General features: G+C 42.1%; 1 protein-coding gene across 1 annotated transcript; it reads left to right on the forward strand.

Moving 5' to 3' along the window:
- The first annotated feature begins 8,841 nt into the window (after positions 1-8,841).
- Positions 8,842-198,794, forward strand: PPIP5K2 (diphosphoinositol pentakisphosphate kinase 2). Its single transcript, XM_073624575.1, has 31 exons — positions 8,842-9,263; positions 57,446-57,823; positions 58,859-59,054; positions 64,943-65,033; positions 71,345-71,430; positions 76,090-76,244; positions 77,899-78,000; positions 78,210-78,371; positions 80,974-81,095; positions 96,204-96,305; positions 106,868-106,954; positions 107,374-107,449; positions 107,557-107,666; positions 118,052-118,137; positions 123,772-123,897; positions 127,014-127,135; positions 127,894-128,076; positions 134,274-134,415; positions 134,720-134,943; positions 156,258-156,385; positions 156,749-156,863; positions 158,890-158,997; positions 159,083-159,199; positions 173,159-173,332; positions 174,102-174,275; positions 176,877-176,943; positions 193,039-193,158; positions 193,711-193,773; positions 194,692-194,838; positions 195,967-196,089; positions 198,137-198,794. Exons 2-31 carry the CDS (start codon positions 57,668-57,670, stop codon positions 198,250-198,252), a joined length of 3,780 nt encoding a protein of 1,259 aa, XP_073480676.1. The 5' UTR covers positions 8,842-9,263; positions 57,446-57,667; the 3' UTR covers positions 198,253-198,794.
- The last annotated feature ends 67,392 nt before the right edge of the window (positions 198,795-266,186 follow it).

Raw genomic sequence — 266,186 nt, forward strand, 5'->3', positions numbered from 1 at the left:
CCCCCATGGAAGGGGCAACTGGTCACTCCACACTGCACGGCACTATTCCCAAAATTTTAAACTCGGGTCTAATGACCAACAAATATACCAAAGTTAACGAAGATGCTATTTTTTTAGATCTAAAAAAACAACAGAGCAACCTAGATGCGTATGTTCTAAAACCCCCACTGTCCCAATAACATCCTCCTCCTCACATCACACTGATCACAATGTCATTAACCTCACCCCCTACACTCTTAATAATGAGGAAATCTCGATACTTCAATTAGGATTGGGCTTTTGTCCCCTTGATGCGCTTAAGGTTACTGAAACAATCAAAGATCTTTATTTATTTGCACGTAATTTAACCTTTAGATTCATGTATGATAAAGACCGCATGAACCAGGGACTGGAGCGCGAGCTCACGGAGCGCACCAAGGGTTTCTCAATGGAGGAATTCAGGGCGCTCCGTGATCTAATGCTTCTCTTTGACGAGGGAAATACCGGAGACCCCATAGCCTCACAGGACAGCATGGATCGTGTTACCAGTCCCTCAAATGTCTCAGTAGCAGGGACAGATGTACCTACTGTACCTGCACCTAAAAGGTGCGACCCTCCGGTCGACCAGAGACATATTTCCTTACCGAAATCTTTCCGCCTACGATCTCGTAGGTTCCCCGATCTCAACACCTGTCCCGAGATATGGGCTTTCCTGCGAGCCACAATTAGTGATCTCAAGAAACAGAAATGGCCCGACTTCCCCTCAAATCTCGATTCTAGTCAAATTCGAGCCCTCCGGTCCCTACAGCAACGTCCTGATATTGTGATTAAACAATCAGACAAGGGTGGGAATATTGTCCTCATGACCAATTACCAATACCAATCCATGTGCCTCGCTATTTTGAACAACAAACACTGGTACAGACCCATCTCCCCTACTCACGTTATGTCCTTTGCCCAGGAACTCCGGGCTCTTTGCACTGAGGCCTACTTTTTAGGCCTCATTGACAAAGACACCTTGGAGTTCCTGGTCCCCAAATTTCCCCGCACCCCTACCTTCTACTCCCTACCCAAGACTCATAAAGATCTGCATCGCCCTCCCGGAAGACCCATAGTGTCGGGGATAGGTTCCTTAACAGATAATGCAAGCAAATTTGTTGACGCTTTCCTAATGCCCCATGTTCGTAGCCTCCCGTCGTACATCAGGGATACCACCGACCTGCTACAACATCTTGAAGGTATCCAGATCCCTCCTGACGCCCTGCTCGTGGCTGTCGATATTGAGGCCCTTTACTCCAGTATCCCCCACGAGCTGGGCGTACGGACGGCTGGATCCTTCTTAGCTGAACAAGATACTACGACCTGGCCCCTGAATCAATTCATATTGACACTCTTGAATTTTATTTTAACCAAGAACTACTTTACTTTTGATGATCAGCTATTTTTGCAAATACAAGGTGTTGCAATGGGGACATCTTGTGCTCCAGCATATGCTAATCTATATTTAGGGGGCTGGGAGCGACAGATTCATGCTTACAACCAATATACAGAATTCCTGAACGACATCTTGGTATGGTTCCGCTTTATTGATGACCTATTCATGGTCTGGTCGGGCCCTAGGGAAAAACTCTTACAATTTTTACGTCAACTCGATAACAACGATCTAAACCTTAAATTCACCTTTAAAATCGAGACGGAACAAATCCCCTTCCTAGACCTATTAATCATCAAACAACCTGATGGTACCCTGGGAACGGACCTGTACAGAAAACCCACGGCGGGTAACACTCTATTATTTGCCACAAGTGCCCACCCTACTCCTTTGATACAGAGCATACCTTATGCCCAATATCTACGGCTACGCAGGAACTGCACACATGACTCTGACTTCAAACGCCAGGCCAAAGCATTACGCGCTCGCCTCCTACGACGAGGCTATTCCTCTACCACCTTACGTAAAGCGTATAACAAGTCCTTATCACGTTCACGAACTTCTCTCCTTTTTAAAGATAGGAGACCGCCTTCCCCTACAGAAAACGTGAGATTTATCACCACCTATTCTGCACATCACCAGGTGTTGCGGAATATTCTAGCCAGGCATTGGCATCTTTTGGCTGAACATCACATTCTAAACAAATATATTAGACATACACCTGAAATGGTTTTCCGCAGAGCTCGATCACTACGTGATCAACTCACTGCGAGCCACTACAACCCTATCAAACCTACGCGTAGTGGCCCCAATGGCACTTTCCAATGTGGGGAGTGTCCCCGGTGCCCTTGGGTCCACGAAAGTAGAACAGTGACTCTACCTAATGGAGAAATTCTGGTCCCACGGACCTTCGCGAACTGTGCTACAAGGGGGGTTATTTACCTCATGAAGTGTGTATGCAAAGCCTTCTATGTGGGCAAAACTATGAGGGAACTTAGGCAGAGAATCGGTGACCACCTCTACGACTCAGAAAACGGCAAACTGACTACTATCGGCCGACACATCGGACTTTACCACAGATTCGACAATTCTGTGGCCAAGTTTCTGGTATTAGAGGTGGTGAAACCCAGTCCCAGAGGTGGCGATTGGGATCGCTCGATATTGCAGAGGGAGTCCCTCTGGATCGAGCGACTCAACGCCACCACCCCGCCTGGCCTAAACGAGTCAGTGTCCTATAGGGCATTCTTATGAATTCTGGTTTACTCCTCTTCCCCCGTCCCCCCTTCTTTTCCCCCCCTCCTCCCTTCCTTTTCTCCCCTTCCCTCCCCCCTCCCCCCCTCCCTGCTCCTTCCTTTCCCTTCTCCCATCCCCTCCCCCCTTTTCCCCCCCCCCCCCTTCTCTCCTTCCCTGTTTCCCTTCCCCCCCCCCCCCCTTCCTTCATCCTGGCACCCCCTGGGTCAAATATCAATATATTAATTATGGCTGCCTAGGTCTCATTCTCTAAGGTTAGGGGTGGCTGACACTCCATACAACTCTACACATTACTTGTATATAACACTTGTTTTATTTTTTGTTTCATTAAGCTGTATTGTTTTGCTTTATTATGTTGCTGTTCAAGGCCAGGCTCCTTCCCCCGTTGTCAGACCCTGTTGGTGTGTTCCGCCCCGTTTCATCTCCTAGGCGACGGACACATGCTCGCCCTGGCAGCCCTTCGGCTGCTTGTGTCTCCTTGTTTGGGAACTTGATTCCCCTTGTCGGGAGCGCGCGCGTGCGCAGTAGCACTTTGTAGTGCACCTGCGCAGTGCGGGTGAGCTGACCCGGTGACGTCAGGGACCGCCCTTGCCAGGCCGTCCCTGACTTCCGGGTTGGGGTGCTTTTATAGCGGCCGGTACACGGCCGCTGTACGAGCCTACAGTCCTCCGGCGTCGCGCTCTACGAGGTAGCAGCATCTGGGTAAGTCTCACCTTCCCCCCCCCTCCCTTCCCCCATTCCGTCCCCTTCCTTCCAATCCCTCCCTGGTGGTTGACTTCTCCCTGCTGTCTCCTTATCCATGCTGCGCTTGGTCACTATTGCTTTCCTATGCACAGTGGCCACTTGCAGCGTCTGTGTATGGCCTCATATGGGTATTTTACTATCTCTTCCTTGTGGGGGACTACAGATAACTTGTCACGTTTACACCCTTGTACCTGCTATTTATACCTATTACCTATGGTTTGATACCTTCTACTGTAGCAAGCTATCGTTGCTGTCCCCTTGCTTTGTGGGCACTTTTCTCCCTCCCCTCCCTCTAATATCCTAGAGTATAAATGTACCTTACTCTATTACAGCTTTTGCGGCTACTACCTTCCTTGCACAGACCATTGGCTCCACCTTTGTGGAGCTTTCACTATCACTCATGAGCGCCTGGATCGTTTAAACGTTCATTTACCATTATCCCCATCAGTGTATACTCCTCCTTTACTTTATTCTACCACCCTCGTTGACCACGTTGCAGGGGTAAGTTATGGCCCTTATTATCTGTGTGCATTCTCCCTTCTTCCTGTCTCTTTTTTCTAGTCTTCCCCATTCTTTCCTGGTTCTAGCCTTTGCCTCTTACCACCCCCCCCACCCCCACTATTTCTCCTCCCCTCCCTCCCCTCCCCCTTCCAATTTTCTTTCCTTCCTTTTCTCCTCTTCCCTCCCCCCCCCCCCTTTCCCCCCCCCCCCCTTCCTTTCCCCCCCTCTCCCTTTTCCTCCCCCCCCCTCTCCCTTTCCCCTTTCCCCCTCCCCCCCTCCCCTTCTCCCCCCCCCCCCTCCCCTTCTCCCCCTCCCTCTCCCTTTCCCCCCCCTTTTCCCCCCCCCTCGTTTCCCCCCCCCCCCTTCCTCTCCCCCCCTCTTCCCCCCTTCCCCCCCCCCCCCCCCCTTTTCCCTCACTTTCTTCCTTCTTTCTTCCTATTTTCCCCCTATCACCATTTCTAGTTCCTTCTCTTTGCACACTGGGTCCCAACCTAGAGCTACCTTATGGGTACCCCTATACCCTACTATGTTCTACCTTGCTTTGTGGTGCAGTGACCCACACACAAATCAACCAATTAAATATTTTACCCACCAGAGGCTGTTCTGTTTTCCCCTGTGTTCGTCGCAGGGAGAACTGTATGGGGCCCCACATATCCACAGAGAAATTCTGAACGGGTGAGCCTGTCCTTTCTTATACTCAATTTGTATATTATGGTTCAATGTATTATTTAATGATCTCGCTGCCACCATTACAAAAATGTTATGCATTTGTGAATTTCTGTATATTTATTATCTGTCCTTATGCCACATTATAGACTTTACTCTCCTGAGGAAGCGGTGAACACCGCGAAACCGGTCGAGAATCCAAGTCATTGTTGCAATCTCTGTTATTATTGGATACAATTCATGTGGTTGTATGTACTGCTTTGTTCTGTATGACAACTGTATATGTTATTGTACTTTCGAGATAAATTTATCTCTTTTTTTAAAATGATTTTCTATTAAAAACCTAGTTTTTATTCTACTATCTTTCCTTCACCTGTTTGTACCAATACCCTACTACCTCCAGTACCGAAATAGTCCCCTGTGGTTTCCCCTATATGTGGGGGGTTAGGATAACTGCCGACAGAAGCAGCGAACTGCGGCTTTCCCTACTCCCTACCTTCTTTTGCTTTATAACATAAGTGTTCTATATGTATGAATGTTCACAAAGTATACAAAACACTATATTTTCACAATTCATTTTGCTATTATATGTGGTATAGCAATATTTTCTTTCTCATTTTTTAGCGCTACACTTGGTTATATAGGTTCAACTGTAGGAACACATTACACCTATACTTAGGATGTAAGGTAATAGTCTCCCACCATCAGAGCCTCCTCCCTGTGACAGCAGGTGGCGTTCATGTGTGTTTGAGCTTTGGGGTGCACATCCTAATGCAATAGGCTGCGCACACCTATGGTCAATCACCAAATTGTGACAATCCACCACCAAAGGGGATAGTGTGCTTACCGGAGCACGTGGACTCGGTACCCGTGGTACTGAGTGAACAATGCTTATATAAAACTAGGGTGTGGATATCCAGAGGCCGCTCCTTAGATCTGGAAACCCAGCTTTATGTCAGGACCACCAGTCACAGTGTAGAGTTGTGCATTGGTTGAACCATAGAAATAAAAAGAGCCTCCACAGTGTAAAACTGTATTTACGGGTTTCATTTTGTCATGTGCCAAACTGGTACCATTCAGGTCAGTGTGGGGTGATTAAAAAAAATTAAAAAAAGGGTTGGGGACTTACAGTATTTCCCCTTGTTTCTGTGTGTAGCACAGCCTATTGAAATGAATAGGCTGTCTATGTGCAAAACTCAGCTCGCAATAATGTGAACCTACCCTTATGGCCCATACACACGATCCGAAAACCTTTCAAATCGATCGTACGATAATCGGATCGTTAGTACAGAGCTTTTGAGAGCCGATCATGACATTTCATCCGATATTATCCGTTCGGACAAACCCAAATTTTTTTCTCGTATGATACCAGATCGTACGATTTCCGTTTAATCAGCACAGTTGTTGTCTGAAAACGCAATAGAAATACACTACAACACATGACATCACTTCCCATTTTTTATTCTGTCGTACGAGAATTTTATCACTTTAGTAACCTCTCCATTTTCGATATGTAACTAGCATGCAAAAAAAAAAACGACAATCTGTCATCTGATTTTCGGATCGTGTGTATGGGCCATTAGGCTGGGTTCACATATGTGTGAATTGAATGAAGGTTTCTCCGCATCCAATTCGCATGACATGCCAGTGTGACCGGGTCTTAATGGAGTCGGTTCACACAGGTCCGGTGGAAGGAATTGCAAAAGGGTCCTGTGTAGGGTTGCCACCTTTTCTTCAAGACAAACCCAAACACTTTAGCGGCGCACAGCAATTCTTTTTTTTATATAGTATATACTATATATATATATTTTGCTATTAAATGACATTTCTAATCATATGAAGTTAATAACAAGAGTTCCCCTTTACATCAGAGTCCACAGAGTTCCCCTTTACATCAGAGTCCACAGAGTTCCCCTTTACATCAGAGTCCACAGAGTTCCCCTTTACATCAGAGTCCACAGAGTTCCCCTTTACATCAGAGTCCACAGAGTTCCCCTTTACATCAGAGTCCACAAAGTTCCCTTTACATCAGAGTCCACAGAGTTCCCCTTTACATCAGAGTCCACAGAGTTCCCCTTTACATCAGAGTCCACAGAGTTCCCCTTTACATCAGAGTCCACAGAGTTCCCTTTACATCAGAGTCAACAGAGTTCCCCTTTACATCAGAGTCCACAGAGTTCCCTTTACATCAGAGTCCACAGAGTTCCCCTTTACATCAGAGTCCACAGAGTTCCCCTTTACATCAGAGTCCACAGAGTTCCTCTTTACATCAGAGTCCACAAAGTTCCCTTTACATCAGAGTCCACAGAGTTCCCCTTTACATCAGAGTCCACAGAGTTCCCCTTTACATCAGAGTCCACAGAGTTCCCCTTTACATCAGAGTCCACAGAGTTCCCTTTACATCAGAGTCAACAGAGTTCCCCTTTACATCAGAGTCCACAGAGTTCCCTTTACATCAGAGTCCACAGAGTTCCCCTTTACATCAGAGTCCACAGAGTTCCCCTTTACATCAGAGTCCACAGAGTTCCTCTTTACATCAGAGTCCACAAAGTTCCCTTTACATCAGAGTCCACAGAGTTCCCCTTTACATCAGAGTCCACAGAGTTCCCCTTTACATCAGAGTCCACAGAGTTCCCCTTTACATCAGAGTCCACAGAGTTCCCCTTTACATCAGAGTCCACAGAGTTCCCTTTACATCAGAGTCCACAGAGTTCCCTTTACATCAGAGTCCACAGAGTTCCCCTTTACATCAGAGTACACAGAGTTCACCTTTTACATCAGGGTCCACAGACTCTGACATAAGGGATGCTCTGGGAACCCGGATTTAAGGGGGAACACTGAGAACTCTGATATATGGAGAGGACTCTGATGTAAGTGGGAACACTGCAACCTCTGGTATAAAGGGGAACTCTGATGTAAGGGGTGCTCTGAGAACCCCTTACCTTACTCCTTGATTTACCTTAGTGTACTCACTCAGAGGCAGGAGAAAGAAGGGGGGAGACTTCAGTCACAGACAGGGATGGATGGTGAGCTCAATCACCCCTTGGCAGTCAGCACCTCTCATCCAGATGTATCTGAGGCTGCTGGACTTCAAATTTCCAGCCCCAACTTTCCTTTTCTGAGGCACAACACTGGGGATTGGAGTGTGGGCAGACACAGAGGGATAGGGGCGGAGGAGCAGATTGATCCCTCTCTCCTCTTCCATCTGTATGTGGGGGGATTGTTAGTGTTGGCCTTGGGCAGTGTGAAAGAGAGTAACAGACACTCTCAGCTTAGACAAATGCAGCCAGCAACCCTGCTGGGAAGCCATAGTCCAGTCTGAATAATGTGTCCGGGTTTTAGGCAGTCTGAAACCCCGATGTATGATTCCCAACCCGAACTGTCTGGGTGAATCCTGGACAGGTGGCAACCTTAGTCGTGTGCGTGTTTGGGTGCAATTCAGGCAGAAATTCAGACCTGAACCGTTGAACGGACAAGACCCCAGACAGGAACCCTAGGCTGCACATGTGTGAACCCGGCCTCAATGTGGTGTACAATCCTATGCGATTTTGAAAGGGAAAAAAAGAAAACAAGGGCGCACTGACCTTGTGCATTATCCTTAGGTAAATATTTTATTCAAAAATAAAATAGAAAACTACTCACAAACGTATGAACGAAAAAAATCATGATACAAGTAGTCTCCAGATGACGGCAATTGTTCAAGATGATCACACACTCCCAATCGTAACAGAGGAGATTGCAGGAAGCACTGGCGGTGGACGCGTTTCGAAGGATAACCTTCTTCCTCAGAGCCCTGCAGTGGTGCGCAGCAGTGTTAATTTTAGTCTTAGGACTAAAATGTTTTAGTCCTATTTTAATCTTCTGCAATTGTTTTAGTTTTAGTCATGTTTAGTTGACTAAATCTCCAGTACATTTTAGTCAACTAAAATGTTTTACGTTTTAGTCAACTAAAATCTCCAGTTCATTTCAGTAATTGCAATTTAGTTTTAGTCATAGTCTTTTGACTAAAATGGCTTTTAGTTTTAGTAGTATTTTAGTCATCTCAGTTGTTTTAGTTTTAGTCGTATTTTAATTGACTAAAATAGTATCCATTTAGTCGACTAAAATGTTTTAGTCGTTTTAGGTGACTAAACTAACATTGGTGCGCAGGAGTGTTTTGTTTTCAGCGATTCTAATGTATTCATATGGTAGTTTCAACTTTTCTGAATGAATGGTTATTTTGTAATTTTTATGTTAAAATAATTGTTACTTTTATTACTATTCTATTATTTTTATGAATTGTTTTGTGTCTTGTATAAACACAGGCATCTCTAAACTTCGCAAGCCGCCTTGTCATAGGCAAGTGAATGCACCACATCCTCCCGCTTCACTGCACCAGAGCCGCATGGTGACGTGAGGGAGAGCCGGTGTCGCCATTTTCCTTGAGGGCATTTTCTCAGGTACGGCTCGCCAGGGGGACCAAAAAGGGACGGAAATGTAAAGTATGTGGCAGCCGCAGCGCAACGTTTCCAAAGCGACCTAAAAAAAAAAAAAAAAAAAAAAAAAAAAATCATCGGAGGGCAGCCGCCGAGCAGAGGCGTGCAGTGTGTCGTCTCCCCGCCCTCCTCCTCTCCGAGCTGCGGAAGTTTTCATGTGTGTGCGGCCCGGACTGTGGACAGCGCCGGTCCTTTGTGTGGGATGATCGGATCAGGTAGGATGGGGATGGCCGGGGATTTTATACCCGGGGGTGACACGTTCTCTGCCAGGCTGGGGAGGGAGGAAGTTAGTCCGGAGTGCAGCACTTCTCTGACATGTGGGACACCGGGCTGTGTCATCACCAGATGAAGGTGACACCTTACTACACATCCATGGAAGGGGGACACTCCTCATGTACACACATCATCATTATCAGTACTCACGAGAGCCTCATGTCTGCTCTGTATGTATGGGGGTCAGTGGATTCAGTACATTGTATCATTATCTTATTAGTTTGTATTCTTTTGTTTCACAATAAGAACTCGTTCACATCATGTCCATTGGGTTGTGTTGATCAGCATAGATATGTGAATGGAAGGGATCAGAGAGGACAATAGTTTTCTGCTGTTCTGTTTACAACTTCCCCAGGCGGTGACGAGTTCTATACAAAAACACAACACAACTCTCCACACTGCACCACAACATGATGTGCTGCACAGAGGTGAATGAGGAAATCTAGAGACAATCAGCGGCAGCAAGTCCATATGGGGCACCGCCCACTCTAATCTCCATGCAGGGCGCCGGACGCATACAATTCTACAGGGTTTTCTTTTTGTGAGGCACATGATTAGAACTGGAGGCTCTAATTGGCTTCAAAAAAGGGTGGACTCGGGGCGCAGAGCACTGCATCCTGAGCCCACCTACTTGTAGCAATAGCAAATCAATATTCGCTATTGACTTCCTGGTTCTCCTCCCTGGCCAATCAGGACAGGAAGCGAGTCCTGAGACCGGATTGGCCAGAGAAGCCGCCCGGGACCTGACTGGGGTAAGTTCAGGGGCTGGCGGAAGGGGGGGCCCCCCCCCAAAAAAATGGAGCACCAGCCGCCATTGGAGACACTCCCCTGACAACAGGACTCTTTAATAAGGATGAGCTCAGGCGTGTTCGCAGATCCTCGTACCCGCCAGGAAGCTGACGCTCCGCAACGCTAATCACAGGCAGTGAGACATTTCCTGATCTGCAGCTGCACAGAGTGGCAGCTTCCTGGTGGGCGCGGGGATCTGCAAACACGCCTGAGCTCGTCCTTACTCTTTAACCACATTCACCCCCCTCCTGCCCAGACCAGCTTTCAGCGCTGTCACACTTTGAATGACAATTGCGCAGTCATACATTGCTGTACCCAAACATTGGACACAGCTGATGACATAGGTAAAGAGCCTAGTCATTGGTTCTTTACTAGGATTGGTGATTCACCATGTCTCGGGGACACAGTACACCACCCATCGCTCTGCTGCACGCTTCCGAGGGCGCAAAAGCATGGCGAGAGTGGGATGACGTCGTTCCAGAACAAGAGGGCCACCTTGCACCTGTCATTTCACAATATGGCGGGCGTGGAGGAAGTTACAGTGGTAGTAAACTCTCCATTCTAACCTTCCTCCATTTAAATCACTCCTAAAGTACACAGTGCTGCTTATATTTTGTCTAACCTTTGCTGTTCTCTAGAAATCCAGCGATGTTCATTTTAACAACATGGCCAACACTTGCACATAATTGCCACGATTCATGGCATGCAATGTGTGCCGTGAGTCAAATCCGGAAGTTGCCGTGCCTACGTCATTGACATTGCAATCCCGTGAGAGTCCAGCCCAATTCACAACTTCCTAAAACACGTGCCTTGAAATGTCACAAGGGGGTGTAAACATAGCCCCAGATGACAGCAGAGAAAGTACAGCATTGACCAGCTTGGCTAATAAACAATGCGATGCACAGAATTTCAGCAATTACCGACACAAAGGGCAGAAGTTACACCGAGTCTAGATGTGGAAGACAACAGAAAACATGGCGCTGGCTTGGGACAGGAAGCTTACAAACCAAAATATGCAGATAAAAAGTAAGAAGAAACAGACGGGGAAAATGAATAAGGTGGAATGATTTTAAAAGCTGTGGTGTACTTGCTACATTGATTTTAGGGATTTGGTTGGCTGACTTTATTACCACTTTAAGGTAACAAGATACAACTGTGTTAAAATCTCATCTTGGTAATCTTTATTATAACATAGTCTAAAAACATATCACATAAAAAATGTATATGGCTGTATTTAGTGAACAAAGCGTATGAGTACTTGTGTATGGTATGGTTTACTTCTTCTTAAAACACTCACATGTACAGAAGTAGAAGCCCCATTTTTCCAGCCTAGGGTTGCACTGATATCGGTATTGATACTGAGCATTTTGAGACCAAACACAATGAATGGGCTCAAATCCCACTGCCATGCCGATGTTTTGGAGGCGGAGGCTCCATTCACATTTGGTGAGCAAAATTGCTGTTATTCTGCTCACAATCTTAAATTGCACTGCAATCGCAAAATATGTGTTCAGGTGCCATTCATTTTCAATGTTCGATCAATCGCAGCAAACCGCAGCATGAAGCTTGTCGCCCAAAAGAAGCTCCTACTCCTTTGGCGTGACAAGCTTGGTGCCTTGCGGTTTGCCATGATTGCCGCACAATTTATAGCGGGAAGATCACACCTCGTTTTAGATGCAATTGAAAGTAAATGGCACTTGAATATGTGTTTTGAGATTGCGGGCAGAATAGCAGTGATTCTGCCCGAGAACTTTAGATGTGAATGGAGCCTATGGCCCGTGTGTCAGTTTGACCCATGTGACACAGAACATTCACAATAAATTATGGAAACGTGTCTTTTGTAGTGTCGGGAGCTATTAAGGGTATTTATAAACCGTAGAACATTTACACAGCACTGTACATTATTTACACCAATCAGCTATAACATTATGACCACCGACAGGTAAAGTGAATAGCATTGCACAATAAAATGAGTCATTGTTGTTACAATGGCTCCTGAAATATATTCATCAAGTGAACATGTTGTTCCTGAAGTTGATGTGTTCAAAGCAATAAAAATGGACAAGCGTAAGGATTTGAGTGACTTTGACAAGGGCCAAATTGTAATGGCTACAACGCCAAAACTGCAGCTCTTGTGGGATGTTCTCGGTCTGCAGTGGTCCAAGGAAGGAAAACCAATGAACCAGCAACAGGGTCTTGGATGGCCAGGGCTCATTGATACATCTGGTCCGTGTTGTCTAATACAATACAATCTAAAATTGCTGAAAAAGTTAGCCCCTTCACACCTAAGAAAAAAATAAATCTTAATGCCTGAGCACAATTTTGCACTTTTAACACGTGTTAGTCAAACTGTATATATCTCAACTGCTTTGTGCATCCAGGTGGTTTATACCTGTTTTTATTTTTTTTTCAGGACAAATTTGGCATTTTATTTGGTAGTAAATGGTTATGGATAGCTCCTGTTTTTTTTTTTTTTTTTTTTTAATTATCAAAGAAAAACTGGCCCAAAATAGTAAAAAAAAAAAAAAGTTTTTGTTAAATTTAGCTGTATATTTACTGTTACTGCTAACCTACCACCAAAAACCAACCCAATATAAATTCTCCTGCTCCTGACTATTACAGTGATACCACATGTCTATGCTATTTATTGTTTGTACCCATATTACAGCCCAGATGCAGTAGTGCGCATTTTGGAAATTTTTTGGTCCTACCTAAAACACACTGACACTAATTTTAAAAAATGTAAAACGAAAAAAAATTCTGCCCAAAATAAACTGACCCTTGACCTTGACCCAAACACTAACCTTGTTATAGGTATTTTTTCTTTTTTTATTATTTATTTCACACACTTTTTTTTTTTTTTCTCTCTGCAAGGAAAGAGAAAGATACTTTTGTTTCTTTCCTATTCCATTCACAGAGAGAGAAACACAGGTGTGGGTTTCACAGTGACTGATAATCAGGTGACCTGGAATTGGGAGCTCAGGCATTGCGCTCCCAGCACAAAGGGAGATACGCATATATGCGGCCCCATCGAAAAAAGCCCAGTGCAGTGGAGCCGCATATATGCGTTATGTCGAAGGGTTAAAAGCGCAGCTGCGGCGGTGCTTTGCCGGCGGTTTGGTAGTGCTGCCCCATTGTTTTCAATGGGTAGGGGCGCTTTAGGAACGGTGTATACACCGCTCCTACATCGCTGCAAAGATGCGGCTTGCAGGACTTTTTTGACCGTCCTGCAAGCGCACCGATCCAGCATGAAAGCACTTGGGCTTTCACATTGGAGGGACAGGTGAGGCTCTTTACAGGTGCTATTTTCACCAGTGTGAAAGTAGCCTTAGAAGAATGGCAGAACATGCAGTGCATTGTAGTTTGTGTCATATGGTGCTGCGCAGCTGCAGCCACGTCAAGATGCAAATTGTGACCCATGTTCACAGCCAAAAGAGCCTACAATGGACATGTGAGCATCAGAAATGGACCACAGAGCAATAGAAGAAGGTGGCCTTGTCTGATGAATTCAAGGATGGTTTGAGGTGTTGATTTGGCCTCCAAATTCCCCAGATATCATTCCATCAAGCATCTGTGGGATGTGCTGGAAAAACAAGTCTGATCCATGGAGGCCCCATCTCGCAACTTACAGGATTAAAGGATCTGCTACTGACAGCCAGGTACCACAGCCTACCTTCAGAGGTCTAATAGAGTCCATACCTTAAAGCGGAGCTCCACCAAAAAGTGGGAAGCTCTGCTTGTCTGCCTCTCTACTGGTTTTGACAGGTACCCGCTCCCACTTCCGGCTTAGTTCGCCACGGTGAGCTCAGCCGGATGTTCGTCCCCCTCCTCCTTCCCCACAGCCGGCCCATTCACAGAGCACAGTGTGCTTCGTGCATGCGCAGTAGGGAACTGGCTGTGAAGCCGCAAGGCTTCATCGATGGTTTCCCTCAGTGGAGATGGCAGGGGCAGCACCCGATCAGCAGTTGCAAAATTGGCTCAAGTGAGGACACTGCTGGATTCCTGGACAGGTAAGTGTCCTAATATTAAAAGTCAGCAACTACAGTATTTGTAGCTGCTGACTTTATTTTTTTCCTGAAGAAGACTGGAGCTCCTCTTTAATGGGTTTTGCTGGGTGGTCATAATGTTATAGCTGATTGGTGTACATATATATATATATATATTGTTTATATTTTTACATGCATTTTGTGTTTCTTACTCTTCAACTCTGGTTGTGCACAGCACTTGCCTTTTGTTGACCACAGTACTTTCTTGTTTCTCTTTAACTAGGGCATTTACTTACTAAAGATGAGCTCGGGCATCCACCAAACTACTCTCTGTACGAACTATCAAATCGCTCATATTGTTTTTTATTTTGATCATTCGTCTGTGGACTGGGTCATTCCTCACCTCACAGTGACCGTAAACAAAGGCGGGCTTGCTGCTGCTGCTGATGGTGCTTTTATAAGGACACATTCCCTTATTTAGTCAATGCCATTTGCTAAATATGGGCATGTGTCCATATAGGTACACTGACCTCACCAGTATCCTGCTTACTTTTGCTGTGACACGGCGAATGACCCGGCCCATCTCTGATTAGATTAAAAAAGAAGAAACGCAGTTTTGATGTTTGGATAGAGATGCGTTGAGAGGATGTCTGAGCTCCTCTTTAGGCCTCATGCACACTGGACGTTAAAACAACGTTATAAAAACGCCAGTAGCTTTGCAGAGTGTTTCAACTTTTTCCAACGTTTTTGCAATAGCGTTTTTTAACATTTTTCTGCTTTAGCGGTTTTTATTTTGAAGACAAAACTTTTTTTTTTTTTTTTCAATTTTTTTTTTCAATGGTTTAAAAACGTTAAACGCTGGTGAGCGATGTTTTTGAGCGTTTATCAGCGTTGGAGCGTTTTTACAGCTGAAAAACGTCTCTCAGAACCCACTAATTTTGGGGGTTTTTTTACTGCTCAAAAATGCCACTGCCCAAAACTGCTAACAGCCTATGTGTGCATGCACACATAGGATAACATGATGGAGAGTTTAATGACTGTAGAAAAAAATGTTTACAGCAAAAAACAGCTGCTGTAAAAACATCAAAAAACGTCCATTGTGCATGAGGCCTTAATGTTGAGGTCTGCAGGCTTTTCACATTTTGAGGGTTTAAAGAGGAACTTCACTCTCTCAATCAACATTGACTATTTTGGTTTGTGGTGCTTAGTGTCGTTACACTTTAATAAGACTTTTAAAAGCAAACTAGCACTATTTTTTGAAAGCATTGCACTGCAACATAAGTTGGGTGTGTTCATAAGGTGCTTCATGGTTCAGTTTAGGTTGAATGGCATAGGCACCATTCATCGAATGTCACCATGTGTTGCTGCATTACCTCAATACACAGATATGAAGCCAACCTTATACTACCAGGAGCATTTGAGAAGTTGCCGCAAAAGATTACGTGCCAGTTCACACCACATGCAGTCCATTGGCTTTTTATCTGCATCAAAAATGCACGGAAAGTAAGTTATAAGGTTTCCAATGGCATAGTTCACACCAGTGCAGTCAGTTCCAGGGATTTCCAGTTCCAGAAAAAAAGTAGAACATGCTGCATTTTTCCTGAACTGGACTGGAATGCAGTAAAACGCATCAAAAAATGCACTGGAATGCATCCAAAATGCATTGGACCCCAGTACAGTGAAAAAGAGAAAACCCCTCCAGAAACGCATTAAAAACACGCATGCAAAAACGCATCTGTAACGGATCTGGAGTGCATTTTTGTTGTGTGAACCAGCCCAGAAGTATTGAAGCGTTCTAATAAAGTTGTGCATTGTAAACAGTCCTGGCAGTGACCTAGTCTGATGCATTACTGATATCATTACTGTCACTTATGCTGGTCTTGGAATTCAAATACTGAATACTCTATGGAATTGTACAGTTTTTAGGATAGTTGTCTGAAGGAATGTAGAAAAACGAGAGAAGCTATAACATTGACCTCTGGACATACTTTGGTGAAGTAGTGTTCCATTTTGGAGCTTTTTTTTTCCTCTCTTTGAGAATGAAAGCTAGAATATGTTGGGTCAGGATTTTTAGTGGTTAGGACATGTAATACCAATAGCCCCATACACATCTTTTTTGAGTCTGTAGTTTGGGAATTTATACGATTTATTTCATTGTTTTGTTTTTTTTTATATATATATTCTGGTTGAAAGCAATGTTTTCTGTCACTGGAAGAACATTGGATAGTACTGAATTTACAGAACAGGAGCAATGTTTTTGCAACCACCCTTGGATTACGAGCATAATTTGTTCCAGAAGCATGCTTGTAATCCAAAGCACTCGTATATCAAAGCGAGTTTTACCATAGGAATCAGTGGAAACTCAGATCATTTGTTACAGCGTCACTGCTAGTGTATGCAGTGCCACATGTGGCCAGAGGTGGGGGGGGGGTGCCAGAGACACTCTGGAATGGAGGATTTCCGAGCATCACCGCTGCCCCCCTACCTCTGGCCACATGCGGTATTGCACACCCCAGAGGCTTGAATCCTGCTTGTCTTGCGAGACAACGCTCTCAAATCGAGTCAGGGTGTAAAGAAAAAAAAAAATAGCTCATATTGCGAAACGCTTGTAAATCCGAGGTTTTACTGTATATATAAAAGATGTTTTCTTTTTTTTTACTTGGCTAGCTGACAGAGGACGTTTGCTTTCATCATTTTCACAAGTGTTCAGTCAGTACAGAACAAATATGCGAAATGTTTTGACTGCAGTCATATGTTATACCAATTGAAATGCTTGTTTAATTCCCAGCAAGTTGCACAATGCGTTTCATCTTCTTGAATTCCTAAACACTGTTCTTGTGCCAACTTCTCAAGTCAGTATTCCCATAATATTTTCACATACTGTATATACACACTGTTGAGCCGTACACAACTCTCAGCAGTTATATGGGCTAGCTCTTTGGCACTGTGAGTGAAGGTCTTTTCCATACAATTTGTAGGTCACCCCAAGTGCTTGGTTTTAGGACTGGCATGCAGAATATGATAACACAAGTGCAGACCATTTTTTACACACATACTAGAACCAATTTAGACAGCAGCCAGTCGCTGTACCACCTCACATCGCTGACCTCTAGCCAGAATGTGTGGGCAAAATCTAAAATCTTATTAAGCACAGATATAAAGTACAGTTACACAATCCAACATCAATTTAAAAGTGCTGCAAGTACTGATTAGTACCTATTGATCCTGAAATGTAGGTAAATCTTAGCCTGTAGCGAGCTGCCGCTGCTAATCTATAAATAGTCTTTTTTTATGCATTTATAGGTGTGATCTTTGGGTGTTATTTTTTTCAGCCTGAGTAAAATTGTGTTTACCCCCATTCCTGGGGTTAAATGAGAGCAATTTCATGAAGAAATAGTTCTGTGAACTCAGGATACATATTTGTTATATTGGTCTTAATAACTGTGGCCAAATGGAGCAAATGACAGTAATCATTGCTGCATACAAATCCCTTTTTAATATGATTTAGAACCATTAAAATGATGAACGTGTTCAGCTCCAGAAAGTCCAATAAAGAAGTATTAGTAGAGAAAACGCATGCCATGAAATGGCCTGTAATGAGAGGGAATACCCTGTAGTTATTCTATCTTGGATTTCGTGAATGATTAAAATCATGGCTGTATGGTACACCAGGCACAATACAGACTTTTATGTCTGGTCTTCTCAGTGCAGTCTAGCTGGTATTAGAATATATGGGCATGATCAATAAAGTGTGCAAAAAACTGTACTGACCAATGGTAAGAAGCAGATATCACTGAGCTCTGGTTCCAGGTCACCACCTTACAGACAATATTTGGACATAATATGGTAAGAAAAGCGGGGTAAAGCTCCATTCACACTTGAGCGACTCCAAAGTTATACAATTTCCATTGCAACTTTGGATAGGTGCGATTTGGATTGGACTTTGGCTTTGGCTGTTGCACAACTGGCACATTGATAACATTAAGATGCAATTTTCATGCATTTTTTTTCAGAGTCCACATTGCAGTCTATGGCACTCAGGTCACATGAAAGTCGCATCAAAGCAGTGCAGGAACCTTTTTAAGGTTGCAACTCATACATTTGAACGGCTTACATTGAAATACCTGGGCTGCAACTTGTCATGCGACTGTGTCCAAAGTCGAATGACAAGTTGCACAAGTGTAAATAGAGCCTATGCCTTTAATGTTCAAAGTCTGGACACAGGTGCACTTTAAAGTGAACCTGTTCTTTGCCCATAGCCGGTAAGCATGAGGTTGAAATTTGGGGAAGACACAGGCATATGCCTGCATTCCTTTATGTGACAGCCCTAAGGACTGTGCAACTTTCTGCTCTAGCTATGGTACCCTCAAGATTAAAAATAAAACCCTTTTTTATTGTTATTTTTTAAATGTTTGGGGTTTTCTTTTCTATGTAGTGCTTGTTTTGTTTTATGTGATGTTTTTTGAATAACTTGTTTAGGTTGTTTTAATGTTGATTGCATATAAAAATAAAAAGAATCTGATGTAAAAAAAGGAATAAAACCCTTTAAATTCTTACACATTTAGAACAGACCTTTTCTCTCTTTCCCTAAAATTCACATCAACATGCTGATGTGAAATCGCTTAACACTACTTTAACCACTTGAGATCCGCGATATAGTCGAATGACGGCTACAGCGCGGACCTGCTTTGCTGGGATTACGTCCATTGACGTCGTCCTGTGCATGAGCGGTCTGCGCACCCCCTGCAGGGCGCGTGCAGCACGCTTTGTGATTAGCGAGTCTATGAGACTCGCCTGATCACAGATCGGAGTAAGGGGTTGATCCCGACCCCTTACCACATGATCAGCTGTCAGCCAATGACAGCTGATCATGTGATGTCAACAGAGCCGGTAATCGGCTATTTTTCTCCTCGCGCTGACAGCGTGAGGAGGAAAAAAAGTCGATCACCGGCGGCCGTGAGTGGGACATCAGTCCCGATCCTGGCAAGCTGCTAAAGATCCTTAGTGCCCACCTGTGCCCCTTGCCAGTGCCACCTAGCAATAGGCAATAGTAATAGGCAGCAGTGCCACCCATCAGTGCCCACAGTGTCACCCATCATTGATCACAGTGCCACCCATCAGTGCCCACAATCAGTGCCTCAACAACAGTGCTACCCATCAGTGTCACCTACCAGTGCCCATCAGTGGCCACCTATCAGTGGTACCTATCAGTGCCCATCAGTGCCACCCATCAGGGCCCATCAGTGCCACCTTAACTGTGCCTATCAGTGCCCACCAGTGCCGCCTCATCAGCACATATCAAAGAAGGAGAAAAATTACCTGTTTGCAAAATGTTATAACAAAGCCCAGCTGTGATTAAATACCACCAAAAGAAAGCTCTATTTGTGGGAAAAAAATGATAAAAATTTCATTTGGGTACAAGGTTGTATGACCGCGCAATTGTCATTCAAAGTGCATCAGCGCTGAAAGCTGAAAATTGGTCTGGGTAGGAGGGGGGTTTGGGTGCCCAGTAAGCAAGTGGTTAAGTCTCTTTTTGCCTTATTACCTTTTTGTTTTCTAGTTGCTGTTTTCCCAGAAGGCAACCTGTCGCCATTGTCTTTTGGGAAATGCCACCTGTTAAAAAAGAAAAAACATTTATTTCAACAGATGGATCTAGTATTGTACAGCACATGACACCATGCGATTCATCCCACACATGTGCAATATGACGTAAAGTTTTTATAATGAAAGTAAAGAAAATAAAAATTAAGAAGTCACAAGGATATAGGTTATTACCCCCCTATATATTATAGGTCCTATTTAATCCTTACCAGTCCATGTCTTTCACGTATAGTTTGATAGACAGCACATACAGTCTTGGATCATATAAAGAACAATTAGTACACTCTGTAACCCACCAAATGTTTCCTTGATATGATCCTAATCTCCTTTGGTCCACAGACACTTGATGTTTGCAGAATGTGATCAGCTAGGGGCATCTGATTGCACTCCTTTTCCTGTCTCAGCTCCTGATCTGAGCTTGCAAGTTTGTGCCTGAATATATTAAAGTATTAGTAAACTTTCTTTTTAAAAAAAATATTGGTCCCGGCCGGTTTAATCTATAATGTGTTAGTATGCATTGCATACTAGCACATTATGGCATACTTACTCAAAACAAAGCCCTCCAGTGGCACACTGACAGGGCTTCCATCTTTACCTGGTCTTGTTTACGGGCTGCGGCCGCTGGAATGCCCAAGCTGCAATGCCCTTACTCCCGTGCTTGCGCATGGGAGTCACAGCCATGGCACAGAGCTCTACAGTATGCCATCCCTTCAGAGCGAATGCGCTGGCGACGTCACCAGCTGCATCCTGTGTGAATATCTCCTAAACACTGCAAGTTAAGGAGATAATCACTGTATCTACAGGTAAGCCTATAATATGTTCGAAAGCGGCGCTTACTACTGCTTTAAAAAATACTTTCGATGGACACCAGACTGTAATATGTACTCGCATCTTCCTCCTTGTTAAAATGTGTTTGTTAAACTAAAGAGACAAAAACAAACACAAAAAAAACAGATCATGTTACCTTAAAGCATATTATACAGCACAGTGCTTGTGCTGTGTAATTTGGCCCCTTCTATCACCTAAAAAACCTGACTCATTCTGCCTGGCTATATCCTTAGTCCCCCCCCCCCCCCCCGTAAGCTGACCATGGTTTATCATGGCACTGTGGTCAGTTTACGTGCACCTGTCATCGGCTGCCCTGCTCTGTCCTCCCCTCCCCTCCCCCCCCCTGCCTGTCAGCTCTCATAACTACTATAAAATCCTGTAACAAAATATGTGCCTGTGTTTCATAAAAAATATATGCCGATCTAGTTGCCACTAGTAACAGACAATCTTTTGCTGGTTTTCTTTTTGTTCGTTTGTTTATTGGGGGAACTTGGTTGGGGAAAAGGGTATATGGGATGCCCATAGGATGTTTCAATTGCCATCATATTTTACAGATTGCACACATAAGCACATAGTTAGAGCCCGAAGAGATGATGTGCATTTATGATTGATATGAATTTTCTCCTGCATCACTATGCAGACTGTTGCACCTCCTCTGCTTAACTTAAGACATTGCCAATGTAGAGGCAAAGTTCCCTCACAGCTCTCCCTAGGCCTCCTCCTGTGATCGGCGCACCCCTCCCCCCAGATGGGGGTGCCCTCCTGCCGCTGCCTAGTATTCCACCCTCCACTTCACTCAGCCGACATCGCCCCCCCCCCCCCCCCCCCAGTGGCATGTTACCTCAGGTTATATAGGAGGCCCGCCCCCTGCCAATACCAGATGGGGATTGGTCAGGGCTCCCACATGAGCTGCCTGCTACTCCAGTTCCAGGCCCTGCCCCTCTTCCAGAACATTCTCCCTGGAAGCAGGGGAGGCGCCTCAGAACTAGAGCACAGGTGGTCAATCCCACTGCTACTCTGACCACTCCCAGCCCCCAGATCGAAACAGACAGGCCTAGCTGCAGCATAGGCCTGCCTAAATTTGCCTGTGCTTGACAGTACCTAGTAAAAAACCTATTACTAGCACCTACCTATTGGTAGAGGGTGCTACATATGTTAGAGGGGATGGGAGGTTTTTATAGTAGTGGCTTAACACAAACACTTTAAGCCTAGTACACACAGGGGCCGAATGTCAATAGAAATTGGCTGAAATTTGGCCCGTGTGTATGGCATCCGGTCCGACAGAAGCTGGCTGTTTGGCTGGCTTCTGTCTGACCGAAAAAGGTTTGCTGATCGTCTTTCAAGCAGCGCCAATGGCTAAGAGCGCTGACTGGAGTGTTCTGGGGGGGGGGCGCGTCGGGGGGGGGGGGCGTCCCCTCTCAGGACACAATAGCACAGCAGGGGAGATCGCTGTACTAAAATTGAATTGTTAGTACAAAGGCTCCGACCTGAGCTGTCAGTTTTTTTACTGGGCTTTATACAGAAGTTGCTGCCTATCAGATCTGTGATAAGACACAATATAGTCTTGGGTCTTTGTAGTCAGGCTGTAGTGACATTAGCATCTTCAGGATAATTTGGTATTTATTATTTGAAAATGAACAGAGACCATTATAACCATATCATATAATCATGCGTAGTAGGGTAATGATATGTCTCATAATCACAGCTGTGTCTAATAGCAAATAAGTGTACCGTTTTTTTTTTTTTTTTTATGATCCAATCTGTTGTGTTGGAAAGGTGAAGTAGCGCCCTATTGTTCAGAAGCAGATTCATTGAGAAATGGAGCTGGCAGGGGAAAAGCAGCAATATGTACCTTTTTATTGCTTTTGTAAGATGCTGATCAAACATAACAAACACGTCTTTCTGATTTTCTTTACTTCATATTGCTGGTTTTACAGCTCTGGTTACCCTATGTACACAGTAAGGGAAAGGGAGCGACCATGTTATTACAGGAATGGATAGGTTTCATATAAAAGCACTTGTGTCTGTACTGGAAAATTTGGATATCACTTTCATGTGTATTTTAAATTTGCTAAAACCTCTACTGTTCAAATCAGTATTTTCTATAAAGCAGACGTACCCCCCGGGGTCATCGTACAACTGGCTAAGAAAGAAGGCTGTAGGCAACACTTAGGACTCTTTCACACCAAGTCCATTCTATGCAGATCAATGCAGACTTAATGCAAGGACACAGAGAAAACTGTTTTTCACACCATGCATGTGATTGCACCCACTGCAATGCATCTCTATGTGTTGTGGTGCAGAGAGGTAAAGGTAGTTTTATTTTGTGACGCTTCAAATAATTAAAGAAAACAACCTTGCATTGCATTGGAACAACAAGCTGCACCACCTTGCGCATGCGGGTATAAATGAGTCCTTCTAAGTTGTCCTTTCAGAAATGTTTGAGGGCCCATTTACACCTTTATGATCCATTGCAATGCATTCCAATGCACATTAAAGCGGTAGTAAACCGCCAAAAAAAACAAAAACCTGCAAGACCATTGCATAATGTGCTAGTATGCATCGCACATGTTCCCTCTGCAATTCTTCAGGGTTCGTGGGCTCCGGCGCTGTGAGTGGCCGGAGCTGCAATGACATCACTCCTGCACATGCATGAGGGAGTCCTTCATTCTGGCAAGTCCTGGCACGAGCCGCTGGATGAAGGGCGAATATCTCATAAACCGTGCAGGTTTAGTCCTCATGTACACTGCTGCTGGTAAACGGACGTTTAGGAGCAGTTGGGCGTTTTTTTCAGCTGCCCCTGAACTCTCCGCTGTTATCTTAACAGTACATGTACACAGGGTTGTTTATAGTAGTTTCTAGGTAGTTTAGAAGCATTTAGAATGCAAAAAAATGCGTTCAGGACGGATGTTCAGAGGCGTTTGAAACACCAAATGCCTGTAACAGCTTAAACGAGTGTAAGCGCGGTAACTCGCATTTAGCTGTGTTTCGTTTACAGGCATTTTTCATTTTTGGCTATTTAAAAAAAAAAAAAAAAAAAAAAGCTTCTAAACGCAAGTTAAATAATTCAGGGGAGGTTGTAAAAATGTCCTATATACATGAAGCCTTAAGAGATATTCATTTTACCTACAGGTAAGCCTTATTAACCGTTTCCAAACCAGCCGCCACAGTTTTACTGCGGCAGGTTGGCTCCCCTGTGCGAAACCACGTAACTGTACGTTGGCTCGCGGGGTCCGGATAGCAGGCGCACACGCGCCCGCTGCACTACGGGGGTGCTGATGCTCGTGGCCGACAGGCGCGATGACCGCCGGCCACGAGCAATTGTGGCCAGGAGACACAGAACAGGGAGGAGTGTGTGTGTGTAAACACACACTTCCCTGTTCTGTTCTGACAGGAGTGACAGATCGTGTGTTCCTATTAGCTAGGAACCATGATCCGTCACTTCCTCCAGTTAGTCCCCTCCCCTTCAGTTAGAATCACCTCCCAGAGAACACAGTTAACCCCTTCACCGCTCCTTGTTTTAACCTCTTCACTGCCAGTGACATTTTTACAGTAATCAATGCATTTTTAATCACATTGATCGCTGTATTAAGCCAATGGTTCCAAAAATGTGTCAAAATTGTCCGATGTGTCCGCCATAATGTCGTAGTCACGATAAAAAATGCAGATGGCTGCCATTACTAGTAAAAAAAAAAAAATAATAAAAATGCTATAAATATATCCCCTATTTTGTAGACGCTATAACTTTTGCGCAAACCAATCAATATACGCTTATTGCGTTTTTTTTTTGTTTTTTTTTTTGTTTTTTACCAAAAATATGTAGAAGAATACATGTTGGCCTAAACTGAGGAAAAAAAATTGTTTTTTTATATATTTTGGGGGGATATTTATTGTAGCAAAAATAAAACCGTAGAGGCGATCAAATACCACCAAAAGAAAGCTCTATTTGTGAGAAAAAAAGGACGTCAATTTTGTTTGGGTATAACGCCGAACGACCGCGCAATTGTCAGTTAAAGCGATGCAGTGCCGAATCGCAAAAAGTGCTCTGGTCAGGAAGGGGGTAAATTCTTCTGGGGCTGAAGTGGTTATAGGCTTACCTGTAGGTAAAAATGACCAAGTGGGCAATACAACTGCTTTACCCACTTCATATGAAATGTTTATCTATTTAGCAAAAAAAACCCAAAAAAACAAAAAGGCCAAACATTTTGTAAAACACGTTTTTCTTAATTTCTGTTAATATTTTTGCAATTAAATAATCGTTCTTCATACATTTAGGCCAAATTGTATTCTGCTACATTTCTTTTGTGAAAATAACTCAAATCCGTGTATATTATTTAGTTTGTAGGAAAGTTAGAGTCCACAAACCATGGTATGCAGTATCTCACAAATTTCAATTTCCTTTTTAAAATATTTTATTATATCTTTTCATGTGACAACACTAAAGAAATTACACTTTGCTACAATGTAAAGTAGTGAGTGTACAGCTTGTATAACAGTGCAAATTTGCTGTCCCCTCAAAATAGTTCACCTTTATGTTGTTTTGTTAACGCAACACACAGCCATTAATGTCTAAACCACTGGCAACAAAAGTGAGTAAACCCTAAGTGAATATGTCCAAATTGGGCCCAATTAGCCATTTTCCCTCCCCATGTGACTTGGTGTTACAAGGTCTCAGGTGTGAATGGGAGTCAGATGTGTTAAATTTGGTGTTATTGCTCTCACCCTCTCATACTGGTCACTGGAAGTTCAACATGACACCTCATGGCAAAGAACTCTTTGAGGATCTGAAAAAACTGAAAATTGTGTCATACTTTCTGTAATTTTCCTTTCCTAGTGCCTATCCATGGCAGCATACAGAGAAATTATCATAGGGGATATCTTTTCCAAGGCCCAGCAAACTGAACAAACCAATGAACTGGCACACACCTTTAGAAAACTTGGACATGTTTTTGAGAAAAAGGTGAAAACTTGGTGGGATATCCCATCATTCGAACAACTATTTCAGAAAAACGTATTCCTAGACGCCTTGGATGGGATGTGCCCCCCAATGATGGACTCATGGATGACCAGTCCATGAAGGAATGGGGGGAATCCTTTACTAAAAAAGCCTTGAACCTTGAACAGCCTTGAACTGATGGAATTTATATTGCTACGCAAATAGAGAAAAATAATCTTTAGAGATCCAGATTCGTGAGCTAAAAAATCTAATAGAACCACTTAAAGATACTGAAGAATTTCTTAAATTATCTACTGAATTAAAAAATAGATTAGTAAAATGGGATCGTGACACACAGAATAAGAAAAAGAAAAAATTGTTAGGGACATTGAAGATTTTGACAAAAGGAACATTTATAAATGGCAAATGAACTTGGTTGATCCAGCCATGCTCCCTAATCAGCCAGTTCCGATTAACCCAGGGGATATGAACACACCAATACCTACCCCCATAGGAAATGTTGTATACACTTATGATGAAGTAGGTACACCTCCAGGGGATGGACACTATCAGGTGATCCATAATAAGAGGTAAAAATAGGAGAGGTAAGAGAGGGGGGTTCACACCCATCCCCACATAGACATTATATGTATAATACCCCCCTTAGGGATTACCATGACCCCAGGGAGGATTCTACCTTTCAGAATAATTACCAACCTGCACCAGATTTTCAAGATACTTTTACCAATCGGGGAATATTTCCCCCCCCAGTATGGTAATCAAGTTTCCACCCATAACCACATTTCCCCATTACAATATCAAGGTCCCCAAAGGGGAGGGGGTTTTCGGAGACTCCCGAGAGGAATGGGCAGAGGTGCTTCGTCCATGCCTCCCAACCCGGGGGGATGGCAGGGGAGCCTCCACAACACAGCATCAACGACATTGGCCAGAAAAAAAAGAACGAGAGGAAGGAGAGGGGCAGGAGAGTTCAAAAGAACAAGACCCCTATAGGCACAGGAATCTATAACCTCAGTGGGACCCCCTTAACCGACGATGAAATTTGGGTATTGAATAGAGGATAAAAGTTTGCTCCCACACATAATTTGAATACATTTCAAATGTATATCAGTATACAGAAATACATTAGGGGCCTTTAGTATTAAGAATTGCTTTATTTCTAACCCCTCTAGCTCCTCAGTTAGGATTTCTCAAACATCCGAAGGTGTACATTTGAACTTCCGTAATAGGGTCAGTATTTAATCCTCCAAATGTGGATACCAAACACATGGATGTTTTTAAAAACATGGTAGCTAAGGACTTCAAAAAATTGGTAGTCTGTAAGGCCAATGATGCCTTTTACATTAAAAAGGGCATTGAATTATTGGAAACCAAAAAGGACCTAGTAATTCGACCAGCGGATAAGGGAGGGGGATTGGTCGTTCTTAGTAAAGCATACTATAGGAATGAGATGGAGAATTTGCTTGGGGATAATAACACGTACAGTATATTATCTAAGGACCCAATGTTTCAATTTAAAGAGGAGTTGCATGTCCTGATCGAAAAGGGTAAACAAGTTGGGGTGCTCAATAAAAAGGAGGCTTTATTTTTAGACCCCCTTTTTTGTAGAACCCCGATAATTTATTTCTTTCCCAAGATGCACAAGGATACTGTTAATCCACCAGGGAGACCGATCGTCAATGGTATAGACTCGGTCTCCTCTAGACTAGGTCAGTACATTGACACTTTTCGACAGCCCATGTGGTTAACACTGAGGCATTCCTAAAAGATATGAAACATATTATTCAGATATTAGAGAGCCTCAAACCCTCCCCATTAAGTTTCCTAATCATAACGGATGTAACTTCACTGTATACTATTATTGGTCATGAAGACGCTTTATCTTCGATCGGTTGGACCTTCCTGTCATCTGACCTCCTGAGGAAACATAAGAAATTTATTTTGAGTTTCCTAAGTTTTTGTTTGACAGGCAGTTCTTCCTTCAGACGAGGGAAGTTGTGATGGGGGCTCGGTTTGCTCCCAGTTTGGCCAATTTATTTATGGCGCTGTAGGAGGAAGAATGTGTGTTCAAAAACCGACCTGATTTGGGAGGGTGAAAGATCTGGTTTAGAGGTATTTATGAACAAGTTAAATGCCAACAACAAAAATATTATTTTATGTTGGAACATCAGTACTGAGCGAACAATCTTCCTTGACCTAGTCATTTTTAAAGCAGGTGACACTTTTAAGATGATCAATCATTTTAAGCCGATGGATCGGAATTCTTTCATCCCATTGGGGAGTTGTCATCATACCAAACTGCTGTGTAACATACCCAGAGGGCAGTTTATTCGTCTATGATGTAACTGCACCTCAGAGGAAGATTTCATTGTCCAGTCTCAGGTCTTGTCAACCTGATTTCAGGAGAAGGGGTATGATAGATTAGTCCTTGAGAAGGAGGTGGAAATAGTAAGAAAAATGGATAGGAAGATGTTGGTTTCTAACGTATCACATAAGAATGCAAATATCTCTACTAATGTGAAGATGGTTCTGGATTACAACATCCAGTATAAAAAGCTTGAAAAAATTATCCAGAGACATTGGCCAATATTAAAGCAGGACAGGATTTTGGGTCCAGCCCTCCCTGAAAGGCCTCAGTTCATCTATAAAAAAGCACCCACGCTCAGGGATAGACTGGCGCCAGGGGTAATCGACCACCCTACCCAAGTAGAGAATAGGCTCTTTTCTTTTCCGACTGTCTTCTATGCATGCGGACGATGCCCAGCTTGTAGGCAGGCCAGGGGCAATATGAAGAAAAGAAAAGATTTTGTGACAGCTGCCCCCAATAAGACCTATAAAATCAGAGTTGATTACTTGTGTGACTACAGGAGTTGTATATATGTTGGAATGCGAGTGTGGCTTGCAATACGTAGGTAGAACTTCTAGACCATTTCAGAATTAGCGAACATGTTAATATTATTAAGAAAGGACTCATAACCCATAATGTTTCTAAGCATTTCAAATTGTTTCATAATAGTGACCCCTAGACACCTCCAATTTTGGGGTGTTGAGAGAGTTAAAAAAAACATTGTGGGGGGGGGGGTAATTTTATCTGACAACTCAGTCGTCGAGAATCATACTGGGTATATGAAACTGTGCCCATGGGTTTAAATGTAGAGTTTGACTTAAATTGTTTTATTTCGGATCGTTAATAGATTTTTAGGTTTTATATAAATTTTTGCATTTAATCTTAAATTTCTTTGTGTGTTTCTATTATTTTTAAAAAAATATTAATATATACTGTAGAGTGGAGGTTGGTTGCTCTGACGTTTTTAGTTTTAAATTTTAATTTTTCTTCTTTTATATATTGCGCAATGGTGAGTTTTTGTATTATTTGTAGCTCATCGTAACATTTTGAGCACCATGGATGGATATACTCGATCATAATTGTGCCGTTACAATCTTTCCCCTTCCAGGTATGTTTGCCTGGGAAAGGGCTTGCTGTGTTTGCAGGTCAGTTTTTGCCCTGTATGTCCATTATGACGGGGCTCCGGCTGACTTGCTGTTCAGCCACTATGTTCGTACGACGATTAACACCGTTAGGGTCTCCACTGTGCATGTCTGGCAATCAGGTGGCTGATAATTAGGGCTGTTGTACGTGCCTCCGAACACCTCTGATGAAGTCCTGCCCACTGGGAAGATACGCGTGTGGGAGGACCCGAACATGTCGGCAGCAGCCACCTTCCACTCTGCATGCAGTGAACGTTGTTATTCTTAGCACAGTGCTCCATTTGTAAGTAGAATTCTTTTGGCTCTAATAAAATGTATTAAGTACATACAGAGAGCACTATGCATGTTTTATTTTGATCTTACATGTTACAACGAGGTTTGTCTTTAACATTGATTGGGAGATCTGATGAGCGATCTGGAGCAGTAAAGCAGTGGATGTTTATTATGAGCTGGATCTCTGGAAAAGCACCTATTTAACCCCTTGTGAGGGGAAAGCTTTTGTTGACATATCCGTTAGCTCAGTAGGTTCTCTGTGCAAGGCGAGTGGCTAGTATCACTGTCAGTGGCGGTATTTTCACCAATCTGCACAAGATTGAAAAGCATTTTTACAAGCACAAGTGTTCACAGCTGAGGACTTTTTCTGCCTTACCCCCTGTTTACATGCAATGACTATTTCTCTAAAGATTTTATAGTTATCTATAATTATCTTCATGTATTTAGTTTAGCTTTTAATTAGCGCTGCACTATCTATGATTTAAAAGTTTTTATTGAGGATTTGTATTGTGACCTTGAGTGCTTTAGCGGCTTTTTAGGTTAGGTTACTTTTTTGCACTGATTGATCACAGTTGCCTCTTGAGAATACAGATGATAGAGCTCCGCCTCGACTCCTCCCTCAGGACTAGTGAATAGTATAAGTTAAAGACATAGTCCCTCCCCCAACATTCACTGTAATATAGAATACCAAGGGTGGGAGCTTATGCTGCCATGGATAGGCACCAGGAAAGGAAAATTACAATAAGTATGATACAATTTTTCCTGGTGCCTCCATGACAGCATACAGATGATAAATAACTAGCTGACATGGGTGAGATAATGCCAATAATAAGTATTTTAATTAGAAAAGGACATTGCAGCCTGAACTGCCCTCCATTTGAACTCTACAGTCGTGAGAGCCCCTGGATCAATATGGTAATGCCTGAGAAACGTATGGCGAGAAGACCAGTTGGCAAACCGTCTCCATAGAAACATTAGCCCTTGCCACCCAGGAAGTTGAGACTGCCCTTGTTGAATGAGCAGTCTCCCGTGATGGAGGCTCCATATTCTTTGCCCTGTAGGCCTTCTAAATTAACTTTACAACCCAAGATGCCAGAGTTCTGATTAGAGGTCGGCCGATATTTGGCGTTTTTAATCAGCATCGGTGCTGATAAAAAAGGCAGATTATAACTTCAGCGCGACTTGCAAATGACTTCTGTAATAGAAGTCAATGCAAGTTGCCTGAAGTCTTCTGTGGAGGACTTCTGTCCTCTCTGGGTAGCCTGCCAAGTCTGATAAAAAAAACTAGAAAGATACAATGTTTCCACTTGTCAATGAACTGAACTTCATGTGGAGGAGTTCTCAGTTTAACCATTTAAAGACTAAATCTTTTCTGACATTTGTTGCTTACAAGTAAAAATCCTGTATTTTCTGCTAGAAAATCACTTAGAACCCCCAAAAATTATATATATTTTTTTTAGCAGAGACCCTAGGGAATAAAATAGCGGTTGCTGCAATATTTTATGTCACACGGTATTTGCGCAGCGGTCTTTCAAACAATTTTTTTGGGAAAAAATACACTAATGAATTAAAAAACTAAGCAGTAAAGTTAACCCATTTTTTTTTTCATACAAAAGTTTTGATTACCTGTTTAAATGTAAGAAATTTTCTGTATCACTTATTACTTAAGGCTGCTTTCACACTGGAGCAGGCAGGCGTTGATCTGTAAAACTCTGCTAGTTTTAGTGGCGCTTTACCGTTATTTTAGCGGCGCTATTCGGCTGCTAGCGGGGCACTTATAACCCAGCTAGCGCCCGAGGAAGGGGTTGAATGCGCCCGTGAAGCGCCGCTGCCGAATCGCTTTGCAGGCGCTTCGGCAGCGGTGCGCATTCATTTCAATGGGAAGGAATGGTGGAGGAGCGGTATACACCGCTCCAAAGATGCTGCTTGCAGGAGTTTTTTAACATCCTGCCAACGCATCGCCTCAGTGTGAAAGCACTCAGGCTTTCACACTGAGACTGCAGGGGAGCCATTTTGCAGGCACTTTACAGGTACTATTTTTAGCCCAAAAGCACCTGAAAAATGCCCCATTGTGAAAAGGGTCTAACTGTTAGATTTTATGAGATGAAGGGAAAAAAAAAAAAAATCTGCTTAACATATCGGCCCAAAAAAATTGGCACCATATATCGGCCATCGGCCGCCGCGATTTCTAAATATCGGCATCGGAGAAAAACCCATATCGGTCGACCTCTAGTTCTGATGGAAGCTTCTTTACCTCTGTATTTACCAAATGGTATAGTTAATAATCTCTCAGAGTTTCTGAAGGATCTTGTGGCTTCTAAGTAGGCTCCGAGCACTCTGGAGATGCTGCGAGTGCCACCTTGCTTCTGCAGATATGCGACTGCTTCCCTGTTGTCCAGGCGTAGAAGTACTCTCTGCCCTCTGATCTGAGATGCCAATAAAGTCAGCGCTAGGAATGCTGCTCTCCTCTCCAGGATATTGGATACCACCATTGGGTGGGACAAGACCATCTCCCCTGTATTCTGATTTCCCCGCAATGGGCTCCCCAGCTTTGTTCGCTTGTGTCAGTCGTAATTATGGTCCGAGAGGGAGCCCAGATGACAAGGTTTGGAGAGAGTTTCTAGAACTGTCCACCAGTGTAGACTGCTGCACATTACTCCCATCAGTAGGATCGTCTGAGAGAGTCTTCTCCACTGCGCCAAGAAACCTGTCTGGAAATACCTTAAATGCCAATGGGCCCAAGGAATTAGGGGTATGCATGAGGACATCGTGCCAATGAGGCTCAGGCATTGTGAAGCTGTTAGATGCGAGTCTGTGTTGGCACTAGTTGACTCTTGTCGAAGTTTGTAAGCCACCCCAGTTCCGTCAGGGACTGCAGTAATATCTCTCGGTGGTATATCAGCTGGTCCAGATTGCTTGCCAGGAGGAGGATATCGTCCAGATAATGTTATATCCTCAAGCTCTTCTCCCGCAGGAGGGCTAGAACGGATATTAGTATTTTGGTGGATGTCCAGGGAGAGGTGCACAGACTGAAAGGCAGGGCTTGAAACTGTAGGTGGACTCATCCCATCGCAAACCTCAAGTACTTCTGGAATGCAGGGAGAATTGGGACGTGCAGGTAAGCATCCTGCATATCGACTGAGATCATCCAATCTGTTGGCTGGACTGCCTGAATAATCGTCTGCAGAAATTCCATTTTGAAGCTCTCGAGGTGGATGTACTGGTTGAGCCCCTTTAGGTCTATCATAGGCCTCCACCCACCCGTCTTTTTTTTGCACCAGAAACAGGGTGGAGTAGAAACCTGTGAAGCGTTCTGCCAAGGGAACTGGCACAGCTGCCCCCTGAAGCTGGAGTGATGTCATAAATTGCTTTAGTGCCAGAGCCTTTAGTGGAGAGGTTGGAATCCTCTGTTCTTTGAAAAGATGTCCGAGGAGGAGGATGAGAACTATTCCAAAATTGGAGTGTTTGACAGACCCCAGGGGTCCTGGCAATGGGAAGCCCAGATCTGTACATAAAACCTTAGTCTAGCCCCTACCGAAAGTGTCTGGGCTAACCTGGTGTCAAAAAGACTTCGCCTGCCCCTGTGGAGTAGTGAGAGTCTTATTCTTCCGGGTGCTCAAAAAGGATGCCAGGGTCCCCTTCCAAGGCTTTCTGTTGTGTGTTTTTTTTTTTTTTTGTTTTTTTTTTTTAATCTAGGACCTACCACAGGTTGGTACCAGGAAAAACCTGCAGGGCATGACTGAGCACAATCGACAGCCATTAGCCCTGAGGATTGTGACCTTTTATATCTTGGAGGTGGGTAGGTTAATGCCAGAAGCCACCCCCTCAAAAGATTCCAACAGAAAGGGCAAACAACTGGAAACCTTTCCAGAAACAAAAATGACCGCCGGCCAGCCGAGCAAAAGCGTGTGCGCCCATGCACTGGCTGCTGCTGCTGAGGGCTCTGCTCAGCAGATCCTTCTCTGATCAGCAAGCATGTACCTCGCCCAGGGACCGCGCATGCATCAACGTCGACGGGAAATTCTGCACAGAGTATGACGGCCGGGGGATGCCGCGGGAGTGCGGCTGCCACCACCCCCGCTGCACACCGGACGAACCGAGTGGAGCGGAGGTACCCAGGCGATCCTCCAAGGTAAAAGCACCTGCTCACTCAAAAGTAGAATCCGGCCCCAAAGAAGCCTAAAACCAATAAGCTTGCTCTGCATCGCACCGCACCGGTGCGAGACTTCTTAAAGTGGAGGTAACAGGGAACAACACAAAAAATGAGAAGGGGGGGAAAAGGAAGGAAGAAATAAAGAGAGGATAAGAGAGAGAAGGGGAAAAAACACAATAGGCCTGGGTTACAAGAGCTGATCCTTCTGTGAATCTGCCTGTATTCACCATAACATGCAATAGCAGACTGCGTTCCTGTGAGGAAACACTGCGTAAAGACCCTAAAAGATCCACAGAAGGGTTTCCAAGTCTTTTTAGCGCTGTTAGTGGCCCAAGAACAGGGACTGCACACGGGAGAGGCTGAACCCGGCGGAAGCTGCAAAGGCAGAGGTATGGGCATACTGCTACTGCTACTCTTCACCAGCTCAAGAGGTATGAGGAAAAAAAAAGGAGAATGTTGGGGGGAGGGACTATGTCTTTAATTTATGCTATTCACTATTTCTGAAGGAGGAGTTGAGGCGGTATGCTGCCATGGAGGCACCAGGAAAAAGAATTGTTGCTCTATATAAAGACGGCCTAGGCTATGAGAACATTTACCAAGACCCTGAAACTGAGCTGTAGCACGGTGGGCAAGACCATACAGCGGTTTAACATGACAGGTTCCACTCAGAACAGGCCTCGCCTTGGTCGACCAAGGAGTACACATGCTCAGCGTCATATCCGGAGGTTGTCTTTGGGAAATAGACGTATAAGTGCTGCCAGCATTGCTGCAGAGGTTGAAGGTATGGGGGGGCCAGCCTGTCAGTGCTCAAACCATACGCCGTACACTGCATCAAATTGATCTGCATGGCTGTCATACCAGAAGGAAGTCTCTTCTAAAAATGATGCACAAGAAAGCCTGTAAGCAGTTTGCTAAAGACAAGCAGACTAAGGACATTGGTTACTGGAACCATGTCCTGTGGTCTGATGTGACCAAGATACCAGGTGAGGAGAACAAAGTCAAGTGTGTCTTGCCTACAGTCAAGCATGGTGGTGGGAGTCTCATGGTCTAGGGCTGCAAGACTGCTGCTGGCACTTGGGAGCTACAGTTCATTGAGGGAACCATGAATGCCAACATGTACTGTGACATTCTGAAGCAAAGCGTGATCCCCTCCTTTCGGAGACTGGGCTGCAGGGCAGTATTCCAACATAATGACCCCAAACACACCTCCAAGATGACCACTGCCTTGCTAAAGAAGCTGAGGGTAAAGGTGATGAACTGGTCAAGCATGTCTCCAGACCTAAACCCTATTGAGCATCATCTGTGGGGCATCCTCAAATGGAAGGTGGAGAAGCGCAAGGTCCCTAACATCCACCAGCTCCATGATGTCGTTATGGGGGTGTACTCACTTTTGTTGCCAGCGGTTTAAAAATTAAAGTGAATGTAAACCCAATGTCATCCTTTCTAAACTACTGCCATAGGGGTTATCTATAAGGATATACATGCCTCCTGCATGTATCTTTACCTGTCTCCCCTCTGTCTGTTATGAGACCCGAAAAACTGCAGATTCTGTGGGTGGGTCTGTTGTCTGGAGCTCGGTGGGTGGAGTCGTGATGTCAGTAGACTCCCCGCCCACCTCTACACTCCCCCTGTCAACATGCATTTTCTCCTGTGTACTTCTTACACTGAACTTCTGCTATGATCTCTAACATCCAGTGAAAAGACAGGAAAGTAACCACATGACTTCAGCATGCCAAATCATGCTGAGGTGTGGAACAGCCAATCTTTGCAGAGCTGCTGAAGAAAGGAGTGGGGGTGGGAATTAAAAAATAATGCATGTCTTAGGCTAGTGCACAAGATATGTAAATCACCTGTCACTCACAGCAAGGGGGAGGATTTGACAAAGTTTTTCTCTGTTAAGTTTTATCTGGCTGAACAATAAAAGAGGATTGCTCAGAGATGGATTAACTCTTTGTGGAAAGACTGGGCTCAAATGATAGGAAATCTTATACTCTACATTATGACATAAAAAAAAAAAAAAAAAAAGCATTCGGGTTTACATCCACTTTAATGACTGTGTGTTGTTGTTTTGAGGAGACAGCAAATTTTATACTGTTTATACTGCTGGCATAGCGCTGCTGTGGCGTCGCTTTGCGGCCGGTTTTAACCCTTTTTCGGCTGCTAGCGGTGGTTAAAACCGCTCTGCTAGCAGCCAAATACCGCCACTAAAACGACGGTAAAGTGCCACTAAGAATAGCGGCGTTTTACCGCCACCGCCCCAGTGTGAAAGGGGCCTTAGTGTAAATAAATCTAATGAATTTAAGAAAAATTTCAGCTCACGCTTTTTTTTTTTTCCCCCCTTTTGGAATAAAGGTTTTACATGAATAAATAAAAACTGATCATTTTAATCACCCCTACCAGTGTTAAGTGGTTTGTCTCATCCATGTAAACTGATACATTCTGCTGGAGAGTGCATGCACATTGAACAAACGGTGCGATTGTGCTGTTTTCTAAAGGGCCCGTGCTGTGACTGGCAGGTCCCGCAGGCATGAGCGGGAGTGACGTCATCATGGCTCCGGCCAATCACACCGTCGGAGCCTGCAAACCTGGAAATAACTCCGGGAGACATGTCGCTGGTCACAGCGGTGTACGGGGACCACTGCAACAGCTTTGACCTAAGGTAATTATTTCATAATGAGCTAGTATGCGATGCAAAACCATATGTGCTGCAGCTGCCCTCAGACCCCCCCTTTTTCTTACCCAAGCCTGATCCGATTCAACGATGTGCACAAGCCCAGCGGCTCCAGCCGCTGTCTCTCTCCTTATCGAACAGATTGATAGCAGCAGGAGCCATTGACTGCTGTCAATCAAATCCAGTGACTCGGGCAGGTGGGGCCTAGTCCTGATGTCTGTGTCAGTGGACGCAGCAGCAGGACTCAGGAGCTCGCTCGCACAGGTATCCTCATGGAAAGCGGCTCTGCGTGGGGTCACCCGATGAGGGGGAGGAACAAGGAGCGCCAGCAGGGGACCCTACAAGAGGAGGATTGGGGCTGCTCTGTGCAAAACCCTTGCCTAGAGCAGATAAGTATAACATGTTTGTTGTGTTTTTAGAGCTCCCTGAGCAGAGAGTCGGTGACTGTCAGTCACCGGCTCTCTGCTCTGGCCCCCCCAGCACGCTCACTAGAGTGGGTGGGGGTGGCCAGCTCATGCTCTCAGTGACTCGCTGAGAGGCTGAGCCGGATGATGGTCCTGGCATGTGGGCGGATCCCAACCATATGGTCACGATCTTTCCCAAGCCTGGACCGGCTCTATGACATCACCCGACTGCAGGCTTCAGCTGAAAATGGGTCGCAGGAGTGCAAAACTGCACTCTTGTGATCCAAAGGAGTACAGCCAAACAAGCTTTAACTGTACTTCTCCTTTTAAGCTTCTAGCAAGTGTACAATACCGTACAGGCAGACTTGTACTAAAGACTTGTCCATAGAGCAAACCAGATCTCGTTTCTTAAAGTATCCAAAAACACATCACTTAAACTTCTACTATTTAGAGTTTATGTATTCTGCCTTTTTATTATTTATTTTTTAAATATGTTTATATTTTACAGCTAATACTTTTCAGTTTGACCATCGTCAATGATGCATATTTATGATGCTCTTTGTACAGGAGGGCTGCTATACAATTTCTAGGCAACCCTGCCAAGAACCGCATACTGATGTTGCAGTGAAGATATGCTGCACTCGGCTCTTAATTTTCTTTGGTCTTTTTATGAATATCTCTTTAGAAGACCATTCATCTGTATATACAGTAAATGATGAAGAAACTCCTGCGCTGGGGCACTGCTGCAACACCTAAATGGCTGATCCAAACAGACAAAAGTGGTATGAATAAAGTGAGTGATGATTGCGCTGTGATAAAAAGGGGAAGGGGGGAAGAGGAAGGTGAAGGGGCTAGCTCAAATGTATAGAGAGGTGAGTGAAAAAATAAAAAAATATATTTAAAAAAGTATAATAAGCATGAGGGCTAGTATCATACTAGCACATGAAAAATATTGTAAATACTGAAACAAAAGAAAAGAAAGTTCTCAGTGCAAAAGGGCTAGTATCATACTAGCACATATGTGGTAACTCAGCAAATACTTATTGGTGACTCCAAGTAAATAAATAAATGGTGAAGAATCACACCACCTAGTAGTACAAAGTGCTCAACAATGAGTCATCAGTTCCAAAAAGGCAAAATGAAAAAATTTTACAAAATATAACAGTATAATGAAATGTAATAAAGTGCGGTCTCATGGGCACTAAATCCGAATAGACTGAGGAAACAAAATTGCCTAAAACTTATAAAAAGCTATAAAATGAGTGACAAATACAGTGTGGGTACACACCCATATATATATATATATATAATTTTGAACAAAAAAAAACAAATCAAAAAAAGTCCATGTGCATGAGGGCTAGTATCATACTAGCACATAAAAAATATTGTAAATACTGCAACAAAAAAAAAGGAATCTCAGTGCAAAAGGACTAGTATCATACTAGCACATATGTAGTAACTCAGCAAATTCTTATTAGCGACTCCAAGTAAATAAATAAATGGTGAACAGTCCCACCACCTTGTAGTACAAAGTGCTCAAACAATGAGTCATCAGTTCCAAAAAGGCAAGTCCACAAGCCACAGGAAAGGGAAAAAAAGTCTTCAGTGGGGACACCTCTGTGCTCGCAAGCAGCTCACCTTACTGCTGCAAGATAACAGCTTGTAATCCAATAACAAATCACCAGCAGGCAAGGGTCCCATCCGGTAGTTCAGGCGATTCGGGTGGTGGGTGTGCAGGATGATATATAAAAAACATAAGCAGAAAGTATATAGTATAACTCCATTGTGGCCAGAGTGGAAAAAGGGACAGGACACAGAAGGGGGATGCACTCACTTTTGTAAAATGAGTGTGGGCGTCAATCCAACGAACGCCGAGTTCGTAAGCCTCAAAAGGGTGTCTTCAAACCGTCCCCATTTCCTCAATGCTCGTCACAATGGGATGAATATATGTGGAGTGTTGGAAGAGAGTGCACATAGCGTGATCCTGTATATAAATCAGTTTATTAGGTTAAAAACAACATAGTACACTTACATTTAGCAGAAGGCTATAGTAAAAAACATCCACGAGCACTGAGCTTGTATCCTATCGTCAGTCTGTGACAGTTCCCGTGCTCCAATCCTGACGCGTATCGTCATGTCACGTGACTTCTTCATCAGAGGATCCTCTGATGAACTTTCTTTTCTTTTGTTTCAGTATTTACAATATTTTTCATGTGCTAGTATGATACTAGCCCTCATGCTTATTATACTTTTTTAAATATTTTTTTATTTTTTTCTCTCACCTCTCTATACATTTGAGCTAGCCCCTTCCCCTTCCTCTTCCCCCCCTTCCCCTTTTTATCACAGCGCAATCACTTTATTCATTCATCTGTATATACTGGAGGAGCTGAGGTTCTTAAAGCTACTTTCACACTGAGGCGCTACAGCGCTAAAAATAGCACCTGCATAGCGCTTGTAAAGAGCCTCTCCTGTCTCTCCACTGTGAATGCCCGAGTGCTTGCACTTGCAAGCAGCATCTTTGCAGCACTGTAGGAGTGGTGTATACACTGCTCCTAAAGCGCCCCTGCCCATTAAAAACAAGCAACGGCACTTTGCGGGAGGTTAAAACCATCCCGCTAGTGGCCGAATAGCACTGCTAAAATGACGCTAAAGAGGCGCTAAAAATAGCGCTGTTTTGCTGCCGATGCCCATCCCAGTCTAAAATTAGCCTTAATGTTGATATCCTTGCAGAGAGCAGTAGCTATACACGTTATTCTGTTTATTCTCAATGTAGCCCAATAAAGTACAGCTAATTTAAACTTTGCTTTACTCTTCAACAGACTGTCTATGTCCAGGGCTAATCTCTCGCATGTGATCGCAGCACGAGCAATTTACATGGAAGTCGGCACGATTAGCTGTGAGAGCCGGCAGCCTGTCATTGCTTTCAATGGGGCTGTCGCTTGTAGCTAATCAAAGGAACCGCACTGGGGTTCTCGCATCCAATCGCGGCCAAGGATGTGATCACACAACAATGAATTGCTCTTATTTGGTTCCTCTTGGTTTGCTAAATATACTATTGAACGTCTTGTTGTATCTGTTCGATATGAGCAGAAAAAACTTGTTAATCCTTCCAATAATCCTGTCAGCTTCCTGTGCTACACTCTGCAAAGTTACATTTTTCCAGCGATCTCTGAGGACTACTCCCCCCCCCTTTCTCTGTTATGGGAAAGATGAGAGAGGGGACGTATTTGTAGTCCAAATCAGCTTCCTCACCATAGACACAGTACAGAGAGTGAGTGTTGTCACCCTAGGATGTGGAGTGTGTGTTAGTGGCAGGATCACCAGGTGAAAATAAAAGGTAAACAAATGTAGCCACTGCCTCTAATGACTGCTAAGCTGCTGTGTATTACATTTTTTGTTTTTGGGTGTAGATACGCTTTAAACTACGTAATACTAAAAAGTGTGCAGAATCTAGGGCCTCAATTAATTGATGACCATGTAGACTGGCCTATTCTGAGTGACTCAGAAGAGGGAGAACAGTAAATGTTTAACAATGTAGTAGAAGGTTCCCCTTTTCAGGTTCAGGAAGGAATTATGTGCAGCAAAGCTAATGTATAATGTACAGTGCATACACGGTGCCAGAGAATAGGATGACGTGATCTAGGCTGGTTAGTAGTGTACGTTGCTGAAATTTCTGAAGTATGAATTCCTGTATGAAAGTCAGCCTTCTGTGGGTCACTTAACATCACAAACCCATTTACTGGGGTACACTCATTACTCACTCATTAGGTGCAGTATGTATGTAATATATTTATTTATACCAATAAATAGGAGCTTTTCACACCATGCCATGTTAACTTGAAGGTCCATTCTCTGGTGACCTGCAAATGTCTGAAATGTATCTGTAGTGCAGACAGGTTAATGTGTTAAATGCTTGAGTCTGGTGGGAATGAAGCCATTAATAACCCTCTAGAGGCTTCAAGGTGTTCCAGGAAGGGTCCATGATCTGTGATTTAGCTTAAAGGTTTTATAGTGCTGTCTACAGCATACAAAGTGACATCCATGTAATAGTGTGCTGAAGTGTCGGCATGAGAATGGTTGGAAATCTCAAGCTTGAATAAGCCATGTGTGTGTAGAAGAACACAATCATATTCCATTGTAGACTATGGCTCCATTCACATATATGCAAATTGGATGGATTTTGAACCACATCCAATTCGCATAACATGTGAACCAGCCTGGCTTTCTAGGGAGTTCGGTTCACATATATGCGATGCAGGAGTAGTTTAATTTAAAGAGTCCTGTGCATTTTTGGAGCTCTGCGGTGAGATTCAGATGCAAATTCCAGGCTCATTGCCTTCTATGGGAATGCATCTGAATCGCACATCTCATCAGTTTTGAACACAAATTCAATGAGAAAAAAAACAGCAAGTGACCCCCCCCAATTCATACCAGACCCTTCAGGTCTGGTACGTATTTTAAGGGGAACCCTACGCCAAAATAAAGGGCCTCTTCCCCACAACCCTAGTCGGTGGTTGTGGGGGTCTGCAGGCACGGGGTTTATCAGCATCTGGAAGCCCCCAGGTCAGCTGAGTCATCGGTTGTTAAGGCTGTCTTCCCGGCCTGCTCCTTAGCAACCAGCTATTGTAGTTTCCGGTTATAGTCTTCTCCAAAGATTCAAATCTGAACCGTATCTGAAAAAGCAATAAACAGCTTCTTTGAAAATTCGCAGTGAAAATGCAGGGGAAATTTGCACCGAACATGTGTGAACCTATCCTAAAGCTGACCTTGTGTTGCAATTTAAGTGCACAATCTGTTTATATTAAAGTGATTGTAAAGTCAGAAGGCTTTTTTTATCTTAATACATTCTATGAATCAAGATAAAAAGCTTTCTGTGTGCAGTAGTCCCCATAATACTTGAGCCCCTCAAGATCCAGCGATGTCGCACAAGACACTCGGTTGGCCGGCTCGGTTGGCCGGAACTCCCCTCCTCATTATCTGAGACAGAAGCTATTGTCTCCTGCTGCTGTCAATCAGTCATTTAGCCAATGAGAGAAAGGGAGCGGGGCTGGGCTGTGGCTCCATGTCTGAATGGACACACAGAGCTGTGACTCAGCTTGGGTGCCCCCACAGCAAGCTGCTGACTGTGGGGGCACTTGGCAGGAGGGAGGGACCAGGAGCACCAAAGAGGTACTTGAGAAGAAGAGGATCCAGGCTGATCTGTGCAAATCCACTGCACAGAGCAGGTAAGTATAACATGCTTGTTATTTTTACCTATAAAAAAAACGAGACATTACAGTTACTTTAAGGCTACTTTTACACTGATCCACCACAAAAATGTGTATTTTGCCACATCTGCGGTGCATTGTTTAAAGGACACGTGACTCCAAAGACACATCGCGGGTGTGTTTTTTGTACGTTTTCCATTGCTTTTAATGGGGAGGCACGTTTTTTTTTTTTTTTTTTAACTGATCAAACATGCTCCAAAAAAATGTGCCAAGCAGGATTTTTTACATTGCAATGGATGCGCACTTCCCCAGTGTGAACACATACATAGAATATTTTTTATGATGAAGCATTTTTCTTGAGCTTTTCTGGCGCTTTTTTTTTTTTTTTTTTTTTTTTTTTTTAGCGCAAAAGCGGTTCAAAAACTCCTTGGTGTGAAAGCAGCCTAAACCTAATTCTTTAAAAACCTAAACATTTGTGGGCTCCCAAGATTTATTGCATTCATAAAAATAAGAGGAGGTCATAAGCAACAGGCATTGTCCGTTAGATGTAAATGGATTGTAAACCTCACAGGAGAACAGTGCAAATATAAGCACCACATCTTTACATGGCGCCGCTCCTTGCAGCATTTAGGATCCACCTGCCGCCAGAGGGCAAACAGGACCTATGGCATCGATGACCTGATTTTTTTTATATAAAGGTGCTGGGCTTTAAAGTTGGCTATTCAATAACATTAAAAGTCGGCATGAAAACATTTGACATGTAGCCATATATAGCAACAGTATAAATTATAGGAGGAATCTATCATTAAAAGCAGGCCTTGCCCTGTCCAGAGGGTGAAGAATAATATCAAGAAATATTTAGGTACGTTTATATTTGGGTAAAACATTTATGATGAATACATTCCTAGATTAGGGCTAGTTTTTGTGTCTGCAGTTTCCTGCATTTTTTTTTTGTGCATTTTATTTTGTTTGGCCAATGAAAAAAAAGATAAAGTAGAGGTTGCTAGGGGGTGTTATGTACAGAAAACCCATGAAAATGCATGTTAAAAGAGATGGCCAGAGCTTGTTTTGTCATACTTCTCCTGTGGCTCAGAGGAGTTCACTTACTTTTACACTCTTGTGACCCAAAATCAGCCGACGGCAGGTCACAGAGCCGCTTCAGTCTCTGAGAGGTTCCTGACAATAATGTCGTTCAGAGGCAGAAAAAAAAGACCCCACAGCCAGCGCATCCAGGAACAGCTGTGTTTTTGGCAGAAAAAATGTTTGACGCATCTAAACACGTATTAATGCTAGGCGTTGATTGTTAATTTCAATGGCCAGACTATATTATTCTGGCCAAGGAAAAGAATTAATGCCCAAGTGCTTGACACACCTAAACCCCCATAATGGGTTTACAAGAATTATTTTCTGCCAAAACTCTGTTGCCATAAGGAAAGGCATCTAGGAGAGCTGGTAAAAATCCAGTGTGCATGAGGACCTAATGTAAATTGTCAGCTGTGGGTCCCAGGAGGGTGAGTATACAGTCTATGTGCAGAAAGCCTAAATGTGTTTTCATGTCCTGCTATTGAAGTCTGTGGGACCAAAAAAGTACGTCAGTGACCAAGAAACCCACCTGTGCTATTTTTCCCGACTCGCATTAAATTGTACATGTGTCATCGGAGACTAAAGAGATCTGTCCTCTGAAAATTCTAGTTGCATAGTTTTCATGATGGATGATCTGATTTCAGCACTTTGAGTACGTTGTGAACTTTCTCTGACAATTGGTTCTGATTGGCTCCACAAATACTGAAATATTTAGAACAGGAACCATTGAACTAGTATTTTAAGAAGCAATGGCAGGATTTATACTTTTACTCACTACAGGTTTCCTCAAAATATATAGACTCACAGGCCACTTTATTAGGTACACCTTGCTAGTACCGGGTTGGACCCCCTTTTGCCTTCAGAACTGCCTGAATTCTTTGTGGCATAGATTCAATAAGGTGTTGGAAACATTCCTCAGAGATTTTGGTCCATATTGACATGATAGCATCACACAGTTGCTGCAGATTTGTCGGCTGCACATCCATGATACGAATCTCCCGTTCCACCACCTCCCAAAGGTGCTTTATTGGATTGAGTCTGGTGACTGTGGAGGCCATTGTGACCCATTCTGACCCTACCATCTGAATGTCACAGCTGAAATCGAGACTCATGTGACCAGGCAATGTTTTTCCAATCTTTTATTGTCCAGTTTTGGTAAGTCTGTGCGAATTGTAGCCTCAATTTCCTGTTCTTAGCTGGCAGACGTGGCAACCGGTGTGGTCTTCTGCTGCTGTAGCCCATCTACTTCAATGTTCAATGTGTTGTGCGTTCAGTGATGATATTCTGCATACCTTAGTTATTTGATTTACTGTTGCCTTTCTATCGTCTCAGACCAGTCTGCCCATTCTCCTCTGACATCAACAAGGCATTTTCCTCCACACAACTACCGCTCACTGGATATTTTCACTTTTTCGGACCATTCTCTGTAAACCCTAGAGATGGTTGTGCGTGAAAATCGCAATAGAGCAGCAGTTTTTGAAATAGACCAGCCCATCTGGCACCAACAACCATGCCACGTTCAAAGTCACTTAAATCTCCTTTCCGCCCCATTCTGATGCTCAATTTGAACCTTAGCAAGTCATCTTCACCACATCTAGATGCCTAAATGCATTGAGTTGCTGCCATCTGATTGGCTGATTAGCAATTTGTGTTACCAAGCAATTGAACAGGTGTACCTAATAAAGTGGCCAGTGAGTGTATGTGACAAGGTTAGGACTCATTTACACAGGCCTCCGGGGGTGGTAAAATCTGGCAGTTTTGCAGTGGTTTTACCCGCTCACCTAAAGGATATGCAGCTGCTCAGAGCTGTACACTAGCTGCTGCCATGATGCCTTGCTTTGTGGCAAAAATTAAACAGCATGTTGCATTTGGTGGGCGGTAACACCACTGAACACAACCCATTTACAGTATCGCACAAGAATGAGTACACCCCCCCACATTTTTGTAAATATTTTAGATCTTTTCATGTGACAACATTAAAGAAATGACACTTTGCTACAATGTAAAGTAGTGAGTGTACAGCTTGTATAACAGTGTAAATTTGCTCTCCCCTCAAAATAACTCAACACACAGCCATTATTGTCTAAATCGCTGGTAACAAAAGTGAGTACACCCCTAAGTGAAAATGTCCAAATTGGGCCCAATTGGCTATTTTCCCTCCCCGGTGTCATGTGACTCATTAGTGTTACAAGGTCTCAGGTGTGAATGGGGAGCAGGTGTGTTAAATTTGGTGTTATCACTCTCTCATACTGGTCACTGGAAGTTCAACATGGCACCTCATGGCAAAGAACTCTCTGAGGATCTGAAAAAAAGAATTGTTGCTCTACATAAAGATGGCCTAGTCTATAAGAAGATTGCCAAGATCCTGAAACTGAGCTGAAGCACGGTGGCCAAGACCATACAGCGGTTTACCAGGACAGGTTCCACTCAGAATAGGCCTCGTCATGGTCAACCAAAGAAGTTGAGTGCACATGCTCAGCGTCATATCCAAAGGTTGTCTTTGGGAAATAGACATACGAGTGCTGCCAGCATTGCTGCAGAGATTGAAGGGGTGGGGGGGGGTCAGCCTGTATGCATGGCTGTCGTCCCAGAAGGAAGCCTCTTCTAAAGATGATGCACAAGAAAGCCTGCAAACAGTTTGCTGAAGACAAGCAGACTAAGTACATGGATTACTTAACCACTTCAGCACCGGGCCATAGACATATGACGTCCACAGATGGGATCTCCCATCCTGGGTGGACGTCATATGACGGCCTGGGATTCCTGGCCGTCTAGGGGGCGCGCGCGCGCCCGCCGCGTTGCTCGGGACCCGGTGCGTGTGCCTGGCGGCCGCGATGTCCGCCGGGCACCTGCGATTGCCCGTTAACGGGGCCGGACCGTGGATCTGTGTGTGTAAACACACAGATCCACGTCCTGTCAGTTGTGAGGAGAGCGATCTGTGTTCCCAGTACAGCGGAACACTGATCGGTCTCCTCCCCTTGTACGTCCCCGCCCCCTACAGTTAGAAGCATTCCCTAGGAAACATGCTTAACCCCTTGTGTCCCCCTAGTGGTTAACCCCTTCACTGCCTGTCACATTTACACAGTAATCAATGCAATTTTATAGCATTGATCGCTGTATAAATGTGAATGGTGTCAAAAGTGTCCGATGTGTCCGCCATAATGTCGTAGTCATGAAAAAAAATTGCGATCGCCGCTATTACTAGTAAAAAAAAAAAATTATTTTTTTTAAAAAATGCCATAAATCTATCCCGTATTTTGTAGACGCTATAACTTTTGCGCAAACCAATCAATATACGCTTATTGCAATTTTTTTTTTTTTTTTTACCAAAAATATGTAGAAGAATACGTATCGGCCGAAACTGAGGAAAAAAATTTGTGTTTTTTTTTTTTTTTTTTTAAATTGGGATATTTATTATAGCGAAAAGTAAAAAATATTGTGTTTTTTTCAAAATTGTCGCTCTTCTTTTGTTTATAGCGCAAAAAATAAAAACCGCAGAGGTGATCAAATACCACCAAAAGAAAGCTCTATTTGTGGGGAAAAAAGGACATCAATTTGTTTTTGGGTACAACGTTGCATGCACGCGCAATTGTTGTTTAAAGTGCGACAGCGCTGAAAATGAAAAATTGGCCTGGGAAGGAAGGGGGTGAAAATGCCCGGTATTGAACCAGTTAAACCATGTCCTGTGGTCTGATGAGACCAAGATAAACTTGTTTAGTTTGGATGTTGTTAAGCGCTTGTGGCGGCAACCAGGTGAGGAGTACAAAGACAAGTGTGTCTTGCCTACAGTCAAGCATGGTGGTGGGAGTGTCATGGTCTGGGGCTGTATGAGTGCTGCCGACACTGGGGAGCTACAGTTCATTGAGGGAACCATGAATGCCAACATGTACTGTGACATGCTGAAGCAGAACATAATCCCCTCCCTTTGGAGACTGGGCCGCAGGGCAGTATTCCAACATAATGACCCCAAACACACCTCCAAGATGCCACTGCCTTGCTAAAGAAGCTGAGGGTAAAGGTGATGGACTATAAGTAAAATTGTTTGGGTATATTGGCGCTACCTAAAAATGGTTATACTATGGGATAGCCTAAAGTATAGCACTCCCTACTAATGTTCATAGATCTTAGGTGTGCAATATGTATGAACCCCCTATTATAGTATGGGTGGTCCTACGATCAGTATGAATCCACTACTCATATATTATGGAAATTTATGATAATTACCAAGTGTCGCACAGCTTACTGTGTCATACAGCCTTTGGGAAGGAAGCCAGAGGCTGCATACCATACTATGCATTTATTAATAACCATATATCTCTATGATGGTATATAGATATCGTGTTGTCCTAATTTAATTGTATGAACAACATTATATTGTATTGCATAGAACAAACCAGAATATAGCAGGTCCAACAATTAAAACTACAACATATATTGCAAACGTCCCATATATTGCTGTTAATATAATTTATTCAGGTTCCCACAGGTGACTTGTGTGCTCCAACAATTTGTCTGGTGACTCTTGTGCTCCCCCTTTGGTTGCTTACTCACCAACTCCCAGAACCCCACCAGGGGTATGGTGCTTTTGATATAATTTGCTGGGTCACTCCACTTGTTCCGTCTGTCAGATAGTCAGCTACCAAAATCCACACTGGGGTAATCCACCTGAAATGGGGGATGGGTCGCCTTGCTGCTGTGTTTTGTGTTGGATGTCTCCTATGCTTTCCAATCCTTGGAGGTATTGCTTCCCCTAAGTTTTATGTGTTGATCTTGTCTTGGCCTCTTGCTATTCTGACTTTTGAAGCAAAAAAGTTTTTTGCTTCAAAAGTCAGAATAGCAAGAGGCCAAGACAAGATCAACACATAAAACTTAGGGGAAGCAATACCTCCAAGGATTGGAAAGCATAGGAGACATCCAACACAAAACACAGCAGCAAGGCGACCCATCCCCCATTTCAGGTGGATTACCCCAGTGTGGATTTTGGTAGCTGACTATCTGACAGACGGAACAAGTGGAGTGACCCAGCAAATTATATCAAAAGCACCATACCCCTGGTGGGGTTCTGGGAGTTGGTGAGTAAGCAACCAAAGGGGGAGCACAAGAGTCACCAGACAAATTGTTGGAGCACACAAGTCACCTGTGGGAACCTGAATAAATTATATTAACAGCAATATATGGGACGTTTGCAATATATGTTGTAGTTTTAATTGTTGGACCTGCTATATTCTGGTTTGTTCTATGCAATACAATATAATGTTGTTCATACAATTAAATTAGGACAACACGATATCTATATACCATCATAGAGATATATGGTTATTAATAAATGCATAGTATGGTATGCAGCCTCTGGCTTCCTTCCCAAAGGCTGTATGACACAGTAAGCTGTGCGACACTTGGTAATTATCATAAATTTCCATAATATATGAGTAGTGGATTCATACTGATCGTAGGACCACCCATACTATAATAGGGGGTTCATACATATTGCACACCTAAGATCTATGAACATTAGTAGGGAGTGCTATACTTTAGGCTATCCCATAGTATAACCATTTTTAGGTAGCGCCAATATACCCAAACAATTTTACTTATAATCTGGCAAGGAACCTGTATAGGAACTTTGTATAAGGGAGGCAGCAACCATAGTCTCTGAACCCATATACTTATCCTAAAGCGCAGTTCTTTGGTTCATATAAAGGTGATGGACTGGCCAAGCATGTCTCTAGACCTAAACCCTATTGAGCATCTTTGGGGCATCCTCAAGCAGAAGGTGGAGGAGCGGAAGGTCTCTAACATCCACCTGCTCCGTGTTGTCGTCATGGAGGAGTGGAGGAGGACCCCAGTGGCAACCTGTGAAGCTCTGGTGAATTCCATGCCCAAGAGGGTTAAGGCAGTGCTGGAAAATAATGGTGGCCACACAAAATATTGACACTTTGGGCCCAATTTGGACATTTTCACTTAGGGGTGTACTCACTTTTGTTGCCAGCGGTTTAGACATTAATGGCGGTGTGTTGAGTTATTTTGAGGGGGCAGCAAATTTACACTGTTATACAAGCTGTACACTCACTACTTTACATTGTACCAAAGTGTCATTTCTTCAGTGTTGTCACCTAAAAAGATATAATAAAATATTTACAAAAATGTGAGGGGTGTACTCACTTTTGTGAGATATTGTAAGTGTATAGGGCCATGCTGCATCAGATCTGGTTACGCCTGTTATGTAGATGATTCTGGGGAGAATAGTGTGCTGGGTGCCTATGGAAAGAGTTAGTGTCTTTATGTGGATTGGAGTTTAAACGGTTTCTGTCAGCAAATTCCTTCCATTCATTGTGTGCTGGAATTGTCCGGAGATTGTGTAAAATAACCGGTTACATTTTCTATAAAGACACGCTTTGTTACAAAGCACCAACAAAGCCTCTTTGTTACATAAAAAGCCTTTCCCTCTGCTTCATTTTCCTGGTGTACAGATTTTACTTGTGCCACTCTGTAGTCTGGTAGTATATGGATGGCATTCTGTAAACTTTTAACTATATCAACTTGTCTACCTTTGGTTTTTTCTATGTATGTGTAGGGGAAAGTGTTCGGTTTGTCCTACCATTCAAAGTCTCATTTTATGTAACGTGTAACAGCAAGGAGGGTGGGATTGGCTTAACTTGCTGCTTGCTTGTTATGAGTTTGTGGCTCAAAATATTGAAAGGTATTAAACCCAAACATTTATTGTATTGCAGCTTACCGGTTCTTAAGGCTCGGTTCACACAGGGGCGACTTGTCAGGCGACCTAGTCGCCTGACAAGTCGCCTCCCGTTCTGTGCTACGGAACCGTTCTAATAGGAGCGACGCAAGTCGCTCCGACTTAGAAAAAGGTTCCTGTACTACTTTGGGGGCGACTTGCATAGACTTCTATGCAGAAGTCGTTTTGCAAGTCGCCTCGGAAGTCGTTTGCAGATCGCCTCGCTGAGGCGACCTGCAAGTCGTGCCGCCCCTGTGTGAACCGGCACTAACTGTGATGGCTGCATTCGTTTTCTTTTTTAGGCCTTCTTTTATTTGAACCTGGTGAATCCAGGCAGTAAGTCTGTTTATTTTTCAGCAGAACAAGCTGTCCTGCTACCTGCAGATGTAGCAGTTAGAAGGTTGAGACCTTTCCCCAATATATAAGCATCTCATTCGCAATGTCTCTGTCACATTGGAGAGCGTCTGTGAACAGCAGTTTTCAAGTCTTGTCACAGATTCTCGATTTGGATTTAGGTCTGGACTTTGACTGGGCCATTCTAACAAATGAATATGCTTTGATCTAAACCATTCCAATGTAGCTCTGGCTGTATGTTTAGGGTTAGTTGTCCTGCTGGAAGGTGAACTTCCACCCCAGTCTCAAGTCTTTTGCAGGTTTTCCTCTAAGATTACCCTGTATTTGGCTCCATCCATCTTCCCATCAACTCTGACCAGCTTCCCTGTCCCTGCTGAAGAAAAGCATCCCCACAACATGATGCTGTCACCACCATGTTTCACGGTTTGGGTGGTGTGTTCAGGGTGATGTGCAGTGTTCATTTTCCGCCACACATAGTGTTTTGCGTTTAGCCTAAAAAGTTCAGTTTTGGTCTCATCTGACCAGAGCACCTTCTTCCACACACGTTTGCTGTGTCCCCCAAATGGCTTCTTGCAAACTGCAAATGGGACTTCTTATGGCTTTCTTTAAACAATGTCTTTCTTCTTGCCACTCTTCCATAAAAGCCAGATTTGTGGAGTGCACAACTAATAGTTGTCCTGTAGACAGATTCTCCCACCTGAGATGTGGATCTCTGCAGCTCCTCCAGAGTTACCATGGACCTCTTGGCTGCTTCTCTGATTAATGCTCTCCTTGCCTGGCCTGTCAATTTAGGTGGACGGCCATGTCTTGTTAGGTTTGTAGTCGTGCCATACTCTTTCCATTTTGGGATGATGGATTGAACAGTGCTCCGTGAGATGTTCAAAGCTTGGAATGTTTTTTAAAAAAACCTAACCCTGCTTTAAACTTCTCCAAAACTTTATCCCTGACCTGTCTGGTGTGTTCCTTGACCTTCATGATGCTGTTTGTTCACTAAGGTTCTCTAACAAACCTCTGAGGGCTTTACAGAAGAGCTGTATTTATACTGAGATTAACTTACACACAGGTGGACTCTGTTTACTAATTAGGTGACTTCTGAAGGCAATTGGTTCCACTAGATTTTAGTTAGGGGTATCAGAGTAAAGGGGGCTGATTACAAATGCACTCCACACTTTTCACATATTTGTGAACATTTTTGAAAACCATTTATCATTTTTCTTCCGCTTCACAATTATGTGCCACTTTGTGTTGGTCTATCACATAAAATCCCAATAAAATACATTTACGTTTTTGGTTGTAACATGACAAAATGTGGAAAAGTTCAAGGGGTAGGAATACTTTTTTAAGGCACTGTAAATATTTTGTTATTCACTATAATTTCTGTATTTGATGTACATCTGCTACTGACTTGCAAGTCATTGATGATACACTTTTATCTGTATATCTGATCGCAGTTACACACATTATTCCCTAAAATTTTTCAATAAAAATGTATTAAAAGAGAAGGTTGAGACAATTCATTTACCACTGACAGGGGTACTTATAGTAATCAGCTTTTATCTATTTATGTAAAACCTTTATCCCAAAAGGAAAAAGATTGACTTCAGTTTGTTAGTGTATCTATATCTGCCAATACAGATTAATCCCCCAGATTAACAATGCTGCTGTGCAAAGGTGCCTCTGTTGCTCCTCCATCCAGAGTGTAGGCACTGGCGGGATCACCTGGTGCTGTAGCCATCAGCACTGATCACTATGTTCTGATGGTGGAAAAGGCTCGCTGCCATCTGAACACAATAACACAGCAGCAGTGTGGATGGAGGAATCGGATCTTTTTTTTTTTTTTTGGTTCAATCTGCTGTTTTTTGAACTAAAAATGATTAGGTATGGCCAGCTTTACTTTCAGTCTTGCACGGTTGTATACGGTCTTCTCCTGTACTGAAAATGCTTACTTTTATTTCACTGCACACTGATCTTCTCAGTGTGGATTTCTTCCAGCAAGTCAGATAGAACCCACCACTTTCCCTGATTGGAGGTAATCCAGCATCATCTAGCCCTCTCCTCTGCAGGTTGACAGTCCTTGGCCCGCCCCTTTCATTCATTGGATTTCAGTTCTTGCAAACATGAAGCCTCAGCATCTGATTTAGAAATTACCTTGGTTAGTCTTCATGCAGATGTAGTCTTCCCAGGAAATCAAAACCGAAAGGTTGGAACCAGGAAAGGCAAATTATAAGCAAAATAAACTTTAAATGTATAAAAAGAAGCCTAAAGGTAAAAGCCCAGAGAGATATAAAAGAAAAACTTCCTTTGTTCCAGCTATTCACTAAAAATAATTCTGCATTTCTAAATTCTACTATTAGTAGAAATATACATTCTACAATTATTTTAGATGACGGTCACCAAGTTCCGTGCAATTAAACTTGATGTTTCACCACTGCGCTCCTGTGTGTGAATGTAGATCCCTAAAGCTGACAACTTAAATAAAATTAAATAGAAAAAAAGTATTTTAAATGAAAAAATAGTGGCGTTGTGTTCACATCAATTCAGTGACACCCAATCTAATGCATCAATATCTCATGTACTACACAGCGTTTAAGTGTCCATAATAATAAATTGAAGTGTGTTAACACTACAGCAGTAAAAGTAAAAATAAAAATAAAAAAGTGAAATGAAGACATCAAAAATAATGATGATAAAGAAAGTCCATGCAAAGTGATGTGTTTCACATAGCATTAAGTGAATAATCTTCCTATATACTTTTAAACTTCCTTCCACCACACTGATTGTGACTGTGATCCACTCCTTTGAAACCGCACTCACCACAAGGATTTGCCTTGTATTCTCATGCTCGGCATGTAAGCTGTTTTAAAACCCACCGGGGTTAATCAAAGTCAGTTATACTCTTCAATTTCCAGCAGTGCTCAGCATGAGGAGATGTATCCACATATAAACATGAAATGAAAAAAGTGCCTCCAATAGTGTGATACTGTAAAAACCATTTATCAAAATAAACACACGTAATCCTCAACCATTGCACTCACATTATTCCAATGATTAAAAAGCATTTCAGGGAAAACCCCTGTAACTGAGCTGCGGCGGTATACTGTGGTCACGGCGGACCCGGGGTGCAGCTTTTAAATCTCACCCTCCATTAGATTGGGGGTCACTGAATTGATGTGAACACAGCGCCACTATTTTTCCATTTAAAATACTTTTTTCTATTCTACAATTATTACTGTGTACATTTCCTTCCTATTATTCCCTGCTGGAACATGGCTGCCTTTTCTCACCACACTCTTGTGTTTCTCCTGATATATTCTTTGGTACTGAGGGCTGAATAGGGAGCACCATGGCATGCTTAGTCCTGGAAGCTGACACATTACACAGGAAATAATCGTATAGGAAGGGATATGTGAATCATAAAAGTAGCTAAACAGAATTAAATTATCTTGTCCTCTAGAAACAGCCTCTATATGTCCATCTCTAAACCTTGAATTTAGCTGGAGTTCTGCTTTAAAGTTGAATTTGCTGGAATCTAAATTAGCAGAAATATTTTGTCCCAATTTGTGGTAAAGCAGGAAAATTGTCGCTGAAAACTGACCAACAACCAATGAAATGTCTAAGAATACGGGCTTAATTGTATTGCTTTTAACCACAAACATTTATGTGGCCAGAATCCCGCTCAGCGGTCCTATTCAATCTTCTCCTGTACACATGAATAGTTTTATAGGTGTAAACAATCGTGGAAAAATTGAGTTCTATAGAACAATTACAGAAAGGATATCATTCAGGTGGAAGAAAAAGTAGCTGGAAGCCACCACACTAATATGACTATATCCTGAGCCAGCCATACTCTAAACCCCTTGTTGGATTATGATAAGTGGATTAGACAGGAAGGACCATTTAAATAAATCCAATTGATAGATTACTATATACATGGATCCACAGGGGAAATACAGGCCCAGGCTCGCCTTATCCTAATTGCTGTGTGGATCTTTGATTTACTTATTTCTGAACCTTAGATGAAATGGGGGAAAATAGAAATGGGCACACTGTAGAGCTAAATCCACTTAATGGAACAGTCAGGATATTTGTACTGCAGAAAAAAGTCACCCAAAGGTGAATGAATCAGATTATCCTGTGTGGTAGTAACTAGGAGCAATTTCCATCCGTTATAGCTCTAGAGTTGTACCAGAACTGTGAGCTGCTGGTATGTAATGATAAAACCTACTATGGTTCCATATATCATTTGTGACAGTACTCTGTACCTTCGGCCTGGCAGATTTCACCACTGACTGATGTTAACGGATTTCATGAGCAAGTCAAGCCTTTTGACGTTTCTTACAAGAAGAAGGTTCAGACCCGGTTTACACTGGTGCGATGCGGGAAACCCTGTGATTCCAGCGCTGGTTTCCACCATCGCACTGGTTCACAATGACATCTGCGAATTTCTGGGGGATCAATGTAAAGTAAATGACACGCCCCCAATCAGTTTGAAGATCGCAGTGCGAAACACCCATGTGTAAACACCCAATGCGATCTGATTCCAGTGCGGACCAAAAAAAGGGTCCTGCACCATTTTGATGCGATGCGATATCAGCCATACAGTTTGTGTGGCTGGCTTTGCATTGCACAGACATTGCATGTGATCTGCACTGTGCACAGCAATGTGGTTTAATCACATGCAGTGTCTGTCATCACACAAGTGTGAATCCAAGCTCAATGAAGAATAAATGTAATTTTTTTTAATGTACATGTGTTAATACTTGATATTAACTTGGTATCAGCCTTGCAGTCTTTATGCAGCAGAGCTCAGAAAGGAGGGGGAGCAGTACAAGGAACCAGTCAGCTGTGCTACTGTGCAAGGAACATGTTGATAGAAGGAGAGTGAGCTCATCATTCTGCTAATTTTCATTCACAATTGAGTTACAGGATTGGGGGTGGGGAGTACCATAAGGGTTAGGCCGGTGTTCTGTCAAAATCTCCAACCGTGTCATTTCTGGAAGTAGTTTTTGACGAGTTGGCTCTATTGCCTATGTGCGAGAGCACCGCAGGCGTGTGCACAAGATTGCCACCTAAAAGGTGTCAAATACACCAACTGCTCTCGCTGCCTGCGCGTCCTGCATATCGCAGACTAAAAGAATGCCATCAAACGCTCCAACTGAACTTGCCGCAGCGTGCCTGCGCGGGAACAATGATGGAAACCCCTGTCAGATCTTCAACATTATGAACTGTAGATTATCTTGCCAGTTCATCGTGTTAATTGCTTTGCATCTCATATGATAAAACCTCGTATTTTTTCTTCACTCTCCATGTATCTCCTTTGTTTTGTGTGAAAGAGACGATCAGAAGATCAGACAGGGGATGTTGGTATTCCTGCACAGGAGTATTTGATGAGATTCTTTTAGGCTGTGATACGAAGGCCACACAGGCGCTCTGCGGTGGTGAGAGCAGTTGGTCTATTTGATGGCTTTTACATGACAATCTGATGTGCAGAAGATACCCCTTCTTGTGCTCGCGCATGGGCAATACACCCACCTATGACGCGGTTGGGGTTTTTGTCATGTTGAAGATTTTGACAGAACACCGGCCATACATGGTGCAAATTTATTTCCTGCAACCACGGTTTACAGGCAAGGAATTTGCATGAGTCCCCCATCAACACAAACAGTGCTGACGGGGAATACCTCCTGCCCAGCAACTGTCTTCTCCTGGCGCGGGGGCGGGCAGGGGGAAGCTGTTCCCACCGGGAGAAGACAGTGAATGATCATCAGTTGTTATAACCGCAAAAAAATCCGGCAGGCTGGTTGTACCTAAGTTGATCAGTCGATCAACTTGGTACATTCAGCCTGCCCATTAAAAAGTATTTTGTCCGTAAAAAAAAAATGCTGTTCTCATATATTCTATAGTATAAAGCAAAGATGCTATGATCTCTTGCTGTTAGAAACTTTGTGAATATTTCTTGTTATCAGAGTGCTTATGGAATAAGCAAAAAATGGTGCATATATTAAAAATATGTCAAGTGTTATTGGCTTCCACCCAGATTGGCTGTAGTGTTTGTATATGGCTTTGTATACTCTTTGGTGACAGACTGATATGAATGGTTTTCTGCACATTTTAAATCCCTGTATAATTTACCAGAACTGTATAAACAAAATGAATTATATGCTTGTTATGTGCTGCTCTGAATTCTGAGTCTTGGGGGCATGTCTTGCTTGCAATTCTTTTGTTGCTTGCGGCAACTCCCTGGCACTACAAAATTAGAGAGAGAACACTCGCCTGTTATTATGGCATCACTCTGCCACTGGCCAAGCCAATGAGTTGTTGCTCTCACTGCCAATCTAGATTCCTCAGATTTATTTTTAAGCTTAAAACCACCTAAATATGTTAAGCAGCCATAGCACTGACTGTACAAATTAACTTGCATTAACCATGGCTGTCCATGGAAACGTGATAAGGTCTGGCTCCCATGGACTTCCCAGTAGCTGGTAGAGTTGTGTTGGCCTTAGACTTATCTTTTGTGCCCTGCTTTCTTACTCTTCCTTCTATACGTCCCCCCCCCCCCGTCCTGGATTTATACCTCAGGAGGGCCCAGGGCATTTAAAGTTTGGCAGCTCCTCAACATAGAAATTTAATTATATAACAAATAAAAAAGTGAACTGAAATAAATGATGAATCACATTTGTTCTAAAGAAAAATAAAAAGTGTTAAGTTCCGAAGAAGACACTTATTTTAGTGTTTTTCTCAATTTTATTGACTGCAAGAGTACACATTAAACAGGTAATTGGAACTGGCAAGTCATACATCAGTTATTCATCACACCTACAAATTTATAAAAAGTCTTTTTTCCTGCACTTGGCACCTTCAAAATCTTTAAGTCATCAAACTGTATCATGTTGAGGCCACTTCTCTTGACAGCCAGTAGGCACAGACCCTTCATGGGTCATTGTGGGTCTCAGATAATTCTTTCTGTGCCAATTTGCTGAGTGACCTTTCTCCTGACCAATTAGTGACCATCATACTCTGGTATATTCTAAGCGCTACATTAACACCTGGAAAGGTATGGGCATGCCCTTCATTACTTAATAAGACTGCCTGTTGAGGTGGAGTGAGACATGACTAGAGCTTGGCAAAGGCTGCAAACTGGACAATTTCCTTAACAAACACATTACTAAAGTCTTGAGAGAAAATAAGTTTTTTTTTTTAATCAAAGAAATCTGGTGCCCCTTCTAGCAGAGGGACCCAGGCCAATCCCCCCTTTTTCCCCCTTATAGATCCAGCACTGTCTCCCTCCTTTCCCTTCCTTACCTTTTTTCTTTCCTCCCTTCTCTGTTCTATTCCTCCCCTTGTCCCTGAGTCTCACTGGGCTGGACTGGGTGCTATATCAATTTGACCTCTCCGATAATTCTTTTGTATGACCTACAGCTATGTACTTTGATCATGCTGCTTGTATTGTTGGAAGCTGTACCTGATTGTTTTTTGGGTTTTGATCGCTCTACATTACATGTCAGAGTTGGACCGTTTCTTTTCAAATAAAAGTAACAAATTATTCATCCTTTGTAGATAATTTACATTTGTGTTTTATTCTGTTTATTTTCTCTCTAGGAAGAGTATACAGTCCATGGCCTGAAATGAAGAGCAGCTGGTTATGATTGGGTATTTCAGAAGACCTGGTTACATTCAGAGACTGAAGACATGAGGAATGCACAGCCTGCTGCACTGAACGGCTGATTTACCCAGTCTGTGTTTGAGCTGCATCACCGAGTTTATCAACGGAATTTGTCACAGCAGTCAGACACATGCAGATCTCCGGTGAACGTTACCACCATGTCTGTTAGTGCAACAGAGGGTGATATCCCAAGGTTCTTTGTGGGATGTGAGGAATCAGATGAGGGGTTAGACCAAGATAAAGCAGAAAATGTAGATAATATCTATGACAACATTGATGATGAGGATGATGACGACGATGAAGAATATGATTCTGTATGTATCATACATCTAAATGTTTGCTTTTTTTTGGATTTTTCTGATGTCCTGTATCTATGTAGAAGTGTTGATGATCGCTGGCCAGGGTTATCTTAGAGAACCTATATACATGGAACAGTTTCCCACAGTGCCCTTTACTATTAGAATGTACTAAGAGGTCCCACAGAGTGTAACTTGTGAACTAACTTGTGGTATATACCCTTTTCCTTTCCCTTTGTGAGCCTAACATCAGTGTATTAATAGCTCTGATTCAGTGCTGTTCAGCCATGTGGTGGTTGAGATTTTGATCTGTACAGTTAAGCAGGCCATACATGGTTGAATTTCGAACAAATTTTCTTTTCAAAATCAGTTCGTTTTTTTTGTGATGCGATGATGCCACCATTGATTTTCGAAATTCGGCCGACCAAGCCTTCAATTTCACCGCATGTTGCTACAGAAAAGAATTTTCGTGGCCGGGAATCTTCTTTTCTCTCCGTAAATTTTCTTTTATTACATTTCTCGCACGATTCTCCCATCATTGATTAGAAAATTGTTAGCTTTTTAAAAAATTTCCAACATGTCCAATTCCTCAAATTTGATTGCCGCACGAAAATCGGGCGTTGCTGCAGCCCACTAATGGTGCGAAATTCGTACGAAAATTCTTTGATACGATTTTCTAAAGAGAAATCTTTCGAAATTCGAAACGTGTATGGCCGGCATTAGTGGTACTAAAAACACGCTGTTTCATTTCTGTTCTATTTCTGTGTGTGGATGATGCACTGTAATTTCTTTTAAGAAAACAAAACATCTAAGTACCTTTTTCCTAAACCGCCCCTCTAGCGGCCGAATAGCGACGCTAAAACAACGATAAAGCGGCGGCTCAGTGTGAAAGGGGTCTAAAACAAAAATGTTTTGTCCAAAGTGATAGATCGTTGGACTTCTCTGCCATTTTAGTGCAGTCCAGTGATACTGTTTAGAATGAAAGCATTCCAGCATTGTAGCGGCAATGATACTCTGTGCATCCTAATTCTCCCTTTTGTTTTTTTTTTGTAGCCCCCAGAGAGACAAATTGTGGTGGGAATCTGTGCTATGGCTAAAAAGTCCAAGTCTAAGCCCATGAAAGAAATCCTAGAACGCCTCTCGCTGTTCAAATATATCACTGTCGTTATATTTGAAGAAGACGTCATTCTAAACGAATGTGTGGAAAACTGGCCACTGTGTGATTGCCTAATTTCCTTTCACTCCAAAGGTAAAGATCTCAATGGATAGAACTCCTAGCTATGGGTAGTGGGTGCATTTCTGGAACAATTCCCTTCTCGCAGAGCCAATAGAAAATAGAAAAAGCTGCTGTTTATACGGTTAATCCTTTCTACAGTTGCGGAGCTGTCTGCTTAGGCCAGGTAGATGTCTGCAGTTCTCACACTTGGTAATCTGCACATAAGATGTGCTGCCCACACGCTGACTCACTCCTATAAATCTTTTCAGCGGCTAATCATGATGACTTTCAAATGCCTGCACCTCTCATTTCATTTCAGAATTTCAGTAATATATCTATCTTGAATTTTTATTTATAAAAAAAAAAGAAAATGTATATATAAATAGATATATACCCTCACTGGCCACTTTATTAGGTACACCTGTTCATTTGCTTGGTAACACAAATTGCTAATCAGCCAATCAGATGGCAGCAACTCAATGCATTTAAGCATCTAGACTTGGTGAAGACGACTTGCTGAAGTTCAAACCGAGCATCAGAATGGGGAAGAAAGAGAATTTAAGTGACTTTGAAAGTGGTATGGTTGCTGGTGTCAGGCAGGCTTGTCTGAGTATTTCAAAAACTGCTGATCTACTGGGATTTTCACACACAACCATCTCTATGGATTACAGAGAATGGTCCAAAAAAGAGAAAATATCCAGTGAGGGGCAGTTGTGTGGAGGAAAATGCCTTGTTGATGTCAGAGATCAGAGTAGAATGGACAGACTGGTTTGAGAAGATAGAAAAGCAACAGTAACTCAAATAACTACTTGTTACAGCCAAGATATGCAGAATACCATCTCTGAACGCACAACACATCGAACCTTGAAGCAGATGGGTTACAGCAGCAGATGATTACACCAAGTGCCACTCCTGTCAGTTAAGAACAGGAAACTGAAGCTTCAATTTGCACAGGCTCACCAAAATTGGACAAAAGAAGATTGGAAAAATGTTGCCTGGTCTGAAGAGTCTTAATTTCAGCTGTGACATTCGGATGGCAGGGTCAGAATTTGGCATAAACGACAGCATGGATCCATGCTGCCTTGTATCAACAGTTCAGGCTGGTGGTGTAATGGTGTGAGGGTTATTTTCTTGGCATACTTTGTGCCCCTTAGTACCAATTGAGGATTGTTTAAATGTCACAGGCTACCTAAGTATTATTGCTGACCATGTCCATCCCTTTATGACTACAGTGTACACATCTTCTGATGGCTACTTCCAGCAGGATAATGCATGTAAAAAAGCTCAAATCATCTCACCACTGTTTTTTAATGAGCATTTCAATGAGATCACTGTAATCCAATGGCCTCCACAGTCACCAGATCTTAATCCAATAGAGCACTTTTGGGATGGGGTGAAATGAGAGATTCGCATCATGGATATGCAGCCAACAAATCTACAGCAACTGCGTGATGCTATCATGTCAATATGGGCCAAAATCTCTGAGGAATGTTTCCAACACCTTGTTGAATCTATGCCAAGAATAAAGGCAAAACAGGGTCCAACCCACTAGCAAAGTGTACCTAATAAAGTGGCTGGTGAGTGTGTATATATACATAGTTTAGGCATGTTATTTACCTGTACAAGTCTCCTTTGCATAGACAACCAAAAGCCCTGAGACTGCTGCTGCTCCCTGCCATTTTGAATGTGATGTTGGCAGTCCCAGTAGACCGAGAGCTGTCACTCAATATGTGACACTATGTAATTCCCCCTTCACTCCTACCTCAACAGCTACATGTAAGATAATTAATATATACCAAGGTAGGATTGATGAGCATGCACTCGGCACACATCCCCAATAACTTGTATAAAATCAAAAAACTTTACACATTTGGAACTTTTATTTCACAATTGTTGCATAGTTAAGAGTTAACAATTAAATGTATAGGATATTGCCGCCTTTATATATTTATATAAATAAAATATATATACAGTGGAGACGGAAAGTATTCAGACCCCCTTAAATTTTTCACTCTTTGTTATATTGCAGCCATTTGCTAAAATAATTTAAGTTCATTTTTTCCTCATTAATGTACACACAGCACGCCATATTGACAGAAAAACACAGAATTGTTGACATTTTTGCAGATTTATGAAAAGAGAAAAACTGAAATATCACATGGTCCTAAGTATTCAGACCCTTTGCTCAGTATTTAGTAGATCACCATTTTAATCTAATACAGCCATGAGTCTTTTTGGGAAAGATGCAACACACACCTGGATTTGGGGATCCTCTGCCATTCCTCCTTGCAGATCCTCTCCAGTTCTGTCAGGTTGGATAGTAAACGTTGGTGGACAGCCATTTTTAGGTCTCTCCAGAGATGCTCAACTGGGTTTAAGTCAGGGCTCTGGCTGGGCCATTCAAGAACAGTCACGGAGTTGTTGTGAAGCCACTCCTTCGTTATTTTAGCTGTGTGCTTAGGGTCATTGTCTTGTTGGAAGGTAAACCTTCGACCCAGTCTGAGGTCCTGAGCACTCTGGAGGAGGTTTTCATCCAGGATATCCCTGTACTTGGCCGCATTCATCTTTCCCTCGATTGCAACCAGTCGTCCTGTCCCTGCAGCTGAAAAACACCCCCACAGCATGATGCTGCCACCACCATGCTTCACTGTTGGGACTGTATTGGACAGGTGATGAGCAGTGCCTGGTTTTCTCCACACATACCGCTTAGAACTTTTTGGCCTTAATTCTATCTTGGACTCATCAGAACAGAGAATCTTATTTCTCACCATCTTGGAGTCCTTCAGGTGTTTTTTTAGCAAACTCCATGCGGGCTTTCATGTGTCTTGCACTGAGGAGAGGCTCAGACGGCCAGCTCTAGGAAGGGTTCTGGTCCTCCCAAACATCTTCCATTTAAGGATTATGGAGGCCACTGTGCTCTTAGGAGCTTTAAGTGCAGCAGAATTTTTGTGTAACCTTGGCCAGATCTGTGCCTTGCCACAATTCTGTCTCTGAGCTTTTCAGGCAGTTCCTTTGACCTCATGATTCTCATTTGCTCTGACATGCACTGTGAGCTGTAAGGTCTTATATAGACAGGTGTGTGACTTTCCTAATCAAATCCAATCAGTATAATCAAACACAGCTGGACTCAAATGAAGGTGTAGAACCATCTCAAGGATGATCAGAAGAAATGGACAGCACCTGAGTGAAATATATGAGTGTCAAAGCAAAGGGTCTGATTACTTAGGACCATGTGATATTTCAGTTTTTCTTTTTTAATAAATCTGCAAAAATGTCAACAATTCTGTGTTTTTCTGTCAATATGGGGTGCTGTGTGTACATTAATGAGGGAAAAATGAACTTAAATGACTTTAGCAAATGGCTGCAATATAAAAATGTAAGGGGGTCTGAATACTTTCCAGCCCCACTATTTTATATATATATATATATATATATATATATATATATATATATATATATATATATATATATATGATCATTTTAAATTACTACCAATGGAACTACCATCAGTTAAACATCTGTACCAATTACTTATATGCAGACTTGAAGTATTCCACCATAGACAATATTTAGCTTGTATTAAAGGAGTATAGGGGTGCAGCAAGATTTTTCAGTTAAAAAAGGGGGAGATGTCCCATGTCTGTTGTCCCTTGAAGCACCTTATTTAGGTGCCGTTAACCTAAAATGATGACACTGTAAAACTGTAACTCAAGCAGAATGTAGCACACTGCTGCATTTACTGTTTGCTAATAAAATATTTTTTGTCTAGATACTACCCCAGCACTGCCCTTCATTACCAATAGTAACCGCTATGCTTTACCAATGACTGTCATTGGGAAATCTTCCCCTTATTTTGCTTGTAGTTTATGGTTATGGCAACAACACCTCACATGGTGAGTGGTAAGGGAGTATATTAGAAATTCAGTGGATCTTGCTATACCCGTTTAATTCCTGTTTTGTTTGAAGCTTTTTCAGTTGCCTGGATAGTCATATAGCTTGGAGATACTGTGCTGCACCCATTTCTGTTTCCCCAAACTTGCAACTCACATCACTATGATGGATAGAGATGTTGACTAGTAGTTAGGTGATGAAAAATGGTAGGCCTGAGGTTGCAACCATCAGGAGATGGTTGAATTTGTTTCACAAAGTGGGTTTTAGTGCTCCTAAGTTATGTGACCATTCCTAGAGGCACCTCTTAGTTTCCTGCTGTATGTGTCTTGTGATCATCTAGAATGTTAAGTGAGCTCAGGTTCAATTTAAATCTTGTCTTAAAGTGGTTGTAATCCTCAGACATGAAATATGAACAAAGTGTATCCTTCTATAGTGTGTACTTGTCTCAATCCACAGCGCTAAGTATCACTTCTGTCTGCTGCTTCGTTCCTCTGCTATCAGCATGAATCACTTCTGACAAGTTTTCCTAAAGCCAAGAGAAAAAAAGTGACAGGGGAGGGACCTCCCGCAAATTGACAGCCTCAGCTCTGTTCCTGTGTGCTGTGTGAAGAGGTGTGTGTCCCTTCCCTCCAATCAGCTCTCAGAAAGCTTTCAAATTTAGCACTTTGAATGGTTGTAGAGAAGAGAGGATAAACGGGTACAACTTATGTTGGAGGATTTTTTTCATCCCTGTGTATCACCTGAGACCACTGGGTATATGTAAGGGTTTACAACCACTTTAATGGAGGCTGTCTCAGCCTTCCCTACTGTGGATAGAGAGTTTTGTGTAGTAAATTGAAAAAAAAAAAAAAACATTTTTAGAATGGTTCTCATTTTCTTTCAGTTGAAATTACTTTTTTTTTTAATGCTTTGATTTTAACCATTTGCCGCCCGCCATATAGCAGAATGACGGCGGCAAAGTGGATTCAATATCCTGACCGGACATCATATGACGTGATCAGGATATTAAGCCGCTGCGCGCCCCCGTGGATCGTTGTTGCTGACACACCGCAACTCAGATCTAGGTAAAGAGTCTCTGACGGAGACTCTTTACTACGTGATCAGCCGTGTCGAATCACGGCTGATCACGGTGTAAATAGGAAAAGCCGGTGATTGGCTTTTCCTCACTTGCGTCTGACAGACGCGAGTAGAGGAGAGCCGATCGGCTGCTCTCCTGACAGGGGGGGTCTGTGCTGATTGTTTATCAGCACAGCCCCCCCTGGAATCCCGCCCAGGATGGCCATCCACACTGGACCACCAGGTATGCCCCCCCCTAGATCCCCAGGGAAATACTAATTTGTGCCCAGGCAGCTGCCAATCAATGCCCAGGCAGCTGCCAATCAGTGCCCACTCACAATGCCTGCCAGTGCCACCAGGGATGCCTATCAGTGCCTCATATCAGTGCCACGTATCAATGCCCGGCAGTGCCGCCTATCAGTGCCACCCATAAGAACCCATCTTTGCAGCCTTTCAGTGCCCATCAGTGTCGCCTATCAGTGCCCACCAGTGCCACCAATGAGTGCCCATCAGTGCCGCCTATCAATGCCCATCAGTGCTGCATATCAGTGCCGCCTACCAGTGTCCATCGTCAGTGCCTGCTCATTGGTGCCACCTCATCGGTGCTGCCTTATCAGTGCCTGTCCGTGCCGCCTTATCAGTGCCCATCAGTGAAAGAGAAAACTTACTTATTTACAAAATTTTATAACAGAAACAAAAGCAAAACTTTTATTTTTTTTCAAAATTTTCGGACTTTTTTTATTTAGCAAAAAATAAAAACCGCAGAGGTGATCAAATACCACTAAAAGAAATCTCTATTTGTGGGAACAAAATGATAAAAATTTAGTTTGGGTACAGTGATGGATGACCGCGCAATTGTCATTCAAACTGCAACAGCGCTGAAAGCTGAAAATTGGTCTGGGCAGGAAGGTGTATAAGTGCCCTGTATTGAAGTGGTTAATAATTAGGTTTACAAATGTACTCTCTTATTTAAGGTTTTCCATTGGATAAAGCAGTTGACTATGCAAAACTCAGGAATCCATTTGTTATCAATGACTTGAATCTACAGTATCAAATTCAAGACCGGTAAGTTTGTATTACCCATATCTACTTCTAAAGACTGCTCATTTTGTAGGAGCTGCAGGGCTTCTTCCAATATTGGTTTCCCTGACAGCTGAAAGCCAACTTAGGAGATCCCTTCTCCTGCAGTTCACCTTTATGTTGTTTTGTTAACGCAACACACAGGCATTAATGTCCAAACCGCTGGCAACAAATGTGAGTACACCCCTAAGTGAAAATGTCCAAATTGGGCCCAATTAGCCATTTTCTCTCCCCCGGTTTCATAAGTGTTACAAGGTCTCAGGTGTGGATGGGGAGCAGGTGTGTTTAACCCCTTCCCGCCAACCGTACGCAGATCTGCGTACTCGGCTTTCCGGGGTTATACCGGGATGATGCCTGCAGCTTGTTTCGAGCCAGCGATCGGCTATCCGTGTATAACAACCGATGCGGCTAAAAGCCGCCCGGCTGGTATACTGGAGGAGCGGGAGGGGACGCCCCCCCGCCGCTCTTACCGGGCCTCCCGTGCGACCGGGAGGCCTGGTGTCCAATCTGATGCCTCCGGCGGCTGGGGGCGGGCTGGAACGAAGCCATGAATGGCTTCGTTCCAGCCTTCTAATTGTAAACGCGGAAACGACGTCATGACATCACTTTTACTCGGCTGCCAATGGCGTTTTAACCGTTTACTCGGCTGCCAATGGCGCCAAATTTAAAAAAATACACAGTATTCAGAATCGCCGTTTTAGGCGATCTGAATACTTTGAAGTGCATAGGAGGGATCGGGGGTCTTTTAGACCCCCGATCCCTCCATAAAGAGTACCTGTCACCACCTATTACTGTCACAAGGGATGTTTACATTCCTTGTGACAGCAATAAAAGTAAAAAAAAAAACTTTTTTTTTTTAACACAATTTATAAGTATAAAAATAAATAAAATAAAAAAAAAAAAGAGTGAGAGCAATAATTCTAGCACTAGACCTCTGTAACTCTAACCTGGTAACTGTAAAAAAAAAATTAAAGCGTCGCCTATGGAAATTCATAGGTACCGTAGTTTGTCGCCATTCCACGAGTGCGTGCAATTATAAAGCGTGACATGTTTGGTATCTATTTACTCGGCGTAACATCATCTTTCACATTATACAAAAAAATTGGGGTAACTTTACTGTTTGGATTTTTTTAAATTCACGAAAGTGTCCCTTTTCCAAAAAATTGCGTTTAAAACACTGCTGCACAAATACCGTGTACTATAAAATATTGCAACAATCTCCATTTTATTCTCTAGATTCTCTGCTAAATATATATATATATATATATATATATATATATATATATATATATATATATATATATATATATATAATGTTTGGGGGTTCTAAGTAATTTTCTAGAAAAAAATACGGATTTTAACTTGTAAACACCAAATTTCAAAAATAGGCTTAGTCATGAAAGGGTTAAATTTGTTTTTTTCGCTCTCACTCTCTCATACTGGTCACTGTTCAACATGGCACCTCATGGCAAGGAACTCTCTGAGAAGCTAAAAAGAAAAAATGATTGCTCTACATAAAGATGGCCTAGGCTATAAGAAGATTGCCAAGACCCTGAAACTGAGCTGCAGCACAGTGGCCAAGACCATAGAGCCGTTTGACAGGACAGGTTCCACTCAGAACAGGCCTCACCATGGTTGACCAAAGAAGTTGAGTGCACGTGCTCAGTGTCCTATCCAGAGGTTGTCTTTGGGAAATAGACATATGAGTGCTGCCAGCATTGCTGCAGAGGTTGAAGGGGTGGGGTCAGCCTGTCAGTGCTCAGACCATACACCGCACACTGCATGGCTGTCGTTCCAGAAGGAAGCCTCTTCTAAAGATGATGCACAAGAAAGCCCGCAAACAGTTTGCTGAAGACAAGCAGACTAAGGACATTGATTACTGGAACCATGTCCTATGGTCTGATCAGACCAAGATAAACGTATTTGGTTCAGATGGTGTCAAGCATGTGTGGCGGCAACCAGGTGAGGAGTACAAAGACAAGTGTGTCTTGCCTACAGTCAAGCATGGTGGTGGGAGTGTCATGGTCTGGGGCTGCATGAGTGCTGCCAGCACTGGGGAGCTACAGTTCATTGAGGGACCGATGAATGCCAACATGTACTGTGACATGCTGAAGCAGAGCATGATCCCCTCCCTTTGGAGACTGGGCTGCAGGGAAGTATTCCAACATAACGAACCCAAACACACCGCCAAGGTGACCACTGCCTTGCTAAAGAAGCTGAGGGTAAAGGTGATGGACTGGCCAATCATGTCTCCAGACCTAAACCCTATTGAGCATCTATGGGGCATCCTCAAATGGAAGATGGAGGAGCGCAAGGTCTCTAACATCTTCCAGCTCCGTGATGTCGTCATGGAGGAGTGGAAGAGGACTCCAGTAGCAACCTGTGAAGTTCTGCTGAACTTCATGCCCAAGAGGGTTAAGGCAGTGCTGGAAAATAATGGTGGCCACACAAAATATTGACTCTTTGGGCCCAATTTGGACATCGACACAATTCTAATCTTTTTGGCTCTATACACCACCACAATGGATTTGAAATGAAACAAACAAGATGTGCTTTAACTGCAGACTTTCAGCTTTAATTTGAGGGTATTTACATCCAAAACAGGTGAACGGTGTAGGAATTAAACCAGTTTGTATATGTGCCTCCCACTTTTTAAGTAATGGAAAAGATTAACAATCATCCATCAAACTTTCACTTTTTAATACTTGGTTACAAATTCTTTGCAGTCAATTACAGCCTGAAGTCTGGAACGCATAGACATCACCAAACGCTGGGTTTCATCCCTGGTGATGCTCTGCCAGGCCTCTACTGCAACTGTCTTTAGTTCCTGCTTGTTCTTGGGACATTTTCCCTTCAGTTTTGTCTGTCTCAGCAAGTGAAATACATGCTCAATCAGATTCAGGTCAGGTGATTGACTTGGCCATTGCATAACATTCCACTTTTTTCCCTTAAACTCTTTGGTTGCTTTCACAGTATGCTTCGGGTCATTGTCCATCTGCACTGTGAAGCTCCGTCCAATGAGTTCTGAAGCATTTTGCTGAATATGAGCAGATAATATTGTCCGAAACACTTCAGAATTCATCCTGCTGCTTTTGTCAGCAGTCACATCATCAATGAATACAAGAGAACCAGTTCCATTGGCAGCCATACATGCCCACGCCATGACACTACCACCACCATGCTTCACTGATGAGGTGGTATGCTTTGGATCATGAGCAGTTCCTTTCCTTCTCCATACACTTCTCTTCCCATCACTCTGGTACAAATTGATCTTGGTCTCATCTGTCCATAGGATGTTGTTCCAGACCTGTGAAAGCTTTTTATAGATGTTGTTTGGCAAACTCTACTCTGGCCTTCCTGTTTTTGAGGCTCACCAATGGTTTACATCTTGTGGTGAACCCTCTGTATTCACTCTGGTGAAGTCTTCTCTTGATTGTTGACTTTGACACACATACACCTACCTCCTGGAGGGTGTTCTTGATCTGGCCAACTGTTGTGAAGGGTGTTTTCTTCACAAGGGAAAGAATTCTTCGGTCATCCACCACAGTTGTTTTCCGTGGTCTTCTGGGTCTTTTGGTGTTGCTGAGCTCACGGTGCGTTCTTTCTTTTTAAGGATGTTCCAAAGAGTTGATTTGGCCACACCTAATGTTTTTGCTATCTCTCTGATGGGTTTGTTTTGTTTTTTCAGCCTAATGATGGCTTGCTTCACTGATAGTGACAGCTCTTTGGATCTCATATTGAGAGTTTACAGCAACAGATTCCAAATGCAAATTGCACACTTGAAATGAACTCTGGACCTTTTATCTGCTCCTTGTAAATGGGATAATGAGGGAATAACACACACCTGGCCATGGAACAGCTGAGCAGCCAATTGTCCCATTACTTTTGGTTCCTTAAAAAGTGGGAGGCACATATACAAACTGTTGTAATTCCTACACCGTTCACCTGATTTGGAAGTAAGTACCCTGAAATTAAAGCCAAAAGTCTGCAATTAAAGCACATCTTGTTTGTTTCATTTCAAATCCATTGTGGTGGTGTATAGAGCCAAAAAGATTAGAATTGTCCATGTCCCAATATTTATGGACCTAACTTTGTGTATGTGTGTATATGTGTATATATATATATATATATATATATATATATATATATATATATATATATATATATATATATATATATATATATATATAATATACACATTGTATGTGTTTATTATTGAGGCTCCATTCACATCTGAGCGATCCCAATCGTGGGCATATTGGCAGCGATTTGAAATAGCGACACATCGCGGTACGCCCGTGCGAACCCCGTCACTTCCAATGGCACCCCAATTGCGGTGCGATTTTTGCCGTGATTGTTGCCCGATGAATCGTGGTAAAATTGCACAAACAAAATTGCGGGATGCCTGTCGCCCAAAAGAAGTAGAAGAATTTCTTTTGGGCGACAAGCGTCCCGTGGTTCTGTTTGCGCAATTTTACCGCGATTCGTCGGACGACAATCACTGCAAAATTGCTCTGCGATCGGGGTGCCATTGAAAGTGACGGGGATCGCATGGGCGTCCCGCGTTGTGCCGCTGTTTCGATTCGCGGCGATTCCACCCACGATTCAGATCGCTCAGATGTGAACAGAACCTTAGGGGTTAGCTAGAGTAAAGCTGGCTATACCCAGATTGAATTTTATCTGACTCCTGCTGAATTGGCCAAAATTTGTTTCATGGGTGGCTCTTTCCGCAACACCTGTTTCAACAAAAGTAGACTTTTTAACAGACTTGTCAGAGGAGCCAGGCGGATAATTCTCAGCTGAACAGCGCTTACATCCAGTCAGGTACAGGTACTATTCAGATGTTCTGTCGGCTTTACCAGCTCTTAATGTTTGCATACTACAATTAGCCAAGGTCCCTTTACTTGCTACTGACCTTACTGGCCTTTGTACAGAACTACTCATGGCAAGTTTTCAGCTGAATAATCGTGTGTGCTACATTATTTTAAAGTAGAATTCCAGTCAAATCCTAATTATCCCTAAACCTGCTCCCACCCCATTCTAAGCCTATTCTAAGTAGGAGTGTATAAGAGCTGCGTTAATAGTCAAACACCAAATTGACAGAAATAAATATCTGTGAATCACTCTTGCAAGTGTGTGGATCACTTTTCAGTGTCTTCAATTAGACAGTGAGTCTGTGATAAATAATTAAGTGCAGTTATATACATCACTATACAAGAATAATATGAATAAAAATTAATGAGACAACAAATCTTTGAATCACTCCTCTGGGTGTGTGAAACACTCTTCTCAAATAAGAACATCGCAATTGAATACAAAATAAAAATGTAAAATATTTTTGTAAATCGCTCTTCAAAGTGTGTGAATCACTTTTCAGAGTCCTTGCAAAGTGTCAATAACACAGTTGTATAAATAGCTCTTCAGAGTGAATAGATCGCTGTATAAAGTCTTCTCAATGTGACAGTGACTCACAACACGACAATCCATCCACCACATACAATTCACGCTTACCAGACAGCAAGTTGTGTATCGATTGCGACTAATAACACAGCCTGGGCCTTTATTTCCCAGGGGAAGTGAACATCAGCGTTCATCCAGGGGGCCACCTATGATGGAGCCGGACAGACTGTGTTGGACTTGAAGGCGAATCCTTAGAAGATCAATCTCCGTCAAAGATAATGCCCAGAGTGACCCAAAAAGAAAACCGACTCGCCATAGCCTATTCGAACTAACCTGTAAAAGAAAGTATTTTATACTTGCCTAGCATGAAGACGCTCCAGTTCAGTCACATGATTTCTCCAGAAGCCAGCTTCAGTAAAGCGGAAAGATCGCTAACAGTGGCTGCAGAGCCTGGACACTAATGTCACCCATAGACTTACTATGGGGCATCTATTGTCAGTTATCCCTTCTTTACACTGAAGCTGGCACTGGCACTGGGACCTGATCATGTGGTAGGTCTAGGTGTCTTTTCTTTACAGGGTGGTTAGAATAGGCTTAAAATGGGGGTGGGAGCAGGTTTTAGGTATAGTTGAGATTTGACTCTAATACTACTTTAAGTTTATCCAATAATAATCTTAGCCAATTGAACGGCAAAAACTGACATTGCCATTGTTATAACATTTATTGAAAGGAACATGTAGGAGAAAAGTAGCTTAACTGAGTCATTCCCTCCCATTTTATATAAAGACTAATAGGCACATTGTTTTGAAACTATTTATAGTTGTTATACCGGCGCAGTTTTCCTTTGCAGAAATATAGGAAATTAATGCAGTGCTCTTGACTTTTTTCACTCACAGGAGAGAGGTTTATAGGATCCTTAAAGATGAGGGGATCTTGCTACCTCGATATGCTGTCCTAAACCGTGATCCAAACAAACCTGATGGTAAGTAATCACGTTCATTTTGCTTTTTAAGATACACAGCCATCAAAGCACTATTAGGAAATAATCATAAATGAAAAGGTAAAGAGAAATTATATAGAAGAGTAGAGGACTGTAAGAAGTACGGTAAATAAGAAAAAAGGAGAGGAAGTACTAGGAGAGGTAGGAAAGGATTTATGAGTGAAGAGATAAGTGGAAGTAAGATTTCCAGGGAGGATGATCCTATAGTGGTCTCCATACTGCACACATTGAGAAAGTTTGGCATCACACTGACATAGACACATGTAGGTTCAATTTTAAATGTTGGTAGGCATATATTGTTTAAAGAAATCTGTATCGTTAAAAAGCATCCAGCTCATCCATGTTTTACTCCATGTTTTCCCGCATGATGTATACTACGTCCTTCATTTTCTCTACTTAGTCTAGTTCCTGAAGCCAGTTAGCCACATAAGGCATTTTATTTTTTCAAAGCCCGGTAAAAAGGATTTTGGCTGCATTAAGCAAGTGAAATGTGAGATGGCGTTTATACGCTGAAGGTGGCATAGACATCTGGTGTACCAGCAATGAAGCTGGGTGGAATGGAAGGGTAAAGCAATCCTTTCTGTCCCATAGTGAATTTGAGTGCAGAATGGGCATAGTTCTGGACAAGTCCACCATATGTGCTGAAGAGAGCCTCTAGCTTGTGAGCACCTCCAGCATATTTCAGAAATGGAGGTGGTATGCAGTACTATCTACATAATTTGTAAGTGCTTTCTTGTATATTTACATTGATAGATCCTTTAACGGAACAAAACCCTCCTATCCTTTTCGGCCAAGGAAGCTGCCATCTTGGCTTCTGTTTAATCTTCAATTGCCACGATGCTGCACATGTGATCAGATAGGACACCAGCCATTTGATGTTTTGACAGTTTGGTTGAGAGCACAACCTATGTGAGTTACATTTCCAGGGACGTGCTGGAAATGTAACTGTTTTCTGAAACTATTAAATCAAAGGGGTTTAGTTCCACTTTAAGGAGAATGGTGTTCATAGGTTCCCAGTCTTCCTATGGCAGTGGTTCTCAACTCCAGTCCTCAGGACCCACCAACAGGCCAGATTTGCAAGATAGCTGAAATACATCACAGGTGATATCACTTGCTGCTCAGTGATTGCAGTATTCTAGTCTGCAACTCCCCAAGGTAATACTTAAAATCTGGCCTGTTGGTGGGTCCCGAGGACTGGAGTTGAGAACCACTGTCCTATGGTAAAGTCAGTTTTAAAATCTGAAGCCCATGCTCCAACCACCAAATCTCCGTTCAGTCTACATGGGGGGAAAAAAGGAACATGTATATTTGTAATATGAGGTTTCATGACGTGTGTGTGTGTGTGTGTGTGTGTGTGTATATGTGTGTGTATGTATATATATATATATATATATATATATATATATATATATATATATATATACCGTGGGCAGTCAGCCAGTGGTTGATTGGACAAGCACTGAAGTTAGAAGCTGATTGGCTACCATGCACAGCTGCACCAGATTTTGCATTCGCCAGTTTTAGTAAATTGACCCCTATGTTTGAATGTGACAAGCTGGTGAAGGTTGGGAATATGCTGTGTAATGGGTGGCCAATTGTTTTACCTTTTGATTCTATGTAGATGGTTATTCCATAAAGAAGTCCTTAATGCCAGGTACCATTTTCTCTTAGTACAGTTTCTTTTTAGAGGGAAGCTAAACAAATAGAGATCGCAAGGAGAGCCGCAGGTTTGAGACCCCTGGTTTATGCAGTTGGTTCTTCCTTTGGTCTGTCGAGTCTGAAAAGGAATAAGGAAGAATTCTGAACATAGAAAGCAATGCTACTGGAATGCAGGGGCGTTGCTAGCAGCGAAGTAAAGCACATAGCAGCGAAGTAAAAGTCATACGCTTGGACGGGCATACAAATGTATATAACACACGTGTGTGTGTGTGTGTGTATGTGTATATGTATATATATATATAATTTATATTATCATTACATTGGGGGTCCCCAGAGCCCAGAGAGCACCCCCCTTATCAAGGGGTGCCCAGAGAGCCCCCCTTATCATGGGATCCATCCCCAGAGAGCCCCCCCCTTACCATGGGGTCCCCAGAGAGCCCCCCTTACCATGGGGTCCCCGAGAGCTTGTCATGTCACCTGCCACCAGATGCGGATTGTCATGTCACCTGCCACCAGATGCGGATTGTCATGTCACCTGCCACCAGATGCGGATTGTCACATACAGACAGGCTGGGGTATATAGAAGAGAGACTGGGATATACACACAGGCTAGTGTATACAGATAGTCTTGGGTATATAGAAGAGAGGCTGGGGTATACAGAGAGCTGGCTGGAGTAAAACAGAGTTTCCCCCCTCCCCCATGGTGTGCACTCACCTGCCGCCTCCCCAGCTCAGGCGCTCGTGTGAGAAAGTTCCTCCTGACTCTATGATATGGGCGGAGCAGGGTACTAGACTCGCTCTGGCACTCATTTCCTAGCTATCAGTGAAGCTTGGAATGCAGTCTCAATGAGAGTGCCACAGCTGTGTGTGACAGCGCAGTGTCTAGCAGCCTGTGACACTCACGGTTGGGCCTGCCCTGGACTCGGTACTGATTCAGGGCTCTAGCCTCAATTGCCACCTTTTAACGATGCTGCTGGAATGTATTATGATTATATTTCACATGACAAAGGGTTCTGATGTTTAGCATTCCTTTATAAGTAGCAGTAACAATTACAATCTGATAGCCTTTCATTGTTCAGATCACATGAGCTTCTAATGTGATACTTTTGAGTAGCTTAGTGTTGTCAGAACTAGCATTAAGCAATTGAGGCATGACATAAATACATGGGAGTGTAATATAGGATGTGTTTATATTTAAAAAGTTAGTTTTGTTGAAGTGGTGACATTTGTGCTAGGGCTCTCTCCCTTTTTAGATTGCATGCTCTAACGAGCAGGGCTTTCTGATTTCTCTTGTATTAAATTATATTGCAACTGTACTGTCTCACTTCATTCTGTAAAGAGCTTTGGAAACAGTATAATTACTGTATAATGATATGATATAAGAATTGGAGTTTTAAAGCTAATCAAGGGCCTGTTCATGCTATTGCGGTGCGGCAACGCGTGTTGTTGCCATGCAGTGCCATTTATTCTGACCACAGATGTCCATTCCCAACTCAGAGGCAAAGGCACCCTTTTCACAATTCCCTTTACTGTTTCTTCACACCAGAACCTGGAGCAGGAAACCATGTTCCGTGCGTGTTTCCTGCACTGTGTTCAAAATGCACTGACTGTTCAATCTGCTGCAGGTGTCAGTATATTCCTAAGGACACCCCAAACTCAGATCGCATGCAGTACCATACTATTTGGTGCAGTGCGTTTTTGAAAAGTAGTGAATGCACTAGTTTTTGTAGAAGCCAGGGTCATTTTGGCCCATTTAAATGAATGAGTCAAATAAGAGTCGCACAGGAACGTGAACTGTTTTCCTGTTTGTTTCAGGTGTAAACTGGCCCTTAATGCATTTTTTTTCTTTGACCTGTGACACTTCTGAAAGTGTCAGAACCCAACCACCAGCCTTTACCTTTGTATGAAAAAAGACTGTTGGCCTTTCCTGTTCTTTTCTTCCCTTTTTTTTTTCTTTCTTAAAGTGGTTTTATAGGTTTTTTACCTTCATGCATTCCCTTGTGCACAGCGCTGGATTGAGATTGGGCAGAGAATGCATTAAGTCATCAATATAGAGGGAGATATTTTCTTCCGAATTACCTTTTACGTTAGGGAATTCCTTAGTGGTAAGGTAAGTGGCTCCATGGGTAAAGCAAATAATGTAGGCAGGAGGTGGTAGCTTTTCCCCAAAGATCATGAAATTTTCAAAGACAGTGGTATAGTAACCCTGATCTTTAACTAAGAGGCTGTATATAATACCGGTAGTTCCACCCATTTTAAGAAATTGGGTCCAAACCAAATATTCAAAGAATTTGAAGAAGGTAGGGCCCTTCCACGCTATTGAAAGCCTTGTGAGTATCCAAGGAGATAATTTCTCTACCCTCTAAATGTGAGGACTGTATATATCTTAGGACTGGATGGACAGAAAATTTGCCTGGCAAAACAACTCCCATGTACTGTAAGGATTTCAACTTTGCATTTTGATGTCTGCCTTGAGTTCAGCTTTCACTGTGTCTGGGTCACGGTATCATTCAACCAAAACATGGAAGGCTTTATTCCTTTTGTCTTCTGCCACCAGGTTTTCCATTCATATAATTATTATTGAGAATTTAAAAATAAAGAAGGCAAGCATATGGAGCTTTTATTATTCTAGCAAACCATACCACGAGTTAGTGTGCAGATGACATGCACACGTATATTTTTCTAGTTGTGATGCAATGTGTCTTTGTTTTTTGCACATTGTGCACTTTTGTTTAAACCCTTTTTGGACTTATATGCTGTTACTATGCACTACAGTAACGATACACACCAACACAGTGACTTGGTGTGAAATGAACAGATAGGAAATAAGGCTATTTGCCTTGTCCATGTGTTGGATCTGCACTGGGTAGCCCAGTGCTTCTGGTGTAAAGGAGTCCATATTGTTGTGTGTTCATTTTATCTTTTTTTTGTGTTTTGTTCAGTATGTCTGAATAAACATTTTTTTTGATTTGTGTTCCCCAGAATGTAATTTAATAGAAGGTGAGGATCATGTTGAGGTAAATGGGGAAATTTTCCAGAAACCCTTTGTGGAAAAGCCAGTGAGTGCTGAGGACCATAATGTTTACATCTACTACCCAACATCTGCTGGAGGTGGGAGCCAAAGACTTTTCCGAAAGGTAAGCTGCTTAGCTCCGCCTCAATATGTTAATGTAAACCTGTACCCAATAAAGCTTTACTGTATGCTCCCATACCAGGGTTGATCCCCCCCCCCCTTCTTTACCTGGTCAGCTGGGTTGAGCGTAAATCATTTTCTCACCTGCCCAGCAACTCCAGTCTTGCTGCAATCTGTTGCATGCCAGGCTCCACGCTGCCATCTTCTCTGTTAACGTCTTTAAAAAGCTGGCTATCTCTTCAGGTTTCTAAAATACAGCCCAGAAAGACAGAAGAAGTTTGGAGTGCACAGAAAAGAAAACTATTGTGATTTTCTGAAGTAACCTTGTAAATGGGAGTAAAGGTCTGCATTATCAATACCAGTCTGTGTAACAGGTGTCTCAAGCTGCCTGCTGTTTTGATGGAAATGGTCCCCTGCTATTTGTTCTAGCTGATGATAAAAAAAAAATCAGCACTTACTGCATGAGTATAGGGCAGGGATATGCAATTAGCGGACCTCCAGCTGTTGCAGAACTACTCATCCCATGAGGCATAGCAAGACTCTGACAGCCAAAAGCATGATACCCAGAGGCAGAGGCATGGTGGGACTTGTAGTTTTGCAACAGCTGGAGGTCCGCTAATTGAATTGCATATCCCTGTTATAGGGAGACCCTCTTGCTTTCATATAGGGAGCAGGGGAGAGTGTGCTAGGTAAAAACATGCATTGGAGTTTCTGACAGCCAGTAGATTAGGCAAGTGATAAATGCTGGAAAGTTAAGAGTGGACACCTTACAGTTTATGGTACACTATCTGGCACTGAATGCATCTTTTCATTATTTGGCTCCGCAAGTTCAGACTTGCATTGGTAGTTTTTAACCCTTTGTTGCTCAATAATATAGCTACTAGATGTTAATGTGTTGCAGATGAGGCAATTCCAAAAAGTGCTCAGTAGAATGCCCTCTTTACGGTGTTGGACACAATGCCACCCTTCTGGACAGATAAAAAAAATCTGCCAAGTGGTGCTGGACATTAAGTTATAGGCAGCATCACATGGGAGGTCATTTGGCCACAGCTCAAGGAACACCTAGCAACCACTGGGGGAACCCAAGTTGAGAATGGCTGGCTTTAACCTGAGACATAGCATGCTGCAAATGTTTACTTTTGAATCTGTTAAAGAATGTTACCCCAACAGTTTATATTCCTGATATGTGCCTGCTGTACCATGCACTTATATGAAAACATATCCTGTTCTCTTTGTATTGATTCCTTTATGTGAAATGCCTGGTGTTCCTGCCAGATCCTCTGCTTTCCTATTAAAAACTGATCGCACCTGGCAGAGGAGCACATCATGGTCAGTTTTCTGGATGTGCTGGAAACTCTGCTTGCTCTCCTCCAATGATGAGACTTGTGCTGACAACCCCCCACCTTCCCACCACGCATGCAGACATTCACTGGCAAGATCAGTGTGCTGCTATTTCTTCTCCCCTAGCTTTCTGAGCTCCTTTTGCAGATGGGTATGTGATCACTTCTAAAAAAGGAAACAAGTATTTAAAAAGTTTTTATACGTATACACAAGCATTTTGCCTTTCATTTCTATTTTAAACTAAATGGGTTGTTTTACAAGGTGAGGTTCAAATGATTGATTTACTAATTTTATGTGCAATATGCTTTTTTGTTTAGATTGGTAGCCGCAGTAGTGTGTATTCACCTGAAAGCAGTGTCAGGAAGACTGGTTCATACATTTATGAAGAATTTATGCCTACTGATGGCACTGATGTAAAGGTACGGTGGTGGATACCAAAAAAGAACAAAATAAAAATGTCAAAATACTGACATTTCTGTTTCATATTCAGTGTTCTGTTAGATGTTTCAATGTTCTCCTGAGTTTTCTTATGACATCAATTTTATTGTGGGGTTATGACACGCAGTATTTTTTCTTGCAGCAGAAGCTGTCAGAGGAATTTTACATTTTTTATTTATTTGTTATAAAGGTTTACACTGTGGGACCAGATTATGCTCATGCTGAAGCTCGGAAATCTCCTGCACTTGACGGCAAGGTAGAGCGAGACAGTGAAGGAAAAGAAGTGCGGTATCCTGTCATCTTAAATGCCAGGGAGAAACTAATAGCTTGGAAGGTGTGCCTAGCTTTCAAGGTGATTACTTGTGTCCTGTAAATCATATGACTTGACCTAAGCATTATCATTGTGTCGTTTTTATTTTTATTGATGGACAGCTATCATTAAATTGGTAATTTTATATAAATACATTCATGCTGGGGAAGATTAACTTAAAAAAAAAAAAAAGTTCTATGAGTGGAAGAGGAGGACCTTTCTTCATCCGCCTGTCCTCCAGAGAGGGGTCAAAAAGAGCGGGCATAGTCGGAACTCTTGGTGAGAGCATATTACAGGTCCCTTGGCTTCTACTAACCCTGCGGCACCAGAATGTTTTGGCTACAGGGGTAGGATTAGAGGACCGGATTTTTAATGAAAATTGCATCCAGCAGCACAGGAGACACTGTCCCTTGTGCTAATTTTTGTTTTAGTTTTTGACTAAGACCCCTTTCACACTGGAGGTGTTTTTCAGGCACCTTAGCGCTACCTCATCTGCCATCCCAGTGTAAAAGCCCAAGTGCTTTGACACTGAGGCGCTGCGCTGGCAGGACATCCAAAGTCCTGCAAGCAGCTTCTTGGAGATGCTTTAGGAGCGGTGTATACACCGCTCCTAAAGCGCCCCTACCCATTGAAATCAATGGGCAGCATCGCTTTACTGGTGCTTTTATTCGGCTGCTAGCAGGGGTTAAAGGCGCCCCGCTAGCAGCCGAAAAGCACCTATAAACGGCGCCTATAAAGCACCGCTAGTTTTAGCGGCATTTTACCGCCGATGCCCCCGCGCTGTCAGTGTGAAAGAGCTCTAAAGTTAGGCTTTACCCCCCTTTTCACGTTTTGGCCACTTTTGGCGTTAAAAAAAAACTAGATGTTCATTAGGTGCCTGTCAATTATGTGCTTGGTACAAAAGGGCACACTTGTAAAGCTGGCACATTCACTGAATTGAATTCACTGCAATTAAAATGCTACTAATGTGCTGTGGCCCAATGTTTAACCTGACCAATGCCTAACGTACAGTAACAGTTTAGCTATTGTAAGAAGGGTGGATCTCATATGGTTACTCAGCTTTTATATATTCTTCATAATGCACTATTTGGTTCCATAAAAAATGGTTTTACAAATTAAGTAGTTTTTTTATTTTTGCAAACTTTTCTTGAGAGGTGAATCACCCAGTATTAAATTAATAACCCTGTATCTCCTCCTATACGAGCGGGAAACCTCAGCTGGCCCGGAAACAGAAAGGATTGATCGCTCTTTCTCGATTCTGTGGGTGGTGGTGCATGGTCATTCTTAGTTGGTGGAGCGATTTGTCTGGTTAATTCTGATAACAAATGAGACTCCTGCATGCTAAACAGTTATGTGACCCCCGGCTCATGCATGTATGAGACTTTCCTTTCCACCAGACCACATTTTTTCAACCTGGCTAGGTTTATTGGGCTAATTGCCCTCTTTTTGAGTGTTTTTGGAGATTTCCACCGGCCAGTGGAGAGGAGGAATGGGCTTTGAGGGGAGATTTGGTGACAGGGCTCCCTTTTGGGTCATTGGAGTAGGGAGAGGGTCCTCTGGGTGGGGGAGTTGCTTCGGTGGGACGGGGGTCAGGTGGAGTAGCTGTTTTTGGGAGGCTGGGGATCCCCCTCCATGGGTTAGCTGACTGACTTGGCCTATGAGATTGGTGTGTTTTTGTACTTTTGATGTCCAATAAATTATATTTTATACCGCAATAGTAGCCTTTGAGGTGCTTTATCCTGGTGGGGTTTATTTTTATATTATCTAGAAGTGATAGTTACTGGAGCTCTGTATCTGTTAATGAAAACTTTTGCACAGCATAGAATACTCCTATGGAGAAAAAAAGTTAATTTTATTTTCCTGTCATAAAAAATAAAAAGTACATTCTAATCTGCACATAGCACAGAAGTCGCCTTAAAAAATGTAGGAAGACTGGGTATGAATGGCTAAAAGACCCTACCCTTGCACCCCTGGTCTAGTCATGTATAGACTCTTTTTGGATATCCCGGTTGTTAAAATAGAAAACTGACATGTATCCACAGCCACACATTTGGTATACCAACTGTACTGTATGCTCAAAAAAAAAACAAAAACCCCACAACGACAGTTATGTTACAATTCTGTATATTTTGCATTTAAGTGCACTGACAATAAATATATACAGTATTTAAATAACAAAATTGTACAAAGTTCTTTTTTAATTTGGGGCCATGTTGTAGGTCTTTCCCCTATATTTTTGTAAGCAGTAGTTTGAAGACTGCTCATCAATGTATTTTATATCTGTATTATGTTTTTGCAATTGTATGAAACTTAAATACTGGAAGAATTGTGTTCTTATTTAATAAAGATTACTTTGCAGGTGAGAGAATGTGGTGCAGTCACTTTCCATTGTAACAAATTTAAAATGTTTGAAATAAAAATGTGCCCTTTCCTTTGCTGAAGCCACCATTGAAACACACCATGTATATGGGCTGGTTTCCTCATGGCAGTTCAGCTCAAGAAAATGGGTTCCCCTTCCAACTCGCTTGCACCAATGGCTTTTTTTGACTGTTTGGATTCAGTTACTGGCACTAGAAATATAAAATCCATAAATACTTGTACATAAATATGTAATGAATGTTCTTTGATATTTTTGCTCTTTCAGCAAACGGTTTGTGGCTTTGATCTGCTTCGTGCAAATGGCCAGTCTTATGTGTGTGATGTTAATGGATTTAGCTTTGTGAAGAACTCGATGAAGTATTATGATGACTGTGCAAAGATTCTTGGGTAAGACCTAATTATTTATATATGAGCAGAGATTACATAAGATGGCTTTTTATATTATGAAACCAGATTGCTTGCAAATATTAAAGGGATTGTAAAGGCAGAAGGTTTTTTATGTTAATGCATTTTATGCTTTAAGATAAAAAGCCTTCTGTGTGCAGCAGCCCCCTAATACTTTTCTGAGCCCCATCTTTGCCCAGCAATGTCCACGAGTGTCTCTGCCGTACCACTGTCGCCTTCCTGATTGGGTGAGACATAGCAGCAGCGCCATTGGCTCCAGCTGCTGTCAATCAAAGTCAGCTAGCCAATTGGGAGAGAGGGGGCAGGGCCGGGTCTGGAGCTCTGTGTCTGAATGGACAGAGGGAGCTGTGACTCGGCTCGGGTTCCCCTATAGCAAGCTGCTTGTTGTCAGGGCATTGAACAGGAAGGAGGGACCAGGAGCACAGAAGAGGCACCCGAAAAGAGGAGGATCTGGGATGTTCTGTGCAAATCCACTACAACAGAGCAGGTGAGTATAACATGTTAGTTTTTTTTTTTATAGGAAAAAAACCTAGACTTTACAATCACTTTTTAAAGGGTCCTTGAAGAGTGATTGACCCAGTTTTAGCAGAATGGGGTGGTGGTTGGCAAAATATATGCAAAAGTTTAGAAACTTCTGACTGTCATCTAAAGTCTATGTTCAGGTTAACAATTTAAGTAGGCATTTAATTGAGCTTACTTTATTTAGACATTTACTTAATATATTACTAGGTATATGTTAATTCCCATGGTTGTTTCCTTGTCAAAAGAAGTTTATTGAGTATACAATGTTATAAAGATACATAAAGATACATAAAGTAAGTTTACAAGGATCTATAAAGTAAGCTCATTGTTTTACAGTAGGGTTTATATAGGTAAATATCATGAAATTTCAAATATTAAACATTGGGTTCACATAAACCTAAATTAAAGATATATATCATTTCCTTAGTTACTTTTGTAGGTATTTAAATGATTTATACCTACTATACATATTGTTTACAAGTAGAGTGTATATAGGTCAAATAAATTCTGATAATGAGCTTTAATCGTAAGGTGGAGAAAAGGAAAGAGAAGAAAAAGGGTTGAAAGGTAGAGGTATGGTCCACAAGGTTGTCCCGCTCGTCAGTTTATTATTCTTTTTAGTTCTCTTTGAAGCCTTAGAATGGGTGTCTCTGTAAGTCATTTAATCCGTTACCATGGCAACAGGACAGAGTCATTGAAATTTGACAGGAACTGTTGTTTTATCCAAGGATGCCAAAGTTTTTCAAATTTTGAAATTTGATTTTGATCGATGGCTACCATCTTAGCATGGGACATTGTATTATTCATTCTGTGAATTGTTTCTGCTAGTACCAATGTAGGAGATTTCCATGCCTTGGCCACTGTTTGTTTTGCAGCCGTTATTAGTTGGATCATAAGTTTGAATTGAGAGAGTGTTAACCATTCCGGTTTTAGATTAAGTAAAGTTAAATATGGATCTGGTTGTATTATTTTTTTAAATATTTTAGATGCAATCACGAAGACTTCCTTCCAGAAGGTTTGTATTACTGGGCACGTCCACCATATGTGTAAATATGTGCCTATTTCTGGGCATCCTCGAAAACAAAGAGTTGAGGTATTAGGTGAATATTTTGCCACTCTAGCGGGTACAAGGTACCAGCGAGTTAGGACTTTATAATTTGTCTCCAGTGCCAAGATGTTGGGTGAAGATGACTTAGATGTGAGCCATATATTAGACTAGTCCGTGTCTTCTAAAGTTCGTCCCAGGTCCTCCTCCCACCTCCGAACGTAAGAGGGTCTATTAAGATTTGCTACTCCATATAATTGATTATAAAGTGATGAAATTGTACCTTTAGCAAATGGATCTTTTGTACAGATTGATTCAAAAATGGATAATTGGGATAATGGTGTATCCCCCTTTAGGAATGGTGTATAGAAATTTTTGATTTGGAGATATCTAAATATCTCAGAGTTTGGTAGATCATATTTTTCTCTAAGCGATGGGAATGAAAGGAATGATTTAGATGCTATGAAGTCATTTAGTGTCTGAATGCCTGATGTTGTCCAAGCTTTAAAAGAATTTGGGTAGATCCATGCCGGATAAAAGGCCGGATTTCTGATAAAAGAAAGGAGAGGATTGTGTGGAGATTGTAACTGATATTTGGTTTTTAGTTTATCCCAGAGAGATAAGAAGTGTTTAGTTATGGGATTATGAATTTTAAAGCGGTCTTTAGGATCAAGCCATAATAAATTTGATATTAATAGAGGGTCATTTTCTGAAGCCTCTATAAATACCCATAATGGGATTTCCTGTTTTGCATGGTATTTGGACAGACTGGCCAAATGTGCTGCTCTGTAGTAGTTAGTAAAATTAGGGTATCCCAGGCCTCCTTTATTTTTGGGAAGATGTAGTGTGTGTATAGGTATACGTGGTTTAGAAGATCCCCATATAAACGAAGTTGCTCTTTTTTGTACTATTCTCAAAAAATAGGAAGGAATTGGAATAGGGAGGACTCTGAATAGATAAAGCAATTTGGGTAGAATAGTCATTTTGATTGCATTAATCTTCCCTATCCAGGATAAAGGAAGTTGCGACCATTGTTTTATTAGATTTGTGATCTGTCTTAATACAGGAGGATAATTGGTTGAGAATAAGTCAGAATGAGATGCTGTTAAATGAATTCCAAGATATGGGATTGATTTTTCTGCCCATGTGAATGGGAGTGCAGCCCTAGCCGGGATCAATTCCATGTTTGTGAGTGAAATATTAAGCACTAGGCATTTCTTAGGATTAATCATAAGGCCGGATAGGGCTGCAAATCCATCAAGAGCTGGTATTAAGTTAGGACCAGAGACCTGTGGTGATGATAGAAAAAGTAATATATCGTCTGCAAATATACATAATTTGTGTGTAATACCTCCTACTTCAATGCCAGTTATAGTTTGGTTTGTTCTGATGTATTGGGCCATGGGTTCGAGTATAAGGGCAAATAATAAGGGAGATAATGGGCAACCCTGTCGGGTATCTCTTTCGATATTAAAGGCTTCAGATTTGTATCCAGCATATTTTATATAGGCTTTGGGTTTATTATATAATGCTTTGATCCATGTTAAAAAGTGGGGTCCAAAACCCCATTTTTGTAATGAATATTGCATATATTGCCAGGATACTGTGTCAAATGCCCTCTTAATATCGAGAGATAGAAAACATAAAGGGATTTTCCGTTTTTTAACAATATGTGCCAATAACACTGCCCTACGTATATTATTGCCTGCCTGTCTATTTGGCATGAAGCCTACTTGATCTCTATGTATTAATTTTCCTATAATGCTATTGAGGCGTTTTGCTATTATTTTTGCTAATAATTTAATATCGAGGTTTAACAGAGAGATAGGCCGATAATTCACACAGGAAGTATCATCAGAAAGGGGTTTTGGGATCATACAAACAATTGCCATTAGTGTTTCTTGCCGAAAAGAATGTCCATCTAGAAGTTTGTTAAAAGTTTCAGTGAGAATGGGAGAGAGTATTTCTGAGAATGTTTTATAGTATAAAGCCGTGTAGCCGTCTGGGCCTGGTCTTTTGTTAAGTTTTAGGTCTTTTATGGCGTTAGCAACTTCATCTATAGTTATAGGCTCATCCAAACTGCTTTTTTGATTCTGAGATAACTCAGGTAAGGTTATTTTTGAGAAGAAGGATTCAGCTTCTGTAGGATTAAATTCATTGTTTGTCTTGTATAAAGTTGCGAGATGTGAGTGAAATTTATGGACTATTTTAACTGGATTACAAGTGTAAACATTTTTTGATAATTTCAAACGTATTGGTTTGAAAGATTTGTTAGTTGAATTTAATGCCCGAGCCAAATATGTACCTGGTTTGTTTGTATTCATGTAGAAATTGTGTTTGGAGCGTTTGAGGGATTTATCAACTGACTCAGTGAGAAATAGATTGTATTCCAATCTAGATTTTTCCAGATGAGATTTTGTACTCTGAGATGGATTATCTTGAAATGATATGTAGGCTGCATTAAAATTGAGTTCTAGTTTTTTTGCTAGATTTTTGCGTTCCCGTTTAAATAGTGCCATTTGTCTTTGTATTGTACCACGCAAGACAGGCTTATGAGCTTCCCACAGTGTTATTGGGGAGATGTCTGTTGTATTATTAATTGATATGTATTCCTTTAAAGCTTGTTCAATGGCCATCTGATGTAGTGGGTGTTTGAGCATTATGTCCGGTAAGTACCATGTTGGGTCATGCGCTTTTGGTATGGCTGAGGCTATAGTAGTGTAACTGCATTATGGTCAGACCACGGAATCGGAATTATATCTGATGCAATAATTTCTGGTATCATTCCTATTGTTAGAAAAATATGATCTATTCTGGTGAAGGTTTGATGAGGGTGCGAGAAATAAGTGAATTTCTTTTTCATTGGGTTACTTTCTCTCCATGAATCTACCAGATTGTATTTGGAAAGAAGTTGAGAAAAAGGTAATCTAGAGGTTATTTTGGATGGTGTAAAAGGTGATTTATCTAGAAATGGGAGGAGGACCTGGTTCGAATCCCCACACATTATCACTGTTCCTATTTTGTGTGTATTAATCACTTGTAATATATGTGAGAGGAATGGTGTAGGTTGTTTGTTAGGAGCGTAGTAGGAAATCACCGTGATTGCTGTATCCATTATATAACCCATGAGTATCAGGTATCTACCTTCTGGGTCTTTAATTTCTGATGATAAGGTGAATGGTGTGGATCGGTGAAATGCAATTAGAGTTCCCCTTTGCTTGGTACAGGCAGAAGCCGTGTAAATTTGTTGATAAAAAGGAGAAATATATTTTGGAGTAGAATCTTTGGTGAAGTGTGTTTCTTGGAGGCATACTATGTGAGCCTTCTTGTTATGGAAAGTACGGAAGGCTTTGGTCCTTTTTTGAGGGACATTTATTCCCTGAACATTCAGGGAAAGTATATTCAGTGGTGCCATGGCAATAGATCAAATAGTTTTGACTTACTTTTTGTTATGCAGAGCTGACTGCACAGATCAACCTGTGTGGACTGAAGAGATGAATAGATAGAAAAGAAACCAGTGAATTCTGGAGTAAAGAGTAAACAAAAAACATATGAGATTAGATGATACATTGTATAAATTATTTTTTGGAAGTAATCACAATTTACCCGTGAAAGAGAATAAATATCTCTCTCAGGGGAATAAGTGCCTTCGTCACACTCCCACATAATATGGTTGGGAGAATGAGGAGGGCTAATGGGGGTACACGGATCTTCCGCTTACAGGAGAGAAGTGCTATGTCAAAAGACATCAAAATGATGTTTCATTAATTGGAGTGCAGAATATAGTTTTTGTTGAAATTATTTATTCCAGGGTGGTTGTATATGGTTAGTCTTGCCCTAGGCTAAATAATTCAGTTAGAAAGGTACTGTTAATAACTTTGGTATTGATGAAGATAGTTTGAATTATTTTGGGATTTTAACCCTTTTAGAGTAAACAATTACATATTTTATTCATATGTAACTGTTTAGATATGTTAACGCATAAAATTGAGGTTGTATTGCTTCAGATTAGAATAAACAAAAACATAATTCTAGGAACTAGTTAGGTAATAATATATTTGTTTTAAGAAAAGAAAGAAAAAGCTTCCATTACTTCTGGATTATTGAACATATTTGTCCTAAAAAGTAATAAATCTATTGTTATTACCTGATAATATATAACTGAACAAGAATTTCCCTATTTCACTTATATATTCTAAGGCTATATGAATCAGAAGTAATAAGAAATATAACTGGAATGTAACATGATCCCACACAGTGTGTGACTATCAGAATGCAGTTACATTCAGTTATAAATATAGGTTTTTTTAGAGAACCATCTCTTAGTATAATAAATGAAGAGATATCAGGAATTAGGATGTCAGTCCATTGAATCTTCTTGGTCCATGGATGATGTGGCATAACGGCCTCTTTTGTGAGAATGATGATTCCCATTTTGTTCTGAAATTTTCTGGGTGCTGCCTGAAGGTGAAGATGACGCTATTCTTCTGTGTGTGGGAGTGTTGCTGCTTGTGGGTTCTGTCAGATTTAATTTTAAAAGGGTTTGTTGTAGTTCATCTGCTGATCTGCTTCTGTAAATTGTACCTTGGTAGTTAAATCTGACTGAAAAGGGGAAGCCCCATTGATACATAATGTTGTGGCGTTGCAGTTCCATTAGTTGGGGTTTCAAGGATCGTCTTTTAATAATAGTAAGTTGGGATAGGTCAGCAAAAATTTGATAATTGTGTCCTTGAAAATTAAGTTCCTTTTTTTCTCTTGCAGCAATTAGTATTTGTTCTTTCGTTCTGTAATAATGAAATTTTGTGATTATATCACGTGGGGGTCCATCTTTCTTTTTGGCTGTGAGGGCTCTGTGTACTCTGTCCAGTTCTAAATGTTCAATAGGGATATCTGGCTTTAGTTCTTGTAATAGAGCAGTAATAGTAGATTGCAGGTCTGTCACAGTTTCAGGTATTCCCCTTATGCGCAAGTTTGAACGTCTGGCTCTATTTTCGTAATCTTCGAGCTTAGTTTGAAGTATTAAATTCTCTTTTTTTAATTGTTCCAATTCTGTTATATTTTCTTGGGTTGTAATTTCAATTTCATCCATTTTTATTTCTAAGGCTGCGGTGCGGTTTCCCAGCTCTCTTATTTCTTTGGTTAGGCTTTTTGTTATTTGGTCTGAGGTTTGTTTTAAAGCCTTATGAAGCATCTTTTCAAATTGTAATAATATTACTGGGGATACTGAGGAGGCTTGCGGAGAAGTTTGTGAGAGGATTTGTTCTGTATCTGACTCAAATGGAGAGTCTTGCTGTGACATTTTCTGTCTGTGAGAGCGCCCTGACATAGTTGCCAACATTGGGGAAAAAAAATTAGGGACACTTTTTTTGGCTGTAGGCGGAGTCAGCCTATAATTAGGGGGCGGGGCATGCGTTAGTAGGCGTGGCATATAAAAAAGGAAAAATGCGGCGCGCGAAGCGCGCCGCGCAAAAAAATGGGCGTGGTTTACGTGAAATAGTGGGCGTGGCTTACATGGGCGTGGCTGAATGGGGTGTGGTTAGAGTCTGAGGTGAATGAGGGATGCAGAGGGAAAGGGGGGTAGAGGGATGGAGGGAAAGCAGACCCAGACCCTACACCATAATAGCAATGTGTATTCCAGAGTTTAACAATCAGCAGATAAAGATACTCCAAACACCTGGTGTTAGCGCTTCAATCATCCCGGCACCATGGTTGTTATGGTGTCAGGATGATTGAAGCGCATTATTACTATTATTACATTGTAATATAAATAATGAAATCATTCAACTCACCATAATGCAGAATCAGTGGGACCCCTGAGCGTGTCACCTGCCACGTCGCCTGCCACCAGATGCCATCAGGTTCCCCCAGCAGGGTCTGTCCTTACATAAGGTGCCCCCAGCAGAGGGGGGAGAAGGGGGTGCAGGTATGTTGGTGACACAGGGGGGAGGGGGGAATCAGGTATGGTGGTGACACGGGGGGGAGAGGGGGGTGCAGGTATGTTGGTGACACAGGGGGGAGGGGGGGAATCAGGTATGGTGGTGACACAGGGGGGGAGAGGGGGGTGCAGGTATGTTGGTGACACAGGGGGGAGGGGGGAATCAGGTATGGTGGTGACACAGGGGGGAGAGGGGGGTGCAGGTATGTTGGTGACACGGGGGAGGGGGGAATCAGGTATGGTGGTGACACAGGGGGGAGAGGGGGGTGCAGGTATGTTGGTGACACAGGGGGGAGGAGGAATCAGGTATGGTGGTGACACAGGGGGGAGAGGGGGGTGCAGGTATGTTGGGGACACAGGGGGGAGGGGGGGAATCAGGTATGGTGGTGACACAGGGGGGAGAGGGGGGTGCAGGTATGTTGGTGACACAGGGGGGGAGAGGGGGGTGCAGGTATGTTGGTGACACAGGGGGGAGGGGGGGAATCAGGTATGGTGGTGACACAGGGGGGAGAGGGGGGTGCAGGTATGTTGGTGACACAGGGGGGAGGGGGGAATCAGGTATGGTGGTGACACAGGGGGGGAGAGGGGGGTGCAGGTATGTTGGTGACACAGGGGGGAGGGGGGAATCAGGTATGGTGGTGACACAGGGGGGAGAGGGGGGTGCAGGTATGTTGATGACACAGGGGGGAGGGGGGAATCAGGTATGGTGGTAACACGGGGGGGGGGGGGGTGCAGGTATGTTGGTGACACAGGGGGGAGGGGGAATCAGGTATGGTGGTGACACGGGGGGGAGAGGGGGGTGCAGGTATTTTGTGACACAGGGGGGAGGGGGGAATCAGGTATGGTGGTAACACAGGGGGGAGGGGGGGGTGCAGGTATGTTGGTGACACAGGGGGGAGGGGGAATCAGGTATGGTGGTGACACGGGGGGGAGAGGGGGGTGCAGGTATGTTGGTGACACAGGGGGGAGGGGGAATCAGGTATGGTGGTGACACGGGGGGGAGAGGGGGGTGCAGGTATGGTGGTGACATGGTGTGCAAGAGGGGAGCCAGGACCATCAATGTCCCCAGCCAGCGGAGCCCCAGTCCATCCATGCTGGACCTCAGCCTTTGAGAAGTGTACTGCAGGGAAAGCTCCAAGCCTCCCATACACTGAGTACACCCCCTCCCCCTATCTCTCCTCTCCCCCACTACACTGACAGGCCACTACTCACAGTGTCAGACAACTCCTGAACAGCCAGATGAAAGCCTCCCTTCTTCCCTCCCGTCACTCCCACTATTCCCTGAGCTCCGTTGGACACAGGGGGGGGGGGGTGATGGCAGTGGAGGCTGATCACGTCTTCCTTGTGTGCAGTGTAGAGCGGGGAGGGGTTGCCAATCCCTCCAACCAATAGGCTTCAGTGTACAATAGAATTTTCTATTTGTACACTGAAGAGAGAAGCGGATTGGCTGCCCCTCTCCCCTGCACTGAACACAAGGGGAACATTGTGACTGACTTGTGGAGGCAACGGCGGCCATTTTTGTGGAGCCGTTGCCGTTTTTTACAAAAACACTCACGATTTTCTCGGGACAAACCCCAAAAATTCGGGAAAACACCCGGGACAAAATTAAATCGGGACAAGGGTCCCAAAATCGGGATTGTCCCGGGAAAATCGGGACTGTTGGCAACTATGCCCTGATGCTGTATCTTGTGAGGTGACTGGAGCTGCTTCAGCTGCAGTGAGTGCCTGTGAGCTCTTTGTGAGGTGATTTTTATTTCTGCCACGGTTTCCTCCCAGTACCATATTTCCTGCCCAAACTTTCACAGTTTGTTCCCAGGGGCAAAAAGGTTCAAATGGATACCTTTTGAGCCTGCAGGCTCCGCTTTGTCCTTCTCTTCTCTCCTCAGCGGTGTGGAGCTCTAACAATGCATGTCTGCTCTGCTAGGCTCCGCCTCCTGCCCTCTTCTCCCATGGTTGTTTCAAGCTTATGATTAAAGTGTGTCTGAACAAAAATCCTGCTTGCTCCCTACTCCTATTAGTTTGCTGACATCAAACTGTCTCTGCTTCCCAGAAACATCAAGCAGGTTTGTCAGCCCTGCCCAAGTACTCCTAAGTTGGACTACAGAACACCTTACCTTCCTTATCGCCCTCGTAGTTTACATTCTTGGCACTCTGTTGCTGATGTTTCTCTGTCACTTCTACTATCTGCTATGAGAATAATTTTGACACAAGCAGGTTATCTTCTATTAGCAGCATTAAACCTTTACGCTGGGTTCACATCTAAGATGGATCCAGCTCGCAGCAGGGGTCCCCTACGTCCCTATTCTCCGTTTCAGAGACAAATCGGGGCCGAATTTTTTGCCTGAATTTGGCCCTGAAACTGAGCCAAAGATGCACAGGACTCCTGTGCAAGCCGCTCCGCAGCGGAGATATGGGAACTGGCTCCATAGAGAGCCGGTCACAATCTCCTGTCATGCGAATTGGATGTGAGTAAACCCCCCCATCCAATTTGCACTAGTGTGAACCCAACATTAAACATTTTAGAGGTATAGTATATTTATAAAGCAGTGACCAAGCATTCACTGCACAGCATTTGGACAGTAGCCCTTTTTTTCTTTTTACTGCAAGGTCTGTTTTTTAGGCTTCATTTTACACAGAGAGCTGAGTAAGGCTTCTTGTACACTGCTGCTGGTAAACAGACATTTAGGAGCAGTTGGGCGTTTATTTCAACTGCTCCTGAACCCTCCTCTATGTTATCTTATCAGTACATGTACACAGGTTAGTTTATAGTTGTTTCTAGGCGGTTGTGTATAGAGGCTTTTTTTGGAACCCAAAAATATGCGTTCAGAAGCTGTGTGTAGAGGCATTTCAAATGCCAAACGTGGTAGCTTGCGCTTCGTTTACAGGCGTTTTTCCTTTTTTGTTTTTTTTTTTTCAAAAAAAATTTTTCAAACGCTTCTAGACGCAAATGCGGCATGTAAACGCAGCTAAATGGCCGTTTTTAGATGCCTTTTTCTAGCTGTCAAGTTAAATCGTTCAGGAGAGGTTGAACAACGTACATGAAGAGTGTATGTTCAACTACAACTCATCCATACTCACGAGTGTGTGTATATGTATGTGTGTATATGTGTATATATATATATATATATATATATATATATATATATATATATATATATATATATAGTGTGTGTGTACACTATCTATACAGAGATAGATATATACAGCAAACAGGTGGTGAACAGCACATCGGCAGTCTCCCAGTGCAATGCAATCAGACCATCCCAAGCGGTCATATATTGAAAAAAAGTTCAGTGGATTGCTGCACAAAAATGTATTGAAATGAAAAACATACAAAAAATGTATCAAAAACATTCCCTAGTATAGTTACAGTTTCGGGCTATATTGCTAGCGCCCTTCCTCAGGCTGGAACATATCACAATTGAGTATTCTTTTTACATCATTTATAAGAAAGCATAATTGGAATCGGTTGCATTAACAAGATCATTATCCATCACATGTGTCCGAGATCTCTTTAATCAAAATGGCCAGTTGAAAATGCTAGAGGCTGGATGCAAATTCCTATTCCCTCTAACACGCATCCCTGATGTCAACCTGTAATATAAAATATAAAAAAGAAAAAATACAAAAAAAAAAAGCCTTTTTATCTTCATAGTCAGTAAATGCAATGTAATTTAGAACCGGTCATATGTTGAGCAACCCATACTCCATGAGTCACTCGTGCGAACAAATACAGATCAGTTTCGAGTTTAGCCTTTTGGGGTACATAGTATATAAAGAATGGATCCACTGTACTTCCCTCCTTCTCAAATTTAACTCACGATTACCACCTCTTCTACTGCAACTTACTCCATCTATAAACATAAATTATAGTTGAGAAATCGCATGGCCCTTTTCAACAAAATGATGAGAAAAATAATGCAGCGCTAAACATAGCAAACCCGATTGGATGACCCGCACAGATGCGACTAACACCCGTGCAGCATGATGATGTGTAATCAGGTGTGAAACAACAATAATGGAAACATATAAAAACCATCACAATGTTATAGTGAGTCCATGATCAAATCAATGACCAATAGCGTGAACGTGATGTTCATATAAATGTCCAATAAATGTGAACAATATAAGTGTTGGATGAGAAAAAGGATTCTTAAAGGTGCTGCATACACAGAGCCTGCATACACCTGTATAGGGAGAAGCGCGCTTGCTGCGGCCGCCCGACCACCCGAAGACAAAAAGCCAGTCTGGCAAGGTTGGATCATCGTAGATTCTACGTTGGCAAATCTGTTGTCCAGGACATTAGAGTGAATGGTGTATCTTTCCAATATACACCAGTTGAAGAAGTACCTGCAACTGGACTTTGAACATCTGCTGTCTCCAGGCCGCTCACCTTTATTGCGAAGGAACCAGTGGAACCTGCTATATACGCCTCTTCACTAAAGCACCTATTTGGATCGATCGATCCTCAAGCCTGTATGACACCTAGCCGTACGGCAAACGTGTCCACCTGTTCCAGTGAGGGTATTTGCTCCATATATTTTTTTGGCTGTGGATATTAAGTACTGGAACATCACTCTTGTGAATCACGTAGCACCTTTAAGAATCCTTTTTCTCATCCAACACTTATATTGTTCACATTTATTGGACATTTATATGAACATCACGTTCATGCTATTGGTCATTGATTTGATCATGGACTCACTATAACATTGTAATGGTTTTTATATGTTTCCATTATTGTTGTTTCACACCTGATTACACATCATCATGCTGCACGGGTGTTAGTCACATCTGTGCGGGTCATCCAATCGGGTTTGCTATGTTTAGCGCTGCATTATTTTTCTCATCATTTTGTACATTGTCACTACTTTGTTAATGCTGGCTTGCTACATGTGTTATCTGATCTTTTTTTATAGTAGCGCAACCACACTGTTATTTTATACTTTTCAATAAAATGCCTAGCTAGTGGAAGTTGTGTAAGTTTGTCTCTTTATAGAATATTTATGCAATGCGGTCCTTCACTTCTTAATCATGTCCATAAAAATGTTCGCATATGGATGTGCAATATTAGAACCCATTGCTGCTCCTTTCAATGGAAAAAAATGAGCCTCTTTAAAAAGAAAATAATTTTCTTCAAGTACAATGGCCAATAGTTTCAATAAAAATGTAATCTGCACATTTTCATATTGACGGTACTGGGTTAGAAGCCGATGACATGCTTCAACTCCCAATTCATGTGGTATAATCGTATACAGACTGGATATATCCCATGTGACTAGGATGGAATCAGAAGCTACTTGAATCTCCCTAATTTTATTAAGAAAATCACCTGTATTTTTGATATAGGACTTAGTTCATGACACCAAAGGTGTCTGAACTTTATCCAAATATTTAGCCAGAGGGCCAGTTATTGATTCCATCCCTGACACAATCGGGCGGCTGGGGGATTGGTAGGGTGCTTATGAATTTTGGACAGAATGTACATTACTGGTGTAATAGGGTAATCAGCAGTAAGATAAGTACAGGTTTCTTGATCAATGATCCCATCTTTCATAGCTTCTATTAATGTCTGCTTGATCCTAGCCTGTACCCTAAATACAGGACTAGAATCAAGAGACATATATGTATACCTATCTGACAGTTGTTTCCAAATTTCTTCCTCATAATTCTTATTATCCATAACCACTATAGCACCCCCCTTGTCGGACGGTTTGATGACCATATCGCACCGAGCCGTCAAGGAGGATACAGCGGACAATTCTTCCCTGGTCAGATTATTAGGTATATGCTCAGTCTTCGTCCGATCATTCAAAAAGTCTGAACATCATTATCTACCTTGTTAATAAGCACTTCTACTGCTGAACACAATGTGGGTGGCACTATCTTACTTTTAACCCTTAAATCTAAATTTCTCACTGATAAAGGTAATACATAAGTTTGCTGTAAAGGAGATTTTGTAGGAAAAAAACTCTTTAAGGCCCCTTTCACACTGGGGCGGTGGGGGCGTCGGCGGTACAACAGCGCTATTTTTAGCGCTGCTGTACCGTCGTTCTTGTAGCGGTATTCGGCCGCTAGCGGTTCGGTTTTAACCCCCGCTGGCGGCCGAAAAAGGGTTAAATCCGCTCGTACAGCGTATAGCCGCGCTGTCCCATTGATTTCAATGGGCAGGAGCGGTTTAGGAGCGGTGAATACACCGCTCCTTCCCCGCTCCAAAGAAGCGGCTCGCAGGACTTTTTTTACCGTCCTGCGAGCGCACCGCTTCAGTGTGAAAGCCCTCGGGCTTTCACACTGAACAAACAGCGGAGGCTGTTTAGGGGCGGTTTTCAGGCGGTATTTTTAGCGCAATACCGCCTGAAAACCGCTCCAGTGTGAAAGGGGCCTAAGTCTAATTTTTCTGAAAAACGGTACACATCCTGTCGCAAAACAAAATTGTTCCTGTTTTTTAGGGCAAAAGCCCAAACCCTTATTCAACACAGTCAATTCATTCTCATTCAAAATAATAGAAGAAATGTTATGTACCACATTTGTAGTTATCTCTGCCGCTTCCTCAGTCTGGTGGCTATGCCACGGTACTTTTGGTTGCTTGTACCGCTTACCTCCCCTCCTCAATGTTGATTCTGCAGTATTGGCAGAGGAACCTGTAGAGGTAATTGATGGTGAGGAAGCAGAGAATTGGTTGGCATAGTCATACACGCACACACACTATATTACCAAAAGTATTGGGGCGCCTGTTTTTACACGCATATGAACTTTAATGGCATCCCAGTCAATATTGAATTGACCCACCCTTTGCAGCTATAAAAGCTTCAACTCTTCTGGGATGGCTGTCCAAAGGGTTTAGGAGTGTGTCTATGGGAATGTTTGGCCATTCTTCCAGAAGTGCATTTGTGAGGTCAGGCACTGATGTTGGATGAGAAGGTCTGACTCGCAGTCTCCGCTCGAAATAATCCCAAAGTTGTTCCACCAGGTTGAGGTCAGGACTCTCTGCAGGCCAGTCAAATTCCTCCACCCCAAACTCGCTCATCCATGTCTTTATGGACCTTGTATTTTATTTATATTTTTCTACATATGCATTTTCTAACACCTTTAATGATAACCTGCTAATTTACCACCTTCATGGTTTGTTAAGCTGTTTTTGGAAAATAAGAAAGAAAACTGGAGATTGGCCAGCTCACTAAGAACGGTACTATTGGCTTTGCATGAAATGGTATAGAATGTTTGTTTATTTTTATGAATCGGTATTCCATCTCCACCTGCAAATTCTCCACTTTGTGCTTTCCTCATAGATCTCTCAAGTCAGAAACTAGCAAGGTTTAATGAGCAATAATCTGTGAGATAGATGTTTTGAATTGGCATTTCACGTCCATATGTTACAAAAATTAATAATATAATAACTAAGACTAATATATAATACCTATGGTTAGTTTGAATGGTCTGTGTGACGAAGTCCAAAAACATTTTCTTTTGCAAATCATTTTTGGAAATAATTCTTTTTATCTGCAGTCCTCTGAACTTTTTGTGCTCACAATTACATGAATGTTCATTAAATTTTAAGCTTATGAAGTTTGTGTTTGTAACCTTTCAGAAATATCGTAATGCGTGAGCTAGCCCCTCAGTTCCACATTCCCTGGTCAATACCGCTGGAAGCAGAAGATATACCTATAGTTCCCACAACATCTGGAACAATGTAAGCATATTTGTTTGTTTGTTTTTTTTTTCCTTCAGATTATATTACTCAACCTGTCCAAAGCCAAGCTCATAATATTTTCTTTCCCACATCCTCCTTGCCCTGACTTCTCTGTCAAGATCTATGGCATGACCATCAGCCCATCCCCGCATGCCAGGGTGCTAGGTGTTATCCTGGACTCTGAACTCTTTCTTCGGCCCCACATCCAATCACTTACCAAAGCTTGCTGCCTAAACCTCTGCAACATCTCCAAAATACGCCCCTTCCTAACCAATGACACCATAAAGCTTCCGATCCACTCCCTGGTTATCTCTCGCTTCTACTAGTGCAACTCCCTCCTCATTGGCTTACCTTTAAATAGACTATCCCCCTTCGGTCCATCATGAATGATGCTGCCAGATTCATCCACCTTACAAACCACTCCGTGTCTGCTACCACTATCTGCCAATCCCTCCATTGGCTGCCACTCGCCCAACAAATTAAATTCAAAATGCTAGCAACGCCATTCACATCTATGCCCCCAGCTACATCACTAACCTAGTCTCAAAATACCAACCTAATCGTTCTATTTGATCCTCCCAAGACCTCCTGCTCTCTAGTCATCCCTTGTCATCTCCTCCCATGCTCGCCTCCAGGACTTCTCCAGATCCTCTCCCATCTTATGAAACTCTCTACCCCAATCTCTGTCAGACTGTCTCCTAATTTATTCATCTGTAGACAATCCCTGAAAACCCTTCTTTTCAGAGAAGCCTATTCTGCCCCCACCTAACAACTTTTATTTTACTTGTAGTTTTATTTTCTCCATCAGCTCATCCCTCACAGTTATTACTTTTTGTATCATTTGACCCTCCCTTTTAGAATGTAAGCTCTAACAAGCAGGGCTCATTGTAAAGCGTTGCACAAACTGTTAGCACTATATAAATCCTGTATTATAATACTAACAAGTACAAAGTGTTGATTGTATTACCATACATTTTTATAACCGGCTCCAGGAAATTTACTAATTATAGTACATAGTGGTGCTAACGCTTCTTCCACTTTTTCACTGTTTTACTAATTAATACAGTGCGTAGTTGTCATTCTGTTTGCAATTAGCTGTGATTTTATTTATACCAAGATAAATTGGAGGAAATATTGGTGTGGCTGAATTACCAGTTAATGGGAACCTAAAGTCCCACAAAATTTCTGCAAATTCCCATCAGTTGTCCACAAGCATAGGCAAAAATAGTGTGCCGTAGATTTTTCTGAAAAATTGTACATTGTGAAGATAATCATAACACAATTGGATCCCCAGCACTTATTGGGCCACAGTGCCCCCGGATGCATCTTGGCAGATGTCATTGAGCTTTCTACCCCTATGCTTTTAGTTCCTTTTTGAATAATGTAAAGTACAGATCGGGAAGGATGGTTTATTTTATTTTGGAATAAAGCTAACATCCATTGCTTTAAAGAACACTTGGCTGCATGGGGTCAAATCTGATTTTAACTTGAAGCATCAATATTAAGAACATTTGGGTCTTGTGGAGACAAAGTTAAACATGCATTGAAATAAAATTGATAGAAATTTTTGAGATCTAAACATGAAGTGCACAATAATCGTCCAAATTAAAGAAGTGGACTAATGGCAAATGTCAGCAGACATCAGTTTCTAACCCAGGCTATGTCCTAACATGCTTTAAGAACTATTTATTTTCCCTTAAAGTGTAATTAAAGGCAAAACCTTTTTTTTTTAATAGAGGGAAAATCTTCCCTAATCTTCCCCTACTCTATTATTGTTCAAGTGTCCACCCAAAATTTGGGATTTTCTTTTACGTTTGCTTTCAATGATAACAATAAACAGCGCAGATCAAAAGAGTGAATCTACCTAATGAGGGCACAGACAGCAATAAAAACTGACAAATGTTCTAATTCCTTTCCACTCTATCCAAAACTAAAAAAAATAAAGTTTTGTCTGTAGTTATACTTTAAAGGACACTTTGCTTAGAGGAGGTATGTAGTTATGGCATGCTTGGGTGTCTCTGGCTACCATACTTTGAATCTTTAAGCCGAAGAAGTTTGCAGCCAGTGAGGTTAGAATAAAGTCTATAATCCTAGGATACTATTCAAGCAAATGCAGTCCTCCTATTACACTTTGAAGGTTTGCTAGGCTAGCAAGTGACTCTATTATTACAAGTACAGACAGTCCCAGAGTTACTAACAAGGTTCTGTAGGTTTGTTCTTAAGTTTAATTTGTATGTAAGTTGTAACATGTACATTATTTAACCACTTGATGCCCACTCTGTAGCAGAAAGACAGCTACAGCATGGGCTTAAAATGCCGGGAGGGTGTCCACGGATATCCTCCCATTCTCGCGCTGCTTTCGCCGACGTGCTCTGTGATCGCGGAGTCCTTGGGACTAGACTGATCACAGATTGGGGTAAAGGGCCAATCACATCGTGATCACGGAAGTAAGCAGAAGCTGGTTCTTTTTTTTTTTTTTTTTTTTCCTCCTGCTGTCAGCATGAAGAAAAGAAGAAAGCTGTTAACCAGCTTCTGTTAGAGGGACATCGGTCCCCTTAGTGCCATCTATCAGTGCCCATCAGTACTGCTAATCAGTGCCTCATCATCAGTGTCACTTATTTGTGCCGCCCATCAGTGCAGCCTCATTAGTGCCTCCCTGATCAGTGCCCATTAGTGCAGCCTACAGTGAGGGGAAAAAAGTATTTGATCCCCTGCTGATTTTGTACATTTGCCCACCGACTAAGGAATGATCAGTCTATAATTTTAAAGGTAGGTTTATTTTAACAGTGAGAGACAGAATAACAAAAATATCCGGAAAAACGCATTTCAAAAAATGTATAAATTGACTTGCATTTTAACCACTTCCAGTCCGCCCACCGCACACATACTGTGGCAGGGCGGCCCGCCGGCTGTGCAAATTGACATACCTATACGTCGTTTCGTGAACAAGATACTGTGGACGCGCATGTCGGGGGACCACTCCGGAGAAGCTCAATGGGGATCTGCCTATGTAAACAAGGTGGATCCCCATTCTGACAGGGGACAACAATGAGATCAGGAACAGCGATCTCTGTGTTGTCTCAGTGAGCCCATCCACCACACAGAGCTCACACTGAGGGAACACATTTAACCCTTTGATCACCACTAGTGTTAACCCCGTTCCCTGCCAGTGTCATTTATACAGTGATCAGTGCATTGTTTTTAGCACTGATCACTGTATTGGTGTCGCTGGTCCCCAAAAAGTGCCACTCGGGGTCAGATTTGTCTGCCGCAACGTCGCAGTCCCGCTGAAAACAAGGGCAGCACACTGGTGTAGTGGTTTGCACTCTCACCTAGCAGCAATAGGGTTGCTGGTTCAAATCCCGACCACGACACCATCTGCCTGGAGTTTGCATGTTCTCCCTGTGCCTGCGTGGGTTTCCTCCGGGTTCTCCAGTTTCCTCCCACACTCCAAAAGACATGCTGGTAGGTTAATCAGATCCTGTCTACAAATTGGCCCTAGTATGTGTGTATGTGTTTGTAAGCGCTTCAGGACCCTGCATGGTAAAGGGCCGCGCTATGTCAAGATGCAACGCAACTCATCTCAACTCAAAAAAATGTAAAAACCCTAAGAGCCCTTGCACACTGGGGCGGGGGGCGGCGGTAAAACGCCGCTATTATTAGCAGCGTTTTACCGTCGGTATGCGGCCGCTAGCGGGGCGGCTTTACCCCCCGCTAGCGGCCGAGAAAGGGTTAAATACCACCGCAAAGCGCCTCTGCAGAGGCGCATTGCCGGCGGTATAGCCGCGCCGTCCCATTGATTTCAAGGGGGCAGGAGCGGTAAAGGAGCGGTATACACACCGCTCCTTCACCGCTCCGAAGATGCTGCTGGCAGGACTTTTTTTACCGTCCTGCCAGCGCATCGCTCCAGTGTGCAAGCCCTCGGGGCTTGCACACTGGGATGACAGCAGCGGCACTTTCGGGGCGGTTTGCAAGCGCTATTATTAGCGCAATAGCGCCTGCAAACCGCCCCAGTGTGCAAGGGCTCTAAATCCATCCATTATTTTGTAGACGCTATAACTTTTGCACAAACCAATCAATATACGCTGCTTGTTTTGTTTTTTTACCAAAAATATGTAGAATAATACATATTGGCATAAATAGATTTTGTTTTTGTTTTTTTTTTAAATTATAGCAGAAAGTAAAAAATGTAGTTTTGTTTTCAAAATTGTCGCTATTTTTTTGTTTATAGCGCAAAAAATAAACACCGCAGAGGTGATCAAATACCACCAAAAGAAAGCTCTGTTTGTGGGGGGAAAGGGACATCAATGTTGTTTAGGTACAATGTTGCACGACCACGCAATTGTCAGTTATTTACGCAGTGCCGTTTCTCAAAAAATAGCCTGGTCATTAAGGGGGTAAATCCTTTCTGGGGCTGAAGTGATTAATGAGTGAAATAAGTATTTGACTCCCTATCAATCGGCAAGATTTCTGTCTCCCAGGTGTCTTCTATACAGGTAAGGAGCTGAGATTAGGAGCACACCCTTTTAAGAATGCTCCTAATCTCAGCTTGTTACCTGTATAAAAGACACATGTCCACAGATGCAATCAATCAGATTGCAATCTCTCCACCATGGCCACGACCAAAGAGCTGTCTAAGGATATCAGGGACAATGTTGTAGACCCACACAGGGCTGGAATGGGCTACAAGACCATCACCAAGCAGCTTGCTGAGAGGGTGACAACAGTTGGTGCGATTTTTTGCAAATGGAAGAAACACAAAATAACTGTCAATCTCTCTCGGTGCGGGGCTCCATGCAAGAACTCATCTCGTGGAGCTTCAATGATCATGAGAACGGTGAGGAATCAGCCCAGAACTACAAGGGAGAATCTTGTCAATAATCCCAAGGCAGTTGGGATCATAGTCACCAAGAAAACATTCAGTATATACCGTGAAGGACTGAAATCCTGCAGGACCCGCAAGGTCCCCCTGCTCAAGAAAGTGCATGAACAGGCCTGTCTGAAGTTTGCTATTGAATATCTGAAAGATTCAAAGGAGAACTGGGTGAAAGTGTTGTGGTCAGATGAGACCAAAAACGCCCTCTTTGGCATCAATTCAACTCGCCGTGTTTGGAGGAGGAGGAGGAGGAGGAATGCTGTTTATGACCCCAAGAACACCATTATGCTTTGGCTGTGTTTCCCTGCTAAGGGGACAGGACAACTTCACCGCATCAAAGGGACGATGGACGGGGCCATGTACCGTCAAATCTTGGGTGAGAACTTCCTTCCCTCAGCCAGGGCATTGAAAATGGATCGTGGGTGGGTATTCCAGCATGACAATGACCCAAAAGACATGGCCAAGGCAACAAAGGAGTGGCTCAAGAAGAAGCACAGTAAGGTCCTGGAGTGGCCTAGCCAGTCTCCAGATCTTAAAGTGGAGTTCCACCCACTTTTACAACTCTTGAGCATCCCTCATTAAACTGTGCACTGTAAACGAATTGGATATTTTTTTATTTTTTTTCTCAGCACCTACTGTATATCTGCTGTATTCATTTTTCACTTCCTCCTCCCTGGCCGTGGCCCATCGCATCATTTCCTGTTTGCAGTGCCTCCTGGGAAGGGGCAGCAACTTCATCTGACGCTGCCATTGCTTAACCTGACCTGAAACCTATTACACTGCTTGTGCTGCACTGAGCATGTGCGAGATCTGCAAGGATGAGATCCAGGAAGAAATAGTCTGGCTTCAGATGCCCACACTTAAGATGGCCACGGCCTGCTGTAAGTTTATAAAATAACAAACTACTGCTATAAACTAACAAAACAGACTTTAGTTTACAGACTAACTTTACTAGAATACATTAAGCTTGTGTATTATAGGGGTATTTTTATTTAAAAAGTATAATTTCGGCCGGAACACCTCTTTAAACCCATAGAAAATATGTGGAGGGAGCTGAAGGTTCGAGTTACCAAATTCAGCCACAAAACCTTAATAACTTTGAGAGGATCTGCAAAGAGGAGATGTGTGCAAACCTGGTGGCCAACTATAAGAAACCTCTGACCTCCGTGATTTCCAACAAGGGTCTTGCCACCAAGTACCAAGTCATGTTTTGCGAAGGGGGCAAATACTTATTTCACTCATTAACCCTTTCGCTGCACGGGGCCTTGTGCTCCATTTTTACCCTCAGGTGGCCAGACCATTTTTGCAATTTTTCCTTTGCTTTTTTATTTTTCATTTATGGCTTTCAAAGTTTGTAAAAGACCCCCCAAACAATATATTTTCTGAAAGCACATGACCAGTAGAATAAAAAGAAGGTGCTACTGATTTCTAAGGTCTCACAATATTTGCGCAAATGTTTATCAAAACAATATTTTTACTAAAAATCAATTAAATCATGATGAGCAGATAAATACACAGCAAATTTTACAAAATTCCTACTAAATATAAAAGCTTAATCTCTATTGAGTTAATAAATAACAAATATTTGTAATTTTTACATTGCGCCTTTTTGCAAAATGGTGAAAATAAACCGTCCACAAAAATGTAAATATCCAAATTTCTCTAACAATCTGAAGATTTTCATTTTTCCCTTACAGCTTTCAGAATTTGTGAAAGACTCTCAAAACCATATATTTTCTTAAAGCATATGATCTCTAGAATAAAAAGAAGGTGCTACTGATTTTTTTTAGACCCCGCGGTATTGGCGCAAATGTTTATCAAACCAATATATTCGCAAGAAATACACTAAAACCATTATTAGCAGATAAAAACACAGCTAATTTTACAAAATTCCTGCTACATCCCTACTAAATATAAACGTTTAACCTGTATGGAGTTAATAAATAACAAATATTTGTACATTTTAAATTGCGCCTTTTTGCAAAATGGTGAAAATCGAACGTACCCAAAAATTTCTCTACCAATCTGGAGGTTTTCATTTTTCACTTACAGCTTTCAGAATTTGTAAAAGACCCCCCAAACCATACATTTTCTGAAGGCATATGGCCAGTAGAATAAAAAGAAGGTGCTACTGATTTTTAAGGCAGCGCGATATTTGCGCAAATGTTTATCAAATCAATATTTTCACTAAAAATACACTAAAATCATTAATAGTGTAGATAAACACAACTTAACAAAATTCCTGCTAAATTGCTACTAAACCATCATTCACATATGGCATACTATAGTGTACGCCCATGGAGGGCCATGTTTACCCGTATGGGGATGCACAGGTGTTCCGTGCAGCCCTGTACAGGCAGTCCCATTTATGTCAATTGGGATGCAACGGCTGCACAGGCAAAGCTGCTGTTCCCAATCTGACATCTGTTTGGGTGTGGGTACATGACCTCAAACAGTGTGAGTTCAAGGACATGGATGTAAAATTGGGAGGAACGGCTCTGTTCATGCAGGTGCTACATCCCAAATGACATCAACGGGACTGCCTGGACAGAGATACACGGAACACCTGTGCATCCCCCTAAAGGTACGCTGTGTATGCCCTGTGTGAACAAGGCCTTAGCCCCCTTTCACACAAGCAGACCGATTGGGTCTGCCTGTCCATTTTTCAGATGGTCCCAATCCGACCACCCATTGTTCTCTATGGAGAGGCTGATGTAAATGGACATGTGTTTGCATCTGATCCAGTCCGCTAAAAACAGACGGATGGGGATTCTATTCCCCACCCAACTAGTGGATCGGATAGAAATGGACAGGCTGTCCGTTTCCATCTGAGCGCAGCATAGAGAATAGCGGGCCGTGTTCACTCTGCATCAGTGGAGTGGACATGGACCTGTCATCCGGTTGCTCAGCAGGGATCAGCAGACAGATTCCACTCTGAGCAGGTGGATCTGCTTGACAGAGTCCGCTCCATGTGAAAGGGGTCTTACCAGGCGCAGTTGGTCCATTAGGGGCGCAGGGGCGTTTGTATGATGTATGAACTTGAGGCTCTAATTGGCTTGAAAAAGGTTGGGCTCAGGGCGCAGAGCATTGCACCTTGAACCCGCCCGCTTGCGACAAAAGCAAATTAATATTAGCTATTCTCTTCTGGCTTGCTAATTGGTACGGATCGGGTTGGCCGGGAGGAGAAGCTGAGGAAGCCGTGGAGGGGTGTGGGGTGGGGGGACTGTCACCGTGGATAGGGTGAGTGAGGGGGGCCGTCACCATGGTGGGGTGATTGGGGGGGCACCATCACCGTGGAGGGGTGAGTGCGGGGGGACGGGGACTGTCACCATGGAGGGGTGAGTGCGAGTGGACCATGGGGGGTCCTACTATGATTGTGTTGTGTTTTTTGCTTTTATTTTACTTTTTACAGTTTTTTTTTTTGGGGGGGGGGGGGGGAATGGGGTTCTTTGGTGAGATATCAGAGATCTAAACAGACCCTCATATCTCTTTTTTTTTTTTTTTGAGACAGAGAAAGCGACTGAAGATTGTTCCTTTCTCTGTAGCACTTTACATGAATAGATGGAATAGAGATTTCATTAATTCATGAAATGACAGTCTGATACATTGTAACACTCGCAGTTACAATGATCAGCTGTCAGTGGATATAGCAGCAATTGCTGCCTATATCCATTGTACAGGGGGGGGTGTATAATACCAAGCCCCCCAAGCCACAACTTTGACCTCACCTGCACCCCCCCCCCCCCTCTTCTGCCGCGCTCCCCAAGCTTACAGGTCACGGAGATCTGTGCAGGGAGAAGCTGCAGGTGGAGGGAGGGAAGCTGCTCGGTGCGGACATGGATCGGGGGTGTGGGGGCAGTACGGGGGGTGATCAGAGGTATTGGGGGGGGGGGACATCAGGACCCCCCCCCCCCCAAGCCTCTTGCAGCACCTGAAGTCAGCAGGAGTGGCAGAGGAGGGATGCCGGCTGGTGGCTGCGGGGAGCTGGTTTGTTGGCGGGGGGGGGGGGGGGGGCGGATCGATGGAGGGGGGTAATTAGTGTAATCCGCTGATCAGAGTTATAGAATTGTTCAGCAGAGTTACCATAAGCTTATAATAGAGGGAAATATTTTTTATTTTATTTATTTAAGATACTTGTATAGCGCCGTCAATTTACGCAGCGCTTTACATATACATTGTACATCCACATCGGTCGCTACCCTCAAGGAGCTTACAATCTAAGGTCCCTAACTCACATTCATATACTAGGGCCAATTTGGACAGAAGCCAATTAACCTACCAGCATGTCTTTGGAGTGTGGGAGGAAACCTGAGTACCCGCAGGAAACCCATGCAGGCACAGGGAGAACATGCAGGCAGGTGGTGTCGTGGTTGGGATTTGAACCAGCCACCCTTTTTACTGCTAGACGTGAGTGCTACCCACTACACCACTGTGCCGGAGTACAGACTTGACCACCAATTTATAACTTTTTTGAAATGCATTTTCAGTATTTTTTTGTTGTTCTGTCTCTCACTGTTAAAATAAACCTACCATTAAAATTATAGACTGATCGTTTTTTGTCAGTGGGCAAACAGAATCGGCAGGTAGATCAAATACTTTTTTTCCCCTCACTGTATCAGTGCCCATCAGTGCAGCCTCCTCAGCGCACATTAGTGAAGGAGAAAAATTACCTGTTTACAAAATTTTATAACAGAGCATAAAAAGCATTTTGTTTTTCAAAATTTTCGGTCTTTTTTTTTTGCTTGTTGAGCAAAAAATAAAAAACCCCATGGTGATTAAATACCACCAAAACAAAGCTCTATTTGTGTGAATAAAAATGTCATATGGGTACAGTCTTGCATGACCGCACAATTATCATTGAAAGTGTGACAGCGCTGAAAATTAGTCAGGTCAGGAAGGGGGTATAAGGGCCCAGTAAGAAAGTGGTTAAGTGTAACTCCAGCCACAAAACTATTTTTTTTTTTTTTTGGATAGCATAGGGAAGGGTAATACCCATCTAATGCTTGTTTTGCTGTCTTTGCCCCTATTTGGAAGATTTCACCTCCTTTTCTGTCCCTGTGACAATTGAATTTTGAAAATTTTGGGTTGTGGAAATGAGGATTGGTGATACAACTTTAGTGGAAACCCCTTTTTCATAATAACATTTATAGGAGTGAATTTCCCTTCCTAGGGGTAGATTTCCTATCACTTCCTGTTGGCTCCCTCCATTTGTAAGTATGAGTCAGATGTTTGTAACTCAGGGATTTCCTGTACAGCAACCTGAAAGTCGGCACGATTTTGCGAGGCAACTTCAGGGAATTCCTTGGTAATATTCCTGTAATGTCAGATCCAAATCACATCAATTAAGATAAGGATCCGACTTGGAGGCGACTTCCATTGAAATCTATGGGTACAAGTCAGCTGGAAGTCACCTTGAAGTAGTACAGGAACCTTTTCTGAAGTCTGAGCGACTTAATCAGTAGTGTACATTAAGACAGCTCTCATTCACTTCAATGGAATTTCCTATGTCCAGCGACTTGGGGCAACTTGAGGTCTGACAAGTCGGATCCCAAGTTGCTGTTGTGTGAACCGGCACTGAATGTTTTGTTGCTGTTGAATTGTGACATGGCAGTTAGGTGTAAATATTTTCTAATCTAATTAGTACTTTGACCTTTTTTTTTTTTTTTTTTTTTTTTTTTTTTTTAAGGATGGAGCTTCGTTGTGTTATTGCAGTGATAAGACATGGTGATCGGACACCAAAGCAAAAAATGAAAATGGAAGTAAGGCATCAAAGGTAAGCAGTAAGTGTAGATTCACTACAGATGTGGTGGAACTGCATTGGGCGGCCAGCACGATCCAACCACATGGACAAGGCAAAATGCATTGTCTCCTATGTACCAGGTTCACACTACTGCATTTCAGTGGTATGTGACCACTGTGCGCTGATCCACTGTCTCGCCACTTTACTATTACGGGACTTTTTATTATTCATTCACTTTTTTTGCACTTATTATGGCACACTCTGCTGAAGTTTGTTGCATGATTTCATGCTTTGGGTAGTCTCACCTATAGTGCTTCACTGAATAATTTTTTATTTACATTTTTTTTTTATCTTTAAATTCAAACCAAGATGACATTTTATCCTATGTGATGTTTAGTAATGTTTTCACATAATGGGTAATAAGAGCTTTACTTTTTTATTCATTTTCCAAGGTTTTTTGATCTGTTTGAAAAATGTTACGGATACAAGACTGGGAAATTAAAGCTGAAGAAACCAAAGCAGTTGCAGGCAAGTAAATTTGGGTACAAATGAGTTGCATGAAAAGGCTAAGGAAAGATTAGCCAGGTGTTTTCAGGTTTATAATTGGTAATATAATTTTGTTTCTATGTAAACAGGAAGTCCTGGACATTGCGAGGCAGCTTCTTGTTGAGCTTGGACAGAACAATGATTCTGAAATTGAGGAGAGCAAAGCAAAGCTGGAGCAGCTTAAAACAGTGTTAGAGATGTAAGTTGATTCGACTCATTAAAAGTAGTAAAAGTACACATTTCCTTCTAGCTCATAATAATAAAATTTTTCCTTGGTGACTTTGGAAGGCTATACTTGTCCTGTTCCCTGAAATGAAACACCTCCCTTCACCCCCAGCCCTCTGCATAGACACGTTTTGTGATATATTATTATTACACGTTAGTGGATATGTCTTTGTACTACATGGGAAACATGTTGTGGGATATTTCTAAAGCTGGAAATGTGACTTTCACCAAACATTCACTGGTGGTGAATCAAGCGCTGTCATTTAATACACATGCATCTGAAAGACTGACCTACAATGTATGTTTGGCGATTTATCAGATTTTCACGCCCTTTAGCCTTTTTATGCCACAGTTGGGAAATGCTGATAAACCCAAATCTCATAAAAATTTTAACGTCTTAAAAAGGAGCTCCAGTCTGGGAAAAAAAATAAGTTGGCAGCTGCAAATACTGTAGCTGCTGACTTTTAATATAAGGACACTTACCTGTCCAGGGATCCCATGATGCCTGCACCCTAAGCCGATTTCTCAATCGCCTTCGGGTGCAGGCGCTGGCATTGTAAGGGAAACTAGCAGCGAAACTAGTTTCCTACTGCACATGCACGTGTCACGTTGCTCTTTCTGAATGGTCCCGTTCTTGGACCTGTGTGTGTTCCAGAAGGCATCGGGGGAAGGAGGAGGGTCCGGAAATGCACGTAGATCGGCTATCCTACCCGGGAATGTGGGAGCGGGTGCTTGTCAAAACCAGGTGCCTGCTCCGCACCCCCCCCCCCACCCCCCAAAAAAAAGTGGCAAATGTGGCAGTGGAGCTCGGCTTTTAATGTTATTTCAATATTAAAATGTTTTTAAAAATCAGTAGCTTAATTTAATAGTAGCTTCATTAAATAATACCTGGTGATTCTGCCTTGAAGGGCCTTTTATAGGCACTTCCTGTTAAAAGGTAAAAGCGTTGGGTCGCTATCTTACAATTGTTTTCCTGTGTTGTCACCCTTTCACCTGTTCTACCAATAGTGACAACAAGTACTCATTACTCAGACATGGTACACTGTGTTGTCTTCATCAGGAAACCTTGGGAAATTATGTGCAGAAGTTGCTGAAGAGTATATATGTTGACAGGATGTGTCTATAAAGAGGCTTGCAGGAGATCAGCAGCACTGAGATGCAGCAATGAATGTGAAAAAGATGAAAACAGTATTTTATTTAGGAAAATCTTAAACTTTTTTTTTTTTTTTTTTTTTTTACATAGTCCTTTATCAAATTTAGACCCCTTTCACACTGGGGCACTTTTTAGGCATTTTAGCGCTAAAAATAGCGCGTGAAAAGCGCTTCTCGTGCCTCCCCAGTGTGAAAGGCCGAGTGCTTTAACACTGGGGTGTTGCGGGATGGGAAAAAAAAAGTCCTGCAAGCAACATCTTTGGGGCAGTGTGGGAGCGGTGTATACAGCGCTACTACACCACCCCTGCTCATTGAAATGAATGAGCACATCTTCCAAAGCGCCACAACATGGGAGCCCTTAACCCTTTATTCGGCTGCTAGCGGGGGTTAAAGCGGCCCGCTAGCGGCTGTAAAGCGCTGCTAAAACTACCGTCACTTTACCGCTAACGGACCCCTGTCCCAATGTAAAAGTAGCCTCAGTTAAGTTTAGTTAGGATTTACATCAATTTTAATTTTCTAGAACCCTCCTAAGTTATAAAACCTTTCCGTAGTTCCCGAAGATGTCTGCTTGTAACATGGCCATTCCTGGCATTAAATTAATGAAATATTTGAAATGACTTCTTCTAACTAGGTTGTCTCTTTAGTATCACTTCCGCTATAAACAAAGCTAATTAGTCTGTTTGAAACCCTGTACATATCTTTACAGTAACGTGTCACAGATTTTCTTTCCCATCAAATTAAAATTTACCAAAAGCAAGGTTTTGTCAATGTCCCCTTTCATCTTTATAATTAGTATTCATAACACTATTTGCTAATTGTATTATTCACTGTGACTTAACCACTTGCCAACCAGGGCAACTTTTAAACACATTAAAGTGATTGTAAATCTGCATTTTTTTTTTTTTTTTTAAATAAACGTCATACTTTCCTACTCTGTGCCTCTGTGACGGGCCTGCTCATTATTCGTCTGGAAAAACTCCCCACCACGTATCAAATATACCCAGTTAACATGTACAAAGACTAAGGGGGGATTGGCCTACCGTATCTTCACAGATATTATCTAGCCTGCCACCTCACAAGAATCGTAGATTGGAATATACACAAATCCAGGAAATTCTGGGTATATCTAGAAACCACCTTCACTCAATTCCCAATTCATACTCATCCCATGGCTACTCCCTCAACACTGGCCAAGAGAGATCCTGATACATCCACTCATTCAACCCTCCCTGATGGCCTTCACACAGGCAGCAAAATCTAAAACTTTTTCTTCAGCTCCGGGGCCCTTAAAGTTAAAAGGAAACCCTGACTTCCCTCCAGGCAACACAAACGTGTTTCTGGGCCGCGAATGGCCTTTTAAAGATATGTTAGCACATCACTTCTTTTTGAAAGGCACCACTTGCTCATAATAGAGCTTGACTGACATCTCCAATTAGTTTCCTTTCTGGACGTACAGACAGATACAACACTTTTTCTCCACACAGACCTCATCATCAACATGGACAAGATAACTTGCACCATTTGAATCCTTATGCACACGGGAATCACCACAAAGACACTTAAAGCGGAGTTTTTCACTCTTCACCATGCAGCACTAATGTGCACCCTTAAAATGAATTGGCAATTTATTATTTTTTTTGTTATGTTCACTTACCTGATTTAAGCCTATATATAATTTCACTTCCTCCTCGCGGACGTCATTTCCAGTTTTGCATTGGCTCCTGGGAGATCTTGGTCAGCTTGGCATGGCACTGCTCCCAAAACATTTAACATTGATGTCTATGGAAATTCTTGGTCAGCTTGGCATGGCACGGCTCCAGTAACATTTAACATTGCCGTCTATGGGGAATCTTGGTCAGCTTGGCATGGCAAGCTGAGCACGATTGCATTGCACATGCGCAAGATCGGCAGGTGCATGCTGGGTAGGCAGTATGCGCAGAGTATAGGAAGGACAGTGGCTTCAGATGCCCACACTGGAGATGGCTGCGCTGTGCAGGAACTTCACAAAGTAAGAAAACAATGCTGCACAAATAGAAAACTGGGCGTAGTTTACAGCATATCTTTGTTACATTGCAATTGGCATTAGTATTCCAGGGGTATTTTTATCTTAAAAGTCATATTTCAACCAGAACTCCACTTTAATATCTTTCATATATGCTTTGCTCTTTTAAGAGTCTCCCACCTTCCTGGATCCCGCATGTGTAGCGTGGGAAAAGGAGTGGCAGGCTTCCTTCTCTGATGAGGAGTGGGAAGCTATTCACGAATACACACACAAGGGTTCCCTGAATGTAGCCATCCAAGAAAACTGCTACAAAATTGAAACCTGATGGTATAGAACTCCATCGCGCCTCCACAAATTCTCCCCATCCATACCTAATACACGCTGGAGGTTTTGTAAAGCAGAAGGGACTATGCTTCACATTTGGTGGGATTGTGAATCCCTCCCAGCATTTCTGGAAAGAAGTACACAACATCATTGCACGTGTCACCACATTTATCTTAGATTACACTGCAGCGCGATACCTATTACACCACACGACCCTGTCTAAAAAAGAATATTATAAAACCTTGGCTATGCACATGGTGAATGCGACGAGACTCTGTGTTCCGATACACCCTCCAACTATCAGAGAATGGTTCACCAGACTTTCTAAAATAGAGGAGATGGGGGAACTTTATCTATACTTCTCAAGAGTGGATACAAAAATGTACAACTACGTGGGCATGTTGGATCCACTTTAAAACCACCGAGTATTTCCAATCCTATGATTCTTAGATAACGGATTCTCACGCAAGCTGTTTGTGGAGAATGAGTCCAAATTGAGCCAAAAGGCAGGGGGAAGGGGGGGCGTACAGGTGCAACAAGTCCCGCTATCCTAATCTCCTTACTCCTCTCCCCTCTGGTCCCTTTTCCTTTCTTTTTTTTATTATTATACAGGATTTATATAGCTCCAACAGTTTGCACAGCACTTTACAACAGTACAATTACAATACAAATCCATGCAGGAAGAATCAGAGGGCCCTGCTCGTTAGAGCTTAAAATCTAGGAGGGAGGGTCAAGTGATATGAAAGGGTAATAGCTGTGGGGGATGAGCTGATGATGAAAATAAAAGAACAGTTGTTAGGTGGAGGCAGGGTAGGCTTCGCCGAAGAGAAACGTTTTTAGGGATCGCCTAAAAGTAGATAGATTTGGAAATGGTCTGACAAATTGGGGTAGGGTATTCCAGAGGATGGGAAAGGCTCGGGAGAAGTCCTGGAGGTGATATGGGAGAAGGTGATGAAGGAGTTAGAGAGCAGGAGGTTTTGGGAGGAACGAAGAGGACGATTAGGTTGGTATTTTGAGACTAGGCTATTGATGTAGCTGGGGGCAGAGTTGTGGATGGCTTTGTAAGTTATTAGTATTTTTTATTTAATTTGCTGGGTAAGTGATAGCCAATGGAGGGATTGGCAGAGAGGAGTAGCAGACGCTGAGCGATTTGTAAGGTGGATGAGTCTGGCAGCAGTATTCATGATGGACTGGAGGGGGGATAGTCTATTTAAAGGTAAGCCAATGAGGAGGGAGTTGCAGTAGTCGAGGCGAGAGATAACCAGAGAGTGAATCAGGAGCTTTTTTGTTTCACTGGTTAGGAAGGAACGTAGTTTGGAGATGTTGTATAGGTTGAGGTGGCAAGCTTTGGAAAGTGTTTGGATGTGGGGCCGAAAGGAGAGTTCAGAGTCCAGGATAACACCTAGCACCCTGGCATGTGGGGATGAGTAGATGGTTGTGCCATTTGCTCTTGACAGAGAAGTCAGAGGAAGAGGCACGTGGGGAAGGAAATAATGAGCTTGGTTTCAGACAAGTTGAATTTTAGGAAGTGATGTGACATGCAGACTGATATGTCTGTTCGTAAGTTGGTGAAGCATGAGTTGAGGGGTGGAGAGATAGATTTGGGTGTCGTCAGCATAGAAATGATATTGAAAGCCGTATGAGGAAATCGGCTGACCCAGGGAAGAGGTGTAGATTGAAAATAAGAGAGGTCCAAGAACAGAACCTCGGGGGACCCCAAAGGAGAAGGGAAGAGGAGAGGAGGAAGTAGAATTGTAAGTGACACTGAAGGTGCATTGGGATAGGTAGGATGAGAGCCACCGAAGAGCGCAGTCATGGAGACCGAGGGAGTAAAGTTTTGTTTTCACCGTATCAAATGCAGCCAAAAGCTCTAGAAGTAGGAGTACAGAATAGTGTCTGTTGATTTTTGCGGTTAGTAAGTCATTTGTGAGTTTAGAAGAGCAGTTTCTGTGGAGTATTGAGGGCAAAATCCAGACTGAAGGGGATCAAGAAGGTTATTTTTTTTATGAGGTGGTCACTCAGTTGGTTGTAGACCAGGCATTCAAGGAATTTAGAGGAAAAGGGGAGCAAGGAGATAGAGCGTTGATTGTTAAGATTGGTAGGGTCCAAGGAAGCCTTTTTAAGTATGGGGGTGACCAGTGCATGTTTTAGAGCGTTGGGTAAGATGCCAGAAGAGAGGGAAAGTTTTGAGATGTGGGTCAGAGGGTCACCGTAGTATTTAAGAGGGAATGGAGTCCAGGGGACAGGTGGTTAGGTGGGCATTAGAAAGGAGTTTAGCAACTTTGTCTAGCAGGTAGCAGGTTTGAATAAAGGGAGTGTCAATTGTTGACATTGGGTGTTAACTCGGGAGATACTAGTAGAGTGGGGATTTCATCACAAATTTGTATCAATCTTATTTTTGAATTGAATCTCCTGGGCAGTGAGTGAGTTAGTGGGGGGAAGGCAGTGGAGGACGAAGTAGAGAGTTGAAGGTAGAGAAGAGTTGACGGGGACTGGATGAGAAGGTGTTAATGAGAGTGGTAAAATAGGTCTGCTTGGCAGTGTGGAAGGAAGAAATGTGTTTTTTTAAATTTGTATTGGTTGAAGTCTTGGAGAGATTTAGTCTTATGCCACAGACGCTCAAGAGCACTGCTACGTTTTTTTAGATTTCTGGTGTCATCTGTTTGCCAGGGTTGTAGGGGTCGAGGCCTGATTCTGTGTGTAGTGAGGGAAGCGAGCTCATCCAGGTTTGAAGACAGGGATTTATTGTAGACAGAAGTGGCTTGTTTGGGGCAGGACAGGGTGAGATATTGTCAGAGGCAGTCAGTGGCAGAATAGAGGAGAGAAGAGTTGAAGTGGCGAAGGTTTTTACAGGTGATGGTTAGGCGATTTGGTGGGAAAGGTGGTGGAAGACAGAAAGAGGGAAACTAATAAGGTGGTGATCAGAGAGAGGAAAAGGATTGTTGGAGAGGTTGCATGGAGTGCATAGGTAGGAGAATACAAGGTCAAGGGTGCTGCCATCAGAGTGAGTAGAAGCCTTTCCCCTTTGCTTCAGGTCAAATGAGGAGGTTAGACTAAGAAGTTTAGAAGCAGCAGGAGTGTTTGTATTAACAGGGATGTTAAAGTCGCTGAGAAGGATTGTGGGAATTTCCGAAGAGACAAAGTAGGGTAGCCAGGCCGAAAACTCATTAAGGAAAGTTGATAACGGTCCGGGGGGGGCGGTAGATTACAGAAATTCTTAGGGAAGTTGGAGAGAATAGGCATGTACAGTGAACTTCAAAAGTAGAGAGAGAGGAGAGTGAAGAACCTGGAAGGTGCTCCGCGGGGATAGGAGGGATCCCACTCCACCACCCATGCGTCCATTAGGTCTAGGGGAGAGAGTCCAGAGAAGGCCACCATGTGAGAGAGAAGCAGGAGAAGGAGTGTCAGATTCATGGAGCCAGGTTTCTGTGATGGCAAGTAGATTATTAATAGATTAAAGAGTTTGTGACAGAGAGGTCATGAATAGCGGTGAGTTTGTTGCAGACAGAGCAAGCATTCCAGAGGGCAAAGGAGAAGGGGAGGCTGGTTTTGGGAAGAAGAGGAATGGAGACTAAATTGCGTAGATTGCGACTACTGCCAGAGGATGTGGGGTGATGGTGATGGGTGTGTTGGGCACAGTTAAATAAAGGAGGCCCAGGATTTGATGATATATCTCCAGAGGTTAGGAGAAGAGTAAGGGAGGTAATATGAGAATACGATTTATATGAGGGGACATGCTTCAACGTCCCGGGGGTTTCGTTAGCATGTGGGATTAGAATTAGAAAGAAGCGAGGAGTGCAGTAATAGGGAGAGGGGAGAAGTGAGGATGATATGTACAGATTGTGGGGTCTATTTTAGAAAGTCTCCCCCCCCCCCCCCTTTTTTCTTTTTTCTTATTATTTTACCCCTTTTCTTCGTTTGCCTCTATTCTTTGATCTCTTAGTTATCTTACTCTGATTCAAGATTATTGGCAATCCCTATGAACCATGCATAGTGTGATTGACGTCCATTTGCATAGTGGTATAAATAAGCTTTGGACATTTTACTTGTATGAATCCCGCAATGTGCTGTTATATGATCTTTGTCATACTATATGGCTTGCAAGCCATTGATGGTCCGCAGTATATTTGCATGTCATGTATAATGTTTGCATTGTAAACACTTACCTCTTTTCAACTTTAATAAAACGTTTATGGGGGAAAAAAACCCCCCTTAAAATCAACATATTTTGTTCAAATTACTGTAAACCACGAACCGCGCCCCCCCCAAAAAAGAAAAAAAATATTTTCAGAAAGCAGGGACCCTGAAAAATAAAATGGTGACAATTGCATTTTTTTCATGTTGCACTATATTTGCACAGTTGTTGGGTTGTGTGCGGGAATGAACGGGTGCTTTTACATTTTTTTTTTTTATTTTTATATATTTCATTTAATTTTTTTTTTTACTTTTATTGCTGTTATAAGGGGGCTGACAAAAGCCTTCTCTATGTGGTAGCTAAGTGATAGGTACTCTTTATGGAGACATTGGGACTCTATTAGTCTCCCCTGCACTGCAGTGCAGCTTTTCAAACACAAACTGTGTTTGAATACCTATAAACTGGGCTATATTAGCCGAGGAATGACAGTCGTTACCCCGGAAGTGACATAATACATGTCTTTAGTCTCAGGAGGGAGTTCCTGTTTTCACCTGGTCCTGGGCTCTCCCGTTCCACCAAAGTTTTTTTTTTTTTTTTTTTTCTGGAACCTGCAAGGTAAAGCCATAATGTGCTAGTATGCATCACATACTAGCACATTATGTGAAACTTACCTTAGAACAAAGCCCTTCCAGGGGCAACCTGTCACCGCTGACAAGGCTCCCATCTTCACCCATCTTCCTTCTGGGTTCACAGACTCCGGCTGCGTGAGTGGCCAGAGCCGCAGTGACGACACTCCCGCGCATGCATGGAAGCTGCCTTTTACGGCATGGGACTCTGAAGGAATGGCCCAGGCTGTTCCTTCGGAGTGCATGCGCCGGTGACGTAACCAGCAGCATGTACAGTAAATATCTCCTAAACCGTGCACATCTGGGTACTAACATTTATAGGTAAAGTTGATCCAGGGAAAATCCAATTGCCTCTTGGGGGATCAGGAAGGAATTTTTTCTCCTGCTGTAGCAAATTGGAGCATGCTCTGCTGGGGTTTTTTGCCTTCCTCTGGATCAACTGAGGGTATAAAATTGGGTATATTGGATTGTACGATATTTTTTATTTTATTTATTTATTGTTTTTAAGGTTGAACTGGATGGACTTGTGTCTTTTTTCATACTGACTATGTAACTATCTAGGAGATCTTTACAGTGCCTATAGGTAAGCCTTATTATAGGTTTACCTATAGGTACAGATTATGCATGGGAGTTTCCTCCCACCATAAAGCTGTGATCTTGATTTAATTTTGTGTCTACCATGATGTTTAACCACTTCCCGCCCGCCGTATGCAGAATGATGTCCGGCAAGTGGTTGTGTTATCCTGACTGGGCGTCATATGATGCCCAGCCGGACAACATGCCGGCGTGCGCCCACGGGGGCGCGCAGCGCAGCGATCGCGGGTGCGGCATGTCAGTCTGACACCCCGCATCTCCGATCGTGATAAGAAGCCTCTGTCAGAGGCTTCTTACCACGTGATCAGCTGTGACCAATCGCAGCTGATGATCACGAGAACCAGGAAGTGCCGGTAAACGATCAGCGGCTCTCCCTGTCAGAGGGGGGTCTGTGCTGATAATCAGCACATTGATTATCAGCACAGCCCCCTCAGATGTGTCCCCTCAGCTGTCAGTCAGTGCCCCAATTAAAACACAGCTCACAGTGCTAATCAGTGCTCATCTCAGTGCCCAGCAGTAAAACCTGTCAGTACCTCAACATCAGTACTGCCCATCAGTGCTGCATATCATTGCCGCATATCAGTGCCCATCAATTCTACATATCCATAAGGTATATAAGGTGCCCATCAGTGCCAACTCATCATTGCCACCTCATCAGTTCCCGTCAGTTGAAGGAGAAAACAAAATTTTATAACCGAAACAAGAAAAACTTTTTTTTTTTCAAAAATGTTCTTTTTTAGTTTGTTTAGCAAAAAATAAAAAACACAGGTGATCAAATACCACCAAAAGAAAGCTCTATTTGTGGGAACAAAATGATAAAAATTTTGTTTGGGTACAGTGTAGCATGACTGCGCAATTGTCATTCAAAGTGCGACAGCGCTGAAAATTGTCCTGGGCGGGAAGGGGCGAAAGTTTCTGGTATTGAAGTGGTTAAAGGTACCTTGGTAGACAAGTGATTAGACACTCAAAACTTTTTTTTTTTCACGCAGGGGTTTAAGCTTCTGCCAACCTGCTGGCTGCTCTAGCTTGTTGTGGAGATTTTTCCCTCCCTACTTGTGTCTCTGGCACCAGAATTAAAGGGAACAGGTGTCTCATAAGGATAGTAGATACAGACCATAAATGAAAAAACAAACAAACAGAGTTCTCTGTATTGAAGTGATTTCCCCATCACTTCCTGTCCCAGCGAAACCCTATCCCACGTGGGAGTAAGAGGGAGTCTCTCTACATGGTCAGCAGTTAATAGAAAAAAAAAATAAAAAATTTGGCTGGAGTTGGATTTTAATAGATTTTTGTTATGTACTTGTCCTTTGGAAAATCTTTACAGCCAGAAATATTTTCTATGGAACTCCCCCCCCCCCCCTTCCCTTCTCTCTCCAACACTAAAAAAAGGGCTATACTTGGCTACACTCACCCCAAACCAAACTATATCAAATAATGCATACACACAGATGTCGATATGTTTGTGGTCTTCTCTACCTGCTACTTGTTTGTCTGTATTCACCAGATCATTGTTAATATTTTTCAAGGTATGGACACTTTTCTGGAATTAATCGAAAAGTGCAGCTGACATATCTCCCCCATGGTTGTCCTAAGACATCTAGTGAAGAAGAAGGTACAGTCTGGTCTGTTAAATTACTTTTATAGATTTGCTATGTTATGCTTTTTGTTATTGCTGTACATGGATTTCTTAAACACTGAAAAAAAAAAGTTTGAATTGATGGATAGCTAGGCTCTAAAATCTACATTAAAATGGATCTTCATATGAAAAAACACCCCTCCTCTCTAACCCTCCTCCCCTTCACCACACAACTCTGTTTTTTTTTTTTTTTCTTTTGATTGCTTACCTTCTTTTCTTTGCTAAAATTATGGACCCTCACCCCCATGCTGGTCACTTGCTTAGGCACATGATGTGCACTGTTCTCCCTGTGCCTCCTGGGATATGCATGCTACATATCCCAGGGTGCATACTCTTTCATTCATTAAAGGATTAGGGGGTGTGCCTAGTGGTACAACATTATGGGGCCCACCAGCTGAGCCTGGGCAAGATGGCAGCCCTCCCGATGACATCACACAAGAACACGGTGGTGAAAAAGGTAAAAAACCTTCAGCCTTTATAACCACTTTCAGCCTGCACAAAGCAATGACAGGCTGATAAGAACCACGGTTGTCCATCGATCCTTTGCATTACTTGCACATCAAGGTTTTTACCTGCAGTTAGGGACAGATGTCCATATCTGGACACATATATGTGCGTCCAACATCAGGCATCTGTCCCTAATCTCAGTGTGCAGTACGTGGACAGTTGCAGCTCCTGTCATTGCTTTGTCTACAACCACCTGTTGGCCTAGGCGCAGCAACACATTGTCTATGCCTGTTCATTCATGTGCTTGAGGCTGTATACTGAAGCTGTTATTGTGACATGTCCATTTGGATTTCAAAGAAATCTGTAGTATGGCAATTTAAATATTAATGACACTAACCTATTCAGAAAATTATAGTTGCCTGGCTAACATGATAATCCAGTGGCTTTTTTACTTTTACATTCATGGATATGGAACACGTGAGCAGATCAGAAGTTATCACTCTTACTAGCTACATATGAAAAGAAATAAGGGGCGGGACTTTGAGTGAAGCATGCGGATGCAAATGAGGAAATAAATAGAAATTGTTTTTTAATTGAGTCAATACTTAGAACAAAGGTTGGGGGTATACAATTCATTACATACAATGTATATCAATATTCGAGAATCAATCGCCACACATAGATACATAATCCAACCATGAGTTAAAACAGTATTTTACAAATACACAGGTCACATAATAACATGATTAATTGCATTGTAAGAAATACTTATAAAAATAGCTGATGCATTAAAGCGTCAATAGAAATAGAAGTAAGGTAAGATAAGTAGGAAAAGTAGTATATAAAACATACGTCATGACTCCAGTAAGGAATGTAAGGCAGTATTATACATTTGCACAGGTCACATAGGGCGTGATTAATTGCAGTGTAAATAATACTAAAACGGATAGTTGATGCATTGAAGCATCCCTAGAGGATAGAGGAGAAAGGTAACTTGATAGAAAGAAACGGCCTTAGGGAATTCATGAATAATGTTCTTGTAACGGTAGTTGTTAGCTCTACGCGTTTCGGGACCTTAAAGTCACTCGTCAGGAGCAAGACCGTAATAATTATCTATGAGTAGAGTAAATGACATATTTGGTGAGCTGAAAAGCAGGTGGGCAAATGCAAAAATGTGAAAACCCCCACACATCCATACATTTGACCCCCAAACTTACATGAGTGTATCCACACACAGGGGGCCACGAGAGTCAAACTGGCCAGAGATGCCACATCCTGGAGCTGAGGGGGCATGCCCGGGCAGCACACAACCAGCAAAGGCAACACCCCAAATTGGTCAACTAGTGGAATGGTGAAATGGCTACATAGTTTTTCTGGCTTAGGGTCTCCAAAGGTATTGAAGTCAGAGAGCCAGGGAACTATCACTTTTAGAAGAACACCAGCACTGGCAGCCACCTTATAATATTTTTTTTTAAGTGCAGGTTTCCAGTAATGCCCTGTCATTGCTACCATAATGGCTTGGACAAATGTTGTCCATAAAGCAAGTACAGTGGTACCTTGGATTACGAGCATAATTCGTTCCAGAAGAATGCTTGTAATCCAAAGCACTCGTATATAAAAGCAAGTTTCCCCATAGGAATCAATGGAAATGCAGATAATTCCTTCCAGTGTCACTGCTAGTGTATGAAGTACCGCATGTAACCAGAGGTGGGGGGGTGCCAGAGACACTTGGAGACGCTCTGAGGCACTTGGAGGCGCTCGGAACTGAGTGTTTCCGAGTGTCTCCGAGCATCACAGGTGTGCCCGCACCTCTGGCCACATGCGGTACTGCACACCCCGGAGGCTTGAATCCTGCTTGTCTTGCAAGACAACGCTCACAAGCCGAGTCAGGATTTAAAAAAAAAAATAGCTTGTATTGCGAAGTGCTCGTAAACCGCGTTACTTGCAATCTGAGGTATTACTGTATAAATAGTATGATGAACATCCTGATGTAAGTTTTTGTAGGAACTGAACCAAAAAGGTCAATAAGTCATGTACAGTGCCTTGAAAAGGTATTCATACCCCATGAAATTTTCCAAATTTTGTCATGTTACAACAAAAAAACGTAAATGTATTTTATTGGGATTTTATGTGATAGACCAACACAAAGTAGCACATAATTGTGAAGTGGAAGGAAAATGATAAATGGTTTTCCAAATTTTTTACAAATAAATATGTGAAAAGTGTGGTGTGCATTTGTATTCAGCCCTCCTGAGTCAATACTTTGTAGAACCACCTTTCACTGCAATTACAGCTGTACGTCTTTTTGGAGATGTCTCTACCAACTTTGCACATCTAGAGAGTGACATTTTTGCCCATTCATCTTTGCAAAATAGCCCAAGCTCTGTCAGATTGGATGGAAAGCATCTGTGAAAAGCAATTTTCAAGTCTTGCCACAGATTCTCGTTTGGATCTAGGTCTGGACTTTGACTGGGCGATTCTGACACATGAATATGCTTTGATCTAAACCATTTCATTGTAGCTCTGGCTGTATGTTTAGGGTCGTTGTCCTGGTTAACCTCTGCCCCAGTCTCAAGCCTTTTGCAGATTTTAACGGGTTTTCTTCTAAGATTGCCCTCTATCTTCCCATCAACTCTGACCAGCTTCCCAGTTTCTGCTGAAGACACACATCCCCACAACATGATGCTGCCAGCACCATGTTTCATGGTGGGGATGGTGTGTTCAGGGTGATGTGCAGTGTTAGTTTTCCACCACAAATAGCATTTTTCTTTTAGACCAAAAAGTTACATTTTGGTCTCATCTGACCAGAGCACCTTCTTCCGCATGTTTGCTGTGTCCCCTACATGGCTTCTCACAAACGACAAACCGGAGTGCTTGTGGCTTTCTTTCGACAATGGCTTTTTTCTTGCCGCTCTTCCATAAAGGCCAGATTTGTGGAGTGCGTGAATAATATTGGCTTGTGGACAGATTCTCCCACCTGAGCTGTGGATCTCTGCAGCTCCTCCAGAGTTACCATGGGCCTCTTGGCTGCTTCTCCTATTAATGCTTTCCTTGCCCGGCCTGTCAGTTTAGGTGGACGGCCATGTCTTGGTAGGTTTGCAATTGTGCCATACTCTTTCCATTTTTGGATGATGGATTGAACAGTGCTCCGTGAGATGTTCAAAGCTTGGGATATTTTTTTATAACCTAACCCTGCTTTAAACTTCTTTACAACTTTATCCCTGACCTGTCTGGTGTGTTTCAATTTTTTTTTTTTTTTTACAAATAATTATCATTTTCCTTCCACTTCACAATTATGCGCTACTTTGTGTTGGTCTATCACATAAAATCCCAATCAAATATATTTACGATTTTGGTTGTAACATGACAACATGAGGAAAATTTCAAGGGGTATGAATACTTTTTCAAGGCACTGTATATGCTAGTTTCTTATACTTCTCCATGATTTTAGTAGTTTCTGCTTAAGGTGATTTTAAAGCTTTTTTTTTTTTAAATAACAAACATGTTATACTTCCCTCCTCTGTGCAAGGGTTTTGCCCAAAGGGTCCCTGATCCTCCTTTTCTGGGGTGTCCTGGTGGCGCTCCTGGCTCCTCCTCTTCTCGAGTGCCCCCACAGAGAGCTGCTTTCCATGGGGGCACTCGTGTCGGCACACTCCTGAGTCCTGCTGCTGAGTCCATTGACACAGACAGCAGGACTTGGGCCCTGCCCCCCCGCTCCCATGTCACTGGAATTGATTGACAGCAGTGGGAGCCAATGACGGCTGCTGCTATCAGTCTATCCATTGAGGACCCCAGACAATGGCTGGAGCTGCTGTGCTCGTCCCCGTCACTGGAATGATTAGCTTCAGGTAAGAAAAGGGGGGAGGGGGGAGTCTGGGTGGCTTCTGCAGGACATAAGGTTGTTCATCTTAAATTGACTGTAAAGTCTCTTTTTTTTTTTTTTTTTTTTTTTTTTTAATAACAAACATGTCATACTTAACTCCTCTGTGCAGTTGGTTTTGCACAGAGCAGCCTGGATCCTCCTTCTTGGGTTTCTCTTTGCTGCTCTTGGCCCCGCCCTCCTGTTGAGTGCCCCCTCACCCAGCAGCTTTCTATGGAGGCACCCAAGCCGAGTCAGAGCTCCATGTATCCATTCAGACACAGAGTCTCGGCCTGGCCACGCCCCCTTTCTCCCCTGATTGGCTGGCTGAATTTGACAGCCGCGGGAGCCGATGGCGCCGCTATTGTGTATCAGCCAATCAGGAGTGTCCTGGATGGCTTAGACATTCGTGGACATCACTGGAGAGAGAGGGGGCTCAGGTAAGTAATTGGGGGGGGGGGTGCTGGGGTGGCTGTTACACACAAAAGGTTTTTTATCTTAGAATGCATTAGGATAAAAAAACCTTCTGCCTTTTCAACTCCTTCAATGCATAAACGTGAGGGCTTACAAGTTTGTCACTTATTTCGCTTGCCATGGTGATTAGAATGCTAACTGTAATGCCCCGTACACACGGTCGGACTTTGTTCGGACATTCCGACAACAAAATCCTAGGATTTTTTCCGACGGATGTTGGCTCAAACTTGTCTTGCATACACACGGTCACATAAAGTTGTCGTAAAATCCGATCGTTCTAAACGCGGTGACGTAAAACACGTACGTCGGGACTATAAACGGGGCAGTGGCCAATAGCTTTCATCTCTTTATTTATTCTGAGCATGCGTGGCACTTTGTCCGTTGGATTTGTGTACACACGACCGGAATTTCCGACAACGGATTTTGTTGTCGGAAAATTTTATAGCCTGCTCTCAAACTTTGTGTGTCGGAAAATCCGATGGAAAATGTGTGATGGAGCCTACACACGGTCGGAATTTCCGACAACAAGGTCCTATCACACATTTTCCGTCGGAAAATCCGACCGTGTGTATGGGGCATTAGTCTCCCACTACTTTGCTGGCTCTTCAGTGATGTGAGACCAATGTATACATGGAAAGATCATCCGTGACATGGTGAGATTATGCTGATGTAGTCATTAAGTGAAATAAAAGCCAGATGGCAATTGAGTCCACCTCCATCTGTCCAAAAGTAAAGGTTCCATTTTAGGTGGCTTTGTGCGTGAAGGCAAAATGTTCACTTTCTGTCCCGATTTGTACTGATTTTTGCATTACTTGTTTTTTTTTTTTTAGACTGTCGAAGAGAGGAGCCATCACTACTTTTAGTCCTTAAGTGGGGAGGTGAGCTGACTCCTGCAGGGCGAGTTCAAGCAGAGGAGCTTGGTAGGGCATTTCGGTGCATGTATCCTGGAGGACAAGGTAATAATGTAAAGCTTCAGGGTAACTGTAATAGGCATTATGCAGGAATGTGTAATGAAAACACAGTAGATATCTTTGAATTAATTTTTTTTATACAGTTAGTCAAATTGAAAAAAGACATGTCTGTCTAGTAGACATGTGCACTGCCAAAAAATTAGTTTTTTTTTTTCCTTTAGTTTCATTTGTTTTTTCGTTTTATCGGATCATTCGTTATGATCGGCATTCATTATGATCGGCATTCGTTATTTCGATAATTCGTAACTTCAGATGCATTCGTATTCGTTACGTTCCATGCGGCATTCGTTCGGATAATTCGTATTCGTTACATTCACTAACAGCCAAATTTGAAAGGAAATTCCAATACCTATAATTTAATAGTTTAGAACTATTATTATAGTTTTTAATTATTATTTATAAATAATAATAAAAAAAAACTAGAGTAATGATTTATAATTTAATTATTATAGAAAATACGAAAAACAAAATTATCCGAATGTTTTTCGTTCTTTCGGTTTTTCATTCTTTCTGATTTTTGTTCTTTTGCATTTTCCTTCTTTTAGAGAGTTTGTTCTCGAAAAAAAATTGTCAAAATTGTCTTTTGTCATTCGGATGCATCCGAATGAACGAATATGCCGAAATTTGATGAAAAACTAATTCGGAACTAAACGAATTGCACATGTCTACTGTCTAGTTCAACCAATAGAAAATATGAATAATAATAAAAACATCTATTTAATGCAGAGGAAGGCAAAAAGCCCCTATAAAACATGGACCAATTTGCTCAAACAGGAATAAAAAGAAATTCCTTCCTAATCATCTAAGACAATCTGATATTTATTTATATTATTTATTTCAGGTACTTATATAGCGCCGTCAATTTACGCAGCGCTTTACATATACATTGTACATTCACATCAGTCCCTACCCTCAAGGAGCTTACAATCTAAGGTCCCTAACTCACATTCATACATACTAGGGACAATTTAGACAGGATCCAATTAACCTACCAGCATGTCTTTGGAGTGTGGGAGGAAACCGGAGTACCCGGAGGAAACCCACGCAGGCACAGGGAGAGCATGCAAACTCCAAGCATTCCCCGGATCAGCAGTCTCTGGTGGTATCACTTATAAATGTTAATAGCCATTTTCATCTGTGCATTTTGGAATGCATCCAATTAAAATAAGTACATAAAAATCCACTGAACGGGCTAGAACTAGTTCCTGAAATGTATTCCACGTTTTTATAGCCCCTACTGTGAAGAATTCATATAAAGTGACAAGCGCGCATCCAAACAAAGTATATAATAATACGATGTATGTGAACCCAAAAAAATGTGTTTATAACACTGTAAATGTGACAATAATTTATATATAAAAAATTAATTATATGAAAAATAGATGTATCCAATCTCTAAATTATACCAACATGCTTCAAACACCGTGGTAAAAACAAGAATATACAAATATATCCCTATATATACTAAAAATACCACCTAAAATTGTGCTAATGTGATACAAACCACAATGTTGCTATAACTAGTGACCGGCAACAATGTAGCATCCACTCAACACTTCAAACTCATGCTGAAAATTGTGCTAATGTGATACAAAACACAATGTTGCTATAAATAGTGACCGGCAATAATGTAGCATCCACTCAACACATCAAACTCATACTAAAAAAGTGTATCAGTGAGAATTTTTCTTATTAATTAGCCTGTGTAAAACTTAAACAAGTCCACATTGAAATGATGTTGATGATGGATCACACATCTTCTAATTGGAATAAACCGATGATCTTCCCGCTCACAGATACGATAAAATTAACCGCTTACCGGATCAGATGGATCTCCAGTCAAAGAGATCATATGGGCTTGTTGCATTAGCCTGCCGGCTTCGGTGATGGCCACCTGGATGTCAGTCACGGGGGATATCCTCATCCACTTCAATCGATCCGCAAACAGGCACTTTTTATCTTATTTCAATCACTGGTTTCCACAACCGTGGAGAGAAGGGTTAATTATCTCCCTTGGGTCATCCACAGAGAAACCGAACCCCTCCAATTGGCTGGTTCACAACAGTTGTTATCAGCTGAAATAAGATAAAAAGTGCCTGTTTGCGGATTGATTGAAGTGGATGAGGATCCCCCGTGATTGACATCCAGGTGGCCATCACCGAAGCCGGCAGGCTAATGCAACAAACCATATGATCTCTTTGACTGGAGATCCATCTGATCCGGTAAGCGGTTAATTTTATCAATTAGAAGATGTGTGATCCATCATCAACATAATTTCAATGTGGACTTGTTTAAGTCCATTTTTGCCAGTCACTAGTTATAGCAACATTGTGGTTTGTATCACATTAGCACACTTTTAGGTGGTATATATAGGGATATATTTGTATATTCTTGTTTTTACCACGGTGTTTGAAGCATGTTGGTATAATTTAGAGATTGGATACATCTATTTTTCATATAATTTTTCATTAATTTTTTACATATAAATTATTGTCACATGTACAGTGTTAAAAACATGTTTTTTTGGGTTCACATACATTGTATTATTATATACTTTGTTTGGTTGCGCGCTTGTCACTTTATATGAATTGTTTTGGGTCTTTTTTGTATTTTTGACCTACACAAGCAGCTGCACCGATTATTGAATTTTGTATGGTTAGCGCAAGATTTTTTTCTCCTACTGTGAAGAAGCCTACATGCAGGTTAAACCTCTTTTCCTTCTGATTTGCAGAGAGCTTTCATGCCCTTTGTAATGACCCTAAAGTAAATAACACTACATTAAGTTCTCTACATGGGCCATATTTGTATTTATACATGGTGATCATATCCCCCCTTAATTACCTTTTCCCAAGAGAGAATACATTCAGTACAGCTAATCTTTTCTCTAAACTGAGGTCCTTTGTGTCTCTTATGTTTACTTGCCCTTCAGGTCCCCAATATACATGGACATTACGTACTTCTTTAATCAGAAAGTCAAAAGTATTGACCCGTGCCTAACTTCTGCTATATCAATATCCAAACAAACCCCTTCATCAAAAGTGTACCAGTTTTGTGTGATATCCACATATGTGTAATCTAAAGTAATGTATATCGTTTTTCAGGCGACTATGCTGGATTCCCAGGATGTGGCTTGCTCAGGTTACACAGTACTTACCGACATGACCTGAAGATCTACGCCTCCGATGAAGGGAGAGTCCAGATGACTGCAGCAGCTTTTGCTAAAGTATATTGATATGTGGTTTCAATTTCCAGCTTTCCTGGATCTGCATATTAGTTTTTTTTTTTATAGAAAAAAAAAGATAAGATAAGAATTCCTTACTTTTTTATTTTTTATCTCTGTTCTAAAAAAAAATAAATTTTTTGCACTAGTTAAAATGGAAAAGAACTATAACATACCTGTAGAATCTATATGGTACCCATACATAACCAAACTTTCAAAAACACCTTATAAAGAGGCCCTATGGAAAGAATGACTTCTTAATACTGTAAATTGCACAGTTGGACCCTGTGCCTATTTATACTACAGAGATTCTATAGCATCTTGGAAGCTGTAAAAAAGTAGCTTATTCTCAGCCTTTGGGAATGTCATAATTTGGATATCAGTTTGGAGGGGCACCCTGGACTTTAAAGGCTGTTTAAAGCAAGTTTGGTATAAACTACAGCTGTGACTGTTTTTTTCCAAGCACAGGTTTAATTTTAATTAGTCTTATTGAATATTTTTTGAAAATCAGATACATTTACGATTGTGTTTTCAGGTTGTGTTTATATGTCTTTTAAACAGGTAGCAGCAAATATATGAAGTGTCCAAGGACTTCTTTGTTTTTACCTGTTAGCTGTCAGTTGCATTCTCCTTTTCCTATTGGTAGAGAGGGTAGGAATTGAAAATGGGAAAGTCTTTTGGTTGCTAGAGGGAAAATTATAAACAGTTCTTCCTTGAAAGTTCACAAGCTTGGTCTTCGCTTTTACCAATTTAATTCCTAGGGTTTGCTGGCTCTGGAAGGTGAGCTGACCCCAATACTTGTGCAGATGGTGAAAAGTGCCAACATGAATGGTCTCTTGGATAGTGACAGTGACTCATTAAGCAGCTGTCAGCATCGAGTGAAGGCACGACTTCATGAAATACTTCAGCGGGATCGTGATTTTAGTACTGAGGACTATGAAAAGGTAACTTTGGAAGATGGAGGAAGGAATTTTTATGTCAGTCTTGCTGTAAGTTATTGCAGTACTTTAAGTGCCGGTTCACACTGGGACAACTTGTCAGGCGACCTAGCCGCCTGACAAGCAGCGTCCCGTTCTGTACAATGGAACTGTTCTAATCGGAGCGACGCAAGTCGTTCCGACTTAGAAAAAGGCTCCTGTATGACTTTGGGGGCGACTTGCATTGACTTCTATACAGAAGTCATTTTGCAAGTCGCCGCTTCTGACGTGTCCAGGTCACCTGAGGCAGTCGCGCTGCAAGTCGTGCTGCCTCAGTGTGAACCGACACTTAGGGTGCTAATTTACCAAAATGTCTGTCTTTGCATAATTCAGATCAGTCATTTTGCCTGCCTAGTGTCAATAATTTGCAGCTTCCTTGTGTTGTAAGAAACAAAGGACCACAATCTCAATATCCTCCTGCACATCTGCTTGCTGCTGAAACAGATTGTATTCAATAATACATTGGCATTTAAGCCTAACACTGATTGATCTTAAAAATTTTCCATCCTCCTGCATACTCTGTGTAAAAAAATAAAATAAAATAAATCTGTATCCTCATTTAACGACTTGCCTGTTTAACGGCCGCTCAGACTTACGACCAGCTCTCCCCACCCGAACGACTCACTGTACATCATTGTATTGTACAGTACATAATTCTCATTTGTTCTCTGTACTTATGCAAATGTAAACATTATTAAGCTGGAGTGTTGTGTTAAGACCTTTTTTTCACAATACTGTAGTGTAGTTAAGAATGCTTAAAATATTGATTACTTGTGGCTCCTCGTTTAACAACCAATTTGTTTAACGACCTGGTCGTTGGAATGGAACCTGATCAAGTGAGGAGAACTTCATCTTTTTTCAGTCTGGTCACTTGTTCTGGCAGCTCAAGCTCCCCTTTGTCATGGCAATGCTTGACAACAGCTGAGAATTCTGGAAGCTGTGGCATCCCCCATAGGCTCCCATGGCCCAGCCGTTGTTAACGCTCCTTCCTGTCCCCTGCTGCCATCACTTAATGACACAGGAAAACAGAAGCTGCATTATCACATTACCAGAGCGGAATTAAAAAAATATTTTAATTTTTTACACAGGGTGAGCAGGAATAGGTAAGAGGAGAGGGGCAGATGGTATAATTCCAATGTCTTAGGCATTCATTGAACTGTAAATTAGCACTTAGTTAGTGGCAAGTTTCACTAATGTTAGCTATATGAAAAGCAAAAGGTTTTATTTAGCTTTAGATAGCAAAGAAAAGACCCCCATCAGGTTACCTGAGACCTCATTCGATCCAGTGCCGTGCAGCTTCAGCTTTTCTCTCCCCTCACTTCTGGGTCTCACTGGCTTTGATGGGGCACTGAAAGCCATTGGCTCCTGTTGCTGTCCATTAAAGCCAGTGGCGGGGGAGGGTGGGGCCGAGTCCCGCTGTCTGTGTTAATGGATGCAGCAATGGGGCTCGTGAGTGAGCAGGCATGAGTGCCCCCATGGGAAGTGGCTTCCCATGGAGACAGTGGAAAGAGAAGAGGGGCCAGGAGCGCCGGAGGAGGACCTGAGAAGAGGAGATTCGCGGACGCTCTGTGCAACTCCATTGCACAGAGCAGGTAAGTATAGAGATTTTTTTTTAATCTTTTACATTTGCTTACAATTGAGTAAATCGGTGTCCAAATCTAAATGATAAAATGTTGTTTTATGATATGAGGCACAAGGAGATAGATAACATATTGTCAGGCAATTTTTTCAAATCCCAAATCTACTGTTTTCCTTCATAGCGATAAATACCTGGTGGGGGTTCTAACCCTTCCACATTCTATTCAACACTTAAAGTTTTGGCTTCCCATACCCTTAAATAGAGTATGATGATGTCAGTTGTTTCACTGAAAAATGAACAGCTATATTCACTAACTAGTTGGATAGATAGTTCTGATTTGGCCTATGGGTCACCGATGTGGCGCAAGTACACAGTTATGACTGTACTTGCTGCATGCTTATTCCTGGTCAGTGACTCAAAGTATATAAGAGATCAATAAATGGCCTTGAATTTTCAGAAGGAGGTTGGCAGTTGTAGCCTAGCCTACAACACAATATCTCAAGAAAGTGAGTACACCACTCACATTTTTGTAAATATTTTTACATCTTTTCATGTGACAACACTGAAGAAATTACACTTTGCTACAATGTAAAGTACTGAGTGTGCAGCTTGTATAACTGTAAATTTGCTGTCCCCTCAAAATAACTCAACACACAGACATTAATGTCTGAACCACTGGCAACAAAAGTGAGTACACCCCTAAGTGAAAATGTCCAAATTGGGTCCAAAGTGTCAATATTTTGTGTGGCCACCATTATTTTCCAGCACTGTCTTAACCCTCTTGGGCATGAAGTTCACCAGAGTTTCACAGGTTGCCACTTGGCACTGTCTTAACCCTCTTGGGCATGGAGTTCACCAGAGCTTCACAGGTTGCCACTGGAGTCCTCTTCCACTCCTCCATGATGACATCACAGAGCTGTTGGATGTTAGAGACCTTGCTCTCCTCTACTTTCCGTTTGAGGATGCCCCACAGATGCTCAATAGGGTTTATGTCTGGAGACATGCTTGGCAAGTCCATCACCTTTACCCTAAGCTTCTTTAGCAAGGCAGTGGGTCGTCTTGGAGGCATGTTTGGGGTCGTTATCATGTTGGAATGCTGTCCTGCGGCCCAGTCTCCGAAGGGAGGGGATCATGCTCTGCTTCTGTATGTCACACACTTGTTGGCATTCATGGTTCCTCAATGAACTGTAGCTCCCCAGTGCCAGCAGCACTCATGCAGCCCTAGACCATGACACTTTTACCACCATGTGTAGGGGTTGGGGTGAACGTTGGATTACAAATACTCCTACAGAGGCACCATCCCTGGAAGATAAACAACTATGTTTCAAAAAATGTGGAACAGGATGTGACTTTAATTATGCCTCAGAGGAGTGTAAACAAATAGGATACAATACTATGAATATAGAAAAGTAGACAAATTTTATTTAACTGCCATAAGGCAGTACCTTCTAAAAATCAAGTTAAGATACATTACAGTCTTTATGATTTGAATTCAGGGTGTGCAGGATGCGTAGGCCAAATCTCTGTAACTGTTTGGGACCTGCACACTCTGAATTCAAATCATAAAGACTGTAATGTATCTTAATTAGATTTTTAGAAGGTACTGCCTTATGGCAGTTAAATAAAATGTGTCTACTTTTTTTATAATCATAGTATTGTATTCTATTTGTTTACACTCCTCTGAGGCACAATTAAAGTCCCATCCTGTTCCACATTTTTTGATACTCTTACCACCATGCTTGACTGTAGGCAAGACGCACACTTGTCTTTGTACTCCTCACCTGGTTGTCGTCACAGTTCGGGGGGTTAACGTCAGGTACCAAATTGTCCTGCCCCTTTGCTCCACTAAACTCCCCATCCTTTTATACTATTTAAACTTACTGGTTACCTATCTCCTTGACTTTGAAAAAACGCATGCACAGGAAACACATCGTCGAGGTGACCGAGAAGCTTGCGGGTCACTGCAGCCCATGAGGTAGTAAAGGCTTCACAACCTCCAGCAACGCCAATCGTCCTGTATGTCAGCCATTCCAGCTCTTGTTGTTATCCATTCGGTCATTGCATAACCCCAGGATACTTCCATACAGCGGTGAGCAACAACCCAATCGTCTGGCTATAGCAGGAGAGAGCAGCGTGTACCTATCTGAAGCATCACGGTATTTCCTCCCCTTCCTGTCAGCACTCCAGCTGGTCTGGCATTTCTAACATGTGACACACGGAGCTTGTTTTTCCATCTCCCTGCTGATTGCTGCCTCCGCCTCCTCCTTCCCCTCCTGCCATGTTTCACACGCTGGTGAGTGACTTGTACAGTTGGCTACAGCGCAGCAGGGGTATTGGTGCCCTCCCTGCAGCGAGGGTTGTCCCCATATCTGGATGCTGTCAGCCATTCGTTGCTCTGTGGACTCCTGGTGACACCATAAGCCTGCTCTATTCTCTATTTTTTTATCATTCCCTACTGCTCCTTGTTTGACAAAAGGATTGGATTTTATGGCCATCAATGAATAAACTAGTTGTATTCACGTTTAACTGACTGCTGTGAGACTGCTTCTTCCACTAACCCATTGAGCGCTGGATTGTTTTGTTTTGTTCTGCTCCATCCATATCCTCCAGCTATGGCTGCCGTCCAGCTGCACTGAGCTTAGACCCCACGCCACTGACTGTGACCACTTCTTATTCACACATGGACACGTTTTAGCGCTGGTGAAATTTTTTGTTTATCACTAAGTGGAGTGTCAGAGCTGGCGGCTCTTTCATGCAAGGAGCCTTTCTTGGTCGCACATCATAAGGTGATGTTGAGTCCTAATCCATCTCTATTGCATAGAGTGGTTTTTAGTTTTCACTTGAATCAGGACAGTGTCTTGCTTTTATAATTTTCTTCTACTCCACAGTCAGCAGGAGAAAGATCTCTACCTACTCTATCGCTCATGGTCTACTTGAGTTGTCGGCACAGGTCAGGAATCCTGATTTGTGCAGCTAGAAGAGCCCAGGAAGGGCAGTGGATCTGCAAGTTTATGAATGATGTGAAAGACTAATGTTCTGCTTACATTGCCAGAAGGCCCCAAGAAGGGACAGGCAGCATCGAAGTTGACTATTTCCGCCAAGTGATTGTTCAGGCGTATGGATTAAGGGCAAAGGCTCCACCTTTTCCAGTAAGGGCACAATCTACCAGACGAGTGAGTGCTTTATGGGCAGTTCATTAAGCATCGATGGCTCAGATTTGCAAGGCTGCTACTTGGTTTTCAGTGCATACATTCACTAGGTTTTATCAAGAGAATGTTAGGACTCAGGAGGATGTTGCATTTGGACGCAGTGTACTGCAGGCAGCAATATAGATCCTGTTGTTCTAAAGGTGTTTCTATGGTTATAATGGGTTCCCTCTCCTCAAAAGCATTGCTTGGGGACATCACAGTTAGTTATTATGACTGCTATGTGTCCCATGATATACAATAAAGAAATGAGGATTTTTTTCTACAGCTTACCTGTAAAATCCTTTTCTTGGAGTACATTACAGGACACAGAGATCCCTCCCCTCTTGTCTGGGAAGTTTATTGCTTGCTACAAAACTGAGGTACTTCCTGTGTAGGACGGGTTATATAGGGTAGGACTTCTTGTTTGATTGATTTACCAGTGTTCATTCACCAATAGGTGGCGTATAACCCAGTAAGTTATTATGGCTGCTCTGTGTCCCGTGATGTACTCCAAGAAAAGGATTTTACAGGTAAGCTGTAGAAAAAAATCCAAATTTAAACTTGGATAGCATAGGGAAGGGTTACCACCCCTGTAACATTTGTTTTGCTGTCTGTGTCCCTGTTCAGAAGATTTCACCTCACTTTCTGCCCCAATGACAATTGGATTTTGAAAATTTTGGGTTGTTATGGAAACATCCTTGGTGATAAAGCTTCAGAGGAGATGCCTTTTTGCCATAATAACTCTTACAGGAGTTAATTTCCCTTCCTAGGGGGAGATTGTGAATGTTTGTAACTAGGGGGTCGTCTGTACTTTACATTGTAGCAAAGTGTCATTTCTTCAGTGTTGTCACATGAACAGATATAATAAAATATTTACAAAAATGTGAGAGGTGTATTCACATTTGTCAGATACTGTATTTCTTTTAGTACAGGTTTTCTTTATGTATCAGAACTCCTTTTTAATAGTGTCATAAGTGACTGTTTGTCCTAGGACACATCAAAACTGAAAAGTAACCCTAAACAAAGTAGCCTGCCTTAATTTTTCCATTCTGGATTCATAAACACAGCCAAAAAAGCAGCTATCAGAGCCCTGTATAAGCTAAACCATTCTGGTAGATGGATACTAATTTTTTTTTTTTTTTTACATGTGTTGTTGAAATGCAACTGTACAATTGTTCCTCTCAGAAGCGAAAGCATTGTGTGTGTGCATGTTTGTGACCATGAACAGGGCCTCTTGCCAAAGGTTCCTGAGATAATGTGACAAGCTAATGTTGTGCATACTCCCCTGTGCCAATTGTAATGTTTATCATTGAAGTTGATTTAAAAAAAAACCCTAAAACTCTTCAAAAACAATGTTTTTACTGAAATATTAAACTGCTTCAATTTTGTACTTTTAGCTGACTCCTACTGGAAGCATATCACAGATTAAATCCATGCAGATTGTAAAGAATCCAGTGAAGACTTGTGACAAAGTGTATTCATTAATTCAAAGCCTGACTTCCCAAATTCGACTAAAAATGGAGGACCCAAAATTTGCAGGTAATATAATCTACAATATGTGCATTTAAAAAAACTGCCATAAAAAAAAAAAAAAATAAAAAAATAAAAAACTGCTATGTGTTTTTTCAAGGGTTTTGTTTGTAATTTTTTTAAAGGCTTTAATACAACCATCGCTTTGGTTTCAAATTAAAGCATCAATCTTAATAATGGGACCCAGACATGCATGTTGCTGGTGTTTATAAAGCTGTGCTTGCTGACCTGTCCTGAAAAAAAAATGTATTCTGCAGTGATTCATTCTGATTTAAAATGAGAAACACTGACATTTTGCACTGTCCTTATATAGATATTCAGCTCTACCACAGTGAGACTTTGGAGTTGATGCTGCGTCGATGGTCCAAACTGGAAAAAGATTTCAAAACAAAAAATGGAAGATACGATATCAGCAAGATTCCTGATATTTATGATTGTATAAAGTATGACGTGCAACATAATTACTCATTAAAACTGGAGAACACGATGGAATTGTATAGGATATCCAAGGCACTAGCTGATATTGTCATTCCTCAGGTAACTTGGCTTTATTTGACTGTAGTGGATATGAGTGAACTGACCACTCAGTTTGGCTATGAGTCTTTGGCCATCCTACTGCCTGGTACACACGATGAGATTATCAAACAAATGATCGTCTGTTGTTTTCCATGCTAGTTTCATATCGAAAATAAAGAGTTTACTAAAGTGACAAATTCTCATACAATAGAAAACAAATTCTGAAGTGATGTAATGTGTTGTAGTGTATTTTATTGTATTTTCGCACAACTGTACTGATTAAGCGAAAATCATATGATCTGGTATTGTACAAGAAAATTTTCGTGCTTGTCCCATCGGGTAATATCTGATGAACTGTTGAGATCGGCTCTCGAAAGGTGTGTACTAACGATCAGATTATCCTACGATCGATTTGAAAGCGGTATTTCCCTAAACATCTTTCAGGACAGCACCTGAGAGAGTGGCTCCATCCACTTGCCAACAGGAAGCACATCTTCCACCGAACTTTAAAAGGAGGCTCCTTCCCACATGTTGCCAGTTTTTGTGTTTCCTCCGGTAGGGAACACTTAGTGGGGAGTCAGGAACTCTTAGGTGCTGTCCTAAGAGCACAGGCTTCCTGCTCCACCGTTTTTTGTTTTACCTTAGAGAGCTTGTTCCTCTCATTCCACAGAGCACTGCTGGATGGGCTCCTTCTTCCTCTTTAAAGTGCTCGGGGAGAGCCGGTACTGCTGCAAGCGCCACTCCTGGGTGGCATTTTTTCTTTTCCTTGCAAACGCCTTCCTCTCTAAAAACGGCGACATCTTGGGAATGGCAGTCAGTGACCACATCCACCGGAAGTGAGGTATGCGGAAGGGAGGGTGTCCACAGAGCAGGTGCGCGGCGTTATTTCTGCCTGAGGGCACAGGGGGAGAAGGGAGGAACAGGGCTGGTGCATATTTGCCAGTTGCGGTCCGGTGCAGCAGCGCTATTGGAGTCCAAAGCCGGTGTCCTACCCACACACACACACACACACAATGCAGCACGATGGACTCGATGGTGGCTCGTGGAACAAGCACAGGCACAAACAAGGCCCAGGTAAGTGGCAGATGTAATACTGTTTACTCTTTTTTTACTATGGTGTCGCTCTCTTTCTAGCCCCCGACCCCCCCCCCCCCCGTCCCTGTCTGGTGACAGGAGCCTGTCTGGGCACATGGCACATGAGGCGACTGTTGTTTCTCACTGTGCACCTGTGGCGAGCCTTTTTGAAAGGTCAGGTTGTCTCACTGGGATGATTTTTTCTTGTGTCCCTTTTTTGTGTCAGGGCAGGCCAAGAGCTCTGATCCGGTGGCTAAAAGGAAGTGTCCTTCATGCAAAGTTACCTGAAGGCTGGAAGAAGACCTTATGTCAAATATGTATTGACTCTCTAGTTAGAGGAAGCTTCTTCCGCATGCAGCAATTTGATTGCATCAGTTAAAAAAGAACTAGATGCCACCATTCAATCGTTTCGTTCTTCACTAGCAAATCCATCCCTAAGCAGCCAGCTGCCTCACAATCCTCTCAGGACTCACTATTAATCCCAGTGGTGGAGGCTGAAGCAGGTTCTCTTACCCAAGATGGACATTCCCCCTCTCATTCTAAGGAAGAATCGGATGAGGAGGAGGAGGAAGGAATGAATGGAGAATACACCTTCTAAATACAAACTGTGTTTAGAACAGGTAGATGGCCTGTTAAAAGCAATTTATTCTAATCTGGGCCTAGAAGAGGAGAGAAATAAATGGTCTCTGCATGACAGGATATACGCAGGTCTCAGTGAGCCTAAAAATTGTACTTTCTTTATCGTACATCACGGGACACAGAGCACCATAGTAATAACGATTGACACTGGTATAACCAAAAAGGAAACAGGAAGTGCCCCTCCCTATATAACCCTTCCCATACCGGAAGTATCTCAGTTTTTTTACCAGTGTCTAAGGTGTTGGTCACAGTAGATGAAGTGCTAAGAGAGAGTAATCCCTGACGGGATCAAGGAACTGTACAAACTGATCCATCTAAAATGCTTGAAAGCCAAACGATGGTACCTGGGCCTCGTGGAAGAAGAAACAAGGTTTTTGCCTGTAATGCTTCTCTTTTGAGAGCTGGACCCTGGGATCCTGCATCCTGGTCATGTTAATACAGCCAAAGAGTTTTCCGGCAGTGGTGCTGTATAGGTCCAAGGGAGTGGACCCGTGAAAGGGGACCCAGTCCTTGAAGGTTTGGCATGACACGGCCCACTGTGATGGGTGAAGGCTGGATCTGTCTGTGATGGTTTCCAGTAGTCCTGTGGTGGGAATCAGAAAGACAGGAAATGTGTGTGTGTGTGTGTGTGTGTATGTGTGTATATATATATATATATATATATATATATATATATATATATATCTTTTTCACTTGATCTTTCTGGTGCCTTGCCTGTGTTTTGCCACTAGAGGGTCTAAATGCTACATACCTGGCTTCAGTAGGGGTTTGGGGGGACCATCCACCATCAAAGAGGTCAGGTTCCCCCCTGCTGAAGACCCCCCCCCCCCCCCCGATCTGCCCTCACTCCAGGGCCGGCTATCTCCACGCAGAGCGTGGGAAAAGGATCCTTTAAAAAAAGGTGGAGCCTAAGTCAGCGGAGGCGTGGCTTAAACGTCACCGGCGTGCACGTGGAGCACAAGGCTCACTGCTTAAAAGCTTTACACTCAAAGTGTCTGGTTGGTTGACAGAGGGACACAGAGCATACAAGTGGTATGTAAGCTGTATGGGTGTGTGGATGCAGGCATTTTTAAGGGGCACGTTTTACTCAGCATTGAGACTGAGCATTTATAGCAGCATGTTATGTAATTGCTAGACTAAAGCTCGGCAGTAGATGCAGTTTGTTTAGTACCTCTGCTTTTTTTGTGCTTAGGACTGTGTCTTCCCCCAGGAAGGGTAATTCATCAGGGGGGAGTGCAAAGTCGCCGCGGTCAGAGCCTGCACGCCCCCAGTTCCATCCTCCCCTGAAAGACCCGGAGCATCTGGCGAATCTGAGCCATTTTGTCTCACAAGCGTGGTGGCTACCTCCAACGTCCCAGCCTCTGCATATGTCACTAAGGACGCTTTGGCTATGGCTGGTTTGGAAGGGAAAATAGCCGAGATGTTAGCATCTTCCTCCCAGGAGGTGAGAAAATACAGCAGACCCCCCCTTCTCCTGCCCTTGACCTTCCAGTTTTGGAGAAACACTGGGCAGATAATATTGGAGTATCTTTGAGAGAAGGAGGTTCAGGTGACTCCTCTTCGGAGGATTCAGCGTCTGGAGAACCTTTTTCAATTTTGCAATTGCAGAAATTGTTAATCCAATCCTTTACGGACTTGGTTCATTCTGGATATAAGTTGCCTCCTGCAGAGGTGGAGGATGTTTCCTTCCCCTCCTTGGGTTCGCTAAAACCCCCACAGGGTTCTCATGCTTTCCCTATGCACACGTTACTGGAGCAACTGATTTATGCTGATTGGGATCACCCAGATAAGCAGTTTTCTCCTCCTAAAAGATTTTCAATTCTTTATCCTATGGAGAACAAGTTCTCAGAGAGATGGGATTAGCCAGCAGTAGATGTGGCTATCTTCTCTGTGAACAGAAATTTAACTTGTCCAAGTGGACAATGTACAAGTATTTAGTGATCCAGCTGATAAGAAGTTGGAATTTCTACTTAAGGCCTCATTTGCGTAGTTGGTGCGGTAGTACAACCTGCAGTGGCAGCAATAGGCATCTGTCAATCCCTTCAGGATGAATTCAAGCAGGTTTAAAAAAAAAAAAAGAAAAGAAAAAAAAAAAAGTTCCTGCTCAAACTGAAGAGGCCCAAGGTTTAGCTGAGCTATCTAGGGCCCTATACTTTGCAGTGGACACTATCAAGGATTTTATCCATCAGGCGTCTCGCCTTGCACTCATGTTGATACATATGCGCAGTATTCTGTGGCATCAGCAACAGCTGGTCAGCCGAGTTACCATGCAAGAAGCTCTTGGCTGGGTTTCCATTTCATGGAGAAAGGTTGTAACCTTCTCCTTAGATGTCTGGGGCAACAGCCTCCAGGCAGTCTCGACGGCCTACACCGTCAGGGGCAAAGGATAAGCCTCATAACCAGGCACAGGGCTACAAAAAGCCCTGGAGTCAGAAGTTCACAAAACAGAGTCCCAAGGCTTCCTTGTGAAGGGGCGCCCCCACTCGATCAAGTGGGGGGGGAGACTGCGGTGGTTTTTAGAAACTTGGCAAGAAGAAATCCAAGACAATTGGGTCCTCTCTGTAGTAGCCCTAGGCTACAAACTACAGTTCCAAGAGTTTCCACCATCGCGTTTTCTAAGATCAAACGTTCCCAAGGACCCAGTAAAGAAAATGTCCTCCTTTCTGGCACTGGACCGATTACTGTATCAGGCAGTGATAATAGAGGTTCCTTTAGAAGAGAGGGACATGGGTTTTATTCAAATCTCTTCATGGTACCTAAACCAAATGGAGATGTCAGACCCATTCTAGATCTCAGGAATCTGAATCACTTCCTAGACATCCGCTCCTTTTGAATGGAATTGATTCGGTCAGTTGTTTCCACCCTACGGAGAGGAGAGGTTCTAGCATCCATAGATAGCAAGGATGCGTATCTACATGTGCCAATATTTCCCGCTCACCAGAAGTTTCTTCGGTTTGCAGTAGAGCAGCGACACTTTCAGTTCTTGGCCTTGCCTTTCGGGTTAGGCACTGCTCCCCAACTGTTTATAAAAGTGTTAGAGCCAGTACTAGCAGGACTAAGGGGCCAGGGTATAGCAATAATAGCATACATAGATGACCTGCTACTCAGTCAATAGCAGAGTAAAACAAGGGGTATCCAGAACAGTCAGTTATCTGAGACAGCTGGATTGGATTCTCAATCTAGAGAAATCATCCTTACAGCCGGTAAGAAGGCTGCAGTATTTGGGCCTGGTCATAGACACAACCCAGGAAAGGGTGTTCTTGCCCCAGGAAAAGGTCAATGCTCTAAAAGAGCTGGTCCAGACGGTCAAGGCAAAGACGGGTCCTTCCATTCGCCTTTGCATGAGTTTACTAGGGAAGATGGTAGCTTCTTTCAAAGCAGTTCCTATGCCCAGTTCCATTCAAGACTGTTACAACACAGTATTCTGTCTGCTTGGAACAAACAGACAAAGCCTTGGACTATCCAATGAATCTGGCTCCAAAAGTATACCAGAGTCTCAACTGGTGGTTGATCACCAGGAACTTACAGAAGAGGAAATCCTTCATTCCAGTTTCCTGGAAAGTAGTAACAACGGATGCCAGCCTATGGGGCTGGGGAGCAGTTCTAGAAGAGCCCACGGTTCAAGGGAAGCGGTCAGAGTCCGAGAAGACCTTGCCCATCAATATCCTAGAGATTCGGGCAGTACGTCTGGCTCTAATAGCCTGGATGTCTAGGTTGCAGAATGCTCCTGTCAGGATACAATCTGACAATGCCACAGCAGTGGCCTATATCTATCATCGAGGAGGAACCAGAAGCCACGCTGCCCAAAGGAATGTGGACCATATTCTGTCTCAGGCAAGGAACATGTTTCTCTGCCCATCTGCAGTTTACATTCCAGGAGCGGAAAATTGGCAGGCAGATTTTCTGAGCCGTCAACAGTTGTTGCCGGGAGAATGGTCTTTACATCCCAATGTCTTTTTGGCTATATGCCAAAGATGGGTTACACCGGACGTAGATCTATTGGCATCCAGGTTCAACAAGAAGTTTCCCGTGGAATCAGTTTTCACTGATTTATGCATTGCCTCCAGTTCAGCTGCTACCACGGCTGCTTTACAGGATCAGGGAAGAAGGGAAGCCGGTAATCCTAGTGGCCCCGGCATGGCCCAGAAGACCCTGGTATGCAGGGATCGTGAGAATGGCAGTAGGGGAGTCTTTGACTCTTCCAACTTAGCCGGACCTGCTGTCGCAGGGACCGGTATTCTATCCTGCCTTACAAACACTAAATTTAACAGTGTGGCTATTGAAGCCCACATTCTAAAAAATCGGGGGATTTTAGGTTCGGTAGTAACCACCCTGATTAATGCCAGAACGCTGCTCCCCAGGACCATTTATTACAGGGTCTGGAAGGCCTACATCACTTGGTGTGAAACCAAGGGTTGGCATCCTCGTAAGTATGTCATCGGAAGAATTCTGGCCTTTCTACAATTAGGAGTAGAAATGAAGCTGGCCTTGAGTACAATCCAGGGTCAGATTTCAGCCTTGGCAGTGTTTTTCCAAAGGCCGCTTGCTTCGCACTCTTTAGTCCAGGCATTCATACAAGGTGTAACTCTGATAACTCCGCCAGTTGAATCTGGTTTTGTCGGTGTTGCAAAGACAACCCTTTGAACTTATACAGAATATTCCTTTGATCCTTTTGACAAGGAAACTGGTATTCCTAGTTGTGATAACCTCTGCAAGAAGAGTATCAGAATTAGGTGCTTTCTCCTGTAAAGAGCCATACTTTATCATTCACAAGGATAAGGTGGTGCTGCATCCACACCCAACCTTTTTGCCAAGAAAAATTATTACATTCTCTCGATGTAGTGAGAGCAATTAAAGCCTATCTGAAAGCGACTGCTCAGATACGGAAAACTAAAGTTTTGTTTGTGTTGCCGGAAGGCCCTAGAAAGGATCAGGCAGCATGAATGAATGAATGAAGGATTTGTAGAGCGCTGCAAATGCGAACTGAATCGCCTCAAGGCGCTAGAATGCGTTCTCTGTTACCAGCTCTTAGAAAAGGAAGGTCTTTAGTTTTTTCCTGAAGGCCTGATGGTTTTCTTCCATACGGATGTGGGTCGGAAGAGCGTTCCATAGTCGGGGTCCTTGGACTGCGAATCTTCGTTCTCCCTTTGCTTTGTAGCGATATTTAGGCACGATGAGGAGATTTTGGTTAGCTGATCGAAGGCTGCGATTGGGTGTGTAGTGTTTTATCTTCTCCTGAAGGTATAGCGGAGCGTTTCCTTGTATGCATTTGTGGGTGAGGCAGAGGGTCTTGAATTTGATCCGATTCTTTACGGTTAGCCAGTGTAGGGACTTTAGGGATAGTGAAATAGATTCCCAGGGTTTTTTTCCTGTTAACAGTCTTGCCGCCGTGTTTTGAATGAGTTGTAAGCGCGCAAGCTGATATTGGGGTAGTCCTAAGTAGAGCGAATTTGCGTAATCGAGTCGGGAATTGATGATTGTTCCCACAACTGCTGCTTTATCTTCTTCTGGGATGAAGGGGATGAGTCTGCGTAGGAGGCGGAGGAGATGGTGGGAACCGCTCACCACTGATCCTATTTGTGCATCCATTGTCATTCCTGAGTCAAAGATGACTCCGAGACTCTTGGCTTTGATGCTTGGAGCGATGGTCTGTCCTAAGATGGTGGGAGGTGTCCACGGGGTCTTAATTTTGGAATTTTTGTTGGCATGTAGAAGAAGAAGTTCTGTTTTTGTGCCGTTAAGTTTGAGGGAGCTGATGGTCATCCAGTCATCTATTAACGTGAGACATTCTTCTAATTGTTGATGATGGTTTTTTTGTCCGGTGATGCGAAAGTAGAGTTGGGTGTCGTCAGCGTATGAGTGGAAGCAGAGATCGGTTTTCCTGATGATATTTAGAAGTGGGCGGATGTATATGTTGAATAGTACTGGTGACAGGGGTGAGCCCTGAGGAACTCCGCAGGAGATTGCCCGGGTTTCCGAGGTGAATGTTCCTAGCTTCACAATCTGAGAGCGATTCTCTAGGAAGGATGCAAACCATTTTAGAGCCGGACCTGTGGCTCCTGCCACTTCTGAGAGGCGGACAAGTAAAGTATTGTGGTTCACTGTATCAAATGCTGCGCTGAGGTCCAAGAGTACCAGGAGACTGGATTCTCCATCATCTGCTGCTTCAAGGGCGTTGTCCCATATTTTGAGGAGTGCTGTTTCTGTGCCATGGCCCGGGCGGAAGCCTGATTGCAGTGGGTCCAGGAGTTGGTGTGTGTCCAGGTGGCGTTGTAGCTGCAGTACTACTGCTTTCTCCATAATCTTGGAGATGGTGTTGAGGCTTGTTTAGTAGATCAAAATCTACTGTTGCTAAGTGGATTTGTAAGGAGATTAGGGCTGAAACAACTAATCGATTATGAAATTAATCGATTACTATTTTCATAATCGATTAATCGGCCAGTAACATAATGGGGTTAAAAAAACTAAAATGAGCCCTTTATAGTACAAAAAGAGCAAATCGCTACTGTAAATATTACTTTCACAGTTCTACAGTAAAAAAAAAAAAAAAGAACCCCTTACAGTAGTGATTATCTGCCTTTTTTGTACTATAAAGGGCTAATTTTTAATTTTAATCAATTTTAATCAATTTTAATAAATTTAATTTAATTTTTATTTTTTTTTAACCCCATTATGTTACTGAACGTAAAAGCAAGCTGCATAGGTGTGTACCGAGCCCTATGCTGGCCACACGGGTCAATTTTCAGACAAGAATATTCAGACGAAAAATCTTTGTACATTCACTGAATGAAAGAATGTTGTTTGAAATTTTCACTTGTTTTTAACATTCTGTTTTTAAAATGAATGTAATTTCTGAACGAAAACCACATACAGTGTCTGAAAATTCCTTTGACCAAGAAGTTTTCTATTTCAAAATTTTCCCGTCACTGTGGTTGAAAACGAACATCGATTTGACCCCACTAACGATTAGAAAATCGAATGAACGTTCTTAAAATTACATTTTTTTTGAAGGAAGACATTGTTTTGTTTTTTAATAAAAAAGTTTGATCTCTGAGTCTGATGATATTTACCAGATTCACCCTCTAATGGTATATACAGTGTATTTCCTCTAATAGTTTACAGTATATATCCTCTAATAGTTTATACAGTATATCTCCTCTAATAGTATATACAGTATATCTCCTCTAATAGTACATACAGTATATCTCTTCTGTGTGTTATTCTCAGAGTGGATTCGATATTTTGCTCCCTAACCATATAGTTCGTTATTTATATTTACCACTGCATAGAGATATTTGAGAATAAATTGCCCTTTTTTAAAACTTTACATATTAACTAAATTATACACCACACTTTTTTTTTTTAAGGTTATTAACTGATTAATCGACACAATAATCGGCCAACTAATCGATTATGAAAATAATCGTTAGTTGCAGCCCTACAGGAGATTAGTCAGAATTATGGCCTGAAAAGAAGGGTTCCTCCCTTTTAATATTACAGCGCACTCTACCAGGGCAGTCAGTGCTTCATGGGCAGTGCATCACCAAGCCTCTGTGGCTTAGGTTTGCAAGGCCGCTACTTGGTCGTCAGTACATACATTCACAAGACGCAGTGTGCTGCAGGCAGCAGTATAGGTTCTCACGCCTGGCGGCGGTTATATGTTTTTTTTCTCCCTCCCCTCAGGTGTCATTGCTTTGGGACATCCCATATAGTTATTACTATGGTGCTCTGTGTCCCGTGATGTACGATAAAGAAAATAGGATTCTTATAACAGCTTACCTGTAAAATCCTGTTCGCACAGAGGTCCCTCCCCTCTTATTGGGTATGTGTATATATTGCTTTGCTCCAAAAACTGAGATACTCCCGGTATGGAAGGGGTTATATAGGGAGGGGCACTCCCTGTTTCCTTTTTGGTTATACCAGTGTCCATTCACTTAAAGGTGGCCTATAACCATATAGTTATTACTATGGTGCTCTGTGTCCCGTGATGTACTCCAAGAAAAGGATTTTTACAGGTAAGCTGTTATAAAAATCCTATTTTTCCTGTGCACTCAGTAATTTCTGAGGCTATTAAGAAGAAAGGGGAAGAACCAGAAAGAAAGCCTTCTTTCCCTAAGGCCCTTAAATGGCACTTTCCATTTGACAAAGATCTAGCGGCACTTTGGAATAAAGTCCCAAAACTCAATGCAGCCTTTTCCCAGGTTTCAAGATCAACTGACCTGGCATTTGAGGATACGCGTGTGTTATGAGATCCCATGGATAAAAGAATGGATCAACAACTTTAAAAGGGCTTGGCAATCTATCATGGGCAATCTGAAATCAGCCATGGCGACTACTTGTGTCCAGGAATATGGAATATTGGGTAAATCAGCACAAAGCCCATATTATAGCAGACTCACCAAAGCATGAAATTCTGGATTCTTTCTCGACTTTGTCAGCTGCTGTGACCTTTATTTTAGACGCTTCAGCGGAGTCTATTAGAATGACAGCAAGATCTGCAGCCCTAACTAACTCGGCCAGGAGGGCGCACTGGCCAGGGATGCGGCATCCAAAAACAAGCTTTGCGGGGTGCCGTTCTTGGGAGATTTACTATTTGGACCTGACTTAGATTTAGTCCTAGATAGGACAGCAGATAAAAAGAAGTCATTCCCCATTAAAAAGAAAAAGAAACCAGCGTTTTTTTTTTTCGATCTCAAAGGGTTCAAGAACAAAGTACCAAACCCCAGTAGAAGAGAAGAAATTGGTCATCGCAGAAGAGAAAGGGCAAAGGAAATGTCCTTTTCCATCCTCCTGCATCAACCAACAAAACGCAATGACTCATCACTGCCAGTGGGAGGAAGGCTTCAGAATTTCCTCCCTCATTGGGCCAGCGTGACAGAAAACCAATATATTCTGAGCATGCTGTCGCCCCTCTTCGCCTTCAGGGGATTGCAGTAATCCCGCATCTGGATGACCCTCTCTTTTTTGCCCCTTCCAGGGAGAAACTGCAAGAAGATCTGGGCAAGGCCCGTAGTCATTTGGAATCCCTGGGTTGGATAGTGAACATTCAGAAATCAAACTTCAATCCTGCTCAGCAAGTACAATTTCTGGGGTACTAAATAAATTCAGTGGAACAGAGAATTTTTCTTCCAGAAGAGAAAAAAAAAAATCAAGGTCCAGAATGTAGTAACTATGCTACAAACGAATCAGGGGATGTTGGTCAGAAAGGTTATGTCAACCTTGGGAACTTTAACCTCGACCATCCAATGGGCAAGGCTACATTTTAGGCCACTTCAGAGGTTCATTCTAAAGGTATGGAACTACAGGACAGAGATTCTAGACACAAGGGTACAGATCCCCACCAGCGTGAAACGAACACTTTTGGTGGTGGAGAAATCAGTCAATGTTGGAAAAAGGCCTATTCTGGTGCTTCCCCATCTAAAAAATTGTGACGACAGTTGCCAGTATGTGGGGATGGGGGGCCCACCTGGATCAGGATTTGGCACAGGGAGCATTGTCCCAGACCAAAGCAGAAAAATCCTGAAATTGGAAGGAGTTCAAGGCAGTCGCCTTAGCGTTGGCTGCCTTCTCTCCAAACCTCCTAGGATTCCATGTCCAGATTTTATCGGACAACGCCCCTACCGTAGCCTGCCTGAACAAGCAGGGAGGCACAAGAAGCAAAACTCTTCAGTTGCTGTCAGAGGAAAACCATTTACTGTCCTTATCTGCAGTCTATCTCAAAGGCACATTAAAAAAAGTGGCAGTATTTTTGAGCAGGCAGAAAATTCAGGAGGCAGAGTGGAGCCTGAATCCAGAGGTTTTTGCATTGATCACCAGGACCTGGGGCCATCCACAAATGGACCTGTTTGCATCAAGGCAAAACACACAGCTCCCGCAATTCTTTTCCCTTTACAGAGATGACGGTTCTCAGGGGATAGACGCCTTGGCGCACCCTTGGAATTTTCACCTGGGGTACCTGGGGAAGGGAAAGAGAGAAAGAAGGGGGGAGGAGATGGGGGAGAGGGGGGAACAGAACAATAGGGGTGAGAAAGGACAAGGGGTGTAGGAAGCCGGGAAAGGAAAAGAAAATTTGGCCGCAAGAATTTTCAAGGCACTTGCCAGATCTAGACCAGCTCTGGCTAAGCATTTTCCCAAATGGGATCTCTCAGTGGTTCTGCAAACCCTCACAAAGGAACCATTTGAACCACAACAAGCAGTCTTTCCAAAGAATTTGACTTTCAAAACTGTATTTCTAGTTGCAATCACATCCGCAAGAATCGGTGAACTGCATGCGCTATCAGTTAAAGAACCTTTTTTTTTTTTTTGTCCATTTATCCAGATAGGATTGCACTTAAGACAGATCCAGGCTTTTTGCCAAAAGTAGCGACGTTTCAGAGCCGGTCACAGGTGATCATCCTGCCAACCTTTTGCTCAAACCCTTCAGGGGAAAAGGAAGGTCAGTTTCACAATCTGGATGTGAGACGGACCCTATTACATTACCTGGAATTAATGAAAGATTTCAGGTCCACAGACTCGTTATTTGTTCTTTTTTTCTGGAAACAAAAAGGGCCACCAAGCATCAAAGGGGTCAATTGCTAGATGATTTAAATCAGCTATTTTGGTAGCCTACTCTCAGACAGGTTTATCTCCCCCGCTGGGAATTCGAGCCCACTCTGCAAGGGCTCAAGCCACTACATAGGCAAAAAAAGCTGGTGCCACCCCAGATCAAATTTGTAAGGTGGTTACATGGTCAAGTTACTTAACGCTTGTCCGTCATTGCAGACTGGATCTTCTGTCAGCAGGTGATCAGGCTTTTGGCAGAAAGGTCCTGCAGGCTGTGATCCCTCCCTAGGGGGTAGGTCTCTTTAATCCTCTCAGGTGCTGTCTTGAAAAAAGTTTAGGGAAAATTCAAGTAAGACTTACCGGTAACTTATTTTCCAGGAGTCTTTCAGGACAGCAACAACCCGTCCTATTGTTTTTGTATGCTGTGACTAACCATATTATGATTATGTGTTCCAGCTTGGGGCCAGAGGTTTCTCTACTACTACTACTGGCAACATGTGGGAAGGAGCCTCCTTTTTAAAGTTCGAAGGAAGATGTGTTTCCTGTTGGCAAGTGGGAGGAGCCACTCTCTCAGGTGCTGTCCTGAATGATTCCTGGAAAACAAGTTACCGATAAGTCTAACTTGAATTGTTTTTTGTATGATTTTCTGATTGCGTGTACAGGCCTTTAGCCAAAGTGATCACATATCTCTGGCTAAGGTCCCGTACATATGATCTGAAAAACGTACAAAAAAATAGCGCTTTCGAAGTGATCGTACGATAGTCTGATCGTTGGTACACAGCTTTCGAGAGCCGATTACGACACTTCATCGGATATTATCTAATGGGACACGCACCAGATTGTATGATATTCATTTAATCAGTACAGATATCGTGCGAATATACAATACAGATACACTACAACACATTACATCACTTCCAAGTTTTTTTTCTGTCATACAAGAATTTTGTCACTTTAGTAAACGCTTCATTTTTGATATGAGACTAGCGTGCAAAAAAAAAAAAACAGATGATCTATCATCCAATCTCGCCCTGTGTACCAGACATTAGAGTGGCCAAAGGCTGTCTGGTATTTCATTGGAAACAATGGCCATGAATTCTCTATCTTTTACTGATTCATTCCAGTGCCAAGAGCAGCTGCTATCCTTGACTCAGGAAGCAGTATATAAGTAGTACTTTGTTTCCTGTACACCAAAACAGAGGAAATACACTTGTCTTGCTCAGAGGGGGAGAAACATCTTACAAGTTTTGATAAGGGGCTCCTTATTTTCATTTGGGATGGTAGAAACCACTTGCGTATCTAAGGCTATGCATGACTTTGGGAGCTATGCTTTCTTATACTTGGAATATTGGAATTTTTATGGCAATTAGCCACCTAGAGAACCCCATTTACCCCTTATAGTGTAACTGCATTTTTTGGTCATCGTACAAAGATTTTCCAACAAATCTGTGATGAGTGTCTAAGTTAATCATTTCTAAATGATGGCCCTACAAGGCATCATTTTCCTGTGCATGTTTTATCAAGCCAACAAATCGGGGGGGCTTGATTGGGCTATTTATGGCACCTTATTGGTGCGCTGCGATTAAAAATTCCACACTTTAGAAAAGCATACTATATAATTCTAAAGGCATTTGCTACACACCTAAAGACAGGGGTTTTACAGGTTGCTGTATAGAATTTGCAACCCAAAAGTTCTATGACATGCTCAGGGGAAAAAAAAAATATTTTACCATGCGTTGTCTCTTAAATAGCATAGTTTCAGAAATGAAAAGTATGGGAAGTGATGATCAAAGTATGAGTAACTGGTAAAAGGGATTTCTGAACGAGCTATTTCAGTCTAAAGACCAAATTTTGTGATGACTCAGTTCCTAATACTATGTATGATTGCTTCTTTTTCACCTTGAATTTCGAATAAATTGATCTATGTAGATGTAGGCGGGTAATAGAATGTTATTTCATTTATGCATGCTAATGTTTGCCACGCTGAGTTTTTTTAAGGCCATTTTATGTTCTAAAAAATTAATGCATTTTTGCTGGCTCAGGTGTGTGCATGACATTATTTTTGACTCCGTTTTAGAAGAGGTCGTTCTAAGCATGCATAATATATCAAATGATGATCCAAGAACACATTTTGGTACCCTAACCTATAGTCAAGAGCTTCAAACTGCATTCCTTTTCTAACAGCCATGCCACGTCAGCATTTTCTCTGGTGATATTTAGTTTGGTATAGGGCTGCTTTTGTAGATTTACTGTATTGTTTTTGTGCAGCTGTGAATCTGTGTGTCGTAGTCAGTAGCAGCTGCATTAAAGTGCTATTAAAGTCTCCTTTATAAAAACAAAAGAAAAAAAAAACAACGTGCTATGCTTACCTGCTCTATGTAGTGGTTTTGACAGAGCAGCCCCAATCCTCCTCTTCTTGGGTCCCCCGCCGGCGCTCCTGGCCCCTCCCTCCTGCTGAGTGCCCCCAGAGCAAGCAGCTTGCATTGGAGGCACCCGAGCAGGCTCTTTTCCAATCTACGGCTCTATGTGCCTATTTACACACACCTGCGACTCGGCCCTGCCCCCCTCTCTCTCTCTCCTGATTGGCTCAGTGGCTGTGATTAACAGCAACAGGAGAAGTTGACAGAATCCCAAAACAGCCGAGGCACTCGTGCACATCACTGGATCAAGATGGAGCTCAGGTAAGTATTAGGGGGCTGGGGGAACTGCTGCACACAAACGTTTTTTTACCTTCATGCATAGCATGCACGAAGGTAAAAAAAACATTGAGCCTTTACAACCACTTTAAATAAAATCAGTAGCTACTGAAGCTGGCAGTTTTTTTAGGTAGATTCATAAAGTACATTGCTTAGAGCTTTTTTCCTAGCAACAAAAATGCTAAAAAGAGTGAAGTCCTTACTAAAAATCACCAATTTGGGGGAATTTACTAAAGTTGAAGCAGACAGAATCTGGAGCAGCTGTGGCTAGTGACCAATCAGCATCTGAATATATACCGTTTTACAGTTAAGCTTTGAAAATGAAAGCTAGAAGCTGATTGGTTGTCAGGTACAGCTGCTACAGATTCGGTTTTCTCCAATCTTGGTAAATCCCCCTTATAAAGCACTCATGTTAATAAATAGACCTAAAGGAATTTGCTATTTTTTTTTGTTTGTGTTTTGCGATCACTGAATATGCTACTCCATCTGACAAACCAAATGTTTCACAATGATATAAGCTTGAGCTTGGCTACCAAGTCAATTACCTTAATGGGTCAGCCATCCATAACTGAATAGATAGTAAGTAAACACGTGACTAACGATACTATCAGTTTAGTTTGTGAATTAACAGGAAGCACACTATACAGAGCAGTGAGTGCCCAACTGCAGAGAACAAGGAGATTGAGGTTTCTATGTCCTTATTGTCTTTATTTTGAAAGCCATCACAACTGTACAAAAATAAATAAATACAATTTCAAAGAGTAATTAAAGAATAATTAAGAAAAAAACAAGGCCTCATTCTCTGGGCCGAAAAGGACCTTATAATGTCAACTAAGCAGCATATTTGTGCTGTTCTCATTTGTAGTTCTGCGCATAGAGGGATGGATGTGTGGTTATGTGTACAGCCACCATATGTGTCAACCTTCTATTGATCTGTGTGTGTTGTCACCCACGGCTGTTTGCACACATCTGTGACTCCCAGCTGCAGAAATATGCTTTTTCTTGAAACTGTACACCCCTTCGTGGCCATGCAAATGAGGCCCAAACACACACACTTGTTCGTAAGTGTGAAGCAGCAAATTGGAAGCATTATTTGTTTTTTTAGCAGTGTTGCATACCTACTAATTTCACAGTTAAACCAATAGTACAATATGTTGTTTATTAACTTGGTACAGTTTTCTGTAGCTTTAATTGGAATTTTGTAAGTTATGTTGTATTTGTGTGCACTAGTAATGATTTTAGTGTACAATTATCGAAATAATTATTTTGCTAAACACTCACATGACTGTCCTTACATCTAACTAATGTGGTGGGAATCTAGTATGGGTTATACTAGGGTGAGTGGCTTCATTGTTTTCCTTGATGCTGAAGAGCCCTGTTTAGCTGAATTACAAAACTTGGAGCCAAAAACTCTTAGGACCACCCACATAATAGTAAGTAGGTCCCCCTTTTGCTGCCAAAACAGCCCTGACCCATTGAAGCATGGACGTCCACTAGACCTCTGAAGGTATGATGTGGTATCTGGCCGCCAGTAGCAGATCCTGTAAGTCTTGTAAATTGTGAGTTGGGGCCTCCATGGATTGGGCTTTTTTTCCAGCACATCCTACAGATGCTCAGTTGGATTGAAAATCTGGAGAATCTGAAGGCAAATTCACCACCTGGACCACCAACCATTCTTGAACCATTTTTGCGGTGTGACGGGGTGCATTATCCTGCCAAATGAGGTCACTGCCTACTCTACTCCCAAGTAGGGTGTACTTGGTCAGCAGCAAAGTCTAGGTAGGTGGTACATGTCAAAGTAGCATCCACATGAAGGCAGGGCCAAGGTTTCTCAGCAGAACATTTCCCAAATCATCACACTTCCTCCGCCAAAATTAACATCACACTTCCTCCGCCAGCTTGCCTTCTTTCCATACTGTATCCTAGTCCTATCTCTTCTGCAGGTAAGCAAAACGCACCCGGCCAACCACATAATGTAAAAGTAAATTTGATTTACCTGACCAGACCACCTTTTTTTTTCTATTGCTCCATGGCCCACTTCTATTGCCCACGTTCCCATTTAAGATGCTTTTGAATCAATATGGGCACCTTCACCGATCTGCGGCTATGCAGCCCCATATGCAACAAACCGTGATGCTCATTTTTTCTGCTTTAAACAGCTTTATGGACAACCATGTTTACTTGCTGCCTAATATATTTCAACAATTTTCAGATGCCATTGTAATGAGATAATCAATGTTGTTCACTTCACCTGTTAGTGGTTATAAAGTTATGTCTGTGTTTTGATTCTTGCATATATGGACATTCTATGGACTTGTTGGCTAGTGAGGGGATTGACATTTAGAGTATTTTAGCTATGAATATAGTAGGGAAGGATTAGAATCCTTGTCAAGTATTCATTTCTGTCTGTGCCCCCTCCTTTGTTTGTCCTGGTGACCATTTTTTTTGAGACAGAAAGTCATGGGAAATTTAAGGCCTCATGTACACTGCAGCTGGTAAACTGATTTTTAGGAGCATTTGGGCATTTTTTTCAGCAGCCCTTGAACTCTCCTGAATGTAATCTTATGGGTACATGTACACTCAAGCATTTATAGTAGTTTAGAAGCAGTTGAGATTAGAAGCAGCAAATCACATTCAGGACAGTAGTTTAGTGGCATTTGAAACCCCTAAAATGTCTAAATGTGGTAATTCGAGTTTACAAGCATTTTTGTTTAGCGCCGGAAAGATTTCTGACCATTTACATTGTGAAAAAAACTGACTTGGAGAGAATTTCTCCTGCATTTGGGAGAGTCTACTGAGGTTATCTGTAAAAAAACACTTCTAAAGGCTCATAAACGCGACATGTAAAAGTGGCAAAACGAACATTTTTAACCGTCGTTTACTGTCAAGTTCCAGCATTCTGAAGAGGTTTTCAAACGTCCTGTGTATAGGAAGCCTAAGTGTTGTCACCAGAACGAGCGGTGAAGAAAAATCTAATTGCCCTGGTGACCATTATTAATGAGAAAGTGATAGGAAATCCAGAATTTCTTTGATCTCACAGGCATTCAGCAATTTTTAAATGTCGGGTTATACAGGAGGTTGGCAAACAAAATGCCCCTGTTTAACCCCATCTCTAACATTCATGCTAGCTAGCATCCTAGTGGCCCTATTTTTTTTTTTTGGAGCATTAGCTAGGTACCAAAATGGTATTTTCAATGAAGTGTGCCCCACTTGTGGTTGCTGCTACTTTCTTGAAAAGTTTTCTACATGTAGCCTTTCTACCGTCACTGAAGTTCCAGCAGAAAAACTAATAGGATGGAGCACAGCCCCTTCACATACACCCTTTGTCCCATCACCGAAAGCCTTGTATACTTTGAAAAGAGTACAAGACATTTTCTGAAAAGAGGAGCACTGTACAGTGCGAGATCTGCTGTGCTCTAGCCCGGACTGTCAGTTTCACTTCAGCAGTGACATCACCATCAGAGTCCACCCGTAAGTATCATTTTTCAGGAAATAAGCATTTAGCAGTGGAGGACACATCGTTAGAAGTACCTTATTGATATGTAACTAATGCCCCTTAAAGATTTTGCCTACATTTCAGCTTTAAATTTGATCCCCAATGCCTCCTGTCACTTTAATTATGTTAACTATTTATTTCACTAAGTGCAGCAGTGTCTCTAAGCACTGTATAAACTGCATGTAGCTTCAGCTCCATACAGTACACAGTGCAGGGTTCTGGCTGTGAAACAGAGACTTCCAGTCTCACACCCTGAAATAAAATAGTAGGTCCGAGCGGCACTCGGCCATTCATAGACTGCTTTGTATTCTGTGAATGAATGCAAAGCTTCCTCTGATTGGCTGAGGCAGGCTAATGTCACACTCTCTGACCCTTCCAATCAGAGGAAGCTTTGTATCTGGCTGAGCACGATTTTGTTACGGGTGTGAGACAGGAAGTCTGTGTCTCACAGCCGAAACCCAGCACTGTGTACTGTTTGTAGCTGAAGTTACATACAGTGCTTAGAGCCATTGCAAAAGGTGCTTCAACAAAGTATTAGTTTAAGGGTGTGCACACTTATGCAATCATATTATTTTAGATTTTTATTTTTACTTCCTTTCACCTAAAACATTTCAGTTTGTTGTACAACTGAGTTGTACAGTTTATAGGTCACATTAAGGTGGAAAAAGTTGTCAAATTTTTTTACATTAGAGCAGCGGTTCTCAACCTGGGGGTCGATTGCCGTTTCGCCAGGGGGCCGCGAATGCTGGCCGAGACGGACCCGAAGTTACTGCCGGAGTCTGTCCATCTCGGCCAGCGAGATGTCACTTCCTGGAGAGGAGAGACCACACGGAAGTGACATTCCGTCGCCGTCATCTTGGTACTCTTGTCCGCAGTAAGGCTACACTTAGAAGTCGGCAAGCGGACATCTTTTTACACCCACCGAAGTCCGCTTGCTGCGGACAAGTGTACCAAGAGGGTGGCGACGAAACATCACTTGCTGAATCTAAGAACACCTGTGACTTTTGGTAAGTCAGAAACACAGTAAATGCTGACATGACAACATTTTTTTTATTATGGTACATATCGTTTATATATATAAATGTCCCAGTTGGTTCCTCAAAATTGGTTATTCTGTGCCAGTGCTAGATACATGTTTGGATGCTATACACTTTGTATATCTAGCACTGGCACGGAATAACCACTTTTGAGGAACCAACCGGGACGTTTATATATAAATCGGTGGGGGCGCAAACAAACTGAAAAAATCTGAAACCCCCCCCCCCCCATTAAAACGTAGCCACTGTGCCATCAAATGCAGCCACTGTACCCATCAATTGTCGCCACTGTGCCAGCAAATGCAGCCACTGTGCCCATCAATTGTCGCCACTGTGCCAGCAAACGCCGCCACTATGCCATCAAACGCATCCACCGTGCCCTTTAATTGTTGCCACTGTGCCAAACGCAGCCACTGTGCCCATCAATTGTTGCCACTGTGCCAGCAAACGTTGCCACTGTGCCCATCAATTGTCGCCACTGTGCCAACAAACGCCACCACTGTGCCATCAAATGCAGCTACTGTGCCCACCAATTGTCGCCACTGTGCCAGCAAACGCCGCAACTGTGCCATCAAACGCAGGAACTGTGCCCTTTAATTGTTGCCACTGTGCCGAACGCAGCCGCTGTGATCATCAATTGTCGCCACTGTGCCAGCAAACGTCGCCATTGTGCCCATCAATTGTCGCCACTGTGCCAGCAAACGCGACCAACGAAAATAATTTTACTGTTAGGGGTCCCCACAACTTGGGAAATTTTATCAAGGGGTCACGGCACTATAAAGGTTGAGAACCACTGCATTAGAGAAACTTGACATTTTAACAGGGGTGTGTAGACTTTTTTTTTTAGTGTGTGTGTGTGTGTGTGTGTGTGTGTGTGTGATGGATATAATATATACTTTTTTTGTTGCTGTTTATAGTGCAAAAAAATAAAGAAACTGAGTGATCAAATACCACCAAAAGAAAGCTCTATTTGTGAGAAATAAACAAATTTCATTGGAGTACAGGGTTGCATGACTGCACAAGTGGTTACATTATGGCCTGGTCATGAAGTCAAGTGATTAACCACGTGTCTATAAACCTCATTCCTCATTATAGTCATTATGTTATTTTAAAGCGGAGTTCCACCCAAAATTGGAACTTCCACTGTAAGGGAAGGTGACCCCCTGACATGCCACATTTGGCATGTCATTTTTTTGGGGGTGGAGCCGATACCCTCTTTTCAGAGCGTTCCAGCTCCCACTTCCTCCCGGCACTCCGCAGCACCGGAAGGTCACTCCTCCCTCTCTGCAATTATCTGGGACACGTCACAGGTCCCAGATGATTGCCAGGCCAGTCACTGCATGTGGCTTGCGCATGCGCAGTGGGTGCCCAGATGTGAAGCCACAGCCGGGTGCCCACAGTTACAATGCCAAAGCCGCAAAAAGAGGAGGGGGAAAACAAGTGCGGCTCCGCTCCCCCGCATCGCTGGACCCTGGGACAGGTAAGTGTCTGATTATTATAAGTCAGCAGCTGCAGTATTTGTAGCTGCTGACTTTTAATTTATTTATTTTAGTGGAACTCCACTTTTAACTGTGCTTTTCAAATTATAATGTTGATTATAATCTTTCCTTACCTTGTAATATCTGACTTGCTGAATAATGATGTGGAGATTTTAGTTTCTGTCACACTGGCATTATAGAAAGCACCTCAATAAATGGAAGTATATATATAAATGTAAACCATAATGTATAGTAACAAAATTAACAAATAGGGTTAATATAAAGTGTTCGTATAGCGGCTGAACAGGACTATACTTTAAATTGTTTTGGCCAGAAAAGCATGAGGCATTTACTTTTGTGTATTGTATTTTAGGAATATGGTATATCCAAAGCAGAAAAACTGGAGATCGCTAAAGGTTACTGTACACCTCTTGTTCGAAAGATTCGCTCTGATCTACAAAGAACACAAGATGATGACACAGTAAATAAGCTTCATCCACTGTAAGAAGCTTTATTCCTTTGTTTCAGATATTACCATACTGTATTAGCACTCACGGAAAGTATGAGCTGTCACAGCTTGCTGATAGTAATGATGGAACTAGATGGACTTGTGTCTTTTTTCAGCCAGACTAACTATGTAACTATGACATGTTGCTGTTAATCTGTATTTTTATTCACCATTTTGGTGAAAGTTCTTAAGACAACTGAAAAGGACACCTATCCTTACTGAATAGACATAATGATGTTTTTTTCCTTAGTGTCTAGAAACGTACAGTTGGAGCAATACCTTACAACCACACGTGCTTTCCAGCCAAATTGGATAGCTAACACACACAGGAAAAGCTGGAATCTTTTGTTTTCCAGGTATTCTCGCGGTGTGATGTCTCCAGAACGGCATGTGCGCACACGTTTGTATTTTACCAGCGAAAGTCATGTTCATTCACTACTGTCAATTCTTCGTTTTGGAGCGCTCTGTGATGTAAGTAGTAGGGAGTTCTAAATATAATATATTTACATCTGTATTGTGACTTTGAACCTTTTAAATTGTTAAAGTGGTTCTAAAGGCAGAACCTTCTGAGTGCAGCTGCCCTCCAGCCCCCCTAAATACTTACCTGAGCATGGTCTCGATGCAGCAATGCGCATGAGAACAGCAGCTCTCTTGGCCTTCTCTCTCCTCATTGGACAGAGGGCAGCAGCGGGAGCCATTGGCTCCTGCTGCTGTCAATCACAGCCAGTAAGGAGAGAGTGGGGGGTGGGGCCGAGTCAAGCTCTGTGTGTCAATGGACACACAAAGCTGGCTCGGGAGCGAGCACGCAGGGGTGCCCCCATAGCAAGAGACTTGCTATGGTGGCACTCGGCAGAGGGGAGAGACCAGGCTGCTCTGTGCTAAAAGCAGCTAAGTAAGACATGAAAAAAGAGGTTTTGCCTTCAGAATCACTTTAATGTTACCTAATTGGTTGTATTTATGCCAGAGGGCTAATTAATTGAATAATTGCAGTGAACAGAGCTTAAACCCCAAAACAAAGATTTATTATATTTCAGCTTACCAATTCTTAGATATGGTGGCTGCATTTTTTTTTATTTTTTCCTTTGTTTTTTCTGTCCAGATAAGTGGCAATTAGAGGGTTGAAACAAACCATGTACAATGATCAGCTTTTATTAATTTATGTAAAAATTTTATCTCAAAAGGAAAAACATGTTGCTGTAACTGCTTAAAAAAATGATTAGCTAAAAAAAATATATATATTACCTACATTTCAGCTTTAATTTGTTAGTCAATTTTCAATTGTTCCTCCATGCTAAGTGGAGATACCCTAAGACAGGAAGTGATAATAAAGGAAAAAAAAAAGTCTAAAAAGCAAACTAATGCAGCCGCCACATTTTAAAGATAGGTAAGCTGAAAGATAATAAGCCTCAAAGTGTATGATGTGTAATGCAGGAGTATCTATGTTTATGGTGATCTGTATTGTGGCTTTTTCTTTGTTCTCTATCTCGGAAGTCCATCAGAAAGGAAGAATGAACAAGGAACTTTTATCTGTGCTAGCTATGATGTGGTGAACACTGTATGACATACTATATGTAATTGAGCCTAATTTTAATGGAATAATCCACTTTCAGTAAATGACCTTGGATATTTAATCAGCCAAACTGTAGTCTAAAATGACCAAACAATGTCAGCAGACAGTGAGAAATATATTGGACAGATCTTCATACCAAAAAAAATCTACTTGGTGTAAAATAACTATTCCCCAAAAAATATATACTTGGCCTGCCATGTAAGGAAATGGGCAGTTACACTGCTTATTAGCTGTTCTTTGGGTATCTTTTTGGAAGAAACACCATAATCTAGCAAAATTTTGGCTAATTAATAGAAAAAAATAACTCTATTCAAAAAAATTGAGTCAGTTCTTATACAGACTCTACAGCCTTATAGTTTGAATACATTAGTCCTACTGTATTGCAAAATTAGCCACGACCTGGCTTTCCTGGGTCTTTTCATTTCTTTTGTTAAAAAAAAAAAAAAAAAAGACAAGAGACATGGTCACATCTGTATCTTGTTTCGCACTGAACCCTTATTGGACAGCAACATACAAGAATTGAAATAAAAAATTCAGCGCCAAACATAAATATCAAGATTGGGTGATACACAAATGTGTGACTATCATGTGTCATCTTATATCCTTTTTATAGTAGCGCAACAATACTATAACTTCATTTTTTTCAACATACTAGAATTACTAATGTTCCAAGAAATCATAGAATACCAGAGTATAGGTAAACTAAGTAGTGCATAATTCCCAGAAAAATATTGTCCACTTATAAACATCTGTATCCAGTGCAAGTCCTCCAAAGAGCACACCATATGCAGGGATACACCAATAACTTAAGTGCATACAGTAACTTTTTTCTACTTCTTGTTGTAATGTATTGAGTTTTGCCTCTTTTCTCAGAATAAGAACACAATCTGATGAATGCGTTGCCATACTTTCCATTTTAATCTGTAGGAGACGAAGGATGAGCAGTGGAAGAGAGCGATGGACTACCTGAACTTTGTGAATGAACTGAATTACATGACACAGATTGTTATCATGTTGTATGAGGACCCAAACAAGGTAAATGGACATGATTTACTAAGCTTGTTAGTAGCTGAATGCAGATGTATAGTGAATTTTCATGGCTCATTGTAATTCTATATAGGATCTGTCATCCGAGGAGCGTTTCCATGTGGAATTGCACTTTAGTCCGGGTGCAAAAGGATGTGAAGAGGATAAGAACTTGCCTTCAGGATTTGGATATAGGCCAGCATCCAGAGAGGTTTGTTTTGAATTTAATCTTATTTATGCTAATATAATTTCCTAAAATGGGTTCCATTGGTTATGGAAAGCAGGATTTAGTTTCAATATGGAAAGCCAATTAGTGTTTGGCTGAAACCATGTATTATCAATCAACTGTGTTTACTTTTTTTAAATCATAATCACAACAGAAACGTCCCAAATGACCCTGATCGAAAGTTTACACACCCCAGTTCTTAATACCGTGTATTGCCCCGTTTAACATCAATGACAGCTTGAAGTCTTTTGTGGTATTTGTGGATGAGGCTCTTTATCTTATCAGATGGTAAAGCTGGCCATTCCTCTTGGCAAAAAGCCTCCAGTTCCTATAAATTATTGGGCTGTCTTGCATGAACTGCACGTTTGAGATCTCCCCAGAGCGGCTCAATTGAATTAAGGTCAGGAGACTGAGATGGCCACCCCAGAACCTTAACTTTATTCTTCTGTAACCAATGACAGATCGACTTGGCCTTGTGTTTTGGGTCATTATAGCTCAAAAGAAAAGATAATTCTGCGCTATGTACAAAAAAACGTGCAGCTGCTTGTGTAAGCCTAAATACAAAAAAGCTCAAAAACGTAATCTAAAAAAAACAAGCGTGCATCCACTAATTAATTCTTAAACTGTGAACATAACCAAATATGAACATAAAAACATTTTGAAGGCATGTGTTACTATATATGACCGTATAAAAAACAGTGATATGTTCCAGTGAGAAAGGTTTAAAAATGAAAAAAAAGCAACCCAAAAACACCCATGTGAACAGTGATATGCACCGCAAAAACTGTTTCAAAGGACCTATAACAATAGTGCTATGATGCAAACTGAGTCCACTACATGTGATAATGTGAGTATAAAAATTTTAAATGTTCTATAGCCTATAGTGCTATAATATAAACAAAGTCCATATAAGTGACAATGTGAGCATGGAAATTTTCAATATTCAGGAGACGTAGGATGTTCTTACAGCCAAAATCTGGTGATATTAGTGCCGTATACCAAGTTATAGAGATCATGGGAGCCTGTTGCATCAGCCTGCCGGCACCGATAGCCTCCACCTGTCCTTCGATCCAGGGAATGCACTCTGTCAGCCCCATCGACCAAAGGTAACTCCTCCCTCCTCTTGAATACAACACTCCGGAAAAATAAACCACCCTTGATCCGAATCTCTTTGCAATGATGGTCCCAGAGGTTTATCACTCAATAGGGGATAAAAAGGAAGGCTTCATAGTGCAGATAAACTTCAAAAAGGGTTTATTCCACTAAAACTTTACAGCAATTCCACTAAAAATTCACAGCAAGCTTAGCAATCATATAAAAACAAGAACAAAAAACGGTTAAAAATACTGAAAAAACAGCTCAGGATCAAACCAAGTAGCTGGATGAAAGAACGTGATGACGTCAGAATCAGTTGCTCAACCCGACGCGTTTCTACATAGAAGGCATCAACTGGGAACGGAGGCATGATTCAACGTCAGCACATCACGCTTATATACCCAGGAGGCAGGGGAGACAACGGAAGTGAGCATTGTTCAACTTCCTCCCGTTGTCACTCTATCAATTGGACATTTTTCTGGTAAATTTATCATAAAAAACGCCAGAAAGATCCACTATCTAAAGAAATTTCTGAACAAATGAAGCACAAATTAAAAAAAAGTTTAAAATACGATATATAAATGAAAAAACGTATTTGCATTACTTTTAAATGCTTTACCCTTATTGAGCAAATACCCTTATTGAGCATAATAACTTATGCACCATTGTCCGAAATAAAACGTACATTAAAAAACACCCTACTTTTCTAGTATATAAAGAGATAGAAATACATCTAGACAGATAGCGTGTTACTTCTGAGAATAAAGAGGATGTGTAAAGAATTAAATACAAGGAATATATAAAATAAATAAAAAGATACTGGAACAGATAACATTCAGTCAACACGACGTTTGGGAAAATCACTTGTTATCAATATAGCAATTGACATCCCATTCCACATTAAGTCCCAGGGGGCGATAGCACTGGAGGTCATATATCCATCTGGTTTCACGAAGGGATATATGCCTTTTTAAATTGTTACCTCTCCAGTGTGGAGTATATTTCTCTATTGCTATTACCTTAAGAAGCGCAGTATTCCTATTATGATGCAAAAGGAAGTGTTTGGACACACTATGTCCAACAAAACCCCTTCTAATATTACCTAAATGCTCCCCTATCCTAATATTGAGAGCCTATGTTGTCCTTCCTACGTACTGTAACCCGCAAGGGCAAATGAGCAAATATACAACTCCTACAGTCCCGCAGGTAATAAAATCTTTGATGTTGTATGATTTGGATATAACCTGGGAAACAAAGGAAGAAGTTCTAATGTTTTGAGATGTTTTACATACCTTACACTTCTTGCAAAGAAAAAACCCTTTTAGACTTCCAAACATACTAGGAAGTAGGTCTATTGCACTAGGTGCTAATTTATTTTTCAGAGTTTTATTCCTTCTATAAACAATGTTGGGTTTGATAGGAAGGAGAGGGCCTAGAATCTCATCTCCTTTCAGGATTTTCCATGCTCACATTGTCACTTATATGGACTTTGTTTATATTATAGCACTATAGGCTATAGAACATTTAAAATTTTTATACTCACATTATCACATATAGTGGACTCTGTTTTCATCATAGCTCTATTGTTATAGGTCCTTTGAAACAGTTTTTGCGGTGCATATCACTGTTCACAAGGGGTGTTTTTGAGTTGCATTTTTTTCATCTTTAAACCTTTCTCACTGGAATATATCACTTTTTTATATGGTCATATATAGTAACACATGCCTTCAAGGTGTTTTTATGTTCATATTTGGTTATGTTTTGGATCATTGTCATGTTGGAATGTCCAAGTACGTCCCATGCGCAGCTGATGAATGCAAATGTTCCTCCAGTATTTTTTGATAACATACTGCATTCATCTTGCCATCAATTTAGACCAAATTTCCTGTGCCTTTGTAGCACAGGAAAACCAAAACACCAGCCATCCACCTCCGTGTTTCATGGTAACAATGATGTACCTTTCATCATAGGCCTTAACTCCTCTCCAAATGAAGCATTTATGGTTGTGGCCGACAAGATCAATTTTGGTCTCATAACTCCAAATTACTTTGTGCCAGAAGGTTTGAGGCTTGTCTCTGTGCTGTTTGGCGTATTGTAAGCAGGGTACTTTGTGGCATTTGCATAGTAATGGCTTTTTTCTGGCGACTCAACCATGCAGCCCATCTTTCTTCAAGTGCCTCCTTATTGTGCATCTTGAAACAGCCACACCACATGTTTTCAGAGACTCCTGCATTTTACTTGAAGTTATTTTGTGGGTTTTTCTTTGCATCCCGAACAATTTTCCTGGCAGTTGTGGCTGAAATTTTAATTGGTCTACCTGACTGTGGTTTGGTTTCAACAGAACCCCTCATTTTCCACTTCTTGATTAGAGTTTGAACACTACTGATTTGCATTCTCAATTCCTTGGATATCTTTTCATATCCATTTCCTGTTTTATACAGTTCAACTACCTTTTCCCGCAGATCCTTTGACAATTCTTTTGCTTTCCCCATGACTCAGAATCCAGAAACGCAAGTGCAGCTCTGTATGAAAGATGCAAGGGTCTGTCAGGAGTCCAGAAACTCATTGACCTTTTATACACACACGTTAATTACAAGCAAACAGATCACAGGTGAGGATGGTTACCTTTTAATAGCCATTCAAACTCCTTTGTGTCAACTTGTGTGAATGTTATCAGGCCAAAATAGCCAGGGTATGTAAACTTTTAAACAGGGTCATTTGGGTAGTTTGCTTTCATTATGATTTAAAAAGAGGCCAAGAAATCATAAATTCTGCCAGGGTATGTAAACTTATGAGCACAACTGTATGTGTATAAGTGTTTGTATCCAGTGCATAATTAATATATATATATATATATATATATATATATATATATATATATATATATATATATATATATTACAAAAGTGAGTACACCCCTCACATTTTTGTAAATATTTTATTATATCTTTTCATGTGGCAACACTGAAGAAGTGACACCTTGCTACAATGTAAAGTAGTGAGTGTACAGCTTGTATAACAGTGTAAATTTGCTTTCCCCTCAAAATAACTCTACACAGCCATTAATGTCTAAACCGCTGGCAACAAAAGTGAGTACACCCCTAAGTGAAAATGTCCAAATTGGGCCCAAAGTGTCAATATTGTGTGGTCACCATTTTTTGCCAGCACTGCCTTAACCATCTTGGACATGGAGTTCACCAGAGCTTCACAGGTTGCCACTGGAGTCCTCTTCCACTACTCCATGACGACATCACAGAGCTGGTGGATGTTAGAGACCTTGCGCTCCTCCACCTTCCGTTTGTGGATTTCTCTACAGATGCTCAATAGGGTTTTGGTTTTGAGAAATGCTTGGGCAGTCCATCACCTTTTACCCTCAGCTTCTTTAGCAAGGCAGTGGTTGTCTTAGAAGTGTTTGGGGTCGTTATCATGTTAGAATACTGCCCTGCGGCCCAGTCTCCGAAGGGAGGGGATCATCCTTTGCTTCAGTATGTCACAGTACATGTTGGCATTCATGGTTCCCTCAATGAACTGTAGCTCCCCAGTGCCGTCAGCACTCATGCAGCCCCAGACCATGACACTCCCACCACCATGCTTGACTCCTCACCTGATTGCCGCCACAAACGCTTGACACCATCTGAATCAAATAAGTTTATCTTGATCTCCTCAGACCACAGGACATGGTTCCAGTAATCCATGTCCTTTAGTCTGCTTTTCTTCAGCAAACTGTGGGCTTTCTTGTGCATCATTTTTAGAAGAGGTTTCCTTCTGGGACGACAGCCATGCAGACCAATTTGATGCAATGTGCGGCGTATGGTCTAAGCACTGACAGGCTGACCCCCCCACCCCTTCAACCTCCTGCAGCAATGCTGGCAGCACTCATACGTCTATTTCCCAAAGACAACCTCTGGATATGACGCTGAGCGCGTGCACTCAACTTCTTTTGTCGACCATGGCGAGGCCTGTTCTGAGTGGAACCTGTCCTGTAAAACCGCTGTATGGTCTTGGCCACCATGCTACAGCTTAGTTTCAGGGTCTTGGCAATCTTCTTATATCCTAGGCCATCTTTATGTAGAACAACAATTCTTTTTTTTCAGATCCTCATAGAGTTCTTTGCCATGAGGTGCCATGTTGAACTTCCAGTGACCAGTAGAGATAGAATGAGAGCGATATCACCAAATTTAACACACCTGCTCCCCATTCACACCTGAGGCCTTGTAACACTAACGAGTTACATGACACTGGGGAGGGAAAATGGCTAATTGGGCCCAATTTGGACATATTCACTAAGGGGTGTACTCGCTTTTGTTACCAGCGATTTAGACATTAATGGTTGAGTGTCGAGTTATTTTGAGTGGACAGCAAATTTACAGTTATACAAGCTGTACACTCACTACTTTATTTTGTAGAAAGTGTCATTTGTTCATTGTTGTCACATGAAAAGATATAATAAAAGATTTACAAAAATATGAGGGGTGTACTCACTTTTGTGAGTGTGTGTGTGTGTGTGTGTGTGTGTGTGTGTGTGTGTGTGTGTATATATATGTGAGCTTGCATTTTGTTTTGGATCGGGGGGGGGGGGGGGGACCACATCACCCTACCAGAAACCGCCTTTTGGGTCAATAACTTCCTGTGCTCTCTGGTCAGTCTTAACCGTTGCAACATTCAGTTATCTTTGAGGACTGTGGAACCTGCCCCTCTGTTATGGAGAAGAGGAAAAGGGAGGTGTTCTATTGTCCAGTCTTAGGGTGACATTGCTGCATCTTTCAATAGATACAGTCCTCTGAGTGAACAATGTTGCCCAAGTACAGAAAGTGTTTTACTGGCAGAATCGCCAAGGAAAAAAGAAATTGGAATCATTAAAATATATTTATAACATTGAATAGCCATGAATCTAGCCCTGGCCATTGTACAAGAATGTTCAATTTCTTAACTCATCAGGATGCCAGTTTTAATTAAGAACATTTTCAGCTTGTTTTCCATTGTTGCCAATTCTGCAAACCATGTAATACTGAAATGCTAGTCATGGTTAGACGTTTCAGTCTTGTTTTATGAAATATTAAATTTTAATTTATATATAGTTTGTGTATATATGTGTTTGTGTATGTGTGTGTGTGTATGTATGTATGAATATTATATATTACAGTGGATCTAAAAAACCTACACCTTGTTAAAATGTCAGGTTTATGTGATGTAAAAAAAATGAGACAAAGATAAATCATTTCAGATCTTTTCCACCTTTTAATGTGACCTATAAACTGTACAACTCAGTTGAAAAAAAACTGAAATCGTTTAGGTGTAGGGAAGTAAAAAAAATAAAAAAAAAATATGGTTGCATAAGTGTACACACCCTTAAACTAATACTTTGTTGAAGCACTTTTTGACTTTTTGATTTTTTTTACAACATGCAGTCTTTTTGGGTATGAGTCTATCAGCATGGCGCATCTTGATTTGGCAATATTTGCCCAATGTTCTTTGCAAAAACACTCCATATCTGTCAGATTGCGAGGGCATCTCCTGCGCACAGCCCTCTTTAGATCACTCCACAGATTTTCAATCGGATTCAGGTCTTGGCTCTGGCTGGGCCATTCAAAAAGTTTAATCTTCTTCTGGTGAAGCCATTCCTTTGTTGATTTGGATGTATGCTTTGGGTTGTTGTCGTGCTGAAAGATGAAGTTCCTCTTCATGTTCAGCTTTTTAGCAGAAGCCTGAAGGTTTTGTGCCAATATTGACTGGTATTTGGAACTGTTCATAATTCCCTCTACCTTGACTAAGGCCCCTGTTACAGCTGAAGAAAAACAGCCCCAAAGCATGATGCTGCTACCACCATGCTTCACTGTGTGTATGGTGTTCTTTTGGTGATGTGCAGTGTTGTTTTTGCACCAAACATATCTTTTGGAATTATGGCCAAAAAGTTCAACCTTGTTTTCATCAGGCCATAACACATTTTCCCACATGCTTTTGGGAGTCTTTAGATGTGTTTTTGCAATATTTAGCCAAGTTTGGATGTTTTTCCTAAGAAAAGGCTTCCGTCTTGCCACTCTACCCCATAGCCCAGACATATGAAGAATACGGGAGATTGTTGTCACATGTACCACACAGCCAGTACTTGCCAGATATTCCTGCAGCGCCTTTAATTTTGCTGTAGGTCTCTTGGCAGCCTCCCTGACAAGTGTTGTTCTTGTCTTTTCATCAATTTTGGAGGGATGTCCAGTTCTTGGTAATGTCACCGTTGTGCCATATTTTCTCCACTTGATAATGACTGTCTTTACTGTGTTCCATGGTATATCTAATGCCTTGGAAATTCTTTTGTACCCTTCTCCTGACAGATACCTTTTAACAATGAGATCCCTCTGATGCTTTGAAAGCTCTCTGCGGACCATGGCTTTTGCTGTAGGATGTGACTAAGAAATTGTTAGTAAAGACCTACTAGAATATATGAACTTTATTTGGGGTTAATCAGAGACACTTTAAATGATGGCGTGTAGGAGTGGAGTGTACTGACTCCTATTTAACGAGTTTGAATGTGATTGCTTAATTCTGAACATAGCTACATCCCCAGTTATAAGAGGTTGTGCACACTTATGCAACCACAGTATTTTATTTTTTTTATTTTTACTTCTCCCCCCTAAAAGATTTCAGTTTTTCAACTGAGTTGTACAGTTTATAGATCACATTAACGGTGGAAAAAGTTCTTAAATGATTTATCTTTGTCTAATTTTTTACATCACAGAAACCTGACATTTTAACAAGGGTGAGTAGACTTTTTATATCCACTGTATGTGTGATTGGCTTTTGGCATAGGTTGACAATTCCTGACCCAGTCACAAATCCGCATCTAAGGGCTATATAAAATGTTTTTGTTTAGTCACTCTCTTTTTTTTTATCAGAAAAACGTTTTTTATTTTGTCTGTTCATTGAGTCAAATACACATACAGGATATTACAGAGTATAATAAAAAGCGGTTATTGACACATGTTACTTAGTCGAACTTTACATTATACAGTCTTAATATGTGGCAGAACTTACAGATAATGTAGTTTAGTCACACTTTAATTATCCCACATTGTGTGTTGGTTAGAGGTATGGGGGTATATTTATAACATTGAATAATAGTGAAGCTAGCCTTGGCCACTGCACAGGAATGTTACATTTTTTTTAACTTGCCAGGTCGCCAGTTTTAATTAAGAAAATTTTCAGATTGTTTTCTGTTGTCAGTTCTGCAAAATATGTAATACTAAAATGCCTTTCACAGTTAGAGACATTCAACCTCCTTTTATGAAAAAATGCAAGTGAGAGCAGGCCATTGTAAGGCTTCAAAAACGAATGAATCCATCAGAGAGATAACAGCAACATTAGAAGTGGCCAAATCAACAGTTTGGTACATTCTGAGGGAAGAACGACGCACTGGTGAGCTCAGCAACATAAAAAGGCCTGGACATCCACAGAAGACAACAGTGGCGGATGATCACAGGATCCTCTCTATGGTAAAGAAAAACCCATTCACAACATCCAGACAAGTGAAGGACACTCTCCAGGAGGTGGGCATATCATTGTCAAAGTCTACAATCAAGAGAAAACTTCATGAGAGCAATTAGAGTGTTTATCACAAGGTGCAAACCATTCATAAGCCTGAAGACTAAAAAAGCCAGATTCGACTTTGCCAAAAAAAATCTAAAAAAGCCAGACCAGTTTTGGAAAAGCATTCTTTGGACGGATGAAACTAAGATTAATCTGTACCAGAATGATGGGAAGAAAAAAGGCTTGGAACAGCTTATAGTCCAAATCACACAACGCCATCTGTAAAACACGGTGGAGGCAGTGTGATCGCATTAGCATGCATGGCTTCCAGTGGCACGGAGTCATTGGTGTTTATTGATGATGTGCCTGAAGACAGAAGCAGCCAGATTCTGCAGTGTTTAGAGAGATACTATTGTGTTGTTGCCCAACAACTTTCTCCATATATTTTAGTGCTGCACTTTTTTCTACACATTTAGAGAGATACTGTCAGCCCAGGTTCAGCCAAATGCAGCAAAGTTGATTGGACAGTGCTTCACAGTACAGATGGAAAATGATCCAAAACACACTGAAAAAGCAACCCAGGAGCTTTCAAAGGAAAAGAAGTGGATTATTCTGCAATGGCCGAGTCAATCACCTGATCTCAACCCAACTAAGCATGCATTTCTCTTGCTGAAGGCAAAACTAAAGACAGAAAGACAGCTGCAGTTAGAGCCTGGCTAAGCATCAGAAAGGAGGAAAACCCAGTCTTTGGTAATGTCCATGGGTTCCAGACTTCAGGCAGTCATTGCCAGTTAAGGATTCTCAACAAAATATTACAAATGAACATTTTATTTATTATTATATTTGTCCAATCACATTTGAGCCCCTAAAAATTGGGGGGGGGCTGTATATGAAAATGGTTGTCGTTCCTAAAATTTGTACCTAATATTTATGTTCAACCCCTTGAATTAAAGCTGAAAGTCTGCACTTCAAATTCATTTGGATTGTTTTTGCTTTAATTTTATTCTGGTGGCATACAGAGCCAAAATTATGAAAATTGTGCCTGTGTCCAACTATATATGGACCTAACTCTGTGTGTGTATGTGTATATATGTACACTGCTCAAAAAAATTAAAGGAACACTTTGAAAACACATCAGATCTCAATGGGAAAAAATATCATCCATGTTATCTATTCTGATATGGACTGGGTAATGTGTTAGGAATGAAAGGATGGCACATCGTTTGAATTCAGCCCAACCTACAGAGGGCTGAATTCAAAGACACCCAGAAAATACTCATATTTTCTGACTGTTTTTGCCTAGTTTTGCATTTGGCTAGGGTCAGTGTCACTAGTGGTAGCATGAGGCAATACCTGAACCCTATAGAGGCTGCACAGGCAGTCCAACTCCTCCAGGATGGCACATCAATATGTGCCATTGCCAGAAGGTTTGCTGTGTCTCCCAGTACAGTCTCAAAAACATGAAGGGAGATTCCAGGAGACAGGCATTTACTCTAGGAGAGCTGGAAATGGCCGTAGAAAGGTTCTTAACCCATCAGCAGGACCGGTATCTGCTCCTTTGCGCAAAAAGAAACAGGATGAGCACTGCCAGAACCCTACAAATTGTCCTCCCAGCAGGCCACTGGTGTAAATGTCTCTGACCAAACAATCAGAAACTGACTTCATGAGGGTGGCCTGAGGGCTCAACTTCTTCTAGTGGAGCTCAATTTGGCATTTGCCATTGAACATCAGATTTGGCAGGTCTGCCACTGGCGCCCCCATGCTTTTCACAGATGAGCAGGTTTACCCTGAGCAAATGAGAAAGACATGAAACGGCCTGGAGAAGCTGTGGAGAATGTTATGTTGCCTGTAACATTGCTCAGCATGACCGGTTTGGTGGTAGGTCAGCGATGGTCTTGGGAGACATATCCATGGAGGGACGCACAGACCTCTACAGGCTAGACAATGGCACCCTGGCTGTCATTAGGTATTGGGATGAAATCCTTGGACCCATTATCAGACCCTACGCTGGTGCAGTGGGTCCTGGTGCACGACAATGCCGGCTTCATGTGGTAAGAGTATGAAGCCAGTTCCTGGAGAATGAAGAAATTGTTACCATTGAATGGTCCCCACTATCACCTGACCTAAATCTAATAGAACACCTCTGGGACATTATGTTTCGGTCCATCTAATGCCGCCAGGTTGCAGCTCAGTCTGTTTCAGAGCTCAGTGATGCCCTGTTCCAGATCTGGGAGCAAATACCCCAGGACACCATCCGTTATCTCATTAGGAGCATGCCCCAGCATTGTCAGGCATGCATACATACAAGCACATGGGGGCCATACAAACTACTAAGTACCATTTTTTGAGTTGCAATGAAATTTCAGCAAAATGGACTAGCCTGCTGCATCAATTTTTCACTTTGAATTCAGCCTTTTAGTGTTCCTTTTAATTTTTTTTTTAAACAGTGTGTATATACGTGACATTTCCTGACCCATTCACAACATGCTACTCCTATAAAAAAATCTAGTCATTCTTCATATAAAAAGATAATTTCCATGTATGAAGTATTTGTGTATATTGGGTGCTGCTGCATTTAGGACATACTGGATACTGCAATACTTTCAGTCATCCCCATCGTTGTTGGGAAGAGGAGCTCCACCATTGTATACAATGGGTGCTTAACAGCTGCTTCTGTGGCTGCAGGGACCCTGGGCCCTTCACCTACGCAAGTCACCACTATAGTGGACAATACTGTTCATGCATGCACCATCCCCTGAGCCTAAATCAAATCTGCAATCCTCTGAATGTTACCTGGGCTTCTTGATTTCCTTACACTGTGACAGAAGGCATTATTACTTCCTACTTTGGCATCGATTTTGTGAGTACCCTTGGTGCAGTCTCACAATCTGTACCATAGCATGGTGGATAATACGCGCAGGGGCAGCGATCCTGGGTGCCTGACCAGCTTGTGATCTGCAAACAGTGCCAGGGGATCCTGCAGTGCCAGGACATGACATTGACAGCCTATGTTGCTTTCCCTTCCTGAGTCACTGCACTCCCAATGAGTCTTCCCTAACCCCTGATTTTATCTAGGGAAGAGTTTTCAGCTACTATGTCTGAGTGTATGGGAAAAACTGCAGCCATGATAGCTGACTCAGTACATGGGCTGCAAGTGTGCTTCCACACTTTCTTCTTCAGAGTTCTTCTCTTCATTCCCTGTGAGTGCAGTTACTACTACACAGTCATTTTAAGGTAGGATTGGACCGTATTTTAATTTAAGGAATTAGTACAGGAGGAGTCTCAGTCTGCAGACGTAACTCCAAAACTTAAGGATACTGCCTCCCCTGCCACGACATTCATTCACAGCCCTCTGTGAACGGGAAACTACAAGTCCCAACATCCTTTGGGGCTGTCGGGTTGTATCGCTGTTGCGTTCTCTGGTAGTTCATCATTCTTCCTGTCAGTGTGTATCAGTCTGCCCGTACGAGGTACGAGCAGACAGATACACAGATACTTAAGAAGCCTGCATGGCATCTGCAATCTGCTGCTCGGGTGTGCAATGCTCTCCAGGTTCTAATTAAAAAAGAAAGAAAATACTTTTTACATTTTTTTTTACCTGCAAAATTATGTGCTTTTATTATTAAAAAAAAAAGGTGAACTTATCTTTCAAATAAGGCCCTGTCCAATGTTTACTTCCTCAGGCACTGTCAGCTACCATGTTTGGACTCCACACTCCAGCCAACCCTGAGCTTTTGATTGAGGATTTAGGGCTTTGTTGCTGCCTCCAAGGCCGTTCCTCATACCACATTTCCCTCCAGACAGTTGCAACTCCGCTTTCATTATGCAAGGGTGAAGAGGTAGCAGTTTGAGGATTGTTCCTTAAGCTTGACCAGCCAAACTAGGCTTGCCCTGGCATTGTGGGTCACAAGTTTGGTGCTGGAATTAGGAAATCTGTTTCTTAGAGTAAATCAAGGGTAAGGATGAGCTCCGGCATGTTCGCATACTCCGCGTGCCGAGCCCGCCAGGAAGTCGGCATGGTGCTGCGCTAATCACAGACAGTGAGACATTTCGGGAAAATGTCTCACTGCCTGTGATTAGCGCAGCGCTGTGCCGACCTCCTGGCGGGCTCGGCACGTTATGGTGCGAACACGCCGGAGCTCATCCTTAATCAAGGGACACAAGTCCCACCTCTGCCTTTGTTTTGTTTGCTACAAAACTGAGGCAGACTGGGAGTGGGAGGGTTATACTGGACGGACTTTACAGCTGTTTGTTTGCCAGTGTCCGATCTTCTGAAGGTAGCAGAGTAAGCCCATATACCTGAATACTTCAACCTGTATCCCTTAATTCACAAAATCCTATTATTTTTCCTTCATTTTGACCTCAGATCTACCGCCTGGGGGAATGTACGGGTTTTTCAACATCTGGCTTGTCAGCAGTATTTTATATTAAAATAATTACATTTTATATTAAATTTAAATTCATTATTGCCCACATGTGTACCAAGATTTTTTTGGAATGCATACTGTCTTGTTGCAATTTTTGCTTCTAATATTGAGCCCATAAACCCATTATTAAAATGTAAAGGTTTGTGTTTGGGGAATAGGTCACATGTGCATGCTTGGTAAACACTGATGCAATTAAAAAAAAGGTGTTTACACAAGTACAATTGCGCACATCCTTTTACTTCTATGAGCAGATTTACATGCCATCTGCGGCTTTCTGACTGTGGGAAAACGCTGGTAGTTTTACATCAGAACATGCCAGTGCTTCCAAACATCTGTGAGTGAGGCATAACATTGTACTTGCATAAACTCTGTCGATGTGTGTAGCATTCTTTGAAATGGAACTTCAGTCACTTTTTCATCTTTCCATCTATTAAATCTTCTGCCCTTGTTGTTTTAACTTTGGATAGTAAAACATTTTTTTTCTGCCAGTAAATACTTTATACAGCCTACTTCTTGTTTCTTGTCTGGTAAAAAGCCTAGGCTTATGACATCATGCACGGCTATCTCTCTCACTCCTCTCCTGAGAGTTTGCTGGGGGGGGGTGAGCCATAGGAGGGCCAATGAGAGCTGCAGAGCTGAAGGTGTGCGTGTAAATCCAGGAAGTGAACATGCAGCAGCTTCTGCTGCCCACAGTTAGAATGGTTGCAGCCAGACTCCATAGAGGGAGATTTCTGCAACATATTTGGCAAGTACAGAATCACAGTATATATAAAATAATATGCAAAGTGGTTGGAGGGAAGCTTCAGAATAGCAAAGATGTTTTTATTACAGATTATGTGAGCAGACTGCAGTTCCTCTTTAATTTTACTTTTTAAATTCTCTTATATATTTTTTTTTTTTAAAGAGTGAAAGCTCCAAGAAACACATCCATGGCAATGACAGTGATGAAGAGTCTGGCATATGCAGAAGAGATGAGCCTGACAGATCCATGGTGATGTTTAAACCTATGGTGTCTGATCCTATTCACATACACAGGAAATCGCCTTTACCGCGTTCCAGAAAGATAGGTTCGGTGGAGGTAAGTGCCTTTTTTTCTTAACAGTATGACCAGCCCTTGATCATGGCAGTCTGGGTAATCTTTTCTTCTTTATAAACTCCTCCTAAACATCATTTTGTCACTTGTTCCTTTAATGTGGCTTTTTATAGGATTATTCCTTTCTGTTTGATATTAGACGTTTTATTTATGGATTGAGACAAGCCCATGCCATCTCAAATATAGTCAGTAAGATAATGGGACTACCTTGCATATTACTTGAAGATGACAATTTGTGCACTAAAAGGCTGTCAGTGCATATACTAATATATAGACCGTATAATACACAGCACATTAAGAGGAAACACTCATTTTTTATTTATTTGTTTCTGAACTTTATTGGTTTATGTAAAACTGTTGTGTGTCATTCAAGTCTTACTCAGAATTGTTTATATGTGACCTGTCCCTAATTTGCCCATTAAACCTAATTAAAATGCTAACCTTATTTGTGACAAAAGTGATTGCCAAAACTTATATCATCTTTTGAGTCAGTGATTGATTTACCTGGCACCTGTCTACAATGATCATTGATTTTTATTCCAGTATTTCTCTATAATCTCTTCTTAAATATTGCTTCTAATACATTTATAAGTCTAGTTTGTAGTATTAGCTATTTGCTTACTCTCATGCCACACATTAAAGGTTATTTTATGTTTTGTAGTCTAGAAGCCAGATTTTTTTTTGTTTTCTTGGTCATTTGGCTTTGTTTCTAACTTTGCATGCTTTGCTGTTTTTGCCCCTTTCTCACTTCTAGGAAGAGAGCCCCCTGAGTGTGTCTAGCCCAGAGTGTATCGGTACCTGGATGCATTACACCAGTGCTGTGGGTTCTGGGCGTCGAAGACGCAGATCAGGGGATCAAATCACTTCTTCCCCTGTGTCCCCTAAATCATTGGCTTTCACATCCAGTATTTTTGGCTCATGGCAACAGGTTTTTAAACTTTACTTCACTAAACTTTTTTTCTATTAAGCACAATAAAAATCAGAGATGGTATTAAAGGACATCTAATCACCTTTGAGTTTGTGTTCTCTCTATTCAGTATTATATGCCATCTTAATCTGTTATGTAATTTTATTTCATTGGCACCTCTTCCATGTAACATTGTTAGCTTTGTACTATCCGGGTCAATTGGGAATCCAAAGTAACAGTAAAATACTGTATATCCAAATACCTATGTAAAAAAAACACCTTTGGCTTAGCTGTCCTTTAAGACTATTGTGGCATCAAGTAATCTGGCAATCTTTTAAGAATAATTTAGTAAAAGTGATGCTGTGGGGGTCAAATATATTTTCTTTATCCAAAGTGAACTTTAATTTTGTGTCTTGATACTAACTGTAAGGGGTGGCAATCAATTACTAATCCTACTTTCCTGGCAATAAGTACCTAATGTATGGACAGCTGACATAACAGTGCTTCTTCCATGAATCTACCATATTTACAAAAGTCGCATGTAAGCAAGCTATAGACTTGGTGGGCCAAAAGTGAGTTATCACACAGCAGTGAATGCTTCTGAACAAGTGACATATAAAATAATGCATTTGTTTTACTCTATGGTTATTAACCATTAAAAAATTGCCTGAGCAGAAATGGCTCTGATTACTAGACAACCTTGCTCTTTGTGCTGTGTTTTGGAGCTGGCTTTGAAAATGCAAGCTTGGAGCTGTCACTTTTATCCTCCTTTTTTTTTACTTCTCCGTTATTGACTCACTGAAAATAAGTACATATGAGGGGTACCAGTACATCAATGGCTGAATCTTTGAGGTCATTGAACTGTGAATCAGCAATCGGGGTGTTGGCCCACAGCTCGTGTTTTTGAAAACAAGTCAGCAAAGGCAGCTTCCATATTGTCCTGAAAGATTTTCTTTTGAAGTAAACACGGGGGTGCCATTGCTAATTTCTGAAAATGCTAGCTGCTTGGCCGTTCTTTAATATTTGAGTCCCTTACCTGGAATAGGTATGAATGTTGACAGTCATTATAAAGTTAGAAGTCTGCAATTTTTTCTGGGTCTATGATGCATGGTATTAAAGCAAGAGGGTCAGCATGACAAACAAGTCTCTAGCCTAAGAAAATAAAATAAGAAGTCCACAGTGACACCTTTTTCATATTTCTTTCAGGAATTTTTTTTGTTTTTTTTTTTTGTTATGTGAATCTGTCATCAAAAAAAGGGGAGGAAAAAAAAAAACAATCTGCAGCAGGTATTAAATGCATGCACTTAGACATACCTGCAGCAAGCTCTGATACCCTGCCTTTGTCTGAACCCTGGGCCATTCCAACAAGCTAAGGTTCAGTGCTTCCTAATAGGGCTGAAGTTTGCCTGCCCCTTCCTACCTTCTGCAAATGTTTTCGTGATAGCAGGGTAGCCCACCATAGTGATGGGCCCTATAGGAATGGGTGGGTGTACTGGGTAGCAGCAAGCACCTGGAAATGTGGGGACTGTGCTTGTCAGAATGGCTGGGGATATTAGAGGCTGCTGTAGGTATGAGCAAGCATCTGTTGGTGTCTACATTTTATACCCACAGCTTGCTATAAGATATAGTAACAGGAGACTTTTCTAGGCTTTCTCAACTTCAGTAACTATCCTGGAAAGTTCTACAACTAGGCTGTCATTTTAATTATATTTTAAAGGCTTTAAAATTTTGAAAAGCACATAGTGGGCTTTTGCTGATCTAGGTGGCTCATCATAAAATTGCTCAACCTGTCCTTACCTTGCCTTTAAGTGTCATGCTGCTCACATGCTAAATTGTGTAGAATAATAGGTGACAGCCAGCTTCTTTTAATTCTTCATTTCATAGCAACTGATTCATTCATTAGTTGGCCCTAGTGCTGTTTCAAATTTTGCAATAGCATTAAAGCTTCTGGACTGTGGCTATTATTAATGATTCATTATGGCCCGTGCAGAGCTATTGATTGGCTATAGATACTTGTCCTGCTAGATATGGACTTCTGGCCCTTGCTGTTAAGCATTTCACAGATAATGGAAGAGGTTCTGCTTCACATTCCTTTTTCTGCGAAGAGTTTCTCTGTTATCTGTCTGTACAGCTGAAGCTCTTTCAGGGCAAAGGGTATGACTTTTACATTGGGTACAAGCTGCAAACCGTCCTTCAGGTCCTTTATAAGGCTCATGCATGGACTATAGTGACTTTGTGGTTTGACATATTTCAACTGCTTGTTTCCAGCTTTTCCTGTGCACTTTCTTTCAAACAGGATGTCTTGTTGTACAAATGTGCCCATGGGTTTGCAGAAATGAACGCTCTTCAGTTACTGACCCTTTCCTTTGTTTCTATGTAATTGATGTGCCCATTACAGTTTGAATGCTTGCTTTGCACCAACCCATTGCCACAGGTCTCATCTGTGAAGTGGATTCTTGTCAGACGGCAATATTGCATGACAATGTTTTCTGTTTCTTCTCCACTAACTTGTGTCATGCATCAGTATTAACATTACCTGTCTGAGACAGGGTTGCCTACATCAAGCATTACAGTTTGAGTACTTACCTGTTATGCATCTCACAGTGAAATCTTTCCTTCTAGGTGCTATCCGATAACAATAGCCATCTAAGAGCAGCCAGAATATTGGAGCAGAAGCACAGTGGCTTAGGTAAGTATATTTCCTGTTTTTCTTTTTCTTTTCTATTATTATACAGTTTTTTGAACACATTGGATAGTGCTAACAAACTAATGAGATGCTAGCAGCTTTTTTTAACCTCTGCTACTTGTCATAAAAGTGCATCCAAGCATGGTGCCAGTAAGCAGCACTTAACATCTACTGATATTTTGCTGTGCAATGGATGAAAGCACAATTTTGATCTTGCTCTGACTTAAATTTAGATTTCACTGCACAAGGCAAAATTCCCACCAATCAGAACTTGTGTAGTATTTGCATTAAAATTCTTTTGATCCTTTTTAAATCATTTTATAGCAAATCCAGTTTACACAAATATGCTTTATAAGTAGTACATTACTGAAGTACATTACAGATGGTAAGACCATTATACAATAGGTTTGAGAGCCCAGGATTCTGTTCTATGCCTTTCATCTTTAAGTGCTTCAGCTGTAAATGCAGCCTAAACTCCATCTATTTTTTTAAACATATTGCTTTGTATGCATTTGGTATTGAGAATTAAAGTGGAAGTTCAGCCCAAAAACTTACTAATTCTAAATCTACTGGCAGCCACATTCAAAGTCTAATGTATCTAACCCTGTAAAGTATAAATCGCTATACATACTTTTTCTGAAGCTGGTCTGGTCTCCAGCGGTGGATGCTGTGTGCAGGGGACAGTTGACAATGGCTGTGAAATGCCTGGGAAGTGACGTCACCCATAGACTTACTATGGGGCTTCTGTTGATGGCTTCCTCTCCTGCACCTGCCTACACAGAGAAGCCACTGCTGACAGCTCAGCGTGGGACCGGAGCGGCTGCAGAAAAGGTATGTATATTGATTTTTGCTTTACAGAGTTAGATTAGTCTTATGCCCTGTACACATGGTAGGATTTTCCGATGGAAAATGTGTGATAGGACCTTGTTGTCGGACATTCCGACCGTGTGTGGGCTCCATCACACATTTTCCATAGGAATTTCCGACACACAAAGTTTGAGAGCTTGCTATAAAATTTTCACAAATCCGATGCACAAAGTGCCACGCATGCTCAGAATAAATTAAGAGAGGAAAGCTATTGGCTACTGCCCCGTTTATAGTCCCGACGTACATGTTTTACGTCACCGCGTTCAGAACGATCGGAGTTTCCGACAACATTGTGTGACCATGTGTATGCAAGACAAGTTTGAGCCAACATCAGTTGGAAAAAAATCCATGGATTTTGTTGTCGGAATGTCCGATCAATGTCCGACCGTGTGTACAGGGCATTAGAATGTGGCTGAGAGCAGGTTTAGAGTTAGTTTTTGGCTGAAATTTGGTGTGGTCAGTATTCCTGTCCTTTGGATTTCTGGACAAATTGTACAGTTTCAACTGAAGCCTAAATGAAAACAGCAATGGCTGTGGCCGTGATTAGGTGATCACATTACTGCATATTTGACAATGAACCCCAGCTAAAAATAACTGTGAAAACAGCTGTAGGGGAAATAATTGGTTTTCTCAGTTCACAACTTGCACACAGTTAACAAGGATATTCTATGTCATGATTAGCAAATCATGAGAATCTTCAGTGTTATGCCCAAAGTAAAGATCTGATATATATACCTGTTGGATTGTTTGTATCTGCTCGTTATTATTACTTGTATACTATTTGAATGGCGCAGAACTTGTGACCCCCATAGTGCCATTGTATCTTTAATAGAACCTCACTACCTATTCTTTTTGTTACCAGTTAAGCCTTTTCTTTTTCTAACCTCTCTGCGAAGGTCCTCATTTATCCAGGTCATGGTATAGCGAGTAGTGGTTAGTTATATTGGACTGAACTTTTTCTGTAATTTTAAAGATATTTTGCCATACATCTAAGAAGCTTCTTCAGTTCTGAGTGTTCAGAACATATACCCCCGCATTTAAGGCCACATGGTTCACCTTAAACCAATTACCATTGTGTTCAGAGTTGTGTCAAGGCAAATGCTTTTGTGAAACAAACTTTTTCTATTCCCACAATCCATGATTCTGTGTAGTCTGGGGCAGGTGTTATTTGTGTAAGTTTTATCGTTGAAATACTGAACTACTACCAAAATGCCAGGGTAAAACTGCTATATATGTGGGTGACAGATGATAACCCCATACCTCTGTTTATAGATGGTTGTTCCAATATGAAGTACATGGCCTGTTTCATGCCTCTTGAAAATCTGTTGCCCTCTCTATCCAAAATGTGCACCTCACTGTCCTCAAAATAATGACCCTTTACCATCTGAGGGACATCTGCTATCATTCCCTCACCAGAAGTTTTCTGTAAGAACTTTTGCCAGGAACTGGGCATCTAATAGGATGGTTCTATCCCCACCCTAATCCCCCCCTAAAGCCTCCTCGTTAGGACAAGCAAATCAAAAGGACTGCTCCCATCTACCTAAGTATTTACAGATTTATTCATAGAAAGACTTATTTATAATACATTAATATATCGATACATTTATTTACACTTATTCAACCTCTTTCGTATATAGGGGTCATATATAAGAAAGATTTAAAAGGCTAGAGTTCCCCTTTAACAGTAAATATATTATTCTGTATGTGTACTGTATGGTACATTTGCACTCTAGGCATACGCAATTCTGTTCATCTTTTATTTCAGTAAATTAGTAAACAAAGATCGCTTTCAATATTCCTTACTAAACCAGTCAGAACTCGCATTTACAGATGCAAAAAATACAAATTTAGCAAATTGGGCATTCGGTTCTCAGGCATTTTGACCAGCATTGCCCTAATGACTGGTTGAAAAGGCTTTGTGTTTATAGAGATCAGTGATGCTATTAGGAAGATACGGTTCATCTGTTCTATGTTTCCATGAATAGCAGGTGAATAAAAATAACTGAGCTGGCCATATGCCCTGTTCATGTAAGAGAATTAGTAATGTACATATTGATGTAAATCTTGTGACGACATATGTATATCATTTCCTGTGTGACATCTATCTTCTGTGCTATGGTCCTTGTGTAAAATTCTGTGCCACCTTCTGCTTTCCTGTTATTTACATCTTTCATGGCAATTCCCTTTTCCTGTGTATTTATTTACATATTCCCTGTTTTATACATCTTGGCAGTAGGTGCTATATCAGATTTTTGCTGTAATTTGTCAGATATTGACTATAGTAGGCAAGCTTTTCACTTGATTAGTTTCTCTTTATGAGATTGTTGTTAAATAGATTACAAACATTAGGATAGCCTTCTGCTGAAAGCAAAATAATAAAGTAATTCCATACAATGTAGGCAGCCATCTTTGAGCTTAAAAATAAAATATCTGCTAGTGAGGCAGAAGGCAATTTGTGCTAATATAATGTTCGCTCTTTAATGAGTGTAAATTGATATGGGTTCTTATACACCTGACTGCGACCTATTCCCTCTCCTAATTATTTCGCTTTTATCACCACTGCCTCCCCTAGTTCATAGCAAATAATTAATAGTTTCCCTTTGCTGTATCTGCTTTCATGTCAGAAAACGTTGCTTTAGTTCTCAGAAGAAAAGTATCAGTAGAATGCTTGCACTATAATCCACCTATAATCTACCAGTTATATAGAGTAGCACTTCTCAGATTTTAATATAACCGGAGGAAAAACATTTTGTCTTTATGATTTCATTTGCTTCCTCCTGCGCCTGTCCCATGCTGTCCGTTTTCAGATACCTCTTTCTTCTAAAATATTGTTCTAATAATTATTTACTACTTGCCGTCTGTGGCAGTGTTTTTTCCTAATTTTAAAGTATAACTAAAGACACACACTTTTTTTTCTTTTAGTTTTGGATAGAGTGGTGATGGCTTAGAACCCCTGTCAGTTTTTATTGCTATCTGTGTCCTCAATAAGGAGATTCACCCGCTCCATTTGTCCTGTTTACCGTTACAATTGAAAGTAAAAAAGTCCCAAATTTGGGGTTGTCCCCAGAAAAGTGATAGAGGGGAAATCTTCCAATAGGGACACTAGTTCTGGTGACCTGGGGGTTCCCAAGAAATTCCCGTAATTTGCAGGGATTTTCTCTCATGTCCTGTTTGGCTATGGGACATGAAGTGAAGGTAAATCTTAACAATAGGACACAAATTGCGGGAAAGAAAAAATCTGACAGGAGTGATAACCCTCCCTTTCTCCATCCAAGATTAAAAAGAAAGCTTCTATTTTAATATTGTGCAAGTAAATGGCAACACACAAGTTTTATCAAATGGAACTAATGTACACTGCTATGTGAGTGTGAGTTTACTAAACTGCTGATGGAAGCTTATTTTATTTATTTATTTTTTAAGATTACTTTTTTTTTCTGATGTTTTATAATATTTATATAAAATAATTGCATTACATATAAACATTTATCATTCATGACAGCTTTTCAGTAGCCATTTCGGCTAGCTGTGTGCGTGCGCCATCTGAGCTTTAGCTCTTCACCAGTAGATATAAGTAAATGATTCTGGGTGGCTGCACTTCCAATAATCCTTTTTTATTGACGCTTCATATGACAGGTGGTTGACAGGTGGAGCAGGGGACATAGAGGCGGACGCGTTTTGCGCAAAACACGTCCACCTTTTTGTTCCCTGCTCCACCTGTCATATGAAGCGTCAATAAAAAGGATTATTGATAGTGCAGCCATCCGGAATCATTTCCATATGTTACACAACATGCGAGCTGGACTAACACCTGACGTGTGTGTGTGTGGGGATTAACTAGAGACTTACTCACCTGGAGCGGCTTTTTTTGTTTCATCTTCACCTGTACAGATGGGCTTTTTTCAGCAAAGCAGTTAAACATATCTTGATAAGCCTGTATGAAGAATCCTAGAGCTCTACCTGTGGTTTAAACAGCTGCAGAATGACCTCAGAGTGGAGACTGGAGAACATAATCTTTTCCAATCTATGTAGGCATTCTCCAAGGCAGTGCATATGGTGGTGTTTACTCAGCTAAGGCTATATAAACGGTGTTTCACAGCATAGCGCTTATCAATTATACTGCCCCGTACACACGGTCGGACTTTGTTTGGACATTCCGACAACAAAATCCTAGGATTTATTCCTACAGATGTTGGCTCAAACTTGTCTTGCATACACACGGTCACACAAAGTTGTCGGAAAATCCGATCATTCTAAACGCGGTGACGTAAAACACGTACGTTGGGACTATAAACGGGGCAGTGGCCAATAGCTTTCATCTCTTTATTTATTCTGAGCATGCGTGGCACTTTGTCGGATTTGTGTACACACGATTGGAATTTCCGACAATGGATTTTGTTGTCGGAAAATTTTATATCCTGCTCTCAAACTTTGTGTGTCGGAAAATCCGATGGAAAATGTGTGATGGAGCCTACACACGGTCGGAATTTCCGACAACAAGGTCCTATTACACATTTTCCGTCGGAAAATCCGACCGTGTGTATGGGGCATTAGACTGTAAGATCCTGGCATTGAACTCCTCATTTAGATCCAGATTTTGTGATAATACCTTTGAAGGAGCTCTAGTTTTGGCTAAAATCTTAACACCATTTTAGTGTATGTAGGCCAAAAGAATGATTTAGGCCTGGTTCACACTGATGGAATTTCAGACTTGGGTCGCACTGAATTACATGACAATGGAAATAACGTTGTTTCCAATGGTGCTTGTGTGATTTTGTGGTCCATTGGCTTTGATGGAAAAATATCAAAATCTTATCTGCATTTGTTTTTGTGTGCGATTTGTGCTGGTTGTTAGGAGCTTGCACCCGCTGGCATCCTGACGACCAGTGAGCAGCAGGGATGAGTCATTGGTTGTTATGGAGCTGGCACATGTTGGCATCCTAACCATGATGAGTCATCCCTACTGTCAGTGGGGGATTCCCCGCTGATAGCAGAATATAAACAAAAGAGCCTGTGAGTCTGGCATGATTTTAAAGGGGACCTTATGCCAAGTTTTTTTTTTTTTGTTTTAAATGCATGGTGGCCCCCCAAAATCCATATCAGGCCCTTCGTTTTAGTATGGATTTTAAGGTGAAACCCACACCAAAAAAAATAGCGGTGTGTGTGCCCCCCTCCCCCCCCCTTCAAAATCCAGGGGAGGGATTCTGATTTTTTATTACAGTGGGGAATAAACTGTTGAAAATCTTCTAGCAAGTCAAAGATCTACCCGTGTTTGTAACATGGAATAATACATCTAGAGCACTCCAATATTATCCCTCCTGTTACCTTCTTTATCTTCCTGGCATAAAGAATAAATTCCATTTCCTTGAGGCCTTTTCTTCTGGATACCCTCATTTTCTATTATGTACTTTAGTTGGTAGCAAAGCCAACAAAGAATTCCGTTCCTATGTGCCATACCAATGTCCATTAAGGGGGTGAGAGTTTGTAAGGGTTCTTTTTTGTGTTTCTGCATGCACTGGGATGTGGTGAAAGGGTTGAATGCTTCCTTTGGGTGGCAAAGACAATCTCTTGAGCCACCATCCTGAAGGATTTCTGGAAGAGCTTCCAGATTAGTTTATAATTTTCAAAACAAGGCAGTCAACAAAAGAATCGGTCTACAACCAAGAAAGAAAATAACGAAAGCTAACACCGGTATCCTGGTGATCTATGCTTGTTTGGCTGAGAAGTATAGAGACTAATAAAAAATGCATCACAATGTCTAGAGAAAGACAGAAGATCTTCACTCTCCATAAATAGCGTTAACAGCTATCATTTTATTGTAGGCAAACGACTGTACTGACCTTATAGTTTAACCAATGAATACATTTTCAGTGATTTACTTTTGTATACAATATCTTGGATCTATACATATTCAATAGCTCTTACTATACCTTATACTATTATTTCTCACCTTAGGTATAATATAGTATCTGATGTTGCAGAAGCATCCTTTACTTTTTATCTTTACTTCAGAAAATAGAAATATTCAGGTGCACAGAGAGTTAATGCCCAGCAAGCCTACAACTACATATAATGGGCACTTGGAGTACAAAAAAATGGCCAACCAAGTTCATTAGTCCATATGTGCTGGAAAGGGAATGACAGTATGCACTGGTGGCTGCTTTCCTCAGGGTTTTGACCAGCTCTGTATAGAAAACCAAGGAAGAAAAGGGGAGAAGCGCCACTTAAGTCCAATATTACCATTGGCTGGTTTATTAACAATAGATTAAAAACACTCACAAGATAGAAGGTAAAAACATGCTCATCTGAAGTGGGTGCAATGCAAGTCTCTCCTCTCCTTCCCACAGGTGCCGCCAGTGGAAGTCCTGAATGCTCTGGAGGGTGTCAGCTGGGCTAGGGAGCCCAGTAGTACTAGTCCTCCGACAACGGTTTCTCCATATACTATAAATAGTTGCATGTAGCATTGCTTCTAGAGGCCTATAGAAGGAGCTAGAGGCTCAGAGCGCGTAGCTTGTTACTTGCTGTGTCCTCCTACCCCTCAGGTGACAGTGCATCCGCCTGTGGGTTCCACGCCGGTTGGTGTGGCCTTCCAGGGTTTTTACAGGCTCCCTAGCCCAGCTGACACCCTCCACAGCATTCGGGGCTACCACTGGTGGTACCTGGGACAGAGAGGAGAGACGTGCATCGTACCCACTTCAGATGAGCATGTTTATACCTTCTATCTTATGAGTGTTTTTATTCTATTGTTAATAAACCATGGGTAATACTGCACTTAGGTGGCTCTTCTCCCCTTTTTCTTTCTTTATCTTTACTTACCGTACATATTTCTAATATACCATAAATGTATATGTTTTTAAATATAAAAATATTTACACAGTTTAATTTAAAGCTGAACTCCAGGAATTCAGTCACTTCGATAAATATGCAGACACCCTATGTGTTAAGTCCCACAAGGTGCCTGCCACCCAACTCGTGGACTCATCTCTTAAATTTAAATCTGACAGTTTTTTGGCGCTCCTAGAGGATAAACAGAGCGGAAAGCTGCTGAGTGATAGTCAGCAGCTCTCTGCTCGGTGAGCTGTGAGAACCGAGCTATCAGCGGTGTTCGATCGCTTTGTTCAGAGACGGCGGAGGGACAGATGCAGCATCGAACCGATGCTGCATCCACCTAGGTAAGTATGAAACTGGCAAAAAAAAACATACTTCCCTTTTAACAAGCCGACGTAACCTTACAAGTTGTGACTACAAATACCACTGGTTGAGAATCAATATACAAATGATTTCATAGTTAAAGCGGACCTTCACTCAGCAATACAACTTTTTTTCTCTTGGCTCCCCCCCCCCCTTTCCACAATTGGAAATGCCTTATTTTTCAAATGTTTTGACCCTTTTATAATTCATACATTTAAAAAAGTTGAGAAACTAAGACAATCATCAAAAGGAAAACCTGCTGCATCATTCCATGCATTAAATTAAATAGAACAACCTGTATGTAGGGGACTATTATTAATGTTTATTTTTACACGTACTTGAATAAGAATACTAGAATACAACTAATGGTTTTAATATGATGTAATTTGTTTTGAGGTATTTATTTGTTCCCGGTAAACATCAATAATAGTCCCTTATGCACGTTGTTCTATTTTGACTCTTTTAGTGTAGTTTTAGTGTAGTGCATCATTCTTGCCTAAGCGCACCCAATCCCCCTGAAGTTCCGGTTTCTCTGCATCCCAGCCATGTAAGTTATAGAAGCTGACTGCCTTGTTGTTTTTATTAAAGTAAATAAGCTGTCATGCATTGGCTATCTGTTACAAATTTTCCCATGTGTCCGCTGTAAGTGGTCTTAAAGTAGAACTGAGGACAAAACTTATATTGACTGGTAGTCGCAAGAACGAATGTCCCCATTGGAAGATTTCTTTTCTATTACAGTTCTGGTGACCACTCAAAATCTGGAATTTTTTTCTTTTTTTTTTTTTTTTTTCTTGCTAAAAGTCAGGACAAATAGAGAGGGTGACTCTCCCTAATGGTGACACAGGCTACAAAAAAAGCTGACAGGTGTTCTAATCTTTCTCCATTCTAAAATAAAATTGAAAAAAAAAAGTTTTGCCTTCAGTTATATTAAATTTATGTTTTGTGTCACTGTTATAATTTCTTTAACTCCAGTTGTTTCTACCCTACCAACTATGATTATTTGTGGCATGTCATGCCCCTAATGCATCTTCTTTCAATTCCCATGTCTATGAGCCTTCCCATGTTGCTGGGTCATACTTGAATATATTTCCCTGCAGACCCTCATTCACAGAAAAAAGAAACAAGGAAGTATTATCACTCTGCAAAGTGTAGAATCAGAAGTCACTGTTGGAGCTCTCTACTCCGAGGTAAGGAATCTAGCAGTATTCCATCCTCCCTGCTGCACAGTAGAGTAGCTGTGCCCTCTGCACCTGTTCTTGTATGCATTTATACTAGCTGTGCTTCACATTGCTGGATAACTTGGATCCTCCTAAGCATGTAGTTCAGTCGTTGCTATTGGTTTCTTCTGCAGTAGCCCTGACTTTATAGATTTCTTTATTGTTCTATGGGGACAAACTTTACACCAAGCCTGTTAAAAAAAAAAAATCTACAGATTACCACGTGAAATTTTACATAATTCAATATAGAATAATTTTATGAGTACCTAGGCCTTAATTCATATTTAGTAACCCTAGGACTATTGTTTTCTTGGAGAACAAACTGGAGAATTCACATGTTTGTAGCTTTAAGCGTAAAATTAGCTGAGCAGAATAGCATTAGTTTTAGATCTGCAGCTTTACATGCAAGCAAAAATGGCTACTGTTTTGTGTTACGCTGTTACCACCTGCTGGCTGTTTTAATATTTGCAGACAACATCCATTCCTCAAATGTATTGATGTGAAATGCTCGAAGGGAAACACCAGTGTATTTCAGTGAACATACATTTTCAGTTATTGTATTTGTTACAGCTTGCTGCGCACAGTGCCTATTACCGTATTTATCGGCATATAATACGCACAGGCGTATAACACGCACATTCATTTTAAGAGGGAAGTTTCAGGAAAAAACTTAAATTTTAAATAAGGAACTTTGAAGCAAAATAAGGGTCAGTGCCCATCTGCAGCCTCACCATTGCCATCAATGCAGCCTGATTAATGCCCACCTGCAGCCTCACAAGTGCCATCAATGCAGCCTTATTAGTCCACATCAATGCAGCCTCACCATTGCCATCAATGCAGCAGCCTCGCCATTGCCATCAATGCAGCAGCCTCGCCATTGCCATCAATGCAGCAGCCTCGCCATTGCCATCAATGCAGCAGCCTCGCCATTGCCATCAATGCAGCAGCCTCGCCATTGCCATCAATGCAGCAGCCTTGCCATTGCCATCTATTGACTTCCTATTACAGAGGCCGCCAAGTAAACAGGAGATTCTCACTGTATGTAATCTGACGGCACTCGTCCTGCCCCCCGAGGCAGCTGAAATTGAAGTATTGGCGTATAACACGCACACACTATTTGCACCCGATTTTCATGGTGAAAAAGTGAGTGTTATACGCCAATAAATACAGTATTTAAAATATGAAGCGGTTAGGCCTCGCTCCCACTTCCTGGCATAGATCACCGCGACACTTGCGGTGACCTACGCCACTTCCGGCGCCTACCCCGTCCTCCCCTGCTGTGTTCTGTGAGACACAGAACACAGCAGGGACCAGAGAGGATGCGCAGCGCAACTCGCGCATGCTCAGTAGGGAACCAGGAAGTGAAGCCGCACGGCTTCACTTCCTTATTCCCTCACCGAGGATGGCGGCTGCAGCATCAGACGAACGGATCGGCTTCGGCTGCCGACATCGCGTGCTCCCTGGACAGGTAAGAGTCCATATATTAAAAGTCAGCAACTGCAGTATTTGTAGCTGCTGGCTTTTAATATTTTTTTTTCAGTGGACCTCCGCTTTAAGTGTGCACACCCTCTTATAACTGGGGATGTAGCTGTGTTCAGAATTAAGCAATCACATTCAAACTCACGTTAAATAGGAGTCAGTACATACCTGCCATCATTTAGGTTTAATGTACACGGGACGTTTTAAAACCTCTCCTGAACGATTTAACTTGACAGATAGTAACCAACGTTTAAAAAGGTCAGTTTTGCCACGTTTGCATTTTAGAAGCTTTTTAAAATTTTTTTGCAAATTGTCAAAAATGAAAACACCTGTAAACGCAACGTGGCTAAACGTGTTTACAAGCTGTTACAGGCATTTGACATTTCAAATGCCTCTGAACATCAGTTCTGAACGCATTTTTTTTGCTTTCCAAAAAATTGTTCTAAACGCAACTGCCTAGAAACAACTATAAATGACCCTGGGTCCATGTACTGATAAGATAAAGCAGAGTTCAGGGGCTGCTGAAAAAAAACGCCCAACTGCTCTTAAACGTCCATTTACCAGCAACAGTGTACATGAAGCTTTAAATTGCCTCTGATTAACCCCAAATAAAGTTCAGCTGCTCAAGTAGGTCTTTCCTGACATTTTCTTAGTTGCATCCTACAGCAAAAGCCATGGTCTGCAGAGAGCTTCCAAAGCATCAGAGGGATCTCATTGTTAGAAGGTATCTGTCAGGAGAAGGGTACAAAAGAATTTCCAAGGCATTAGATATGCCATGGAACACAGTGAAGACAGTCATCATCAAGTGGAGAAAATATGACACAACAGAGACATTACCAAGAACTTGATGTGCCTCCAAAATTGATGAAAAGACGAGAAGAAAACTGGTCAGGAAGGCTGCCAAGAGGCCTACAGCAACATTAAAGGAGCAGCAGGAATATCTGGCAAGTACTGGCTGTGTAGTACATGTGGCAATAATCTCCCATATTCTTCATATGTCTGGGCTTTGAGGTAGAGTGGCAAGACAGAAGCCTTTTCTTACGAAGAAAAAAATTCAAGCCCAGCTAAATTTTGCAAAAACACATCTGAAGTCTCCCCAAAGCATGTGGGAAAATGTGTTCTGGCCTGATGAAACCAAAGTTGAACTTTTTGGGCATAATTTCAAAAGATATATTTGGCGCAAAAACACTGCACATCACCAAAAGAACACCATACCCACTGTGAAGCATGGTGGTGGCAGCAGCATCCTTTGGAGCTGTTTTTCCTCAGCTGGAACAGGGGCCTTAGTCAAGGTAGAGGGAATTATGAACAGTTCCAAATACCAGTCAATATTGGCACAAAAGCTGAACATGAAGAGGAACTTCATCTTTCAGCATGACAACAACCTAAAGCATACATCCAAATCAACAAAGGAATGGCTTCACCAGAAGAAGATTAAAGTTTTGGAATGGCTCAACCAGAGCCCAGACCTGAATTCGATTGAAAATCTGAGGGGTGATCTGAAGAGGGCTGTGCACAGGAGATGCCCTCGCAATCTGACAGATTTGGAGTGTTTTTGCAAAAAGTGGGCAAATATTGCCAAGTCAAGATGTGCCATGCTGATAGACTCATACCCAAAAAGACTGCGTGCTGTAATAAAATCAAAAGGTGCTTCAACAAAGTATTAGTTTAAGGGTGTGCCCACTTATGCAACCATATTTTTTTGTTTTTTTTATTTTTACTTCCCTCCACCTAAAAGATTTCAGTTTGTTGTTCAACTGAGTTGTACAGTTTATAGGTCATATTAAAGGTGGTAAAAGTTCTGAAATGATTTACCTGTGTTCCATTTTTTTACATTACAGAAACCTGACATTTTAACCGCTTGCCGACTGCCATCAGAATAGCTCCCCTGTGCTAATCGCTGTAGCTGTACAGCGGCCACTTTAAGGGGTATAGGGGGCGCGTGCTGCGGTACTGAGAAGCCAATGCGCGTGCCCGCGATCGCTCCTGACAGAGCCAGAACAAGGATCCTCACCCAAGCAGTCCCATCCCCCTACAGTTAGAACACACTGAGGGAACACATTTAACCCCTTGATCGCCCCCTAGTGTTAACCCCTTCCCTGCCAGTGACATTTATACAGTAATCGGTGGCTATTTTTAGCTCTGATCGCTGTATAAATGTCAGTGGTCCCAAAAAAGTGTCAAAAGTGTCCGATCTGTCCACCGCAATGTCGTAGTCCCGATAAAAAAACGCAGATCGCCGCCATTACTAGTGAAAATAAATAAATAAAAATGTCATAAATCTATCCCCTATTTTGTAGATGCTATAACTTTTGCGGAAACCAATCAATATACGCTTATTGCGAGTTTTTTTACCAAAAATATGTAGAAGAATACATATCGGCCTAAATTGAGGAAGAATTTTTTTTTTTGTTAAATTTGGGGATGTTTATTATAGCAAAAAATATTGTTTTTTCAAAATTGACGCTCTTTCTTTTTTGTTTATAGGGCATAAAATAAAAACCGCAGAGGTGATCATATACCACCAAAAGAAAGCTCTATTTGTGGGGAAAAAAGGATGTCAATTTTGTTTGGGTACAGCATCGCACGACCGCGCACGTGTCAGTTAAAACGACGCAGTGCCGTATCGCAAAAAAATGGCCCGGTCAGGAAGGGGTAAATCCTTCCGGGGCTGAAGTGGTTAACGAGGATGTATAGACTTTTTATATAAACTGTTTACAAGTGTAGTGCATGAAAAGCAATCTGCAAATGTGTTCTGAATTTATGGTAAATCCTCCCATTAAAGTATTTTGTGCATTTTCCAAGAAGTCACGTGACTACTCTTTTCCTATGCCATCATGGCTGAAACTGTGGGTGGGATGAAGTGTCACCAGAACGTCCTTTCCAGGAGGGGACCAATCTTCAATTGTATTCTCTGCACTCCTTTCTGCTGTGTTGGGGCTGCTGCTATTGATAATGGCTGTGTCCTTATGTAATTTGGTAGTTTTCAGCCATTGCTTAAGAGGAATGGGTGACAATGCTGTTATTTTCACAGCTGTGTTACAACATTATAACTGATACACAGGAAATGCCCCAAAACCACTGTTACTGGCAGGACCAACTGGCATGATAATAGGAAAGGAAAAAAAGTTGAAAGATAGTATTTGATAAAAATACAGAGTGTTCGCTATCAGTCAGGTACCCATTTGACTTGTTTTGAACAAAATTAATTGCAAATATTTATTTATACGATTCAGGAATTTGAAATATGACGTTGCAAATTAGTCTTTTTTTTTTTTTCTACATTCTGGAACACACGTACTTTTTATACCACCACTACTATGGTAGACCACAAACAGGAGAAGTAAGGGGAAATGAAATTTTGAATCTGTAAAAAAAATAGATTTTAAAGGTATAAGGAGTTCTTAAAGGGGTTGTAAAGGCAGAAAGTTTTTTTTTTTTTTATCTTAATGCATTCTTAATGCAACCTTTTGTGTGCAGCAGCCCCCTCAACCCCCCCTAATACTTACCTAAGCCCCATCTCGATCAAGCGATCGTTGTCTGAGACAGCGGGGAGCCAATGTAAATTAAAGTAAGTGAGCAAATGAGGAGAGAGAGAGGGGGGTGGGCCGAGCTGCAGCTCTGTGTCTGAATGAACACATGGAGCAGCAGCTTGGGTGCCTCCATAGCAAGCTGCTTGCTGTGGGGGCTGGGGGAGGAGGGGCCAGGAGTGCTAGTGAGGGACCCAAGAAGAGGAGGATCGGGGCTCCTCTGTGCAAAACCACTGCTCAGAGCAGGTGAGTATGACACGTTTGTTATTTTTAAACACAAAAAAACCCCAAGACTTTAATAGCACTTTTTAAATTAGATTAAACTTGGAGACATACAGTATATACTTTCTCCTGAAAATGGCTGTTCCGTGTGACGCATGTGCTCCGCTGCTCCTTTTATTCCTAGGGGAAAGTGTAACTTTTGGTGTCATCAAGTGGTCACTTGGAGTTGATGGGATTGCGCATTGCAAAGCAGCTGTTTGTTTTTTTGTTTTTAAAGCAAGTGTATGTGTGTGTGTGTATGTATATGTATGTATGTATGTATATATATATATATATATATATATATATATATATATATATATATATATATATATATATTGTAATGTCTCCAAGTTTATTCCTTTTAAAATCCAGCTGATGCACAGTGAAGTGAAAGCCTTGGTTTATAAATCCTTGCAGACGCCATACTCTTCATTTTTTGGGGGTTCTGTAGGGAAACTGTAAATATGTTGAGTGATTTTATTTAGTGTGCAAAGATACCCAAGCTGGTTTATCAACCATAATCCACAGACTCCTTTGCTGTGCAAGACTTCTGGATTGAAACAAAGATTCGCACATGGGTGTACGTGTGTTGAAAAAAAAAATGCAACAACCATCTACTGGGTGTTTTTTCCTTTAAATAAGCTGGTTGGAGAATCTCACCCTCTAAAGCTGGCCATACACCATACAATTTTCTTATGCAATTTTCTTTAGATTTACCTTCAACTATGTAGTGCAAGGGCTTGCCTGATTGCATACAAATTGAAAGTGTTTAGGTTTGACTTCATATTATATGGTTTTGGTAAGTCTAAAGGAAAGTTGTACAAGAAAATTGTATAATGTATGGCCAGCATTAGTGTTGTTCTGTTAATGCTGCATAGATTAGCTGACATATTTAGAGGCTTTACAATATAGGTGTCAGGTTTGAAGGAGATCTTTTGTATGGCCCGATTATTATAGCAGTGATTAGATGCTTTTGTGTGTGGTTACGTGGTTTCAAGTGGACTTGTTGTGTGTGCCAGGTTACTCTATAAGATGCCTCTGTGGCATTTTCGGGAGGGAGGTAAAACCCAAAACAGAAGTGTAATTGTTTTCTTTTATAGCGATTCTGTTGCTTGATTTGTAGATTTAGAAAAGGACTCCCTACGGGGGGGAGTTAATAATAACATTAAAGCAAAAATTGCATTGGAAAGGCATCCAAGTTTTGAAAAAGAACAGATTCTGTATTTCTGGGAAAAGTGTTCTCCATATTAGTCATTAGTGGCCAAGTATTCACCAAATAAATCATCATAAATATCCATCTAGGAGGCATCTAGGAGACAGACAATAGCTTTCCTTTATATTTAAAGTTTTACTGATGTTTTTTTCTTCTTAACCATTTTATTAATGAGCAGAAGATGGCACAGGATCTTGTAGAATGTTACACCGTTTATTTCTATAATACAGTTTCGTCTTTTGCCTTTCATAGAGACAGCCAGATTGTTCTGCATGTTGCATGCATCACTTTTCTAAATGGAGGAACACTAGGTTGCTGTATTTTCTCTAACTTCCACTAGGGTCTCACTGCGCGGGTCTGTTTAGTACTGCAGTGCTCGGGGCCTCCTCAAGTGCACCTAACCTTCTGGATTATGCTCGTGCTCATCGTAAAAAGCTGACTACTTCTGGCTGCATAGATGGTATGTGCGCATTACGTCTCGCACACATTTTGTGTGAAAGCCTCACCTCTCATCAGAGGAGTACACACAGTTATACGGTGTGTTTTTTATTTATTTTCCCCACTACTTACTTATTCCTGAGTTTTAATCATTTAACCTGGGCCTATTTTTTTTTTTTTACAGTAATACTAATGATGTAATTCATTTGTGAAAAACAGAAAAGAGAACAACTTTTTTTCTCTGAAATAATGTTTATTATTTCTGGTTCTGGCCATTTTATTTTTATTTTTTTTAATTTAATTAAATTATTTTTAATTACAAGAATGTAACCCTAGAACCAGAGTAGCCAGCTTTCCTTGTGTAATCTCTCCTAAATAATTCTAAATGGGAATTGAGTAAGTGTGCTTGTTAATCCAAGTACATTTCTTTGCTGTGGAGTGCACTGCATGCTGCTGAATTTAACAGGTTCACACATAGACACACGGGGAGTTTCTTTATCTCCATTTTTTTTCTTCTTCTCTCCCCGTTTGGTAGCTGTTATGAATTTCAGGTACCTCTTTTTCTCTTTCTTAGACTCCACACGCAGCTCTGCTGTTAAAAGGTTTTCTATCTCATTTGCTCGACACCCAACCAATGGTATGTTTTTTTTTTAATTTTAAATGATACCCGCGTGCTCCATTTTTTTTTTTTCTTTTTTTCCTTTTTGGTTTTTCAGACATGGAACGCAGGCTCACTTCTCAACTTTGATTAATCGTAACTTCATTGACGTTCACATTTCACTTTTTTTTCCCCAAAGAAGAACTTTGTCATAGTCATATACATTGTAAAGTTTATTTACAATTTAAAATTTTGTACTGACCATGATGATTGACTAACAAATAAAATTTCAAGAATTACAATTGAGCAGTCATATACATTTTTTATATTGCACCATAAAGTTTTTTTTTTTTAAATAATTCTTGTATAGGACTCTGCAATATTTTGCACTTGCCATTTGTACTTTAAACTATATTTTAGAATTGTAAATTACGTTTTATTGGTATTTGTTTATAGAAACAATTTATTTTAATATGCTTAACAAGATTTGAATTTATATGTGAGTTTTTGGGCATTTTTACCTAAAGGCTTCAAATCACAGTACTACATAAACCACAAGGCACATATTTTTAACTCCATTGCTTACACTTTTTTAGTAGGGTTTTTTTTTTTTTTTTTATTGGCGTCCAAAATTGTTGGTCTGCTTCGCTAGTATTTTCATTCTGACTGTGATGGAATTTCCCATTCCCCCCCCCCCCCCCCTTTTTTTTTTTTTTTTTTTTTTTTTTCTTAAGCAATATTGCAAGTGCAAGCCTAGCCATAACAGATGCAAACGTAAGTATACAGCAATTACAGCCAAGACAGTTTTTCTGCTTTAAAGAGTGGAAATTATTAATGCACTGCCTTGTAGAATTTAAGAGCTTTATGTGTTGATAATGTTGGTAAAATAACAATTCTGCCAATCATAATATATCTCAAATCTAAAAATACAAATGCTTGTATGTGTATATTTTTCAGGGTTTGAACTGTACTCCATGGTGCCTTCCATATGTCCTTTAGAGACTCTCCACAACTCCTTGTCTTTAAAGCAGGTGGATGAATTCCTTGCTGCAATCGCAGCTCCTTCAAGTGACTGTCTTCTGGATACCCCCAACGATTCTCCCTGTAGGCTGTCTTTTTATTACTTTTTTTTTTAAATTACTGTTTTGGATGCCACTTTTGTCATATTTTGTAGCCAATGATAGCCTTTTTAATCACATGACATAAGAAATCCTGGTCCCCATTTTCTACTGGATGCTTACTCCGGTTTTTGACCTTTTCCCCACCTCCAGTCTTGTTTGATTTCCAGTGTTTTCTGCAGAAGTGATTTTTCGAGATAACCCTGTAGAGAATCCACAGGAGGACAGGTGTAGTGCTGAATCATGTTTATAGATTATCCATAGGGCCACAGAGAGCAGTACTGATTAAACTTCCTTTATTCCACCACAATTATTATTTTTTTAAATGTTTATTATGAATTTATGCTTTAAAAATTAAAGGTGCTCCTCCTTGGAAAAATATCCTTGTCTTTATTCACCTTTCCATTAATGGAATGAAAGCTTGCAAACATTACCATATGTTGAGACTATCAAGCGTTTTAAGACATATTGATGTTATTAAAGGAGTTGTAAAGGCAGAAGGTTTTATATCTTAATGCCATCTATGCATTAAGATAAAAAAACCCTTTGTGTGTAGCAGCCTCCCCAGCACCCCTTAATTACTTACCTGAGCCCCATCTCTCTCCAGTGATGTCCACAAATGTCTAAGCCATCTGGAACACTCCTCCTTATTGGCTGAGACATAGCACCGGCGCCATTGGCTCCCACAGCTGTCAATCAAAATCAGTCAGCCAATCAGAGGGGAGAAGGAGCGGGGCCAGGTCAGGGCTCTGTGTCTGAATGGACACAGTGACCTGTGACTCTGCTCCAGTGCCCCTATAGGAAGCTGCTGACTGCGGGGGCACTCGATAGGAGGGAGGGGCCAGGATCACAGAAAAGGGACCCGAGAAGGGGAGAATCTGGGCTGCTCTGTGCATAACCAACTGCACAGAGAAGGTAAGTATAACATGTTATTTTTTATTTTTTTAAACTAGACTTTACAATCACTTTAATTGTTTGTGCTATAGAGCTTTTTTAGATGATGAACAGAAATGGATCCTCTTTTCACGTGTATATGAATATTTTGTATAACACTATGGTAATTCGGTACAAAGCTTAAAATATGGATTTTATTTTTGTTTTCCTCTTCTTAAAGGTACTCCTGGTTTTCATGTTGGTAGCAGAAAGGTGTCCTTGAACACATATACACCAACGAAAATACTACCGACACCACTGTTTCCAAGCATGGACCTGCCAGATTCAAGCTCTTCCACTCTGTGTGAGTTGCCTTGCCTTTAAGACAACCTTTTACCTTTTAAGCTATGGTTCTCTACATTTCAATTGTGCTCATAATTTCAAAAAACCCTGGCAGAAATTCTGTTGGAGATTCTTTTTTAAGAAAATTTGAGTGGTCAGACCACATGCATTTTCTTTTATTTTTTTACATTTATTTTACAGTAACATTACAGAATAGCATGATCATTAAACAAACCATAGCAATAACCATAGTCATAAAATGCACAAGTTTGTATACCCTTTGTTCTTATCATGTGTTGCCTTCTTTAGCATCCAGGACGGAATGCAATTCTTTTGATAGAATAAGGTACTCTGTGTTGGCAGCCTGTTTTGTTTTTAGCAATAAAGCCTCCAGGCTCTGTAAATTTGTCTGAGATCTAGTATGAACTACGTTTGAGTGCACCCAAAGTGGCTCAGTGATGATGAGGTCAGGAGATTGTGATGGTCACTCCAGAACCTTTGCTTTTTTTCCTGCTGCAGCCACTAAGGGGTTGACTTTATGTTTTGGATCATTGTCATGTTGGAAAATCTAAATGTGCGATAGGGCATCATACATGTTGATGAATGCAGATTTTGCCCCAATATTTTCTGGTAATATGATGCATTCATCTTGTCATTCATTTTGATCAAGTTCCCTGTGCTACGGTAGCTTGCACACCTCCAAAACAGCTGAGATCCAGATCCATGCTTTACAATAGGGATGGTGTGCCACTTTTCATAGTTCTTGTTGACTCCTCACCTATTATAACATTTATGGTTGTGACCATAAAGTTGAAATTGCTGTCAGGTTTTTTTTTTTTTTTCCCTCTTCAGTGTCATCTTCTCAGCAATCTATCCAAATTTAGGGAAAGAGCTTTTGCCTTTTAGTTATAATTTAAAGCAAAAATCTAGACACAATAGTCTTGTGGAAAGAGCGGGATAGACTCAGAACTTCTGCTAGGTTTTTGTTGCTTTGTGTGACCACATTGGGGATTTTCTCCTTTGCCGCCTTATTCTTTGGCACCTAGACGGGAAATTAAGGAAATTTGTGTCAGCTGATGAGGAAAAGGAAGGAGCAGAGAGTAATAAAATCTTAACAGAAATTCTAACCCTTTTCCATTCTGTTTATGTAGTTGGGTCTGCCCCCACTGAAGAGTTTTACCATTGTTTCCTCTCTCCGTAGTCCTTGTCATAAGGGCAAGAAGTGATGGGGAATCTCCCCCTCAGGGAAACCTTGCAAAAAAATGCATCCTACACCTGAACGTCTTCAGGAGAGTGCTTGGCCAACAACTATACCATGAAAACTTTGTAAATAACAGCACTCAATAAAACCTCAGAGATGACCTCTGTAAATTATTGAGGTTTCATTGAAGTGCTGCCTTTTTGTCGTTAAGCTGTGAAAACCTGACAACCAATTTACCCTTCCAGGTAGTACATTGGAGGCTTGTAACAAGTACTTGTGAGCATTGATAGCTCTTGGCTTTCATTGTAGATATCATGCTGACAGCATTGTGCAGGCAATAAGCTTGCTTTCCAAAACTCAATGTTGTGCATCACTGTGTATGTTGCTGCTCCAGGTGGGTCCGCCACACAATCCCTTATACCTCCAGTGTGTAGAGGTGCAAGCACCACTCATCCAACCATGTGGAACAAATGCAATAGGCCAAAGGCCTGCACACTTCAAAACTGCATCCACTTTATTGGTCGTCTTTTAAAACCCATATACAGCGACAGTAGACACCGTGGGAGCAAGGAAAGTAGTGTTTTGCGCGGCTAGTGCTTATTTATGACTTCCACATGAAACACATTGAGAGTGTTTCCTTGCTTCCACAGTGTCTTCTGTTGCTGTATATGGAGTTTTAAAGATTAGTGTGTGCACCCCTTTGGATCCTATTGCATTTGTTCCTCAATGTTGTGCGTGTCATTGAGGGCAAAACCTGTACAGCGGGTAGTTCATTTACCTCTGTGTAGTGAGGCTCCCTTAAAGAAGGTACTACAACCACTAGCTGAAGTTATCATTTGTGATGATGATTTTGTTTTTAATTTCTTAGGTGGCAGTGGGGCATCCAACACCATATCTGGAACTGACCTTGTTCAAGAGGAAAGAGAATCCACTGAGGTCAAAGCAGATGGCTGTATACAAGCAACACTGAACCTGCATCCCTGATTACTTGCACTGCTTTAAAACTGGAGAATGGGTTTACTTAAACCTTGTATCTATATGCAATATATTTAAATATTATTTTTTTTACTGTAGTCTCAGTTTGTATATACTGATAAGACAGATGAATTGTACATACAGTATTTTGTGTTTACAATATGCTTCACCATCAGACCAGAAGACTATTATTAAACTGTATCCACTTTCAACATGTGGCAATACAATTCCAAAATGTTGCTGCTTGTTTGACCTGAATTAAATTTTTATCTGCTGCCGTTTTGAGAACTGACCACATGCTTTATCAATACAAGCTAGGATGAATGTTGATAATTATTATTTTTTTAAAGCAGAGCTCTGTGCTAAAAATATGCTGTTTATAATGGTTAAACATATCTTAATATATTCTGATTTAAAAAAAAAAAACAGTTGCTGCTCTTTGTTAAAATAGCTTTTGTGCAGTGCCCTAAGGTCCCTCACATACAGTATTTTGAAAAAGTATTCATACTCCTTTACATTTTCCACATTTTGTCATGTTAAAGCCAAAAACATAAATGTATTTTATTGGGATTTTATGGGATAGACCAACACAAAGTGGCACATAATTGTGAAGTGGAAGGAAAATTATAAATGGTTTTACATTTTTTTTTACAAATATGTGAAAAGTATGGCATGCATTTGTATTCAGCCCCCCTGAGTCAATACTTTGTAGAACCACCATTCATTGCAATTACAGCTGCAAGTCTTTTTGGGTATGTCTCTATCAGCTTTACACATCTAGAGAGTGAAAGTTTTGCCCATTTTTGTTTCCAAAATAGCTCAAGCTCTGTCAGATTGGATAGAAGAGTGTCTGAACAGCAATTTTCAAGTCTTGCCACAGAGTCTCAATTGGATTTAGGTCTGAACTTTGATTGGGCCATTCTAACACATGAATATGCTTTGATCTAAACCATTCCATTGTAGCTCAGGCTGTATGTCTCAAGTCTTTTGCAGACTTGAACAGGTTTTCTTCTAAGATTGCCCTGTATTTGGCTTCATCCATCTTCCCATCAACTCTGACCAGCTTCCCTGTCCCTGCTGAAGAAAAGCATCCTCACAACATGATGCTGTCACCACCATGTTTCAAGGGGGGAATGGTGTGTTCAGGGTGATGTGCAGTGATAGTTTTTCGCCACACGTAGTGTTTTGTTTTTAGGCCAAAAAGTTAAATTTTGGTTTCATCTGACCAGAGCTCCTTCTTTCACATGTTTGCTGTGTCCCCCACATGGCTTCTCACAAACGGCAAACAGGACTTCTTATGGCTTTCTTTCAACAATGGTTTTCTTCTTGCCACTCTTCCATAAAGGCCATATTTGTGGAGTGCACGACTGACAGTTGTCCTGTGGATGGATTCTCCAACCTGAGCTGTGGATCTCTGCAATTTAGGTGGACGGCCATGTCTTGGTAGGTTTGCAGTTGTGTCATACTCTTTTTCCATTTTCGGATGATGGATTAAACAGTGCTCTGTGCGATGTTCAAAGCTTGGGATATTCTTTTAATAGCCTAACCCTACTTTGCCACTTAAGGACAGAGCCTTGTTTTGAGATTTAGTGTTTACTGGTTTAAAACTGTTTTTTTTTTTTTGCTAGAAAATTACTTAGAACCCCCCAACATTATATATTTTTTTCTAACATCCTAGAGAATAAAATGGCGGTCGTTGCAATACTTTCTGTCACACCGTATTTGTGCAGCGGTCTTACAAGCGCACTTTTTTTGGGGGGAAAAAAATACACTTTTTTTAATTAAAAAATAAGACAACAGTAAAGTTAGCCCAATTTTTTTTTATATTGTGAAAGATGATGTTATGGCAAGTAAATTGATACCCAACATGTCACGCTTCAAAATTGCACCCGCTTGTGGAATGGCGACAGACTTTTACCCTTAAAAATCTCCATAGGCAATGTTTAAAAAATTCTACAGGTTGCATGTTTTGAGCTACAGAGGAAGTCTAGGGCTATAATAATTGCTCTCGCTCTAACAATCGTGGTTATAGCTCACATGTGTGGTTTGAACATCGTTTACATATGCGGCCGCTGCTCACTATGTGCTCACCTATGTGCTCACTTCTGTGCGTGAGCTTGGCGGGATGGGGCACGTTAAAAATGTTTTTTTTGTTTTTTGTTTTTTATTTTACTTTCTATTCTTTTATTGTTACACTGTTCTTTAAAAAAAAAGTGTCACTTTTATTCCTATTACAAGGAATGTAAACATCCCTTGTAATAAAAAAAAAAGCATGACAGGACCTCTTAAATATGAGCTCTGAGGTCAAAAAGACCTCAGATCTCATATTTACACTAAAATGCAATAAAAAATAAAAAAATTGTAGTTTGAAAAAATAAATAAAAAAAATGTCCCTTTAAGAGCTATGGACGGAAGTGATGTTTTGACGTCACTTCCACCCTGCAATGATATGGAGCCGGGTGGGGGCCATCTTCCCCTCACTCAGCTCCATACCACACAGGAAGAAGGATCCCATCGCCTCCGCCGGCGGCTCCAGTAAGCGGCGGATGGCAGCGGAGTGCAGCAGGAGGGGGAGGCCCTCTCCCACCACTGATTAAAAGTGATCGCAGAGACCACTTTTATCTGAAAGCCAACCACCCGCTGAAGAAGTGGATACCGGGGTTATGGCAGCTAGCTGCTGCCATAACAACAGTATTCCACTTCAAATAGCTGATGTATGACGGCGGGTGGTTGGCAAGTGGTTAAACTTCTCCACGACTTTATCCCTGACCTGCCTGCTGTGTTCCTTGGCCTTCATGATGCTGTTTGTTCACTAAGGTCCTCTAACAAACCTCCAAGGGCTTCACAGAACAGCTGTATTTATAATGAGCTTTAATTACACACAGGTGGGCTCTATTTACTAATTAGGTGACTTCTGAAGGCGATGGTTCCACTAGATTTTAGTTAGGGGTATCAGAGTAAAGGGGGCTGACTACAAATGCACGCCACACTTTTCAGATATTTATTTTTAAAAAATGTTGAAAACCATTTATCATTTTCCTTCCACTTCACAATTATGTGCTACTTTGTGTTGGTCTATCACATAAAAGCCCAATAAAATACATCTACGTTTTTGGTTGTAACACGACAAAATGTGGAAAATGTCAAGGGGTGTGAATACTTTTTCAAGGCACTGTATTTTTGAGTGGTGGTTCTCAGAAGTGTTTAATGCATTCACTTTTTCTGAGAGTGGGGTTTGTGTCTCTCTCTTTGCTTTCTGGCTATCTGCTTTTACTATATATCAGTCAATGTTTAGCTTAACTATTGTGGCCATCACAAGTTCCTTTTTTATCCTCCTGATTTAAAAAAAAACAAAAACAAAATATTGGAGTAGTTAGTTTCTGTGCATTACTAATATGACACATGACTGTAGTCTTTTTAAATACCTTGCATTTGGCAGATGTCTGTGTTTTTCGACATCAGAAGATAGACATGCAGGCATGATTTGACCAGCCTTCAGACTTATCTGTTTGGCTGTTGCGCATAAACTTGCATGAATGTGTATTGAGTCCCATTGCCATGACGCTTCAGCTGCCCACACGGTGTCAAATTCATACAGGAAGTTCACAAAATCCAGGAAGAGGGAGCTGCAAGACGATAGGACACAGCTTGGAATGTTCAGCTTTCAGTATCAAAATGGGTGTTATTTCGATAGCACATGCATCTCACAATTTGACAAAAAAGCTTTCTTGAACTTGCATGTAAAAACTTTGCAGCTTCCTCCTTTTTAAGAGAACAGCACGATTTCAGTAGTATTGTAATGTGTTTTTCTATAAATGCACACCTGTACAGTAATCTAAGGATTACATTTCACATTTTCTTGACCAGTAGTACACTGTAGTGGAGTACGGTTAACCATAGATGGCCACACATTCTGGAAATTGGGGAAACCTCTTATTATTTGTAGTGCCCAAATTCAAAGGGGAATGAAGCGTTGTGTGTATGGTTACCATCTTGGAAAAGGAAAGGGTCACTCACACAGGGTTTTCTAACAATGAACAATTATGAGCAAGTTGGACATCAGAAGTGAACCACTTAGGTGAAAGCAATGCAGTGGGCAGATTGAGTCATATGGTCACCATTGGTACATGGGTATAGATAATCTACCATACTAATTTTTTTATGTTTTTTTTTAATGACATTGAAACTGCAACCCAATAATCAACTTTTAATCTGTTCGGTGGTTGTGAGCAGCACACAGTACTTTTATATAGGGTCTACCACATTTTATTTTTTTCATTGCTCCTTAAAGTAACGCATGCTGTTCTTTTTCTTATGCTATCTAATCGTATCTGTACAGGAACCTGAAGCTGAATTCACCTTTTTTTGGGCTCCCACTCTCATGTGAGATTGTAAAAATCAACCACCTCCACTGTAGTCATTATGCACCGAAAGTCTGCCTGGGTATAATGATGTCTTCACCCCTTTCTTGATTGGCTTGAAATTTAATTTAATTTTCTATTGACTAACATCAGCCAACATAAAACATTTCCAGCCAGTCAGAAAAAAGAGAAATTATGTCATTGTATCAAAGCCATTTACTTGTACAAAGGCAATGCAGATTAGACATTTGAAAGTAAAGTTGATTTTTATACTATTTTCGCTGCTCCTCATGGGTTGTTAGAGAGATGTAAGAGAGAGGGAGTAATAAAGAGCTGACAATAGCATTTATGCGTAGGTACTGCTAAGACCCCTTTCACACTGGTGGGCTTTTCAGGCGTTTTACCGCTAAAAATAGCACCTGAAAAGCTCCTCCCATGCCTCCCCAGTGTGAAAGCCAGAGTGTTTTCACACTGGGGCGGTGCGCTTGCAGGACCGAAAAAAAAGTCATGCAAGCAGTGTCTTAGGGGCGGTGCGGGAGCGGTGTATACACCGCTCCTAAACTGCCCCTGCTATTGAAATCAATGGGCAGCGCTGCCGAAGCGCCTGCAAAGCGCACCGGCACTTTGAGGGAGCTTTTAACCCCTTCTTTGGGGTTAAAAGCACGCCGGTAAAGCGCCACTAAAACTAGTGGTGCTTTACCGCTAACGCGACCCGTGCCCCAGTGTGAAAGGGTGCTTAATATGATAGCAAAAGGAATGGCATGGGTCACTGTAAATTTTCAAACCCAACTGTTGGGGCCTAGTTACACCTGATCACAATGGGCCGCAATGTACTTGTTTGTGTATGTTGAGGCATGCTGCATTGTTCTTGCCTTTTCAAAGTGTAATGTACCTCTTTGCAAACGAGTTTAGGGCATGCTACATTTTTTGAAGCACAGGTGTATTCCGATGGCACTACAATGTGCCCACTTATGTACGCTACATTACCATGCATTGCCATAACATGCATTTTAACAGTCCCTGTTTGATTTTGTTATAAGGATTATTGGGTCTCTTGAACAAAAAGTAGTGACTGTTCTTTACTAAAATTACACATTTTATTTAAACAATAAAACGTGTGCTGTTGCAAATTATAAAATAAAGTGGAGAAGATCTACTGATGTAGAGATCTCATTTTTAGTTTATTTTTTGTACTAGTTGCATAGTATTCATCTGTTACATTGGTTGTGTTTGATCCAGTGTTTTGTAACATTTTTTTTTTTTTCAACAGTCTACTAGTTCACAACCAAATATTTCGGTTACTTACATCTGTATCCATTAGCAGTATTGTTTTAGTATGTTATTTCTGTTACGTTGCTATATTCATATTACTTTTTTTTATTAAAATATGGGAATCATGTACGTTCATGTGCTACAGATTAGGCTACAATCTATTCTAGCCTAGGATTGTGTAAATGGAATTCTGTTATTGTTTCTTATAAAAAAAAAAAAAAACTTTTTTTACCGTATGTTTAGCACTTGACATAAATTGTTTGATTTTACTTGTATTGAATAAAATATAAATTATTTTGCTAAACCCAGTATTTTCTGAGTGGTAACAAAAAGCCAAAAGGATTTTATTGACTGGAGAAACTGTAATTATGTATGCATTAGTCACGCAATTTGCATTGTTAAATATTGCAGTTTTGCTGAATTTCTACATCAGGGAATTTATTCAAATTTATTGAATATTCATTTACCTTAACCTAGAGAACTTTAAACTGAACCTAAACATTACACTAATGAAAAGTTATATTAGATCCCCCTCCCCCATGAACCTAACCTATTAGGTAATGTTGTTAACTCTCTCAATGAGACATTTCAGGTGCCCCCTGTAATAGGAGCTTTATCTGTTGAGTTACCCTTTAAGGCCATTCTCTACTAAAGGGATGCAGACATTGCAGCTCTCCTACATAGAACAGAGAAGTCACCAGGTGCCTATGAGTAGAGACCTTCCCATTGAGAAATCAGTTTGAGAAGAAAGGTGAAACAAACAGTAAAGTCTTCAAAGGAGTACGGGGGAGGAGCCACGCACGGATAACGTCACCTGCTGCCATCCTTTGAAGCTAACAGCACACGGTCGTGCTACATGCCTGTATTGTTTTAATCCATGTGAGTAGTTCTTTTTTGGACACAAATTTTAATGTTTGCACAGTGAGCACTTAGATCTCCCTTTTTTCATATACACATGGTTTGATGCCTCCATTGAGAATACTGATCTGGAGGAGAAGGTCTAATTGATTTGTTTCTGTTACCTACCATTTGCGTGGGACCCTGCGCTCACTTCTAGGCATGTACTACCTGTTAGCTCAGGAGTCCATGCCTAGAGGTGAGCGTAGAACTTAGATCGAAGGTGGAGGGGTCTGTCATCAGTATTGAAACTGTTGATCTTCACCGGTGGAGTCATCTCTCTGGGACTTGTAGTTCATCAGCTTTTTGGATTATATTTTATTGTTATATAGTGCTGCACTTTCTTTATTTTTATCATTTATCGATTTTTGTGAAAACAATTCAGTGTTCAGCTTGCATTTTGGGGGGTTTCTTATTATTTTTGCGCTGATTGCACCCTCTATTTATATAATGGTAATAACCAGACTTCCTTGGTTGGCACCTGAGGCATTGGAAAAGTCTGTGTTCAGGCAGAGACACTGATTGGCTTTCTCTGACTGGATGCCAGCAGCTGATGGGATCCCCTAATTTATGGTAGGTAAGTTTAAAGTAACAGTTTAGCCTATTTGGGTGAAAGGACACAAGAGGTGCAAAATATGTTTACAACAACTGCATTAAGGTGGTGTATTTTTTTGGACCTTTTATGTGTATGTATTGGTAGGTTTTTTTTTTCACCTTACAGTGGAACTAAAGTTGCTTTGGTAAAACATGCTAACAAGTAGGCTTTTTATGATGGGAAACTCTGAGCATAACTCTCCTGTCATAGATGTTTCTCCCTGCCTGTCAGCACTTTATTCTGGAAGTGTACACTGAGCAACGCATATGCAGCTCAGTGTACAGTCTTGGCACGATTTTGTGAAGGGATTTGTGCATGTGCAGGAGTAGCATCTTTCAGGCCTGTAACATGCTGTACATATTCACGCATTATAGCAAAAAGGTCCAGGGGTCCAAAATGTTTCACTTGGCGTGGTGGTTCTTTTCTACTTTAATGCGTTAAGGCAGCATATACTATAACTTTTGCCCACAACGCGTAAAAAAAAAAGTGTAATTTTTTTCAATGCAGTGCCCCACAATGCCTAAATGTGCCACATCTGTACATTGTGGTACATTGGCAAGATGTGTCTAGTGGCATTCAAAATTAATAGTACCGCTCTGTCTTTTATGTTGTGGTAATGCAGAGTAAAACACACAACTGTAAATCCAGCCTTAATTGTAATCTATGATGATGAGGTGCATTTTAAATACCGCTGGTGTCCTCAGCCACTAAAATACCTTGGAGTCTATTTGACTTCTTCTTATTCTACACTATTCCAGGCAAACTTCCCCCCTATGTTCACTGAAATGAATAACTTACTGAAAACATGGACGAACCTTCCTCTTTCCCTCCTAGGTAGGATAAATGTTCTAAAAATGTCAATTCTCCCAAAACTTTTATATCTTTTCGAAACTCTGCCAGTGATGATCCTGATGTCTCAGCTGAAACTCCTCCAGAGAGATTTTCTAAATTTTGTATGGAACAACAAGTCCCATAGAATAGCCGGCTCGATTCTCCTTACAACCCCAACCAGAGGCGGCTTGGGGGCACCAGACATAATCAAATACTATTATGCTACGCACTTGAGGGCTATAGCCTCTTGGACTTCTAGATGTGCCCCTAATCGATGGTCCAAAATTGATTTGAGTATTACATTACCGGCTCATCCATGTTGTATGTTATGACCATCTCCTGATAAATCCTCCTCCCAACTGCGTAGAATCTGCTTAAACTCAATGCTGTTTACACTTTCAATCTGGAAAAGATGCTCGGGTAAATTCTCACTCACATCCCCATGTTCTCCTTTAATAAATATTACCCTTAATCCAGAAATTCCTGACAACCTATCCTATGAAGCCATGTTACCTTGGACAAAAGCAGGTATATTCCAGCTACGCCATATAGTTCATCCAGTGACGCACAAACTCTACATCTTCTCAGAACTACAATCCAAATACGAAATCCCGAATAATCTTTTTTACTCTTTTCTCCAATTCAAACATTTTTTCTCCAAAAAAGTACCACAACTGACTTTAACCACACCCACAGAATTTGAATTGATGTGTTCCAGAGGCCCCTACGAACCCTGCCTCATATCCACTATATATAAAATTTTGCATGCTACCCCCCTCATTACTGAACACACTCACTCCTATATGCGAAAATGGTCCCGCATTTTAAATAGGCCCATTGTGTTACGGGAGTGGAAGAAGATCTGGGACGCTACTTCTAAAACATCCAGATGTGTGCCTATAAAATTTTAATGTTTTGGTACAGGACTCCAGATTTCCTGGTGAAACAAACTGACAGCTTCTGGTCTGTGTTGGAGGTGTGGTGAGTCCATAGGCACCCATTATCATATATAATGGGAGTGCCCGTGCTGTCACCCTTCTGGATATAGATCCACGCATTCCTGGGGAAGATCCTGGGCCTTCCCATTCCTTTCCTACCTATACATCTTCTATTAGGCCTTCCAATCCCAAAAATGCCTAAGTCTCGTAAGAAACTGATGGCCTTCATTTTATTAGCAGCCAAACGGGCCATACCTCAATGTTGGCTGGCCAATACTCCTCCCGACTTTTGCGCAACTTCTAACTATCATAGCAGAAATTCTCAGGATGGAAAACCTCACAGCTGTAATTGAGGAATCCCTTCCTAGTTTTGATAAAATTTGGGAGCCGTAGGATGCCTCCGAATACAATTTGGAGAAATCCAAGCAGTTATGAATAAGGCTTTTGTCAGATCTGACCTCTGATCATATAGTCAGTAAAAACTTTAAACAGATCATTGATGAACTTTTTCCACACCAAACTTTCTTTTCCTTACACCATGATGTGTATACATTGTCTGCTAATCATTTGATACCACATTTATATCCCTAATGTACAAAGTATGGTACAGTGGATAGCACTTTCGCCTAGCAGTAAGAAGGGTCGCTGGTTCGAATCCCACCCACGACACTACCTGCCTGGAGTTTGCATGTTCTCCCTGTGCCTGCGTGGGTTTCCTCCGGGTACTCCGGTTTCCTCCCACACTCCAAAGACATGCTGGTAGGTTAATTGGATCCTGTCTAAATTGTCCCTAGTATGTATGAATGTGAGTTAGGGACCTTAGATTGTAAGCTCCTTGAGGGTAGGGACTGATGTGAATGTACAATGTATATGTAAAGCGCTGCGTAAATTGACGGCGCTATATAAGTACCTGAAATAAATAAATAAATAAGTATGTTATACCTCAGCTTCTTTGGGATGGAACTCTCTTTCATGTTATTTCTCCTTGTGAACATGTATGATGATATGTTATTGTTAAGTTTTGAAAAAATTCAATAAACAATTAAAAAAAAAAAAAACAATTTTGAGCCAAGTTGTCACCTTGATTAAAAAAGGAGTGAGGTGCGAAGTGTTAATTAGCTGTGTTTTTTTATGTAATACTTCAGTAAAGTATTCAATAAAATAAGCTTGCATGAACTATATCCAAAAAAAAAGCAGTCATACAGTACATAAAGGGCGGAAAAGCAGGCTCAAGCTTACGGACAGAAAGCATATCTATTGAGCATTTTAACCTGTGAGAAAGAACAGTGATTGGACAAGTTTCTCAACATCCTAATGCACCTCATCATCGTAGATTACAATTAAGGCTGGATTTACAGTTGTGTGTTTTACTCTGCATTACCACAACATAAAAGACAGAGCGGTACTATTAATTTTGAATGCCACTAGACACATCTTGCCAATGTACCACAATGTACAGATGTGGCACATTTAGGCATTGTGGGGCACTGCATTGAAAAAAATTACACTTTTTTTTTTACGCGTTGTGGGCAAAAGTTATAGTATATGCTGCCTTAACGCATTAAAGTAGAAAAGAACCACCACGCCAAGTGAAACATTTTGGACCCCTGGACCTTTTTGCTATAATGCGTGAATATGTACAGCATGTTACAGGCCTGGAAGATGCTACTCCTGCACATGCACAAATCCCTTCACAAAATCGTGCCAAGACTGTACACTGAGCTGCATATGCGTTGCTCAGTGTACACTTCCAGAATAAAGTGCTGACAGGCAGGGAGAAACATCTATGACAGGAGAGTTATGCTCAGAGTTTCCCATCATAAAAAGCCTACCTGTTAGCATGTTTTACCAAAGCAACTTTAGTTCCACTGTAAGGTGAAAAAAAAACCTACCGATACATACACATAAAAGGTCCAAAAAAATACACCACCTTAATGCAGTTGTTGTAAACATATTTTGCACCTCTTGTGTCCTTTCACCCAAATAGGCTAAACTGTTACTTTAAACTTACCTACCATAAATTAGGGGCTCCCATCAGCTGCTGGCATCCAGTCAGAGAAAGCCAATCAGTGTCTCTGCCTGAACACAGACTTTTCCAATGCCTCAGGTGCCAACCAAGGAAGTCTGGTTATTACCATTATATAAATAGAGGGTGCAATCAGCGCAAAAATAATAAGAAACCCCCCAAAATGCAAGCTGAACACTGAATTATTTTCACAAAAATCGATAAATGATACAAATAAAGAAAGTGCAGCACTATATAACAATAAAATATAATCCAAAAAGCTGATGAACTACAAGTCCCAGAGAGATGACTCCACCGGTGAAGATCAACAGTTTCAATACTGATGACAGACCCCCTCCACCTTCGATCTAAGTTCTACGCTCACCTCTAGGCATGGACTCCTGAGCTAACAGGTAGTACATGCCTAGAGGTGAGCGTAGGGTCCCACGCAAATGGTAGGTAACAGAAACAAATCAATTAGACCTTCTCCTCCAGATCAGTATTCTCAATGGAGGCATCAAACCATGTGTATATGAAAAAAGGGAGATCTAAGTGCTCACTGTGCAAACATTAAAATTTGTGTCCAAAAAACTACTCACATGGATTAAAACGATACAGGCATGTAGCACGACCGTGTGCTGTTAGCTTCAAAGGATGGCAGCAGGTGACGTTATCCGTGCGTGGTTCCTCCCCCGTACTCCTTACACACCCTCAGACTTTGTGTTCAAAGTCCACAGTTATACTCTAGTTGTCTTAAATTACATATATTCCCCGATTTTATAACCATATATTTGTTATAGGTGGACTATTCCCTAACCACTCTGTTAACTGATGTTCAGATGGGGCTGAGGCCTCTGTGACTGATCTCGCAGGCTGCCATGTCCCCTCTCTTCCATCATGGTCACGGATCAGGACCGTGATCTCCTGAGATATTACTTCTCCTCAAGTTTTTCTTTTTTTTTTTCTTTTTTTTTTTTTTCATATGGATGCTTTTTGATCCTACTCTGTTTTTTTTTTTTTTTTTTTCTTTAATTTTCTTTTTGATTATTTTTTTCTTTTTTGTTTTTCATACACCCATAGTTTACGTATAGGATCTTTTTTTGATCCAAAACCACACATCGTTGCTATTTTATGATTGCGTCAAGAGCTTTGTTCATTTGTTTGAGATATGGCTGTAAGTATATATTCCTGTAATGTTAAAGGTTTGGGCTCCATACGCAAACGTTGGCTGGCGCTGAGGGAGTTTAAGTCCTCAAAGGCTGAAGTGATCATGGTTCAGGAGACTCATTTTAAAGCAGATGGTATGTTTAAATTTGCCTCTAAACATTTCCCTACTGCCTTTATAGCTTCTGACCCACCTGGGAAGGCTGGCGTAGCTATTTTACTGAAGCATTCCTCTTCCATTTGGGTCAAATCCTCCTATCTAGACCCTCAGGGCAGATTTGTACTCCTGAGCTGTGATCACAACAATATCTTTCACCCTAGCCAACGTCTATGCACCCAATACGGGACAAATTGGGTTTTTAGAAACATCTCCAGCCTTATTGCCAACCCTTTATGATCATTGGAGGGGATTTCAATACATGTATGTCACCAACGAAGGATAGATTTGCCCTTTTTTCACATAACCTGCCCCCACAGATTCAGAAGCTCTCCACTGCATTTCGAAAATTGATAAGATCCCAAAATTTGTTTGATATATGGAGGGTGAAACATCCAAGGACCAAACAATTTACATTTTACTCTCCACCCCATAAATTATATACCAGATTGGATCATTTTTTTGTTTCAGCACCCCTTCTGACATATGTGGTGAATTCCAAAATCTACCCTATAACTTGGTCGGATCATGCACCCATAGTCCTAGATCTAATTCTGTCTGGGCCCACTCCTAGATCCTGCCATTGCCACCTCATTGAGTCTCTCCCTAATGTTTCTGAAATTCACCTTCGATTACTGCAAATATTGACAGAGTTTTTTTTACCTTAATGAGGGTTCAGTCTCTGGGGCGCCCATACGGCTTTTTTCAGAGGAGAGTGCATCTCTGCAGGCTCACGTTATAAATGAGATTGTGAACTTCAAAGGTCATCCCTTTTAAATGACCTATCCAAAGCAGAGGAACGCTTACTTAGTCTCCCTACGGTGACACGCCTTAGAGCTGTGGTCTCATTACGTAACCGCATCAAGTCCCTGGACCTGACTAAATCTGCCAAATCCACTCTATGGTCCAAGAAAAAATTCTATGAATTTGCCAATAAACCCCATAGAATGTTGGTCAACAAACTAAAACCTAGAACACTTATTTCTACCCCTGACTATTTATTACAATCCAATGGTGAACCCACATATTGTCCTCGTAAAATATGTCCAAGGTCTTTGGTGACTTTTATCGGGGATTGTATAATTGCTTATCTACAAACCCGAATTTCCAATTCACCCAGGAAAAATTTGACACCTTTGTAGAATCTTTGAAACTCCCTACAATCTCTACTGAGGATCGCATGGGACTTATTGCCCCTATTTCGGCTGAAGAAATCACTACAGTTGTGAATCAGCTCCCCAATCATAAATCCCCTGGGCCTGATGGACTGCCTTATTCTTACTTTAGGAGATTCCTTGCAGTCCTGTTACTCCATATGGCTAATTTGTTTTCTTCTCTAATGTCAGGGACGCTCCCTCTCTCCCAATTTCTACACGCCTTCATTACGGTCATTCCGAAGCCGGACAAAGATCCCTCAATACCAGATAATTATCGCCCCATTGCCATTTTAAATTCCGATTATAAAATTTTTACTAAAATTCTGGCCAACAGACTTTTCCTACTCCTCCATATCATCATACATGTTCACAAGGAGAAATAACATGAAAGAGAGTTCCATCCCAAAGAAGCTGAGGTATAACATACTTTGTACATTAGGGATATAAATGTGGTATCAAATGATTAGCAGACAATGTATACACATCATGGTGTAAGGAAAAGAAAGTTTGGTTCGGAAAAAGTTCATCAATGATCTGTTTAAAGTTTTTACTGACTATATGATCAGAGGTCAGATCTGACAAAAGCCTTATTCATAACTGCTTGGATTTCTCCAAATTGTATTCGGAGGCATCCTACGGCTCCCAAATTTTATCAAAACTAGGAAGGGATTCCTCAATTACAGCTGTGAGGTTTTCCATCCTGCGAATGTCTGCTATGATAGTTAGAAGTTGCGCAAAAGTCGGGAGGAGTATTGGGCAGCCAACATTGAGGTATGGCCCGTTTGGCTGCTAATAAAATGAAGGCCATCAGTTTCCTACGAGACTTAGGCATTTTTGGGATTGGAAGGCCTAATAGAAGATGTATAGGTAGGAAAGGAATGGGAAGGCCCAGGATCTTCCCCAAGGAATGCGTGGATCTATATCCAGAAGGGTGACAGCACGGGCACTCCCATTATATATGATAATGGGTGCCTATGGACTCACCACACCTCCAACACAGACCAGAAGCTGTCAGTTTGTTTCACCAGGAAATCTGGAGTCCTGTACCAAAACATTAAAATTTTATAGGCACACATCTGGATGTTTTAGAAGTAGCGTCCCAGATCTTCTTCCACTCCCGTAACACAATGGGCCTATTTAAAATGCGGGACCATTTTCGCATATAGGAGTGAGTGTGTTCAGTAATGAGGGGGGGTAGCATGCAAAATTTTATATATAGTGGATATGAGACGGGGTTCGTAGGGGCCTCTGGAACACATCAATTCAAATTCTGTGGGTGTGGTTAAAGTCAGTTGTGGTACTTTTTTGGAGAAAAAATGTTTGAATTGGAGAAAAGAGTAAAAAAGATTATTCGGGATTTCGTATTTGGATTGTAGTTCTGAGAAGATGTAGAGTTTGTGTGTCACTGGATGAACTATATGGCGTAGCTGGAATATACCTGCTTTTGTCCAAGGTAACATGGCTTCATAGGATAGGTTGTCAGGAATTTCTGGATTAAAGGTAATATTTATTAAAGGAGAACATGGGGATGTGAGTGAGAATTTACCCGAGCATCTTTTCCAGATTGAAAGTGTAAACGGCATTGAATTTAAGCAGATTCTACGCAGTTGGGAGGAGGATTTATCAGGAGATGGCCATAACATACAACATGGATGAGCCGGTAATGTAATACTCAAATCAATTTTGGACCATCGATTAGGGGCACATCTAAAAGTCCAAGAGGCTATAGCCCTCAAGTGCGTAGCATAATAGTATTTGATTATGTCTGGTGCCCCCAAGCCGCCTCTGGCTGGGGTTGTAAGGAGAATCGAGCCGGCTATTCTATGGGACTTGTTGTTCCATACAAATTTAGAAAATTTCTCTGTAGGAGTTTCAGCTGAGACATCAGGATCATCACTGGCAGAGTTTCGAAAAGATACAAAAGTTTTGGGAGAATTGACATTTTTAGAACATTTATCCTACCTAGGAGGGAAAGAGGAAGGTTTGTCCATGTTTTCAGTAAGTTATTCATTTCAGTGAACATAGGGGGAAGTTTGCCTGGAATAGTGTAGAATAAGAAGAAGTCAAATAGACTCCAAGGTATTTTAGTGGCTGAGGACACCGGTGGTATTTAAAATTTCCTTTTAAGGTCAAGAGCGTATCTTCCGAAATATTAATAGGGAGAGCCTCAGTTTTGAACTAGTTGATTTTAGAACCGGATATATCACCCAATAAGGCTAAGGTTGTATGTAATGAGGGACGTGAGATGTGAGAGTGAGTTATTGTCAATAAAATGTCATCCGCAAAAAGTGACAGTTTGTACTCCCGGTGTCTCAACTTCACCCCACTTATGTCTGGATGGGATCGAATAGCTTTTGCTAGGGGTTCCAAACTAAGGATAAAAAGCAGGGGAGACAGGGGACATCCCTGACGTGTACCATTAGTCAGAGTGAATGATGGAGAGATATGAGAGGCCATCTGCACTTGGGACATGGGTGTGGAACAGAGTGTTTTCAATGCTTACACAAAGGGACCAGAGAAGCCATATCTATGTAAAATAGCAAACATGAATGACCAATTCAAACGGTCAAATGCCTTTTGGGTGTCTAGGCTAAGGATCAAGGCAGGTGTCTTAGTTTTCCTCAGGAGGTCAATGAGATCAATTGTTTGCCTGGTGTTACCTCCTGCGTGCCTAGTGGGGACAAACCCGACCTGATCCCTATGCACAAGCGACGGGAGGAGTAGGAAAAGTCTGTTGGCCAGAATTTTAGTAAAAATTTTATAATCGGAATTTAAAATGGCAATGGGGCGATAATTATCTGGTATTGAGGGATCTTTGTCTGGCTTCGGAATGACCGTAATGAAGGCGTGTAGAAATTGGGAGTGAGGGAGCGTCCCTGACATTAGAGAAGAAAACAAATTAGCCATATGGGGTAACAGGACTGCAAGGAATCTCCTAAAGTAAGAATAAGGCAGTCCATCAGGCCCAGGGGATTTATGATTGGGGAGCTGATTCACAACTTTAGTGATTTCTTCAGCCGAAATGGGGGCAATAAGTCCCATGCGATCCTCAGTAGAGATCGTAGGGAGTTTCAAAGATTCTACAAAGGTGTCAAATTTTTCCTGGGTGAATTGGAAATTCGGGTTTGTAGATAAGCAATTATACAATCCCTGATAAAAGTCACCAAAGACCTTGGACATATTACGAGGACAATATGTGGGTTCACCATTGGATTGTAATAAATAGTCAGGGGTAGAAATAAGTGTTCTACGTTTTAGTTTGTTGACCAACATTCTATGGGGTTTATTGGCAAATTCATAGAATTTTTTCTTGGACCATAGAGTGGATTTGGCAGATTTAGTCAGGTCCAGGGACTTGATGCGGTTACGTAATGAGACCACAGCTCTAAGGCGTGTCACCGTAGGGAGACTAAGTAAGCGTTCCTCTGCTTTGGATAGGTCATTTAAAAGGGATGACCTTTGAAGTTCACAATCTCATTTATAACGTGAGCCTGCAGAGATGCACTCTCCTCTGAAAAAAGCCGTATGGGCGTCCCAGAGACTGAACCCTCATTAAGGTAAAAAAAACTCTGTCAATATTTGCAGTAATCGAAGGTGAATTTCAGAAACATTAGGGAGAGACTCAATGAGGCGGCAATGGCAGGATCTAGGAGTGGGTCCAGACAGAAGAAGATCTAGGACTATGGGTGCATGATCCGACCAAGTTATAGGGTAGATTTCGGAATTCACCACATATGTCAGAAGGGGTGCTGAAACAAAAAAATGATCCAATCTGGTATATAATTTATGGGGTGGAGAGTAAAATGTAAATTGTTTGGTCCTTGGATGTTTCACCCTCCATATATCAAACAAATTTTGGGATCTTATCAATTTTCGAAATGCAGTGGAGAGCTTCTGAATCTGTGGGGGCAGGTTATGTGAAAAAAGGGCAAATCTATCCTTCGTTGGTGACATACATATATTGAAATCCCCTCCAATGATCATAAAGGGTTGGCAATAAGGCTGGAGATGTTTCTAAAAACCCAATTTGTCTTGTATTGGGTGCATAGACGTTGGCTAGGGTGAAAGATATTGTTGTGATCACAGCTCAGGAGTACAAATCTGCCCTGAGGGTCTAGATAGGAGGATTTGACCCAAATGGAAGAGGAATGCTTCAGTAAAATAGCTACGCCAGCCTTCCCAGGTGGGTCAGAAGCTATAAAGGCAGTAGGGAAATGTTTAGAGGCAAATTTAAACATACCATCTGCTTTAAAATGAGTCTCCTGGACCATGATCACTTCAGCCTTTGAGGACTTAAACTCCCTCAGCGCCAACCAACGTTTGCGTATGGAGCCCAAACCTTTAACATTACAGGAATATATACTTACAGCCATATCTCAAACAAATGAACAAAGCTCTTGACGCAATCATAAAATAGCAACGATGTGTGGTTTTGGATCAAAAAAAGATCCTATACGTAAACTATGGGTGTATGAAAAGCAAAAAAGAAAAAAATAATCAAAAAGAAAATTAAAGAAAAAAAAAAAAAAAAAAACAGAGTACGATCAAAAAGCATCCATATGAAAAAGAAAAAAAGAAAAAAAAAAGAAAAACTTGAGGAGAAGTAATATCTCAGGAGATCACGGTCCTGATCCGTGACCATGATGGAAGAGAGGGGACATGGCAGCCTGCAAGATCAGTCACAGAGGCCTCAGCCCCATCTGAACATCAGTTAACAGAGTGGTTAGGGAATAGTCCACCTATAACAAATATATGGTTATAAAATCAGGGAATATATTTAATTTAAGGCAACTAGAGTATAACTGTGGACTTTGAACACAAAGTCTGAGGGTGTGTAAGCCAGAAGAACACGACCTACACAGCAGAGGCAGGCCAGAGGTTGGACCTCACGGGAGATTGAAGTGAGGCCTTTGGGTGGCGCAGCTCTTTGTGGGATGTTAGGGGCCCTCCGCGATCTCTGACGAACTGGGGTCCAGATCTTTGCAGGTGGAGACAAGGGTCGGGTAGACGGGTTCTGGCTCTGTAGATCTCCATCTAGTATCGGGGGTAGACCCAGGTTTTTGAAGGATTCGCATTCCTGTAGGTCTCTCATGGAGTGCTGTATTCCATCTTTGGTGACAGACAAATGAAACGGGAAACCCCATCGATATGGAACTTGATTTTGCTGCAGATGAGAGGTGACTGGGCGTAGGGCTCGGCGTTTACCCAGGGTAATAGGTGATAAGTCGTTGAAGATTTGAATCTTCGCGCCCTTAAATTCCACCCGGGACCTATTATGGGTGGCAACGGTCAGGGCTTCCTTGCTCTCGTAGAAATGAAAGTGTGCAATAATGTCCCTGGGATTAGCACCTGGGGGAGGCTTAGGAGCCAATGACCTGTGTGCCCTGTCAAGGCCAACAGGTAAGGGTCGGATTTCCATGTCAGGAATAGTTTCGGGGACTTCCTGGATTCGCAGGTTCTGACGCCATTCCCTGTTCTCGAGGTCCTCCTGCTGCATCTGCAGTTGTGTAACTGCATTTTTTAAACTGACATTTTCCTCCTCTAATGCATGAATATAGTGCACCATATCATCAACTTTAGACTCCAGAGTGTCTGTACGTTCCCCCAGTTGATCGATCTCACCTCTGAGTTCGTGAGCAAGCTTGCTTACCTCTTTGATTAAATTCTGGGTGATGTTATGGAGAAGAGTCTGCAGCTTAGTGTCCAAAACATCCACTGTCACAGGTAATGACATTGTGGGAAATGCAGGAGGATATAAGGATTGTGGGTATTGGGGATGATCCACAGCAGGAAGAGAGGGGTCAGCCAGCGGCGTTGTGTCAGCCAGGATCGCGGCAGGTGATGGTGTACTCGAGGCCGGGGATTGTGGCCTACGGAGGAAGCGATCCATAGGCTGGGCGGGCCTGGATGCAACCCGTGAGGCTTGTCTGTGATATACTTGCCTTTGGTCACCGATTTTCCCCATAAAACGATCGGGAGGTAGCTGAGAGGTTCCCCAGGTGGAAGATGTATCTCCCGGGCTGCTATAAATGCGGTGCAGGAGGTTCGGACATGCTGGCGGAGGCCGGAGCTCAGATCCTAAGCGTCCGCCATCTTAGCATGCGCCGCCGGCTCAAAATTGTTTTACTGTGCACAAAATGCCATTAGCATTAGCTGTGAATGGTGGCTATAGAATTATTGTTTTCACAATGGCATGTGTGGTAATATTTGTAGCGCAATCATCGTTTTCATATGTAGGTACACCCGATGTTCGTGTTTATGGTCAAAGGTGGTGGCAGGTGGGCTTTAAACATGTTTGTTTTAATAGCAATTATGTGTAACTTAAGCCAGTGATGATTTGGGGAGCCATGTCATCTGCTGGTGTTGGACCACTCTGTTATATCAAGTACAAAGTCAGCTCAGCCCTCTACCAATTCTAAAGCACTTCATGCTTCCATCTGCTGACCAGCTTTATGGAATTTCTGATTTAATTTTCCAGCAGAACTTGGCACCTGCCCACACTGACAAAAGTACCAATACCTGGTTTAATGATCATGGTATCGCTGTGCTTGACTGGCCAGCAAACTCGCCTGACCTAAGCCCCATAGAAAATCTGTGAGATATTGTCAAGAGGAAGATGACACCAGACCCAACAATGCAGATGAGCTGAAAGCCGCTATCAAAGCAACCTGGGCTTCCATAACACCTCAGCAGTGCCACAGGCTGATCGCCTCCATTAATGCAGTAATTCATGCAAAAGGAGCCCCGACCAAGTATTGGTATAGTGCATACTATATTGTACATGGACATACTTTTCAGTAAGCCAACATTTCTGTATTAAAAATCCTTTGTTTTTATTGGTCTTCTGCAATATTCAAATTTTCTGAGATACTGAATTTTGAGTTTTCACTAGCTGTAAGCCATAATCATCAAAATTAAAAAAAAGAAATGCTTAAGATATATCACGCTGTGTGTTTTACGCATCTATATAAAATATACAGTGCCTTGAAAAAGTATTCCTACCCCTTGAAATTTTCAATTTCAACATGGAAAGCCAATTAAATCACTAAATAAAGCTAGCTCTATTAGCTCTAATTCCACAACTTTACTTGCAATGGCAGAGCAACTAATGTGCACTCTAGGAATTGTTGACTGTGCAGAATAGTGGACGTTTTATCACATAATTATATGTGTGTACAGTGCCTTGAAAAAGTATTCATACCCCTTGAAATTTTTCACATTTTGTCATGTTACAACCAAAAACATAAATGTATTGTATTTTATTGGGATTTTATGTAATAGACCAACACAAAGTGGCACATAAATGGGAAGTGGAAGGAAAATGATAAATGGTTTTCAAAATTTTTTACAAATATGTGAAAAGTGTGGCGTGCATTTGTATTCAGCCCCCCTGAGTCAATACTTTGTAGAACCACCTTTCGCTGCAATTGCAGCTGTAAGTCTTTTTGGATATGTTTCTATCCACTTTGCACATCTAGAGTGACATTTTTGCCCGTTCTTCTTGGCAAAATAGCTCAAGCTCTGTCAGATTGGGTGGAGAGTGTCTATGAACAGCAATTTTCAAGTCTTGAAAATGTGTAGAGCGTGGGGCGCTGAATAAATTTACTGTTAGCTACAATGTATAAAGATATGAAAAAACAACAGCAATGATTTAAGTATGCATCTATGTGCTATGCAAAAAACCTATATAATAGCGTGTAAATACAACATGCTAGAAAGAAATAACATCTATTTTAATGTGTATAAAATAAATAAACAAATGTATAAAATAAATAAATGTCCTTTGTGAGAAAATATTAAGAAAACGTCCATAAACAATTAATATAGAGGAAACTCAAATAGGTGATTCTTCCGCTGATTTGATGAACGCCTTCACCACCAGTGTTAAACACCCAAAGTGCTCTGTGTAAGGATGTCCGCTTACAGAAAATTGTTGACCTTTTTAGTTAAAAAACACAAAACACAACAAAGAAATTTTTTTGAACTTGCACCTACGCAGCCATGGATGTCTTCAGCTTTATGAAAGGGCGTCAGATAGACATAGAAGAAATTTTCCAACAGGGCCCTAGTCTTAAAATAGATCTAGAAAGGAGTTTTAACCACTTAAGGACCGCCTAACGCCGATTTACGTCGGCAAGGCGGCACGGGCAGGCAAAATCACGTACATGTACGTGATTTGCCTCTCGCGGGTGGGGGGTCCGATCGGACCCCCCCCCGGTGCCCGAAGCGGTCCCGTTCTGTTCCCCGGCGATCCGAGATGAGGGGGAGGCCATCCGTTCGTGGCCCCCCCCTCGCGATCGCCGCCGGCCAATGGGAACACTCCTTTGCTGCTGTATGCTAAACAGCAGCAAAGGAAATGATGTCATCTCCCCTCGGCTCGGTATTTTCCGTTCCAGCGCCGAGGGGAGAAGACATCAATGTGAGTGCACAACACACACACACAGTAGAACATGCCAGGCATACAAAACACCCCGATCCCCCCCCCGATCGCCCCCCGATCCCCCCCCAATCACCCCCCCCCCCCCCGTCACAAACTGACACCAGCAGGTTTTTTTTTTTTTTTTCTGATTACTGCATAGTGTCAGTTTGTGACAGTTACAGTGTTGGGACAGTGAGTATTACCCCCCTTTAGGTCTAGGGTACCCCCCTAACCCCCCCTAATAAAGTTTTAACCCCTTGATCATCCCCTGTCACCAGTGTTGCTAAGCGATCATTTTTCTGATCGCTGTATTAGTGTCGCTGGTGACGCTAGTTAGTGAGGTAAATATTTAGGTTCGCCGTCAGCGTTTTATAGTGACAGGGACCCCCATATACTACCTAATAAATGTTTTAACCCCTTGATTGCCCCCTAGTTAACCCTTTCACCACTGATCACCATATAACTGTTACGGGTGACGCAGGTTAGTTCGTTTATTTTTTATAGTGTCAGGGCACCCGCCGTTTATTACCTAATAAAGGTTTAGCCCCCTGATCGCCCGGCGGTGATATGCGTCGCCCCAGGCAGCGTCAGATTAGCGCCAGTACCGCTAACACCCACGCACGCAGCATGCGCCTCCCTTAGTGGTATAGTATCTGATCGGATCAATATCTGATCTGATCAGATCTATACTAGCGTCCCCAGCAGTTTAGGGTTCCCAAAAACACAGTGTTAGCGGGATCAGCCCAGATACCCGCTAGCACCTGCGTTTTGCCCCTCCGCCCAGCCCACCCAAGTGCAGTATCGATCGATCACTGTCACTTACAAAACACTAAACGCATAACTGCAGCGTTCACAGAGTCAGGCCTGATCCCTGCGATCGCTAACAGTTTTTTTGGTAGCATTTTGGTGAACTGGCAAGCAAGCACCAGGCAGCGTCAGGTTAGCGCCAGTACCGCTAACACCCACGCACGCACCGTACACCTCCCTTAGTGGTATAGTATCTGATCGGATCAATATCTGATCCGATCAGATCTATACTAGCGTCCCCAGCAGTTTAGGGTTCCCAAAAACGCAGTGTTAGCGGGATCAGCCCAGATACCTGCTAGCACCTGCGTTGTGCCCCTCCGCCCGGCCCAGCCCAGCCCACCCAAGTGCAGTATCGATCGATCACTGACACTTACAAGGCACTAAACGCATAACTGCAGCGTTCGCAGAGTCAGGCCTGATCCCTGCGATCGCTAACAGTTTTTTTGGTAGCATTTTGGTGAACTAGCAAGCACCGGCCCCAGGCAGCGTCAGGTTAGCGCCAGTACCACTAACACCCACGCACGCAGCATACGCCTCCTTTAGTGGTATAGTATCTGAACGGATCAATATCTGATCCGATCAGATCAGATCTATACTAGCGTCCCCAGCAGTTTAGGGTTCCCAAAAACGCAGTGTTAGCGGGATCAACCCAGATACCTGCTAGCACCTGCGTTTTGCCCCTCCGCCCGGCCCAGTCCAGCCCACCCAAGTGCAGTATCGATCGATCACTGTCACTTACAAAACACTAAACGCATAACTGCAGCGTTCGCAGAGTCAGGCCTGATCCCTGCGATCGCTAACAGTTTTTTTGGAAGCTTTTTATTGAACTGGCAAGCACCAGCGGCCTAGTACACCCCGGTCGTAGTCAAACCAGCACTGCAGTAACACTTGGTGACGTGGCGAGTCCCATAAGTGCAGTTCAAGCTGGTGAGGTGACAAGCACAAGTAGTGTCCCGCTGCCACCAAAAAGACAAACACAGGCCCGTCGTGCCCATAGTGCCCTTCCTGCTGCATTCGCCAATCCTAATTGGGAACCCACCACTTCTGCAGCGCCCGTACTTCCCCCATTCACATCCCCCAACGAAATGCAGTCGGCTGCATGAGAGGCATTTTCTTTATGTCCTCCCGAGTACCCCTACCCAACGAACCCCCCCCAAAAAGATGTTGTGTCTGCAGCAAACGCGGATATAGGCGTGACACCCGCTATTATTGTCCCTTCTGTCCTGACAATCCTGGTCTTTGCATTGGTGAATGTTTTGAACGCTACCATACACTAGTTGAGTATTAGCGTAGGGTACAGCATTGCACAGACTAGGCACACTTTCACAGGGTCTCCCAAGATGCCATCGCATTTTGAGAGACCCGAACCTGGAACCGGTTACAGTTATAAAAGTTAGTTACAAAAAAAGTGTAAAAAAAAAAAAAATATATATAAAATAAAAAAAAATAGTTGTCGTTTTATTGTTCTCTCTCTCTATTCTCTCTCTCTATTGTTCTGCTCTTTTTTTACTGTATTCTATTCTGCAGTGTTTTATTGTTATTGTTATTGTTATTGTTATTATGTTTTATCATGTTTGTTTTTCAGGTATGTAATTATTTATACTTTATTGTTTACTGTGCTTTATTGTTAACCATTTTTTTGTCTTCAGGTACGCCATTCACAACTTTGAGTGGTTATACCAGAATGATGCCTGCAGGTTTAGGTATCATCTTGGTATCATTCTTTTCAGCCAGCGGTCGGCTTTCATGTAAAAGCAATCCTAGCGGCTAATTAGCCTCTAGACTGCCTTTACAACCCGTGGGAGGGAATGCCCCCCCCCCCACCGTCTTCCGTGTTTTTCTCTGGCTCTCCTGTCTCAACAGGGAACCTGAGAATGCAGCCGGTGATTCAGCCAGCTGACCATAGAGCTGATCAGAGACAAGAGTGGCTCCAAACATCTCTATGGCCTAAGAAACCGGAAGCTACGAGCATTTTATGACTTAGATTTCGCCGGATGTAAATAGCGCCATTGGGAAATTGGGGAAGCATTTTATCACACCGATCTTGGTGTGGTCAGATGCTTTGAGGGCAGAGGAGAGATCTAGGGTCTAATAGACCCCAATTTTTTCAAAAAAGAGTACCTGTCACTACCTATTGCTATCATAGGGGATATTTACATTCCCCGAGATAACAATAAAAATGATTTAAAAAAAAAAAAATGAAAGGAACAGTTTAAAAATAAGATAAAAAAGCAAAAAAATAATAAAGAAAAAAAAAAAAAAAAAAAAAAGCACCCCTGTCGCCCCCTGCTCTTGCGCTAAGGCGAACGCAAGCGGCGGTCTGTCGTCAAACGTAAACAGCAATTGCACCATGCATGTGAGGTATCGCCGCGAAGGTCAGATCGAGGGCAGTAATTTTTGCAGTAGACCTCCTCTGTAGATCTAAAGTGGTAACCTGTAAAGGCTTTTAAAGGCTTTTAAAAATGTATTTATTTTGTTGCCACTGCACGTTTGTGCGCAATTGTAAAGCATGTCATGTTTGGTATCCATGTACTCGGTCTAAGATCATCTTTTTTATTTCATCAAACATTTGGGCAATATAGTGTGTTTTAGTGCATTAAAATTTAAAAAAGTGTGTTTTTTCCCCAAAAAATGCGTTTGAAAAATCGCTGCGCAAATACTGTGTGAAAAAAAAAAATGAAACACCCACCATTTTAATCTGTAGGGCATTTGCTTTAAAAAAATATATAATGTTTGGGGGTTCAAAGTAATTTTCTTGCAAAAAAAAAAAAACTTTTTCATGTAAAAAATAAGTGTCAGAAAGGGCTTTGTCTTCAAGTGGTTAGAAGAGTGGGTGATGTGTGACATAAGCTTCTAAATGTTGTGCATAAAATGCCAGGACAGTTCAAAACCCCCCCAAATGACCCCATTTTGGAAAGTAGACACCCCAAGCTATTTGCTGAGAGGCATGTCGAGTCCATGGAATATTTTATATTGCGACACAAGTTGCGGGAAAGAGACAAATTTTTTTTTTTTTTTTTTTTTTTTTGCACAAAGTTGTCACTAAATGATATATTGCTCAAACATGCCATGGGAATATGTGAAATTACACCCCAAAATACATTCTGCTGCTTCTCCTGAGTACGGGGATACCATATGTGTGAGACTTTTTGGGAGCCTAGCCGTGTACGGGACCCCGAAAACCAAGCACCGCCTTCAGGCTTTCTAAGGGGCGTGAATTTTTGATTTCACTCTTCACTGCCTATCACAGTTTCGGAGGCCATGGAATGCCCAGGTGGCACAAAACCCCCCCAAATGACCCCATTTTGGAAAGTAGACACCCCAAGCTATTTGCTGAGAGGTATAGTGAGTATTTTGCAGACCTCACTTTTTGTCACAAAGTTTTGAAATTTGAAAAAAGAAAAAAAAAAAAAGTTTTTTCTTGTCTTTCTTCATTTTCAAAAACAAATGAGAGCTGCAAAATACTCACCATGCCTCTCAGCAAATAGCTTGGGGTGTCTACTTTCCAAAATGGGGTCATTTGGGGGGGGTTTGTGCCACCTGGGCATTCCATGGCCTCCGAAACGGTGTTAGGCAGTGAAGAGTAAAATCAAAAATTCACGCCCTTAAAAACGCTGAAGGCGGTGATTGGTTTTCGGGGCCCCGTACGCGGCTAGGCTCCCAAAAAGTCCCACACATGTGGTATCCCCATACTCAGGAGAAGCAGCTAAATGTATTTTGGGGTGCAATTCCACATAGGCCCATGGCTTGTGTGAGCAATATATCATTTAGTGACAACTTTGTGCAAAAAAAAAAAAAAAAAAAAAAAAGTGTCACTTTCCCGCAACTTGTGTCAAAATATAAAATATTCCATGGACTCAATATGCCTCTCAGCAAATAGCTTGGGGTGTCTACTTTCCAAAATGGGGTCATTTGGGGGGGGGTTGTGCCACCTGGGCATTCCATGGCCTCCGAAACTGTGATAGGCAGTGAAGAGTGAAATCAAAAAGTTACACCCTTAGAAATCCTGAAGGCGGTGATTGGTTTTCGGGGTCCCATACGCGGCTAGGCTCCCAAAAAGTCCCACACATGTGGTATCCCCGTACTCAGGAGAAGTAGCTGAATATATTTTGGGGTGCAATTCCACATAGGCCCATGGCCTGTGTGAGCAATATATCATTTAGTGACAACTTTTTGTAAATATTTTTTTTTTTTTTTTTTTTTGTCATTATTCAATCACTTGGGACAAAAAAAATAAATATTCAATGGGTTCAACATGCCTATCAGCAATTTCCTTGGGGTGTCTACTTTCCAAAATGGGGTCATTTGGGGGGGTTTTGTACTGCCCTGCCATTTTAGCACCTCAAGAAATGACATAGGCAGTCATAAACTAAAAGCTGTGTAAATTCCAGAAAATGTACCCTAGTTTGTAGACGCTATAACTTTTGCGCAAACCAATAAATATACGCTTATTGACATTTTTTTTACCAAAGACATGTGGCCGAATACATTTTGGCCTAAATGTATGACTAAAATTGAGTTTATTGGATTTTTTTTATAACAAAAAGTAGAAAATATCATTTTTTTTCAAAATTTTCGGTCTTTTTCCGTTTATAGCGCAAAAAATAAAAACTGCAGAAGTGATCAAATACCATCAAAAGAAAGCTCTATTTGTGGGAAGAAAAGGACGCAAATTTCGTTTGGGTACAGCATTGCATAACCGCGCAATTAGCAGTTAAAGCGACGCAGTGCCAAATTGGAAAAAGACCTCTGGTCCTTAGGCAGCATAATGGTCCGGGGCTCAAGTGGTTAAACAACTCCAATTTGATATGGAAAAGCAGATCAGATTGTGGTGGGATGTAGTGTCCTTTAAAATGTATATCAAGAAAAACCTCACCCCCAGGAGACTGCATTGGGATATTAGTCCAAATGATGGAGTAGAGGATCCCACACTATTAGATGAATGGTTCCAATTTTTCAATGCATCTGAACAAAAACTCATGCAGGTATTGATCAAGAGACGGCAAATCAAAAATAAAGCCTTGGAAGGTAAAATAGCGGAACTCAAAGAAAAAAAATGGAGCCATTCATGGGGACCAAAGAATATGAGGACAGAGCTCAGAAATTACAAACCCATTTATCCAAGTATGATGGAGAAATCAAAACAAAGAAATTAAAAAAATATCAGAGGGATGTCAAAGATTATGAAGACAATAAAGTTTATAAATGGCAGGAAGAACCCAACCCAGGTAACTCCAAAGAATCATCAGTAGAAAGGGAAGTAGAGGTACATAATGTAGTAGCCCAACTGGCTAAGGGATTTACAAATAACTGACAGACCCCTAATAAAAAACATACAGGTAAACCTACCAATACCAACAAGGAACATCTACCTCAAAATGGGTACACTCATCCCACTTCTAATATCAATACCAACCCTTATCCTCATCCAGCACCTTACACAATACCTACTTATAAAAGGTATGCGCCATTGGATAACAGATAACTGGATCCTAATTATCAATATCAAAGGCAAGGCCCCAACCTTTATCCGTCCAGACCCCCCCGGGGACATTACAGGGGCAGCTACAGAGGTAGATCATCATCTTACCAGAATCATTACCAGCGGGGGGGGGGTCAAGGGGATAGAAGGAACCCTACAGGATTCCACCCACTGTACCACAATACCCCAGAGAATATTTAGAAAAAGAAGCAGAAGAGGGAGGGGCAGAAAGAAAAAGAAAGCGAGACAACTGAATACAGGCATTTTTAATCTGACTGATATAGTTTTCTCGGAGGAGGAACTGGAAGTATTGGGTCAAGGTTTAAAATTTGCACCCAATAAAAATATTAACAAATTTGAGTTATTCATAGACATTGAAAAATACATTTGCAAACTGAACATTAAAAAACATTTTGTGTCGCAGTTACCGAGCTTACAACTACCAAAACCAGCCACTATGCATTCACATAGTGGCTTGAAAAATAATTCCAAGGCATGGAAATCTCCTACATTGGTACTAGCAGAAACAATTCACAGAATGAATAATACAATGTCCCATGCTAAGATGGTAGCCATCGATCAAAATCAAATTCCAAAATTTGAAAAACTTTGGCATCCTTGGATAAAACAACAGTTCCTGTCAAACTTCAATGACTCTGTCCTGTTGCCATGGTAACAGATTAAATGACTTACAGAGACACCCATTCTAAGGCTTCAAAGAGAACTAAAAAGAATAATAAACTGACGAGCGGGACAACCTTGTGGACCATACCTCTACCTTTCAACCCTTTTTCTTCTTTCTCTTTCCTTTTCTCCACCTTACTTAAAGCTCATTATCAGAATTTATTTGACCTATATACACTATACTTGTAAACAATATGTATAGTAGGTATAAATCATTTAAATACCTACAAAAGTAACTAAGGAAATGATATATCTTTAATTTAGGTTTACGTGAACCCAATGTTTAATATTTGAAATTTCATGATATTTACCTATATAAACCCTACTGTAAAACAATGAGCTTACTTTATAGATCCTTGTAAACTTACTTTATGTATCTTTATAACATTGTATACTCAATAAACTTCTTTTGACAAGGAAAAATAATTCAGTCTTCAATCCAAATATGGGTACCCACCATCACATTGAGGTCTTCAAGAACATGGTACAGGATTAAATTAAAACATTACGTGTAAACAAAAGTAAGAGTAATCATTCAAAATGGGAGGGAATTAAGAAGCTAGAATCCAATAAAAAAATAGTAGTACGACCAGCGGACAAGGGGGGAGGGATAGTGATACTTACTAAAGATAACTACTATAGAGAGATATAGACTGTTAGAGGATACAACTACCTACAAGCCCCTGAGGAAGGACCCCACAGCTCAACTTAAATCTGAATTGTTAGCTTGGGTAAAAAAAGGGTAGTAGTAATAACATTTTAGATAACAAGGAGGCCAAATATCTCGTTCCACAGGTTCCCCGTATCCCAGTACTATACATAGTGCCCAAGATTCATAAAAATAAAGACAACCCACCAGGTCGGCCAATCATTACTGGGATAGGGTCTCTCAACTCTCGCTTGGGTGAATATCTGGATATTTTTCTCCAGCCCCTGGTCACCAAGGGCAGATCTTATTTGAAAGACAACCGTGAACTTATTAAATCACTTCATAACATCGAGGTTGACGAGCATACCATACTGGTTACAGTGGACATTGAATCACTTTACACCAACATTAGACAATCAGATGCCCTTCGAGCAGTTAAATTGGCCCTTATGGAAGGATCCGGATTAAAGACACCACAAATTGACTTCCTGGTGGAAGGGCTACAACTAGCCATGGGTAATAATTATTTTTGGGCCCAGGATAAGTTCTTCAATCAAATTAAGGAAGTAGCAATGGGGGCTATGTATGCCCCCAGCGTTGCCAATTTAGTGCTTAACAAGTGGGAAAGGGAAACCATTTACAAAACATCTAACGAGTCATTAATGTACTATAAAAGGTACATAGATGACATTATTCTGTTATGGGGAGGTCCATATGAGCAACTGGAAATCTTCCTAACAGATATGAATACTAATCAATATGGCCTGAAATTTACAGCAAATATCAGTTTGGATTCCATTAATTTTTTGGATCTTACTCTGACAAAAAACATGAATAGAATTAGTACTAAGACTTACTTTAAGGTAACAGACAGAAATGGATTCATACCAACCCATAGCTGTCATCACCCTCAGTGGTTGGGAGGGATACCAAAAAGCCAACTTAATGAGAGTTCTGCGCAACTGCGATAATCTGACAGACTTTCATACACAAGCTGAGATACTTATCCATAGATTTCAGGAAAAAGGATATTCCCAACAATCACTTATTACAACCAAAAACCAGGTGCTTCAAATGAACAGAGATGAATTATTGACCAGTAAAAAGAAGTCCCCCTCTATTGAAGGAGGTTTAGCGTTTGTCTCTAATTTCCACGGACAATATAAAGACATAGAGAAGGTCTTTAAGAAATATTGGCCTATATTATTAAAAGATAAAGATCTGCAAAATATATTACCAGTTGGTCCTAAATTTATCTATAGGAGAGCCCCAGGCCTTAGAAACATCATAGCGCCTAATGTACCAGACCCCCCAAAAAAGCCCCTCATGTTTCTCGATGGGTCAGGATTCTATTATTGTACCCGGTGCAAAGCCTGTCGTACTACTAAACGACAGACTAAAAAAGTCACCCAATTTCAATCCAATGTTACCCATGAGGAGTTTAATATTAAACCCTTGATAACGTGCAATTCTAAATATGTAACATACGTGTTGGAGTGTCCATGCTCCCTACAATATGTGGGGAGAACCACACGAGAATTAAGGGTACAAATTAACGAACATGTGACTAATATCACCAAAGGTTTCATGAACCACAGTGTCTCCAGACATTTCCGACTCTTTCACAATAGGGATCCCAGTCTCCTCACCTTTTATGGGATGGATAGAGTCACCCCTAATTGGAGAGGTACAGACCTCAAGAAGGCAATTTCCCAAAACGAGACCCAGTGGCTGTACCATCTTAGTTCGATGCAGCCACTGGGACTCAATATAGAATTAGACCTTAATTGCTTCCTGACCAATGAGTAAAGGTGGGGGTTAATATACAACAGAGGAGGTTTACCGAATATTCATTGTAACAACCAGTTAGAATCTCTTTTTTTCTCACTTCCTCTAAAAAAGATTATCTATTGAGGTTCTTTATTGATCCATTTTTATTGACATCATGCTAATAACATTTTTTTTTTTTAATTTTTATTTTATTTTTCAAAACATTTTTGTATGTTTATAATATTTTTTATAATATTGTCATATATTTTTTCATATTATTCTCATATATTATTTTCATATTTTTATTTGTATCCACATGTAATTTTTAAAATATTTAGATCTTATATTATAATTTACTGTCCTCATGGCAATTATGTATGGACTGGGTATTAGAGGAGGTATTTACCATTGGTTAATTGCCTGCATATGTAATGCTTTGGTGTCCTTAGATGGGTATGCTAACTGTGTTGCAAATCACATATATTACCGACACTGAGGCTGCCATACTGCCTAGCTACTATCCAGGTTTAATTCCTATTGGCTAAACCTCCAGAACATATAATCTGCCTAGCAACTACACAACTCTAATTTTCATTGGCCACAGTGCTGGGAGAAGGCACTCTGAGATGTAAGCAGCCATTTGGCTTTTTGTTTTTAACTGTTTTTTATCAATAAATGGGATTACACTATTGTAGTCTTTTCTGTATCCTTATGCATATATCCTGATGCCATACCGAGGGAGAGGCAAAGGCTACACAGCACGGCTTATCCATATCATTACAGCAAGTCATTTCTTGCTAAAAGCCCATTTCGTCTTTTTTTAACTAAAAAGGTCAACAACTTTCGGTAAGCGGACATCCTTACACAGAGCACTTTGGGTGTTTAACACTGGTGGTGAAGGTGTTCATCAAATCAGCGGAAGAATCACCTATTTGAGTTTTCTCTATATTAATTGTTTATGGACGTTTTCCTAATATTTTCTCACAAAGGACATTTATTTATTTATTTTATACATGTTAAAATAGATGTTACTTCTTTCTAGCACGTTGTATTTACACGCTATTATATAGGTTTTTTGCAAAGCACATAGATGCATACTTAAATCATTGCTGTTGGGTTTTCATATCTTTATACATTGTAGCTAACAGTAAATTTATTCAGCGCCCCCCGCCATACACATTTTCATATCCGCACTGGATCGCTCAGCCAGTTTGGGGGATAGCAGCTTTTTGTAAAAAAAATTTCTCACAAAAAAAGCTTTTTTGGCGCGAGGTTTTCACATATATAGCAATTTTCAAGTCTTGCCACAGATTATCAGTTTGATTTAGATCTGGACTTTGGTCCATTCTAACACAAGAATATGCTTTGATCTAAACCATTCCATTGTAGCTCTGGCTGTATGTTTAGAGTTGCTGGAAGGTGAACCTCTGCCCCAGTTTCAAGTCTTTTGCAGACTCTAACAGGTTTTCCTCTAAGATTGCCCTCTATTTGGCTCCATCCATTGTCTCATCAACTCTGACCAGCTTCCCTGTCCCTGCTGAAGAAAAGCATCCTCACAACATGATGCTGCCACCACCATGTTTCAAGGGAATGATGTGTTCAGGGTGATGTGCAGTGTTTTTCGCCACACATAGCGCTTTGCCTTTAGGTAAAAAAATTCAAATTTGGTCTCATCTGACCGGAGCACTTTCTTCCACACATTTGCTGTGTCCCCACATGGCTTCTCACAAACTGCAAATGGGACTTCTTATGGCTTTCTTTCAACAATGGCTTTCTTCTTGCCACTCTTCCATAAAGGCTAGATTTGTGGAGTGCATGCCTAAAAATTGTCCTGTGGACAGATTCTCCCACCTGAGCTGAGGATCTCTGCAGCTCCTCCAGAGTTACCATGGACCTCTTGGCTGCTTCTCTGATTTAATGCTCTCCTTGCCCGGCCTGTCAGTTTAGGTGGGCGGCCATGTCTTGGTAGGTTTGCAGTTGTGCCATACTTTTTCCATTTTTGGATGATGGATTGAACAGTGCTCCGTGAGATGTTCAAAACTTGGGATGTTTTTTTAAAACCTAACCCTGCTTTATACTTCTCCACAACTTTATCCCTGTTCTGTCTGGTGTGTTCCTTGGCCTTCATGATGCTGTTTGTTCACTAAGGTTCTATAACAAACTTCTGAGGGCTTCACAGAACAGATTTATTTAAACTGAGATTAACTTACACACAGGTGGACTCTATTTACTAATTAGATTACTTCTGAAGGCAATTGGTTCCACTATATTTTAGTTAGAGGTATCAGAGTAAAGGGGGCTAAATGCAAATGCCACACTTTTGATATCTATTCGTAAAACATTTTGAAAACCATTTAAAATTTTCCTTCCAATTATGTGCCACTTTGTGTTGGTCTATCAAATAAAATCCCAATAAAATACATTCACGTTTTTGGTTGTAACATAACAAAATGTGGGAAATGTCAAGGGGTATGAATACTTTTTCAAGGCACTGTATGAGTTTCACTTTTTGAATTTAATTATTTTGAGATACACCTGTATATATAAAAAAACTAGCACACATCCTGTACGTCTTACTTTACCACACAATATTACAAAAATTAAACTTTAAAGTGCAGCACTCCAATTATTAGTTACTTATTTTGCACCACCTTTCTATAAATAAACATAGTGTTAAAAATGAGTAACATTTAAAACTATAAAATGAAATAAATTGTGTAATAAATAAATTATTGATCCTAGAAAAAAAACATCACACCAACAAGTCCATATAATCTTAAATAAACCAATATGTGCACAAAAAAATATAGATATATAAAATTGTGTTGTTTACTGTGCATCAACCTTCAAATAAAAAACATGCTTGAATCCTCAATGTTAAAATCATGGAAATCTTCAAAACCTCTTCACTATAACAGCCACCTTCTCATTATATCATCCACCTTCACCGATGTATACAAAGCTGGATGCTTACTCAGGAGGTTAAGTGCAGCCTGATGAGGACAGTGTCATTCACCATGAATGGATCCAATGTAATAGAAGATAGTAGGAATCCTCTGGTCTGTACACTTCTAGTGTCTACCCACAGACACCTGCCATGCCAATCCATAATGGGCATTACAAAAAAGAATGAACTGCAGTCATATTGGTTCACAGACCAAAATCATGATATACTCATCTTCTCTGCTGCAATGACCAGCCATAAACATGAGAATATAATGTCTTTCGTGCATTTCAATGACAATACCCTCTGTTGTCCTCAGGGAGACCCTGACTATGGTCGGCTCCACAAATTCGGACCCTTATAAATTACGTTTCCCAAAAAATTTTCAGATGTGTATACACCTTAACAAAACTTCTGCATAGAGGAGTCCCTTGTACATTTTACTGACAGGCTTGAAATTAAGCAATATCTCCCCAGCATGTGAGCATCAAAGTGTATAAGCGCTGTGAAAGGGCCACAGGCTATACATGCTGTTCTAGAATTTACAAGGGAAAACACAGTCAGCTGGAGCTCCCTGGATGTCCAGACTACATGGGAAGCAATGGTAAGAGAGGACTTGGTGTCACCCTTGTACATGGACAACTTCCCCCAATAGCTCATCAACACCCCACTTACAAAGGAGGGAGAAAGCCTGCTTGCAGAATATAGAACTACTTGCAGTGAAATGGAAGGACAAATAGGTTGCATTCATCCTGTCTTCCATTCACCCAGACACAACAGTCCAAATCAACATGGCATCTGGTGTCATTGAAAAGCCTCCTTGTGTCCACGACTATAATCTTTACATGGGAGGAGTAAACTTAAATGACCAAATAATGAAGTCGTATTTAGCTGTCTGCAGAGCTAGACACTGGTGCAGAAAAAGTGTATAGGTTTATAGGTAAAGTTGATCCAGGGAAAATCAGATTGCCTTTCGGGGATCAGGAAGGAGTTTTTACCTCTGCTGTAGCAAATTGGAGCATGCTTTGCTGGGGTTTTTTGCCTTCCTCTGGATCAACTGTGGGTGAAGGATTATGTAGATGGGATTGTATATTTTTTTTTCATTTGGTTGAACTAGATGGACTTGTATCTTTTTTTCAACCTGACTAACTATGTGTCTATATATTTATTTCAACTGGCTCTATATAATGCTTTTGTTATTTACAAAGCAACTGGATTCTTTCTAAAATTTCAGGAATTTCACTGACCTTTTATATCCAAAAGGCGCTGTGACCCAAATACAGATGCAGTTAGCTGCATGAGTCATTTTCCGGATGTCCTCCAAGGTACCCCAACACAAAGGTCACCCCAAAAAGATGTGCCTGTGGGAGACCCGGAATAAGACTGTCAGGGCTGGGCTCAGCCCTTCCTTCTCTGAGCTGGCCACTCAGCTGTCGGCTACTTGCCAGCTCCCATCTCTCTCCACAGTTACCCAGCTGTTGTTGATTCTGCTCGTCAGTCCTGCCTACTTAGTCGTCCAGCTCACTTGATCTCTGCCTTCATCTTTGTCAACATCACAGAGACTTTCTCTTGCGTTCCTGTTGAACACTTGCTCGGCTGATGTTCCTTCTGGCTCCTGATCCTGCTTGCTGTACTACTACGTTTATCTCCGGCTCTCTGACATTTGCTTGGCTGGTGATCCGGTTACTGAACTCTGGCTTGTTTTGACTACGCTTACTCGGTTTACCTTATTATTTTTATTATTAAACAAGTGTGATTTAACTTTACTTCTGTCTGGGTCTGATTCATGGTTCCTGACAGTAGGCGAAGGCCATGAATTCAGAAGATACAGTCAATCCACTTGTTGGTAATATTTTTTCCAGATTGGATGAGCAAGATCCCTGCATGGATCAGTTTGTCATAGCATTACAAACGCTCCTGAGTCGCATGGCTCACCTGGAAACTCTGTGGCTGCTCCGGTACAACCTGAGTTGCAGGCCGTCCCTGCTGCTGCGCCAGTCTCTGTGCAGGCACCCGCCTCGAGTATTACCTCTGTAAGAGGTATGTCTGGTTCCGCTCCGCTTCCCCAGTGATTTGGGGGTGATCCAGTTCAGTGCAGAGCGTTTCTCAACCAGGTTGAGATTTACTTTGAGATGTTGCCCCAGGCGTTTCCCACGGACAGAAGCAAAGTATGTTTTGTGATATCTTTGCTTTCTGAGAGAGCCTTGGCCTGGGCAAACCCTCTATGAGAGATGCAAGAACCTGTTGTCTTGAGTTACCCTGACTTTGTGGCCTCCTTTAAAAGAGTATTCGACGTTCCCGCACACTCCGCTTCTGCTGCCAAGTGCCTCATGTCCATCAAACAGAGTACGAGAACTGTTGCCGACTACGCCATTGAATTCCGTACTCTGGCAGCAGAGGTTGCTTGGAACAATGAGGCCCTCGTGGCTGCTTTTTCTCATGGTCTCTCGGATACCATCAAGGATGAGATAGCAGCCCAAGATATACCCACTGAGCTGGAGAGGTTGATCACGTTTGCCATCCTCATTGACTCCAGACTCAGAGAAAGACTCTCTTTTAAGGAGCGCTTGCGGAAGCCTCTTGTACGTTTGCCTTCAAGCTTTGCAGTACCACCCGTGCCTCCCTCACCTCCCATACCTCCTGGCACCGAAGCGATCAGTGAAGATGAACCAATGCACTTGGGCTTCACCCGTCTCTCTGCGGATGAGAGAACCTTTAGGAGGAAGGAGAGACTGTGCCTTTATTGTGGCCAGGCAGGTCATTTTTTGAAGTCTTGTCCTACCCGTCCAGGGAACGCCCGAACCTTGAGGTCCTGTCATGGACAGACCTTAGGTGGCATTGTTTTGTCCCCAGTTATCCAGAAGGATAAGCCCCTGGTTTCGGTCACCCTTTCTTGGGCTTAGTCGTCTATCGAGATACAGGCTCTAATCGACTCTGAGGCTGCAGGCCTGTTCATTGATGCTGCCTTTGTATCACAACACTCGATTCTGCTGCAGCTGCGTGACACTCCACTTGCCATTGAGGCTCTTGATGGGAGACCTCTACAGCCTGCCCATGTGACTCATGAGACGGTTCCGTTGTCCATGACCGTAGGGGCTCTTCGCCATGAGATAATCCAATTCCAAGTTATTTCCTCACCTAGGTTTCCACTGGTTATTGGTTATCCTTGGTTACAGAGGCACAACCCCTCTTTTGATTGGCTCCGTGCTGAGGTTCTCTCCTGGTCACCACAATGCAGTTAGACATGCTTCCAGAAGGTAGCCAAGGTCCTGTGTACCTCTTCACTCTCCTCCCTGCCGGAGGAGTACCGCGATTTTAGCGATGTCTTTGACAAAGGTCAAGCCGGTAGTTTGCCTCCACACCGGCCTTACGATTGTGTAATTAACTTTCAACCTGGTGCCATACCCCCTCGTGGCCGGGTTTACCCTTTGTCGGTCTTGGAGGATAAGGCCATGGAGGAGTATGTTGCAGGCGTACTTTCTCGAGGTTTCATCCGCAATTCCTCGTCTCCTGCTGGTGCTGGTTTCTTCTTTGTGAAGAAGAAGAGCAGTGAACTGAGACCTTGTATTGATTATAGGGGTCTCAATTGTTCCACGATTAAGAATGCCTACCCGATTCCGTTGATTACAGAGTTTGACCACCTCAAGGGAGCAACGGTTTTCACGAAGCTTGATTTGAGAGGGGCATACAATCTCGTGCGGATTAGGGAGGGCGACGAGTGGAAAACTGCGTTTAATACCAGAACAGGCCATTATGAGTACCTCGTAATGCCTTTTGGCCTTTGTAACACCCCGGCAGCTTTCCAGGAATTTATTAACCATGTCCTCCGAGATTTGTTGCAGTTATGTGTGGTGGTTTATCTCAATGATATCCTCATATTTTCCTAGTCCCTGGAGAGCTACCACACAGATGTCTGTCGTGTGCTTCAGAAACTAAGAGAAAACAATCTCTATTGTAAACTGGAGAAGTGTGAGTTCCATTGTGAACAGGTTAAATTTCTGGGCTATGTCATTTTCACTGCAGGTTTTTTGATGGACCCAGAGAAACTTTCGGCAGTCCTACAGTGGCCCCGACCCGTGGGTTTACATCCTCTGCAGCGTTTCCTGGACTTTGCCAACTATTATCGGAAATGTATTCATAACTTCTCGTCTCTGGTCAAGCCCCTGACTGATATGACCAGAAAGGGCGGTAACCCACAGAGTTGGTCTCCAGAGTCCATTAAGGCCTTTGAGAGTCTCAAGGCTGCCTTTGTTTCTGCTCCTGTGTTGGCACATCCTTATCCTATGTTGCCTTTTATCCTAGAAGTTGATGCTTCTGAGACTGGAATTGGAGGCCTTCTGTCTCAACGTCCTAACTCTGAGAGCGCTATGCATCCATGTGGCTACTTTTCCAAGAAATTGTCACCTGCAGAGTGCAATTACAAGGTTGGTGACAGAGAGCTGTTGGCGATCATTTTAGCCCTGAAAGAATGGAGACATCTCCTTGAAGGTAACACTGTGCCGGTTCTCATTCTTACTGACCATAAGAATCTCACATTCTTGTCTGGGGCTCTTTTCTTGTCGAGTTTTAATTACATTGTCTCATTCTTATCTGGTACTAAGAATGTAAGGGCTGACTCCTTGTCACGACAATTTTCCTCCACTTCCAAGTTGAAGTTGGTTCCGGTTCATGTGATTCCTCCCAATTGTATCCTGGCTACGGTTCGCACCAGTCTTACTTCTCCTTTGGGTGACAAAATTCTTGCTGCTCAGGTCCATGCTCCTCCTGAGAAACCTTGTGACCGCTGCTTTGTCCCAGAGAGTCTTGGTACTGCTATGCTCCAGACTTACCTTTCTGCCAAGGCAGCTGGCCACCCTGGGAAGAATCAACTAATTTGGGCCATTTCCCAGCAATTCTGGTGGCCTAGTCTACGGGCTGATGTAACTGCCTTCGTAGCTGCCTGTTCCGTGTGTGCTCAGAGTAATGCCCCGTACACACGGTCGGATTTTCCGATGGACATTGTCCGATCGGAGCGTGTTGTCGGAAATTCCGACCGTGTGTGGGCGCCATCGGACATTTTCCATCGGATTTTCCGACACACAAAGTTGGACAGCAGGAGATAAAATTTTCCGACAACAAAATCCGATCGCGTCAATTCCGACCGTGTGTGGCCTGTTCCGACGCACAAAGTGCCATGCATGCTCAGAAGAAATTCCGACACGGGACAGCTCGTTCTGGTAAACTTAGCGTTCGCAATGGATACAGCACGTTCGTCACGCTGCAATGTTAAAAATGGTTTAATACAGTGCACTCTCTTCTTCTTTATAATGTGACAAGAATTAAGTCGTTTTGCTGCTCATATTCACACACACTTCTCACAAACTTTTATTTGTGTTTTTTTAGTGGGATTCCCTCAATATATTGTTATTAGTTGTCACATCTGACAGTTTTATATTTTTTATGGTTTTTTTTTGTTTTGTTTTTAAGCCTTTTTTTTTCTTTAATGTTTGGATTTTTTCCAAGGCTGATCTTTGTTCAATGTTATTTTTATTTTTACTCCAGAATATTTTTGTGTGTGTTTTGTGTGTCAAGTTACCCCAACACCATTGATATCTTTTATTATTTAATCTCCAGGAGATTTTTTGTTGTTGGTGACCCTTGTTCATTTCACATTGTATATTTGAAATGTACCTGAATCCTCACAAACAAACTGTCATTTTTGAAGTAAAACACATAGGAGAGTATAATTCAAAACAAAAATCCTTTATTAAGGGATCAGAACCAAAGAGGAAGGCAACACTGGATCAACAGCAGAAATTAGTGAAGCCTGGGACCCCCACGGCAGACATCAATTCTTAAACATCAAAATTGGTGGCCTGAGGAGTCCATATATAAGGGAGGGCAGTCTGGTCCGGGATTCACAGAGACTCGGATAGCAGCAGATGACATCTGTGTCCCCAGGCTGTGGTACCACAAGAGGCTGCATCTTTTGGCCGACCAGACTGGATCCAGGGCAATCACTGTCTGGTCTTCCTTCCACACTTCCTTCCGGGCTGTGGCTGTGCAGTTGGAGATGTGGCAGGAGGAGGAGTAGGACCTGGAGGAGGAGGAGGACTGGGAGGACCTGGAGGAGGACTGGGAGGACCTGGAGGAGAGGGAGGAGGAGGAGGAGGACCTGCAGGAGGAGGAGGAGGACCATCCCAAAGCTGTGTGTGAGGTGTAATTTGGCCCCTCATACCTTTCTCCAGAGCCTCTGATATGAGGGCCTGACACATGGCTTTTTGGCCCTCCCCCATCCTCTGCATTTTATATGCTATGAATGCAGCAATGTTCTCCTGCCTGGTCTGTGGTGCTCCCAGGACCTCTGTAGCCCTCCAAAAGAATCTGATAGCCGCCTCCTCTAGGGCACTCGTCCTACTGCCACTTTCTGTTTTCAGGGGGGTGGAGGGACCTGCAGATCAGCCAGCCGGCTCGGCCTGGCCACCTCCTGGCTGAGACTTCCCTGTGTATGAAAAAAGGACATAGTTGTAATGTTTTGCATCATCAATCACAATCATAAATTAGTACTCCCAACTAACATATAGTTCACATCATTGATTGGACAAGCAGAAATATTTAGAGGAATGCTATACCTGGCTCAATCTGGGCTCCTCCACATATGGCCTGGAAGGCCCAGGTTGGGCGTCAGAAGCCTCAGCCGGGGGGGAAGGAAGCGTGGAAGGAAGACTGGAGAGGGATGGCCTGGGTTCAGTCTGGCCTGCCAGAAAATGCAGCCTGTCGTAGTACAACATCCTGGGGACATAGATGTCACCTGCTGCTCCGGATCTCTGCGAATCCAGGACTTTCTTGCGCTCCCTCAGATATGTGCTCCTCAGGCCACCAATGAAAATCTTTAAATAAGTGATGTCTGCCATGGGGATCACCTGCTTCACAATTTCACACAATTGCTCCAGTGCTGCCTTCCTCTTTGCTTGGTTCTTGAAATGGGGGTGGGTAATCTCCCACAGACAGGGCAGCTCCCTTAGCATATCAATGAATAGTGACATGAAGTCAGTATCTCTCATTAAGATATCCATGTTCACTGCAAGACACAACACAAGACAAAGCCTAATGTCAGACCAAACTCTCCTAATCTTGTTACAATATAGGCCTCAATCTAGAAGCAGTATAGGCCCAAGTTTGTCTCTTACCTTCGTTCTTACGATCGGCGCGTCCAATGCTCCTTCCTCCGCTCACAGATCGTACGTAATACGCACGCGTGTTACGCTTTATACACACTGCGCATGCGTGTAACTCCGCCCGCCCCTGACGTTCTTTCTAGTCTATTCCCCGACCCTTTTCGTTCGGCGCAGTGGGGGAAGAGCATGATGGCGGAGTTACAACAGGTGCGTGATAATTCTAACAACGAGGAGGAGGAGGAGGAAAGCCCAGATCCAGGCACGTCCCGATCCAGAAGGAGACGTTTTAAGGCCACAAATATGTCGTTTGGGGAGATGTTGGAGATGGTAGACATCATGAGGAAGTCCGACTATGACGGAAAATATGGGCCTTACCCCCACCCCAACATCAGAAAGGCCAAAATCATTGGTAAAGTGGTCAGGAGTCTTGAGCGGAATTTCGGGGTACGAAGGTCTAAAGATCAGCTCAGGAAGCGGTGGTCGGACCTGAAGTTGAGAGAGCCAGAGCAGTACCGAAAGATCCGGAGAGTGCTGCAAAAAAGTAAGTAGTTGTGCTGTGTTCATATTCTTTCTGTCTTTATTCCGTTCGTTCTGCTCCATATGCTTTTAGTAATTGTAACGTTTAAAAAGGTCAACTTTAATGTTCATGGGCCCATTATTCGTTCGTATCAAACATTTTTCTTTCGGCCTCTAGAACACCATTGTTTAGGCCATATGCATTTTCCCACATTTTTTTTGGGCCTACTTGGATGCCAAATATTTTTTTGCGTAGATGGGTTTGTTACTAGAATGAAATGCAAACTAGATTGTGTGTAAGGAGAGGACACTGAGCAGCTGTTTTCACATCTGGACACTGGAGCACTAGTGTGGGACACAAGAACACCATTTTTATTAGGGGGGGCACACAGGTGCTCCAGTGTATACTATAGGGGGTGCTACATCTGTGAAGCTTTACTAAACAGGTAAAGTATTGCAGCTTGACAAAGGACAATAAAAAAAAGACATCTTTGAACTCGGCTAAAATAGAAAATTGTACCCCACTTCCAAGCAATGTTTCCTATTTCTAGTTCTGCCATCAAATATCTGTGTGCTAATTATACCATTTTTGTTTTACATAGGGGAGAAAAGACTCGGAGGACACTCCTCATCCCAGGAGACCAGAGACCCCCCCCCCTCTGGAAGAAGGGGAAATACCAACCCAAGAAGAAGAGCAGGAGGAAGAAGAAGATGTGGTGGAGATTGGCACCACAACAGGTGAGTGTCTGCGACCACAGGCTCAGGTAAAAGAGATGGATGGTGGCAGATTTTTGAGACCTGTTTTTTTTGTTCTTTATCTCTTTTTAGGTGATCGTGATCCAGAACGCTTTACATCTGAAAGTGCCCAGATACTGATCGGGGAGATCATGGGGTGTAATCTCCAATTGCAAAACATCCAGCAACCAATCAGTGATGTTATTAAAAAAATAATAACATCATTGATGTTTTGGGGCGAATTTAAACCCCACAAAATCACCTGTTTTATCTTACAAAAATTTTTACAATGTTTAGAAAAGCCAAATTTGGAGGATGCACACAGTGTGCCAACATGTGCTATCTGCCATCACGGGGGATCAATGGACGCGTTTTGGGGGTGCAACCCCTTCCTCAATTATAAAGTAGCGTTGAGGAAGGGCTTGCTCCCCCAAAACACGTCCCTTGATCCCCCCTGATGGCAGATAGCACATGTTGACATTGGGAAATTTGTGTGCATCTTCCAAATTTGGCTTTTCCAGGGGTGATTTCCCCCCATCTGAACGCTATATCAAACCCAGTTCCTAAATACTGATGTCTGATATAGCCTTCAGGTTTTACCTAATGTGAACTTTGTAAGTTCAAGTTTTTTGGCTTTCTTGTTGGTTTTACACAGGCCTGTTTTATCTGAAATGGATATTTCGATTTTTGATAATGCCCCCCCAAAAATTGTTATACAACAAACATGTTGTTTTGTTTTAAAAACCTTTGGTAAATGCACATGTGATTGTGCAGGTATAAAAAAGTGCCTTACTCAAGAATGTGTGGATTATTGTCTCAACACTACAACACTTTTGGGGTGATGTAATTGCTGTTTTATGCAAAAATGGGGGTTATTTCCTAAGGGCAAATACACTTTGCACTACAAGTGCAAGTTCAGTGCAGTTGCAAGTGCACTTGTAGTGAAATGTGTTTTTGCATTTAGGAAGTACCAGCCAACACTATTCTTTATAAGGTTACCCAATCACGACATTTTCTGCACTCAACACATTTCTGTCAGGGTCAGCTCAAACAAACACAAGCAGTAAATGTCCACCAAGAATTGCTTTTGGTTGTTTTTTATTTGAAAAAGGTGTCACAGATTGTCTGGCATATTGATAGCCCCCCTACCCGCAAAGAACTCCAGGTATTGTAACCGGACATCACGGGCACTCAGGGAGGGCAAGCCAGGACGGCCGCTTTCAAGCGCCGTCATTGTTGATGTATTTGGTATTCCGGCCTCAGGCCCAACTGAGCCAGCATAGTTGGCTGAATGTTTTCTTAAAAAATTATGGAGAACACAGCACGCCAGTATAATATGGTTCAGTTTATACTCCGCCATATGGATGGGTGTCAGAAATAGTCGGAACCGGCTGGCCAGGATTCCAAATGTGTTCTCCACCACTCTTCGGGCTCTGGCCAGCCGGTAATTAAAAACCCTCTGTTCCGGGGTGAGGGTCCTCATCGGGAATGGCTGCATCAGGTGGTCCCCCAGCGCAAACGCTTCATCAGCAACGAACACAAATGGGAGACCTTCAACATTGTCCTCTGGAGGTGGCAAGTCCAAGCTGCCATTCTGGAGACGCCTGTAGAACTCCGTCTGGGCGATCACTCCACCATCGGACATCCGGCCATTCTTCCCCACGTCCACATACAAGAAGTCGTAATTAGCCGACACCGCCGCCAACATCACTATACTATTAAACCCCTTGTAATTATAATAGTACGACCCCGAGTTGGGTGGTGGGACGATGTGGATGTGTTTCCCATCAATTGCCCCTCCGCAGTTAGGAAAGTCCCACCGCTGGGCAAAGTGGGAGGCCACAGTCTGCCATTCCTGTGGCGTGGAAGGAAACTGTTGAGGAAAAAACAATAAACATTACTATTTTTTCACAGAAACATGGCAAGCAGATTAGACACAAACATTATGGGTCAACCTCCAGATAGCATTTACTAAGGGGAATTTTACAACAACAAAGTATAAGATACACCTATCATATTCCCCCTCCCCCCCTCTCATGGTCCATTTCTAACATTATAGGGGGGGGAGACTCTTGGACAGGTAACCCTCTTCACTTCATTGAGAGATGAATTCCTAAATACAGGGTATTACTTGGAACAGCCCCTCCTTAGTTACACTATTGGCAGACCACTGGACAGGTAAGAAGTGTCATAATACAAAGATATAAATACACACTGTACACACTTGAGGACATTTGAACATTCTGCTATTACCTAGCAAGATAATAATAGGATACAAGAACTTTAAACAGTACCATTGGAAAGTAGACAGGCAGGCCCTTGCACTACATGCTTTGGGGAATTCATCCATAAATCTGACCAGTAAAGAGATGGGTATAGTGTGTATGGGTTTGGCAAAGTCAGCAGATAGATGATTGAGGATAATGAATTGGGATCAGCTGACTTAGCAGTTGGGGGGGGGAGGGTTACAAAAAATTTGGGGACACCACAAAAAAAAGCCTCTGGCCCTCTGCCTGAATTTAAATAAAAAATAACATTTCCAAACATTTTAGGGGGTGTTTGGGGTAAAGCACTACTATGGAGCTGATAAAATACATTGTTAAGTGACTACATGAGGTGAATATAGGGCAGGAGACACCATGCTGGGGAGGTTATTGAAGGGCAAATATGTATGAAGGACCTAAAATAATAATGACATAAAAATCCAGCATGCATGAGGACAAAGGGGACATTCACAGCATATTACAATCATGGTAATTAGGGAAGGAGGAAAGAAATACAATATATTATCAAACATTCAATACAATAAAATGTGATATAAAAGGATAAAAATCTTACCTTCATATACCTTCATATACTCCTTCTGCAGGACCTGGACCAGGATTTTGTTGTCGGAATGTCCGAACAAAGTCCGACCGTGTGTACGCCCTATAAGACTCCACGACACCTTCCAGTGGGCCTCCTACAAACCATACCCAAAGGAGAGAGGCCCTGGACCCACCTGTCTATGAATTTCATTATGGAGTTACCCAACTCCCAAGGCAACACTGTTATTCTTATGGTGGTTGACGGGTTCTCAAAGACGTGTAATTGTATTCCACTTAAGAAGCTGCCCACTTCTAAGGAACTGGCTTCCATTTTTGCTCGGGAGCTCTTTCGCTTACATGGACTACCCAAGGTGATTGTCTCGGACAGGGGTAGTCAGTGTGTCTCCCGGTTCTGGCGAGCCTTTTGTGCACAGTTGGGAATTCAGCTTGCTTTCTCCTCTGCGTATCACCCGCAGTCTAATGGAGCCGCAGAACGAGCCAATCAGTCCTTGGAGCAATTCTTACGTTGCTATATTTCTGACCATCATAACAACTGATCAGACCTATTACCGTGGGCAGAGTTTGCGCACAACAGTGCCTTGAATTCTGCTTGCCGTTTGTCCCTGTTTATGGCGAATTTCCATTGGACCAGGCGGTCCATTTCCATCCGACTATAGAGAACAGCATGCTGTGTCCGCTCTGCATCAGTATAGTGGACACGGTTCTGTCACCCGCCAGCTCAGCAGGGATCAGCAGACAGATCCCCTGCTGAGCAGGCAAATCTGCTTGACAGAGTTTGCTCCATGTGAAAGGGGTCTTACCAGGAGCGGCCAGTCCATTAAGGGTGCTGGGGCGCCACCGCCCTACAGGGTGCCAGACTTTTTTCAAGCCACATGATTAGAGCCTGTGGCTCTAATTGGCTTGAAAACAGTTGGGCTGGGGGTGCAGAGCATTGCACCCCAAAACCACCCACTTGTGACATTAACAAATTAATATTCGTTATTGTCTTCCGGCTTCTCCTGACCAATCAGGATGGATCGGGCTGAGGAAGCCATGGAGGGGGGTGTCAACTTGGAGGGGTGAGTGTGGGCGGGGGGGGGTCCGTCACCGTGGAGGGCTGAGTGCGGGTGGACCTGGGGGATTTTTACTATGTTTGTGGTTTTTTTTGGGGGGGGGGGGGGGGGCATCTTTGGTGAGATTTCAAAGGTCTAAACAGAACCCCATATCTTTTTTTTGAGACAGAAAGGGAATGAAGATAGTCCCTTTCTCTGTAGTACTTTAAATGAAGGCATGGAATCTGTACAGAGATTCCATTCATTCATAAAATGACAGTCTGATACATTGTAACACGCGTGGTTACAATGATCAGCTGTCAGTGGATATAGCAGCGATCACTGCCCTCCCAAGCCCCAGCCGCGAATCGCAGCCTGACAGTTCAGTGCAGGGAGAAGCAGCAGGCGGCGGGAGGGAAGGGGAGATGCACTCGGAGCAGGGACGAATTGGGGGTGGGGGGCAGTATGGGGGGGGCTATCTGACAGGCAGGGGGACACATCTGGGTCAGCCCCATGCAGCACCTGAATCCAGCGGGAGTGGCAGAGGAGGGATTCCGGCTAATGATAATGACCGCGGGGTTCGGTTTGTGGGGGGGTGAATCAGTGCTGGGGGGAAGAAGTGGGGTGAAGGGGATAGGAAATGATAGTGGGGGCAGTTTTAGATGGAAGGACGCTAATCACTCTGATCAACAGGTTGTAATTCGCTGATCAGAGTTATAGGATAGTTCAGCAGTCTGCTGAACAATTCTGATATAAGCTTATGGTCATTGAAGTGACCATAAGCTTATAGGAGAGGGGGAAATGAGGTCCGTACGCCCGACTGACCTGGCTACCTGCGGGCACTTCTGTAGGTCTGTATGGCGTATGAACTTGGCAGTGAAGGGGTTAAATGTTGTATTACATGCTGTTCATACTCACTCAGTCACTGTGGAATTCTTTTTTTTGTATTCTGCAAAAAACCTGGTTGATCCTGCTGTTCTATATCTCCCCCTGCAATCCATGTTTCACTGCAGTTGAGGATTTTGCTGAGCAGTGTTTGCAGCTCTGCACATGCTCAGTTTGCAGTGTATTTCTAGCCTGAGCATTTCCTACCTTTCATATCGGAGCAGCCCATGTGACTATAGAGTCACACAGGTTGGCGTATACAAAGTGGTAAATGACAGCCCACTCCCTACCTAATCCTCTATATATGCCCTTTAACCAGCTAAACACAATGGGGTTAGAATATTACATCGATATTGATGGAAGCTTCACTCCATCTCCCTCTTATTCTAAGACACAAGCTGGACGGGCATGACAGCCTGTGACTGGCAGAAATCCATCCACACCATGTTGTCAAAAATAACAAAGATTTAATTTCAAATATATATTTCTATCACAAAGGTCCGACCCCCCCCCCCCCCCCCCCGTGAGTGAAGCAGTGACAGCGGGGCAAGCCGGGCCGGGAGTGGAACATACTACTTCCCAGGTGACATCCAGAGTTGGCCTCTCTCCTCCTGCGGTATAGGAGGAGACAGTGAGCAGCGCTTAATAGAGGAACTGCTGGAGTTAACTTTTTACGTTAACCAGCAGGTGATTGGTTGCTAGGTGGTCCTAGCAACCAATTAGCTTGTTAGTATGAAAAATAACTCCAGCAGTGCCCACCCTCTGTTCAGCACTGCTGTGTCTCTCCCTCTGGCTGCATGATTAAGGTAGGAAGTCTGTCTATGTAACATGCAGGGGTTCCAGAGGTGCAGGGTGCTGTGTGAAGGGGTCCAGAGGTGCAGGGTGCTGTGTGAAGGGGTCCAGGGGTGTAGGGTGCTGTGTAATGTAAAGGGGCTCCAGAGGTGAAGGGTGCTGTGTAATGTAAAGGAGTCCAGAGGTGCAGGGTGCTGTGTAAAGGGGTCCAGAGGTGAAGGGTGCTGTGTAATATAAAGGGGTCCAAAGGTGCAAGGTGCTGTGTAAAGGGGTCCAGAGGTGAAGGGTCCTGTGTAATTTAAAGGGGTCCAGAGGTGCTGTGTAATGTAAAGGGGTCCAGAGGTGCAAGGTGCTGTGTAAAGTGGCCCAGAGGTGCAGGGTGGTATGTAATGTAAAGTGGCCCAGAGGTGCAGGGTGCTATGTAATGTAAAGGGGTCCAGAGGTGCAGTTGAGGAGAGGGGGTACACAGTAGTGACAAAGGGATGTAAATTAAACAGTTTGTGTTTAATATCAATTTAAAGTGGTTCTAAAGGCAGAAGATGTTTTATCTTAATGCGGCTCTGTGTCTGAATGGAGACACAGAGCAGCGGCTCAGCTCAGGTGCCCCCATAGCAAGCTGCTGAAGGGAGGGGCAAGGAGCACTGGCGATGGACCCGAATAGCGGATGATCGGGGCTGCTGTGTGCAAAACCACTTCACAGAGCAGGTAAGTATAACACGCTTGTTGTTTTTCCCAAGTCGATGAACGCCGCCATTACTAGTAGGTTTGTCCCGATACCACTTTTTTAGGACCGAGTACAAGTACCGATACTTTTTTTCAAGTACTCGCCGATACCGATACTTTTTTTTTAATGTCACGTGACAGTGTTTTTTTTTTTTTAACAGTGCTTTCTTTTTTTTCGGGGGGGGGGGGGTGAACAGGGTATGTGTGTGTGTTTTTTTTTTTTTATTTACAATTTTTATTTTTTACAATAATAATTTTTTTTATTCTTTATTGCAATATGTGGGGTTTTTTTTGTTTGTTTTTTTAATCAGCCCTGTTGGGGGGCTTTGGTGAGATATCGGGGGACTTAACAGACCTCTGATGTCTCCCCCTTGAGACAGACAAAGAGACAGAGGATAGAGATTCCCCAGTCCCTTTCTCTGTAGCCTCAGCTGCACTGAGAATGAATGGAGAGAAGACAGCGGCTCCTCTCCATTCATAAACTGACACATCGTAATCACAAGAGATTACAATGTTTCAGTTATGTGAATGGACAGAGTCAGCTGACTCTGTCCATTCACAAAGGAAGGAGGAGGAGGACAGCACAACGGAGGGGACAGAGAAGGAGAGGGGGACAGCAGAACGGAGGGGGACAGCGGAGAGGCACAGCAGAACGGAGGGGACAGCGGGAGGCACAGCAGAACGTAGGGGGACAGCGGAGAGGCACAGCAGAACGGAGGGGACAGCGGAGGGGGACAGAGAAGGAGAGGGGAACGGTGGAACGGAGGGGGACAGCGGAGAGGCACAGCAGAACGGAGGGGACAGCGGAGGGGGACAGAGAAGGAGAGGGGAACGGCGGAATGGAGGGGGACAGCGGAGAGGCACAGCAGAACGGAGGGGACAGCGGAGAGGGACAGAGGAACGGAGGGGGCATGGAGGAGGATGCAGTGACAGTCAGCGGTGACCGATCACCACTGTATATCACTAAAGCCGCTGAAAGCCGCTGGGGGAGAATCTTGTAACTCCCCCATGCGCCGATCACAGCTGACTTCCAGGTGTCAGGGGAAGCATCGGGAGCATTTGCCTGAGTACAAGTACTTGGGTAAATGCTCGGTATCGGTGTCTAAGTTGTTGGTCACGAGTGAAGATGTACTGTGCTAAGCTCCTCTGGAGCAATCCTTGCTGGGACTGGCTATGCAGCCGGATCCATTCAAAGTGTCTTTTAGGCCAAATTGAATGGTACCTGGGCCTCGTATCCGAAGAAACAAGGTTTTGCCTGTAACGCTTCTCTTTTTAGAGAGCTGGACCCCAGGATCCAGTACTTTTGGTAGTAAGGCCATAAAGTTTTACTGGCGGTGGTGCTATTACAGGTCCAGGATTGTGAGTTTCCTAGAGGATCCTGGTTCCTGAAGGTTTAATGGAACCCACCGTGAAGGGTGAAGATTGGGTCTGTTGGTTTTACCACAGAAAACCCTGCGGCAGGAAAGGTAAGTGAAGTTTTTCTAAGAAATGTTTGAATTTTCTTATGAATGTCTCCTTTAAGTTAGTAAATATTGTCATGTCTATGTGTCACCACTGGAGGCTGTATAGAGCACATACCTTCTCACACTTCCTCCAGAGAGCTCACAATGTGTCCGGAGCAGCAGCTTCCATTTCCTCCAGCAGCAGCAGACCCCCCCCCGTAAGTCTGGGGGGTTTTCCTCCCCACCAGACAACCCCCACCTGTGCTATTTGTTACCCTTCTTCAAGAGGAACAAGCACTGAAAAAAAACAAAAAAACCAAACGGCACGCCGCACTACCCGGCAGCTTCCAGGCTCTCCGCGCCATTTTCTCCCCTCTATGTAAGATCCCATAGGATCAGAGGCCCGCGCTCGCATGGGAAAACTCTTCATTTGAAAGAGAGGGGGCGGGGCTTAGTGCGGCGTTGGTGTCCTTCAACGCCCAGCGCAGGAAAGAGTGTTTTTAAAAGCACTAGTGTTATTGCTGCAAGCTGCGGAGGGACACGAGCATAGAGGGGCATGAAAGAGGTTGGTGACACAAACATTATTTTTGACACATTTACTATTGCATCAGGCTGAGCGTTAATAGCAGCAGCAGTGGCTGACTATTGCTCAAGCAATAGATGCAATTTCTTCTGGTAGTACCTCTGCTTTGTGCATCAGGCTATATTCAGAAGGGGGGGTTGAAACACCCCCAAAAAAGGAGCTAAAAGGGTCTCCCTCAAGCTCTGGAAATCCTACTCTTCAATGGCATCTTCCCCTGAGAGGGGGTGGCTGGTCAGAGAGAGCATGGGGCAATGAAATATTTGCAACTGTTTTCAACACTGCAGCCCCTGTTAATTTTACTCTTTTTCCTCAGCCATGGTAGGTTTTTAAAAGAAGTTTAGCGACTTTAATCGCATCCCTGAGTGGTTAATCGCATCTCAGTATGGTCAAGATGCAACAGGTTCTCTTCCATTTTCCTAAGACCCTAAGACTGAGGAACTAGGGGCAGGAGAAGACGATTCCCTCAGGGGACTGTGGTGAGACTGATGACTCCTCTTCTGAGGTGTCAATTGCGGGAGAGTCAGCTTTAACAATCTGTAAGATTGATGGTACAATTTCTTGCTGAATGATCCGCTCCACATTTATGTGCTCTTAACTGAGTGTTTGGGTTCGCTAAAGCCTCCTCAAGCTGTGAATGCTTTTCCTGTCCATTCTTGTTGGGAAATTTTTTTTTGTATCTGGAGGATCACCCAGATAAGCATTATTTTCTATTCTAAAAAGTTTTCCTTTTTATCCTATGGTAGAGAAAATTCACTAAGCGGGGTATGCCAGCAATTAATGCTACTATATCCTTTGTGAGTAAGTTTGACTTCTCGGGCAGACATTACTCAAATACTTAGGAATCCAATGGATAAAAGGTTGGAATTCCTATTAAAAAAATATCAAAACACTTTTTTTCTCTAGCTGGTTGAGTGTCTCAGCCTGCACTGACAGTAATTGGTTAATCGTTGAGAAACCAGTTTTAACAGTGTTTAAAGTTATCCTGCTCAGCAGGTCCAGGAGGCAGCTTTATGTTTGCCATAGTTGCTATGACAAATTGCGCCTTCGCTAAGTGTCATGCAAGAAGCTCCTGGCTAGTCTTCCCTTTTGGGGTAAGACATCTATCTGGGGATATTTTGGATATATCCAAAGAATTTCTAGCAAAAGAAGGATACCCCTTTTGCCTTTTAAGTAAAGGAGTAAATGTGTTTTTTGTTTCAAAGCTCCTTCTTCTATGCCAGGGGCATCAGCCTCCAAGCAGTCACTACGGCCTCTGCCGTCAGGTTCAAAGGCTAATCCTCAGGGTTAACCCCAGGAACAAAAGAGGTCTTGAGGGGGGAAGACTACAAGATACTGTAGCCTCCTTATGAGGAGGTGCCCCTGCTTGCTCAATAGGGAGAATTCTTCTACAGTTCTCAGGGATCTGGCAGAAGGAATGTCAAGATGAATGAGGGACTTCCTCAATAGCTTCTACGTACAAACTGGAGTTTCTCTCTAGCATTGGTCCATCTTTTGACAAAAGTGTTCATGGTGGCCCCATGTAAGAGCAGAGATTGGGATTTGGTTAAATCCAAATGGACATTCTAGATCTTAAAAATCTAAAATTCAATTGCTGGATATAATCTCCCCCTTTTTGCATGAAGATGCATATCTCCATTTCCATTAGGATTTTTAAAACAGCTTACCTGTAAAATCCTTTTCTTTGAAGTACATCACGGGAGACAGAGGTCCCTCCCTTCTTTGGTATACATGTGTATTGCTTGGCTACAAAAGCAAGTGTGGGGGTTATATGGGGGGGGGGGTTTATATAGGAAGTGCACTTTTTATCTTAGGGTGTGCCAGTGTCCATCACCTGAAGGTGGCCTATAACCCACATAGTAACTACTATGGCTCTGTGTCCTGTGATGTACTTCAAACAAAAGGATTTCACAGGTAAGCTGTTTTAAAAATCCTATTTTTTGTCGCTTTAACTGACAATTGTGAAGTCGTGCGACGTTGTACCAAAACAAAATGTATGTCCTTTTTTTCCCACAAATAGAGCTTTCTTTTGGTGGTATTTGATCCCCTCTGCGGCTTTTATTTTAAACAAAAAAAAGCGACAATTTTGAAAAAAAAAACACAATATTTTTTACTCTTTGCTATAATATCCCAATTTTTTTTTTTTTAACAAAAACAAATTTCTTCCTAAGTTTAGGCTTATATATATTCTTCTACATGTTTTTGATAAAAACAAAATCGCAATAAACGTATATTGATTGGTTTGCACAAAAGTTATAGTGTCTACAAAGTAAGGGATAGGTTTATGGCATTTTTATTTTTTTTTACTAGTAGTGCTGCGATCTGCGATTTTTATCAGGATTGCGACATTACGGCGGACAGATCGGACACTTTTGACACTATTTTGGGACCACTGACATTTATACAGCGATTAGTGCTTTAAATAGCCACTTATTACTGTAAAAATGTCATTGGTAGGGAAGGGGTTAACACTAGGGGGCGATCAAGGGGTTAATTGTGTTCCCTGTGTGTATTCTAACTGTAGGGGGGATGGGACTAACTAGGGAAGGAGACTGATTGGTGTCCCTATATACTAGGAACACACGATCTGTCTTCTCTCCCCTGACAGGACGTGGTTGTGTGTGTTTACACACACACATCCCTCGTTCCTGCTCTGTCAGGACCGATCGCGAGTGCACCGGCCTCCACCAGGCACGCGCAAGGGCTCTTCAGTGACGCAGCGGGTGCGTGCACTCCCAATCCCCTCAAAGTGGCCACCGTACAGCTACAGCGATTTGCGCAGGGGAGCTATTCTGCCGCCGAACCCTCGATTCTCTCCCTCTCCTCTCCCTGGTGCCAGCATTACAACTGTGGGCACTGGGCTGTGACAGCTTGCGGCTTCATAGCCGGGTGCGCACTACGCATGCGCGAGTTGTCCTGCACCTCCTGAATAGTTGAGCAATCTTCTGGGACCTGTGACGCATATCCAGAAGATTGCAGGGAGGGAGGGGGAGAGGAGAACTTCCGCTTGGATCTCCTAGGTGGTCCAAGCAGAAGTAGGAGCGGGTGCTCTTTTCTGTGGATCACAGATCCAACAAAGTGCTTTGTGACCTCCCTAAATAAGGGGGGTTGCTGGCTTTCTGCCTTGGTGGTGAAAAGTGGAGGAGATAGCTATGTTTTAAATTGAGATGCCTCCTTGTACCTGTGAACACTGCTGCCCTATCTAATAGAGGACTACAAGGAGATAGCCTATTGCTGTGAATTTATATAAGAGATTCATCATTGGTATGACTAGACCCATAGGGGGTCTTTCTTTGAGATTAGAGGCTGGGGCACACTGTACACACAGATGGTGAAGCACTATCGAAGGAATTCGATATATGGGTCTGCACTTTGATTGCTGACACTTTGTATGAACTATTTCTGTGCACTGAAGATTGATTGCACCAAGCACTTTATGGACTTTTATCACAAGTTATTATTGCACTTCAAGTTATAACATATCTAGTATTGAATATTATTATTGCACTAGTATTATTTGATAATACTGATGTATTTTCACTTGATGGATTTACATCCATTTCTTGATTGAGGATTATTTTGCACGTAGCACTTTTTTGCCATTAATGAATTTGTTTTTTGTTTATTATTACACTTGATTTAATATATTAGCAATATTTTTACTGAGAAAGTGCCACATGTATTCATTTTTATTTATCACTGTGTGGGAACATAGTATTGGCAGCTACTCACTATTAATTAGGTATTGGTTTGCGCATTAGTATATTCTTTTTATTAGGAGCGGGTGCTTAGTTACCCGCTCCCCCCCAAAACAAAATTTACTATGTGGCATAGGAAGGGGGTGCTTAAAACCTCTTGTAGTCAGTTGTGGTTTTAAGAGCTGCAGAGGAAGACCAGTTTGAATGCAAGCACTAAACCTACAGTTCTCTCATTACACACACAAGTTCTTGAGTTTGTCACAGAGTAGGAATTTAGGGTAAGTTACCATGTAACTTCTCCTTATTCTGAACCTAGAATTTGGAATTCATTGTCACTGCTATTATTTCCTAACAGTCTATATTACTTGTTGAATGTTCTGCGTTTAAATTTGTGACTAGTAGCCTTGAGGGGATTGTGGGTAAATCTACATAATTTTGCACATGGACATAAGTAGGAGGACAATAACCCTAGGTTCACATCTATGTGGCAGCTATTGATGCATTTTTCCAGTGCATTTTGCATTTTCAAACCCACGTTTTTTTAAAGCGTTTAAAAAAAATCGGGATCGGGTCTGCTATGATTTTGAGGGGAATCCCATGCAAAAATGTAGAAAAAAATGGTGTGGGGTCCCCCCCAAATTCCAAACCAGACCCTTATCCGAGCATGCAGCCCGACAGGTCACGAAAAAGGGACCTGGCCGGTGGTTGTGGGGGTCTGCAGGTGGGGGCTTAACAAGGGGGCCCCCAGATCCCGCCCCCCCATGTGGGTAAGTATTAAAATTTTTTTTTTTTTTCCTTGCCGGCAACTCTTGTTTTTACATTTAGCTGGGAACCCTGCTGACAGCTGATGACCCATCAGGTGTTAAGGATGCGGTGATCGGCTTCCTGCTCCTTAACAACCAGCTATACGCCGTTTGTTATGGAGAAAAAAATCCCTGCAAAACTCAAAACGCATGTAAAAACGCATCAAAACTGCAATTATTTTGTTTATGGTGCAGGTCCATTGAAGTTTATTACACGCAAAACGCAATCTGCTGGGGTGAAAAAGTAATTGACCTTTTCCAAAAATGCATAGATGTGAATGTGTACCATAGGAAACTATGTTAAATGATCTGTAGTACGTTTCTGCAAACTGCAAAACACACTAAAAATGCATAGCTGTGAACCTAGTGTTAATGTTCCTATACAATGTTTTACCAACATTTTCACGTAACCCATCCATTTAAAACTCTCTATACAGTATTGCTTTCAATAATTATCTAATACAGCATGCCATTATTTACAATGTAGAAAATAAAAGCCTTACAAGTCTGAAATAAAATATGTTTAATAAGAAAACCAACTTCAAGAATCTCAGGTGGTAGTTCAAGCCGAACTACAGTGGGGTAAAAAGGTATTTAGTCAGCCACCAATTGTGCAAGTTCTCCCACTTAAGAAGATGAGAGAGGCCTGTAATTGTCATCATAGGTATACCTCAACTATGAGAGACAAAATGTGGAAACAAATCCATAAAATCACATTGTCTGATTTTTGAAAGAATTTATTTGCAAATTATGGTGGAAAATAAGTATTTTGTCAATATCAAAAGTTCATCTCAATACTTTGTTATATATCCTTTGTTGGCAATGACAGAGGTCAAACGTTATCTGTAAGTCTTCACAAGGTTGTCACACACTATTGCTGGTATGCTGGCCCATTCCTCCATGCAGATCTCCTCTAAAGCAGTGATGTTTTGGGGCTGTCGCTGGGCAACATGGACTTTCAACTCCCTCCAAAGGTTTTCTATGGGGTTGAGATCTTGAGACTGGCTAGGCCACTCCAGGACCTTGAAATGCTTCTTATGAAGCCACTCCGTCGTTGCCCGGGCAGTGTGTTTGGGATAATTGTCATGCTGAAAGACCCAGCCACGTTTCATCTTCAATGCCCTTGCCGATGGGAGGAGGTTTGCACTCAAAATCTCACGATACATGGCCCCATTCATTCTTTCATGTACATGGATCAGTCGTCCTGTTCCCTTTGCAGAGAAACAGCCCCAAAGCATGATGTTGCCACCCCCATGCTTCACAGTAGGTATGGTGTTCTTTGGTTGCAACTCAGCATTCTCTCTCCTCCAAACACGACGACTTGTGTTTCTACCAAACAGTTCTACTTTGGTTTCATCTGACCATATGACATTCTCCCAATCCTCTTCTGGATCATCCAAATGCTCTCTAGCAAACCTCAGATGGGCCCGGACATGTACTGGCTTAAGCAGGGGGACATGTCTGGTACTGCAGGATCTAAGTCCCTGGCGGCGTAGTGTGTTACTGATGGTAGCCTTTGTTACGTTGGTCCCAGCTCTCTGCAGGTCATTCACTAGGTCCCCCCGTGTGGTTCTGGGATTTTTGCTCAACCGTTCTTGTGATCATTTTGACCCCACAGGGTGAGATCTTGCGTGGAGCCCCAGATCGAGGGAGATTATCAGTGGTCTTGTATGTCTTCCATTTTCTAATTATTGCTCCCACAGTTGATTTCTTCACACCAAGCTGCTTGCCTATTGCAGATTCAGTCTTCCCAGTCTGGTGCAGGTCTACAATTTTGTTTCTGGTGTCCTTCGACAGCTCTTTAGTCTTCCCCATAGTGTAGTTTGGAGTGTAACTGTTTGAGGTTGTCTTTTATACTGATAACAAGATTAAACAGGTGCTATTAATACCGGTAAACATCCCTTGTAATAGAAAAAAGCATGGCAGGACCTCTTAAATATGAGATCTGGGGTCAAAAAGACCTCAGATCTCATATTTACACTAAAATGCAATAAAACAAAAAAAATCATTTAGAAAAATTACATTTGAAAAAATATGCCTTTAAGAGGCATGGACGGAAGTGACTTATTGACGTCGCTTCCGCCCAGCAGTGTCATGGAGACTAGTGGGCGCCATCTTAGCCTCACTCATCTCCAGACACACCACGGGGAAGGACACGATCGCCTCCACCGCTACCGACGGCTTCCGGTAAGCGGCGGAGGGCACCGGATCGCGGCGGGGGGGGCCCTCTCCCGCCACCGATAAAAGTGAGCTCGCGGCGAATCCGCCGCAGGGACCACTTTTATCTGAAAGCTGGCCGCCCCACGAAAACGGGGATACCGGGGTTATGGCAGCTAGCTAGCTAGATTGCCCGGCCATTCACAGCGTACAGCGCGGCTCGCACATGCACAATAAGAATGCCGGCCCCGTGGAGAGGAGCGAGGCTTCTTACGCCCGCATCGCTGGACCGTGGGACAGGTGAGTGTCTGATTATTAAAAGTCAGCAACTACACTTTTTGAAGTTCCTGACTTTTTACATTTTTTTTTTGGCGGAACTCCGCTTTAATGGCCTTGAAATCAGTTTTTTGGGTTTTTTATCATGAAATTGTTTCTTACTGTGTTTTTCTCCCTCCTTGTAATGTCCTCTGTCATCTCCCGAATCTCTCCTTTTCCCCTCACTTCTGTTGTTTGGAATGAGCAGTGAACATCGCTTGCAGTCATATGCACTTCTCTGTCCAGACTTCAAGTTCTATTGTCCCTAGTCCATCTCGGCAGTGAGCAAAAGAAGGTGGCTATGTTCCTACATTACCCGTAATTCTCGCCTCTATGGCATCCAAGGTACACCCTGGAAATCCAAAAAATGAAAAAGACAACCTTTATTTTATAAGTAAACTGGATTGTAATCATATTTATCATCTTTCCCACAGGTGACGATGATTACAATTTCAAACCATGGCTAATGATGATGTTCTGGCCTCCACACAACATAAATAAAACTACATGCCCACAGAACAACCAGAATCCTTTTTAAAATAGTCTCCAATAAAGTGCAGCGCAACCACAACCATACTAAAATGACATTCGAAAAATGTAAAGTGATAATCTCCACATGAACAGTACTACAGCTTAATATGTACATATATGTACAGGAAAAGAGGCAATAGTGTGCAATATGTGAATATTTCTAAGATAATAGTGTAACATTTATTGTCCTTTTGTGCATAAGTTCTCAAAGTAAAACGTATGAATATGAGTCTTGCGTGAAGAAAGTGCTCGCACCACAGTGTACCGCCACCTAACACTCTGACCCCTTACCTTACATTTAGACCTACACAATGGTAAGGTCTTAAAACGCTTATCCCAATAATGGGTGTCAGTCCAGCAGTCTCTGACCTTCTCCTATACTACACCTGTAGTCTCTGATCCTCTCCTGTAGTATGTCAACAGCCTCTGACCCTCTCCTGTACTATACCTGCAGTCTCTGACCCTCTCCTGTGCTACGCCTGCAGTCTCTGACACTCTTCAGTACTAGGCCTGCAGTCTCTGACCCTCTCCTGTATTACACCAACAGTCTCTGACCCTCTCCTGAAAAAAGGCTTTGCCTATATTTATACTTTAAGAAACAGTGTGCAAATGTTTCTCATTACTAGATGGTACTTCAGCTTTAAATTGTAAAGTTGGTAGTTTCTTACCATCTGATCCCAATATGCCTTCCACATTTATTATTTGACAATTCGCTGAGTGGAAGAGTGGGTTTGGTACAGGTAAAGTTGGCAGTGCCTTCACCCAGGACAGGGCTTCTGTGAACAGAGCAGATTTCCTTCATGGGATATTAACCAGTAATTCTAAACAAAGTAATTGGGAGCAAAAGAACTACTGCAACCAGCATACCACACCAACCATAACTATATAGATGCACGCCAGTATGTAAATAATATAAGCTTTATATAAGAAAATATTAATAATAGTACATACATCCAATGTACAAACAGATATTATCAGCAAGGGCCCCTGTAATAGATGTCAACAGGTAAAAATATTAAAATGGCTATTTTAAATGTAATATTGCATCAGAGGTTTTGAAATTTTAAGAACCTTAATTCTAAGAACTTTCAGATGACAGCAGATATTTGCTAGTTCCTCTTTTTTCAGTCTGAAGCCAAACCGCAATGATTTATAAAAAGACTGTTGCTTCCTGTTGCTTCTTGTCTCTTCTGAGAAATCTCGCACCGACAACAGACATGACGTCAACATATAATAATAGCTTTGATTAATTGTTAAGTTTGTTGAAATTATTGCTAAATTTGTTAAAACTGTTGACACTGTTAAAATCTTATGTATTGTCATAACAACATGTTTTGCATATACTGTATTCTTTTGCAAGGGTATAAAACTAACTAGAAAAGTGGAAATAAACTAGAAGTCTTTCATTCTGAACTAAGTGTCAGAGCGTGATTACTTCAGTGCATGCATGTGTGTTTCATTTGGCAAAGGGGTAGATATAATAATAATATCATTTTGTTCTGAATCCAAAACACATTTATTATTTGACAATTCGCTGAGTGGAAGAGTGGGTTTGGTACAGGTAAAGTTGGCAGTGCCTTCACCCAAGACAGGGCTTCTGTGAACAGAGCAGATTTCCTTCATGGGATATTAACCAGTAATTCTAAACAAAGTAATAAGGAGCAAAGGAACTTTTGCAACCAGCATACCACACCAACCATAACTATATAGATGCACGCCAGTATGTAAATAATATAAGCTTTATATAAGAAAACATTAATAATAGTACATACATCCAATGTACAAACAGATATTATCAGCAAGGACCCCAATAGGAGTCCTGGTGGAATTGTGCACATATACTCGGGTATATATGTTTATTATAAGAGATACCTCCAGATGAATGTATCCACTGATGTTGTTGTGAATGGTAAGCCCCCTAAAATAAAACACAGCAAACACCTGGGTGACAGTTGGGGTATACAAGCGGTGCGAGGCTCAAAAAGATGGAGGGTTAAGAAAGGAAGGAGCCATAGCCCCATTAAACCTACCTAGAAGACCAAAACGCCAGCACAGTCCCAATGGTAGCAGAGAGGATGAACATATCATCCTCTCTATTTATGTGCCATGCACAAGTGGGCTCCAATCCGGAGCCCATGACGCCGCGTAGTGTCTGACGTCACCGGACCCGAAGTATGCATGCGCCAAAAGTGTCCAAAGACGGCACCCTGCAATCATGGAAACCGTGAGTGCATAGCCATAGAGACACCGGGGTCCAGGCAGTGCACTGCAAATGCTCGAACCCCCTCTGGGCTCGCATAGCCGCCGGGGAGAGCCAGAGTACCACGTCCCAGGGCAAAGTGTCAGGGGCAGCCATGTTGAAAAAGGGCAAGTCCCTAACTAGACAGCAATGATGGGGGGGCCCCCTAGTGGGTCAAAAATAAATAGATGCTCTGGAGGGAGCGTCAATAGTGACCCAGAATGGGGCATATACATCGCAGCAGAGACTCACTACAATAATAACAATAAAGTAAGAAGAACATTAAATCGTAATAAATTTTAAACATATGTATTACATTCATTTAGGTATGTCTACAAAATGACTGCTAAGGGTCCTGGCCTTTTAAAGAGAAAAGATCTATATGATTTAATCTCATTCAAACCAGGCGTCATAGCATTCAGACGCTCTATCCAGAGCGTCTCATGTTGAAGTATGAGTTTGTCCCAGTTCCCTCCTCTGGGGTTCATTGGGACCACCTCAAGGACTTCCTTAATCCAGGGACAACGTGGACAGCTGCCGCAACGGTAGGTGCCTCGTGATGAGCCATTGCTATATTTGTGCAGCACATAGTGACTAGAGGTAAGTTGTTCTCTTAGGGTGGTCGCTCGTCTAAAGATCAACTCTGGAGTGGATCTTACATATTTCCTCAGTGAGGAAATGCCAATTTTTTGCGATCAAAGTTCTCAATTGTGGTTCATGAGTGGAGAACCTTGTAACCAGGCCCACAGTTTGGGGACTACATTTGGATGGAATATTATACAACAGGGACCCTCTTGTTTTAGTCCATGCTCTATTATAAGAATGTCTCAAAAGTGTGCTGGAGTTTCCGTGATTGCAGGGTGCTGTCTTTGGACACCGCACACATTGTGAGTACCCAGAAACTGACATTTCGTCTTTTCTGTTTTTTTCATCTTTATTTTCATTTTTTTTTGATGGTTTTATACCTTGTTATTTCAGAAATCCTGTAGCATCCGCCCCTAAAGAAGTGTATTTACAGAAACGCGTCGGGCACCATGGATGCAACCAATGAGCTTTAATATAGGACTTTACCCTGATCTACTTTTTGATGCATCTCATATTACATACCTGACACTCATTTTTTATATCATTCACATGTGATATATACCAGGATGTTTTTACACAATAAATTTGAACATTTTTTTCTCACCCCAATCTGTCTACTGCCTCATTTAAAGTCCCACTCAGCCCCCTCTCTTTTTCGTGGACACCGCATATGCTCCACTTTTGGCGGATGCACACTTCGGGTCCGGGTCCGGTGACGTCAGAGGCTATGCGGCGTGGTGGGCGTCGCTGGATAGAAGCTCACTTGTGCACGGGCACATAAATAGAGAGGGCATGTTCATCCTCTCTGCTACCATTGGGGCTGTGCTGGCGTTTTGGTCTACAAGGTAGGTTTAATGGGGTTATGGCTCCTTCCTTTCTTTACCCTCCATTTTTTTGATCCTCGCACTGCTTGTATACCCAGCTGTCACCCACGTGTTTGCTTTGTTTTATTTTAGGGGGCTTACCATTCACAGCAACATCGGTGATACTCTTATTCTTCCCCATTTTTCTTCCCTTTCTCCATGGGTGTCAATGTGTCTCTTCATCAATCTTCTAGGGTGAGATGAATGCATTTAGTGTATTTGATCACACAATAGTGAGTGTGACCTTTCTTTTGTTACACGCACTGATGTCTCTATATCACCCTATATTTAGGTGCTGAGTTCACACTGTCCTGAATATCTTTTTTGACAAAGTCCCAATTTCCATCTTCACATAAGATATACCCGTTGCTGATACACGGACACTTTGAGGTAGAGTATGTGTGTATGTATATTCATATATATATATATATATATATATATATATCTTTATCCATTCGTATGGGTCTATTTACAATCGCATGCAGCACTAAATGTGCAAATTTACCCATATATGCTATTACCTTATAGACCTAAACCTTCCTGTAGGGACCATATCGGGAATACTGAAGCCCTTTGATTGAGCCAAGCCCCCTTTGGTATGACTATCTATTATTACTAATTCTCTGTTACTTTTGACCATATATGCTACTTTGGCCTAATTTAGCCATTATTCTAAATACACTTCATCTTTTGATAGACTCTTATCTGGTGTCCTGTGCCTTGCTAGGGGCTCCCATGCCCTGCGGGGTGGGTCATCCTCCCTTGGGCCTCTGGCAACCCGGAGTTCTTGGTAAAGTGACTATTTCAGGGGGGTACACGCAGCAGATGCTTTTTTTTAAATTACATTATACTATGTCATTATGAGTATTGTTTTTGGTTCTGCTTAACTAATGTATGTTTTCTTTATCTCATAATTATATGATAATCGTCTTTTAATCTCCATGTATACTGTATGTACATTAAAGCTCCTGAAGAAGTGGTAAATGTGATCCGCAAAACATGTAGAGCAACTAATATACAGATGGTGTAAATGTTTCAGTCGCCACACTTTGGTGTGACCACAGAACAAAGAGTTTTGTTGAATGTCATTGCCGTTTTTAATATTTAACTGTCAAATGTGTACATATATATAATTTTGTAATAAAATGTATTAATTATTTTATCTACGACTGTTTACTGCAGTTGATACGGTACCATCAATGTCCAATATAGCCTCTCCTGCTAAATTTTTTTTCCATATTTTCGGGACGAAGGTACCATAAAACAAACATTACTGTTATGGCACTCCTCTCTATCCAATTGAACTTTTAGTTTAAATCAGCTAAATACATTCTAGTTGCATCTAAAAAAAATATGTTCAGAGTGTAGCCAGGTCCTGGGCTACAGCAATATAGAGAAGGAGACATTACCTTTTATTCTTCTCTCCTGCTGAAATACTGATGCTATGCAGCACCATTATCCTCCAGCCCGCAGAGGGAGAGCTAAAGCCAAACTAGCCTATAGATTTCTATGCAGAGTGCTGAGAATCCTGTGGGATGTAGTTTGAGACGGTAGCCATATAATGGGATGAATAGACTAATTACAATAAAATGCCAACAGGCACTGTACAGTGGACAGATGATTTTTATTAAACTGCCCGGGAAAGCTCTTACTCTTGGCACCGAGGGAGTTAGAGAGAGAGAGCATCTCTGTCTGGTTATCTGTCTACCAGCGGGAGACCATACCAGCAGAGATCTGAGCCTGAGGACACCCAGGGGCAGTGAAGTACTGCCCACTTCACAGTACATGCACACTTTCACAGGAAGACTGAAGCTTCCTCCAAAGAATCCACTCTATATGTACAGTGGCACAGTGCCACCTACTGGACGGAGGATGGGTTTCACCATCCTACACTCCCCCACTCTTTAACAGATGCAGTTTTCGGCATGCAAAGAAAATCAATCAATAAGAAACCACAACAAACACGTGAAAAATAGAAAAATTACAAAACATAGTCTGGATATCTAATAGGAAGCTGCCCTCTAGTGGTCCTAACAGGGTGGTGTTCTTTGCCATTTCCAACACTTCATCACTAGAGTCATCTGCAGAAGGTTAACTGGAGACCTCAGGTGCCAGAGGGTTATCATGAACAGACATAACACCCTCAGCTGGGCCTTCAGAAGATTCACAGCCTGTTTTGCTGGATCTGGTGGAATGTCTAGGGTACGCCTACACCGATCTTCCAGCCTCAAAGGTAACAAGCCAACTGCAGCCTCATCTGCTAAGTCCCAATGATGCTCCAAAACCACTTGTCTAGCTTTTTTTTAAGTGGTTCCACTGCTCTTGAACCTAGTTTTTGGTAGTACATTCTATTAAACCCAGGTAGGGATGAGCTTTCGGTTCGGGTAGAATATGAGTTTGAAAAAATGGCCCATAATGCACTGTGGGAGTGCAGTGCATTGCTGTCTGATTGGCCAAGCATGCACTATGACCCGCATGCTTTGGCCAATCACAGCGCCGTCAGCAAAGAGAGCCATAATTGGCCAAAGGCAGGGTGAGTTTGGCCAATTATTACTCAGGGGGTTAAGTCCACGCCCCACACTATATAAGGCCGCCTGCACGTCGGCCCTGTGTAGTGTGTTGCTGGCATTGACTAAGAGAGTGTCATTTCATTTAGATTGAGCAGGCAGGCGATTCAGTTAGCTGCAGTGTATTTAATATATACAGTGGGGACGGAAAGTATTCAGACCCCCTTAAATTTTTCACTCTTTGTTATATTGCAGCCATTTGCTAAAATCATTTAAGTTCATTTTTTTTCCTCATTAATGTACACACAGCACCCCATATTGACAGAAAAACACAGAATTGTTGACATTTTTGCAGATTTATTAAAAAAGAAAAACTGAAATATCACATGGTCCTAAGTATTCAGACCCTTTGCTGTGACACGCATAAATTTAACTTAGGTGCTGTCCATTTCTTCTGATCATCCTTGAGATGGTTCTACACCTTCATTTGAGTCTAGCTGTGTTGGATTATACTGGGTGCTGTGTGTACATTAATGAGGAAAAAAATGGACTTAAATGATTTTAGCAAATGGCTGCAATATAACAAAGAGTGAAAAATTTAAGGGGGTCTGAATACTTTCTGTCCCCACTGTATATACATATACATCCAGGCGATATATATATATATATATATATATATATATATATATATATACACACACTGTATCCAGTTTAGCTATATCTCACTGCAGTCCGTTCCTGGTGTACTCTTTCTAATATACTGCAGGCAGGCAGGTGATTCAGTTAGCTGCAGTGTATTTAATATATATATACAGTCAGCCTCGTATATATATTTATATATAAATATCCACTGTATCCAGTTTAGCTATATCTCACTGCAGTCCATTCCTGGCGTACTGTTACTAATATACTTTCAGGCAGGCAGGTGATTCAGTGAGCTGCAGTGCATAAAATATATATACAGTCTCCTACATATATATCCACTGCATTCTAGTCTAGCCAAGCCCATATTTGACTGCAGGCCATTGCTGGTGTATGTTTTCAAATACACTTTCAGGCAGGCAGGCAGGCAGGTAATTCAGTGATCTGCAGTGCATTAAATATATATACAGTCTCCTACATATATATATCCACTGCATTCTAGTCTAGCCAAGCCTATATCTGACTGCAGGCCATTGCTGGTGTATGTTTTCAAATACACCTTCAGGCAGGCAGGCAGGCAGGTGATTCAGTGATCTGCAGTGCATTAAATATATAAAGTCTCCTACATATATATATCCACTGCATTCTAGTCTAGCCAAGCCTATATCTGACTGCAGGCCATTCCTGGTGTACTTTTTCTAGTAAACTTCAGGCAGTGTTTTGCTAATAAAATTTTACAGCATGTCTGGAAAGCAACCAAGGAGAGGCAGATGCTCACAGGCCACTAAAAGAGGGCAAGCATGCTCTGTGTCTACAGCCAACAGTGCTGGTCGTGGACGCGGTGCATCCTCAGCACGTGGCTGTGGGGCACGCTTGTGCTTTTTTTCGGCAGTTGGCAGTGTTGATCCACAACATGCAGAAGAGTTGGTAGAGTGGATAACTAAGCCGTCCTTATCCTCCTCAACCTCTGTCACCCAGGCTCAGAGTAGTATGCCTGCCAATGCAGCTGCCAAAGTGGCCTATTCCATTGGCTCCATGTCAACAGTCACTCCTTCCCTAGCCCCACCATCATGCACGGAGGAGTCCCCAAACTATTTGACCACAGTGTCAGGTACATGCTGCAGGAGGATACACAGTGTTTTGAAGGCTCCGATTTCCATGTAAACAGTCACTTCTTCCCTAGCCCCACCATCATGCACAGAGGAGTCCCCCGAACTATTTGACCACAATGTTGGGTACATGCTGCAGGAGGATACGCAGCGTTTTGAAGGCTCTGATGATGGTAGATTGAGGAAGGCAATAAGGTGAGCCCAGAGAGAGGGGGTGCCCAAGGACAAGAAACTGGCAGTCATGTTCCCCCAGCTGCAGCATACTGCCAGGTTTGCTCCAGTGACGAGGAGGGAGGGGATGATGAGGTCACTGACTCTACGTGGGTGCCTGATAGAAGAGAGGAGGAGGAGGCACATCTCCAACGAGGCAGGATGCACTCCAGGGGCCAGCTTAAGGGCAGCCACCCAACTGCATCACACCACAGAGCTCCACATGTGCAGGTGCTGCTGACTCCCCGCGTATTTTGAAAATTTCTTTGGTGTAGGCCTTTTTTGATACGTGTGCAGCAGATCGCACCATTGCCGTTTGCAACATATGTCTGAAGCGTGTCAAGCGTGGCCAAAACAGCAGCCGCTTTGGCACCACATGCTTGACCAGACATATGATGACCTCCAAATGCAGTCCGTTGGCAACAGTACTTAAAAGACCCACACCAAAGAACAAGGCGGACCTCTCCTTGCTCCTCATCAGCTGGGATCTCCAACCCCACTATACCTTCAGTCCTCTCAGAAACCTCCACTGAGAGGAATGAAGGTGTAGATTTAGGTGTGCCAAGTACTTGCGAGTAATCTGCTATCGCTACACCAACATCCGATTGTAGCAGGCAAATTTCTCTACCCCAGTTGCTAAACCGTCCAAAGAAATTCGGTCCCAGCCATCCACATGCTCAGCGGCTGAATGCTAGCTTGGCTAAATTACTAGCACTCCAACTGCTGCCTTTTCAGCTGGTAGACTCTGCTCCCTTTCGTGAATTTGTGGAATGTGCGGTACCTCAATGGCAGGTTCCCAAACACTATTTCTTTTCACGGAAGGCCATTCCGGCTCTCTACCGGCATGTGGAAGGCAATGTCTTGGCCTCGTTGGACAGGGCGGTCAGCAGTAAGGTGCATATTACCGCTGACTCATGGTCCAGCAGGCATGGACAGGGACGTCACCTTTCTTTCACGGCGCACTGGGTAACTCTGCTGGCAGCTGGGAAGGATGCAGGACAGGGTTCAGTATTGTTGGAGCTTGTTCCGCCACCATGCCTCCAAATTGCTAGTAGTGGTGATTCTGCCACACCTCTCTCCTCCACCCCTCCTCTTTTTCTTCCTCTATGGCCTCTTCCTCTGCAGATTTCTCCTCGGAACCAGCGGTGCTCCATAGGCGTTCAAGGGGCTACGTAAGCACTCAGACAAAAAGATGCCATGCGGTGCTTGAGCTGGTCTGCTTGGGGACAGGAGCCACACTGGGGCAGAGATTCTGTCAGCTCTGCAGGGGCAGACTCAGAGGTGGCTGATGCCACGCCAGCTTCAGCCAGGAATGGTGGTTTGCGACAATGGCAACCTCCTCTCCACCCTCCGACAGGGACACTTGACCCATGTTCCCTGTTTGGCTCATGTCCTTAATTTGGTGGTGCAGTGGTTCTTGTGCAGGTACCCGGGCTTACAGGATCTCCTGTGGCAGGCCAGGA

The sequence above is a fragment of the Aquarana catesbeiana genome, linkage group LG01 (genome assembly GCF_042186555.1).
Source record: "Aquarana catesbeiana isolate 2022-GZ linkage group LG01, ASM4218655v1, whole genome shotgun sequence".
NCBI lineage: Eukaryota > Metazoa > Chordata > Amphibia > Anura > Ranidae > Aquarana > Aquarana catesbeiana.

What these genes read in the sequence shown, in the direction of transcription:
- PPIP5K2 (XM_073624575.1), top strand. Translation starts at nt 57,668, where the DNA reads ATGTCTGTTAGTGCAACAGAGGGTGATATCCCAAGGTTCTTTGTGGGA. An exon ending in CTGATGGCACTGATGTAAAG is followed by an intron (nt 78,001 to 78,209) that starts GTACGGTGGTGG and finishes TTTGTTATAAAG; the next exon opens with GTTTACACTGTGGGACCAGA. An exon ending in GACTGTGCAAAGATTCTTGG is followed by an intron (nt 81,096 to 96,203) that starts GTAAGACCTAAT and finishes GTAACCTTTCAG; the next exon opens with AAATATCGTAATGCGTGAGC.